Source organism: Puma concolor, chromosome D2 (genome assembly GCF_028749965.1).
Source record: "Puma concolor isolate L17-30 chromosome D2, mPumCon1.1.hap2, whole genome shotgun sequence".
NCBI lineage: Eukaryota > Metazoa > Chordata > Mammalia > Carnivora > Felidae > Puma > Puma concolor.
The window spans coordinates 15,872,817-16,160,179 of NC_141677.1; the positions used below are offsets into that span (position 1 = coordinate 15,872,817).

General features: G+C 47.6%; 1 protein-coding gene across 8 annotated transcripts; it reads left to right on the forward strand.

The window, feature by feature from the left end:
• The first annotated feature begins 12,609 nt into the window (after positions 1 to 12,609).
• Positions 12,610 to 235,808, forward strand: SIPA1L2 (signal induced proliferation associated 1 like 2). 8 transcript variants are annotated; one of them, XM_086679672.1, is made up of 23 exons: positions 12,610 to 12,892; positions 63,554 to 63,603; positions 124,816 to 126,556; positions 144,687 to 144,820; positions 146,519 to 146,707; positions 152,613 to 152,787; positions 157,094 to 157,197; positions 167,769 to 167,926; positions 173,934 to 174,510; positions 177,683 to 177,957; positions 191,301 to 191,558; positions 193,302 to 193,385; positions 195,030 to 195,130; positions 195,531 to 195,634; positions 197,673 to 198,061; positions 205,374 to 205,598; positions 209,175 to 209,328; positions 211,541 to 211,760; positions 220,292 to 220,423; positions 230,941 to 230,994; positions 231,598 to 231,721; positions 232,555 to 232,636; positions 234,402 to 235,808. In XM_086679672.1, exons 3-23 carry the CDS (start codon positions 125,080 to 125,082, stop codon positions 234,546 to 234,548), a joined length of 5,163 nt encoding a protein of 1,720 aa, XP_086535798.1. In that variant the 5' UTR covers positions 12,610 to 12,892; positions 63,554 to 63,603; positions 124,816 to 125,079; the 3' UTR covers positions 234,549 to 235,808. The 8 variants fall into 8 exon arrangements, with proteins under 8 accessions (XP_086535798.1, XP_086535802.1, XP_086535803.1 ...); XM_086679676.1 differs by having other exon boundaries at positions 193,305 to 193,385; XM_086679674.1 differs by lacking the exon at positions 12,610 to 12,892 and adding an exon at positions 13,046 to 13,732.
• The last annotated feature ends 51,555 nt before the right edge of the window (positions 235,809 to 287,363 follow it).

Consider the following 287,363-nt stretch of genomic DNA (forward strand, 5'->3'; position numbering starts at 1 on the left):
ACAATGTAAAGATGGATGCGGTGATAAAACAAAGAAAATGATGTCACGTTAGCAAAATGACAATTTCTGATTAAAAAAAAAGGAGCAGCTTAAAATCTTCAGGTAGTAAATGTCCATTTAGGCTCTGGAGACTTCATCTTAAACGGTACAAGAACCCTTTTTACATGATCTCTGAACTAATTGACTGTAAACTATTTCATTATCTCTAAAATATTTCACTGGAATTGGCTCAAAAATCACCCTGACATGCTATAACCTTGAGCTGAGGCCAGTGGACAAGTTAAGGTACAGGCAGATGGTGCCTTTATCAGAGGTCAGGAGAGAACAGGTGACCAAAAAGGTGAAAATCAGAGAAAAATGACAGCTTACACGAGAATTGGGAAAGGCATCCTAATCCAAAACAGGTTAATATCTGGTTAATATCTGGCAATCTTTGGGGTTGACTTGAGCTTTATATCCCTCCTGACCGCTGGAGTGGATTCAAGTCCTAGTGACTATCCTGTTAATTACATTTCTTAAGAATTCTTCATCTGTTTATTGCCTCTTTAGTTCATGACTAAGCACCAATTTATTTTAGCAACCACAGTGCCAATAGCACAGTGCGTGGCTCACCATAGCATCCGAAGTATGTTTGATGGACAGAAGGATGGATGGGTGGATGAATGGAAAAAAATAAATAAATTGGCATTTATCCTAGGATTGTTTTCCATCCTTGTCACATGCCCTAGGCTCTTTTGGGGGTGTTATAGCCCCAAACTAGATATGAGCCAGTTTCATCTATAAGACGGACCTATGGCATTGCTCCCTGGCCCCCTACCCGGAAGGATACCCCGCATATGGTAAGAGTTCAGTGTGTTCGTGTTTGTTAAAGTGACAATGCTAGAGAGATTCTCTGATCTCCAAACAGCCTGCAGAAAACCAAGATTACTGTTATTACTTTACAGAATGTTTGGAATGAATGAGCTCAGTGCTTAAACTATGAGTATACAGTCGATACAGATGCACTTTCCTCTTCGGTTTCTTCTCCCTGTACACAGTGACACCCCCCTGCCCCCAGCCCGAGCCCCTACCAGATCTTCTCTTTATATCCATGACTTGGGAGTAAAGTGCCCACAAATTTGATTTTATTGTTACACATGAATACCAGTCAATTTTCCAAGTGGAAACACTAAAGATGATAATTGTATGCTGTCTAATCTTGTCTGGATGGGTCGCTTCTAGGGCTTTCCTGCTGGTAAACCACTGAAAGCATGAATGGACCAGAACAAGAGCAAATGAAACGTAGGGGCGCCTGGGTGGCTCAATCGGTTGAGCGTCCGACTTCGGCTCAGGTCATGATCTCGCGGTCTGTGAGTTCGAGCCCCGCGTCGGGCTCTGTGCTGACAGCTCGGAGCCTGGAGCCTGCTTCGGATTCTGTGCCTCCCTCTCTCTCTGCCCCTAACCCACTCGCATTCTGTCTCTCTCAAAAGTAAATAAGCATTAAACAAAATTTAAATGAAGTGTAACGTGGTATATTCTGTGAACTAATGGGAACCTCCTGGTTGGAGGACACCCCTGATTTATATATGGATACATGGACATAGTGATAATTTTTCTTCCCTTCGGGTAGGCTTTACTCAGGGAGTATAGCCAATGGAAAGTATGGCGATACACAATCAGTCTGCATGTTTTGGGCACTTGACTACTTATCCTGGCCGTCGGATGTTGCATGATGCCTGGTGCTGCAAAGCTTCTGGTGACACTTGTGATCCTTTTCTGCAGAAGACGGGCTACCACAGCTGGTCCTGGGTGGGTAATTGCTAGGTGCTCAGAAAACTAGGCTCTCTTGAACCGCGCACTAATGTAAAAGCATCTTGTCCGAGGCTGTGTTGCCTTGTGTTTTATTTCCTATACCTTGTCTTTGGGGAGGAAACGATCCTGCCGTCCTATTGCTGACTTGTGCTGTCGCATGGAGAAGAGGTGTGGGTGATGACCATAAAATAGGTGACCCTAAAGCGATTGCTTTTTGTTTAGACTGTAGTTGGGGAGATCACTTTATCGCTGTTACTTGCCCACGTACACCCTCACTACTCACTTTTCACACCCTTCTTCTTTAATTTCCTACGGGAGATAGCTGGGTGGGACCCTCCTACGGGGAGGATGTACACAATGGAGAAATAACCATGTTTAAAATATAGCAAGATCATGAGGAAACTGGAGTTCAAAAAAGCCCACTTGCATTTTCCAAGTTTTACACCCTCAGGGGGGCAAATCTTATGATACTGCCCCCCCAGCCCCCCCAACCCCCACGCTTTACTCTCTAAATAATACAATATGCTCAGAGCATTCCTCAAACCTCCTTGAACAGTGGCCAAGTTGCTCAGACGGATTTATCTCCATCCCTTGTCAAGTGGGGTTAGAGCGACAAGACGTAGATTGTACCTGTTACAATAATAATGAAGAGGTTGAGATGCTATCTCTAAAACCCAGGGACACACACGCGCAATTTGGACGTGACCACAAACTCCCTGGACTGGTTTCTGGTCCAGAAGGGACCGTGCTCAGAGTAATCATTGGCCTTTTTGTTTTTTGACTCTCCCACCTGGCTGCTAATACATCCTGCAGGGCCCCACTACCAATGTGCTGATGCCCTTTGATCTGGGGACTGTCTCATTGTATTGTAATAGAGGAAAAGAAGCACAACTTGCTTGCGTCCTGGTGCCACTCTGGATTTCAAGGGATCATTAAAAGATTTTTTTAGTGTTAATTTATTTTTGAGAGAGACAGAGCGCGAGCAGGGGAGGGGCAGAGAGAGAGGGAGACACAGAATCCGAAGCAGGCTCCAGGCTCCGAGCTTTCGGCACAGAGCCTGATGCAGGGCTCGAACTCATGGGCAACGAGATCAAGACCTGAGCCGAAGTCGGCTGCTCAACCGACTGAGCTACCCAGGCGCCGCTCAAGTGATCATTTTATTTTTTATTTATTTTTTTTTTCAACGTTTATTTATTTTTGGGACAGAGAGAGACAGAGCATGAACGGGGGAGGGGCAGAGAGAGAGGGAGACACAGAATCGGAAACAGGCTCCAGGCTCTGAGCCATCAGCCCAGAGCCTGACGCGGGGCTCGAACTCACGGAACGCGAGATCGTGACCTGGCTGAAGTCGGACGCTTAACCGACTGCGCCACCCAGGCGCCCCATCAAGTGATCATTTTAAAGGACAGCTCTCGGGGCGCCTGGGTGGCTCAGTCGGTTAAGCAGCCGACTTAGGCTCAGGTCATGATCTCATGGTCCGTGAGTTCAAGCCCCGCGTCGGGGCGTCGGGCTCTGTGCCGACAGCTTGGAGCCTGAAGCCTGTTTCAGATTCTGTGTCTCCCTCTCTCTGACCCTCCTCTGTTCATGCTCTGTTTCTCCTTGTCTCAAAAATAAACAAAACGTTAAAAAAAAAAATTTTTTTTTTTTTTAATAAAGGACAGCTCTCTGTCTTCCTATAATACAGCCATGGGTACATGGAGGGAGGGCTCAAGATAAATTGATATGTGTAATAGGCGTCATTTTGTCCTGAGAATCAGGCCTTCCCTCCAACTTCAAGCTTCTGTAGGAGGCCACACGTGTCCTTTTCCTGGAGATGCATTGGTTCCCTGTAAGTACATTTGACCACCTGCAGAGACAATAAACCACCACTGGCTCTATGTTCCCCTTCAGCAGATACACCAGCAGAGGCCCATCTGGGGCTGAGGTTGAGATCTTAGGCAAAAGCTATTGGGAATTCAGATGCACATTAGGCCTTGTGGAGATGGTCAAGGCCGCTACGCTCTTTCTGCCCTCAGAGTGTCTGCTCTGGTGGGAAAGACGGAGGCACACACACAAGAAAGCAGAAGAAGGTGTACAATGGGCCGGCTCTGGTGCCACAAGAAGATGTATGGGTGCCCTATGGGATCGAGGGCGATCTTCTGAGGGAGGGCTCGTGGAGACTGAAGGACGAAGAGGAGTTAGTTGGACCGAAGCAGGGACAGAGGGGAGTTGTTCGCAGAGAAATGCCTCTGCAGAGGCAAAGTAGGAAGGCAGAACCAAATGAAAGGTGTTTGGATTGCCAGGGGCTAGAGAGGGCAACGGAGGCCAGATCAAGGTGTTACAGTTTTATCTTGGGGACCCTAGAAGCCTCTGAAGGTTTTGAAGCACGAGAGGGAGGTTAGTCTGATTGTGTGGACGCAAGGCTGCAGGAGGCCAATACGGATTAAAGAAGAGCTGGACAGGAACCAATGGAAGGCAGGCTGTATAGGAGGCTATTGCTTCTGTCTTGGCCAAACGGGATGGCAAGAGGCAGCTACAGGCAAGAGACACTTAGGAGGTACAGGCCAAGTCCCGGTCGATGCTTGGATGAGTGCCTGAGGGAGAAGGAGGAGTTGAGGGGGAGCCCCAGCTTTCTGACGTGACAGATAAGAGGTGACGCCATTACTGAAGTAGGGGTCACAGAGAAAGGAGTTTGGGAGGTCACATGATGGTCGAATTTGGGGATATGTTGTGATTGGGGTATATTTGAGCTACGTTTGGGGCATCCAAGTAGAGATGTTGACTGAATATATAGAGCTGAATATGTATATGTCAGGGCCGCCTACATAGGGTCAGGAGGGAGGAAGGTGAAAATAATAATTGTAAACCCTGGAAAGGATGAGATTTCCCAGGGAGAGAAGAGTAGGAGGGAATCAAATGTGAAGATGGAAGAGAAGGAAAGGAGCTGCAGATAAAGGGAGGAGGAGTGGGCAGGGAGGTAAGAGGGACTCAGGGAGAAGGTCACACGTGGGGCAAAGGGAAGTGAGCGTCCCAGGGAAAGGCGTTCGCGGTGGCAAATATTACCAAGAGATCCAGGGAGCTCGTGTTGGAGCCAGACTGTGGAAGGTCCACATGCCAGTAAGGTGAGGAGAATTTGGCCATTACCCAGGAGGCACCAAGAAGCTCAAGAGGGATTTCGAGCTGGAAGTCAATATACTTGAAGTCGTGACTAGCCAGTGGCCGGGAAGTTGAAGGGCAGGAAGCAAAGAGCTCACTGAAGGGAACTGACCACACTCAAGGAGGAAAGCGTCTGAGGAGGATGGCAGGGTGACACAGGAGGGGGAAGGAGTCCGGCATGAGAGACCACTGGGGAAAACCTGAGGAGTTTTATGTTGCATCCAGGAAGGCAGACAAAAGAGGAATCCAAGGAGGCCCTATCTAGTATTTAGCAGATGACAGCAGCATTATCACACATGTCAGGGTTAGCGAGAAGAGCCAGCCTTCCGGGAAAATCTGGTTTCTGACATGTTGAGATGTAGGCAACATTGTGAACTATTGATGGAGGCATTTTTTGTAGGTGGTTGAAGATGGCCTCTGTTACAGGCTCTCTGCTCAGTCACTCGTCTGCTTTTCTAGAAATGAAGCACTAACATTTCGTAGGACTCAGAGTTCATCTTTGCGAGCTCCACGCCTTACTTTATAGATTGCAGGAACAACGGAATCAGGAGTCCAAAGGTGTTTTGATTTTGTTTGATGGTCCTTTTCTCCTCACCTACCCTTTTCATCTTAAGACATGGGCTTCCTCCGTCCGCATCAAAGACCGCGGTCACCAGGTGCTGTGCAAAGTCTTGCAGGTTGAGGCTGCCTAGAGTTTAATTAAACAACTCAAAATGTTGTTCCAGGAGATGGTTAAAATTAGGAAAGCAAAGGTTTGCCAAACTGTAGACAGCTTTGTATTCATAAGCAATATTAAAGAGAAACCATATGTAAAAGGTAAACATATATACGTGAATATGTATACACACAGATACATATGCCTTTTCCGTATTAATTTCTTTAGAATTATTACCTAGCCCCCTATGTGTGGTGCTTTTTAGTGTTATTATTGATAGACGCCATCTAGCGGTAGAGAGTAGCAGCTGCTCACGGATGAACGCAACTTACGTGGCTGTTATTACTTGGTTATTTCTTAGCAGTAGAACCCAAACATGACTTAGTGAATACTGTAAGTCTCAAGTGGGAATAAAATTTGAAAGGTGAAGATATAAGCCTTATATCTCCCGTGGCAGAAAATAGGAAAACAAATACAGGACTTTATCACTCGGGGCGATCCACCTACCCCGGTCCTTTATTCATTCCTTAGCTATTTATCAACCCCTCCCCTGTGCTGGGTTCTGTGTGCGGGGCCTCACTCCCATGAAGAGTAAGAGGGGATGGTAAACACTGGCGACGCAGCGCGTTTTCAGCACCCACAGTGTGCCAGCCACCGTGCTAAGCACTTTGTACCCCAAATCACATGGACTTCTCACCACCGCCCTCTGATGTAGGGGTATCAGCATTTTCATACGAGGAAAGCGGAACTTTGAGATGTAACTTGTCTATAGTCTTGTATCTAAGAAGCTTCCAAATCAGGTTCTGAGTCAGGTTGTCTGATGCCAAGGTGTGTGGACTCCTAAAAATTCCACTACCTGGGTTTCCACCAAAGCAAGAGCAGAGGTGGAAGATGTTTTTGAATTATATGCAGTTTAGGCCTCTTTTTCATTGCCTTTTTTTTTTTTGGAAGTATGGTGAGGTGAGGGGGCAGGAGACAGCTGTCAGAAGATAAAATTTGTACAAGTCGTTTAGCTGTGAGTCTGGACAGGGGAAGGTAAAGGGAAGAAAACGGAATAGTTGTGGGCAAGGGTTTGGAGGATGAGAAAAGAAATAATCCACATGTCTTGAAAGATTCTTGAAAGAACACTGGATTGGGAACATTACAGCAAAGATCAACATACAGTGTTCCTATATATTTTTTTAAGTTTATTTATTTATTTGGAGAGAGAGAAAGAGGGAGAGAGAGAGAGGGGGAAAATGCAAGCAGGAGAGGGTCAAAGAGAGAGAATCCTGCACCGTCAGCACAGAGCCTGACATGGGACTCAAACTCATCAACTGCGAGATCACGACCCAAGCCGAAATCAAGAGTCAGACTCTTAACCAACTGAGCCACCCAGGTGCCCCAACGTGCAGGATTTCTTATTTGTGCAACAAATGTCACAAATACAAGAAACCCTTCCCCCCTGAAAGATATTCGTCCTTAATTTTTGATCCTCTGTGCCTACTGCCTTTCCAATTCTTCACGCACGTATCCGTACAACATGCAATTTTTAACGTATTGACTTTGCACTGTTCTTAGAATTTTCCTATGTAAAAATCCCAGCTTAGCTGTATTATATTTTTCTGAGGACGACCTGGTTACTTGTATGTAGTGATCTTGTACATCCCCCGCAGCAGAGGTGAGCACACAGTAGGCCTCCAGATACACCTGCAGAATTGAGTTTTATTTTTTATTAGATAGCTTTCTTCTCTGGCTCCTATGAGTAATATGTGGTATTTAGCACATTATTTAATAACTCTTACTTATTCTATTGAGTTTCACTTGAAAAGGAACAGGTGCTTTCTTTTTAACAGGACTGCTGGAATACTCACAACCAGGGCCAGTAACCCACACTTTCTAAATATAGTTTTGTTTTGTTTTTTAATGTTTTTATTTTATTTTTGACAGAGAGAGAGAGAGAGAGAGGGAGACAGAGAATGAGTGGGGGAGGGGCAGAGAGAGAGGGAGACACAGAATCCGAAGCAGGTTCCAGGCTCTGAGCCATCAGCACAGAGCCCGATGCAGGGCTCGAACCCACAAGCTGTGAGATCATGACCTGAGCCGAAGTTGGATGCTCAACCAACTGTGCCACCCAGGAGCCCCCCCTTTTTTAAAGATGTTTTAATGTTTATTTAATTTTGAGAGAGACAGACAGAGCATGAATGGGGAAGGGGCAGAGAGAGAGGGACACAGGGAATCCGAAGCAGGCTCCAGGCTCTGAGCTGTCAGCACAGAGCCTGACTCGGGGCTCGAACTCACAGGCTGCGAGATCATGACCTGAGCCGAAGTCGGACGCTCAACTGACTGAGCCACCCAGGTGCCCCTGTAATCCACGCTTTCTAAGCTGCAGCGTAACCGTGTGTTTTTTTTTAATTTTTTTTACTTTTTATTTTATTTTTATTTTATTTTATTTTATTTTTATTATTTTTTTAATTAAAAAAAATTAGCATTTATTTATTTATGAGAGACAGAGAGAGTAAGAGTGTGAGCAGGGGAGGGTCAGGGAGAGAGGGAGACACAGAATCGGAAGCAGGCTCCAGGCTCTGAGCTGTCAGCACAGAGCCCGACGCGGGGCTTGAACTCAAGAACGGTGAGATCATGACTTGAGCCGAAGTCAGATGCGTAACTGACCGAGCCACCGAGATGTCCCTTAACCGTGTTTAAATTGCACCAGAAATCGGCACTTCTTATTTTACTTTATTACAGGATAGCCTAACACGTTTCTGTTGTGAGAGATGGCCATTTGGAAAGGAAAGTGAAGCGATGCCTATATGGGACGATTTCCCTCTGAAGAAGAAAACGCACCTCGCACGGACGACGCACTAGATAAGTGTATGTTATATAAGTGAATAAGCCTGCGTACCGCCAAAGGGCACAGCTGTTTCCCAAACATGCCTCGCACTGTTGGTTCCTGCGTCTTTGCCCATCGTGTTTCCTCTTGCTGGCGGTGTTCTCTTCTTTCCTCCTTGCTCGGCAGGTTTGATATCTTTGGTGATGCTTTTCTCCATTGGCTCAAGCTTTGCCTGCAGGCGGTTGACTCTCCCGCTCTCCCTGTGGGAACCCCTCCTCAGGGGTCCTGAACACCTGCTCCTTATCATGAAATACACATACACTGCTGTGTAGCCCTTTGGGTCCTTTGAGACTAACATAATGCCCTGAATGTAGTATGAAATCAATACACATTTGTTGCCATTTATGAATATTCATTTGGCTTAAAAGAAATACTTTTAAAAAGAGGGTTGACGGTAGAAAAGGGAAGGAGGAAATGAGGGTGGAAATCTAAAACCTTATTAGCTTAGACAGCCATTCAGGTTTATGACAGTGTATACATATAGTTTGTAGGTAGAAACTTGCCGTAGTGTGTTAAGAAATTAAAAAGTCCTGTTTTGCTAAATTCAAAGGTAAATAGATACAAGTACTAGCCAAGGTCAGCCAATAAGCTCAAAATCTTGGAACGGCGTAGACAGCTGGTATGTCTTTGAACTCTGTGCCTTTTTACACCGTTTAGAAAAAAATAGGTAAGGCCGATGTTGGAATTATTTCAGAAGGAGTGGATGTGCTGATTCAGACTTGTAAAGAGGATTAATCCCTTGAGTTTGTTTCTTTAGGAACCCCTCAGAGCATGATGAAATTCACAGGAGAAAACAGACTTGAACGGCAGAAATTGAACACAGGGCAGGGGTGGGGGAGGAAGCCTTAACCCGAGGGAGGGTGACAGTGACAAGATAAACACACGATCTTTCACTCTAGCTTTTGGGCAAATACAGTGTCACACTTCATAGTTGATATTTTTCTTTAGAACGTCAGCAAAATTTATAGCTTTAATAGAAAAAGATTTTTTTTTTTTTTCTGGTAAGGTATCCTAAGGCCGAAATGATGAACTGATATCTTAACAGGTAAGGCAATTTCAATCTCTGCCCTTGCCTAGAAGGTCAAGAAACGAGGGTTGATGGAAAAACCAGCGAGGAAGAACACAGCAGTAAACCTAATGGTATCTCTGTAATATATTTCTGGGGAATACGATGTGCGATCATTCCTGAGGTTTGTCTCTTGAAGATCTCAGTGTCCTATAAGGTGGACACCTTGTGGACCTGGTCCTGGGCCCCGTCACCACCGTCCAACATCAACCAGATGCGGGAAAGGGGCTCAGTAGAAGTCTCCTGAAGCAGGGGACACTGGGACGAGGGAGGACTCCATGTGACCTGGGGTTTCTGGGAAAGTCAGAAACCCTCACAGGCTTTCATAAACGCAGACAACTGATTGCACGGTCAATTACAAGCGCTTAAACAAATGCTGCCAACTTTGGTAGTGGCCAAAAGGGCCCCGGGTGTTTCGGTTTCAGCTTGCAAAACACGAGAGGGATGGTAAAGTGGGAGAGGAAGAGAATTGTGGCTCACACCGTCACTGAGCGTCTGGGCAGACTTCCTTGGAAAATCGTTCCGCACTGGACCTTAAGGGACACCTCAAGGTTCCTCCTCATCTGCCAGACAGTAGACAAGTGCAGCTGCCACAGCAAGGGGCCACCTCCGTGCCAACCCACTGACTCAGGCGGTGACCGCCATCTTGAGCCAAAAGGCAGGGGGAGATGTGGTTCCTTGAGGCCCTCGCGGCATAGTGGGAAAGACAATGACGTGTGCGATTATGTCGAGTGTGAGAACTACTGTAATAACGTGTTATGAAGGGAAATCTGTCCTCCCTAGGCTCCCCCAGGAAATGTCTGTCCATGACTGTCCCTGTGGGATTTTGTTCACATCTGTAGCAGAGCATCTCTGATATATGAGGATGACTCCTGAAGACAGGGCCCGTGTGCTATGTGGTTTTATATCCCCTGCTCCTGCATCTTCTGGAACATCCCAGGATCTCCGCATTGTGTTTGTTGAATGACTATTTGACCACCTTGTAAGTGCGGGAATGGGGTGGCAGGTGGGAAACCCATCAAACCTGGAGAACTCAGAAATTTTATCATGTCATTGTAACACTCAGACATGTTTTATTACACCTACTCCCATATATTATGCACATACTTTACAAAGAGGTCTAAAAGATTGTACGATGTACACATGCCTTAGATTACAGAGAAACACGGCATGGGAGGAACCACCTCTAACTTTTCACAGGGTTATATTCTAGGGAGTGTTGGCGATGGGGAAGTACAGACAACTTTATCTCTCCAGGAAGAATTCTGCCTCCAGAAACAGGAACTGAAATCCCTGGATCCAGTCTCAGGAAACAGCCTGGCCGTCCCTATGCCATAAAACCAGCTCAGGAAATGCTAGGTAAGGTGGGGCTGGAAGGTAAGTTAGATTACCTAAACCAAACCAGTCCTGCTGACAGGTTGTGACTCCCACCTTACCATTTAAAAGGCAGAGGCAATTCCACCATAGCTTAAACAAAGTCTTCTCTCTCTCTCTTTTTTTATTTATTTTGAGAGAGAGAGAGCACGTGCATAAGCAGGGCAGGGGCAGAGAGAGAGGGAGGGAAAGTCCCACGGTAGGACTGTGAGCCTGTGAGCACTGAGCCCCACGCGTGCCTGGAACCCACGAGCGCTAGGAACACGTGAGATCATGACCTGATCCGAGGCTTAACTGACTGAGCCACCCAGGCGCCCCTAAAAATGTCTTCTCTTCAAAGAGTTCCTTGAGGGGCTCCTGGGTGGCTCAGTCGCGCCCACCTCGACTCAGATCATGATCTAGCAATTTGTGAGTTCTAGCCCCGCCTCGGGCTCTGTGCTGGGCTGGCAGCCTGGATCCTCTTTCGGATTCTGTGTCTCCTTCTCTCTCTCTCTCTCTCTCTCTGCCCCTCCCATGCTCGCAATCCCTCAATCTCAAAAAAAAAAAAAAAAAAAAAAAAAAAAAAAAAGAGTCCTTTGAATCTTTCAGCAACCAGTTCAAGTGTCAAGCAATTTATATTAATAGTTTCAGGTAGCGCTTCCTCCTGGGTGATCAACATCTCCTAGCAAAGTAGAAAAAGATGGGTATAAAAAAGTTCATTTCCTTCTCCTCTAGATAAAGATCCAAAAGCATTCCGACCCTAGGTTGAGGACTGCCTGCGGCGCGGGGTGGGCGGGCTCCGGGCTGGGCCCGCAGCGCCTGGACTTCTCGCCTAGCACCCCTCCCCCTAGCTTGGAAAGGTTTCATCTGTGCAGCATTCCAGGGCGCTGGCACCTACCTGACCTCATCTTACCGTGCAACCTATTACCCCAGCCCCAGAGCGCAGGGGCTCAGTCAGGGTTGTCCCGGGGCGCGTTCCCGGGCCAGAACGCAGTAGGGACATCCCCAGGGCGGTCCCGGGACGCCCCCTTCCCCCCAGGCCGGCACACGGTAGGAACACCGCCTGGGCGGCCCTGGGGCGCCCTCCCAGGCCGGCACCCAGTGGGAGCTCGCCCCTCCTGCCGTCGTCTTCTGAACGCAGTGAGACAGTGGTCTGGGCCGTCGCCGGCCGCCGCGATTCCGCTGCGTCTTGAGGCAGGTGCCCGCGCAGCGCCCGCGGCTGGCTGGGTCTCTCGGCCCGCGACACTCAGGCTCTGGCGGCGCGGGGACCTGAGCCCGGGGCGGGCGCGTCTCTCCCAGTCGCGGAGAGTGGAGGGCCAGGCGGGGTCGCGACGGCGCTAGGGGGCCGCTCGCGGCCGGACTCGGGGTTTTTAACTTATTCCGGCCGGAGGGGGGAAACGAGTCCGCGGAGGGCGGCGCCGGTTCCCCCGGGGCGCGGGTCCAGGTAGGCTGTACCTCCCCCGAGGTCACCAGGCGCCGCGCCCCCGCGCCCCGCAGCCCCCCTCGCGGGGAAGGGCGCCCGAACCCCTCCGGGACGCGCCGCTCTCGCGCGCCGCGGGGCCTGGGAACCGCGCACCGGCTGAGCCCCGAGCCCCGCGGGGCGGCGGGACGGACGGCGCCCGCGCCCAATCGCGGGGCGGGGCCGAGGGGGCCTGCAGGCGGCGGCCAATGGGAGGCCGCAGAGCGGGCGGGGGGCGGTGCCGCCGGGCGGGCGGGCGGCGGCGTCGGGAGCCGGCTCGGCAGACCGGGAGCCCGGGAGGAGCCGGCGGAGCGGGAGGAGGACGACGGAGGAGGAGGAGCAGCGCCGCGCCCCCGCCCCGGCCGCCCGCCCGCCCGAGCGCAGGCCGACAGCTCCAGCCGCAGCCCGCGGGTCCGGGCCGCCTCCCGCCGGAGCCCGGCGCCGGCAGAGTCCGGGCCGATGGGCAGCCCCGGGCAGCGGCGGGCGGCGAGGCGGCGGCCCCGGTACGCGCCGCCGCGCGCTCGTGGGCTGTAGCAGGTCCCGGCGGACTGCGTCTCCGAGGTGCGTGTCGGGCGAGCGGACGGGGAGCGAGGCGGGATCCGCTCGGGAGCCTTCGGGTGGTGTCTGGGCACGGCCTCCGCGAGGACTGTCCCGGGGTGCAGGGGCTGCCCCCGGAGCGCTTCGGGGGCTGATGGCCGGGCCGGGGGCAGGGCAGGGGCGCGGGGCGGGGGGTCCGGCTGGCAGACGCGCCCGCGCTTCCGAGCCCCGGGTGGAAGAGGAGCCGCCGCCGCTCGTTCTCTCAAAGTTATCGATCGGCAGAAAGGTTATTCCCGTCTTGGTGACACGAGCACTAATGAGGACCTCCTCTGGGTGCGCAGCAACTCCTCTGTGACTAACCCAAGAGCGAAGATGAAAGGCTGCGGGACGCTGTGCACCGGCGCGCCGGGCGGGGTTACTTGCTGAACTTGCTGCGGGGTGTCTTCCCCCGGGAAGGTGTGCGCCCCCGGCGCGCGCTCTCGCCGGCGCCCCGCTCCCTCTTTTGTAAGATCCCGAGGCGCGGCGAGCGCCCTTCTAACTCGGCGCGACCACCCTTTGGGGTCCCGACCGCTCTGCCACCTCTCCGGTCTCCGTGCCTCGCTCCATCCTCCGCTCCCGGGCCTTGTCGGGTCCCCCCATATTATTAAAGCTAGTTTGACCACGTCCTGGGAGTATCCCCACGAGCGCCTATAGATTAATTTTCAACCGTGCCACAAACCCAAAGAATCAATTCCAGTTCATCATCTGCAAGCGAGAGCCGATGCTTCTGGGGAAGAGAAAACAACTTGGCATTACCCCTCTGGGAGATATTTGTCATCATTAACCTGCTTCAGTTAAATTAATTCAGCCCAAGATGACTCCAGCGTGAGTATTGGAAAAATCAAGTGCATTGGTCACGGAATTGTGGTCACCAAAACATGATTTTGGTCAAAATGAAATTGTACATGTTTTGGATTTTGTTTAGCTTAGGAGTTGGTTTTCATGATGATGGCCCCCCCTTTTTTTTTTAAACAAAGAATCTTGAGGATTCTCATAGGTTTGCCCTCAGTAAGTTCAAAATAGTCACTAAGATTTTTCTTTTCTTTGCCTCTTTTGTCTGCAGCTTTCATTTCTAAATGTTAACACTAGATGGCTTTCTTATGACGGGCATTTGTAAACTGCGCTTTTGAGTTGCCTATCTGCAATCCAGGTTGCAATTTTTTTCCAGTTTTGCAATTAGTGATGGGAGGGGGGAAAATCTCCAGAACTGTTGCTTTCTTTGTAATATACTACTTCTGTATAAAACAAACGTTTATCTCCACTTCAAAAAGTGTCATTATTTCTGACATTCTTAAAGATGAATTTCAAGAGACAACTTGGTCACCATTTTTAGTCACAAATTTAAGGATGTCTGTTTTCATGTTTTTGTTTGAGGAATATATTCGAGGACTGGATTTAGACCATATTTTCACTTTTTTTAACTTAGGAGTTCACTGCTTGATTCAGAGAGGTATAAAACAACATTATTCGTGAAAGTGCAGTCTTCAATCTTGAGTTTTGTGTACAAAATCATTGATTCTTCCTAAGGTTTCAGTGATGCGTGTAGTTGGAAGTATATATATGCATGATTCATACCAAGAATTTGGTAGAGACGTCTTTCTGTCTTTCTCCCGGTTGACACTTGGTTTTTCATTTCCAAGCACAACCCCTTTTTATGAGAATTACTGTAGCCAGCAGGTAATCAGCAACAGCAGGTTCTCAGTTATACATTTTAAGTACTTTTTTTCCTAGACCAAGACCGTGGCAGCCTGTCCAAATCTTGCCTCGGTAGGCATACTTGTTCATAAGCTGGAGAAATATCTTGGACTTATTTTATAGCTGCCATTTATTGTGTGTCTTGCCCAGCTTAAAATATGACATGTTGAATTTGTTTGTTCTAAATTGGAGCGCATTCATAAATAGCTGAAGAAAAAAAAGAAAACTCTAGCAAACATCTGGGAAGTAGGAAATGGAATCAGAAACAGCTTTTATCAGTACCCACATGCTACCTATAGATGGGGTGAAATGAACTTGGGTAAGAAGCAGTATAAGCATTTGGTCTGGAAAATAAGAGAAAATAACATACGTTGCAGGTATGGAGGTAGAGCTTCTGGCTTTGGGGTAGGGGCTGCAGATTTTCCCCAGCCGATTTAAGTGTATATTTTTCATCAGATGCTTGTGTTTTTAAATCTTTGCCTTTTTCCAAGAGCTTTCATTTTATGGAATGTGATGGGAATCATCAGAGCATCGTGATTTGGCTTTTATGAGGTTTATTGTAGTTAAAGCTGTGTACTGTGGGCTTGTAAGTTGCCCCCCCCGCCCCCCGCCTTGAGACTGGAATGGCATTTTAAAGGGTTCCTCGATACCTGAGCTTAGTAAACACCTGTCCACCTTGGGGATCTTTTTACCTGAGGCAGAGGAGGGAATAGTGGGTTATTCATTTTGAAAATCTGTCTGTTCTTGAACGTGAGGAAATATTCACTAACCTTGAAAGGGCAACTGTCTGGTAATTGAAACTGGTTTAAAAGTATTGGGTTTGGTCATGAAAACTAGTTTAAAGTCTTTGCATTTATGGTCTGCTTGTCCTGGTGGTTTAGGATTACTTATCTTTTCAAAGATGCGCTGAACTTGAAGAAAATTTAGACTGTTACTATTAACTGAAAAGCAAAGCAGTTTTTTTTTTTTTTTCCTGTTTTGAACTTGAGTGAGATACAATGTACAGTTCTGAAGAATGCAGGGAACCGTGTTCCAGATTTTTCTGCATCCATTATTGTACCTAATTCCCTTGCAGGGTGATAGACTAGGGAGAGCTTTAGGCGGGAGGAACAGGAACCTCTACTTTCCTCCTTCTATTGCCTGTCACAAATGAGTTTGGATAAAGTATTTCCATGATCCCTTTCAGCAGCAATATTTTAGATTTCTTGAACATTTAAAACAAAGTATTCGCGTAATGCAGAGGACTCACTGTGACAGTTCATTGTTTTCATGATTGTGTCTGCGTTCATTGCCTTACGGTGTGTCTGTATGCGAACATTCCTGAGAGTTCTAGTTACTTGGTTTACCTTGGAATCAGTGAGGCAGAAATCGCTTTTCTGTTCCAGTCACATGTCACCGTGACCCCTTTGAAGGAGAGACAACAGTATAATAGGACTTTAAATGCTTCTTAACTTCAGAGATAAATGATTTCAATCCTTTCTGGACTTGATTCATAAACTTTGGTTCCCAAGAGTGGTTGGAGAGAGCCAGATCTGACCCACAGGAGAGGTTCTGTTTCTTGAGAGGTTTCATATTTAGCGTAACCCAGTTCCATGATATTCCCCCCCGCCTACCCCCCCAGTATGCGGTATTGCTACACGAACATACTGAAAATTAACAGCATCAGTTCCTATCTACTTTCGATGCATTTCATCAAGGTGTATTTATACCCCACTCCTCACCCCACCCCACCCCCCAAAAGGAAGAAAGAGTATGCATGCCTTCAGACAGGAAGGTTCTTCCCCTCCAGAGAAGACATTTGTTAAAATTATCCCACATGAGGGGCGCCTGGGTGGCTCAGTCGGTTGAGCGTCCCCACTTCGGCTCAGGTCATGATCTCACGGTTCACGGGTTTGAGCCCCGTGTCGGGCCCGACAGCGCAGAGCCTGGAGCCCGCTTCTGATTCTGTGTCTCCCTCTCTCCGCCCCTCTCCCACTCACGCTCTGTCTCCCCCTTCTCAAAAATAAACATTAAAAAAAATTTTATTTTTTTTTTAATTATCCCACTTGTGCATATATACCCTCCCAGACATGGACACTTTTTCCTTTTGCACTGGCCAGTGAAAAGTTCACTGAGGACCAGTGTTTGGAAATCGCAGTCCAGCCCTTCTGTGATGCAGGGATCTCTTAATAATGCCCTACGAGTGGTCTTCCAGCAATACCTGAACATTGCCTGGAAGGGGTGGAGGGCTCCACCCTTCCGAGGTTTTTGACTACTAGACGAGTGTTTTTTTATTTTTTATTTTTTTAATTTTTTTTTCAACGTTTATTTATTTTTGAGACAGAGAGAGACAGAGCATGAACAGGGGAGGGGCAGAGAGAGAGGGAGGCACAGAATCGGAAACAGGCTCCAGGCTCCGAGCGGTCAGCACAGAGCCCGACGCGGGGCTCGAACTCACGGGCCGTGAGATCATGACCTGAGCCGAAGTCGGACGCTGGACCGACCGAGCCACCCAGGCGCCCCTAGACGAGTGTTTTTTACCCACAGCACTGAAATCGAACTCTTCCTGTTTATTTGCATTCTACTCCCTTGGTGGCCCGTGGAACAGATCTTTCTAGAGAGGTATTTCAGTTATTCACTGAGCACCACCTGTCACACTCGGACCCCCCCGAACTGAAGGCTTCCCACTCAGCTTGACCTGGGCAGAGTAGGGGTAGCCTTCCCTCAGCCTGCGTGTCCCACTCGCACTGATAGAGTCCAGGCCTGCGTTCAGTTTTTTTTTTTTTTTTTTTTTTTTTTTTTTTTTGGTGGCCACGTTACCCAGACTCAGTGAGTTTCCTGTTCACTAAAACCCCCGAGTCGTTAATCACATACTGCCACTAGCCATGGTTGGCCTTCCTGTACTAACGTCGCTGCAAGACCCACACCTATGGTGCTTCATTTTCCTTTATTTTAGCTGGTTCTACCCTGGGTGCTTCTTGGGAGTTTGATTCTGTTGGTTAGCACCTTTGCCTGCCCTCCCAAAGGAAGGCTGCTTGCTTAGAACATCAGACTGTTTTTGTTTTGTTTTGTTTTGTTTTTATCTCTACCTAAGTCGGGGATGAAATTGTCAAACTGGCTCAGCCATGAATAGTGGCTCTGGAAGCTTCTAGGTTTACAAGGAATCACTCTCGGTTATCGTTAAGTCCTAACGCACCTAATTTCTTACCAGCTGGCTCCGATCTCTCTGCCTTTTCCAGACATCCTGAAAGAGGGTGTCAAGCCTCCTTGGCTACTTCTGCTGACCAGGTTATTCTAAGACAGAAATGAGTTCAGTTGTAGTGTGTCCCTGGTAATTAGAACCGTGCTCTGCATGGTTGGTGATTAAGAAATATTTTAGGGGCGCCTGGGTGGCGCAGTCGGTTAAGCGTCCGACTTCAACCAGGTCACGATCTCACGGTCCGTGAGTTCGAGCCCCGCGTCGGGCTCCGGGCTGATGGCTCGGAGCCTGGAGCCTGTTTCCGATTCTGTGTCTCCCTCTCTCTCTGCCCCTCGCCCGTTCATGCTCTGTCTCTCTCTGTCCCAAAAATAAATAAACGTTGAAAGAAATATTTTAATGACTGACTGACTGAATGACTTAGAAAATAGGGCCCCACTGTGACCTGTGACCTCTGGAGGTCTTAGGCACCGAAAAGCCTGTGGGAAAAGTCGGAATGTTGTTGGACTTTCTGAACTTATTTTGGAGCTGGGTATTATTTTATTTTGTGTTACTTTCGGGTAGTGGGTAAGAGAACCGTGAGCTTTCTCCATTTTCTCGGCGTTTTAATACTCTTCCCTTCCTGTTTCCCGAACATACGTTTAGTCCGAAGGGGCTTGTTCAGCTCTGCCCGTGGGATTACTCCATATTTTTCACTTTCGCATATTTGCTAAATCTGGAAGAAGCTCCTCGTTGGTCGAGCTGTTCAAGCAATCCGAGTTGCCCGAGCAGGCTGTTGGGTTGTGCATTCAGTTACTCATCAGTAGAAAAAATCTAGGTAGAGAGCCAATGTTAAAAATTGTTCCTGTGGAAAGCAAGAACTCTTGGATAAATAAAAAAATTATGTATGCTGGGATGAACTATTTGTGGATACTCAAAAAAGCATTTCTGATGGCAGTGCTTGGGGCGTAGTGGCCTGTATAGTCAGATGATGGCTTTCCGTCTTCCAGGGGGCTTCATAATGCATTTGGTTCCTGGTTGGACAGTGGGTGTTCACGTGGCTCAGGAATAGCTCTGGGATACAGTCTTCTTTGTACTGAAGTTTCTAATAAGTAATTTTAGGAATCACAGTTTTAATTATTCATAAAGGACAAAAGCTTTCGTTTGAGTGTTTAATACCTTAATCCAAGGAACAGTGATTTCTTTGTAGTGGGGTTTCTAAATGTTTTTCAGCGTGCATACCCCTTCCGTACAAAATCACCATCTCAATAAATGTGTGTGTATGCCTGTGCAAATATATGTGTCTGTGTCTGTGTGTTTGTGCCTATGTGTATATACACTTGCATGCATGTAAATTTATCATGCTAAGATACAGACGTTATAAAACACAGAAATGCACATTTGAAGAAGGGTGGCATTGAAAATAAATAGAAATGGAGTATTTCCTTTTGCACCTTAAGGGCTGTCTTGTTACCCTTTGAAATGTGTGGCCCCCAGTCTGGAGACCCGTGTTCTGTCCACCACTCTCTTCAGCTTAGAGTTCATGACTGTTTGGAAGCAGTTTCTCAGGGGCCTGTCAGCATCCTGTGAGGGAACTTTAAGACAGACGCTATCCTTACCAGGCCCTCTGTTTACTATGTTTGTTCCTCTTCTGAGAACTTTTTTTTTTTTTTTTAAACTTTGGCCTGTTCTCTTCCAGAATTGCTGTGGGTTCTTTAGGGGTTTAATTTGGGTAGGGAGTAGATACCGTCCTGGGGGCTACTGTTCTTTCTGGAACGTTTCTGGTTGAACTCAGCTGTTGAGGAGGCACCATATTGTCACACACAGCCCCCACCAGGCCCACAGTCAGGAGAGAAGGACGTAAGTAATCATTTTCTCATCCAGAAACTTCTGAAGCGTAAAAACAAATTTGGAAGTACAGTATAGTTCGGCTCGTGTATCACTGGCTACCGTGCTAGCACATGTCAGCCCCTGCTGCGAGGGAGTTAAGGGAGCCCAGCCACCTGGCCTCTCCAGAGCCTTGGTGCTGCAGCTACCCAGCTAAACTAGCACCTCCCCCCTCACTCTCCCTCTTGTGCACTCTCCGCTCCCCTGTTGTCTGCTGGATCTTAATCCGCAGCACTCAGCATTGCCTGACATGAAGAGTGTATGTATGTGTATATTGTTTTTAAATGGGCTCCACAGCCAACGCGGGACCTGATCTCACGACCCTGAGATCAAGAGTCACCCGATCTACTGACTGAGCCAGCCCCCCAGCCTCAGCGTCGTATTTTAATTTTTTTTAACGTTTATTTATTTTTGCGAGACAAGAGAGAGACCGAGCACGAGCGGGGGAGGGGCAGAGAGAGAGGGAGACACAGAGTCTGAAGCAGGTTCCAGGCTCTGAGCTGTCGGCACAGAGCCCGACGCGGGGCTCGAACCCACGAACCGCGAGATCATGACCTGAGCTAAAGTCGGACACTTAACCGACTGAGCCACCCAGGCGCCCCCTCACTATTGTATTTTAATTTTTGTATGTTTATCTTCCATCTCACCTCAATAGAACATAAGAGCCGCAGGGGAGGGGCATTTCTGGTTTATTACTGTTACTGCCTGCACTTCCCTGGGTTTTACCACATAATAGGCTCTTAGCAAACGAATATTTGTTAAAGGAATGATGGGGAGCCAGGGGTTTAAACATGAAGGGATTGTATATCTTGGCTTTTATTGAACTAAGTAAGTACTGCTCCCTGAAAGTGCGGTAGTGCTGCATCATTTCTTTTGGAAATGGTCTATCTAAACAAGCTTTTTAAAAAAAATTCATTTATTTTCAGAGAGAGAGAGAGAGACACACACACACACACACACACACACACACACACACACACACACACGGCACGAGTGGGGGAGGGGCAGAGAGGGGAAAAGAGAATCCCAAGCAGGCTCCATGCTGTCAGCGTCCAACCCCATAGGAGGCTCGAACTCACAACGGTGAGATCACGACCCAACAGGAATCCGAGAGTCGGACGCTAAACCGACTGAGCCACCCAGGCACCCCTCAACAGCCTTTTATACTTCCCATTTTAAATCATTTCCATCTGAAATGACCTGCGATTGAACTTGGACACCAAGCTAGTGAAAGGGGAATAGTAAGTAGTTCCTGAGGAGAGTGAGAGCAGAGGCCCAGCTGTTCCTTTAGGACGTTTATAGCCCTGCTCCAGGGCTGTGATTCTGGGGACGCAGGACACCCTGGGGGTTGTCCTTCTCTTCTTGAGAGCATGTGGTCTGCACCCATCCCAGGTTTCAGAGTCTCCAGACTGACAAGGGCACAGCCCTGATGGAATCCGGTGAGGCTACAGGTCACTTAAAAACCCTGGCGTGGGCTCCTCCGTAAACATACCTGAAAAGAAATGATTTCTGAATTGTGCCGTTTCATCGGTAAAGTCTTTTGCCTGTCGGCCCATCAGCCATGGTAATTTCTAGAGGAAACAGTGATTTTTGAAAACTCATCACTAGAACATTGGACGCCTCTTGTTGACTTAGCACTTTGAGGATTGCAGAGTACATCAGAGAGATATTTATGCCTTAAAGATAGTCGGTGCTCAGGAAGTGTAGTTTTCATTTTACAGGTGAAAGTCTTTTATGTTCAATATCCTGATACGGTATTCGTTCCTACATTCCATGAACTCAGAAGGGTGTCATCCTAAGTCCTGTGTGTGTAAATTTCTGTATTAAGAGGTACTATGATGAGATTTGAGGCAGGACTGAGAGATTCATCTAAATAATAATAGAATCACCTCATTTACCAACCAAGTCTGCTTACTGGAGGGTCATGGGAAGCCTTTTGCTTGGAAAAATGCATCACTGTTCCTATTTAAAAACTTTTATGTGTTGGTAAGAGTGAGGGAGACTAATGTTTTTGACTTAACAAAATAGAGAATCAGGGGGAGGTATTCTTGAAAATAAATGTAAAAGACAGCCATTGTGCTGGAACTTTCATTGGTGTTCTCTCACATACTGAACCAGACCCTTGTAAGCTGATGGGATGATCCCCCCTTTCACTAACACAAAAACTAAGGTTTACAGAGAGAACACATGCTTTTCTGAGTCTTCTTAGTCTTAAAAAAAATTTTTTTTTTAAGGTTTATTTGCCTTTGAGAGAGAGAGAGAGAGAGAGACAAAGCACAAGCAACAGAGGAACAGAGAGAGAGGGAGACACAGAATCTGAAGCAGGCTCCAGGCTCTGAGCTGTCGGTGCACAACCCGACGCGGGGCTCGAACCCACGAACCACGAGATCATGGCCTGAGCAGAAGTCGGACGCTTAACCGACTGAGCCACCCAGGTGTCCTTGAGTCTTCTTAGTCTGAGACCTGAAACCCCGTCTCTCTGCTCCAGCTACAGGCCGCTTTCCTCTGTTCCCATCTGCTTTGTGAGGTGTGGTTGGTCTCCAGAGATCACGGAAGGAGTGAATGGAAGCAGGGAGTGAGTAGAGAAGGTGTGTGCACAGGAGAATGGTGGACTCCAGCCAGCTGTCCCTGAAAGGGGGAAAACGGTGGCCCAGCGTTGGGCTGAGGAGTCTGAGTTTTAATAGCCGGCGGATGGTCTCTTCTTCAGGAGAAATGTCGTAATTCGCGGAGAGGTAGCCCTTCTGATCCAATCTGGTTACCTGTCCTTTGTTGGGAAGTGAGTGGGACAATTTCTCCGGCTCCCCGCCTCTTTGCCAGGGTTCAAAGAAGTATAAGGGGAAAACAGTTTTTGTTTTGCATTTATACTTTGCCAGATTTGCATAATCTGTGTTGAAGCCAGTGCAGTGTGAATCCCTAAATAAATTTCAGGCATTTAAATATTTAAAAGGATCCGTCCACAGTACTTTACTCACCCAAAGAATAAGTGCTTCCAACAAAGAAAATAACCCCCTTGCAGATGCAGCCCATACAGACTTTGTTCACCTTGTCACTGAATTATAAAACATTAATAGCAAAGCTAGAATTGGAACATTCGCCGACATGCCTGGCTGGCTCGCTTCCAAAATATTGTTTCCCTGGTTGGAGCATGCGGGACGGTTTGTTTAAAACTGGCAGCTGGCCAGGGAGCGGAGCTCTGACGCAATCACGGCGGTAACTACTTTGCTCCGACTGCTAATTTTAGGGCAGTTAAATCTGGGTGATGTCTGATGACTGCTGTCGCTGTGCGTCTGGTGGCGGGGAGCCTTCCAGATCCATCCTCCGGGCCCGGCACCGCGGTCCTCGGCTCCCTGCGCGATGGGCTGGCAGAGGCGATGCCGGGCTGGCACCGAATGTGAGCGGTGAGATGAGTTGGGGCAGGGCCCGCGCGGGGCTCCAGGGGACACCGTCTCTGATCTCACTGGTTTTCTGTGCCAGTCCCTCAACAGATCCGTATCCGAGGGCACCGGGCCGTGGGAGGTGTGGAGGACGGAGGCAAGTGTAAACAGAGGCTCTCGCCTTCCGCGGCCCCCCCCCCCCACCCCGATGACAACACGCTCTGCTTCTCCCTGCCCTCCCCGCCGGCGCTGGCTGGCTCAGCACCCAGCTGCTTCTGCCTTCTCCTTTTCTGGAAGAGGCAAAACTGAGGAGAAAGATGGGAATTTTTGGAGACCAGTTTGGAGCATCGTACAGAAGAGCAGAGTAGAGTTTTCTTGCTCTTGCAGGAGAGGGAGGTGGCGGGGAGGGGTTGCTTTGTGGCCATCCCGACCTCACTTCGCTTCCTGGACAGCGAGCATAACCCAGTTTCAAAACAAGGATCCCCAAGTCTTCCGTAAACGCTGGCATTCTGAGGTTGCCCGGTTAGCGGGAGGCGTCCTGGGGTGTGACACCCATGGGGGCAGGGGCCACTTACCTCGTTCCCTCCTGGGCTCCCGGTGAGCGTCCGGCACCATCAGAGAATTAATGGACCCGTAGCATTTCCGGCCTCAGAGGGCCCTTCTGGTCGTCTTCGAATCAAACTTCCTCATGTTCCTGATTCGGAAATTTAAGAGAAGGGTTTAACAGCCGGGCCCCCGTCGTGGAAGAGAATGGGCTGGCTTACTGGGTGAGACCCTGGGATAGCCGGGCTCTGTGGCTTGAAGGCCCCGTGGGCTGCTGAGCATATAGCGGGTTGCCTAGTCAAGAGAACATTCCAGAAGAAGGCAGGAGCCAAGTTATGCTTTGGCAAACGGTTAGGATTTGAATTTTCCACGAGGGGCCCTTAGACACAAGGACACTCCGGGCTCTGTAGAGACCGGCCAACGCAAGTAAACCCATCTCACTTAGTTGTTCATTTGAACCCAGTGTTGTCTACAACAACTCCCTCTGCCTGAAACAAAACTTACCTCCTTGCCTGGTTTAGGTTTTGCAACCCCGAAAACGGATTTCGTTATAAAAGCGACCTCAAGGAGAAGTGACGGACCGTGTTTTTGACATGGTGGTTAACTCACTCGTCTGTCACGTGAGGTAGTCAATCTGATCTCCCCCCCCATTGTAATTTGTTAAAAGTTATGTCACACACCTGAAGGAAAAAATATCGAAAGTAAATGATGAGCTTTATTTATTGTTTTTAACATCGAGGTATATAGATGATATCATATTAGTTTCAGGTGTATCACATGACAGTTGGCATTTCTGTGTGCTGTGAAATGATCACAGTAAGTCTGTTCACGATTTTTTTTCTGGGGATGACACCTTGTAAGATCTGTCTTCGCAACTTTGAAGCCCTTTAACTGTCCCGTATTATTCACTATAACACCACACTGTACATTACATCCTCGGAACTTATGTATTTTATGACTGGGAGTTTGTGCCTTTTGACCATGACGTTTTGGTGTGAAATTATTGAATCTGTTTCAGTTGTTTGTCTAGAAAATACACACACCAGTATTACAGTTGTAATCCAAGGTCACATGTTTTAAGACTTTAGGAATTTATAACTTTTGGTGATTGGTTGACCAGAGTGACTTATTTGAAAAATTATTCTGGGTAATCAAACTTTTATTTTTTATTTTTTTAAGTTTCAGTTATTTACTTACTTGTATATTTATTTTGAGAGAGAGAATGAGTGGAGGATGGGGCAAAGAGAGAGAAGGAGAGAGAGAATCCCAAGCAGTCTCCACGCTCTCGGCGCAGAGCCCGACGTGAGTCTCGATCCCAGGAACTGTGAGATCATGACCTGAGCTGAAATCAAGAGTCAGGATGCTGGGGCACCTGGGTGGCTCAGTTGGTTAAGCATCCGGCTTTGGCTCTGGTCACCATCTCACGGTTCGTGAGTTCGAGCCCCGCGTCGGGCTCTGTGCTGACAGCTCGGAGCCTGGAGCCTGCTTCGGATTCTGTGTCTCTCTCTGCCCCTCCCCCAGTCACGCTCTGTGTCTCTCTTTCAAAAATAAATAAACATTGAAAAAAGAAAAAAGGATGCTTAACCGACTGAACCACCCAGGCACCCCATGAGTAATCAGACTTGTAAACCGAGGCAGCAGGGCTTGGGAAGCATGGCCGTGGGCCGAGCATTTACCCTGTGGAGCACTGGTTCCCTGCCGGCCGGGGTCTCTCTGCTGTGTTGAGTTACCATCCATGCCCTCTTTCCGTAGCTCTTTGTCACTTTTAAGTGCCATGAAGTAGTAGAAAGTGCCAGCTAAGATTTGCATTCCCCTGTAAACTCTAAAACAAGAGATCTCAACATCATCACCGTAAACTTCCCCTCAGGTTTTTTATCACATGGATTTTTATTTATTTTTTTATTTTTTTAATTTTTTTTAACGTTTATTTATTTTTAAGACAGAGACAGAGCATGAACAGGGGAGGGTCAGAGAGAGAGGGAGACACAGAATCTGAAACAGGCTCCAGGCTCCGAGCTGTCAGCACAGAGCCCGACGCGGGGCTCAAACTCACGGACCGCGAGATTGTGACCTGAGCCGAAGTCGGACGCTTAACCGACTGAGCCACCCAGGCGCCCCTATCACATGGATTTTTAGACACCCAGAGAAGTTGCAAGAATTCTGTAGTACGGTGGGCACCATATATCCACCACCTAGGTCGTGTAAAGTGTTGGCATTTTACTATATTTGCTGCACACATATCCATGCAGCAGTCCAGTTTTGGGGGATGCATTTGAAAATAATGGTACCCATCAGTACACTTTGCTACCCTGTTCTACTTTTTTCTCTTCGCCATAGATAAGTTTTGCCCATGTTTGAACTTCATAGAAATGGAATCCTGCAGGATGCACTCTTTTGGGTTAAGGCTTCTTTCGCTCAGCATAACGTTTTCCTGATTGGCTATATGCTTTTATTTATTTTTTTTTTTTTAAATTTTTTTTTTGAACGTTTATTTATTTTTGGGACAGAGAGAGACAGAGCATGAACGGGGGAGGGGCAGAGAGAGAGGGAGACACAGAATCGGAAACAGGCTCCAGGCTCTGAGCCATCAGCCCAGAGCTTGACGTGGGGCTCGAACTCCCGGACCGCGAGATCGTGACCTGGCTGAAGTCGGACGCTTAACCGACTGCGCCACCCAGGCGCCCCGGCTATATGCTTTTAAATGCATCACCGCACCAGGCGGCCTTTCCCCTTGGTTTCGGGCTGTTTTCGAAGGTGGGATCGTCAAGGGATTTTAGGAGCAATTTCTTTCGGGTGTGTGTGTATTTTTCTTAAGCCTCATCTTCCCCTTTCCGAACAGGGATGTGATTTTTACACTTAATTTGGTCGTTTTCTCACTGGGTCTCTTCTTACCTCCCGCCCGTGCGTTCGGGGAGACCAGGCGCGCCTCTGGCCAGTTTGCAGACATTTGCCACCTGGTGGGCTCAGGCCGGTGCGAAGCTTTCAGCTGAGCCCTCTGCTTCTGAAGATTTAGATCGACACACGATCCCTTTACTTATTTATGTGTGCTACTTGGAAAATTTTAGGTAAAAGAAAATCCATCTATTTACTTTTGCAAAGTCTATGCTTGACCTTTGTGATTAACTTTTAAATTTTTTTTTTTTCAACATTTATTTATTTTTTGGGACAGAGAGAGACAGAGCATGAATGGGGGAGGGGCAGAGAGAGAGGGAGACACAGAATCGGAAACAGGCTCCAGGCTCCGAGCCGTCAGCCCAGAGCCCGACGCGGGGCTCGAACTCACGGACCGCGAGATCGTGACCTGGCTGAAGTCGGACGCTTAACCGACTGCGCCACCCAGGCGCCCCGTGATTAACTTTTAAAAGATGAAGATTTTGTAAGGCATCTCTGAGGAATAATTTCTAGTTCCGTTGCAATAAATTATTAAAGCCGAAATGTCCTGACTTCAGTTTTCAGACACTAGATAGAGGAGACTAACCCACAAAACCTACAAAATGAAGAGATTTTTTAAATCAGCTGCCGTGAGTTGATACCAGTTAGTGAAATAAAGTGCTTAAAAATAAAATGCTACATTGCTAAATTTACTTTTTTAAAATTTTGGACAGTGAGCAAGCACGATGCGTGGAGGGGCAGAGAGAGAGAGAGAGAGAGAGAGAGGGAGAGAGAGAGAGAGAGAGGGAGAATCCCAAGCAGGCTCCACACTGTCAGCACAGAGCCTGATGTGGGGCTTGAACCCATGGACTGTGAGATCATGACCTGAACCGAAAGCAAGAGTCAGAGGCTTAACCGACTGAGCCACCCAGGCGCTCCCCCCCCCCCCAAAATGCCAGAAATAAATTAACCGTGCCTTTTGCAGAAGGCCCACTATTACTGAAGCTCTGAGTTGCTAAACCTCTCTAGCTGGGCACAAACTAGTTAAGTTTTCGTCAGCAGGACTGGTGTATGTTCCGGTACGGTGACATTGGCCCTGCCTGTGGAGCAGTGGGCACGCACATGTCTTGCCTCGTTTGTCCGATACTTACCACACTCCCTTTTGTGCTGGGCACAGTTCTAGGGAGGGAGTCCGGTTATGGTGGGGGGGTGGGCAGACATGGGTGTTGTTCCAATGGCACTTGCATTCTGGAAGTATAGTTGGTCTATTAATATTTCTCTCAGATTTTTTTTTTTTTTTTTTAATGGGAGGCAGTGCTCTCTTCAAGTGCGGTTTAGCTCTGGGTAGAGGCAGGGAGGGTAACGTCTACTCGTAATGAGATTGCAGACAGAGTCTGTAACTCTGAAAGAAATGTTACTGGGGACATGGATTAGGAGATGTAATAAAGGACCTCGTCCCCTGTTTAAAATTCAGACTCATAATAGAAGGCTTAAGAGACACTCGATGAATGGAATAATGGGAATCATTTATTCTGGAGCCAGAGGGTTTCTTGGGAGCAGAAACCTTTTGAATGACTGCAGGGCCCTCCGGCTTATGGGCCATTCAGGAGCAGGTTCCACGGGAGTCCAAGGGCCAGCGCCCAGTCCGAGAAGAGCCGTGATGGGGTCCTGGGGCAGATGGCAGGGAAACAGCTGTGCATGCGATTCCCGCCCCCCTTCCCCCGATGAGCTGACGTCACATTGCTTTTGCCCCCAAAGAACGGCGCACTATGCCCCCAATGCCGGCACCTTGACAAACTCTTAAAGGGCCAGCCTGATGGGTCGAAGTGGCTGCTTTGGAGACCATGAGGAGCAGATCATGAGTCTGTCCGAGCTCAAGGTGGGCAAGGTCAGCGCACCTTGAGTGTCAAGGATGTGGAGGTGGGATGCGGCTGCCGTGCCTGGGCTCTGAGTTCTGTGTTCTCCAGGGTTATCCCGTGGCTTCCAAGCATGTGCAGAGTAATCCTGGGTATAGCAAACAAAATATTCCTTCCAGAGGGTCAGCTCATAACATGGGGTCTGAACATGAGTTTATTTCCCTCGGAATGTTTGGGAGAAAAGACTTCCCTCCGCTCACTTGCTCTACGTTGAGGGACTGCCTCCAGCTTTGGATCTGAACTCTTTTCCTAGAGATTAGGAGTGTTCATGAGCCCGAAGGAAGGTCTGCAAAAGAGAGAGAACATAGAGATTCGGTTGTATTTGTCACTTCGCACCGATAAAATTAAAAAGTGGGGGAGGACTCCTGGTCGAAATAAACGACACTTGAAATTGTTTCAAGGATGGAAAGGCTGGATGGTTTTTATTTTTCACAGGAGCATCATGGCGTTTTGATCATTCATGGCCCCTCAATTGCTGCTGTCTGCTCAGGATATGTTACAGATGGGTTATGCTGATTTTGCTAATTTTTGCCAATAATTTAAGCATGGAAGGATTCAGGGAACCTCCCGAGCGATAAGAACACAGCTGCTGAGGATAACTTTGAGAGAAGAGGAGTATGTCTTGAGCCTCTCACATGATTTGGGGGCAGTAGCCACAGCTAAGCAGCTGCAGATGGCGTGTTTTCAGCTCGCACTGTGGCAGTTTGGGAGTTTTCTCCATCTTTTTGTTTGTAGCGAACAAAAGAGCAGCGCGGAACTGAATCGGCTAGATCAAGTGTATATAAATTCTACGGACGGTGTCTCTACTCCATCTTGACTGAAATATTAAACTTCTGCCTCAGGAAGGGAAAACCGACCCGGTGATTTACTGGTGTCTGATTAAACCCCATCTTCACATGCCTCTAGAATGTGTGTGCTTTGACTTTCCGTCAATGGGTAAACATTTACATTGGCCTTTGCCCTTAGAAATTCACTATTCTAGCAAAAAAAACCAATGAAACAATTTCTGCTTTTGCTGTTCCGTGAAGCGTTCTGCAGCATCTGGAAGGGAGGAGGGGCCTGGATTTCAGTATTAATTCCTTTAGTTTGCAGGAGAAAGGAAAGGCTTCTAGAGGAGGGCTTGTCAGGGGTCACGTCTTCATGGGGAGAAGGGGAGGAGATGCCAAAGAAATCACAAATATTCTAATAATCCTCCCGGAAGTGGCTTGTACACACCCCCTCCCACTGCTCTCTGTTATTGTTGGACTCCAAAGAAAGGCCTGCTGGACCTGCCTCTACTCCCCTGGGTGATTCTTTCTTGTGTTCAGAACCTTCTTGACTTCCTGTTGCTCTGATGCTGGGCATGTTCTGTGCGTTAAAAAAAGCATATGGCTCCTCAATGATCCTATTCTGTGCTCCCTAAATCCAGATGAACCAGTCCGACCTACATCAAGGCTTTTTTTTTTTTTTTTTTTTTTTTGGCCACTATATCTTTTTTGTTCTTGAGTTGCATAACTTAATTGGAAGTTTCCAGAAGGCTGATCCTTCTCATCTTGTCTTTATAGTTAGTGTCTCTGTTTTGTTCCAGTTTTTTGTTGTTGTTGTTGTTTTAATTGCTGAGTCATGGGAACACATTTTCACCCAGCACTAAGTGGAAATGTAGGCTTAACAGGCCCTGAAATGCAGTTTTTTGTAGGCGTGTCCCTGATTGCCTGTAGGCCCCTGCCTCCGACCCAAGGCCGCCGGGTCCTCCTAGAGCTCAGCCCTGGTCACAGGTTTTTCATCTTGGAATGTTTCGATTCCAAATAATTTTCAGAATCAGTGGAAGACAGTTCCATGTCTGACACCTGGAGATATTCCCCTTGACTCCATAGTGAAAGTGAGAGATTGCTAGAGAAGACCTATAACTTTGCTTTCTACTTCTTTTTTTAAAATGTTTTATTTATTTTTTGAGACAGAGGGAGACAGAGTGCAAGCGGAGGAGGGGCGGAGAGAGAGGGAGACACAGAATCCAAAGCAGACTCCAAGCTCTGGGCTGTCAGCGCAGAGCCTGATGCGGGGCTAGAACCCACGAACCATGAGATCATGACCTGAGCCCAAGTCAGATGCTTACCTGGCTGAGCCACCCAGGCGCCCCTGCTTTTTACTTCTTGTATGGGACTTCTATAGCCATCAAGACTTTTTTTTTCTTCTTTACATGTAATATTTTTTCTTTAAATGTAGTATTAAAGGTCTTAGGCAAATATTAATATTTTCAGTAATACGTTTTGGAGGGGAGACATTGTGACTCCAGTGCTGCTGCTGACCATCCCACTCCTTCTGGTAGACAAGTCCAAGGTCGCAGAGCATCCACAGCCCTCTGTGCCTTGGGCCTATTGTTAGACCATATAGAATTTTTCAAAAAATGCATTCTTGAAATGTGAGTGAAGGTCGCTATGCGGACAGAGCCGATTCCCCACCCCACCCTCTTGCCCCACTGTATTGCCTTTATTCTGTTTCATTTTATATATTCACTTTGTTTTACTTTTATCAGGCACCTGCCCTGGCCTTCTGTTCAATTCAGAGTTAGGGAGAGAGATTGAAATGGTGCTTTCTCTCAGCCCCGAGAGGAATAAAACAATATTTTATTGTTTACCCAGATCTCTTAGTATAATTTCTCAGGTATTTCACGAAACAAAAACTGCAAAAATTAGCAAGGATGTTACCTCCCTTCCATCTTCGGTTACAATTACACGCATAACTTTGTTCTACAATCATAACCAAGTAACAGTTATTAGTAAAAGAGCAGTTCCTCATACTAAATGCTCATAACACATTTGTAACAAATACCACTGTATATCAGTGCAGTTGACCCTTGGACACCGTGGGGGTTGGGGGCTCTGACCCCCCAAACAGTCGAAAATCTGCATGTAACTTTTAACTCCCCAGAACTTAACTACTAATAGCTTACTGTTGACCAGAAGCCTCACCGATGACGATTAACACTTACTTTGTATGTTATGTGCATCACATACGGTATTCCTACAGTAAAGCTGGAGAAAGAAAATGAAATTAAGAAAATCATTAAGGAAGAGAAAGTAGGTTTCCAGTACTGTACCGTATTGGAAGAAATCTGCATAGAAGTGGACCCACGCAGTTCGAATCTGTGCTGTTCAGTGGTCAACTATTTTTAGAGATTTTGATGTGATAAATGAGCTTGCCTGCTTCTTGCTTATTAATTTCTCTAATCAGGGACAGATTGATGATGTCTGTTTACAGGGGATTATATGTGTCTGGATAGTTTCTATGTTTTGTTTGAACCACACTCATTGTAGAGAGACCCTTTGACATGAAGTACTTTGATGGAAATGGAAGAAGAGATTTTAAAGTACATTTGGCAAGTTCAGTTTATATAGCATTTTATGCTTTTATCTGAAAATCAACAAATGATGTATTTCCAACTTGATCTTTGATTTCTCATTGGGGGCCAGGTCAGAAAACTTATTCTGCAAAGTAGTAGACCATTTGTCTTTTGATGAACAAAAAGGATTTTGTGTACTTTTGTGTTATATTTGACAACATCATAATACTGTCCTGATCAGGATTAGTCACGTGACTTACGTGTTCAACAATTTTCGAACTGGTTTCCAGGAGGTTTGATGTGGGTGATTATCCTGACTTAGCTTTCAGAGAAACTAGATTAAAATTGTGGAATACAAACCATTAGAAAAGAAGTTCCTCTGTGTGTGTGTGTGTGTGTGTGTGTGTGTGTGTGTGTGTGTGTGAGTGAAAACAGCTGCCTCTTCTTTAAAGTTGGGGTGTGGATTAGTGTTAGATAATGTGTTTGATGTCATGAAGACTGATCTGTAGCGAGGAGGTAGCTACTAGTGGGTAGGGAAGTTCTTACAGAGTTTATGAAAAAAAAAATTTTTTTTAATGTTTATTTTTGAGAGAGACAGCGCATGAGCTGGGGAGGGGCATAGAGCGAGAGGGAGACACAGAATCTGAAGCAGGCTCCAGGCTCCGAGCTGTCAGCACAGAGCCCGATGTAGGGCTCCAACTCACGACGTGTGAGATTGTGACCTGAGCCGAAGTCAGACCCTTAACCGACTGAGCCACCCAGGCGCCCCTGTGTTTATTTACCTTAAAAGAGAGTGTGTGTGCACACACACACACGTGTGAGTGGGGGAGGAGCAGAGAGAGAGAGGGAGAGAGAAAATCCCAAGCAGGCTCTACGCTCAGTGCGGAGCCCGACATGGGGCTTGATCCTACTATCATGAGATCATGACCTGAGCTGAAATCAAGGAGTTGTAAGCTTAACCAACTGAACCACCCAGGGGCTCCTATATATTTTTATTAAGAGGAGGACCCTGTACATGTAAATGGTTAAGGGCTGTGCTAAGGAGGAAGGGATCTACCCGAGGAAGGGATGATACTGAAAATTGATCCCCTGATCCCCACGCCTGGGGATCCCCACACCTGGGGATCCCAGCCTATGTTGTATTTTTGTTATTTCAAAGTCACTTGTACCTATGGCAGGTGGTCTGTCTTCTGCAGCAGGGTCCCCGGGTTCTCTGTCCGTTTCCCTCAAGAGGCGAAAGATGGATGGTGTACGGGTGGGAGGGAACATGACCCAGCAACCCTGCACCTGTGCCCGAACACTTTCAGTGAAGCAGCTCTTCCGAGGCCCCGGGTCAAAGATTAATGGAGAAGAAGCAAAGAAGGGACAGTGAAGTTTTCCTTAACCCTCTGTACTGCGAGCCCTGCTTCCCACGATTTCTAGGGTAAGCGCTGTGCAACCTTTAATAAGGAAGAGGCTAATAATTGGGTGGGGATACAGGGTGGGGAATTCAGCCCAACAAAATAACCACAATTGGTGCAAAAGATTTATGTGTAAGGATCCTCAAAGCAGTATTAGTTATGATGTGAAAAACTGGAAAAATACTGGCTGTAAAGCATTAAATTATGATTCTCCATATGATCACGTAATTTAAATCAATTAAATATCTTGTTTTATAGGGCCATTTAATCACGTGGGAAAATGTGCACAGAATATTAAGTGAAAACGTTTTCTTGCTAAGCAGTATATATAATGGATCCCAGTTTTGCAGGAAAATTAAATATGCATATGCATTCTCAGAACAAGGATACATTAAAGAATTTACAGTGGTTATTACTTGTGGTTATGTGTAATTATCATTTTCTTTCCGCGTTTGTTTTCCAGTTTTTCTAAAATGAACATATTAATTTTGTGAGAGGAAAAAACATAGTATTAAAGTACTTGAATTCTATGACTCCGTTATATGTATCCTTAAAAAAAAGTAGTTTGTTTCAATAAAGTTTCCTGGTTCAGTGTAGTGTGGATTTATTTTATTACATAATCTTCTTGATTTGTTCTTTGGAGTATAATTAAAAGAAGTATTTAAGGCCCAGAATTAGCAAATATTTATTAGATATTTACTACGTATTCTAAACCTACTTATCAGAAAGCACTTACAATCCGAGGTTAGTGTCATGTAGGCAGATCTCCTTTGAAAACTGTTACTTGGCTGATACTATATGTTGAGTTTAAGCACTATATATTTTTAACCTTTTGACTACCTTCTTTCATTTAAACTTGTTACATAGGAGAAAATACATGTATGTATACCATATAGGCATTAAATCAACCTACTTTCAGGAGATTGATTTTTTACTATTAATAATATATTTTATTGGTAAGGCACTGAATGCTTTTATTTATTTATTTATTTATTTATTTATTTATTTATTTCTAATTGTTTTTAATGTTTATTTTTGAGGGAGAGAGAGACAGAGTGAGAGCGGGGAGGGACAGAGAGAGAGAGGGAGACACAGAATCCGAAGCAGGCTCCAGGCTCCGAGCTGTCGGCACAGAGCCCGACGCGGGCCTCGAACTCAAGAACCGTGAGATCATGACCTGAGCCGAAGTCGGATGCTTAACCGACTGAGCCACCCAGGTGCCCCGGCACTGGATGCTTTTATATACATTATTTTGTTGAATCCTCATAGCTAGTATTCCTGGACAATGAGGACATCTTTCTTAGTGGGACTAAGAATTAAGTTAGAGACTTCGGCATTTACTCTCAAATTACTGTTGTCGCTCTTTGCTTATCTTTGAGAGCAGAGATACCTTGATTCGGATAACATCCATGTGTTTTTGGCAGTGTCATTGCCAGCCCTTTGATACTGTGCTTTTTGACATTTACATTAAAAATAAAAATTAGCTAATTTGTAAGTTATAAGGTCTCAAAAAGTAGTTCATTCTTCCTTCACGCTTGTTAATGCTTCTATTAAAATTCCGGAATGGCTTATTAAATTAAGTGCAGTGTCAAAGGCTAATTGTCTCTCCGTGAATTATCTACATGACTTATGAAAGCACGATTTAAGAATTATGTTTGAATAGCAAGTCTGAAGTCAGTTTTTAGTATCTATCGAATTGTAACGATCGTGGATGAAAAGTATTAATAGATGATGAAGTCCATGCCTGTGCTACAAAAGACGCCTCTAAAATCTATCCAGCGTTAATGTCCTTGAAATCGCTTGCCCTTCTTAGCATCACATGCCTGAGGCACAAACGGGTGGTCTGAATGTCTCACGCAGCACGGCCTGATGGATCAGAAAGCCGTGACAGCGTCTGTGGCGACAGCCAGCGTTCCGGTGGGGGTTCGGGCACTGTGGTGACCTAGGCTTTGACTGTGACTGAGCACTGCACTTCCTTGGGCAAGTGGTACCTCGATTTGCACAACTCAGAATGGGGATGTGAGGCCCGCTGTGGAAGATGGTTGTGAGCTCACGGAGGGCGCTCGTGCAAGTGCTTTGCCTGCTGCTGGCACGTGTAAGTGCTCGGCGGCTCCCAGTTGCTGTTCCTCGTGTGCGTTATTTGAGCATCGAGCACGTGCTACAGGAGCCCATGCCTGTGCTTACGCTCAGGGAGAGAAGACAGCTGGAAAAGAAAGGAATACGACTGCCTAGAGAAGCTGAGGGAGTTTTGAATGAATACAGCTATTTTTTTTTAAAAGAACGCGAAGGAAATCAAGTTTTAAGCCGAGGGTTAATATTTCCTCTCATTAGTGATAATGAGAGTCGGAAACAAAGTTGATTTGAAAACAGTTGGTTTGGATTCTTGCAAAGGAGGTGCCCTCCATGCTGGACAACCTGCTGGGATCCTTTGAAGATAAGAGTCCGGGTGTGCTGGGTCTTTCTGCCTGCTGGACTCGGCCCCTGGGGTGGGATCAGCTCCATTTGTTTGAAAAAGTGCCACCAGCTGGTATTAAAGGAGATAGTTGTGGTGACAGGTAGGTGTAGGATGACAAAAGAGAGACTTTAAAAAAAAAAATTTTTTTTTTTTTTTAACATTTATTTATTTTTGAGAGACAGAGAGAGACAGAGCATGAGGAGGGGAGGGGCAGAGAGAGGAGGAGACACAGAATCCGAAACAGGCTCCAGGCTCCGAGCTGTCAGCACAGAGCCTGACGCGGGTCTCGGGACTCACAAACCATAAGATCATGACCTGAGCCGAAGTCAGATGCTTAACTGACTGAGCCACCCAGGCGCCCCCAAAAGAGAGACTTTGTAAAGCAGACTGTGCACGTATCATGTCTGTTCCCATCAAACTTCCTGATCTTGACTTCGGAAGTTGAAAGGTGTTTATTTTTATTATTTTTATTTTTTTGCTAGATACCCTTTTACTTCGAACCTTCCTGATAGTTTCTGTTGGGGCCCAGAGAAAGAAATGACCTTGGTAAAGACTTGCAGCGGGTGTGGTCTTGTAGCTGGTGTCGGAGCAGGGCCTGAGTGCCCCATGTGTATCTTATCACTGAGCGAGAGGACACTGCCCGGTTCTTGCTGTGCCCCCAGCACCCAGCAGGGCGCTCATCCCTCAGCACTCTGCGGTTCCTGGTCTTGTGAATCCTCCTGCTGGCCCCAGTCCCCGTCCTTTGTGACTTGCCCTCCTTGTGACCATGTCGAGTACTAACCCCCCTGCCCCCCTTCTCTCTCCCCTCCGCTTCTGTGCACCACTCTCTCGCATGCTGTGACTGCCTTTGGACATTTCTTCTCTGCCATGGCTGGCCTCTCCTTCCTGAATACCTTCGAGATGTTGGGGTCCCTTCTGTTTGCTCTCGCTCTGGGTGATCCTACCTTCCTAAGTGGCTTGTTTCACTACCTCTGTGATGGTGACCTCCAAATCTTTACCTGTCTGACCTTTTTTCCACCCACCTTCTAGCCATCTTCTGGGTATTCTTTATTTTATCGTATGTTTTTGAGAGAGAAACATATAGCGCGAGCAGGGGAGGGGCAGAGAGAGAGGGAGCCACAGAACCTGAAACAGGCTCCAGACTCTGTGTTGTCAGCACAGAGCCTGACGCGGGGCTCCAACTCGTGAACCGTGAAACCGTCGACCTGAGCCGAAGTTGGACGCTTAACTGACTGAGCCACCCAAGCGCCCCTGGGTATTCTTGATACATTTCAAAGAAGTGAGTCCATTTTGGATCGATGATCTTCCCCCACAAATGTCTCTTACCCTCTTTTCCCCTTTGTACCAAGCTATCACATGGACCTAGTCTGCGGGTTAGACAAAGCTTGGTGTCCTCCTTAACTCAGTCCTAATGCCACATCTGTCCACTTGTATGCCAGCATCTACTAGTTGTGCTTCAGAAATCTTTTTAAAAATAATTAATTAATTAATTTTAAGCGCAAGGGAGGGAGTGACGGGGGGGGGGGGGGCGGGGGGGCGGGGAGAGAATCCCAAGCAGGCTCCACGCTGTCAACACAGGGTCCAACGTGGGGCTTGATCTCACCCATGATCCTGGAATCTGACCTGACCTGAAATCAAGAGTAAGACACTTAACCGACTGAGCCACCGAGGCGCCCTCAGAAATCCCTCCTGAATCTTTTCCCCCCCTGTTCCTGCCGCACATCAGGACGTACCATCCTGTGAACTTAAAACCGCTCCCTAGCCTGTGGGTCCAGTAGGGTAGCCACCGGCCTGCATGTGGCAATGTAAGTTTAAATGAGGGAAAATTAAATACAAAGAAAAGTTCACCTCCTCAGTCTCATGAGCTGCATTTCAGGTGTTCGGCAGCCGCCTGGAACGTTGTCCTCGCTGACGGGACAGATGGAACATTCCCATCACTACAGAGGGTTCTGTGGGACATCACTGCCTAGCTGACCCGCCTGCTCCCAGCTTCTCATTCTCTCCGGCTCATCCTTCCTATTGCTGTCAGCATTTTCTCCATAGAAGCAGCGATTTAGTTAAAACCTTCTCTTGGGTGTGTGGATAAAATCTGAGCCCCTCTGCAGGGCACGTAAGCTCTCCACTGCCTCAGTCCTCTCTCTGGGCTGGAAACTCCTGCCCCTGGCCCCCTTATGTGCATCCCTGGCTTTGCTGTTCTCTCCTTTCCCAGGGCTCCTCTCTGCTTGGAATGCCCTCCCCCTCCTCCTTGTCCTTTTCATAGACTTTCCCTGCACCACTTCTGTCTCCGGTAGTGACATTCCTCATGGCCTTGAGGAATGCTTACTGCTCTGGCCGCCATGTGAGGGGGTATCTGGGGCGTGCTCAAATTTTTTGTCCTTATGCCCTCTGAAAGAACTTAAAAGTTCTTTTAATGTTTATTTTTGAGAAAGAGAGAGAGACAGAGGCAGACAGACCATGAGTGGGGGAGGGGCAGAGAGCGAGGGAGACAGAATCTAAAGCAGACTCCAGGCTCTGAGCTGTCAGCACAGAGCCTGATGCGGGGCTTGAACCCACAGACGGTGACATCATGACCTGAGCCAAAGTCGGACGCCTAACCCACTGAGTCACCCAGGCACCCCTGGAATAACTTTTAAAAAACTTTGTAGTCTCCACTGAGGGTTGATGGGGGGATGGGAGGGAGAGGAGGGTGGGTGATGGGCACTGAGGAGGGCACCTGTTGGGATGAGCACTGGGTGTTATATGGAAACCAATTTGACAATAAATTTCATATTAAAAAAAAAATAAAAAGACAGAGATGTGAACCAAAAAAAACAAAAAAACTACATAGTCTCTCCCGTGTTTTTAAGTTCACACCCAGCATTTTGGTCACAAGGTCAAATGATTTATTTTTGGTAATGGGAAGTGTGAGGTATTAAACATCTTAAACAGTGAAACTAATACAAGGGTCGTCTTAGTTGAAATAGAGTTTTTGACAGTATAGTTTGAGAGAATCAATTCTAACTTCCTGATTGAAAAATACAGAATTCAAGTAAATTTGTCATCTGAGGAGTTTCCCTAACATGGCTTGAACGTTTTGGCACTGGGGGGAAAAAATTTCCAGTTCATGTTTAAGAGAATCCATACCACTAATCTATATTTCTTCATTTTTTTTCCCCCTGGGTCAGATGGGTCAGAGTTTCCCCTTAGCAGAAATATGTTTAAGGCGCTTAAAACCAGGAAGCATTATGAATTTAAAGGGTCATGATTAATTACCAAAGACGTCTTCCCCGATGATCACATTTTGAATTATCCCTTTGGCGCCCTAGGGGTTGGCGTTTGAACTTTGGGACCATGCACCATGTTAAGATTTCGGGAGACAGCAGCTGTTGGGAAAACAGAAATACCCATCCGTTTTCGGGAAGAGTGCATGGAAGGTGAGGGTCTAGAGACAGATTCCTTATCCACCGTCTGCCTATTAACTATTCCTGGACTCCTGGGAGAATCTTAGGGCCCTGGGGGCTGCATGCCTCATTGTCTGCCCCAGGGCCCAGCCTGGCCATACATTTGAGGCCTGGAGAGTAGATCTGTCTCCTGCTGTTAGCTCACTCCCCCTCCCCGTGGTTCACCTCCTTTTCCGGAGATGCAGTGGGGGAGTGCTGCAGAAACCCCCCCTCATCCGATAGGCTCGTCCACCGCTGGCTGCAGGAAGCAGGTTACTTACAATATGCTAGACTAGAAGTGGCTTTGTCATGGGAAACAATAGCTGTGTTTATGGCTCCTTGGCTGGATTTTATCAAGCCTTATATAACCAGCTTTCTAGGCGAGTGAAGATGGTATATGTCTCCCCTTGCATTGCCTGCACGACGGGAGTGTGCGTGTCCCGAGGCTTCGGTTTCTTCCTGCGTTGACCCCCGGCCTCTTGCACTGGAGCTGAGGTACTGTGTATGCAGAGTTCAGGATCAGCCTGCTTCCTCCCCGGCTCTCGCAGAGATAGACCACTTGTGTCATCCACCAGGCACACTCTTTAATTCAGGCTGTCATCTCTTTGGGGAAATTATATAAACAGATACCTTCAGGCATAAAGAAGAAGCCACTCTCAGACAGCAGTCCTTTGGTTCTCAGTCAGCCCAGCAGCCCATTCTCTCATCCCTTCACGTACCTCACCCCTGCTTTGCAGGGCCTAAGGCGTTTGCCCCGGTCAGGCAGCATGCCCTTACAAGCTCGAAGTAACCAGAAGATATTAGCCATGCTTGATTGAAAATAAAGGGAGGGTTGACTTTGGCTGTAACTTTTAAGGGAGAGTGACTGGGGAAATAAATTGATTTTGTGTAGTTTTTATTCAAAATGCGCTTTCTGATTCTGCTTAATACAGCACCGCGCAGATATGCAAAGAAATGATTTTTCTTGTTGTTGTTAACTGTCACCAGTACTGGCCCTTCCTTTGAAAAGTTGAAGTGGCTGTCATGTTTATAGCTCCTTCCAGAGCTGAGCTTAAACTTCTCAAGCATCCCTGGCAAGCACCCAGCAAAGCCCAAGGTCTTGCTTTCTGAGCCGGTGCAGGGCCAAGGGTGCCCCTCAGATGGCGGTAAACTCCAGCGTGGACTCTTGCCCGTGGTTCGCTGGGAGCCCAGCCTGTGTGCGAGCAAAGCCCACGTTTGCTTTCTCATCGCAAGTACATTAGTTGCTAATTTTTCATCTGATACGTCTGAGTAGCACACATTGAGGAAGGTGCTTCTTATCTTGGACCAGAGATGCCTAAGGTAGATAGGTGATTGATGAATGGTTTGTGGAGGATGTGATATGTTTCTGCACAGCCTGCCGGGAGTGGGTTGTGGCCTTCTTCCCACCTGGCAGCGTGGGATTCTGGTCCTGGTGGTGGGCGCTCACAGGCCTCAGGCAAATCCGCTTTTCCCGGCTCTGGTCACATCTGCCGGAGGGGACACGGGAGGGGGACTGTCCCAGATCTCAATGGAGGCAGTTCTCCTACCGTGGGCGGCCACCCTCGCTGAACCCCTGGGGGCCAACAAGGCTGTGTCAGGCGGCTGCGCCACGCAGGGTGGGCACACGTGGGCGCGCAGCACGGGTGTGTGGGTTTCTCCAGAATTGGCAACGTGTTTGGATCTGACAGTTTACAGAACCTGGTGCAACTTCCTTGCAACAGGTAAAAATGTGCCCTTGGCCAAAATTCTTACTCGGCAGGCAGCGCTTTGCTGAAAAGCTGTTGACATTCTATTACCCTGAATCCACCTGCCAAGTGGTATAGTGAGTGGGGGATACGCGGGGTCAGGAAGCAGCCATTGGAGGAGGCCCAGGAAGCAGCCATTGGAGGAGGCCCACCGCGGGGCTCCCGAGCCGGTCCTGGCTTTGGCAGGACGGGAGCTTGGCCGCAGCTGCCGTGTCCCCAGATGAGGAGCAGTGGCTTTGTTGTTTATTTTTAAAAAGCAGAATGTAACCCGAGTCCAGGACCCCCACGCCCACTCTGTCGGGGTCCAGGTTTTGAAGCGTGTGACAGGTTGCTGTTCACCCAGTGACTACTCACTGTTTGCTAAGGCAAGTGATGTCAACTGAATCAAACGCATTCCAGGCCATGAGGGAAATTGCTTGATCAGCAACTGTTGAAGTCCATTTAAATGAACAAGCCAAGGGGCGCCTGGGTGGCTTAGTCGGTTAAGCGTCCGACTTCAGCTCAGGTCACGATCTAGCGGTCCGTGAGTTCGAGCCCCGCGTCAGGCTCTGGGCTGATGGCTCAGAGCCTGGAGCCTGCTTCCGATTCTGTGTCTCCCTCTCTCTCTGCCCCTCCCCCGTTCATGCTCTGTCTCTCTCTGTCTCAAAAATAAATAAATGTTAAAAAAAATTAAAAAAATAAATAGATAAATGAGCAAGCCAAAAACCCCAAAGTTGGGAAGTCTGTGATTTTGTGTGTTAGATAATGCAGGGGCCAGCCTGCAGTCTGAGAGAATAAGCTTGTTTCATGGGGAGGGAGGCACATCTCTAGGACTTGTGCCCCAAGGCTGAGGCGAGTTCCAGGGTTGAGGGGCGTCTGAGGCCTATTTTTCTGGGTTCATCTCTGTCTGGCTCGCCAGTCTCTGATGAACCAAAGGGAAACAGGTGTCTTTGGAGTTGGACACGAGCTGTCTTTTAAAGGAACATTGACCAAACAGAGCAGGCTTGATTTTGGGAGCCGGAATCATGGACAAGCTCACGGCCAGGTGAGGGGGGTAAAGGGGCAGATAGTTGTCCGCAAGCTGTCAGCAGCCTGCGGCTCACGTGCAGGTATACCTCGCTTTAGGAAAACCAGTACGTAAAGATCTTCATGCAGAAAACCTGTTTTTTAAAATGAGGCATTTAGGGGTGCCCGGGTAGCTCAGTCGGTTAAACATCTGACTTCGGCTCAGGTCCTGATCTCACGGTTCGTGAGTTCGAGCCCCACATCGGGCTCTGTGCTGACAGCTCAGAGCCTGGAGCCTGTTTTTCTGTGTCTCCCTCTCTCTCTCTGCCCCTCCCCCACTTGCGCTCTGTCTCTCTGTCTCTCAAAAAGAAATAAACATTAAAAAAATAAATAAGATGGGGTATTTATTTGCATCGCAAAAGTTGTTTCTGATGCATCGGACTCAGCCTTGCCGAAAGGAATTCACGTTTGGGCTTCTGATTCTACCTCTGAAATGTCTGGTCTCCACAGTAGTCTGAGCGATTGGACTCCCAGATCAGATCTTGTCGTTTCTTTAGGCTGGAGTCCAGGCACCCGTTGCCACCAGAGAGGGGACTGTTGCCTGGCTTCTGCCGAATCCACTGTCCCCGCCTTGTGCCTTCCCTTCCCCCGTGCAGACCATGTCTGCAGTGCGTCTTCCCCGGGGGCAGCTGTGCCACCCGCCATCTGTCGTCCAGGCCCGGCCACTCCACGCTCGCTTGGCCAGCGCTGCTCCTCCTTCAGCTCTCAACTCGGACGCCAGTGCTGAGAGCACCCTCCAGACCTCCTCTCCCCAGTTCTGGACTCAGCTCTGCCCTCCCCGATCATCCGGGTCTTTTCCTCTAGGCACTTAGTACAGCCGCCAGTACCCCCGCTGTGGAATCCCTCCCGTCCCCATCAGGCCACGTGCTCTGGGGGAGGGAGGTGGTGGTGGTGGAGACCAAGCGACTGTCTTACCTTTGGTGCCTCAGTTTCCAGCATGTTCTTAGACGTGATGGGCGGTCGGCACATTTTTGTAGGTTGAATGAGGGTAAGAGTATTTCTTTTAAATCGCGACTGTTTCTAATGTGCTTTAATAGCCGAATTTCAGATAAACCTATCTGCTGGAAGCCGAGCCATCCCAGCCTGAGTGGCAGGGCCCGGGCTGTGGATGGATTGGTGACCGCCCCACAGGGAAGCGTCTTGTACTCCCGCTTTTAGGTAATTCGGCCTCAAAACCACCTGGGGTATTGTCTGCTGGGGAATGGCCCTCGGCAGGCCCCCTGGGAAAAGAACCATTCGGGAAGAAAATAAGGTTCCGCAAGAAATTGTGCGGCCTTACGTTTAGCCCTTGCCATCCCCTACGGAGACTCCTCTACTTACAGGAAGGATGGCCTCATACATTTGCCAGCAAAGGAGGCCAATAAAGGAGAGACATATGGATTTGAAAGCCCCACTCCGGCAACTAAGGAGTGTATCTCTGGGCACAGGTGACTTCAACCCCTAGGCCCCCCTAGCCCCCCCCCCCCCCCCCCCCCCCCCCGAGGCATTCCAGATGATGACTGAACCTAGTCGGTTAAGGTACAGAATAGTTCATTGGTTCCTAGGTGCATTGTCTCTCTGAGCATGCATGGGGCATGGGTTTCTAAGGCTTTTTCGGCCCCTTCCTGGCACCTCAGACCGAGGCAAACGCATTGTTCTTCTGGCCTCATGTGGTTAGGAGGTCATGTCCCTGTAACTGTTCCACTTGAGGTGTTGAGAAATGGAGGGCCTTTCATGTGAACAGCAAAGCAAACGCTTTATAGACTATAGATAATTACAGACAAATGCGGGTGCCTAACGGAATAACGTAAGAAATTAATCAATAGTCAAAGGGTATGCGGGAACATAACGAGAAAATCGCCACGGCATTTCTTAAAGGTTGATTACACATGGGAACATTTTCGAAGTTAGGTAATGTTAGAAAAACGTCGATGACATATCACTAGCAAATGACTAGACACTAGCAAATATAATGCCACGTTTGCTGCAACAAATCGGCCAGTTCAACACACTGCTGTTGTCCGGGTCCATTTTTATTTTAGTTTCAGTTTCTTATTTTAGTGTTTTATTTTTAGTTTTTTTTTTATTTTCGTTTTGTTTTATTTTCACCGACGCCGTCCGCCCTTCGGGAACCCCTGGACCTGTTGGAGCTGGACTCCGGCAACCATCCGTGCAGCAAACGTGGGTATCCTAGTTAGCGGGGTGGGGAATGCGGACGGTGGTGGTATAGACGCTACGTTTCAATGGTGGCTGCACTCACAGACCCTGGAATAGGAGACCACGCTCTCCTTTTGGGAAGTGAAATTCTCACGAACTGTAGCCTTCCTACTACTACTCTTCTCTCTAGTGCTTCTTTTAATATGAAATTTAATCCTGTTTAGAGTGTTAAATACATTATTAAATACTATAAATATGAAATTCAATAATAATAAACTGTTGCCTCTCCAGATAGACCATGCCTTTATAGCTATTTTGTTGGATTCAAGTGGAGCCCCCTACCCTTTCTCCATACGAATACGGGTATTTTAGAATATATTAGTTGACCAAAAGAAAAAAAAAAAAAGCAAATAGGCAATATTTTAATAGTTTCTTTTCCTGGAACGAATTCTATTTCATGTTAGCACATTGGAATTCAGATTCTTTTCATATTAGCACAGGTACGTTTCAGTGACCAGAAAATCATGTTAGGATCCTTCCTTGTGTGTGATTTGGGGCCCAGCTGTGCTATGCTTTGGGCCCTCGCTTTGAGGTTTTTCAGCAAGTTGCAAACCAGTGGCACTGTCCGTTTGGAATTTGTCGCGCGTGTGGGAAACCCACAGGGCAGTTCTCCTGTGGCCACGTGAATCCTGGAAGACTCTTACCGAATGTTCCGGAGCTGCCCGAATGGAGTATTCGTAGAACCGCTTCAGGGTGAGCCCACCGACTTGCTGGAATCTGAGTTGCCGTGAAGGAAGTCTTTTCTCTCCTGCCCTTCCTCTGCGTCTCGCCAGCATATCCTGCCGCCCCGCCACCCCCAGCTTCAGACCTGCTGTTAACTTTTGTTAGAAGGGTCTGAAGGCATCCTTAGTGAATGAGAGCAGTTCTGCAGGCAGCAAGGGAAGCCACTCACTTCTTCCCCGGCAGTGGAACTTTCCAGGTAATTGTCAGCCATCGCGGAAGACCGGATTCATACCTGTTCTGACCTAGTTACCATTTGGTTTGCAAGTGTTTATGGACCCAGTCGATCCTCTAAGCAAGCACTGAATGATGATTTCATAACGAAAGTAGGAACGTTTTTCCCTTTGACATTTTTAATGGAATCAAGCTCAAATTTCGTATGTCTCCAAAAGTCAGTTTTTTTTTTCTTTTCTCAAAGAGAATATGGATGGGACAAAAATGGTCATTTGCTGCAAAGACTCTAATTCTAAGGATACGTGGAAGTCTACACATAGTCTCCCCCCCACCCCCACTTCCTGAAAGTTAATTTAGACAGTTTCTGTGAAAGTCAGGATTCTGAAAACCCCTATTGTTGGAGGAAGTACAAAAGATGACTTTGCAGACCTCGTCTCAAGCCCAGTCTGAGACTCAAGCCCAGTCTGAGCTGGATGGAATGAGATTAGTGCGCTGGGATAGAGTGTCCAGTCTCCAGGCCTTCTGTCCTTTGTGATGAAGGTGACAGCTGAAAAGAATCAGGGTCCGCCCAGTGACAGCAGTGGCCTTGCAGCACAAAGACTGGGGTGCCTCTGACCTTCGCCTGTCCTTGCTCCTTGCTCTCCTTCACAGGGGGACTGGGAGGTTTTGTCGGGTTGAAACTTTTTGCTAGACCTTTCATTGTAATCAGCCACTCAGACTTTCACATTTTTCTTCTTTACGTTTTTGTGTTGTTTTGTGTAGCCACTTTATTAAAGTAAGACCTTCATCGCCCCAAAGCTTGGTGCTCTTTGGACTGGAAATTACATGAGGTGGGGGATAAGTCTTCTTTATATGAATGAAAAGAGAGTAGTTGACAGGAAAGACACTGCAACCCAGCGCCCCCCTGCCTAGCCAGGTGTAAATGACCTGATTCTTGCCAACAGTGTTGTAAGTGCTCAGTAGGAACCGGCTCCGATCACACGTTGGCTGTTCCTGATCTTCAGAATGAGTGCCTTCCCTGGAGTTCAAGAAGAGCCTTCTCAGACTTGTCTGCACACTGGGATCATGGTGGAGTGGGGGGGGGTCTTGAAAGACTACACGTGCCCCGCCCCACCCCAGAGGTTCTGATCCAATAGGAGTGGGGCAGCCTGGGGGCCAGGACTTCCTGAAACTCTTCAGGTGATTCTGACACCTGGCCGTGGCCAGGACCTCCCTCCACCCCCCCCCCCGACCTGTTCTGGGTCAGAGCCCTCGCCTCAAATCTGGAATCGGGGGCCCTGCTCTTCCCCCGCCGCTGAGCTTTTGGGGGGTTATTGGTACTCTTTCTGACTTCCGGGACTTGGAATTTTTAGTGAACTTAAATGGTGTTAGAAACAGCAGAGATTCTGACCAGATGTAAGAAAGAGCCTATTAAATTTGGGAGACTCGGGCCATTTAATGTGGTTGACCTGGGAGAAGATTTAGTGAACGCTGAAACGCACTGATGTTGCTAAACCCTTAAAGGGAAGAGTTAACAGCGAGGCTGGGAAAAGAGTCCAACGGTTGCCTTTAGTGCTTGTTCAAGGTGTTTCTCCCAGGGAGAGAACGAAGAGGGAACTCTCTGGAACAGAATTACATGGGCACAGTTGCTCCAGAAAGAGCTACTGGAATGGATGATTAGGAGCTTACAGTGAGGTTTGGGTGACATCCCTACCCAGGCCCCTGTGGCTGTTAGTCATGTCTCCCTTGGTGCTGCATCCTTGGTGCTAGCCCCTCTGACTCAACTTCCCCTTGTGTTTTTACGCTCTTCCCAGGACCATCTGCTCGCTTTTTATTCATTCACACCCATGCCCTGCCCACTCCCATCACGGGCCTTAACCACCTACTAGCTCTGGCTACATTTTCCTTTTCCCTCTCCATTGGTTCATGTTTTATATTCGCTTTTTCTGTTACGAGTTAGGTGGAACTGGAGTCATACCCTGCAAGTCTGTTTTAGCCGGGGGGTGGGGGGGGGTGATGGAGTGAGGTCACCGAAAGATTGTGGGGGAGAGGGGCTTTGAGAAATCTCGGGGACTGGGACCAGTCTGCTGGTCGACAGGAGGCTAGAGGGTCAGAAGCCCGATCCACGGGCCAGAGGTCAAGGGGGCAGCTGAGTACGGCTGTGGGAGGGCCCTGAGCTTGCCTGTGTGGGTTAGCATTGACCATGCAGAAAAAGAGCTAGTCCGTGCCTACCCAGGCAGGGTCTCTGCCCTGGTATCCACGGAGAAAAAAAAACATCCCCGGGGCCACGTGGTCCAACTACTTGCCTGTTAGAAATCCACTTTTCTAAAGATCCTCGTTATAGCTCTGTGACTATTGCTCGTTTCACACAAGGACTTTTTTTTGTTTTTGTTTTTAATGGGATATCTTTATTTTATTCTCTGTGTTGCCGAGAATTTTTGTCTTTTCATTTTATTTTGACAACTTGTTGGAACATTCTTGCCACTTGGCTAACTTTTGAGATGCCTAGCAACGTTTTATAGATATTTTGGAATGTTTCTCTCTAATCATTTTGGTGAAACCACAATAAATCATTTTATGAAAAGCACCCTAGAGACAATAAATCTTTACTGAGAGTTATTTCAGAATTCCTTATTCTGTAGAGCTATATATGCATTTAAACTTTTTATGTAATGTAGTCTTTGTGGCAGGCCCTAGAAAGGAACACCTCTAGTTAATATCTTGCTTACGTTCAAGAATATCTGGGAAAGTGGGTTGGTGTTGATCCACAGGCTGAATGCTAGCATCCTGTGGGCTGGTGGGGGCTGGCTCCTGGCTTCAGCCCCTGTCCCCGGCCACCACTAGGACTCTGTAAACATGGGCTATTAAACAAATGAGTATTTCTTGACTTTTAGGAGTACGACCAGCTAATGTAACATTTTAGAGGCATCTTTGTGGGGGAGTATTTAACTTTCAGAGAAAATATCTTCTTGTTTTTCTTGGAAGTGTTGTTTTTTGTTAGGAGTGTGAGATAGGAGATGTCGTAATTTATGCAGCCCCGGAAAGACGCATGTTTGGATTCATTTTGCAGCTGGTGTCTGAGTTTCCTAAGAAATTTGGATTTACCTGCATATGTCCGGCTCTGCAGTTGGGCTGCTGTTAAAACTAAGAATCTTGGGGCACCTGGGCGGCTCAGTCGGTTAAGCATCCGACTTCAGCTCAGGTCTTTCTCTCTTGGTTCTTGAGTTCGAGCCCCGGTCAGGGTCTGTGCTGATGGCTCAGAGCCTGGAGCCCACTTCAGATTCTATGTCTCCCTCTCCCTCTGCCCCCCCTCCGCCAGCCACCAAATAATAAAGCATTAAAAAAAAACAAACCTGAGAATCTTTTGCAGTGAAGGAGCAGATCTTCTTAGTTACTTATAACGATTTTGCCCCCTCTTCTGTTTTTCTAGTTGTGCAGAGGAAAGAAGGAGATGTGGGATTTAAGGAGAGAAAGGCATGTGTGCTCCAGGGTTCTTTCTCGTGTGGCGAACATATGGAAAGGGTACACCGACGTTTGACATACTGGTGCTATTTTCTACTCGGTAGTAAAAAATTAGGCTCATTGCTGGTTTTCTGAGGCCCTTAAGGAAAGGTTTTGGAAATTTTTTTTTTTTTTTTTTAATTCTAGAAAACTTCCCAGTTTACCAAGTTTCTGGGTAACAATAAACCTTCCTTTCTTTGATGATTCAGGAAGTTTTGCTTAGCCCTTCTAATGCCTTTCAGGCGAGCAACGTGTAGACAGCCCGATACATCAGCTCTTGTTTGATTTTCCCAGATAAACCAGAAGCTATTTTGATTCAGTACCAGAAGTCACAATTTATAATAGGCTATGACTGTTTTTTTTTTTGTTTTTTTTTTTGGACGTAAACATTTTAGGTGTCCATAGTTGTATCCCGAAATGAAGAACCTTTAAAACAAAACAAAACAAAACAAAACAAAACAAAACAAAACAAAACAAAACAAAACAAAGACAAGTGGCAGGTGGTCCCATTCAGATCTACTAGTTCGGATGTGTTTACCTCCGGAGATGGAGTGAACGTAATTGTATCTGGCAGATAGCAGAGTAAAATTGTCGTCATTGCTAATTATTCAGTGACTCCTATCTCTGCCGCTTCCCATTTTAATTCAGACAGTAAGTGTCTGCAAATGTCTGTGCTAAATATTCCTCTCGCTATCAGACAGCCTCTAACAGCGTGTGTGTGTGTGTGTGTGTCTAAGAATTGATAATTTTACATTCTTTCCCTTCCCTTTCTCTGGTGGTTTATTTTCAGTAGTAGATTAGTAGAAACAGGTAATTCAGCCATCTTTCCCCCTGGTCCTGGTCGCCCCTTTGGGCATTGATTAGTGGGAAAGAAGGGACTAGGCTCAGCAGCGCTGAGCCTGCTGTCCTGTCTGGTCTGCCCGGAGCCCTGAGCTCCCCCCCCCCCACCCGGCCCGCTGGCCCCCTGAGCCACCCCCACCCGGCCCGCTGCCCCTCGCACCCTGGGCGGACCTGGGGCTGGAGGAAGAGGATAGCCTTCCATGCAGTCCTGGTTAGTCCACACGTTACAGGATTGATTCCAGTCCTCCTGCTGACCCACGTGGAACATTTCAGTACTCCTTTTTTTTTTAAACCCCCCTCCCTCCCTGAAATATAAACAGTCGAGTTATTTTCCAGTTTGGTCAGGGAAGTAGAGAATCACGTGTGAAATATTTGTGTAACAGGCAGAGTTACTCATTTCTGTGTTACTAAGTCTTCCCGTTCAGATACACTTGCCCATTTTCTCATGATTCCCATTCGGGCCGATACCTTCACACCGGGGTGCTGGGGGCATGAAATAGGTCGATGAGCCCTCTGCCCTGCTCCCCGGAAAACAAACCCACACTCTGAATGCACCACGTTCCGATTTACCAGCTTTTCTTCTCAGCAGCCCTGAATTTGCTCAAGGTTTGAAACCTTTTGTTTGTTCTAAACTATATGGAGGAAAGTCTGAGGAAGCACAGGCTTTCCTGTTGGTATTATGTGTGTTTGAAGTCGGTGGATTTCAGTTCTCTCTTTAGAGGATTGCTTCTCTAGCCAGTTGCCCCTTGTCTGTTGCATGTTAATGAATTTGCTGTTTGTACAGTGACTCTGGTTGGCTGGGCGTTGGAAGATCTCACTCTCCTTCACTGCAGGACCTATTTTTTTCTTTTTTTTGTGTGTATGCTGGTGCAGGTGTAGGAGGAAGGCAGGGCTGACATGCTGTGTGGCAGGTCCTGTGGGCTGGCCCCAGGCCCTATCTTTCAGGATGTAGGTGAGGCTGGGGTCCCAAGGCGCATCTGATACCAAGTCCTCGGTGTTTTTCCTCTGTGCCTTCCCTCTTTCCAGAAAAGAATGTGTATAACTCAAAATTTCTTTCTTCCTCCAGCAACCTTGTTAAATGTGGATGCTGTCGTAAAGTTTCTTTCTTTCCTTCTCTTTCTCCTTGCTCAGCATTTACACTGTGGCTTAACTTGTTTGCTTTTTCCAGACTGAGGTTGTGCTGAACATAGAGCCTTATTGAGTCTCACTGCTCAAGCCGGTGACACCCACATTTTAGAGAACTTAAGAAGGGCCATAATGGGTATTCTTGAGATGAATTCCGGAGGCTTTGAATAGCATCCTCTTTTGCTGTGGAGTCTAAATCCTAGAGTTGCTGCAGGGACGTCCGCTTAGCTGTGCAAGTATTATTTCGGGAATTAGACCCTGTTTTCCCTTCTCTTAGATTTCCATGCTTGCCCGTCGGTAAGGCGAATTTGTTTTCTATTGTTCTTGTAAGGTCAAGCATGCGGCTTTTATGAATGAGCGTTTGTACATGAATGTACTTAGCAGTCTTCGGCTGGGCTCAGCACAACTGATTTATTCTAAGATTCGAGTGGTAAAGTTGTTGAAGTGACAGAGAATTGAGGGAAGATCTAAGGGAAAAGCATCAAAGCCTGTTATCCAGTGAAAAATAGGTCTTTGTCCACTTAAGCGTCTGACAACTGGCTTGTTTGTAAGTTATGCCAGGGATATTTTTAGAATTCAGGATCGCGTCTTTAGGCTTCCAATTATTTTGATTCCCCAAGAGACTCTAAAGGGTACAAGAAAAGGAAGACTGGAGAAGGGACAATTTCTACAGAGATAAGCCCTACTGAATCTTACTATGGTAATTAATTGGCAGAAAATCAATAATTCAGTGAGAAGTCTCTCAGCCAATGGTGGCAAAAGACAGTGTGGTGGATGCTAGTGAATTCGGGAGAGGGTACAAGTATCAGTGAGCTAATTGGGTGAATTTGCATACGGTGTTACCCTAACGTCACACGAGGCTAGTCATTTGGGAAATTTGTAGAAGATTAATGGCGATCCACATGTTTAAATACCTTAACCATTTGTCTCTCCTTAAAGAGAGACCTCAGTAAATGTATATTTGGCTTAATGAATTAAGATGGGACTGTTTTTTGCATTGTCATCTGACGATTAAGAAACGTTAGCCCGCCTGCTTTCTTTCTCAAATTTGTCTCCCTGTGGGAGTTGCCATCTAAATGTTCCTTTTTAAGGTGGTGATTCTCAAATATTTTCGTCTCGGGACTTTTGTACACACTTAAAAACTATCGAGGACTCCAGAGATCTTTTGTTTATATGGCTGTATCCACTGATGTTTATCACATTAGAAATAAAAACCAAGAGATTAAAAAAAAATCGTGATTGAGCGGAATTCACGTTAACATAAACAGCATTTTTTTTGTCAAAAGTCACCATTTTCCAAACCCAAACAAACCTAATTAAGAAGCGTTGTATAAATTTTTTATACCTTTCTATAAAAATGCCTTGAATATTGGGCATAACCGAAGACAGCTGGGTTCTCATTTTTGTGTCTGTATCCATTCTGCTGTGATATGATCTTCCAGTTTCCACGTATGATGAAAATCCAGCCTCACATGGATATGTGGTTGGGGAGAAAGTGGGGATGGGAGTGTCTTAAGACTGAACATGAGCAGGGGAGGGGCCCAAGAGAGAGGGAGACGCAGAATCTGAAGCAGGCTCCAGGCTCTGAGCTGTCAGCACAGAGCCTGATGCGGGGCTCGAACTCGTGAACCACAAGATCATGACCTGAACCGAAGTTGGACGCTCAACCAACTGAGCCACCCAGGCACCCCAAATGGTGGTGGTTTCTTTTTTAATGTTTATTTATTTTTGAGAGAGAGAGAGAGCATGCACCAGCAGGGGAAGGGCAGAGAGAGGGGGGGACAGAGGATCAGAAGCGAAGCGGGGCTCTGCACTGACAGCAGAGAGCCCAAGGCAGGTTCGAACTCGTGAACCGCGAGATCATGACCTGAGCCGAAGTCGGACGCTTAACCGACTGAGCCACCCAGGCTCCCCAACTAGTGGTGGTTCCTTAAAGGTTGGTTCAGATGTGGATTCTGAAACCACATATATTAACTTTCAAAACTCTGTCGCGGATGTGATTTTGAACGTCACGCATCGGTCATTTGGAACATCTCCCAAGTGTTGATAGATTTTATTTTGTAAGTTAAAAATATCCTATCGCCAATTGGAAAAGCCTTTAAATACAGGGAAGTTGTCAGTGTTAAGGTGCATATGGAAATACAAGTTTTCAAAGAGTCCCAGGGCTGCATAGAGGCTGAGATCTCAGTAGCTTATTGGCTGTTTCCCTTGAAAACACGCCCACGTTGTTCCTTTCCTGCCGAGTGTCACCACCAAGCCACGTCTGAATAGTGGATTGCTCGCTGAAGTATGAGGTAATGTTTCGTCTCACGGAGGGTGAGATCGTGACCTGAGCCGACGTCGGACGCTTAACCGACTGAGCCACCCAGGCACCCCGAGAACCGTTGCTTTAAAACAGATGGGGAGGGTGCTCGGTGAAGTAGAAGCTGGGCTTGATTTGTACTGATCGTACGGACACAGACCGCAGACGTGGCGGGGCCCGAGGTGAAGAGAGCTCCTAGAGGCTGGAACTCTCACTGGGGGTGGCGGCTCACGCGTCCGCGACATCTAAATCCGTGCCTGCTGTGTGACTCCAGAAACGTGTTGTAGTTTGAGTCATTAGATCAAGAGTAACGGGTTCATAAAGTCAGTGGGTTTGAAGACAGTCTGGTTTATCGAGTGCTCCTTGTATTATAAAGGTAATTTCGGACATCGTGAAAGGGAGCTGCACAGCCTGTCCCGTCCATGCTGCACTGTGACTCTGCTCCCTTCCTTCGCTGCCCTCGCCCTCGCAGGTCTCTTTCCTGACCCCTGGAAGTCCCTGTCACCGGCTGTGCAGAACCACTTCCCCCGTCAACACTGCAGCCTCTGTGGATGTTAGCTTAAGAAAAACCAGTGTTTTCCAGCGCGAAGGGCAGGGGCGTGGAGTCGGTTGTGAAATTGATTCTGCTGCCCGTGATAAAGTCATTCACTCCCGTTTTCCAAGTGTGTTTGCACGGTGACTAGGCGGTTCGGCCGTTTACGTTGTCTCGTGGTTCTGAAGCATCACAGGGGAGTTCCTCTTCGGAAGGCTCCAGAAGAGAAAGGTTTTGTGCCTAGAACACCTTGTCATTTCTGTCCGTGCTTTCCTTTCTTCGTCGTTAAAAGAAACTTACCTGGGTGATGGTGGGGGCTAATCACTATTTCATGGGTTAGAAGTACTGCCTTCGTTTTTCCGTTACTACGAATTTGTCAGGTTGGTCGGTTACTCGGGAGTTGATATTTTGCCCCATTTTATTTTTCTCTTGGTTTTCTGATTTTGTGTGATGGTGCAAGGGACTCCTTCTGTGAATGTGGAATACCCAGGCTGGAGTTAGTCCCTTACGGCCTCTTGAGACGAGGCCAGGTTTCCTTCAACGGCTCTTTCCATTAGGAATCCCCAGTTGTAGAGGCATTGTAGACGTGATGTGCTAGTCTGAGCAAAATGAAAACGTCTGATAAAATATTAATAAATACCTTAGCGGACATCTCCTCAAGCGTGTGGATCACATGAGCCTAGATATTCTGGTTTATGGCTTTTTCATTGACTTCACTGGGATCAGATCGACCCACGCGATCACTGAGAAGCTACCAAAGAGCAGTGTGGGCAGAAGCGTGGCAGAACCCCCTGTCCCAGCCTTGTCCCCATGCACAGCAAACACGAGGTCTGGAGGAGGAGCCGCGTCTTGTGTTTTGCCTTTCTGTGGGAGTTTTCTGGAGTAGCTAATGAAGTCAAGCCAAGTCAATACTATCTTTTCACGTTGGCCTTTTGTTTTGAAATACCATCCCAACTCTATTCTCCAGTTTTCTTTTTATTACGGGTGTTATCGTTACAGATGAGAGGTACCAACCTGTCCAGGTTTGTTCCTCATGCTTTTCTTGCTTGGGACCTGTGAAATCTTTCATTCAGGTCAGCGGGCATTTGTACAGTGTGTGCAAGTCAGTGTGGCATTATTACCAACCTCCAGCTTTGTTTTCATCATTTCTAGAAACCCTGCGATTTGCATGTTCAGGATCCACACTCTAGCTTCCTCTTTGCTCTGCTTTTCCCCCTTGTTAGGTTACTAAGACCAAGAGAACCTTGCGATGGAGCAAGAGAACCTTGCGATGGAGATGGAGCCCGTCTTCCAGACGGGCTTTCTTCCTCCTTTGGTCGTTTTGTGTTGTTTCATTGCTGTACTTCTGTGTAGACAGGTATAGATATCAAATTGTGGGCTCCTTTGGAGGGGGAAGACTTTTTGGAGGCGAGAGAGATCGGAAGGAAAGGGGAGGAAGAGAGAGGACATTAAGAGGAGATTATTCTGCTTTGGTCACTTTCCATTTTTGCAAAGTTCCTAACCTTTGGCCCATCTCATTCTTACTCCCCCACTTTACTTAGAGACCACACCTCTTCATCTATGCTTATACAATGAGGCCCACTGCTCTGCGGTGGTAGGATGGCTGCTTCTAGAGTTGAGGCTGTAAAATATCTTCCATTGCTGGGGAAGGAGGGGAAGTCAGTTAGAAAACAAGCGGTAGCCCCTAGACTAGGATACTGATTGTCCGTGGAGAACATATAGGTAGAACACTTGTAGAGCATATCACCTAAAGGTCTGATATCTCGGTACTGAGAAAACATAGAAGACATGTCTTCCTGATGGTAGCTGATAACCTACATGGATTGGCAAGGGTTGTTCTCTTGTTACACTTCAGATGCTTCCGTTGTATTTTCTCCCCAAATTGCGAATCAGTTACAGAGGTTAGCTTCCCATTTTCTACATTTAGGTGTATACAATAAAGATCTACACCTCAGTTGACTAAGATACATAATTGTTTCAAGTTGAACAAAGTGAGGGACGCCTGGGTGGCTCAGTCAGTTAAGCGTCTGACCCTTGATTTCAGCTCAAATCATGATCTCGTGGTTTGTAAGACGGACCCCTGAATCTATCTGGGATTCTGTCTCTATCCCTCTGTCTCTCTGCCCCTCCACTGCTTGTGCTCTCTCCCTCTCTCTCTCTCTCTGTCAAAATAAATAAATAAACTTAAAAAAAAAATGCTGAACAAAGTGAAGTAACAGGGCTTAAAGGAAGTGCACCCTTACATACTAGCTGGGATCCTCTGCCCTGCCCAAGGTGGCAACACAGTTATTATGTCACTTTGCACGGTCAGAGTTCTTTCTTCCGTTCTGGATGTGGTCGAGCCCTCAGTAGATGAATCTATGCCAATGCATTTTCCCTTTCTCATGTTCCTTCTGTCTGGTTTGCCCAGCTCAGCATAGACTTTTCATCTTGAGTTTTGTGTAAGCGATATTTAAGGATGATTCAAAAAAATGCATCTGGTGATGGGTTCTGTCCCTCCCAGTGTCAGAAAACAGACAGCACTGCTAGCAAGGTTTTTAGTTGGGACATTTTACCTTTTATGGAGGCCAGTAGTCATCTGTGTGAATTTAGACTTTTTCAGTTTATTATGGTTGCTCTTGGCAACTATCCTTACAGTAGGGAATCTACTTGAATTTCTGAAGTATGTTTTATCCTTTCTTTTCTTGGTCGACTTACTGAACACGATTTCAGGTATACAACGGAGGGTCCCCAAGTCCGAAAATGGCATCATCATATTGTTACGTTAGAATTTTGTCCGACCTGTAGACCGTGCAGGGTACCACGGGTTTTGAGGGTGTCCCTAAGTTTGGATCAGTTGTCAGCCCTTCAGACAACACACCGCCACGTTAAGGAAGGATATTTTCTTATTTGTGATGTTTTGCTTGTCTCCCAGCGGATGATAAAGCAAACTAGCAAATGAGGGTGGAAAGACATGTATCAACTGTGTGGGCCAAGTTCAACATCCTATTTTTTTTTTTTTTTTTTCTTTTTGCCCCCAGGTAGGCGTGCTTGTGGTGATGGATCTCAATCCACCACGCACATCCTTCTGCTAATAAAAACGTTCCCGGTTCCCAAACTGACATGATGTCATTATTCATCATGTGTTACACACTCGCTAGAGGAGAGCATGTTCGCCAAACAGTGTCAGGAGTTCTTACTGCTCCACCCTCCACCTAAGCAAGTGAAAACCACCGTTTGGGTGTGTGAGCAAGCGTGGTGGGGCAAGGAGCTGGAAGAGGCGGCTGGACAGACCGCCAGTGCTTGGTTGCCTTGGTTACAAGTTTGGACTTGGCGATCACCGAGGAGTGGTGAAAGCTGTCTAACTTAATTTAGCGAGGGGGTACTGGCTCCCAAGAGTCCTTCCTACTCACCTTATTTGTGGGAAATACTGAAAGAGCCCAGAGCATTTGCTACGCCACATCAAGGACGTCTCAGTAGTCGTGCTGATTTAGTTATTTATGCTTTGAAGTCCAAAGAAAAAGTAACGTAATACATTTATGGAAAAAGGGTACAGACTTTGAATCGATTGTGACGTCATCGCCAGCCATTGTTTTTGAACACAGGAAGCTCGCCTGCTTAGGATTAGTCATTTCACCAGCGGTGTATCGATTACCTATTATGCCTAAGGCCTCTGCTCATTAAGAACTCCCGATTGAAGGTGGCAGACATCTATAAATAAATCATCATCTATGATACTGACTGAAAAATGTCAGAATAAATGGTGTAAGCAATGGTCCCTGGGGGTAGCAGAGAGCAAGAGACACTGTCTGTCTAGAAGGGTTTTCTTGAAAACTTTTTTCCTCTGGAGATGTCTGAGAAAGTTGCATTGGGATGAAGGCCTCTCACTGAGGCCGTAAGGATGCTCGCGTTTGGGGTGATGGGAACTATAGGGCTTCTTTATTTGGGGAAGAGCCTACTGACGCCATGACTGTCAGAGTAAAGGCCATCTTAGGGGAATCATTTGAAGACTCGTTTGAGGTGATGTTATGCGTGGTACAGTTTTGCCCAGGTAATTCATCTGGACCACCGGTTATGAATGACAGAAACCCAACTTTAAGCAGAAACGGAAAGGGTATCGCTCAAGTAACGGAGGCATCTAGGGGTAGCATGCTACAGAGCCAGGGGTTCTGACGTGGCCCCAGACCCTTTCTCTGTATCTTGACTCCGCTTTGCGGAGTCCTTCACGGCCACGCTCTCTGTGTCATCGGCAAGATGGCAGCCAGTAGCCGGAGCTCATGTCCCCCTAACTAGTCCTCTTAGCTGAAACCGAACTCTCCCTCCCCAGACCCCTGCGCTGCCCAGGGACGATGTAGACGACTTGGCTTTGGTTCTGCACGCGGAACTGGGCACTGAGGGTGAGGGAATGCTGGGCCTCGAGTGGCCCAGTGGACGGCATTACGTAGGGCCAGGGAAGGTTCCCCACAAGAGCCAGAAATAGGGGGCGTGGCCCTTGTGTGCCGGGCAGACAGACACTGGAGCTGCCACGGTCCACGGTGGCGGACGAGGGCACGGGCAGGGAGAACAGAGACGTCGGCTGAGGTGTGGAGCGGGGGCCGAGGGCGAGGTTTGGCGGGAGGGATGTGCGCTCCGCCCTTTGCATGTCGAGGTGGGGGTGTCGGGGTGGGGAGGCACGGTGGGGTGACAGCTCGCTGTTTGGGCGCCAAGCTAGCAGGGTACCAAAGCAAGTGATGCGTCGCAGTCATAGGCGTGGAATAGTTAAGCTCACTGGGGAGGAGCGTGTGGGAGGTTGAGTCACATGAAATTCCTGCTTTTGTAGGTCAAAAATGGCAGTGCAGGGGTGATTGCACATGGTTTAGCTCATTCCTTGGGAATTCCGTCCTGAAACGCCTCCGTTCTCTCTTCCGGCAGATGGGCGCTGTGTGCTCCTTACTGTGCTGGCCTCCTGTGTTCTCGTTCTCCGCGGCTTTCAAGTCTTCACAGAGAGCCAGTCTTTTTTCCTTCCTCTTTCCTCCCTCCTCCCCTTTCCCTCCATCCTTCTCTTTTTCCTTCATTCTTCAGGAAATACTGACCAGGTACTTTTGAAGAAAAGCCCGGAACACAGTACTTAGGACGGGACGCATAGTGTGAACCTTGCTCCCGCCCTCCTGGATCCTAGAGTCTAGATACGAGAGCAGAGTGTTGTGGGGATGATGAATGCTTTGTGAGGTGTGGGGAGGCATTCAAGGCCTAGATTCTTCTTTATTCACCCTGGGCCAGTCATGGGGGAGAGGAAGACTGTATGTACCTTGCTGATAGACATGAGGGAATAGGACTGTCCCCGCCACGCCCCACACCTTTGCCATGGCTCCCGTGTTACCTGCTGCAGAAAACCTTCCCTCTCTCTCTCCTCCCAGGTAAAATTTGGCCTCCCCCTCCCTGGTGCCCCAACGGGGCCCTTCGAGAGATTTCATCCCACTTACCTGTGTAAAGGTTGGCTCCCTCCGTTAGGCAGTGAGCCTTAGGTGACAAGAATGGACAGCATTTAGTACAGTGTTTGAATGCTCGAGGTGCTAAGTAAATATTGATTCAATGTTTAAATAACTTTGAAGGGGCTGCGTTTCCAGAGCCCTTCTTCTTTCCACCTGACTTGAAAAGAATGCCGGGGAATATACACAAAGGATACTATTCAGCCTTAAACAAGAAACCCTGCTGTATGTGACAAGGAGGAAGTTGCAGGACGTTATACGAAGTGAAATAACAGATGCCATGTGATCCTACTTAGGAGGGGAATCCAAAAATAACCAGACCCACGGGAACAGAGAGGGGCATGGTGGTTGCCAGGGGCTGGGCAGGGGGCAGATAGGGAATTTCTGTTCCATACGTATAAGGTTGCGGTTATAACGTAAAGATGAGTACATTCTCGAGATCTGCTGTGCCCCATCGTGCCTATGGAGTTAATAATAGCGTATCGTGCACTTAAACGTTTAAGAGGGTAAATCTCTTGTTAAGGGTTCTTGCAACAATTTAAAAATACGTTTGCGACAGCCGCCAAAACAAACACCGAAACGAAAACAGACATAACCCCACCTGAGTGACGTAGTGCGTGGCGCCACGCTGAAATTCCAAAGGAAATGTGCGTAGCCAAACGGCATCGCTGCCCGCGTTGAGAGTTTCACATCGCGCCGACCCGATTCGCAGCAAAAGCAGACTCTTGAGGGTGGTCAGAGAAGTCATTTGACCTCCGGCCTGGGATTGAGACGCCCAGGTAAAACTAGACCTCTAAAATGGACTGAAAACGCTGAACACGGTGTGTCTAAGTGCGACTGGCCGAGATGGTAAAAGCCTGATGGCTCGTGCTCCTGCGTGGTCGGTGCTGGTGAACGCTGGGCGTGGCAGGGGCAGCGGTTTCCAACATGCGTTTCCTGGAGCACGTGGCCTAAGGTGACATTCATCTGCGCGGATCCCAAACCCTTTTCTGGGAACGACTGGCTGTTTGAATCTGGTGCTGATTCCACGTTCGGCTATATGCCTTCTTCAGGAACCATCTCCTGGAGTGTGCAGTTTCCTTTCAGAGCGGGTGAGGTCTGGGTTGAGACTGTAGCTCTGCACCCCTGGGCCTCGTGACGGCGCACAGGACACGGCCGTGGTTCAGAGATTCAGGCCGGGAACCGTGGTTGGCCTATTGGCCCAGAACTGGGGAGTGGGGGGCCGGTCCGAGCAAGGACTGCTTGCACACATTGCCAGCGTTCACAGGTGTAAGGACAGAAAACAGTGCTTAGCACTTTGCCTCTTGGACCCATGTCCTTCTTTCGAAAGGAATTTTTCTGTTTAAAATAAAAACAAAAAACAAAACGCTGTAGCCTTTCTCTGGTGCTTTTCCTGAATACTAGCAAGCATGTCCTAACATTGGAGAAGTAATGACTTCGAGCTGGACCGAATATTTTTATTCTTCTCAGTGGAAAGTAAATATTTGCCCTCACTTTCTCAGAGCCCTGTTCCACTGGGAAAAACAGCTGAGGAACCTGCTGGTAAGAACAAAGGGCCAGGCCTCTCTTTGCCTGCAAATCTGGTTTTCTGGCAGAGAGAGTCCTGTTGGAGCGTGAGTCGCCGCCTCTCAGCAATGGGCCAGGGGACAGGAGAGCATCTCGCCTTTCTCTGACCCGCTCTCTGCAGGACAGCGCACAGCCCCAAGTTCTGCGCTTTGAGAAAGCTACGCTCTGCCGAAAGCCCACTGATTTTCTTCTCCAGAGCAAAAACAAGGCAAAACACAATAGCCAGTTGCCTCATGTAAACCACCTGCTCGGTAGGAAATGGAGAACCGTGGAGCCCCCCAGTCCCACTTGGGAGGATTTGTGGTTTCCTTTCCTGTCGGTAAACAAAAGCAGTGAGTTAAAAGAGTGGAGCACGGATTGTTTACAGGATATTTGCTTGTATCAAAGGAAGGAAAAGTGCCTTTTACAGAGTTGCGTTCATTGTGTGGGGGATGTCACAACGTCAGTTAAAGGGTCTCGGCCGAAGAGGAGAAATTAACCCCAAAATAGTGAGTCATGAAACGCAAACCGTTTCATCAATAGGACTTTGAAAAAGCGGAGGGTTTTATAATGTGCCAGCATTTAAAAAAAAAAAAAAAAATTAGAAGACCAGAAAGCCTCTTGAGAGAGAAAAAAAAAAAGGGTTCCTACAACTTTGAAAAATATGGATAGTTCAGAGGATACGATTTTTTTTTTTTTTTTTTTGTAGTTGCACGAGCTCGTGGCTTTGTGTGCCAGAAACATTTATCACTCACCGTGCAGTTGAGTCTCCTAAGCAGGCCTTTCCAGATTGCATCTCAGTACATCTAGTGCGATGCCTGGGTCGCTGCCCTTCCTGTGCTGCCCAGAGACAGTCTCCTTCAGCTGTTTGCGGCACAGGAGCTCGTAGCTGGGAGGTGGTTGGCAAACATGGGCCAAGTGGATGGATGCTTGGTTGGAGTTATTTATTTATTTATTTATTTATTTATTTATTTATTTATAAATGTTTATTTTTGAGAGAAAGGGAGAGAGAGAGCATGAGCAGGGGAGGTGCAGAGAAGGGGGTGGGACAGAGGATCCTAAGCGGGCTCTGGGCTGTCAGTAGAGGCCCGATGCAGGGCTCGAACTCGTGAACCGTGAGATCACGGCCTGAGCTGTCGTCGGATGCTCAACCGACTGACCCACCCAGGCGCCCCTGGCTGGAGTTAATAAGCTAGTAAAAGATTGAAGCAATGACCTAGGATGTCCAATAATATATTCTTTTCCCCGTTATTTAACGTTAAGTCTTTTTGATAAATTCTTCGGTGTGTGTGTGTGTGTGTGTGTGTGTGTGATAAAGTTTACACAACAGAACATTTACTATTTTTAAGTGTGTGGTTCAGTGGCGTTAAGTATATTCACACAGTGGTGCAACCATCTGTCTCGAGACACTTTCCCTCTTCCCGAGCAGAAACGTTGTACTCATTAAACTCTAACTCCCCCTCCCCCTCCCCCAGCCCCTGGCCACCACCCAACTCTGCTTCCTGCCTCTATGCAGCTGATTATTCTAGGTACCTCATGTAAGGGGAGTCCCAGAGTATCTGTCCTTTTGCGGCCGGTGTGCTTCACTTGGCATCACGTCTTCGGCGTTCGTCCGTGTTGTAAGGTGTTATGATCTCCTTCCTTTTGAAAGCTGAGTAATATTCCATCGTGTGGATTTGCCACAGCTGGTTCCTCCGTTCATCTGTTGATGGACACTTGAGCTGCTTCTGCCTTCTGGCTATTGTGAGTAAGGCTGCTGTGAGCACGGGTGTGTGTGCATCTTTTCAAAACGTGTGCTGTCCATTCTCCTGGGTATGTACCCAGAGGGAAATTACTAGATCGTATGGTAATTCCAGGTTTAATTTTTTTTGAGGGACTCGCCGTACGTGCTTTGGATTTTTAAGCTCCGAATTGGCTTCATCGGCTCCATTAAGTCCGTGAGAATGTCTCCCCCCTCCCTTACAGGCGCACATAACCTTAAGTCCAGCTGCAGTTGAGGGACTAACGATAGTAACCTTTCGTCAGCTGTTTCAGGGCTTTGTAAGAATGGAGACAGATTGAAAAAGGTGGGCTTCCCAAAGCCAAGGCCAACGGTAGCCTTCTCGGGAGGTGGTCTTGTAATTGATCGCGGTCAATACCGTTCTGGGACTGTAGGCGTAAGCCGGCCGTTGCGGGACAGCTCACTTACTGGGGTCTGTCTTTTGTAGGGAGCAGAGTGCAGGACTTTACCAGGACTTAGGGAAGCCATGTCGGTACCATTTCATCCAGGCCGCGCACCTCACGCTGTGGCGTGTTGAGTCCGCACGATGTCAGGTAGAGGTGCGGGGCCTCAGCGCGCCTCGCCCTGGTTCAGTTTGCATAAATTCTTACAACGACTGTTTTTAGAAATGGTGTGACGAAAAGATCACGATCTTAGGAGCCAGGCTGACTCAAGTTCACACCCTGTTCTGTGTGCTTCACTTTGGGCAGATAATCCATTTCTTAGAGTACCAGTCTCCTCATCCGGGAGACAGGAGAGGCCGATTCTGTTCAAGTGATCATGAATGTGGAAATACCGTGTGTACAGAAAGTATCTAGCAGAGCGCCTGGTACTTCGTGCTGTATATCCAATATTGTCCGCTGCTGCTATATTAAAAGCAGATGCAGGGGTGCCTGGGTGGCGCAGTCGGTTAAGCGTCCGACTTCAGCCAGATCTCGCGGTCCGTGAGTTCGAGCCCCGCGTCAGGCTCTGGGCGGATGGCTCAGAGCCTGGAGCCTGTTTCCGATTCTGTGTCTCCCTCTCTCTCTGCCCCTCCCCCGTTCATGCTCTGTCTCTCTCTGTCCCAAAAATAAATAAACGTTGGAAAAAAAAAAAATTAAAAGCAGATGCAGCCTAACAGAAGTTAGTACCAGAAATAGACCCTTAGACCAGCCGTTGTCAAAATTTTGGTTGACATCTGTAAATGACAAATTTTTGGCCCCCTGGACATCTGTAAAAGTGATTGAGGATCCCAGAGAGCTTTTTATTATGTGGCTCATCTCTACTGAGATTTGTGACACTAGGATTCAAATGGAGAGGTTTAAAAATAGTTATTCGTATATTAAACGTGGCAGCAGTAAGCCCTTCACCTTTTATTGTAAATAACATGTTTTATGAGAATCAGTGTTTTCCAGAACAACAGAAACTTAATGAGCAGAACGACATTTTCCCAAATCTCTTTAATGCCTCGCTTACGAGAATACAGCTAGACTCTCAAGCCTTTTGTGCCGAGACTGGTTACTCAGCCTCTAGAAGATCCCGCCGTGCCTTGGCGGGAAGAGAGTGGAAAAGGGAAATCCTGCCTTTTGCTGTGAAAATGGTTTGAACCCGGGAGACCCCTGGAAGGGTCCTGGGAACCCCTGGGGACTCTCAGACCACACCTTAAAAACCGCTGACCGGAAGTTTTTCTGTGATTCTGAACTAGAACTCTTCCTTCTCTTGCAGGTTCTTGCTCCCAGTGGCCCAAGCTGGAGGCTTCTGTTCTCCTTGCTCAGGTGAGTCCACTCCCCATCCCACCCCCAAGCCACTGCTTAGAGGTTTAAATTTGGGCTTTTGGGTCCCATTAATAAGAAGCCATCTGAGGGGCGCCTGGTTGGCTCAGTCGGTTAAGCGGCTGACTTCTCTCAGGTCACGATCTTGTGGTCTGTGGGTTCGAGCCCCGCGTCGGGCTCCGCGCTGACAGCTCAGAGCCTGGAGCCTCCTTGGGATTCTGTGTCTCCCTCCCTCTGCCCCTCCCCTGCTCACACCCTGTCTCTGTCTCTCTCAAAAATTAACAAACATTAAAAAAAAATAAAAGTAAATAAATAAAAAAAGAAGAAGAAGCCGTTTGAACTTTGGAATTGCCTAAACTGGGGGCTTCAGAAGGAGGGACTAGCAAGTTCCTGTGAGCCTCTGTCCCTTAAAGTGTTTAAAAGGGCATGAATTTTAAAACTGGTTGGTGTACCTCTCCAAGGAGTGCCCCTACTTAGAGTAAAGGGACAAAGTGTGAGCATAGCGGAGGTTCAGGGGCTGCACAGAAGCAGCTGTCCTGGTGGCTAGTGTGCCCTGCCCTGAGGGGCCACTGTGAGTGAGGAAGGTGATGGAGGGTGGGGTGGAGGAGGGTTGGGGACCCCTGGATGAGGCCCGGCCCCTGTGCCTGGGGCCCCGCGGTGTCACCCGGAATGCCTTCCTCCAACACGGGATGAAGGCAGAGCTGGCTGCTCCCTTGTGTGTGTCCACAGGTGTTGCATTTTCTGTAACAGCAGGACACCAGGTGGTTTGGGAAGGAGCCCTCAGCGGTAGCTGTTGCCCCTGCACATTTGGTCGCTGGCCTTGGATTATCAGAAGTGGCTTACTTACCATCCTTCTGTCTGTCCGTCTGTCCACACACAGATGCACGCACACGCGCACGCACGCAGTTTTCTTCTGCACCATTTATGGATAAGTTACATGCATCGTGGCCCTTGGCCCTCCCCAAACGTCAGTGTGTGTTTCCTAAAAATAGAGATACTCACTTGGTCGACAGTGGTTCAGTGATCAGTCCAGAACTTAATATGGATTCCTTACTAACACCTAATCTAGGATCTGTCTGCCGGTCCTGCCACCTGGCCCGGAGCATCCTATAGAGCCTCGTCCCCTCCGTCTGAGGTCCACTCTAGGGTTGGGTCCTGCCCCCAGTTGTCCAGACGTCTCTGGATCCTCTTTGTTCCCACAGCCTCCGTCGCCCGTGTGTGTGTGTGTGTGTGTGTGTGTGTGTGTGTGTGTGTGTTGGTGCATTTTGAAGGCTGCAGCCTGAGAGCCTGTGTCTTAAAATGTTCTTCAGTAGAGGAGCATTTTGACAGCAGCCAGGGTATCTATTGCTGGAGGAGGGCGCGATGCCCACGATGGGTTTCCTTGTTACCAGGTATAAGTACATCAGTGCTTTGATGGTGAAATTTCAAAACTACTCGTGGGAGAGAGAAGAGGGGGAATCAGGGAAAGTCGGCCTGAAAAGACTAAGTTCCTTCTTGTGTGGGACTCAGGAGACTTGGCCGAGGAGGTGCTAATGAAGTCCTGATGCCCGAGGACATTGTGATGTGAAAATAACAATGAAGGGGCATCATCTACATTCCAGCGCAGGAGAAAGGCGGGGGGTACCTGGGTTGGTCTTAAGGGAAGACCTTCCCTCATTCGGCTGTTTTTGTCCCTCCTGGTTCCTTGGCCCCCCCTGAAGCCGGGCGATGAGTCCCTTGTGTTAGTAGCCTCTGGCCCACCGAGGGGCAAAAGCTGCCTGGACTCCACCTCGGATTAACCCGTGTCCCTTACTGTGCTTTTTAGCACCATGGGGAAATAGCTCCGCCAGGAATGAACACTGTCCAGGATTTTTTGGATCAGGTGTATAGAGCTTCCAGCCAGAGGGTGTGGACTCCAGATTAGTTTCCTTATGGCTCATTTCGATGAGCGAAGTTATGTGGATTTTATGGAATACGAGACTGTGAAGTTATGTGGATTTTATGGAATACGAGACTGTACAGACGTTTGTGATACAGGCTCATGATTTTAAGCATACTTCATTTTATCGAAAATGGCATTCTTTAGTTTTGAAATTGATAGATGTGTTCAGAAAACACAGAAATATATAAAGTAGAGCATACATCTCCCCTATAATCTCACTCCCCGAAGGCAGCCCGTGTCAATAGACTTTAGTCTGAATCTGCGTGCGCACTTTTTAAGAAAACAAAACAAAAATGGGATTATTCCCTTCATACTGTTTTTATGGTCGCTTTTTTTTTTTTTTACCAGTACATCGTAGATGTCTTTCCCTTGTTAGTATTTCGGTAGTGTCTACTTACTCTTTTAAACGATGAACCGGATTTCCTTGTGTACCTCCATGATTATTTAATCCCTACGAAAGGACACTTTGGGGCTTGTCAGCGTTTGGCTCTAAGTAACAAAATGCTTGTATGTAAACAAGTATATACATACTTATGTAACTATCTCTTGGGGATAAATTCCTAGGAATGGAATTGCTGGATAAAAGAGTACTCACACTCAAGATTTTGGAGATATTGCTAGATGGCCCCTCAGATAGGTTGTGCCCAGTTAGGATTCCGTCAGTGACTCAGGAGTGAGCCTGTAGCCGGCACCAACAGCGACTAATCTCAGTATATTGTTTCTGATTTTAATGTGAAAACTGTTATTGTTTTCATATTTATTTATTTGTTTTTTTTTTTTAATTTTTCTTAACATTTATTTATTTTTGAGACAGGGAGAGACAGAGCATGAACGGGGGAGGGTCAGAGAGAGAGGGAGACACAGAATCGGAAACAGGCTCCAGGCTCTGAGCTGTCAGCACAGAGCCTGACTTTGACACAGGGCTCGAACTCACGGACCGAGAGATCATGACCTGAGCCGAAGTCGGACGCTTAACCGACTGAGCCACCCAGGCGCCCCTATTTATTTGTTTTAATTAATGCTGAAGTTAGGCACCTTTATGGCCACTTGTGGTTTTTGTTTGTTTGTTTTTTGGCCTGTTTGTCTTTGGAATTATTACACGTACTCTTTTTTGCTTTTGAAACTTTATTCTGGGTATTGGTCTTTTGTCACATGATACAAACCAGTATTTTTGCAAGTTCTTAATTACCGTCTTTTTGTTTTAAACTGTTTGAGGGGCGCTTGGGTGGCTCGATCCGTTAAGCATTCGACTCTGGCTCAAGGCTCGTGAGTTTGAGCCCCGTGTCGGGCTCTGTGCTGACAGCTCGGAGCCTAGAGCCTGCTTCAGATTTCTCTCTCTCTCTTTCTCTGCCCCTCTCCCACTCGTGCTCTGTCTCCTTCTCTCTCTCATAAATAAACATTGAAAAAATGGAAACTGTTTGAGTTGCTTATGATGTGAATCCAGACAAACTCTTTCAGAGCAGAGTGTGGAGTGAAATCATGTTGTATTGTGCTGTAGCTGCTCTGTACCAACTAGTCTTTTTTTCCAAGTTGAGAATCCGTTTTTTTTAATGTTTATTTATTTTGGAGAGCGAGAGAGACAGAGGACAAGCAGGGGAGGGGCAGAGAGAGAGAGGGAGACACAGAATCCGAAGCAGGCTCCAGGCTCCTAGCTGTCAGCACAGAGCCCGTCGCGGGGCTCGAACCCACGGACCGTGAGATCGTGACCTGAGCTGAAGTCGGACGTGTAACCGACTGAGCCACGCTGGCGCCCCTGAAAATCCATTTTAAATCTCTCTTAACATGGGTAACGATTACACCCCAGGCAAAGGGGCCGTCAGGAATCTGTACAACATGTCTGTTGTTAAAAAAAAGTGTAAATGAAGCTCATTTGCATTGGTTCTTCTGTTTTCTCTTGTGCAAGGACGGTTATTCTCACATAGATTTATCTGTAACAAATACATTGCTCGAAATCTGTGAATGTTTTAATAGCATCAGAACTGAGGAAGTGACACACTGGTTTAACTACTGACTTGTTGCATAATTTTAGAGAGATGGTCCCCTCATTTGGTCCCCTCATTTTCCCATTGATGAAATTAGGACTCACTTAACTAAGTCTTTGTAAAGGCTTAGCAGCCAGTCTCCTGAACAAGTCAGGAGACTTGTTCTGTAAGAGAAATCAATTATCATTAGGGGCTGTATGAGAAAAGTTCGGGCTGAGCTCCAAACTCGAGTCCTTACAAAGATGAAAGGGATTTTCCAGGATAGCTGGTACCATACTGGTCTAGAGATGGCCTTCAGAATCCTGGTAGGAAGTTTTAACTCCTTAGGTATTTTCTTATCAGAAAGTTGTGAAGCTGGAACGTCTTGTTCCTCTTCTCTGCTCTCAGCTTTACCTTCAACTTCAGACCTTTCTTTTTTTTAATATGTTAATTTCGAGGGAGAGAGAACGTGAGCAAGCTTTCAGGGAAGGGGCAGAGAGAGAGAGAGGGAGAGAATCCCAAGCAGGCTCCTCTCTGTCAGTCCAGAGCCCGATGCAGCGCTCGATCTCAGCGACGGTGAGATCATGACCTGAGCCAAAATCAAGAGTGCGACTCTTAACAAACAGTCTACTTCCTATCACACGATCAGCCAGATTTATAGAAAGTCTTAGCCGCCTCAGTCAAGTGGGCTTAAAATCTGAAGAGCTCGTGGGAGGGAGACCGTGGGCTCTCTTGTTCCGTTCGTGCTGGAGATGATTTGCTTCTGTAAACACTTGTTGGGTAATTTCTGCTAATGGAATACTCTGTCAGGAACCAAGGGAAACAAGATGATTAAAATAGGGTCCCTCCCGGGATGCCTGGGTGGCTCAGTCTGTTGAGTACCTAGCTCTTGATTTTGGCTCAGGTCACGATCTCATGATTGGCGAGTTTGAGCCCTGCACTGGGCTCTGCGCTGACCGTGTGGAGCCTGCTCGAGCTTCTCTGTCCCCCCTCTCCCTCTGCCCCTCCCCCGCTCACTCTCCGTCTCTCAAAATGCATAAGTAAACTTAAAAGAAAAAGTTTAAAATATGGAATACGGTCCTTCCCTTCAAGAGCTTATAATCTAACCGGAAAGAACGAATTGTATACAAATAGCTGTAATATGGGGTTTGATTGCTGTAACCATCGAACACGAGGGGGGCGCTAGTGAGTTGGGCCGACCATGCATCGCTGCACCCCCAGGTTGGCTGGCAGGTCGCAGGCACTTCATACACACGTGTGAATGGACGAATGAATACATTTAGACGCGTACATTTCGGTGTGGTTTATTCATAGCAAAAAAGATGTGTGGAAAGAGATGATTTGATGGATTTGTGTTTGGTCGCATGAGTACCAGAATTTGGTGAGGTCACCAAGGGCATAGGAGCGAGACCCGTCATGGAGGCACCCTTTCTTTCTCTTCTTCCTTCCTTCATTTTTTCTTTCTTTCTTTCTTTCTTTCTTTCTTTCTTTCTTTCTTTCTTTCTTTCTTTTTCTTTCTTCCTTCCTTCATTTTTTCTTTCTTTCTTTCTTTCTTTCTTTCTTTCTTTCTTTCTTTCTTTCTTTTTCTTTCTTCCTTCCTTCATTTTTTCTCTTTCTTTCTTTCTTTCTTTCTTTCTTTCTTTCTTTCTTTCTCTTCTTCCTTCCTTTTTTCTTTCTTTCTTTCTTCCTTTCCTTCCCTTTCTTTCTCTTCTTTCTTCCTTCTTTCTTTCTTTCTTTCTTTCTTTCTTTCTTTCTTTCTCATCTTCTTTCTTTCTTTCTTTCTTTCTTTCTTTCTTTCCCTTTCTTTCTTTCTCTTCTTTCTTTCTTTCTTTCTTTCTTTCTTTCTTTCTTTCTTTCCTTCCTTCCTTCCTTCCTTCCTTCCTTCCTTCCTTCCTTCCTTTCCTTCTCTTTCTTTCTTTCTTTCTTTCTTTCTTTCTTTCTTTCTTTCTCTCCTTTCTTTCTTTCTTTCTCTTCTTCCTTCCTTCCTTTTTTCTTGCTCTCTTTCTTTCTTGCTCTCTTTCTTTCTTGCTCTCTTTCTTTCTTTCTCTTCTTTCTTTCCTTCCTTTCCTTCTCTTTCTTTCTCTCCTTTCTTTCTTTCTTTCTTTCTTTCTTTCTTTCTCTTCTTCCTTCCTTTTTCTTTCTTTCTTTCCTTCTTTCTCTTCTTCCTTCCTTCCTTTTTTCTTTCTTTCTTTCTTTCTTGCTCTCTTTCTTTCTCTTCTTTCTTTCTTTCTTTCTTTTTTTCCTTTCCTTCCCTTTCTTTCTTTCTCTTCTTCTTTCTTTCTTTCTCTCTTCCTTCCTTCCTTTTTTCTTTCTTTCTTTCTTTCTTTACTTCCTTCTCTTCTTTCTTTCTTTCTTTCTTTGTCTTTTTTTTTCTTCTTTCTTTCTTTCTTTCTTTCTTGACTCTCTAGTCATTTTGTTTTGTTTTTTTCAAACCTGTCATTTATTATTGTCAGGGTTGTTTTTCTCAATTTACAAGGTAAGATGCACTTTTCTTGATAACGAGGGGTGTCTTTTCCTTCTCTTTTTCCAATTTCTTCTCTTACCATTAGGTTCTGTCTCGTTGAACAAAGGACAGTGTGCTTTATGTCTGTTATATTACAAATAATTTTTCCCAAAACGTGGCCCTGATCAGCGTAATCACACAGGTGGGCTTGATGATGGAATGTGGCAGACACTTTGTCTCATCTGCAAATATTTGCAGGCCATTTTCTCTTCTTCTCAATAATTATTCTAGTCCATTATTGCAGCTTTATTTGCTTATTGCTACTGTGTGATAGATAATACTTTAGTACTTCAACTATCTCGTTTATCTCCCAATAGTTCTTTGAAGTAGGTGTTACTATATTAATTTTCAGAGAGAGAGAGAGAGAGAAAGCAGGGGAGGGGCAGAGAGCGAGAGGGAGAGAGAGAATCCCAAGCAGGCTCCACACTGTCAGCACAGAGCCTGATGCAGGGTTCGAGCTCATGAACAGTGAGATCATGACCTGAGGTGAAGTTGGACGCTTAACCGACTGAGCCACCCAGGCGCCCCCAATATCCACATTTTAAAGATAAGGAAGCCGAGGCCCAGGGACGTAAATGATGTGTTCAGGGTCACCCAGCTAAGCAGTTATGGAGCCGGGAGGAGCTGGGCTCTCAGACCTCCTTCTCTGGCAGGGTCCCAAGGGCAGGTGACTTCTGGAGAAGGCTAACTCATCCATTTTGGCCCCACCACCCGCTTGAAGTAGCCAGCCTCACAAAACACACTTGCCCCTGAGCGTCGCGAAAGCCGGAACCTTGTTCCTGGTTGGTTGAACCTTCACCTGAAGTGGCTTCTTGGGTCTGTACGACCTCTGGAAGGTGAATGAGACTGATATCAAAGTCAGTATATTGGGAATCACCATTACCAAATGTTCCCAGTGCAGTAAGGCTTCTCGAGAGCTGCTATTCAGAAAACATTCGCAGTCCCACACTATAAAGATACAATTCTGAGTATTCCCTTATTGAAAGGCTGCTAGCTTCCTTCAGGAACCTGAATGCCAGCAGGGCTCATTCACAAAACACTTTGTAGCTTTGTAAGTTGCATCTCAGCAGGGTTTGTTTTCTTTCCTTTGTTTGTTTTCATGAAACATTTCTCGGGAGGAAATATCAGGGGAAGATTTCATAAAGGCAGCATTCACTGAGGAACAATGGATAGTGTTAAGACTTTGATTCTGAAGTGAAATAACTGTTTTTCCTGGAGAGAAGCAGTTCTGTGTTAATTAGCCGTGTGTCTGATAGCAGAGATGACATCACATTGTGGGTGTCATTCCAAACTCAGTCCTTGTGCCTCATGTTTCTGCAATCTGGGAGGGGGGGGCGGTGTAGGATCTTAGGTCATTTGGTCTCCATCACACCTGGAGACACGATTGACATAAAGTAATGGCAGCCATCCCTTCTGTAAGGTTTTTTATTTAGAGAAGAGTCTACAGGTGCAGTGAAATGCACTAAGTTTTTCTATTGAATTGCCTAGCAAATGTGAACACATTTCTAAGATCGGATTCTTTGATTCTCTCTTTTAATTTTTTTAATGTTTATTTCATTTTTGAGAAAATGAAGAGAGAGAGAGAGAGAGAGACAGAGCGTGAGTGGGGAGGGGCAGAGAGAGAGGGAGACACAGAATCCAAAGCAGGCTCCAGGCTCTGAGCTGTCAGCACAGAACCCAACGTGGGGCTCAGACCCCGGACCTCAAGATCATGACCTGAGCCAAAGTTGGATGCTTCACCAACTGAGCCCCCCAGGCGCCCCTAAGTGTTATTTTAAACTCATTTTTAAAATGGCCATTGGAGGGACACCTGGGTGGCTGGGTCGGTTAAGTATCTGACTCTTGGTTTTGGCTCAGGTCATGATCTCATGGCTCTTGAGTTTGAGCCCCATGTCAGGCTCTGTGTTGACAGCATAAGCCTGCTTGGGATTCTCTCTCTCTTTCTCTCTCTCTCTCACTCTGCCCCTCCCCTGCTTGCTCTCTCTCTCTCTCTCTCAAAATAAATAAGCTTAAAAAAAAAAAACCAAACAGGCCATTGCAACTTGCTGGGTTCTGATCCGTTGTCAGAAATATGCAATCAGTCCATTAGGAGGCAGAAACATGAGGTTACTCGTAGTTGCAATGGAAAAATAATCTCTCACTGTAAAATAATATGATGCCCGTAAAGTGTCCACATAATAGATTGGATATTATTTATGATTCTTTTCTTCCTTTATTGAATCTCCCACCATTAAAATGCCATAATAGGCAGGGTATCAGGATCACTGCTGTATAGCTTTGACTTTTTAAAGTACATGTCTTCACAAAGATCATACCCAAACTAAATCATAACTAGGCACTTAGCCAAGAAAGGATGTTCTTTGGCCGTGCTTAGTGAGGGGATAGCCTCTGAGCTGTCTTTGATGACTTTTATGGTTAACACTGATGGTTTTTACCACCGGCTTTCTGCTGCCGTTACAAATTTATGACTCTCCTTCCTGTTGGGATCTGTGTCACTATATAGGACAGGCCTGGCCCGTCTCGTCAAGGGGAACATTTTGGTTTTCCCAAGTACATTCGGACCATTTTCCCTGTTTCTTCTCGTCAGTATCTCTCTAGGGTCCCACACCCTCCAAGCCTCCTTGGGGATCGATCTAGGGATCTCACCCATGCCCCTGCCATGGTTATCCTGTCTGCACCTCTGAGAGGGACTGGAGCAGTGGGGACTCTCCAGGTGATCGGCTCTCTGGCCTCCCCTTCACCTCCGGCCCTGAAGGGGTGTAGTAATTCCCAAACCTGCTTATCAAGAGCCACCGGAGGCCTTTGCCAAACTATCCGTTCCCAGGCCCACCCTGCACACTGCCCTGTGTCCCCATCTCTCCTGCCCCTGGACTTTGATCACAGGTTAAGGTGGAGGCTAGTAAATGGAATTTTCATCAAGATCATTCTGATACAGTTGTCTGTATGGCTCTTTGGATGTTTGGGGACCACCCGTGTAGCCCAAAACCTCATCGTACAGATAAGCTATTCAAGGCCCAGCAATGATGATGAACTTGCCCAGGGTCGCACCGGAAGACGTGCCAGTGAAAGACAGAAGACAGTATCCTCTTACTTTTGTGTTGCCAATGCAGAGGTGGCAGAAATGACCAGGAAGTTAAATGGCGCCATTTATCCTGGACACACTTTAGTTTTCCGTTTCTTATTATCCGAGTCTCTGTGTGTTGTGTCTCTGTGACAGAGGAGCATAGGGTGAGTAGGTGATCGATGTACTCACCCAGCCCAGGACCAAACTCAGATATAAAGGAGCAGGAGATCCAGTTGGAATTCTCGTATAGCGAAAGAATTGCCAAGTGTTACTGTTTTTGCCATTGTTTCGGTCTCGTGTTTGTGTTGAGTGGATGTTCCGATTCGCTTTGCCTGTTGATAATAATATAAGCAAGCTTCATTCGACGAAGCAGGTATGGAACAGGGGCTATTCAGAGTCTGGCCAGGAGATGCCCAAGACATACAGCCCTTATTCTGATCACATGGAGACAGACGCGTATTTGCAAATCCATTTACAATTGGCAAAGCTGACTTCTTGAAATTTATCTGAAACCTTACTCTCTTTGACCGGATAGATAATTATTTGGAGTTGGGAAGATAATCTGTGAGGGTGAGAGGTCATTCATGGCATTTACCACGAAGGTCCAGGAATTCATTTTATCTCCCTGACTTTATCTTACTGACAGCGGAGGTTGTGGTCTATCTCCCAGGGAACTGGTACATAAGGGAATGACTTTTTATGTAATGCTACAATGTGTTTATCCGACGTGTGGTAGGTACGTAATAAATACGTGGCGAAGAAAGCTTAGTGCCTTAAAAAAAAAAAAAAAGCTTCTTTTCCATCACGGTTCTGGCTCAGGATCCTGCAGTGTTTCTGTTTACGTGTTTCCGCTCTCATAAATATCTGCACTCTAAAATCCAGTACCCTTGGTGGGATGATTTGCATTTCTTATATGTAAACTGTTCATTTGGGTAATTTTCCCAGTAATGGTCCCTTTCACGATTCTGTCCCCTTTGAGAAATGATGTCCACTTAGCAGCTTCCATTTCTCATTGATTTTAGAACTTATCACCAACACAGCCTGGGTCTGAAGCCTGCTGTGGGAGAGGCTTTGCACCAAGATGACTGGCCTCCTCTGTGAGCCTCCTGAAGGCTGGAGGCCTCGCCCTGCCCCGGACCCCCCTCCAGCTCAGTGCCACCCCTCCTGCCCACATCTGCCAGATGCACAGGCAGTAGAAAGCTGGAGGTTCTTCCTGCGGACCACGTTGGCCAATAAGCAGTGACTTACTTTTCACGGGCACGAAACCCTCCCTGGAAAACCTTCCTGTTTCTGAGGAATTACGCCCTTTTAAGGGGAGCTGTGGGTACTCACTAGCCCGATAGGCAGACCGTCTGAAAACGAAGACTGAATTACATTGTGTATTTCCAGGGGTTTTATTAAAGACCGCTGGGCTACAAGATCAACGGGGAATAGCGGTGTCTTTCAAGTGTGATTGTTTAGGTATAAGTTACTGACGACCAGATTACTGATGTCTTATTAACGGCTTGGTTTGGGGATGTGATTTGGGGTCCAAGGTGGCCGAGTAACTGTATCCCAACAGTCTGGTGGGCAGGCACGCGGGATTGCTGGCCAAAGTGAAGTCAGCAGCATCACAAAGAGAACTCTTTTTTATGAGCTCAAATGGAGTTTCTTTGCTGGCAGCACGGGGGTAATTCTGTTCTGGGCTAATTCTTTTATTTATTTATTATTTTTTGATATGAAATTTATTGTCAAATTGGTTTCCATACAACACCCAGTGCTCATCCCAACAGGTGCCCTCAACGCCCATCACCCACCGTCCCCTCCCTCCCACCCCCCATCAACCCTCAGTTTGTTCTCAGTTTTTAAGAGTCTTTTATGTTTTGGCTCCCTCCCTCTCTAACCTTTTTTTTTTTTCTTCCCCCTCCCCCATGGTCTTCTGTTAAGTTTCTCGGGATCCTAAGAGTGAAAACATATGGTATCTGTCTTTCTCTGTATGACTTATTTCACTTAGCATAACACTCTCCAGTTCCATCCACGTTGCTACAAAAGGCCATGTTTCATTCTTCCTCATTGCCACGTAGTATTTCATTGTGTATGTAAACGACAATTTCTTTATCCATTCATCAGTTGATGGACGTTTAGGCTCTTTCCATAATTTGGCTATTGTTCAAAGTGCTGCTATAAACATTGGGGTCCAAGTGTCTGGGCTAATTCTTTCTTCTGTGGGCCCTGAAAGGCCAGCAGTATTCCGTGTGAAATAGAGACAAGGGAGTCGACGGGGATTAAAAGTGACGAACGAATTAGGGGGAACCAACGGGAAGGAAATGTGTTTCTAGGCGGATTTGCTGACAGGTAGGTATCACCCTCCCTGTGTCACGGAACTTTTATTCCCCTGATAAACAGATGCAGTCAACTTATATCTGCATCCAGATATCTTATATCTGCAAGCCAGCCTCCTCTCAGAAAACCATCACAGCTCACTCCCAACCAGAGAGCAACCTCCTGATTTCAAGTAATAGACACAGATCTTCACATCCTGATAAACTGAAGGGTATTTGTATTTGTATCCAATGGCTTCTTTACTTTGTAGGGGAATCCCTGTCAGAAGTAACCTGTATTCCATCTATAATATTTGGATAGAAAGAAGGAAGTAGAATCACCCCACATACCAAAAGCTGAAGATAAAAACCAAGAACATCATCTTTTTTCTATGAATAAGTGTGTCTGTGTATCCATGTGTGGTTGTATTCTGTAGTTGTGAACATCCTGTATGTGTATCTGGGTGTGCTTTCATTAAAGCATTCTGACATTGCACATCTCATCATTTCACTGTCTTTCTAAACAGTGTTTTTAAAGCCAGGACATTTAATGTCTTTATTTTACTGGAGCCCGCGTGGTTCTTTTCAAGAACACAGACCTGGGCGAAGGGGGTTGCCCGTGTGGCCCCCAGCTTTGGTGCCCTTGGCTGGGGAGCCAAAGACGTCCCATGCCTCTTAGATCGAACCAGAGCTGATTGAGTTTATGTCATTATTTGCCCCTATTGAAAGTGTCCCCATCTGTCTGAAGATGTGGAAGAAAGCGTTTATTAGAGGAGACGCTGTTGCCTTGTGATAGAGCTCTGCGTAATGAAAATTGACTCAGCCTGGCTGAGTTCTGTCCCGATCCCTGCTTTTCCATTGGCAGGCAGGAGGGAGGGACGCTCAGCTCCAGCTCCTACAGGCGGCCGCAGAGGGCTGATGTCTGAGGTTGCTTGGGTAAATTCAGACACTCCCTTACTTTACATACTTGAGATCACCCACCCACCAGTGGGATGAGGACTGTAAAGTGTGAAATTAACACATCAAGCGAATTTATATCATGGTAGCCTTGGGCTGGTTTTTGCAAATTAAATTTCGCAGAAATTAGCCTCAGCCCTGCCAAGGCAGCATTAATTTAGTACTGGTGAAGGCAAACTGTTTCTGTGACATTTCCAACCCTGAGAGATAAGAGTTTACTTTTACACCCAGACAGTGGGTCTTGCTCAGTAAATTATTGTCTGTTGGGTTAATGAAAAAGAAAAAAAAAAACAACACCAAAAACCTACTGTTGATCACAAGTGATGACCCTCAATAAAACATTATACACAGTGTAGAAGTCTGAAGAAAACATACAGGAGTACGTAGGATAGTGCATCAGCCCGCAGAAATGCCAGCCAACTCTTCCAAAAGACTTTTCTGGGTGATATTCATTATTTGACATTCAGGAAAAAAAACAATTTTTTTAACGCTTTTATATTTATTTTTGAGAGGCAGAGAGACAGAGCATGAGCAGGGCGAGGGGCAGAGAGAGAGAGGGAGACAAAGAATCCGAAGCAGGCTTCAGGCTCTGAGCTGTCAGCACAGAGCCCGATGCAGGGCTCGGACCCACAAACCGTGAGATCATGACCTGAGCTGAAGTCGGACGCTTAACCGACTGAGCCACTCAGGCGCCCCCCAGAAAACAATTTTTTTTAATGTTTGTTTTTGAGAGAGAGGGACAGAGAGGGAGGGAGACATAGAATGAGAAGCAGGCTCCAGGCTCTGAGCTGTCAGCACAGAGCGCGACACGGGGCTCGAACCCACGAACCGCGAGGTCATGACCTGAGCCGAAGTCAGACGCTTATCCCACTGAGCCACCCAGGCACCCGTGTTCTTTGGCATTCAGAAGAAACAATCTTTTTTTTCCCTGCACTGAGATCAGATCTGTGTCTCCGACCCATCACCGCATTAACCAAGCTAACCTGAGTATGTGATGAGAGTGCCCACTAAGTAATTAAATACAATCATGGGGACCCCCTCTCAGTCTGCATGTTATCTGCCTCAAGGTAGGCAGAGATCAGGATGTCCTGAGAGAGTGTTCCCTGTCGCATGGCTGTCGTTTCTCCCCCTCTGGATGCCAGAATTCTCTTTGGGAGCCATCTTTTCCCCATCCCCGTGCCCCAAATGCCTGACCAAAACCCCCTTTTCAAATTATGTTTTGCCATTAGTTAGGAGACGGCTCTTACAGGCCTTGGCGCGTCTCGCTCTGTAAAGTTTCAATCTCGGAGGGTGATCTTTCCTTCTTCCTCAGCTCCCCGGGGAAGTTTTCATTGTACAAGATGAAGGCCCGTGGCAACTGACTTTCCAGGGAGGGTTCCGTTTGCACGATGTCGTTTGGACTTGTCGCTTTTTCCAGTAAGGCTGTTCCTTTGTTTTGGCTTGCTCTACGTAACCAGCCTTGCTTTGTGGATGTGGATGTAATCATTTATATAAAAGTATCCCACCTAAATGTTTTACATGTACGACTTACCCCTTGACCGTCACGTAACAGTGTCTTAACAGGGTGTTTGGCCCGCCGATGCGATTCAGCTCTGGGCCTGCGGGCCAATATTGCTGGAGACGAAAACGTTCTCAGGGATGATCGGGGAGTCCATAGTGCCTTGGAATTTGGCTTAACAGGAAAGAGCTGAGAGGTAGGGAGTGGAAAGACTGGTTGAAGTCACCCTTTGGCGGGACCTCGTGTTCTGCGGGGCTGGGAGAGAAAACAGCACGCATGTGAAGACACACGAGGAGAATCTTGTAGCCCCTGGACCAGAATCAGACACCGGCTCCTGCTCCCTGTGTCTTCCAGTACCTTCCAGCTACCTCACCTCTTCAAGCCCCTGTGTCCCATTCAATGGGGATCCTGAGAACTACATCCTAGGGTGCCTTATGTAAAATAGAAGTCTCCACCCGCGGAGCAGGCATTCAGTATGTTAGGTCCTCCCATTCATCCTGGCTGTGGGAGATCTGAAGGTCCACAAACATTTCCAGGATCCCCTGCCGTGGATTTGACAGGCACCTGCTATGCCAGCCTCCTCCCTCCCTCTGTCCCATCATTTTGTTGAACTGCCCACTTCAGTATTTTTTTTAATGTCCATTTATTTATTTTGAGAGAGCCAAGGAGAAGGAGAGAGAGAGAGCACAAAGAGGGGAGGGAGAGAGGAAGAGGGAGAGAGAGAGAATCCCAAGCGGGCTCCTTGCTGTCAGCTCAAGCCCGATGTGGGTCTGGATCGCACAAACCTCCAGATCATGGCCTGCGCTGAACTCCAGACCCAGATGCTTAACCGACTGAGGCCCCCAGGCGCCCCTCCAGTATTTGTTAATCGTTTGCTGATGGAGCCTAGGGGGAAATTTACCTTGTTTGGGTGTAGGATTTTCTCTCCTGGTTTGCTGCCCCAGAGCTGTGAGAAGTGTTGGCTTGTGTCCCTGAAGGCCTTTCCAGTTCCCTCTATCCCATATTCAAGGAGATTTTGGTATCTGGGTCAAAACATTGAGTGAAATGAACCTTTTTTTTTTTTTTTTTTTTAAAGAGTAGTTTGACCACTTTTAAGCGTCTTACCGGTTTTTTGCAGACTTAATGTGATCCGGGTATTCATTAACCTGGAACCCTTCAGTTTGTCTTTTAAGTGTTTGTGGAAGAGAGGATAACAGCCTAGTTTTACAAAGCAAAAGTTCAAAGTTCCTCAAGTGCCCTTGGAAACCGCTCCTGAGGTCTCCTGACTTTATCTTGTTTCGGTGTCTGTTGTTAGTTTTTCCTGGACTGCAGACTTACGCGTCCGATGAATCCACACCTCAATGAAGTTCATGTGCCCCACTGACAGCTGCTCGGGGCCAGAGATTCGATAGCCAGCGGCGTCTGCCGTGTAAGAGCACATTTGCAGAATGGATTCTCATCTTGGTCTGTCCAACTTCACGGGGCCCTCTCTGCCTGGTCCCTGAAGGGGAGAGAAGAAAAGTTTAGGAGTTCAGTCTTTCCTTTAAAAACATAAAGGAGCTTAATCATTTGGGTCACCTTGCTTAAGCAACAGCAGTATCACCAGCACCACCACCAAAAGAGCCCGGGGCCCCAACAGATGGCCTAGATGTTGGGGTTTGGGGGGGCGGCCCAGGGCTGCCAGCATAACCCTGATGACAGAGGCTCGGTCGAGTTCACTTTATTCCTCCGCTAGTTTTTAGAACAGGCGGGGATAGCAGCTTCAGTTAGATACACGTCTGCACATTGAACTCTTGAACAGCTCAGTGGATCCTGGATTCCTGAGGCCGATATTTCAGACTGTGGGCACTCTTGCTATCTTTGGCTGTAATGTCATCTCCGAGGAATCCCGTGTTAGCTGGTCAGGGGCTATCACCGAGCTTAGGTGATCCTTCAACTGTTGACCGTCTTCTGGGTTAACTCTGGCTTGTCTTTACTTCAGAATGCCATTCCAGGACCTCGTAGCAGTATCCAGTTGCTAGGGAAGCAACTTTTTTAGTGAACACCCTCGTGATGAATGGATTTTCCCCCCACCCCGCCCCACACTTTTCTACAAGGGCAAATTCCCAGTATGGTTTTGTTTAGAAATGTGTTTTTGCGCTTTCTGGGACTCACAATGCAGAGTCCAGTCTCTCCTGCTGTTCTGTCCTTTTCATCCGTTCGTTTATTTGGGATTTCCAAAGACTGAGTGGGCTCCCCGGTTCTTTTTTGAATCTGCTGATTTTCTGTGAAGCTGATGTCATAGTCTAGACCTTTATCCTTACATATGCAAATTGTTAGATTACATTTAGCAGCTGGGGGCTCTGTCAGAGGGGGTTGACAAAGGTGGAGTACTTGTGACTGTCTGCCTTGCCCTGGCCTCGGTGAGAGCCTGCACACGGCAGAACAGTCGGTGGCCTTTGGGTAGAGTGCGTCTTCAGGAGTCCTGATGTGTAGACCTGCCCTTGCTCGCCTGCCTGGAGGCGTTCCAGGTCACGGTGGGTTCGGCTGCCCCAGGGGAGCCCTGGCCACCGTGGGCCGAATTACCTGCTTTCCTCCACACATACCTGCTTCCCCAGTCCGGCCTGAATGACCTGGGAGGCGAATCGTTGAGTCCCAAACACTCCTCTGTCTTGATTTTGGGTACAGGGCTTACAAAAACAGCGAGATAAATGTCTCACGGGGTGATTTCATTTGTTTGACATGAGCGTGGCTTGTTTTCCCAGCACTGCTGAGATCAGCCACGTGACGGAGAGCCTAGAAGGTTTGCAGACGTTTGCCTCGTATCTGATTCTAAAGTAGAAGCCTCTGCCAGCGTGGGCTCATTAATGTACGTGAATGTGTAAACTCAGTTCTAGCTTAACTTACTTACTTTTATTTTATTGAGAGGTGTGTAGAACCTCTCAGACACGCATTGTTGGGAATTCTTTCCGTGTTGCTGTTTTTATTTATTTGTTTTAAGTTTAAGTTGTTTAAGTTATTTTGAGAGAGAGAGAGAAAAAAAAACGCAAGTGGGGGAGGGGCAGAGAGAGAGAGGGAAAGAGAGAGGCTCCATGCTGTCAGAGCACCAAGGGCTCAAACTCAGGAACCAAGAGATCCTGAGCTGAGCCTAAATGAAGGCTTGGACCCTTAACCATCAGAGCCCCCCAGGCGCCCCCTCATTGTTGTTTTAATAAAAACGATTGAACCTTTTTTTAGCCCGTTTGATAAAATGAAGCTGACAAATACCCTGGAATGCCTGGGAACAATATCCAGCTCGCCTGAGGACAGCTGCCGGGCCAGGGGGCGCCCACAACAAACAGGGGCGGGATGCAGATTGCATTTCTAGAAAGAAAACATCCCCATGTGTGTCCTAGTCAAGTAGTGTGCTCCAGTTAACGTGTGTGATTGTCGTCATCCTCCATGAGACCAGTGTCCTCGCAAAAGCCAACTGAAGACAAATCAACAGGGTATTTTGAGAAAGGAAAAGGAGACTATTTTTAGGGAAGCCTTGTGGAACGAATTTTCCTGTGGAAGCGTTGAGCATTTGGGAGGTTGGATTAAAGTAAGTTTCTTAAAAATAGAACCTTAAGTGTAAATATTTATTTCCTAATATAATATTATTATTTTAGCGCAGCCGCGTCCCCGGCTCTTTTCCTGAGCCAGCCCCTGACGTCTGGGTTGGGGACATCTTTGTCCTGTTCCCGAAGTCCCAGACAGTTCTTGCCACTGATGTGCCCTGTCTCGAATCCAACTCACAGATCTTTCCTACTTTTTCCCTCTCTTCTCATTTCCTCTCGTCGTGCCATTTAAATAATTTTAGCACTTGTTAACATAGATCTCTCAGAGGCACAGGCAAGGAGATCAAGATGGAAGAGAGAGAGTCAGAGTGTGAGCGGGGGAGGGGCGGAGAGAGAGGGAGACACAGAATGCGAAGCAGGCTCCGGGCCCTGAGCTGTCAGCACAGAGCCCGATGTGGGGCTCGTACCCATGAACCAGGAGATCATGACCTGAGCTGAAGTCGGGTGCTTAACCGAGCCACCCAGGTGCTCCCAAATGCGTTTTACAGTAGAAGAGGATTTAGTCTTCTATTTTATAGGTGGGGGGAAATGTTCATTAGATATCCAGAGGGGGGAGAGAATACAGCTGGCCCTTGAACAACACAGGTTTGAACTGCATAGGTCTACTTATATGTGGAATTATTACAATATATACAGCACTGTAAATACAATGTTTTCTCTCCCTTATGATTTTCTTTATAACGGTTTCTTTTGTCTAGCTTATTTTCTTGTGAGAATACAGAATAGAAGATACGTAGCATACAGGATATGTATTAATCGACTGTTGATGTTCTCGGCTAGACTCCTCATCAACAGTAGGCCATTAGCAGCTTGGTTTCTGGGGAGGGAAAAGTTAGAATGTAGATTTTCTTTTTTTCAACATTTTTTTTTCTTTTATTTATTTTTGGGACAGAGAAAGACAGAGCATGAATGGGGGAGGGGCAGAGAGAGAGGGAGACACAGCATCGGAAACAGGCTCCAGGCTCTGAGCCATCAGCCCAGAGCCCGATGCGGGGCTCGAACTCACGGACCGCGAGATCGTGACCTGGCTGAAGTCGGACGCTTAACCGACTGCGCCACCCAGGCGCCCCTAGAATGTAGATTTTCGACCGTGCTGGGGTCCGTGCCGTAAACCCCGCTGTCGCCCAGGGGTCGGCTATACAAATGGAGTAGGTGATAGAGTAGTTCCTCTGTCGAAATCCGGGTGGGCTGCTTCTCTCTGTGTCTGGCCGAGACAGGGGCCCGCGCGGTAGTGTCAGTCTGAGTGCTGTGGAATACAGGAACCTGCTCTCGTCCCGTGGGTCCTGTCTCCTCCCTTCTTCATTCTCCCCTTTTCTGCCCTAACACTGTATCTGCCATGGTAATCCCTTCGTTTATGCATGCTCTTTTTCACCAAATCCTCATCGATTACCTCTTCTGAGTCAGATGCCAATTCTGGAACCCATCTCCCCGTTTCAACTTGGGTCCTAAAGAAGTCAAGAACAACAGGATGCTGTGTAAACGCCATCTTTGCCCTGAATTGTTCCCAATCCTAATTGTTCTCAATCGCTGTGCACTGTGTCACGCGCTGAGCTAAGTATAATGTTTATATGACTACCGTAAATTTGTGAAAATGATTTGGATTGACTTCCTCCGAATCAGAACTTTCTCTGACTTAAAAACCTGTCGTTTTCAAGACAAAGGTCACATTTCTCTGCCGGGCGTCTTAAGGCTCAACACGGGAGCTAAGTAACTAGTCTTTCCGGCTTTCGCTCTTAAGTGTTCACTTAACTATGAATCATTGGCTCCAGCCGCACCCACTTGTCCATCAGCCTTCGCCAGGCTCTGCACGTCCTGGCCCGCACTGCTCTTTCTCTCTTTGGCAATGGCTCGGAACCCTCATTTGAGGCCCTGGTCCCATCTCACCCCCTCCCACTGGGACCTCTTCTCTCCGTCTGCGTTCCTAAAGCTCTCGCTGGGAGTACCCCTTGTTTGTCAGTTTCGGCCTCCTGCCTTTCCTTTTCAGTGATTTTCCACGTGCTCACACAGCTCATCTTCAGTGAGTTCGGTTCCCGCCCCCAGTGCAGCGGGGGGAGCGCAGTAAACACGGTTGGCACCCACACCCTGTGCTCCTTCCAGGCTTTGGATGTTAAAGTTGTAAGGGGCCTTACGTTACGAGGTGCTCCAGACCTAGCCTTTTCGTCTTCGAGCTGGAGAAAGGATTGCATCTGGGTCATAGAAGAAAACAGAACTTCGGCAAGGGAAAAGTGAGAAGAGGCAGTGGCTTTGTGTTTGTGCTTTTGGAGTGCCTACTAGATCCCAGACGCAGGCTCCGTATGATCTTCTTGAACCTTCCTGCCAGTCCTACCGATTCCTTTGTGATCCCCATGCAGGGGGCTCTGCGTGGTTCAGTCAGTTAAACGTCCGACTCTTGGGGCGCCTGGGTGGTGCAGTCGGTTAAGCGTTCGACTTCAGCCAGGTCACGATCTCGCGGTCCGCGAGTTCGAGCCCCGCGTCGGGCTCTGGGCTGATGGCTCAGAGCCTGGAGCCTGTTTCCGATTCTGTGTCTCCCTCTCTCTCTCTGCCCCTCCCCCGTTCATGCTCTGTCTCTCTCTGTCCCAAAAATAAATAAATGTTGAAAAAAAAGTTAAAAAAAAAAAAAAAAAACAAAAAAAAAAACGTCCGACTCTTGATCTCGGCTCAGGTCGTGATCTCACGGTTCGCGAGTTGGAGCCCCGCGTTGGGCTCTGCGCCGACGGCATGGAGCCTGCTTGGGATTCTCCCTCCCTCCCTCTCTCTGTCTCTCCCCTGCTTGCGTTCTCTCTCCCGCTCTCTCTCTCTCTCTCTCTGTCTCCAAATAAATAAATAAACTTTAAAAAACATATACATACAACTCCCGCGTAGGTGAGGAGGCAGCTCACGGATGCCTGCGTGGTTTGTCCAAGGTCCCCCAGCCAGGAAGTAGAGGGAAGATTCTCACCCGCACTTGCTTTTCCCCAAAGCCCTTGCTGTCCTCACTCATCTTGGCCTCCCAGACCGCCGTGTTTTGTCTCCTTCCTACTACACTGCACTCACTCCTTCCCTGGTACCTCGTGAGCCGATTCGGCAATAACAACGTTGCCTGCTTTCCCCCCTCTTTAAACCCGTGTCCGTGTATTCCTATTTGTATTTAATCCTATTAGAAACACTTTGAAAACAGTTTTCTTTCTTTAGCGTTGGTCTGGTTGTTAAAAAAATTTTAACATGTTTTTCTTTACATTTGAGAGAGAGAGACAGCACGAGCAGGGGAGGGGCAGAGAGAGAGGGAGACACGGAATCTGAAGCCGGCTCCAGGCTCCGAGCTGTCAGCGAAGAGCCCCACGCGGGGCTCGAACTCACGAACTGCGAGATCAAGACCTGAGCCGCAGTCGGATGCTTAACCGACTGAGCCACCCAGGCACCCCAAAAGTATTGTATTCTTTTCTTTTAATGTTTATTTATTTTTGAGAGAGAGAGAGAGAGAGAGAGAGAGAGACAGAGTGCGAGCGGGGGAGGGGCAGAGAGAGAGGGAGACACGGAATCCCAAGCAGGCTCCAGCCTCCGAGCTGTCAGCACAGAACCCGACGCAGGGCTCCAACTCTTGAACCACAAAATCATGACCTGAGCTGAAGTCGGACGCTTAACCCCCTGAGCCACCCAGGCGCCCCGCATTAGTCTGTTTTAACGCCGCGCACCTCTCCGGGTCTCTGGCCCTGGCACCTCCCGTGGTGGAGAAGGTTCGGCCAGCCTCGGGCTCTGCCGTCTGCATCACCAAGACGGTGGAGGGGTTGCCCGCCTCGGATTCTGATTGGAGTGGCGGCAACCACGGCCACAATTATTAATGCTCAGAAAGGCAGCATCAGCTGTTTTCCCCAAATGTTTTTCTGATTCGTGTAATACTGTTTAACTGCTTTTCTGCTTGAAAATGCTGCTGCTGTCAGGATTTTTTTCTTGCCTAAATAAAGGTGCTGTACAGACGGTTGTGATTGGCAGTCCTGTTTGCATAAGTTAAAGCTCTCCTTGTAGGGCAATCTCTATATGCGTTTGCAAATATAGAAGTAAAAATAAAAGACCACGGCGTAGTCATTAAGTCTGACTTGCGGCGGATGGCTGGGTAAGAACGTTCGTATTTAAAATCCGAGAGATGTAAATATTTGACGTGATATGATGTGACCATACATTCTTCACTACTGATTATTTAAACCTTCTGTTGAGCTCTCAGACAGATGGTCTTTTGAGTAGTGAACTCCTGTGAATACAGCGAGATGCCATTTGGTAAACTGATGAAGTGGCATTATTAATAAATATTTTATGCAACAACAACAAAAAAAAGCCCCCAAAGTGAGAATGGGTAGTTGCAGCTTGGGAAAATCTAAACTCCATCTTACAGAGAGCTAGGAGTTGTAATGCCTTTCTTTTCAGGCATTTTCAGTGGGTCTTCTCCATTTCTGCACAGCAGTGGGAGAAAGGGAGATCGCTGTCGGTTTCCATCATCAAACCCAAAGACTCTCTGCCTGTGTGTGTCTGGGCTTCAGGATGAGTGAGAGTCCTCCTCCTTCCTTGCTAGTTAGTGTAATCTAAGGGAGAAGTGATGGAGTGAGCTAGGGATGCATAGAAACAAAATAAAAATGGTCCGGAAGAGGGGCACCTGGGTGGCTCAGTCAGTGAGTGTCTGACTTGATTTTGGCTCAGGTCATGATCTCACAGTTGGTGGGATTGAGCCCTGCGCTGGGCTCTGGGCTGACTGTGTGGAGTTTGCTTGGGATTCTCTCTCTCTCTCCCTCTCTCTCTCTCTCTCTCTCTCTGCCCCATCCCTCACTCATTCTCTTTCTCTTTCTCCCTCTCAAAATAAATAAATGCACTTTAAAAAGGTTTTTTAACTTTTATTTATTTTTTGAGACAGAGAGAGACAGAGCATGAATGGGGTAGGGTCAGAGACAGAGGGAGACACAGAATCAGAAGCAGGCTCCAGGCTCTGAGCTGTCAGCACAGAGCCCGACGCGGGGCTTGAACTCACGGACCGCGAGATCGTGACCTGAGCTGAGGTCGGACGCTCAACCGACTGAGCCACCCAGGTGCCCCTAAATAAATACACTTTTTAAAAAAAATGGTCAAGAGGAGAGATAATATTGACCATGAATTTTGTACGTTTCACCTTGAAATGTAAGTTGGATCAGCAGATTTTCAGTTAAAAAAAAAAAAAAAGGCTTCGTTTTCCTTGCTGTATTTGTGCCTCAGGCCCCTTCCTGTAACCTCCAAGAATTTGAGGCTCATTAGCAGTACCTCACTGATTTGTAATCAGTAGAAAAAAAGTGTCCCACTGAAGTGAACTTTCCAGATCGTGGACGTTCATCTTTCATTTCATCTTTCACGCATTTTCTTCCCCAGCCCCTTCGTGGACCTAGATTTCTCTGCTTTTGCGCCTTTGGACACACTGCTTGCAGTCAGCGTTCTCACAGGCTTGGCTGACGTGGCCCGACAGCCCAGACTCGGCTGGAATGCCATCCCGCTGTGACATGTTCCATCTAGACAGGGAGGCCTTGCCGTCCCTGTTCAGGGGAGCCGGGATCCCGTGGGACTGTGTGCATTTACGCGACGACCGCACCGTTGGGAAGGCCTGTCTGTGTCCCTCTCCTTGGGCTTCTCCTGAGGCTAAGGACGTGTTCCCTCCCTTCCAGTGGGTTCCTGGGAAATGGTTGTTGATATGATAAATGAATGAAGTGTATTTGTGGAGCCGATCGTTGTTTGGGGTTATAAAACAAATGTTTTGTCTAGGAGTCTTAGTAACGTGGGAAGGTGAGTGGCAGACAATATGGGCATTCTGCGTTTCACGCTAAGGACAGGGTATGTGGGGGGAGGAAACAGACTGAGGTGATGAAGGAATGAAATTGGTTGTAGGGGTTTTCCCTCAGGACCAGGGTGGCTCTTCATGCTTGCTTATCATACCAAACCTTAATCTTATGAGCCGGCTACTAAGGCAGCCAGGACGCTGAAGAAGGAAACCATCCAATCCTCGACCGTGTGGACTGCAGAATCCACGAGAACCCTTGTGATCTGGGCTCTCCTGCGGCGTATGCCTGATTACTGTAGTTTTGTTCATAGTCATATTTAGTTTCCTTTTGCTCAAGCGATTGCTCTGTAGAAAAGCTGGTCTGTAAAGGGAGTGGATTATGTCATTACTTCTCTAGAAAATTGGCTCTCTACTTACACTTAGGATTAGTGTCTGAGAAGAATGGGAAACGTGTTTTGGGACCGCGGGTCCTGTGTCAGGCCCCAGCCGGGCGGTCCCGTGTGGCCTTTGTGCAGCACAGATGTTGAGCCAGTGCCCACGAGCAGAGTCGCTCGTGTCCCTGTCGCGGCATCCACGGGTCGGCCGCGGCTCTGCAGGTGAGGGGCTTCTCCCACACCGCACATCTTAATATTTCAGAGAAGGTTGCATGAAGAGCTCGGAAACAAAATACGTATCTGGGCCAGATAACTTTGGCCGGGCGCTTATGCACAGGAATTGCTTCAGTAAACACTGCAGAGGGCCTCAGAGAAACCCCTCTGTGAGTGACGTGGGGTCTGGACGACGACAATGCCAGTACTCTTTGCCCAGACCGGTGGCTGTCAAAGTTTTTATGTTTGATCGCTCTGCTCTGCCCTCTCCCCACCTCAGAACACATTTTGGACACCATGAAAGTGATGGTTCTGGAAGTACCTGTGCCTGTCGCCCCATCCCTAGGGATTACCTGAGCGCACACAGTGACCCCCTTGCCAGACAGGGCCTTTCATCCTGTTTGGGCTGTGTCCCCACATCCTGTGATCACCCGGACGTGACTTGCTCAGTGTGGGTACAGCCGTGTGCCCTCATATAAAAATCTGCCTTTGGTGGGGGCTGGGGGCCGGGCAAAAGTGCGCTTTACTTACTACTTATTTACAGTTTTATTCATTGGGGGAAACGTACTCACATGGTCCAAAAGCATATCCGGTGAAAAGTTGTCCCCCACCCTCTGCCCGCCATCCACGTCCCTTCCTCACAGCATCTAGGGTATCCTGCCCGAGGCGTGTTACGCATATCCAAGCAGATACTAATACTTCTGTTTCCGGTCCTAAAATGGTAGCATGCACGTGATGCTTCGCATCTCGAACAGCCCCCCAAACAACCAGAAAACAAGCAGAACAACAAAAACCCCTCCCCTCATCTCTCCTGCTTCTGAGGGCAGTGGGGAGTGCCTCCCGCCTCACCTGTCTTTATCTCTGTGCTGGCTGCTCTCTCCCGGACTATGCCAGTTTGTTGGCTAAACCTTAACCATTTAGTTTTCTATGGCCTTGCACTGTGAGGCCTTGACCGTGAGCTTGAGACCCCCTTTTATACTTTTCTATGCCTCATGGTTTTTTTTTTTTTTTTTCAACGTTTATTTATTTTTGGGACAGAGAGAGACAGAGCATGAACGGGGGAGGGGCAGAGAGAGAGGGAGACACAGAATCGGAAACAGGCTCCAGGCTCTGAGCCATCAGCCCAGAGCCCGACGCGGGGCTCGAACTCACGGACCGCGAGATCGTGACCTGGCTGAAGTCGGACGCTTCACCGACTGCGCCACCCAGGCCCCCCATGCCTCATGTTTTAAGGTAGGGTAATTACAGGGTGAGAAGTAGTTCATCACTAGACCTTTACGGAATGAGAGGTATGTGAATTCCGGTCTCTTTATCTCTAACTTCCTAGAGATGAGCTCCCTGGATATTCCTCACGTGCCCCGTTTAACACCCCCAGCCCCTCCTTCATGAAACATCCCTTCCGGCCACCGGCCCATCATTCTTCTCAGCTGAGCTTAGACTTCCTGTTTCCTTGTCTCTGGTCTCACGTTCATTTGTGAGAATGAACCCCCGTAAAGGTTAGTCTTAAAGTTGTCAACTTGCCTCCGCTGTAAGCCCCGAGTTACCCAGTCAAGGGCGCTAACCTAGGCCTTGCTGAGTAGGTATTCTGTAGATGGACTGACTTCCACTATCAGTTGACTTGAAGGGAAGGAGACAATGGGTGGGGCTCATCCAATCAGTTTGAAAGGCTTCAAGAGCAAACCTGAGGTTTCCCTAAAGAAGAAAAAAATGCCTGTGGATTTGCAGCTTCCGCCCTTGTCTGGGAGTTTCTGGCCTGTTCTGTGGATTTCAGACTTCCCAGCTCCCACACTTGAGTAAGCCGATTCCTTTGCGTCTCTCTCCTCTCCCTTCCCCGCCACCCCCCATACCCAACTAGATAAACACACGCTGTTCCGTATCTTTTGTAGAATCCTGACTGCTAACACCACTAGTGGCAACTTTTTAGGAAATATCCAGTCTTGCTATTTTCCTGGTTGATAGTTGGGATTGACTCCCCATTGCCTGCAAAAGCTCACAGCATGAACACGAGACACAGAGTCCCGAACCTCTGGCTTTAAGCTCCCTTCCCATCCTTCCTCACCTCTCTCTCTTGAGAGTCCTGGTCCTCTGTGTTGTAGCCGTCCCGCACCCCGCCCCCTTCCCCTGCCTGTCATGCCTTAATTTGGTCCGCAGCTCTCCTACCTGGATGCCCTCTCCTTTCTTGTCCACCTGCTCATCCTTTGAGGTCTGACTTCCGTGCCATTCCTTCTGAGAAACCATCCTGACCAGCCCCACCTTGGACCGTTGGCTGTTTCCTCGATGCTTCCATGGCACCTTGCAGTTCTCTCTTTGATCGTGTCAGCGTCCACATGTTTTGATCATTTGCGCGTGTCATTCCTTTGCTTAGGCGGCTTTCAGGAACTAAGTCTTTGTCACCCACGGCGCCCGGTGCCTCACACAGTCCCGGAGGCAGAGTAGACCCCGGTGCACGAGCGGAAGGAAGCGTGTCCACTGTTGTACTGCTTTGCGTCCGTCGGCGGGGCTGTGCTGCTCGCTTGTCCCACGCCGAGGAGGCCAAAGCGTGTCTGTGACCACACCTGCGACTCCTCTCAGAGCCGGGTGCTGTGTGGTCTGGCGCCGCGTGCTCTCCGTCAGTGTCATTGGCTGCCTGCTGGGCAGAGGCTCCCGTGAAATCTTTTACTAGACCAAGCGGGAAGTTCATAAAGTGTATTGACTCTTACAAGGGAAGAGTGGGCCATAAAAGCCCTTTCGTGAAAGGAGACGAAAAACGCTAAGTCCACGAGGGTGGACATTTCTGAAGAGTAGCAGCCTTTTAGAGTTTGCTTTCCCCTCTCAGCACAGTAGAGAAGTCTTGTAGGAAGAGCGGAGGTGTTTTTTCAGGTGTTTTTTCAACATCTTCATACGCCCAAGTCAGGTTCTGTGGTGTAGCCAGCTGACTGCCAATAGCCTGGAAGATGCAGAATGCACTTTCTGGCTAGGTTTTGGATCAGCCCGACGCTTTGATTTGTATCTAAATCTCTCCGGGTTCCATTAGCGTCAAGATTTAGTCAGGGCTCTGGGTCTGCTGGAAGATAAAAATGGCTTTTGGAGTTTTGTCATCTGAATGTTCCTAACAGAGGTAATGGCAACATGGTTGCGGATCGGATCCTGCGCACATCAGTGGCGCCCGGAGAAGGAGGAAGGGGACTTCTGCTCTGTGCGGAAACAATTGACATTCTGAAATGCTGGCTAGCAATTTTGCCCTGTTACTCTAGCTCTTAGGAGGAAGCCGGCAACGACTTAATGAAAGCAGCGATACAGATCTATACTGACCTAAAAGAAAAAAAGTCATTGATGCTATAATTGAAAAAAAAAAAAAAAGTAGGATAATATTCTATCTGTAGTACTATGTAAATTTCATCGTCAACATTTAGATAATCATAGTGAATGAGAAAACCAGAAGGCACCTGCACCCTCTCTCTTTATATCGTATACATGAGTGTGGTGCATATAGTTAATTGTTAAGCTGTTTTATCATTAAACTCTTTTTTTTTTTTTTAAATTTTTTTTTTTCAACGTTTATTTATTTTTGGGACAGAGAGAGACAGAGCATGAACGGGGGAGGGGCAGAAAGAGAGGGAGACACAGATCGGAAACAGGCTCCAGGCTCTGAGCCATCAGCCCAGAGCCCGACGCGGGGCTCGAACTCGCGGACCGGGAGATCGTGACCTGGCTGAAGTCGGACGCTTAACCGACTGCGCCACCCAGGCACCCCTATCATTAAACTCTTAACAGTAGTTAAGAAAAGTTTTTGCTTTTCCTCGACAAATTGAATAAAAAAAAAAACCACAATTATCATGCTTTTTATCAGACTAGAAAGCCTTTAGTGATTTCAGTTTTTTGGTAGAGAAAACAATCCAAGGACAAGAGGCTAGAAGAAATGCATGTAAATCACAGCGTCTGTAAGGGCTCTAATGTTATGTATGAATTACTTATTTTTCTGTCTTTTCCCGTCTTTGTGAAGGTAAGTAGATTGCTTTTATTTTTTTTTTATTTTTTATTAAAAAAAATTTTTTTTTAACGTTTATTTATTTTTGCGACAGAGAGAGACAGAGCATGAACGGGGGGAGGGTCAGAGAGAGAGGGAGACACAGAATCTGAAACAGGCTCCAGGCTCTGGGCTCTGAGCTGTCAGCACAGAGCCTGACGCAGGGCTTGAGCTCACGGACTGCGAGATCATGACCTGAGCCGAAGTCGGACGCTTAACCGACTGAGCCACCCAGGCGTCCCAGTAGATTGCTTTTATAATTAAACACAAACAAAGCCAGCCCTGGTTCTTCCAGGGCACCGAGGCTCCCACACAGAGCCTGTTAGATATTTGAGTCAAGCACTTTAATTTAAAATTCCTAAATCACATATGAAAATAAGAAGTCTGTACCAGAAGTTAAAAATCCATCACCAAATGTGCACTGTTTGTGGAACCAATTTGTGCCCACGTGCATGCTGCCTTTCACCTTTTCAGTGTTCATCTGCTACAGGGAACATTTTAACAATTTATGCTTAATGAAGTGCGGAGTAGGCTGGTCAAAATCATTAGGCTTGAAAGTGTCTGTCAGATTACTAGTCACTTTAGGGTGTTCTTGTAAATGGTAATAACTTGTCTTAATATGGGATTGGCTGCTTTTGTGGCTTCGGTAACCATCAGCTTGGCTGTTTTTTTTTTTTTTTTTTTTTTGGTTTTTTTTTTTTTTTTTTTTTTGTTCCTCGGGAAGGAAATGTATGAAAAAGAGCAAACAGTCTTGGGTCTGTCCTGTTTACAAAAGTAAACCCTGGTAATTCCTTTAAAAGGAATTCAGGTGCTCAGGTCACAGTGTTGGGGGAGTTACCCCAGGGTGCAGGGAGTGCCTGCCTGAGAGACGACGGGGATCTATTTTGGGAGCTCTTCTGATTGAGAGAACATAATGAGAATAGGTAGGTACTTGGGTGCCTTTTTTTCCCACCCTTGGGAGAAACCTTGGTAGTGTTACTCTGGGTGTTAGGAGCCTTTTATTTGATTAGTGAAATAGGTGACCCAGGTGGCACCTTGTACCTAGATTGTACCTAGCAGGCTTACGTGCTATTTCTTTTTTTTACTATTGTCACATTCCTATACTACTTGGACCAAGCTGGTCTTTTTTTATTATTATTTTATTTTTAGAGAGAGCTCACATGGGGGAGAGGGACAGAGGGAGAGAGGGAGGGAGGGAGGGACAAAAGGAGAGAGAGAGAGAGAGACAGAGAATCTTAAGCAGGCTTCTTGCTCAGCGTGGAACTTTACATGGGGCTCCATCCATGACCCTGGGATCATGATCTGAGCCCAAATCAAAGGTCAGATGCTTAACCGACTGAGCCACCCAGGTGCCCCAAACTTGTCTTTATTAGAGCAGTTATTCCTTTTGAGAGATTAAGATTATTCTTGTCACGTAAGCACATACTTACATTTGAAAATCTTTACAAACTTTCAATCATGTAAAACATTCCCTATGCCCCAAGATGTCCCAGAGCATGGAAATAGTTCAGTGCCTATTCCCTGTATAAGAGCAAAATTAAGAAGAAAAAAAAAAAATTAAAGATCAAGACTCTTTTTTTTTTAAGCATTTATTTATTTATTTGTTTATTTATTTTGAAAGAGCGAGAGAAAGCACAAGTCAGGGAGGGGTAGAGAGAGAGGGAGAGAGAGAGAATCCCAAGCAGGCTCAGCCCCGATGTGGGGCTTGAATCCACCAACTGTGAGATCATGACCTGAGCCAAAGTCAGATGCTTAACTGACTACCACGATGCCCCCCAAATTTTAATTTTTATATCAGAAAATAAAAAAAGATTTGTGCTGGAGGGGATTTACATAAATACATGTGGATGCTGCTTTTCTGTATACTCGTGTAAGCCTATATTTAAAGCGCTTGTTATGAAAATATTAATGGCGATGCCATAAATCCCAATTTTCTAAAGTATTGGTGCTTTTGTATCATAAAAAAAAAAATCTTTCAATAGATCACTCAAATTATGTTTGTGTATGCTGTATTTTTCTATCAGTAATTAGATGGGACACCTGGGTGGCTCAGTCAGTTAAGCATCTGACTTTGGCTCAGGTCATGATCTTACTACTTTTGGGTTTGAGCCCCACGTCAGGCTCTGTGCTGACCGCTCAGAGCCTGGAACCTGCTTCAGATTCCATCTTCGTCTCTCTCTGCCCTTCCCTCACTCACACCCACTCTCTCTCTCTCTCTCTCTCAAAAATAAAATAAATAAGCATTAAAAAAAATTAGACCTCAGGTGAAAACAGGTTATTTTTGCTTAGCTCCGAGTCGCTCTGCTTTTGCCCCACAGGCTTTCATTTGGAAGACACTGGTGGCTCCTGCTGGACAGATCCTGCGCGGGGAGAGATCTAGCTAGTACAGAGTAAGCCTTCTGGAAGAGCCCAGATTTACAAAACGTACTTAACATAACGTCTTGAGGGATTCTTGGAAAACTTAGCTGTTTTGCTGTGGCTGAGGGAATTAGTAGGTGGCAGCGCCTGATTTTTGTCATGTGCAAACACCAGTGTACAAACACAGCGTGCTCCGTTCATCGCCCCAGGCTGTTTGCATCCACTTAGGAGGCCTTATCTAATGAGCACAAGCCACGGGTAGTTCCTCTCGGGGCTCCCCTGGCTTCCTGGAGAGGACCTGGGCATACCCAGACTGCCCGGTGCTTGCCGGATCCTTTACTAGTCATGAGATCTTGGCTTCTGTTTTTGTCAACTGGTTCAAGCCTGTGTCTTCAACCAGCTGAACAAATGACCTTGGGTTCTCACCACATTGGACTGTCGTAACAATTAAATGAGATAATGTCAATGCAGATGCCTCGTCTACGGATGACCTGAGGTCACTGTATTTTCTTTTTCATCCTTCTGGGGGGTTTGGCCTAAGTTCTTTTACCGCAGTCTCTGGCTTCTTGGACAGTGAGAAAGGAGGTGGGGGGGGGGCGTCAGGTGGTGGAGGGGAAGAAGCCCTGCCGGCTGGGGAAGAAATTCCCATTGTATTCCATGTCAGAGGGAGAGGACTGAAGGGGTTTGAGGATTCTGAGCGACTGGACGCGACCAGACGTTCTTCACCCGGGTCATCGTGGTGCCGTGTTTAAGACTGGAGTCGGGTGCGTTTCAGAACTTCATGGCCAAGTACCTTTGCACTGTGTGCCAGGAAGCTTCTTTAAAGGTGCACTGTGCACGGCGTGAGTCATCCTGCGGTCGCAGCTACCGGAAGTGAAGAAGTCCTTATAGATGCATGCCCGCATTTTCCAGGATGGTGCGGATACGGCCCCACCAGGAGGTGGGAGGTTGAATTCGATTACCCCAGGAGCTCTGCTTGCGTTTCGGTGTCTCTGACAGGATTTCACTGCAGATTAACTATGAAATCAAATTCGCCTTTCTCGGGCAGTAGAGAAATCACCGAACAGCCCAGAGAGACTTTCCCAAGGTTACAGGAGTAGGAGATAGCAGTCCGGTGCTATTTATATGGATCGTGATAACTGGAAGTTATTTCCTCCTTAACTACAAATGCTAAGTAGTCAGAGGGCATTTTGGGATATCGGAGGCATTGTAATAAAAAAAGGAATGACACTGTCTTGTCTCTTCTGGTAAGGGTCTGGGTGGGTATTTTTAAGTAAAGTACAGAGAAAAGAGAGAGAGAGATTTAAGGTTCAGCCGAAGACTTCACACTCCGTCCCTGCCTCGTTTGCTTTCTGTGTATCTGTAGGATCCAGGCTGGCCTCGCCTCCGGGTCCTGTGTCTGTGCTCAGCTTTCCCCCCCGGGGCCAGCTTGTTTGTGCAAGGGTATGTAGCGAAAACTAGCGTTTGGTTAGTGCTAATGTGATTTTCCTTCACGGTTTCTCTCTGTTCAAATATCAGGAAGAAGCATCAGACCAGCAGATAAAGTTAATGGAGGCTGAAGTCCAAGTTTCACCGAACACTTTTATTATGCAAATGTTATTATACTGCGTTGGCTTACTGTCTTACCTCCAAGGTGCAAATACTGGCAAGAAAATTATTCAGGCTTTTTTCAGTGTCAATGAACCTGAGGTTTTAGGAGACGAAAAAAATCACCATTCAGTCTCACGTGTTAAAGACCACCTGGTTGGCATTTGGACCGCAGGATGCAGGAAACCCGTAGACGTCAGTGTGAAGGTTTTTGTGTCTTCCTGTCTTCCGAGGTATTTCTGTTCAGTATGTGGAATGGACTCTAGAGCTGTTGGCTTGTTGAAAATTGTAAATTGTTAATAAGTGGCAAGCCCAGAGATGAACCGTCAAGGACTTGGTATGATGTCCGGTGCACGGGGGACATAACGTGGTGGGTGTTGAGGGCGAGGTGCCCAATGAAAGCAAATGAATGCTGCTGATAATGTTCTCGTCCAAGTTTGGTGTGTGTTTTTTTTTTTAATGTTTATTTATTTTTGAGATAGAGAGAGAGAGCATGAGCGTGTGTAAGTGCATAAGGAAGGGAGGGGCAGAGAGAGAGAGAGAGAGAGAGAGAGAGAGAATCCCAAGCAGGCTCCAGTGCTGTCAGCACAGAGCCCGTTGCGAGGCTCGAACCCACGAACCGTGAGATCGTGACCTGAGCTGAAATCAAGAGTTGGATGAGTCCGATGCTTAACCAACTGAGACACCCAGGCAGGCACCCCTGTGCTGTTCCAAGTTTTAAATTTTATCACCATACTCCACCCAATGGATCCCTATCCCTCCTCCCCTTCCCCTCCCCTTCTCCCTGTGAGAAGTAAGGGAGATGCTTTATTTTCAGAAATACCAAATAAAAGCTGTGCTGTCTAGTTAACAGTAGGTTTACACCCCAACAGTGGAGTCCCAAACCCTTAGACACTTCCCTTTCTGGTTCTTCTTCCCCGCCCCCTCCTTTCTGTTTAGCAGAGGCTCATTTTGTGGGGTTTGCAATGAGCATGTGCCAAAGAACAAAGGAAGGAGGGACTAAAAGTCTCTGCCTCAGTTCAGGGAACTTATGTTTGTCCAGACTACTTTTTGCCTCACGTGGGCATAGGGGACTGCCGGGTCAGGCTGTAACCTCTGTAGTACTCAGCCAGTGAGGAATCAGGGGAGGGGTTTGTGTGTTAGGAGCCAATGAGGAAGCAGGGGAGGGGCTTGCACGCTAGGAGATAAATTGTCTGCCCCCGTGTGCCTGTCAGACACCCACTCTTGCAAGAATGTTGATTCAAGCCTGGCTTCACCTTGCTCCAAGTCTTCACGTCCCTCCTTTGATTGGCTTGGTGGGCTTATTTCGCACACTCCCCTGCCCCCCTTGCCTAATTTCTTCCTCTGTATTTCTCTGTGCGTTTTCTCTCCTGCATCTCCCCCCATCGCTTGTCCTTCCTCCTTTCCTTCCTTCCTCCCCTTTCACTGCCCTCTCTGCTCTAACATGTCTGTAAACTGCCAGAGCCCCCGGCTGCCCTTGGTCCTCCTCCTCCTCCTTTCCTGACTGACCTCAGTGTGCTCCGCCTGTGGGTTTCTGTGCTGGGAGCTGGCACTGGCAGCACAGGTGAAGGAGGCTCAATTGGAAGGTGCCGCCGCATTGTCATCTGTTGATTTGACCTTGGCACTTGGAAAAGGGTCTGACCTCGTGGAACATGTAGTGCAGGCCTTGGACGCTTCAGCAGCTCCTCTCCCCACCCCACATGGATTTCCGGTTTCTGTCTAGGGCCTTTTGATCCAAGAGCAGAGTCCTCAGGCTCTTGGTGGACAGGGGCTAGCCCTGTGGTGCAGCTCCGAACTGCCAGGCTGTCTTCTAGAAGGGGAGGAGGGTGGGGCCGCTTGCTGGCTGGCCAGGTCCGAATCAGCACAGTGATGGGTGCATAGCATTTCCAAGGTCATGGGTTAAGGGCACAGTCACGTGGGCCTAGACCTACTCTGTGGGGATACAGAATAGACTGAATAGCGCCTTCCTAAAAGATGCAGGAGGGGGCATCTCCTCTCAGGCTTTCCACCCGTCCTCGTAAAGTGGCCTTCAAGGCTCAGTTTGACTCCAAGTTAGCAACTTAATCACTATTGGCCTTTTACCTCTTCCATGAAATGAACAAGTTACATGAAGCGCTTTTGAATATTCTAGACTGACCCTTGACTGGATCCTAAACCCTGAGGCTTCTCCCACAAGACTCCTTCATTTGAACTCCTGGGGGCCCTGCCTGAGGAGCCAACTCCTCACCCTGTCAGAGAAGACTCAGGTGGCAGGACTCTAGCCCAAGGGCTTTATTTGTCAGATTAGCCTGAGGAATTGAGCTGCTTTACTGACAGTGACACTTAGAGTTAACTTGGTGGAGAGCTGGAGACCGCAGGCTTGACAGAGGACATCTGAAGGAGATGCATTCTCATTCTGGGGAGGGAGGGGGCGCAAAAAAGAACGATGTGGCCCCTTCGGTACCTGCATCAGTGATCAGAACAGTTTTAGGATGCATTGGAAACAGATAAAACTCGTGTCTCTGGAAGATTCATCAGCTGGACCGACGAGGTGACAAAAATAGGGAAAAGAACATGGTATTATATACATTTGCAGATTTCGATGCCAGGGTCACATTTTGGTTTTTCTCCTGACTGGCCCACTGTGGCTTTCCTGGACGAGTACTATAATTCGGGAGAGGATCGGAGATCGCTGCTCAAAATTTACACAGCGCCTGTATACCTTCTCATGGCCACGAAGATCTAGCCATAGTTTTTCCCGTCTTCTCAGTTGTGTCTGTGGGATTGTGTGTGTGTGTGTGTGTGTGTGTTTGTGTGTGTACATGCTTTTTTTTTGGCATTTGTAGTAACAAAACACTAAACATAAGTTTCAAGATTCTACAAAGTAGAAACTAGCAAAAAAAAAAAAACAAAAAACCCTGAAAGATGGCACTGTTCTCTGAAGTGATTCTCTTTGGATAATTTGCAAACAGCAGGATTAGGTACTAAGGTTTAGGTTATGCTGTTTGATACCAGAGGTGAAAAGGTTTCCATGGAAGGGGCGCCTGGGTGGCTCGGTCCGACTTCAGCTCAGGTCATGATCTCGAGGTTCTTGAGTTCAAGCCCCGCGTCGGGCTCTGTGCTGACAGCTTAGAGCCTGGAGCCTGCTTCAGATTCTGTGTCTCCCTCTCGCTCTGCCCCTCCCCTGCTCGTGCGCTGTCTCTCTCTCTCTCAAAGATAAATAAACATTAAAAAAAATTTTTTTTAAAAAGAAAAGGTTGCCATGGAAAATGGTTGTGGCCTTCTGACAAGGGCCATCTTTCGTGTAGAAAGGTGTTTTGAAAGAACGGCTGGGACACCGGTCATTCTTTTACGAAGGGTTACTCTCGAGGTATGACCCCTTATGGAGGGTCACTTAACTGCCCTCTGCCGTGTTGGAGAAGGGAAGTGGGTGCTTGTAGGATTAAAAGACCTTGTAGACTACTCCCGCCCGGGCTGTGTTAGAAACACCCCAGCGTGCTGGAGTCTTTCTTGTTCATACCCTAACAGCTGAATGCTGAGCCCGCTGTCAACAGAAACCCCCATCTGCTTGACCAGCGACCGGTCAGTAGTGGAATAGAAATACTTGAGCTTTGCCCTCATACCCTTGAAATTACCGAGACTTTTTTGTGGTTTATACAGTTGACCTTTGAACAACGCGGGATGTAGGAGTGCCAACCCCCATGCAGTGAACAATCGAGGTATAACTTTTGACTCCCTTCAAAACTTAATTACTAATAGCCTATTATTGACTAGAGAAAGCTTACTGATAACACAGTTGATAGACTCATATTTTGTATATCGTATGCATTACATACTGTATTCTTACAATAAAGCAGAGAAAAGAACATGTTAAGAAAAGCGTAAGAGAAAATACATTTACAGTCCTGTATTTATTGAAATCTGCACGTACGCAGACCCATGCCGTTCACACCCATGTTGTTCAAGGTCGGTTGTATTTCACAAATGTTGTCGAGGCCTTAAACCCAGCCTTCGGACACTGGCCAACAGGGTCCGTAAGCGTGGAGCCGGGATTCTCGGCTCTGTGTCCAGCTCCGCAGCCACACGGTGCTGTGAGCTGTCAGCCATCATGACACCGCCTCTCCTGTCTCAAGGGTGGTGGGACCAAAATTACAGGGTTAGGAATTTCAGCGTTCCTAATGTTGGTGAAGCATCCCTTGTCGCTACAGGTTTTGGATCTGTGAATTTTAATCTGCATTTACTGCGGGAACTGTAAAAAAAAAAAAAAGAGAGAGAGAGAGAGAGGGATTGCTTCTTCTGTCTGTTTTAAGCAGCTCTTGTGTTTTCCTGTTACACTTTTGGTTTAGTTACAGACTTGTGTGCGTGTGAATATTTGTTAATTCTATTGATCGCAACAGAATTTGTTCCAGGAGCTCTAGGACATAGTATAATTACAGATCGCTTGATACTAGAAATTTACACACAGTTTCTCAAATGAAAGCACATTCTTTGAAACGTAAACATCTTAAGCCATTAGACTTTCCAGATATTTGGACACAAGAGAAATCAGATTTTCGTGTTTCAGTCTGTGTCACCTGAACTGTTCCTCCTGTTAACCAGGCATCTTAAGTTTTTTTTAGGCAGAAGATCTTTTTATTTCTTTTCTTTCTTTATTTCTTCTTATTTTTTTTTTTAAATTTTTTTTTTCAACGTTTATTTATTTTTGGGACAGAGAGAGACAGAGCATGAACGGGGGAGGGGCAGAGAGAGAGGGAGACACAGAATCGGAAACAGGCTCCAGGTTCTGAGCCATCAGCCCAGAGCCCGACGCGGGGCTCGAACTCACGGACCGCGAGATCGTGACCTGGCTGAGGTCGGACGCTTAACCGACTGCGCCACCCAGGCGCCCCTTATTTTTTTTTTAAATGTTCATTTTTGAGAGAGAGAGAGTGTGTGAGTGGGGAGGGGCAAAGAGAGAGGAAGACACAGAATCTGAAGCAGGCTCCAGGCTCTGAGCTGTCAGCACAGAGCCCAACACGGGGCTTGAACCCACGAACTACAAGATCATGACCTGAGCCAAAGTCGGACGCTTAACCAACTGAGCCACTCAGGCACCCCTCTTTTTATTTCTTTTAAAGTGATATCATTCATAGAAACATTGCAGTTGTGAGAGAAGAAGGCACTTACAGACTTAGAACTTTTTATCTTTTTAATTTGTGTTTTGAGAACTCCCTTCTCATTAATCTGCTTACAGATTTTTATTTTATTTTAGTTAAGCGACTCATTTATTTTGTAGCCCGATTCCTCTTAAGTTTGACTTTTTCTTTGCCTGGGTTCTCATGACTGTGGAGTCAAATACCATTTGAAGCAGAGCTAGAGGAGAGTGCTTCCTGCCAAGCAGTGACAGAAGAGGCAAAGAGATTTGTTTGGGTCACTTAGGAATGGAACGTGGCCTTGAATGCCTGTGAATTCCTGAGAATTAAAGGGGATCCCCTCCAGTTTTCCTTAAAGAGTCTATTGTGTGTGAAAGCCTCCCATGCACATAAGACATTGGTAAGAATATTCTACTCCAGGATCGCCGAGATGAAGCCGTGTTTTCAGTGGACGGAAAGATTGGGGGGATGGGTTGCTTCCAGGGTGTAAACATGATTCGTAGGTAACCTTGTATTGCCTTTTCCTTTTCCACCTACCATCTCTCAGATCTCAGACTTGTCCTCTGCAATCTGACTGAGCAGGCAGAGCTCTGTTCAGCGGGCTCCTCTGAAGGCCCTCAGCAACTCTGCCCAGGCAGCATGTGCATGCACTTGGCCTTGGCTGCTGTCAGGCACTGGGGGTCAGAGAATTCTCTCCTACTTGAGCTGCAGAACGTGTCCCCAAGGAGAGACAGTGATGTGAGACTCCAACCTTTATGACCTCGTTTGAACATTTAAATCTCTTTTATGTGGAGTGTGCGTCACTTACTTTTCTGTCTCCTATGTATAATTTTAGTAGCCCTGGTAAAAATGATTAATCGAATTTTTGTTTCTGATTTTCGGAATTTAAACGTACGTATCCCAAAGTAACTTGTTTAAAGAAATGTCATGATGATATGGCGCAGAATTCCTTACTACTAGGTTTATGTTTGATGCACATGTAATGATTGGCATCCAACAGCATTTGGACACTCTTTCATGGCGCATATCCACATTTAGGAGGCAAAGTTAAATGTGGTATCTTTGTATGGGCAAAAATTAATATTAATAATCAAAAAAAACCTAGCATAAGTTTGTTTCCTCTTTAGAACCTGGAAGGAAATTTATAATTGAAGATTTTTTTTTTCTATAAAATGTTATTCTTCGCTTTGCTTAAATGATTTCTAGACATTTGGCTTGCCGAAAACTGTGATTTTGGTTTTGTAGTAAAACCGTGTTGCCAATGAAAAGCATTAAAATTTAGGCTTCTGCTTGTGTCACATTTCAGACTAAAGACATTCTACAATCAAACCGGGAAAATGTGAAAATAGAGATTTATAATGGAAATGTTGATTCAATTTGAGCTGCAGCCAAACATTCATGAGAGAAAATTAGATTAAACAGTAGATGTTTAGAAAGACTTTAAATTATGACAGCTTTAAAAAAACATATGTTGTGGATGTTTCCCAGGCTTCGAGCGGACTCTCTCTGGCAGACTTGTAACCCAGCTCCTTGATGTTTCAGCCATTTATTAAATTCCCTTTTATCTTTCTCTGGACTAGTGGACTCGGAACTTACGGCCTAGAGTCTGGTGATTGGGAACTGTATCTTACACATTACTCTAGGATCAAAACCTGATGTTGTCAGTGGAAGTAATTCTGTCCTGTCATACTGTATTATATTCATGAGCGTAAATTGCCATTTTAAATTGTGAATATAAAGCTACCAGGTACAACTGATTTATTCCATTTGTCAAAGCCTAACAGATACTCTGTGCAACCAATTTATTTTCATATACTACTCAAGTAGAGGGGGGGAAGGGCTTCAAGTTGTACGAAACTGGAATCTGTGAGTTGGGAGAAGATGGTAATGGGAGGATTCACTGAGGGACTGAATGTTAACACCCAGAACGGCAGGTCTGCTGAAGAATTCCCCACAGGATTCGGACTCACTGGGTCCAACAGGACTTATCCACGGTGGTGATATCTGAGCCTAAAACAGGCATCTAGGGTCAGCGGGAATGCCGTGGGCTGTGGACGCTCCCCGTTAACAGATACATGATTTGCAAATACTTCCTCCCATTTGGGTTGCCTTTCCACGTTACTGTTGACAGTGTCCTGTGAGACACAAAAGCTTCTTATTTTGATGAATTCCAACTTAATCTCATTTTGCTGTGTTGCCTGTCCTTTTGATGTCCTATCCAAGAAATCGTTGCCAAATCCAGTGCCGTGAAGCGTCCACCCTATGTTTTCTTCAATGGATTTTATAGTTTCAGCTCTCGACATTTAGGTCTTTGATCCATTTCGAGTTTGTTTTTGCATCTGTTATAAGATAAGGGTCCAGCCTCATTCTTTTGCATGTAGGTGTCCAGTTGTCCCAGAACCATTTGTTGAGAAGACTGTCCTTTCCCTCTTGAAGAGTCTTGTCCTTTCCACCCTTGTCGAAGATCGTTTGACCACATACACGGGGATTTATGTCCAGGATCTCCTTTCTATTCTGTTGGTCCGTGTATCTGTCTGTATACCTGTACCACTGTATTTTGAGTACAGTAGCTTTGTAGTAAGTTTTGAAATTGGAATATATGGGAGACCTCCAGCTTTGTGCTTCTTTCTCAAGATTGTTTTGCCTATTCAAGGTCTCTTGAGAGTCCATATAAATTTTAGGATGGATTTTTCTATTTTCACAAAACACGTCTTTGGGACTTTGGTAGGGATTGCATTGTGTCTTTAGATCACTTTGGGTAGAGAATTGACATGTTAACAATACAGTCCAATACGGTCCATACACTCGGAGTTTCTTTCCATTCGGTTGAGTCCAGTACTTTCTAGTATATATTTTTCGATGGCAAGAGGACAGATCTGGGTGTATCTAGGCAGTCTTGCTGTTGAATGTTAGTCTAACACTGAACGCGTTGTGCACCCTTTTAGATGAGTTTGTTAGGTGTCTCTGAGCTGTGATTTCTTGTTCTTCAAATGGAAGTCGTGTGAATATTAAGTTTTGTGTGTCTAGCAGGGCGTGTGACCTCTTTTCCTTCCCTTTGTGCCTTTTTGCCAACCGTGGGCGTCTGTATGTGCACCAGCTTCTTCCTCTGTGATCTCCCCAACACTCTGCCTGTCACCTCTCAGATTTTGAGACTGAACGCTTACCTCGGGATGCCTGCTCTAATTTCAGTCCCTTTCTCTGCTTTCTCATTCAGTGTCCCCACTGCAGACTCGCAAGTCCTGCTTTCTGTAGGGATCAGATTTGCCCGGCCAAGCTCTTTAGTCTGTGTGCCTGGGCCACCTGGGATCCAGTGCGTGGAGAAATATGGACTTAGATGAATAGAGTCCACAGGGCCAAAGGGAAGGGGGTGGGGTGGTGGCTTTGAAAGGCGGCCATTAGCGCTGCTTTTGAATTAATGGTTTAATTATACCATATGTTTGTGTAGTGTTGTGTATTTTCCAAAGTACTTTCCTACCCCGTGGATCTCAAAGATGAGTCAATACCAGGAACACCTGAGGAACGGGTTAAAAACAGTCTGGGGGGGCCCACACCCAATCTCATGAGTCACAATTACTAGGAGGGTGGCTGAGGAACTAGTGTTTTTTAATAGACTCTTCTCAGCCAGTTTCTGGCACCTGGCCTGGCCCTGGTCCACTCTCAGACCTCCGCAAACCCCGGACCCATCCCCTCCACTGGTTCTGGAATCTCGTATTCACGGTGTGACAGGCCATTCGTGGACACAGCGGATCAGAGCACCACACCCCAGCAGGCAGGATTTCTTTCCTGTTTTCTCCCCCGGCGACCTGACTTCCAAGTGGTCCAGCATTTCCCCCAAAGTAAAAAGAGCAACCCGGTTGCCCTGTCCTGCCTCCGAGTTTTTTGTTTTGTTTTTTTTTTTTCAACGTTTATTTATTTTTGGGACAGAGAGAGACAGGGCATGAACGGGTGAGGGGCAGAGAGAGAGGGAGACACAGAATCGGAAACAGGCTCCAGGCTCTGAGCCATCAGCCCAGAGCCCGACGCGGGGCTCGAACTCACGGACCGTGAGATCGTGACCTGGTTGAAGTCGGACGCTTAACTGACTGCACCACCCAGGCGCCCCTGCCTCCGAGTTTTTAACGCGGACGTGAAGTCTGGGTGTTTGTCCGGATTGGGTCGTACGGCAGCTGAGCCTCGGAATATTTTTCTTCTCTGATAGGAATTCCAGTTCCCCAGAGCCTGCAGTTCATTTGAACAAGTGTGCTACGGCAGGTGCTTTATTGCCAACGGGAAGTGTGCAAACAGCTTTGGAGGCTAAGTTTACACCCCCCACCACGAAAACTGTGCAAAAATGCAAGGCAGCTGGGTATTTATCATGTGCGCAGTCGAACACGTAATTGAGTTTCCGGTGGGGAGTGCTCAGCAGGTGCTGTGCGGGAGTCCAGGTTTCACCTGGAACGAGGGCGACGACAAAAACAACTACTGGCGTTTACCAGGTTTCAGGCACGTGCATGGTCATATTTGACCACATAGCCCACGCCCCTCCGTAGTCCTGCTCATCGCAGTGAGGGTCCCCTTCACCCTTCCTGCTCATTAGGCCGCAAGCCCTTCCTTCACTCTTGATCTCTCATCCCGCTCAGCCCATCCGTCAGCTCACGTGACCTGTTCTGCCCTCCTCATCCAAATCCAGATTCTTCCGTCCGGAACGCGCCTGTGCTCGCCGCCTAGTTCAAGCCCCCGTCGCCCTCCCCTGCCTGGACTACTGCAGGGGTCTTGCCGTGTGGCCTCCACCTCTGCCCTCTGTTCCTTTGCAGCAGACAAGGTGACTGCAAACCCGAGTCCGGTCTCCTCGCCGCTCTGCCCGGAACCCTCCAGGGTAAAAGCCCCCATGATCTGGCCCCCCGCTACCTCTCCATCCCCTGCCCCCAGTATCTTTGCTGTTTTTAGCATGCGCCAGGCTCACCCTCCAATCCAGTCGTTGGATTTCCCTGATAGGACCTCCTCACCCTCCCCTCCTCCTGGCCACCTCGCGTAGCTCCTCCCCTCACCCTTCCCCGCAGGCCTTCCGCTTAGCTACCTTACCCTTCTGCCACATCCACATGCATCCCGAACATGCTTAACCTTCTTCATCCTTTTGCTTTATGACACTCATCTTTGATAGGTTACTTATTTATTTGTCCCTCTTTATTTTTTAAATTTTTCTCTTTTAACGTTTATTTTTGAGAGAGAGAGCGAGAGAGATAGAGTGCGAGCAGGGGAGGGGTAGAGAGAGAGGGAGCCGCAGAATCCAAAGCAGGCTCCAGGCTCCGAGCTGTCAGCACAGAGCCAGACATGGGCTCGAACTCACGAACTGCAGGATTGTGACCTGAGCCGAAGTCGGACGCTTAACCGACTGAGCCACCCAGATGCCCCTCTTTGTTCCTCTTTCTTACGTGACATCTGCCAGGATACAAGTTCTGTCAACACAAGGCTTTTCCTAGTTGTGCATCCCCGTGTCTTCAATCCTAGAGGCACCCACAAGCACCCTTAACGCACACCCGCGGCTTGTATAGATGATGAAACTGAGATCCCGAGGGGGTTCAAAAAGTTCGCCCAGGGGAAGTGCAGTGACTAAGTACCGAAGCCAGGATTTGCACTCAGGTCTGACATCCAAGTCTCTGTGCTTACAGTCACAGAGGGGTTGTAATTGTGCAATAGAAAGGGCAGTTCTGGGGAGGGAACTCCAAGAAGAAAGTCGCAGAGGTGGGAACGGCTCTGGTGCGCTGTGGAGACAGTGAGGAGATTTTTGGGGTGGTCTTGTAGACTGGAACTAAATTGGGGAAGGGCCTTACGTGCTGTACTGGGGTGCCCGAGAAATTTTGCTTTCATTTGAGGTAATGGTAACTCCTAGCACATAGAGTTATCGGGGTTAATTCTTGGTACATAGACGGTGCTCATAAATGTTGCAGTTGAGGTTACGTCTCACCAGCGGAGCAAACCCAGGCTGCCGTCACCAGAGTAGAAACTTCTTGGCTTTGGGGCTCACGTCAGTGGTTTCCAGAGCATTCCCAATTTCGGGTTTCGTTTGTTTTCCTCAAAACTAACTAACAAACGTGAGTAAATAAATTGCTTGGCATCCAGCTGTGAAATCTGAGAGGAAGCTATTTCAGTACGTGAGAAAGGGGGAAGATAGGATGACTTCAGAATCCTGCATTCAACGTTGGGCTTTCTCTTTCCGAGCTAGGCTTAAACCAGTCGCTACTGATGCCAGTGGTGTGTGAGAGCCACCTTTTAAGGCAGCAGGTTCTGGGGCTCATGCCAGACCCTGGGAGCCTGGACCCTAGGGCCCAGGAATCAAGGCATGCGCATCTCAGGTAGTCTTGAAAATTGGGAACCACCTGCTAAACACCCCCCCACCCCAACCTGTTAACTTCTTTCTTGGAGAGAAGGAATACTTAACCTTTTTTGCTCAGAGACTGGTTCCTATGTTTCGAGAAACCCTTCCAGCTTGTTTCGAGAAACCCTCCCAAACTGCTTGTTTGTGGAGGGACTCGGGCCTGCGCGTTAGGAAACTCTCTGTGGCTGATCTGTGACGGGGCCTATAAATGCAGGTAGCTCAGGTAGCACAGAGGGCAAGGCTTTCCTCCTCCAGACTGGAAGAAGGTTCTGGTTCAACGGGAGAGAATTCGGGAAAAACAGGTTGGTTCACCTGCGGTGACTGAAGGGTCAGGCGGAACTGAGCTTTCATCACTGGGCCGACTCACACTCAGGTCTGGGAACTGGCACTTCTGTCCCCATTCGCCGGGGTTGGTGGTGAAACCAGGCTTCGTGCGGTTCATGACGCACCGCCTTGATGGGCAGGGTGCCCTCGGGAGTCTGGTACAGACTTCTGTGGCTCGCTCTTGCCTGCTGTTGGCCAAAGTCAGCAGCACCTATATTTTTCTTACCCCGTGAGAACAAAAGTCAGATTTGCAGACCTGCTCCTCGTAGCTGAGGAAAGAGAAGAGGGGTTTGTGATGTCTTAGTCACCATTGTGTAGTAATGTCCCTTGCTACTCTCCAGTTGTATGCGTGTGTGGGGTTTTTTTTGTTTTTTTAATGTTTACTTATTTTTGAGTGAGTGAGAGAGAGAGAGAGAGAGAGAGAGGAGGAGGAGAGAATGAGTCTGGGAGGGGCAGAGAGAGAGAGGGAGACACAGAATCCGAAGCAGGCTCCAGGCTCCGAGCTGTCCGCACAGAGCCTGACGCGGGGCTCGAACTCACGAACCGTGAGATCATGACCTGAGCTGAAGTTGGATGCTTAACCGACTGAGCCACCCAGGCGCCGCTGGATGTGTGGGGTTTTCATCTCAGCAGCTAGAGATAGAGGGGAAGAGGGGATAGAGGGGTAGAGGGGAAGGTGTGCAACTCTGAACGCGATTTTAGCTAACAGGAGCGAAGGGTGGCAGCAGGGAATCCCCGTGGGACATCCTCTTGGCTGAGCTGAATTCTGGGACCCCGAGCCCCATCAAGTTTGCTTTCCCTGGAAGCTTTTCCTGGTCTCCTCCAAGCCGAGAGCCAGGTCTTGTCCATCGTCCTGTGTCCAGCTGGGTGCTTAGCAGGTCGGGAGGTAGGTAAGTGTTTGCCGCATGGTTGAGTATGGTGTAGACTGTGACACAATAAAGGAACAGAAAATGGTTTCAAGGTACAGTTTCAAGGTAAATGAGTGAGTTGGGGAGGAAAGAGTGCTAGAAGATGGCTTTGAATGCATTAGATTTTGTCGCTTCTTTTTTTTTTTTTTTCATGTATTTATTTTTGAGAGAGAGAGAGTGAGAGTGGGGTAGGGGCAGAGAGATTAGGTTGGCTTCTTTGGGGCAAACTCCGGAATTTTGTTTTGATTCTTATTCCTGAGGTTTAGAGACCATATGCACATTTGACAAGTTAGCAGTTAGAGTGGAAAGAATGAAGCAGCCTGGATCCTGGTTCCGAGTCTCTCGATTTGCTGTCATTTGATTATAGGCAAGTCACTTATTTAATTGCCCAACGATTTTCTTCCTTATCTGTTACCTGGGGAGACACATCTCTCTCTGGTCTCTCAGAGGTTTTCCTGGGATCGAGTGGACAGAAGAGAGTTTTGAAAATGGCAAATCCCTAAATAAACGGAATGCTCCTGTATTAACATTTTATGATAAAGAACAAATTACTAGTCAAACAAATTCTTTGGGTCCAGCTAGGATTTTTATGAAGCTTATGGTAATATAGATGATTTACTTGCTTGTACTTTTTTTCCTTGTTTGATATTCTGTGTACATCTCAGGACTGGTCCTCATGATTGTGGTTTCTGTGTCTCTTATTCATTAACCTAGAAATTCGAAGAAAGTAGTGATTTCCCATGAACATAAGTTTATAAAAGGAAACAGGGTTTTTGGTGTTATTTTAATAAAATCTTGATAGCATACTAGGTGGTCATTCTTTCAGTTTTTTGCTTTCAGTCAAGATCTTTGGAGATAGGCACTTTAAAAAAAATATAAATAACCAACCCAGATTAACTAGTATGCATGTGTAATTCAGAGTGGTTTAACTTTTCTTTCTTACGTAGCATTTGGTCCCTACTTATTTTTCTCATTTGAGAGAGAGACAGCGAGCAGGGTAGAGGGACAGAGGAAGAGACAGAAAGAATCCCACGAAGGCTCCCTGCTCAGTGCAGAGCCCGACGTGGAGCTCGATCCCACGACGCTGGGTTCCCGACCTGAGCAAAAAGCAAGAGTCAGACGTTCAACCGACCGAGCCATGCAGGCGCCCCTCGCTTCATACTTTAAAAATTCCAAGTCCGGTATGTTGAGGAAGGATTTCCACTTCAGGGCACTGGACTTCATTCCCTGTGTCTCCTGAGATGAAAATGTGTCCCCCTGGAAGGGAATGCCTTATTTAAAGGAGGACATCATGGGAAGAAAGTTCCTTAAGGATTCATTCCAAACATGACTCCTGAATTTGGGGTTTCGGGAAATTTTGTGTTCCCGAGTCCTGAATGAGCTCGCCTTCCTCCTAGCTGCCAGCGCCAGGACGACTCGGGGTAAAAATCAGATGGTGAAAAGCATGAATGAAGCCCTCCTGTGTCTCTCTTCTCTGTCCGGCTGACCTACTCAGTAACTGTGCCACATGTCTCCTGTTTCTCCTTAGGACGGGTTTACCGGTGGACAGGAATGCAGAATTTGGACTGCGCACAGCAGTAGCTATTACATCAAGCGTTTAGGACATTGTCTTCTCCCGTTAGATCACTGCTTTATTGGCGGCCCAGCCTTCTGGGAAACGAGGTTGCTTTGTGTCAGTGACGGTCCCCGCCTTCCTGAACCTCCCTGAGCCTCCCTCTGCCTGCCAGCCCTGAGAAGCAGGCCCTGCAGCAGAATCGAGCAGGCAGCCAGCGTGGGGGCTCCTGGGAGGGGACGTCACCGTGCCACTGGCGTGCCGCATGCTCCCGCTGGCGGGTCGCAGCCACGGCCTCAGCTGCGGGCCATAAAGCAGCTTCTCTTCCTCGAAGGCGCCGCGAGGAGTTGGGACTGCGGTGTCCGGTGGGTGACCGGCTGGCCGTGTCCCCCTTTGAACCATTAGTCCAACGTTTGGGTCGTCAGCTCGGAGCAGGGCACGGTGCAGGTGCCTACACATAGACTCTGGAATTGGAAGAACTCCAGACACTGGGTCTTGGAATCCCATACGAAATGCACACTTCTGTGCAGCACGCCAGTGAGGATTTTGCATGCAGGTGACGCCGGGGTCCCCGGTGAGGATGGCGAGTGCAGGGACAAGCCTCGGGGGTGGGCGGGGGGAGGGCAGGGCTGTTCCTCTGCAGCGAAGTCCACTTTAACTGGCTCTCCCTTATGGGCGCTCCAGGGAGCAGAGGCGCTGAGGACTCTTCTCGAGGGTTACAAGCGGGTGAACCGCGTCCGGAGCTCAGGGAAACGGGAAACCCCTTACAGAGATCATATCCGGTAATGCTCGCTCGCTCGGAGTTTTGCCAGCAGTTTTCTCCGCTTCGCTTCCTGCTTCACCTCGCACGCTAGGCTTCCGATCCTCGGTCCTAAGTGGGAACAAGGGTCGCTCCTCGGCGAGGTGGCAGGATCGGTAGCGAAGGACGCTAGAGACGGTTAGGAACAAACCACTTAACCCATTCGCGCCTCCTCCTGCTTGTTTATCAGGTGGGAATAATACTCCTAGTTTGCATTTGTGTGCTGTTAAGAGTCCTCAGAACGCTGACGCATGCTTTCTCATTCGGTCCCGCGAGACCCCTCTGCTGTGCCCTGTGCAGACGTAATCCCTGATGAAACTGAGTTTCCGTGGGTGCGTGGGTGGCTGAAGGGCCCACAGTTAATCACGTCCGCAGAGGGAGACGCAGCCTTCATTCCGAGCTCTCCGCGCACCACTGCCCTGCAGGGCACCCAGGCTCACACCGGGCGTGGGGCATCTGAAAATACACGCCAGTGCAAGGGTATCACTGTTCTAACCAAAGTGGTGTTCCAGTGCGTGGGAATAAAGGCGATATTTTTGCGAATACGTGCTATAAAAGAAAACCGTGTAAGCCAAGTCAATCAGCAATAGGTAATGCTTATCTAACACGAATACCTGCCTCCGTGTAACTTACCATCTTAGGTATCTTGGGACTTAGATCAAGAGGAGGACGATAATGGCCATCTCATTGTACAAAAACGAGTAATGTGCTCTGTGTAACGTAGCACGCGTCGGTTTTATAGGCATTTTACTTACGTATTTTTTTACGTTTATTTACTGTAAGAGAGACGGAGACAGCGTAAGTGGGGGAGGAGCAGACAGGGAGAGAGAGAGAGAGTCCTAAGCGGGCTCCATGCCATCAGTGCAGAGCCCGGCGTGGGGCTCGAACCCACGAAGCCATGAGATCGTGACCTGAGCTGAAACCGGGAGTCAGACGCTTCACCGACTGAGCCACCCAGGTGCCCCTACAGGCGTTTTAAAAAATATTTTCCTGTTTATTGAATTTAAAGTTTATAAGTATGTGGATTTACATGTTTCTCATACATAGTTATTTCATTTGGACGCTTTAGAAAAATACAAAGAAAAAGGCTATAAAAGCTTGCATAAAGCCTGTCTGTAATAGGTAGCCACTGTCATAAGGCAGGGTTGTTTCTTCACAATGCTTTTTTTTTTTTTTAAGTTTATTTATTTTGAGAGGGAGAAGAGAGTGGGGGAAGCAGAGAGAGGGAGAGAGAGAATCCCAAGCAGGCTCCACACTGTTAGCACAGAGCCCAACGTGGGGCTCAAGCCCATGAACCTGGAGGGAGATCATGACCTGAGCCAAAATCGAGTCGGATGCTTAACCGGCTGAGCCACCCTGGTGCCCCGCTTTGCAGTACTTTACGTATATGGTTTAAACATCAGGTTTTATTTTTGGATCCTTTCACATAAACCTGTGTTGTAAATTCCAACACGACACATATTCAGAGAACCTTTTTGGGCTGCATACCATATTCCGTTGTATGATATTTACCATATGAGGCATAGTTAACCCCTCGCCACCGGCTGTTAACGACTGTTCCACGTTTTTCACTCTTGTAGATAGAAAGAGTGCATGTCTTGCTATCTAAGTGTTCCCCCACAGCTCTCATTTCTTGGGTAGATTTTTCAGATGTGGAAATACGGAGTCAAACGACTGTGTTTATTGGCATTCGGGGGGAGGTGCCGTCCGCAGCACATGAGGACATCCGCTCCCCAGACCCGCACCAGCACGGAGGGCATTGTGGATGCCCATGCATGTGGATAACTTGGATAACACGCTAGTCAGAAGGGCTGCCCTATCCTTTTAACTCATTTCTTCTGTTACTTATTATGCATGTGCGTATTGTGCCCTGCTCAGCTTCTTGAGGATTAGGACGCTCTGTCAGTCATCCTTACTGCTCCCCAGCAGTCCCCCAGCATCCAGTACGGTGCCGAGTAGAACTGAATGCGTTTATTTACTGGAGTAACAAAGGCTTTTTTGTATCAGATAATAAACCTCGTGAAGCTGTTCAGCGAAACTCTGTATCCTGTAATTCAAATAAACTTGAGAAGGATGGGAAGGTAGCTGTGAGCGTGTGATGAGTGAATGGTGTTTGTTGTGTGTTCCTTAAACGTGGCTATTCCTGAAAAATAAAATACTAGACTGTTGTATGGGTTGGTGGGGTTTTCTTTTCCATACCTTCATGCTCCGTCGAAAGGAAGCATCTTCAGGTTTGATGGCTTTGTGGTTTACTTGTTGCCTTTTTACAGAGAACGCATTGAGGGTAGACACTTTGTGTGTTCAGTTTTCAGTACTATTGATTGATTGGAGTTTTGGGGAGCAAGGTGAGGCAGACAGACCTTTGCTCTGCAAGAGTTTTCACTATGGATTCAGTGGAAAATAACGGAGGGAGTGGATTGGTTCTGTGTGAGAAACACAACAGGACAGCTCGCAAATAGTCTTTTCTGAAGGCTCTAGCCTACCAGGTTTTTCTTATCAAATGTTCCTGTTCCCTTCTTTGCGACCCCAGTGTCCCTAAACCTTTATTTAAAGAATAGAATAGATTATTTTCTGTGATTTTTTTTTTTAAGTGAGAATAACAGAAGAACAGTCTAAATCGGTTGGCACTAGGTTGAAATTCTGTTTTTCTTTTGTTGTGTTTTCCTATGGCAGAAATGCCTCAGCTTAAATTATTAATCGGAACGTCTGATTTCCTACTGTGTCATCTGTAATTCAGGGGCCACATCGCTGAAAAAATGTATTAACTAATAACCTCCTGAGGGAAGGAGGTACAGGGCTATCTCTTTTTATCTCTTTCTGATTTAAAAGATTTAATGGAAAACAGTCAATACCCACAGCTGTTCTCGTGTCTCCTTGGAAAAAAATTCCATGATCAAAATGTTCCATTTAACAAAATGGCTCTTTGTTTTTTCTCCTTTGACATTAGCTGGCTGACTGGATAGGGGAAAAGCTTACTACCAAGAATTGATTCCTGGTTTTTATTGACACCCCGAAAGTTAAAAAGTGCCAAATAATCTCATTATAATTTAATAGCGTTCCCTTAAATAATTTCAAGTGGAAGTTCTAGCTGGAAAGAGGGCAGCACCTGACCGGAGATTGTTTTGGGCATTTTCTTCACTTTCTAGAAGCTTCTGTTTGCCTCTGGGAGAATCAGCTTAACTACCGCAGGTCAGTTACTGCTTTGTGTCCCTGTTGTGGAGTGCACATAAATCAGCAGATACCACATTACGTTTTGTAAACAACGCTGTGTTCCTGGGGGAGAGTTATGTATCTTACTCATTTTAATTGCTCAGTTTAAGTCCATCAGTTAATAAATATTTATTCATATGCACATCAGTTTTGTGGGCTAATAATTCTAGAACTTTCCATGCAGGATACACGGGATAAGCGCTGTGCGTCTACATTTCATTGAATCTTTCGAATAATCCTTTGAAATAGGTAAAAATCCTTCCCATTTTACAGGTGGGAAACTGAGGCTCAGGGAGAAGGTGTCACTTTGCCATGATCTCAGGTCGCACGCGGTAGATCCTGGGTATTTGCCGAGTGCCCGGTGCTGAGAGCTGAGGGGAGGTTAGTGACAAGTACGTAGGTCGTGTCCATGGAGTGGTGCAATGTGTTGTAAGGACTATGGTAGCAAGGTAGAGGGAAGGAGAGTCTCGACAGTCTGTGGGTGGGGGAGGAAGCCTGCGCAGAGCCCTTTGCGTGAGAAAATGCAGGGCAGACATGGCGTGTGGAGCTCCAGCCGCTGAAGATGGGGCTGGGCAGCTCCTGGCGGACCCGATCCTACGTGACCTGTCTTACCTTAAGGCAGTCAGGCCTTACTGTGATGAAAATCGGAGACTGTTGAAGGATTTTATGCTAACCAGGGAAAAAGAAGAGAGCAGTTCGACCTGTGGCAGGGGCAGTTGAGACGGCAAGGTGTGCACGGATTGGGAAACATCCGGAAGGTTGCAGACAGGCCTCGGGTTGGGTGTGTACTGTATAAACTCTGAGGATCGTCACCATTTAAGGAAGGCCAGTGGAGGATCCAGAGAGGAAACCAAAAAGAGAGAGAAGCAAGAATCACGGTGTTCCATGAATGTGTCGCGATGATACGTCGACTCAGTACTTTGGGGGACTCTGGTTCATGGCCATTTCAATGTAGATGGATGGATGTGAGTTCATTGTGAGTGCCAACTCTAGAGGCCGGGGGTACAAGCATGAACAAGTGGATCAGGACCCTACTCTGATGGAGTGCCCGGCCTCTTCACTTAGAAAGCCACACAAGGGGCACCCGGGTGGCGCAGTTGAGCGTCTGACTCTTTTTTTTTTTTTTTTGGAACATTTATTTATTTTTGAGTGACAGAGTGAGACAGAGCATGAGTGGAGGAGGGGCAGAGAGAGGAGGGGGACACAGAATCCGAAGCAGACTCCAAGCTCCGGGCTGTCAGCACAGAGCCCAAGGCGGGGCTTGAACTCACAGACCGTGAGATCACGCCCTGAGCCGAAGTCAGACGTGTAAGCGACTGGGCCACCCAGGTGCCCTGAGTGTCTGACTCTTAATTTCAGCTCAGGTCATGATCTCACGGTTTTGTGAGTTCAGGCCCCAAGTTGGGCTGTGCAGTGACAGCATGGAGCCTGCTTGGGATAAATAAATAAACAAATAAATGAAGGGAAAAAAAGTTACATGAGAGCAGAAACCTTTCATTTGTCCCTTTTACTCACCATGGATTATAATCAGGACATAGGGTTGTAGTGGAAACTGAATCCTTTAGGCTTTTTACTGGGGTCTCTGTTTTACTCTGATGAAAAACTCCTTAACTACACCAAGGGGATCAGCTTTTCTGAGCACATCATGTGAGAGTTTTTCTAAATAACAGCACAGAATACTTCAAAAAATTGTCTAGCACCGATGTGAGCATTAGACCAGGAGAAGATTTTATGCTCCTCACAACTCTCAGGTTACCCCTTTGTCACAAAACCCCAAAGAGGAGAGAGACTTTTGCTCTTTTTAAAGTTTTCATGGCCCAGAATATTTATCTGTGGTTCCACCCCATTGTTTAGTTCAAGAAAAATACCTAAGAACTAATTTTCATGTCCCGATCTACCAAAATCTTGGCAGTCAAAAGTCTGATGACTGAACTTCGGATATCCATTTATGAGCATTATTAATAACAGCCCATTTATCACATTGTCTCATTTCCTGGAGTTTAGGGGTCTGCTCTGATAGGCATTTGAGTTCATGGATTGTTTCATAGCTGTATAGCCATAGCTTCACTCAATACCAGGCTGAAGGTACCTGAACTTGGCGATTTTATGGCGAACGCGTTTCAGACCTTAGTGCGAGCACGCCTCAGCTCCTGTCCTACCATCCTGGTCACAGGGAGGGTACAAGTGGGGACAGTGTGTCCCTCCATTTAGTCCCTGCCCAATTATACATGTTCGTATTAGAGCTGATGGAATACGAGTATGAAAAATAGGCATTTTTTACAGTAGTTAGACTTTTATTATAAGTCTGCCATATAATTTTAACCGTTTTTTTCCTTGAATGAGGCTCATAATTTGTGTGTTTTGTGGTTTTCAATCCATTTGCTACAGCTGCAATCCTGATAAGTGGCTCAATTATAACTGTAATATTGGTCTTAAAGACTCACTGATGTCTCATGGAAAACTTTGAAAAACATCCTATCTAAAGACAATTATGCTTAAATATCACATTTTCTCCATTTCTCTGTTCTATCCTTTACAAATTATTGCCAAGACCATTAGCATGAGAACAGATTATGCCTTCAAGCTGTAAATTCCTTCAGTTTCTCCTTAAGTTGTGGGTTGCTGCCTTGCCCAGCTAGCCCCGTCCTCACTGGAGGCCACCCTCCCGCCCGTGAGGTCACACCGGTTCGCACGTGGATTTTTTTTTAAGTTGCCCACAGAGTGCGGCTGACAACTTCCCATTTTTAGTAGGGAACAAGAGCTGTAGACTTTGATGAAATGTAGGGATCGTTGGAAACGGTGAGGGAGGGGCAGTGCCCTTGACATCAGAGCTCAGCTCAAAGAAAGGAAAAAAAATGTAGAAATTTTAATTAGGGATCGTTCAGAGATGGGCTCTGTACCGTCTCCGGTCTTGGCACGTGGTCAGTTGTCCAGGTTTAGGGGGTTACCTGGAGAGATGGGCATCCATGCAGCTCAGCAGACCTCAGTGCAGATTATTAGTCCATTCTCTCCATTATGGCCTAAAGAGGGAACTAGATGACTTCCATTTTTTTTTGATGTTCGGTTTTTTGTAGCCATACCAGGTTGACAATGTGAGTTCATTTTGCCGTGGAGTAAGCAAAGTAGCATGTTTGAAGATACTCTTAAGTACTGTCTTCATTTGCTAAGGCAAGAGGGGGCAGATGACAATGGCGATGCCCGTAATATGCCCATAGAGGGGAGGTCTGTTTTATTTTCCGCCTTCCTGATATCTGATGAAACAGCACTTCTGTCTTTCATGGAAAAAATACCATGGCCTTTTTTGTTTGAGAACTCTGCACTTGCCAGTTTAAAACTCTCATGCCAGGGGCGCCTGGGTGGCTCAGTCTGTTGAGCGTCTGACTTCAGCTCAGGTCATCATCTCGCAGCTCGTGAGTTCAAGCCCCGCGTTGGGCTCTGTGCTGACAGCTCGGAGCCTGGAGCCTGCTTCGGATTCTGTGTCTCCCTCTCTCTGCCCCTTCCCCGCTCATGCTCTGTCTCTGTCTCTCAAAGATGAATAAACGTTAAAAAAAAATTTTTTTTAACTCTCATATCAGTTTTTTACCATCTGTTAGAATGACCCAGTCATTCTAGGACCGGACAGGAGCAGACGCACCGCTGTGTAGTAAAAGTGACGTGGGGGCTCTTAGGTTCATATGGCTTTATTATGGCATGATTTCCTTCCATACTGTTCGAAGACATTGTCTATACCCACCTTGTGTGGCCAGTACAGTGGCGGGTGGCGGGAAGCTCTTTCCAGAGCAGACTAGCTGTTGACTCTTATGTTCAAGGTAACCTGTTCTGGGAAGGATCTGGGCCTGCCTTGGCAAAAACAGCAGCCTGCAAGGAGCTAACAGCTCTCCATATTTATCTGAGTTTCTGTCATAAATGTTTCTGCAAAATTATTAAACTTTCATGATTGCGGTATATTCTGTAAGCGTAAGAACTCTCCATTTAAGTGCTAAACGCTTTATCTCATAAAAGGTTACTGTCTAACACAGGACTTTAGTAATTTATTCATTTATTTAATAATATTTATTGAATAGCTGCCACACGCTAGAAACCGTGCCCGGCGCGGCAGGTTAAGTGGTGAATGGAACAGACCCAGCCCCAGGGCCTTGAGGCGAGGAGGTTGAAGCAAGGGGGGGGGGGGGGGGGGGAGGGTGTCTGGGAAAGAGAGGACACCAAGGGAGCGTGTCGCAGAGACACCCAGTCAGGGATGAGAGTGATGAGGCTGTCAGCTCAGCCCAGGCAGCTGACGCTCCGTTTCCAGGGACAGCTCAGACGCAGGGGTGGACAGGTTGAAGGCTGGAAAGGCACTCAGCATGTCTGGGCCACAGCACAGAGGACAAGGAGGGAGGACCCCGAGACAATGAGGCTGCAGGCTGAGCAGGACAGATCAGGAAGAGACTTGTCAGGCACAGTTTGGATTTTTATCTTAAGAAAGCTGGTAAGTCTTAAATGATTGTGCGCCAGGGGCTCACACGGAGGGACAGGTTCAGGAGTCGGCAGGTCCGTTAAGTGATGACAAAAGTCCAGTGAACTATTTATATTGGCTTTATTTTTCCCCTGAGAAGTAAGAAACTGCGGTATTTGCCGAGAGGTTGGGGCTGGAAGTGTGAAGAGATCAAGGTCTTTCCCACGGCAGCTGTGCAGATGGGGGAGGAAACGGGGCAGAGGGGTGGGGCGGGGAACAGGACTGAGCTGGATAATAGTCCCAGACTTTTCATATCAGCCTCCCAGACTCACTGGAAACCCGAAAGGACTTCATTTAAACACAGTTCTGTGCTTGGGGGATTGTATTTTCTTCGGTAGTGATGCGCACCTGTAATTATTGTGAGCTCTGTGCCTTGTGTGGGGGCCGATCACAGTCCCCTGATTTCTGCAGGCTCTTCTCTAAGATGCCATCCTTTTCCTGTCTCTTCTGCCATTGTGGTGTCCAGCAACACCAGTCGGGCACGCCACCTTGCACTTGAGATTCACAGTGGGTGTGAGCACAGAGGCTATACAGATACTTGGTCAGTACAAAGAATAAATCTGGGGACAGATGTCTGCAGGACTTCCGTTACATTCACGTACGTGCCACTAAGAGTGCAAATTTCGGTCTTTCAAAAACTTAGCTTAATGCTGCAGGCTAACAGGCAAAGGCGGAAAGTTAGAACTTGCAAACAACGTAAAGATAATGAAAGATGACAGAAGGGCCTTCTGTGCCAGACATGATGCTCCAGACGCCCAGCTCGTCATCCACGACCCTGCAGGGCGAACACGATTCACTGGTGTAGGGCTGTTGTGTGTGTGCGCGCGTGTGCACACGCGTGCATGTCTGTGTCTCCCTCCCAGCCAGAGCCTCCCCGCTAGGTTCTGGATGATTCCAGAGGTCATTCCAGCTCACACTTTAGAGTTTCATCCCCTCCATTGTTGTTGCTTTTTGCATTTCTCCCTGTGTAGAGCCTGTACCGTTCCTTGTTAATATCTGCTTTTCAAAGACCTTGATTTTAATTCTTCCCCATGTGCTGTAATACCGGTTTTAATTGCATGATGTTAATATTTCTAGCTTATCTCACTTGCAAACAAGTCCTGTGATCTGAGGGGTCTTACTTTTACCGCGGTAGTAAAAATAATTCGCCTGGGAATACTTTTTATTTATTTATTTATTAATTTTTTTTTTCAACGTTTATTTATTTTTGGGACAGAGAGAGACAGAGCATGAAGGGGGGAGGGGCAGAGAGAGAGGGAGTCACAGAATCGGAAGCAGGCTCCAGGCTCTGAGCCATCAGCCCAGAGCCCGACGCGGTGCTCGAACTCACGGACCGCGAGATCGTGACCTGGCTGAAGTCGGATGCTTAACCGACTGCGCCACCCAGGCGCCCCTGGGAATACTTTTTAAAAGGTGCTGTGTATCATACTTTGTGTTTAGTCCTCTATTTAGTAGTCCTTGTAAAAGGAAGGCGCTGTCTAGGATTCTGTCCGTAGGTTGACTTTGGGGAGCTACGGCAAGCTGGAAAATGTGGCTGGAAGGATGAGGGGCCAGGAGGGGAGCTGCCGTAGCCCCGCTTCAACTTTAGTAATCAGCTACCACGTCAGGAATTTTTTGGCTTTGAACACTTTGGGTTGTTAGCGGCGCACGTGACATGCGTTGAAGGGTGTATATTTACATGAGAGCAGGATCTTGCCCAAGAGGAGCCCGTCTTGATTCTGGATCCAAGTGCCAGAACTACACTTTCAATTCATTTCTTCATGGACCAGGCGATGTGCAACACAGTACAAAGTATTTTGGTTATTGAATTTGCTGTCTTCCGTCTTTCACTGAGTATAAATATGGTCTCTTAGAACCTTTAAAGTTGATCTGGACTACACAAAGACCTAACTCAAACGGAATAAACAAACAAACAAAAAACAAAACAGACAAAAAAACCCCACTAGACCTGGTGCCAGGTCTAGTTGGGAGTCAAGACCTCTATCCTTAGGATTCCTTCTTTCCCTCCTGAGGCTCAGCCTCAGCGCGGTCACACCAGCTAGTGAGCCCCGCAGCTCCGTGTGTATGTTACACCCCCTGAGCCCTGCCAAGAATCCTAGCCCCATGCGGGGGGGGGGGGGGGGTGTGGGGGGGTCACTCACTCTTCCGGGCAGGGCAGGGCTGTCATTGGCTCATCCCTGGACCAATCCCTGAAGTCAGGAGAATGCAGCACTTTCATTGGTCAGGTCTGTGTCACATGTCAGGGGTGGAGTTAGGCCCCCAGGATAAACTGGTTTTAGAGGTAAGGTTCCCCAGCGGGATTCAGGAGAAGGAAAGGGAATAATAGATCCTAGCCAGGAGGAGCCACTAGCTGTCTGCTACGGCTAATGTTATCACACATCAAAAATTTAAAAACCGTAACTGAAGCAATGGTCTCAGAAGATTTCTCTGGGGAAGAGTTTTGTGTGCTCTCAGTTTGCTGTTCTTTTTTGTTTTCTGACCAGCGTAATACTAAAATTCAACACAAATTCATCTGTCTTTAATTGTTTTTATCTCTTATGTTTAAAAATAACCTTGGGGTACCTGGGTGGCTCAGTTTGTTGAGCATCTGGCTTTGGCTTAGGACACGATCTCACAGCTTGTGGGTTTGAAACCCACATCAGGCTCTGTGCTGACAGCTCAGAACCTGGAGCCTGCTTCGGATTCTGTGTCTCCCACTCTCTCTGTGCCTTCCCCACCTGCACTCTGTCTCTCTCTCTCTCTCTCTCTCTCTCTCTCTAAAACAATAAACATTAAAAAAAATTTAAATAATACAAAGTAAAAATAATCTAATTTTTTACAGTGTATTGTCTTCCATTTCTATGGGAGATCTACGGGATAAAGATTTTGTATCTTTAAATCCTGTTACAAACAAGGATACATTTAGAAATGTAAAAGGGTATAAATGCTCAGAATAGACCGCTGACTATTTTATGGTCTGTTTTTCTGGAAGTAATTATTCAGTGAATGTGTTGTCCTTGCTAGGTTTCTGTGTCTCACAAATCTCCCTGCAGATGGCTTAACCCCAGGGCTGCCCCCAGAAGTGTGGGGAGTGGGTTCCCCGTATGGGGAGGTGCTGGTTTGTTCAGCTTGAGGCGTGGTGGGCTTGGGCCAGAGTCCTACCTGCGCCCAAATCTTGAGTGCTTCCTGCTTTGACTGCCATGTGCTGTGTGAATATTGGTATTTTCAGCACGTGCCATGACATGGAAAAGAAAGACTGGGATACTTCCTAAATTTTTTAAATAGCGTTTGGTCTCATAAATGGGAGGATAAAGGAGTTTTAAAATGGTTAAGATGGCTCCTTGCATCTCATGGGTACACTGGTCGTATTTTTATGTAGCGATTGGTTACGTTTCTGTTGTCTTCAGCAAGAATCAGCCTTTACATTTTCCATTCTCGGATCAGTTTGGGGAATTTGTGGTTTGCCAGGAAATCATTAGTTTCCTCTGTGTTCAAAGTTGTTGCTTTACAGTTGCTTGTGGTATAATTCTTCTTATGCTTAATATTTATTTTAATCTCCTGTATATGTGGTCACGTTTCCTTTCCCATGTCCAGACTTGTATAATATTGTTCTTTCTCTCTTTGCCTTTTTCAGGCTTTGGAAGGAGTAGATCTGTTTTCTTTCTCTTTAAAAAAAAAAACTACCGTTTGGATTTGTCCCTTTTCTACCTTGTTTTTCCCTCATTCCATTAATTTCAGCTTTTATCTTTATTCATTCCTTCTTTCCTGGTTTCTTTGAGGGCATTTTGTTCTAATATTTTAAGGTGGTGGTGCTTAGCTGCTGATTATATTTTTTCAAAGCACAGTGTGGTGGTTTCGGTGGGCATGGTTCTTCCTTCTTTATACACAATTAATTAGTATGTAATTAATAGTATATACTTGCAAATGAGTGTCATATGAATGTCTGTTGAGAATTCACATATCTCTGTACCAGCCATTAGAAATCATTTGTAAGCCTTCAAATTCATTGGGTTCTCTAAGCAGCAGAATCGTCAATAGAATTTAGAGATCCTGTAGAAGCCGGTCTAGTAAATCAAATACCATTTCAGCAGCGAGACTGTAGGCAACAAGTTGTTTTCTTTCATATCTCAGTTGTCATTTTTTTCAGTTTCCAGGAAAGCATTCTGTAATAGCCTAAATTGTACAGGAAATAACTGTCATTCAGAATCGCCCGTGATCCTTTTAAACACAATAATTCCAAGTGAAATAGAGAAGATGCAGGCCTGTCTCTTCTCTTTCTGAGAACCACGGACAAACACCAGTCTGTTTGGTTCACCGAAGCATCTGATTGTTCGCTCTCCCTTTGTTTACCACAGCCTAAAACATCATTCTGTTTCCTCAGTTATGAAGTTGCCCTGCGAATAGACAGCATCTTATCATTCCTAGTCCCATTTTTATTCCCCCAATGAGGGGAAGGCAAGTTGCCATGATAAGAAAATATCAGGTATTCCAAAAGACTACCACATGTTCATCTCAAAGCCACTAAGAACCCATCGGAGGGGCACCTGGCTGGTTCTGTCGGTGGAGCATGTGACCCTTGATCTCAGGGTGGCGAGTTCAAGCTCCACTTTGGTGTAGAGATTACTTAAGAAAAAAGAACCCATTGGAAAGAGTTCTAATACTGCTCAGCTGTTTGGAATTTTAATATTTTCTAACAAATATTTGCGGTTTTTTTTCGTGCTTTGATGAGGACTGAGGGAAATCAGCAATATTATACCTTCATCACCATCATTATTTTCAGAAGAATTAGAGCCATTCATACATTCTTATGCCAACAAGGAAGGCTTCCATCCGTTGGGGACATAATGATACCTGGACGATATTTTTGTCTAAATAGAGCTGGAATACATTGAAACGGTGGTTTGTAATTAAAAATAAAAGTTGATTAAAATTCAAGTGTCAGGGCACCTGGTTGGCTCCGTCGGTTGAGCATCTGACTTCGACTCAGGTCCTGATCTCACAGTTTGTGGGTCCGAGCCCCGTGTCAGTCTCTGCGCTAACAGCTCGGAGCCTGGAGCTTGCTTCGGATTCTGTGTCTCCTGTCTGCCTCTGCCCCTCCCTGCTTATGCTCACACTCTCTCTCAAAAATAAATGAATAAACTTAAAAAAAAAAGTCAAGTTTCTCTTAACCACAAAGGTGCACAAAGGTATGTTGTATCTCTGTGATTTTATTTTACCCTGCACATTTATCAGATTGCCAGTGGCATAATAAACTAGAAAGTTAACACTCGTGGGATGCCCGGGTGGCTCAGTTGGCTAAGTGGCTGACCTCGGCTCGGGTCTTAATCGCATGGCTGTGTGTTTGAGCCCCGCTTCGGGCCCTGTGCTGACAGCTCAGAGCTTGGAGTCTGCTTTGGATCTGTGTCTCCCTCTCTCGCTGCCCCCCCCCCCCCCCCCCACCGCTCATGTTTTGTCTCTCTCAAAAATAAATAAACATTAAAAAAAAAAAAAAGAAACATTCGTTCAGATAGTTCTTTTTTTTTTTTTTAATGTTTTTTATTGATTTTTGAGACAGAGAGAGACAGAGCATGAACAGGGGAGGGGCAGAGAGAGAGGGAGACACAGAATCCGAAGCAGGCTCCGGGCTCCAAGCTGTCAGCACGGAGCCTGACGCGGGGCTCGAGCTCACAGACCGCGAGATCATGACCTGAGTGGAAGTCGGACGCTCAACCGACTGAGCCACCCAGGCGCCCCTGGATAGCCAGTTCTTAAAGGCTCCCTCCCACTTCACCAGGAATCTCGGCGGGTTCTTATTCGATTGCAAGACCGCATTCTAAAAATACATTGAGAACGCCTGGTGTTGATCCTTGTGCTGCTGGACATTTTGAGTTTACATGTTTTGAAAGGAAGTATAATGATACTCAAAAAATTACGTGGCCATTGTGTTACTCTTTGTAACTAATGGAAATGTTTTGTCTACCTCATTTAAGCCAGGCCACATTAACAGATAATGTTGGTTACAGAGATGAAGGGCGTGTTCCTGGCTGAGAGGAGCTTGAAGTTAGCTGGTGGAGGAGACTGGTCGATACACCAGCCAGTAGGAGTATAAAGAGATCTGTTCCCATTAGTGTAGACACGGGTGCTGTGGGAACACAAAGGAAGCACCCTTTGGCAGATGTGGGCTGAGGCAAAGTTTCTCGGAAAGGTTACTGCTCGATTCTGCATATAAGTGCCAGCCAGCCAAGTAGTGCGAGAAGGCAGAATGTTCCAGAGAGAAGGAGCAGTGTGAGCAACAGAGACTTGAAACTTCATGACCGTTTGGGGGAACTGGGGATGGGGAGAAATTGGAGAGAAGGACCGATAAGAAACCCTATGTAGAACGCATTGAACTTGAGCGACAAAAATTGCTAATGTCTGTTTTCTGTGTTTTAATTCAGGTGAAGGAAATACTCCAGGCCAGATGTCTTAAGGAATGCTCCTGAAAAGGACAGAGGCACACAAAATTAGTTCAACATCTGAGAAGCAAGCTGGTTTTGGAAAAACCATACTCTGAGGATGTTGTTTGCTTTCGGTTAAAAGGAGAAAGTACAGCTGTAGAGGAAGCCTTTGTATCTGCGTTTACGGTCGCATCGTAAATGACAATGTAATTAGTTTCACCTCAGTCTTGCTGGTGAGCCTTGGAGCTTCTTGCCTCGGCAGACATGAGCGACCCAAGGCAGTCCCAAGAAGAGAAGCACAAGCTTGGCAGGGCCTCTTCCAAGTTCAAGGATCCTCCCAGAATCATGCAGTCGGATGATTATTTTGCTCGAAAATTTAAAGCCATTAATGGCAACATGGGCCCCGCCGCCTCTTTAAATGCCTCGAATTCCACTGAGAGCAGTGGTCCGGCTAATGGCACCCCAGCCGTGCCCAAGATGGGTGTGAGAGCAAGAGTGTGTGAGTGGCCTCCCAAGAAAGACTGCTCCAAGGAGCTGACCTGCAAGGCGCTGTGGGAGAGCCGGTCTCAGACCAGTTACGAAAGCGTCACGTCCATCACGCACAACGGGCAAAGCGACCAGAGCGACGGTCAGCAAGAAGAGAAGCTCGATCTAGACTTTGTGGAGGCGAAGTACACCATTGGGGACATCTTTGTTCACTCTCCTCAAAGAGGGCTGCACCCCATAAGGCAGAGAAGCAACAGCGATGTCACCATCAGTGACATCGATGCTGAAGACGTCTTAGACCAAAATGCAGTGAACCCCAACACCGGGGCGGCCCTCCACCGAGAGTACGGGAGCACGTCTTCCATTGACCGGCAGGGCTTATCTGGCGAGAACTTCTTTGCTATGCTCAGAGGGTACCGAGTAGAGAACTACGACCACAAAGCGATGGCCCCTTTTGGGTTCCCTGAGTGTTTCCCCTGCGATCCTGCAATCTCTCCTAGCCTCCACGCGGCAGCACAGATATCCAGGGGAGAATTTGTCCGCATCTCAGGATTAGACTACATGGACAGTGCCCTCCTCATGGGGAGAGACAGGGACAAACCTTTCAAACGGAGGTTAAAGTCGGAGTCGGTGGAGACGTCCCTCTTCCGGAAGCTGCGAACTGTTAAAAGTGAACATGAAACGTTCAAGTTCACGTGTGACCCGGAAGATGGTCGCCTGGAGCGGGGCGTCCGCCCTTGGAATTGTCAGCGGTGTTTTGCACATTATGACGTCCAGAGCATTTTGTTTAATATCAACGAAGCCATGGCTACGAGGGCCAACGTGGGGAAGCGGAAAAACATCACCACCGGGGCCTCTGCGGCATCCCAGACTCAGATGCCGGCGGGCCAGACCGGCAACTGCGAGTCCCCTCTGGGGAGCAAGGAGGACCTCAACTCCAAGGAGAACCTGGATGCTGACGAGGGAGACGGGAAAAGCAACGAGCTCGTCCTGAGTTGTCCTTACTTTCGGAACGAGACTGGCGGGGAAGGCGACAGGAGGATTGCCCTTTCCAGGGCCAGCTCGTCTTCGTTCAGCTCCGGGGAAGGCTGCTCCTTCGAGTCCTCTCTGAGCTCCCACTGCACGAACGCCGGTGTGTCGGTCCTGGAAGTGCCGAGGGAGAACCAGCCCATCCACCGGGAGAAAGTGAAGCGCTACATCATAGAGCACATTGACCTCGGGGCCTATTATTACCGCAAGTTCTTCTACGGGAAAGGTAAGGGAGCATCCTGGGTGTGTGTGCGTGTATCCCAGACTGGTTTTTGCATGTTGCTTTGGGCCGGAGCCCCTTCACCGGGGAGTCCGAGGCCGTGGTTCACTGGACCCTCCGTCGCCTCCAGACTAACCCCTTCCTCAGGAACCCCTCTTCCTGCCTTTGCTGATTGGTGATCTCCAGTGTGGAATGACCACCTCTGTCTCTCTGCCTTCGCCAATTTGTGAGCATCACAGATGTCAGACCTGCTCTAGATTTACCCCTTTTTTAAATGTTATTTATTTATTTCTTTTGAGAGAGATAGAGCATGGGCAGGGGAGGGGCAGAGAGAGAGAGGGAGAGAGAGAGAATCCCAAGCAGGTGCTGACCCGTCAGCGCTGAGCCCAACGCAAGGCTCAGACTCACGAACCGTGAGATCGTAACGTGAGCCAAAAACAAGAGTTGGACACTTGACCGACTGAGCCACTCAGGTACCCCCATGTTTTAAAAAGTTTATTTATTTGAGAGAGAGAGAGAGAGAGAGAGAGAGAGAGAAAACATGTGAGTGGGGGAGGGGCACAGAGAGAGAGAGAGAGAGAGAGAGAGAGAGAGAGAGAGAGAGAGAATCCCAAGCAGGCTCTGTGCTGACAGCACAGAGCCCCACGTGGGGCTTGAACTCACGAACCCTGAGATCATGACCTGAGCGAAAATCAAGAGTCAGATGCCTAACCAACTGAGTCACGCAGGCACCTCTAGATTTACCCCTTTTAAGACCTCTTCCGTGGGTTAACCTTTATCCCTCCCTTCTTCCTCTGAATAATCTCTCCTCCTGTTTACGGTGGATAATTCTGTCGGGTGTTTTCCCCCTCTAGTCTTTTCTGTGCTTTTTGGGTCCCCCCTCGGTTTCGTCTTTCCACTTCTGTGTCTTCACAGCTCCTGCTGCTCTGTTGTGTGCATTGGAAGTGTTAAGCAAATCTTTGCTGAAAGCATGTATAAATTAGCACGACAGATAGTTTCCCGCAGCTCTGTAAGTGGCCCTCAAGGTTAAGATACAAACAATTCTTTGGTATTGTGATTTTAGAAATTCTTTCATCCTATGTGAAATAGTATTTACTTTTGTTTAGATTTTTGGACTCGAAGGCTGCATTCCTCAGAAGTCCTATAGTTGAGTCCTCAGCCATTATATAAGTATCCTTAGTTATTCCAGGGACATGAAATCTGCTTGGTTTGAGACACCTACAGAGAAACAGGTCCCATATACATATGGCAGCCGCAGGCTCAATAAAAACACTCAGGGCATCTCACTGCTTTCTTACTGGGTGCAGCTTACCACTTTTGCCCCTTTCTTATATAGGATAGCATACTTTTTCTTTCTTTCTTTCTTTCTTTCTTTCTTTCTTTCTTTCTTTCTTTCTTTCTCTCTTACTTTTTCTTTCTTCCTTCCTTCCTTTCTTTCTTTCTTTCTTTCTTTCTTTCTTTCTTTCTTTCTTTCCTCCCTCCTTTTTTTAAAAGTAGGCTTCACTCCTAGGGCGCAACCCAAGTGAGGCTTGAACTCAGGACCCTGAGATCAAGAGTCAGATGCATAACTGATTGAGCCACCCAGGCACCCCTTGGACAGTGTGCTTTTCAGGGCTGTCTTTTTCTGTTTTCAGTGAACCCAGCAGCCAGTCTGGAGAAGCTTCTCCACCGTCTGTCTTCTTGGTGAATGAACCGTTCTGCCACGGATGTGGAGAGTTGTCAGATCGGTTTATGTCGGATCGGCTTCTGTCTTCAGAAATGTTTGCAAGCACTCTTTGACGCCAGTTGGTTCTTTTCGGTGGTGGGTTGGGGTGTGCCTCAGACCTCGGGAGGTCACTCCATCCACGTCAGTCCCTGGAGCGTCGTTTAATACTTTTCTCCGTGGGCTACAGGCTTTAAAGAATTTGCTTGCTGGATAGATGGCAGTTGTTACATTCATAATGGTTTTCCCTCAGTTTTGCATGAATTCAGGTTTAACCAATGACCCAGAATCCTGATATGAAATCATGTCAGTGATAGAATGATCATGATGTTGGATAAGCGGTTTAGCTAAATAGGCCCTTGCCTTACCACTGGTCACATGTTTGAGTTATCTTTCTGTTTTCATACTGATGACATAATGGGGCTCGAATAGTTCTGTCAGCGGGCCTTGGCTCCCCACATGTGTTTCCCTGCTCCCGTCTCAGTCCTGGCTTCTGGTAGAACCCAGAGAAACTTGGGCTTCCTTTTTAGTCTGCGCTGTGTGAAAGAATGCCGGGCCCTCGTGACCCTGTTCATCCAGGCACAGCGCTTTACAAAATGCTGTTCAAAGATGGCCTCCAGGTGGGAACTAGTTATTTTTGGAAAGGGAGGCCGGGAAGAAATAGGCTCCCTAATTAAGATTCTTTTCATTGACGAAGCCATGGCTGTCGATGCCAGCAACAAAATAGCCTCTTAGAATTATGAGGCCCTGAAATCTTCAGGCAGTGAGTCATTTTGGCTTAGTTGAGTTTCGTAAATAGTTTATGGCTCACCCTCCAAAGCGTCAGAACGTGAAAGTCCTGTACGTGTCCGTGAATGCGTACCTGTGTATTTATGCAAATACTGAGGGCCAGCATCCTGTGTGTACTTGGGGCATATGTGTACTTGTGTATTAAGTATACATAGACGTGTACATGGAATGAGGGATGGATGCTTTCTGAGGCAAGATCACCACCATTAATGACCTTAGGTATGTTCCCAGAGCTGGTTTTCGGTGCTGGGTTCTGTTAGTTCTCTGGACTGCTTTTTGTAGGGTTTTTTTTCCCCCCCCTTGAACTCTCCATTGTCACTTCCTGGTAGTTTTAAAGAGTGTCTGTGAGTGGTTGTACTTCCGCTTTTTTCTAAGCTGCTACTTAGGATTTTCCAGGGCGTTGGAAAGAACATCAGCAAACTTGTTAGCTTTGAAAGTGAAATTCAAAATAAGCTCCAGAGAACTTGAGGGCAGACGCCCCCCCCCGCCCACCACCCCCCGCCGCCGTGGGTGAGTCGTTCGTGGACACAGACAGAAGCCTTGGGGGTCCCGGGCGTCGGGCTCGGTCTGGTTCCGGGCTGCCCTGGGGATCTGTGAATGAGCCAGGCAGGTGAAATCTAGCAGCTCTGCAAATGAGGGCGTGGGGCAGTGATCCCTGAGGTGGCTTTGTCCTGTGTTCCTCGATTCTGGGTTGAGGAAGGTGCCATTGACCGTTGACCGAGCCGGCCTGGCTGCTCTTGCCCTGCAGCCGTGACCTCTGCTACTTTCTTCTAGATTTAGCTCTTCCCCTGTGGGCCTGTGTGTCTCAGGATGAAATTGGCTACCACAGCATCTGCCGCCGGCACCCCAGCGGGTCCCTCTGCAGAGCCTTGAAGGACTGGAGACAGGCCACGGTCCGTGGGCTGTGGCCTCCGTGGTGCGGGACTGGAGACAGGGAGCAGGCTGGCACCCTGGCGTCAGCCTCTAGACTCAGACCTGCAGACAAACCCCACGTGGCAGGAACCTGCAGATAGAGGCCCCCCGGGCAGCCTGGCCCAGAGAAGGGTGTGTTCACAGGGAAGGAGCTTCTTTTCTTTTTTCTCTTTCTCCTTCGCTCAGTTTTCCTCTTTGGAAGCAGGCGTTCAGGGATCGCCTTTCCGGGACCGCCTTTTCTTTTTCTCCACTCTCCCTTGCTCTGTGTGAAATTGCATTTTCAAAAGAATTGAGCGGCCCCCAATCGCTGGGGAAGGTTTCAAGTACAGAGTCTTAAGGATGCAGCTTACGCTTTCCTGGGTGGGTGATGTGGGATGGCTGCCCTTTGTGCCGAGGGGCGCTCCTGTGACACACAGTCCCTGGGCGGGCTCGGTAACAGCCCTGCAGAAGGCTTTACGCAGGGGAGTGGTTAGCCCGCAGCAAGCTGTGGACCAACATCGCTTGTCCGGGCAAATCCGTCTGTAGCCCGGAGGGAAACAGCTTTATTTATTTATTTTTAAAATTTTTATCTTTTTAAAAGTGGGTTCTCTCCTACGGTGTTTCCTTCTAGATGAGGTGAAGAGGTCCTTAGGAATTGGTGATATGATACCTGCTCTTGAAAAGCCTGCCATTTAAAATTTTTAATGATTTATTTGTTTTTTTGGGGGGGGTGGGAGACTGAGCGTGAACGGGGGAGGGACAGAGAGAGAGAGAGAGAGAGAGAGAGAGACAGAATCTGAAACAGGCTCCAGGCTCTGAGCTGTCAACACAGGGCCCGACGCAGGGCTCGAACTCGCAAACCATGAGATTCGTGACCTGATCTGAAGGCAGACACTTAACCGCTTAACCAGCTGAGCCGCCCGGACACCCCTTGAGTGAACAGCTTTTTAAAGGAGAGCGGGGATTGAAGCAAGAGTAGAGAGTGCTGCCTAAGGATCCTCACTGTTGCTGGTGATGCCCACGAAGAAAAACGGGTGCAGCCTGCCACGCTCCTGTTTCCCTCGTGGAAGCCCCAGTGAAATCACGACTTCCATCTTCTGTGAGTTTTCCATTTGGGAAGCAGGTGGCGAGGAAAGGCCCCTTGGACAGGGATTCCAGTTGTACGAGCCTGTTTGGATACTCGAGCTTCTGTTGCTGCACGGTGGCTGGACCTCCTGGGCACTTGGAGCCGCTGGTCAGCCATGGGCTGTCCCCAGCAGGGCTGGAGTGGAGCTGTGGGATCGCGAAGACATGCCGTGGGTCCCTGCATGCCAACTGTGTCTTGTCCTTTTTAGGAAATTGCACACCAGCAGAGTTACTCAAGAGTTCTGAAACTGTTCTCTTCCTTAGTTCAGACCACACTTGTCTTCTCTAGACAAGAATAGCTCTAGAAGGCAGCCTGCATCATTTTTAGGTAAAGAAAGCTCAAACCAGAGAGAGAAAGCTGGGTCTCTTTGGAGACTTTGGAGTGGAAAGCAGCCAAGTGTTGGAGCCATTGGGACATTGTTTTATGCGGGTACAGAAACATGTCCTCTTACTTTAGGGGAAAATACTAAGATTGCCAAGAATTTGGCCTAGAATTCTTCCACGGCGCATCAGTGTTATACGATCATTACAGGAAAATATAGTCAAGAAGCCAAAGAAAAAGGAGTAAAATCAGCCCAGTCAGTCCCTAAGAGACAATCACTGTGAACAGTTTCCTCTTTATCCTTGTAGGCTTTTTCTGATGCAAATACGTTTATGTAAATGGAACCTTCTATTGCTGTGTCTGTGGAACTTGCTCCGGATGATCATCCTTCTGTGTTATTATGTGTAGAGCTGTATCAGCCTTTTATGAGCCATTATCAATTATCACTATCTGCTTGGGGGGGATGCCAGGTATTTGCCACCCATGATCCGGGCAGAAGAGTTAATGACTGGATTTGCTTTATTTCAGAGAAAAACCCACCAGCTTGATAGAGGCACAATGATAATGGGACATCTATTTCTTACTGTCTTAGATGCAGTATATACCTACAAAATTACTCCTGTCAGATAGAGTAGTGTTAGCAAGCAGATCTTTACTTACAAGAGTAAATTTTTATACAGTACGTTTTAATATCATAAAGTTTGAAAAATTATAAAAATTTGAATCCTAGCCTCCCCCTCCCCCACTTGAATGTGGACTGACTCACTTCCAAGGGATAGGGCACGGAAGGGGGGACAGCTGCGGTGGAGAAGTCTGGAAAGCACCACCCGAGCCAGGTCACCAAGGTCAGCATCAACATTGATGATAGGTCATGCGGTTAGCGTATAACCTTGACATGACGGGAATGGCATTTCTGGGGTCTTCCTACAAACCCGTAACCTCAGTCTGATGAGGAAACATATCAGATCCTAGCCAAGAGACTCTCTGCAAAATCCCTAACCGCTGCTCCTCAGAACTGCCAAGGGCATCTGAAACTAGGAGTCTTAGAAACTGTCACGGTCTACAGGAGTCTGTAAGAGACATGACAGATAACTATAATGGGGTGTCCCGGATGGGATCCTAGAAGCAAAAAAGGACATTAGGTGAAAACTAAGGAAATCTGAATAAAGATGGGCCTGATCAACATCACTATCAATATCCAAGCTTTAAGGGAATGAACATACCAAAGAAATGTAAGATGTTACCAACTGAGAGACTGGGCAGGGGGTGTGAGAAAACTCTACTATCTATCTGCAGCTTTTCCACAAATCACAACCAGCTTCCAAATGGTTTGCTTTAAAATTTTTTGAAAAGGCAAGTCTTAAATTCTCATGATATATTTAACAGGGGAATCTTTAAAATAACAACAAAAAGAGCTTATAGGCAGTTCTTAAAAGTACCAGAAACCTGTAGGTTCCTGTTACTTTCATTAAGCTATTTAGGATTCCTGTGAGCAGCTGACTCCACTGTGTGTTTCAAATAGAGTGAAATTGACAAAATGTCACTTTCCCACAGCCCTTTCTATATGCATCCTGCCGAATGCCAGGAGTATGTTTCTCAAACTTACCTAGAAGAGCAGGGGAATTTACATTTTCTTCTGTCTTTACTGAAATGCACAGACATTCCCTTTGAATTTCCCCTGAAATGTGCACATTGAGGCGAGGTGGTTGTGAGGTGCCCTTCGGGAAACCCTAGCTTCTCAGGCTCCCAAATTTCTGCTGAATTAACTGTCTGAAGAAAAAGCTTTATGCCCAACTCTTTTTTCTTGCCCCTTAGGATTTTCTATAACAAGTCCAAGGAAAGAAATATGTATCTTTTAGAAATCCTCTGTAAGGAGCTGAAATGGTTTTACAGGGCAGGTTTTGTTGCATAGATTGAAAAGCTAATCTTAGTTTGACCACTTGTCTCCCTTCTGTCTGGTGCTTTAAGGAGACCTGGCGTTTATGGTTCCGTCATTCGCCTGTGATTTCGTTTCTTCTCTGTTTCTTATAAAAGGAAGATGCCAGAGAGAACTTCTTTGATTTCTCCTTCCCATCTTAGCTTCACAAGACTTCTGGAGTGTGAGCAGATTGGACTTCTTTTTGAAAAGATTGGAACTTCCCAGAGAAGAGTTTTTAGCTGCCTCTGGGTGGGTTGGGTCTCCAGCAAAAATCTCATCGTCACCATGATATAAAGTGCAAGACTGGCCTCTCCAAGGTCCATTTCTGCCCCAAGATGCCAGCCTTTAAGTTTTGAAGGCCCCTTCCTGTGTCTTTGCGCTGCCCCGGGCTGTGCCATTGGCACCACCGGGGGATGAATTCCTCTGTTGGATCTGCAGCACCTCTGAGAATTCTTTCTAGGACCTCTCTTGTCTAAGAAAAGCTCACTGTTTTTATTAACAACTCCTGACCAGCTCTAGGTAAACTCACCTTTTTCTCCAGCGGTAATTTTGGTCGTTAGTATTTTCGCTGAAGAATAATATTTGTGCATACATGTGCTAAATGAACAAATAAAAAGAACAGATTCTTCTAGAATGTGTGGAGTATGCCTGTCTGGATACCAACTTACCGTTTGGTGGCTGGAGAATTTGCCTTCCTGCCTGTAGGAAGAAGGGCCCATCCATTCTAACTATGAATGGTGAAGAGTCCAGAATTTTCTGAAGCCAGATTCCTGGGTTTACATCCCAACTCGGTTTTAGGCAAGTCCTTCAACTCCTTTGTGCCTCAGTTAGTCATGTATAAAATGGGATCACAATAAAAATATCTCCTGGGGGCACCTGGGTGGCTCAGTCGGTTAAGCGTCTGACTCTTGATTTCATGTTCCCATAGTTTCGTGAGTTCAAGCCCCACATTGGGCTCTGTGCCGACTGTGGAGAGCCTGCTTGGGATTCTCTGTCTCTGTCTCTCTCTCTGCCCCTCCCCTGCTCTCCCTCCTCTCTCAAAATAAATAAGTAAACTTAAAAATGTATCTCCTGTAGAGGGCTTAAAATGGTACCTGTCACAAGGCATGCGTCCTCCTTGTCCAAGTCGCTCTTACATGAACTTGCAAAACTTTCTGTCTAGAAAGAAACTATTGTCCACACCACTGGGACAGCATTTAAAGGGCAGTACTTTATTGTAATGGTTAATAAAAGACGAGGAGGGAAAACATAGAACCATATGGCGGGGGGCGGGGGGGGGGGGCTGGGGAAAGGTGTCTGATGAAGTCTGCCACCCTCTTCCAAACGTATTCACTTAAGTTTCACTAATGTGACAGTGACAGTTGTGGGCGGGAGTATACCTTACATGTCAAATGAACCCCATTGCTGATCCATGCATGGCTGCATTTGCTCTGAATTTCATGCCTGGTGGCTCCTTTTTCTTTCCCCCCCTCTGGTTTTATACAGTGACTGAAGAAAATTAATAGGGAGTTGGACACTATTAAATTCATACGGGTGAACTGAGGACCACCTAACAATTGGACTATTCTGAGACCCGCATTCCTCCCTGAGCGGACATAATCGACTCCGCTCCTCACCTCTCCGCCTGGCCGGCGTGGCCTCCGCAGACAGAGCTCCCATTGAGGCCCGGCCGGCTCTCAGCGGGGAGGAGCTGCCCAGATACACGGGAGGCGCGGCCTCGTGGCTTCTCGTGGTACCAGTTCCGTGTGGCTGGCGGTGGGAACCTCCCGGGCTTTCTCACGTCCGCCGCAGCGGGGAGGTCACAGCTGCCACCTGTTGCCGCGTTGGAGGAACTTGGGGAGGACTATGTGCACATGTCAGCCTGTTGAGCCTTTGGCCTCACAGGCTTTGCAGTCAGCTATTGCGGAAGAGGAACTAATGTTCTGTTATTTCCCGAGAAGTGGAGGGTCAATGCTGTAGGATCCGTGAACGGCGTGACCGACGTGCAGTTAACTGGCTAGAGCTCCTTGCACTGTGCCCTTTACTGGTACCGTATGCTGGCCGTCAGAGTCTTTGGAACGTAAGGTCTCAGAGCCCCCAGAAGCTTAGCAAATCCTCCCCGCCTTGGGTTTGTTCCCTTCCAGGATTTATGCCACTCTTGGTCCCACTCAAGAAGGACCGTGCAAAGCTGGACAGCTACCCCCCCTTGGAAACGGCCCCCACCTCTCAGCTTTTATGCAGCGAATTCTTGCTTGCTCTCCTTCCCATTCTTGTAGCAAATACCCCTGAAAACGGTGCGTCGTCAAAGGAAGCCTCTCTGCCAGTCGCCTTTTTTCTCCAGTCTTTCCCTTTTTATTCAAGGTTTTCTTAAAGCGGTGTCTCCCAAGATACTGTCCTTCTGTTCAGAACAGATGGGTTGGCTCATCTGTAAGTGTGTTCATTTTACCAGGCATTAGCTGATTTTCAGAATTCAGACCTTCCGTGACTCTCAGCACCCCTGAGTTGCTGTACGCGAGGGAGTCCTAAAACCAGCCCCGCCTGGGTGCGCATCCCCTCTGTCACACCAGGCTGTGACCTCGAGCAAGTCACTTAACGCATCAGCTTCTGTAATATTATCTGTGAAACGGGGTTACCTCCTCATACGCAGGGAGGAGGAAGTGACTTCATTTATGTAAGGTATGTTAAGTGTTCTTTTCGCTGTAATGCCTCAGGTTTTCAAGCTTGGCTAATCCTTTGGTTAAATTTTGATCAAAGGAGCCTTCACGGGGCAAAAATGCATCCTTTTCGCCATCATGGTAAATTCAGTAATTGAATCCATGAAACATGAGCAGGGAGCTTGAGATTTCTTAAAGTTATCTGATGACTCTTAACGTTACCATCTGCAAAAGCAGGCTCCAGGGTTCTTAACTCCTTCATTGCTTCGTTCATTCACTAATCCGTTGTCTCTTGCTGACTTTCTCCTTTGTAAGTCTTAAGAGGGCTCCGAACAGGGGAGCTGATCTAAAATGCAGACGCGCAGTTGTTTGGAGGGAAAGGTGGGGAAGGAGAGACGTGGTAGGTGGGAACTCAGCGAGCAGCCACCTGCAGCCGTGGATGTGGCCCAGATGGGCCGTGAGCCAGCAATTAAGTGACCAGCTTGCCACTGAAAGAACAAACGTTAAACTGTGTTTTGTGGAAAAATAGCAGGAAAGCTGCTGCTGTGCCCTTGAACCCAGTAAAGGGAGGGCCGCAGGGCCCAGATCCAGGGCCTCCTGTGGCTTTGGGGGACTTGTTAATGGTGCCGTGGGCCGTGAGGTGCTAACACCTGACAAATCACGTGAGGCCGAGCTGTGGGTGAAGCTTCTGCACACCTGGCCGCGGGAGGCCCCGCAGACTTGGGGATCCTCACCTGCTCAGCTCCTTAGCCGTGAACCCGATAAATCTCCTTTCCAAGACACTGCAGGACCTGGAAACCGCCTCTGGGCTAAGGTCACAGGTGACTCCCTCCCCTTTTGCTTCTTTTTTTTTTTTTTTTTTTAAATTTTTTTTTTTCAACGTTTATTTATTTTTGGGACAGAGAGAGACAGAGCATGAACGGGGGAGGGGCAGAGAGAGAGGGAGACACAGAATCGGAAACAGGCTCCAGGCTCCGAGCCATCAGCCCAGAGCCCGACGCGGGGCTCGAACTCACGGACCGCGAGATCGTGACCTGGCTGAAGTCGGACGCTTAACCGACTGCGCCACCCAGGCGCCCCTGTCCCCTTTTGCTTCTTAATTCTCCTGAGTTAGATTTTTCTTTCCTGACAAGCAATGCGCACCACAGAGATGTGCTGAATCTCCTTTCCTGCCCTGCAATCTTGTTAACCGATTTTTTTTTTTTTATCTGCTCTGTTGTATTTGCATGATACGTGGATTTTCATGAGCTTCCTTTCTGCCAAGGGAGGGTTTTATCCCACGCACCCTGAAAGTGATTTTCTGGAAATTGTGTGCTTGGGATAAGGACGAGCTCTGGTTGGGGATGGGGGGCTTGCTCGCTGTCCTTTGACCACAGATGGGAAGGCTCACATGATGCAGGTGGACGAGCTGAGATGTCCTGAAGGGGACCCAGGGTGTCCCCTTGGTCCTTAAGGACCAAGTTAAGTTAAGGAAGGCTTAACTGGGTCCTTCCTGGACACTTCAGAGAGGGCACCTTCCCACTTCTTCATGGTTCACAGAAGCTGAAACAGCGAGTTAAGCCGTTCCAAGAATCGAGTTATGGTTTCTTTGGAAACACACGCAGGTCACCTGCTCTATTCCCTGGTGAAACTGAGAGTATGGAGCCTAGCCTTAGAAAATGGCTAGGAGGGGGCCAGGTGGCTGGCTCAGATGGTTGAGCGTCCGACTCTTGATTTCGGCTCAGGTCACAATCCCACAGTTCGTGAATTTGAACCCCTACACCGGACTCTGTACTGACAGTGCAGAGCCTGCTTGGGGTTCTCTGTCTCTCCCTCTCTCTCTGCCCGCCCCCCCCCCCGGACACGCTCTTTCTCTCTAAATAAAATAAATAAACTTAGGAAAAGAAAAAGAAAAGAAAAGAACCAGGAGGTCTCAGAGCTGGCATGTCCAAAGATGTGATGATTGTAAGTGGCAGGAACGTCCCCTGTCCGCTTGCATTCAGAAAGCGTGTCTTGTAAAATGGAGAGAGAAACATTGGAAACAAGTGTGGGGAGGCAGACGTGAAAGAAAAAAAATGTTCTCTCTCAAATTTGCCTGTCGTCTTTGGTGAAAAAGATGATATACAAATTTCGGATTCCTCCAGTTAAAAGAAAAACAACTTCTAGTTCCTGATGGAACTCATTCAGCAAAATATATGCCGCTGCGTTCATAAAACGACTGCAACGAATGGGATGTAGCTCTCTAGGTGATTACAGATCGGCATTTTGAGATTAAAAGTGTGAATCCCCTTCAAGGCTGACCCTCGTGCTTTGTAGGACTATTGGGGCTCAACATCAAAATGCCCCACAATGCTGTGTATTGTATGTTCACTCCTTTTTTGGTTTTGATTGATTTATTTTTTTTGTCAGTGTCATGCATATCTTCCATTATAATACCTCTCTCAGATTAAGGATAGGTGTGTTATGTGTAATTGGATGGTGGAGGGGCAGGGAGCTGGCACTGAGGCTAAGAAGGGTTGCATAACTAACCCGAGGTTAAACAGATGATAAGTTAGCATAGCCCAGAAACCATTAATCAGGCTTATTAGAATTACACATATTTAAGAATACACAAGTTTGGGACTGCGAGTTCACTGTGGCAAACCGGAGGCAGATGTTATCTCTCCCTCTCCCAAAACCCCACGAAAAATGATAGTGAAGGAATGACAAAAGGGCGTAAAGCCACGAAGGAAAAGAGAACTAGGGAGAAGCTTCACGAGGCAAGATCTGCCAAAGCGGACGGAAGAGGCACACCAGCTTTGCAGATCGGAAGGGTGCGTGTGGCAGCGACAGGCCATCGGAAGGCAGCCCATCCACACCGCAGAGCCAGGTACCTCTGAAGAAGAGCTGGGGGCGGGGCAAGGGAAGGGGACCAGTTATAAATATGTGTAAAAGGCCGGATTTTCTCTCCTGTCCCTTATAGTCCGTTAACCACTCGTCCCCACCCAGGCAGAAAACTGTAGGTTTATTCTGGAGAAGTTGAACAACAGCTGAGCTAAAGGCAGGACTAGGGCACTTAACTGGAGATGGGGGATTGAGTGGAAGTCCACACAGTGAGATGCCCGGCCCTGTCCCCTTATTTGGGCTAAGTACCTGCAGACAGGGGCAGAAGAAGTTTCCCTGGAGCCGTGGATCAGCTTAAAATAAGACCTACCTCGACTGATGGCTGCGGTTCCCCCATTAGAACAGTTGAGTCCCTGCTCGATCAGTGTGAGGATATGAAGTGGACTTTAAAGCAAGTTGGGTCACCGTAGATGGGGGATTTCATAATGATAAAAGGGTTGGTTCCAAGTGCCTAAAAACATGGCTTCAGAGTATGTAGAAAAAGCAAAAGCTGGTCAAACTAAAAGGAAGAAATCTTCAAGTCTCCAATCTAAATTCTCTACATACCAAAAACATACAAATAGAAATGGAAAATTTTTGAGGGGTGCCTGGGTGGCTCAGTCGGTTGAGCGTCAGACTTCAGCTCAGGTCACGATCTCACGGTACGTGGGTTCGAGCCCCGCGTCGGGCTCTGTGCTGACGGCTCAGAACCTGGAGCCTGCTTCGGATTCTGTGTCTCCCTTTCTCTCTGCCCTTCCCCTCTGTCTCTCTCTCTCTCTCTCTCTCTTTCTCTCTCTCTCTCAAAAATAAACATGAAAAAAAAGAAAAATTTTGAAAGATACTATTTACATTATCCTAAAACATTAACAACCTAGGACGAAATCTAAAGAAAGGTATGAATGGATGACAGAGAGCCACAAAACATAGCCAAAATGAAGGAAAACCCTAAGTAGGTGGAGGGGACACGTTGTGGTTGTGAGTTAGAATAGTCAGTATGTCAAAATTCAAAGAATTTTTTTTGTGGGAACAGAATTAAGAGTGAGGAAAGATTGAGCAGAGCCCTGCTATTTTTCAAGCCAAGGAGAGTGGCTTTTTAAATTTTTCTGCATATACTTATGTTAAAATAGAGTAGATAGGCCTTGTGACAGTTGCCTCGACTGCGTATGTGGCTTTTTCTTCTGGATTGTTGATTCTGTAGTGGATATTAGTGGTACCTCCTTGGTATTAAATATGCTTGTTCATATTACAGAACCTGGAATGCGTAATTTTCGTTGGTTTCCGGTAGTGTTAGCCCCACAGGACTAGAACATTTTGAAGCAGGCACTATACTGTGTCCTGCTCGATGTTGTGTCCTTGTGTTTATCAGGTCTGGCACATGGCTGAGGCATAGACCATGCTGGGTGTTTGAGTGAATGGATTGAAACGAATTGCGTGTGGTGCACTGAATACTGGCCCCCGAAGATACCCAGGTCCTAATCCTCAGACCCTGTGTGTGTTACCTTATATGGCAAAAGCAGCTTTCCAGATGTGAGTAAGTTAAGGATCTGAGACCAGGAGCCCACGCCGGATTCTCTGGCTGGACCCCGAATGCCATCCCGAGTGTCCACGTAAGAGGCAGGCAGAGGGAGATCTGGGGAGAAGCATGCATTGTGGCCCCTGACGCAACATCTAGGGCTGGATTCGAAGACAGAAGAAGGAATTCAAGGAATACAGCTCTCAAAGCTGGAAGAGGCTGGGAAGCAGATGCTTCCCTAGAACCTTCCTAGGGAACGTTGCCCTGTCACAGCCTTGACTGCGGCCCGTTGAAACTGACTTTGGGCCTCTGACCTCCAGGGCGGTGAGGCAATAATTGAGTGTTGTTTTGAGCCTCCAAGCTGTGACAGTTTGAGCAGCGCTAGGAAGCGGACATTCTCAGGTGTATCCATTCTCAGTCTTGTAAATATTTCGAGAAACCATACTGCTCCTCTCACGGGGGCAGTTCCTGCAGCATTTCTGGATGCGGAGACCTTTCACGCTGTCTTTTGCACTCGCCAGCATGAAATGAGCTGCCTCCTTGTTTCTGTTTTGATAGTCCTGGTTGAGGTTCAGTACGACCGTAACCTCTGAATGAGGGAGCCTACGTCAGTTCTTCATTCAAGTCCAAGTCTTTAAATACTTAACACCGATCAGGCATAGTTCCTATCAGGCCTTGAGGATATAAAAGTTGAAGGACTTAGCCTCATCTGGAGGTGAGGCGAATATTTCCAGTGGAATCGATGTGTGGGGTTGAGTCTGAAATGATGACTGAGAATGTCAAGTGCAGAAAAGCGACGGGAGTGCCAGGCCGAGGGGGGTAAATGGCACGAGTTGGGGGAGTTATGGGAGAGGAGAGTTTGGGGTGATGTCACTGAGGAACTTACAGGAGAAAATGGGTGGGGGGGGGGGTGGAAGGACAGACGGACGTTCAGACAGATACATGTAAAGACAGAGAGAGAGTCAGAACACACAGCCATGGGCCAAAGGTGGAGCCTTGGGACACATCCAGGTGACGAGGAGAAGCCAGAGGGGCACCCACAAAGGAGACCCAGAAGGAGAGCCCCCGGGGGGCGGGGGGTGGCTCACTTTGGAAGGACACTCCCGGAAGCCCACCGTGCCCAGCGAGGCAGACAGGCCTATGGAGACAAAGCCCCAGCGGTGGGACGGTAGAGGCAGGTGGAGCCCTGAGCAGCAGTTGGAACATGGCAGAAGAGAGCCAATACTGAGCATAGGAGCAGGACTTCTCCCTGAGGGGCCGTGGTAGGGGGGGTGGTCCACGGGGCTGAGGGCCGTCCACCTACCAGGCCCACTGGCTCTTCCTCTCACCCAGGTAGGGGCACCCGGGTGGCCCAGTCGGTTAAGCGTCTCACTTCAGCTCAGGTCATGATCTCACGGTCTGTGAGTTCGAGCCCCGCGTCAGGCTCTGTGCTGACGGCTTGGAGCCTGCTTTGGATTCTGTGTCTCCCTCTCCGTCTGCCCCTCCCATGCTCGCACTGTCTCTCTCTGTCTCTCAAAAAATGAATAAATGTTAAAAAAAATTTTTTTAAACAAACAAAAAAAACCCAAAGGTATACTTGACCTATAGTACTTCACCCCTTTTTAAGTGTAGATTTCTAAGAGTTTTGACAGATGGATGCGGCCAGTAACCAGTAGCACCATCAAGGTGCAGGGTAGCTCCCTCACCCCAGAAAATCCCCGCGTGTCCCCCTGTGGCCAGCCCCTGCCCCCATGCCTGGCTGCGCTAGCCCGTGAGCCGGGCAGCACCTGCCGTGTGTGAGAGCAGAACCCATGGCCGAGCTCGGGTTGTCAGGAATTAGAATTCATGATTCGGTTCCCCTAATCTGGGCTCTCCGTTTCACCACGAGAAGGGGTTTTGCTCACTTGGTCGGTCTTCTTCCCCCTAAAATAATTTGAAGCTCATTTGATTCTTGTCAGCAGGGTTCGTCAAATCCCTAAGAGGGAATCCACTTGAGCATTTTTGCAAGAAACTTACTGAACTGGGTCCTAAGAAGGAAGCTTTTGCCTGATGATGGCTGGTTGTGCTTTAGTGCACTTTCCAAACATTTTCCCTAACGCATCTGCCTTATGAGAAATGAGGTAAAGGTGCAAGTTCTTGTCAGGACAGTTAGTAACCACAGCTAAGAAAATTCCACACTGATTTCATTCTAGGTTTGCAGGTGCATTTTCCACAGGATCTAGTATAATGCCGCGGTCCTAATAGTCACTATCACCAGCTTGAATACAACGATGATATACCCGGGAGCCTGAAGTAGACAATGAACTGTTGTTAGTCTCTGTTTTCAATGAATATTTTTAAATTGTTGATTAAAACCCAAATAAAATGGGGCACCTGGGTGGCTCAGTTGGTTGAGCGTCTACTCTGGATTTCAGCTCAGGTCATGATCTGCGGGTCATGGGATCCAGCCCCATGTCAGGGTCCACACTGAGTGTGGACAGTTAACCTGGCTGTAATTAGCATGTAATTTACTCGCGAAAAACAAAGACTTGTTTCCTAGGGTGTATGTCCAGGATTATAGTAAGTCAGTAATTCATCCTCCAGCCCCTAAAATTAGTTGACTTGCTGCTTGTAGCCCTGACTGTAAAGAGAAATAATGTCAGTGTTAATCTCATTTGGTTGTAAGAAGTAAAGAGGTAAGTGATTGTGAAAGTAAAGAAGTAAATGCCCCTATTCCTCATTGGCTTTGGGCAGTGTTTGCCCTGCCTGATGCAGGTGCTGTTTTCACCCTGATTTCTACTTTCTGAATAGCATTTCTTGTTTCTTCAAAAATTTAACATGGCAGAAAACGTTGGCATAATACACAGTTTTCTTCAAGCTTCTAAATGTGATACATTGTATTTATTTTTAACTCAAAATGAAGAGTCAGGAAAGAATGGGCCAAAACCCAGAAGGTGACAGTCAAAGGGGGTAAGTGTGGTTTTGCATATGGGTTGAAAAAAAAAATATCTTTTATAAGCATACACCCTGGGCAGCTGACCTTGCCCCTGTTGATTAAGAAATACGTGAATACCACCTGGGGGTGTGCGTTTACCACCCGTTCGGCGTGGATTGGTGGTGTCCTAGGGCTGCTAAAAAGGTAAGCTGCGTGAATATACAGTCAGGTAATTACTCCCTTATTTTGTATGGGTTCAGACCACGTCTAAGTGCTGTGTTAAGTCCGGGTCCTCTCAGAAGACAACCCTTAAAAAGTTTGGTTGCAGTGAAGTGTTTGGACTGCCTTCAGACGAAGACCCTGCAGTCCAGAGACAGTGATACATTCCAGAAGGGGGTGCTTACAGAGTAGCCAGCTTGGCAGAGTTCAGGCTCGTATAGTAGCTTCATGAATGGGAATTTGTTCCGGCTTGTGACCCCGCTGGGAAATGGTGCCCGGCACGTATTGTCAAATATATGTGGAGACTCATGACCATCTCTGAGGAGCAGTGTCCTTGGGGGTTCCCGTGCTAGATGGACGATAGGACCCCAGAAATCTGTTCTTGCCATGAGACTCAATGGATCAGAACCCTACAGGGCCAGTGATTTTACGGGAACGGCATGATTAGGTGATAACAGAATTAGATTATAGAATTAGTAGAATTAGGTTATAGAATTAGTAGATTTGGGGGAGCCTGGGTGGCTCAGTCAGTTAAGCGTCTGACTTCGGCTCAGGTCATGATCGCGTGGTTCGTGGGTTCGAGCCCCGTGTCAGGCTCTGTGTGGATAGGTTGGAGCCTGCAGCCTGCTTTGGATTCTGTGTCTCCCTCTCTCTCTCTGCCCTCCCCTTCTTGTGCTCTCTCTCTGTCTCTCTGTCTCGAAAATAAATAAATCATTAAAAAAATAATAATTAATAGATATAGTTTGACCGCAGCAACCCAATGACCTTTTATGTCTTTTCTGCCATAAAATTTCACCTTAGACGGTTAGGTGCTTTAGTGACATCCTAATGCAAGGGTAGTCTTTGCCACCACACTGGGCCCCAAGATTACCTGACTAGTCCAGGTGCCGACGGTCATGCAAAAGAGGGTGACCTTCCCAGCAGGAGGGGGGAACCGTTCAGTAATGGTCTTCAAATAGCTCGATTCCTCTTTTGACGGTTTCTAAGGAGGGCAGTGCCCTCCTTCCGGTGACACTCTTCATGTGACACCGTGAATTGTGGCAGGGGACAGGAGGCCTCCTGCTGCTCGCGAGCTGGGGACGAGCCGCAGGAGAGGAGGAAGTAGTGGAAAATGAGACGTACGAATACATCTGACTTGGAAACAAAACACTCCGATCAAACCCCGGTGGGGAATCGTGTACCCAGACCCGTGCGGTATTTCTTCAGAGATTTGACAGACGGACGAGCCCGGAGATACCCACGCGGTTCTTTGTTCCTTTCTTTTTATGCCACCACTGCCTCCTGTTACAGAGCACCAGAACTACTTTGGGATAGATGAAAACCTTGGCCCTGTGGCAGTCAGCATCCGGAGAGAGAAGGTGGAAGACGCCAAGGAGAAAGAAGGGTCCCAGTTCAACTACCGGGTGGCCTTCAGGACGAGCGAGGTAATAGCTGCCGTGCATGTGTTGTTACTGTCCTGGGCTGAAGTTACTGCTTTAGATTATTTTGGACAAGGTATTGAGTTTCCTTTTGAATGTCACTGATGGCAGTCTTTAAGATCTTTGACAGAGCCTGCGGTATCTTATTCCAAATAAAAATTTGAGAGCCTGTCACAGATGTTAGGCGGCCACGATGTTACTTCCCCCTTACGTGGTAGAAAAGGGAAAATGGTAAGAATGTGGGATTTAGGGGCTAAGAGGGGACACCTGTGACCTGGACAGCGCATGTCAGAACGTGCAAAATCTAATGCGGGAAACGCAGGAGTCGGCAGTAGGGGTGAGCGTGGCAATGCCGCCCCCGCACACCTCCCGCGTCGGGGCCCTGGCTTCGTGCCTCGCTTGCCTCGCTTGCCTCGCTTTGCGTGAAACGCGAGGTTGTTGTACAAACGGCGCACGGTGCACACCCGGATCAGTAGAGAGGCTGATTACGAGGAATGAGATCTGGCCCGCACGTGAGGTTTTATCCTCGTGACCCACTGCACTTAGAGGGGGAGCGTATGTGACAAGCGTGCCACGTGTGGGTGTTGGCCGGCTCCTTCCGGATCAAAGAGAGAAGAGAGAGCCCTTTGCCAGTCTCCTGTGTGTGCACGAGGCCGTGTACCAGAGCGGCTCTGGCCAGGTGCTGCGACGATGGCGGGCTCTACGCAGCACAGACAGGAGGTGAGTCCCTCTCTCACGGTGCCGGGTTTGAAGTTATAGACCCGTGCTGTCCCGTTCAGCAGCCATGAGCCGCACGCGGCTGTTTAAAGTAACGGAATGGAATCGCGAAGACCCGCTGGTCACAAGTGCCCAGTAGCCACGTGGAGCCAACATGGCTCCCGCATCAGCTGGCGCAGATGAGCGCAGTCTCGCCGTTGCCCCAAACGCTGCTGGGCGGTGGTGTTCTAGAGCGTGACGCGCATGGCAGACGTCGTTGCTACAGCCCTCACCCCGCCTCTCTTGCATGCTGACAGTTCTCTTCCCAGAGTCAGGGTGGGTACAGCCAGAGCGAGTTGCTGCCGGGCTTTCCCCTCTGTGGCGTGTGTCAAAATGGCGAGCCCATGCGTGCCTCAGAGACCTGAGGACCTCTCACGAGTCATGGGGTAACATGCGAGAGTGAGGAATCCTCAGAGCCCTGAATCACCCTGCCCGGGCCTGTCACTGGATACCCCCATTCAGCTTCAGGACCGGTCAGCAGTGGAAAGTTAAACGGAAAAAGAGAAAGGAATGGAAGAAACGTTGGTGTGGAACAGTAGGGCAATAGGGAAAAAGAAGGGAGGGGCTGGAGGGGGTGCCGGTGACCAGGCCCAGCCCCGGGACCTCCAGCTGCTCCTCTGTGTCGACATCCTGTTGGGTCTGAGAGCGGTGGGGACGTCCGTTTCCCCAGCAGCACTCGGCCTGCCCCCCGCCCCCATTTTGCGGGCCCACGTCTGTTGCAACCCCCTCCCGGCTTAGCCCCCCAACCACGTGCACTTTTGTTGTTTAGAGGCTGTGCTGATTTTGCTTCCGCCAGTCGGGGGCTGTCGTCTCCCCTGCTCCTCTCGGAAAGGAGACCTCCTTTCCTTCCTCTGCAAGGCAGCTCAAAACTTGTGCCTCAGAGAAGTAACCAGGAATAAGCACGAACTCTTCCATGACGTTCTGAAGCCTTCTGTTTTGCCCCTGCAGCTTACAACCCTGCGCGGCGCGATTTTGGAAGACGCCATACCCTCCACTGCCAGGCACGGGACCGCGCGGGGACTACCTCTCAAAGAAGTTCTAGAGTACGTCATTCCAGAGCTGAGCATTCAGTGCCTGAGACAGGCTTCGAATTCGCCCAAGGTCGCGGAGCAGCTGCTCAAGCTGGATGAACAAGGGGTATGTACAGTGTGCGAGACTCTGTGTTCGGGGTATGACTTCGTGTCTGCGTTTCTAAATGTTTGGGACTTGCCCTGACCCGGCTAGCGAGACCACATCTGATTCATGATTATTAGACATGGGTGGTGTTTCTTCCGGGGTTTTAAAAAACTCACATCGCGCCTTTCCCCCAACTAGCATTTATTCGTGTCCGCTGTGCACGAGGCATTCCACGCTAACAGGTAGGAGTGGACAGCGTGCCTTGGGAAGACTGAAGTTAAGACGTAGCCCCTCGCCCGGTGGGGATGGTAAGACCGAGAGCATAAAACCTCTGCAGGGAAGAATAAATACGGTGGTGGATCTTGGAGAGGTTTACGGGCAGTGAGTGTGCCTTGGGAAAAGAAGGAATAACACACCGGATGGCAAATCTCCTGAAGGGAGGTAGCATCGCAGCTGGGACTTGGGTAGAATTCCAGGAGGGAGATGTGAGTAGTTGGCCGCTTTAGGAACTATGACTAGTTTCTTTATAAGACAGGGGCACATCTAGGGTGGTTGTAGTTTAAACAACAACAACAAAAAAGTATGCTGAAACTTAGAGCTAGGCTAAGGAGTTTGCACTTGATTCAGGAGGCAGTAGGGAGCCATGGAAGCTTTTTGGTAGGACACAGCACTATCAGAGCTGGATTCTAGGAAGATTATTCTGCTGGAAGGGAATGAGATAGGCTGAGACGATCAAGAATGACGATGGCCTGGAGTTCAATTATGGTCCGTTGACATCATCCAGGAGAGAATTAATGACAGGCAGGCTTGAGACGGTGTCACGGAAGATAGAAAGAGGTCTTTCAAGTGTCATATGCGAGATAACTTGGAAGGGGAGACTGACAAGGAGGCACCCAAATATATGCAACTGATTTTAAATGAGCAGAAAAAGCAGAAAGACACTGGTGATGTGTATTTCTTGAATTTGCTAAGGAAAATTTTTCTGCTCGTTTTGGAGAGAATGCGAGGCGTTTCTTGGTTGACCCATTAACACCAGTGTGGCTCATACTCGGATCCCTGGAATTCTGAGAGTGCTGAGACAGGAACTTTGTGTAAGGAATTAGCACTCTGTATGATCAGCTGGAGGAAGTAGCCACCATAACATTGAGAATGAATAAGCGTGGGACCTGTCTGTCTCAGGAAGGCTGACATATTAAAAACAACTAAACCAAACCGAAACTCCAGCCTAGAACAGTTGACTTGTAAGACCGCGTGGTCCGCAAGGTAGTTCGACCATGATCATGACCGGGAAAGTGTGTGGAATGTACGAGATGTCCGTGAAGCCGATGAGGAAAACACGACCTTGGAAGGATCGTGGATGTATCGGTGCGGGTCCAGATGCTGTCATGTTCAAGCAGGCTTGTTGAGAAGAATTGCAATAACTTTCACGTCTTATTTTCATGTTTCTTTTTATGATGTTGCACGTCACGGGAGAATGCGGTAGTTCTGGGTCCCTTTATGTTGCCAGTGTATGTGGTTCTCCCCTTAAAGTATATCGCTGTACTTGCTGTATAGCAGGGTCTTGGCGGATGAGGTAGGTGGTTCCCTAAGGCTGCTCTAGAAAATTCCACAGATGGCCCATGAACCGCGGGCCTGAATCCCAAAGTCCTCAAGGCCCCGAGAGACGATCACAGCAGCTACTGTTGACCATCTCCTCACGAAATGAAGCACGAATTTGGGATGCCTGTTTAGCAGAATAGGTCCAGAAGCTATGCCAGGCAATTTTTTTATTTTAATCCAGCGTGTAGGTGCTTTTTATAGTGCGATGTCAAAATTAATGCTTTGAAAATTGGGTTCTGCTTTTAAGTAAACCAACGCGTTCTTTAGCTCTGGTTGTATTTCATGTGTTTTTTCTTTGGCAATCGTATTTGCGTGACTTTGGTATACTTTCTTAATGGTGTACATTGTGGTGTTAAACTTTCCGTACCTCTTGATGGTGTCTGGTTCCCGTATTCCGTGAGGAAGAGATGCTGTTTATTTTCATCTGTAAGAGATTTTTAACTTTCTGGTTTCGAAAGGACCCTTAAAAGTTGCCACTAACCGTTAGAGTGTCTGAGAGTTTATTCCAAGGAGCGCCCTTCTTATTCTCCTTCTTAAACGTAAATCCGCACAGGAATGGTACGGGCCAGTTCATGGTACTGTTCTTAAGGGTTTTTAATCGTGAAAAAAATACTCAGAGGATATATTGTCGTCTTCTGCTCTCCTGGGGTTTGTCGCCCACCCTGGCTCAACAAGGTCAGAAAGGGCACCTGCTGTGTCCGGGGCACAGGTTAGTCGTGGAGAGTGACGAGGGAAGTAAGTAACTATTAAGCGAGACTCTGAAACTTTTGTTCCTTTCTCTGCATAAATTCACCTGTCAACCTCTAAAATCCCATGTTTCCTGTTTTAAAAGACGATCCTAATTTATGTTAACAGGTGGCTTTCTAAAATTATGTAGGTTGACCAAAAAAAAAAAAAAAAATTCAGGTAAGTCGTGGCGGCTCCCTCTCTTAGAAGATCATGGCTTCTGGGGCAGAATGGCTCATTTGTCCTTGGGCCAGCCGTCCCTTCCTATTGTCCCCTCACCACCCTAGATATTGGTGTTGATTTGCATACCATGCTTGCTTCTCAGTCACGCAGGTCCAAATAAATGAGGCTGCAAGCTCGCTGGGAGTAAACAGACCCGGAGAGAATAGAATGCCCTGGAAGGAAAGGGCTTCCCTGCACACTCCAGTTTATTTGCAAGACAATTCAGAAGCTTTGTGTTTGTCCCCTTCATTTAAATTTAAATTTTCTTGTCAGTGATGACTGGGCTTCTGGCCTTGGGAACCCAGCAGTCAGTCATTATCCAGTTCCAGAAACCAAAGGAGACCTCCCTCGCTGGGTTGTCTGTCTGAGCAGCCCATCTGTACGTCCAGCTCTCCGCACTGAGGCAGTGTGTGGTTTCAACAAGCGGGGATTTCTGGTCTGCGACAGCGTGGACACCTGAGAGCAGGCCGAGCTCCCCCCCAGGACTGTGGGACTGGCCGTTGCCCAAGTCGGAATGGCTAAAGCAAGGACGGCGGGATGGGTCGGAGCGGAGGGGGGCGGCCGGAGGTCTGGAAAGCTTGGCTACAAACCCTGTTCCGCGAGAATTGGGCATTTTAGTACTTGGGGGGTGGGATCCCCCCTTTAACTGTGCCCTGATTAACTGCAGGGTGCGTTACCAGCTGTGTGCAGGTCTGTTGCTAGCGTAAGGGGAGTGATGGTCATATGGCGTTTCGACTGTTTTCGTGAGGTTTGTTAAAATGTTTAAGTCAGAGCTGTGTCTTCACGGCGTTTCATTCTGTTCCTGTTTTAGTGGAATGGCAGCCACCGTAGCAAGCCGGCCCCGACTGTTTGCTCGAAGTCCCTAGAGGTAGTTCCACCTTGCGGCCTCCTCACGGTAAACGTGCTCGGTGCCCCTGCCAGGCTGCGCGTGTCCCACGGGACATTTTCCCTGCAGCAGAGCTCCGGTCACCCTCGTGAGCACCTGTGGGCTTTGAAATCTCTTGGAGCACATCCCCTAATTTCCGTGGGCCCAGGGGCTTCTTGGAGGGTGGGCAGATTCACAGGCAGGGTCTGTGACAGGCAATCTGCACAGGCAGATTCTAGACCCATTCACAGGCAGGGTCTAGACTCAGGCTGGCTTGTCCGACGGCTGGGGAGAAGGGTGTGAAGTGGACAGCACCACAGCCAGCGGGGTAGGCCCAGGGGAGTTCGGTTCTCTGGGTGTTTGGCCTTTGCCCAAATGAGAGTCCACAAGGAATATCAAGTCCAGGAGACCCTGGAATCACAGAGAGAAATTGTGCCCGTCGGGTGAGAGCTCTGCTTAGCGGACGTGAGGCCGCACTAGCCCAAACCGTGGGGCCCCAAGCAGCTTTGCTCCTCTGGGCCTCCTCCCAAAGGAGTGGGAGCATAAGATGGGAAAGTGGTCCCCCTCTGGAGCAGCCAGGGGGCGTCGGAGGCCGGGCCGCGCAAGACGAGGCGGCCAGATGGTGTTGGCACATGGCCTGGCAGCACTTTGACGTGAGCGGCAGGTTGAAGAGCAGAGGACAGGCCAACGGGACCGAGCGTGCGGCTGTGCGGCCCTGTCTACTGGCCGCGGGGGAAACTGCGGGTGCCTGGATGCAGGGACATTGGGGCCCACGGGACGCCGGGTTACACACGCCAGGGCTCACCATCCCGCTCTATTTCTGGCAGAGTGTCCTACAGGCTAGGGCCAAATAACTGGAGAGAGGTGAAGTCGTCTTCTGATGGCAAAAGAGAAGTCAAACCAACAAGATATCTAGGCCGGGAAGCAGGCATTCTGAGGCCTTGTTACAGGATTACGGTGGATCCTGATGGTCGCTGAGATCACCAACGTCCAGGGTGATGCTTGCTAGTCCCGTGTTTCCCTGGCGTGCTGTAAGATCCTGGAACGTCTTCTGAGTCACTCAGGAACAATTAGCGTTCAGAATGAAGTAAAATTAGGCGTTTTGATTACACTTCGTACTACTTTTTAGACGATGGTCCGTTTGCAGTAGATACGGTGTCTCATTTATTTGGGGAGCTGGCCAGAAACAGACATTCCTCAGTCTCTGGATGAAGGGGAGTGTTTTTGTACTTGACCCTCCTAAAGAACTGGTTCAATAAAATGCACGACTGTGGCTAGAAAATGGCTTGTGCCCGGCGTCTCCTCCCCACACTCAGGGCACGAATCACTGTGTTCACTGTGCAGTTGTGGCTGACTGTCTGTTCAACTGCAAATTTATCCTAATGCGCAGTCAGGTTACTTCCTAAGGGCTGCTTAGATCGCCCTGGCAGGTGGCTTCCTACCTTTCTTGGATTGTACGTTGTCATCCGGTAACGCGGATGAGACCGCTTTTATCGCTCTGCCGCTCAAGGGAAATGAGTATCGTTTTGCTTTACTTTACGGAGAGTCGGCTGTAAATTTTGATTAAAGGCTCTCTTTCGTAGCTCGATAATGAAAGTGAACAGTGTTATGGATTGATGCCTTCCGGAAGCCGGCGACGTCTGATAATCTGTCCGTTTTTGAGTCTCAGATCGCCGGTAGTAAGACCAAGTGCGCTGATTGCGTGAGTGAGGAGTAGTTTCTCTTTGGATATAATAAGAAAACTGTAAAAATGGTTCCAGTGTCTCCCCGGCCTTGGGAGACAGCAAGCCTTTGGCTACCAGCTTGATAAGAGATTGACTGCAAGATAGAGTTACAGCAGGATCTCCTCCGTCGCTATCAAAATTCTTTACGGCTTTTGTATATTTAGCAGATGTTTTCTTTTCAGGATAGCCAAAGACATAGAAATAACTGTAATTGTATAGCCAGAGTTATTTTTATGGAAACAGAACATTATTCTATTTATATACATATATCACAGTTTCCCCTGGGATTCCCTCCTTACCAGACCTTAATTTGGTTTGTGTTTTCATTACAGTCGTTCATAGTTTCCTGAATGTTCAACGAACAACAAAAGAAGCATCAGGAACCAGAGCCGGGAAACTTTAAAGTCGTGGCCTTTTTGGTTTTTTTTTTTCCCCCCTAACTTAGGAGATGATGCTTCTTATTATATGAAGGGTATAAAATTAGGTATTTCCATGCTTGTATGTTTAAGTAGATGCCTGAACTTGTCTGTCCATTTTGGAAACCTGGTCGATCCCACATGGCCATTCTATACATTCTGTTTCTTAGGATTCCTGCTGTTTCTCCAGCTGCATTTTGGGGTTTCTGGGTTGTGTGTTTGTAGCATTTTGTGCAGTGACCCTTGCTTCTTCCTCTTTTCGCTTCTTTGCTTATGGGAATCGTCCTGGCGTGCTCTCTGTAGTTTTAATCTTACTAGAAGTTAGCATGTCTGATACTCTTTGCCAAGTAATTACATTTCTCCCCCCATTTCAGCTGAGCTTTCAGCACAAGATTGGGATCCTTTACTGCAAAGCAGGCCAGAGCACAGAGGAGGAGATGTATAACAATGAGACGGCGGGACCAGCTTTTGAAGAATTCCTTGATCTTCTGGGCCAGAGAGTCCGGCTGAAAGGATTTAGCAAATACCGAGCTCAGCTAGACAATAAAAGTAAGCTTCATATTTGTGTGTGTGCACAAATCGAATCCTCCAGAGGTAGGCATACCGCATAAATCTAAGTGAGCGATCACATGCCCTCCCGTTCTTGACCCCAGCAGCAGCCTGGCCAAGCTTCTTCGGGATAGAGTTTAGATTTCCTCAGACGAGCAAAGGAGGCACGTTTCTCAAGAGGTGTGTGTTTCACACGAGCTCAAAAGGTCAATTCTTTTTTTGTAACACCAGCAGAGAGATTCCCCAGTGCTTCGCGAAGAATCTTTTAATATTTCCTTCTTCCTTTTAGCCTCCCCTCTTCTACCACACCCTTGTTCCAGTATATACCGAGGACGCGCACTGCGTTCGTTTCTAAAAGACAGAATATTACCGCGTCCGCTCCTGCCGTGGTCTCGGGCCCGTTCTGTTCATTTCTGGTTTCACGATGTTAACTGGGGAATTGAAGCAGTGGTTAAAAACGGATGCGTCCTGTTTCCCAGGGACCTTACCCACGTCCCCTTGAGTGGGGCACACGTTAAATCGGTTAGGTGCCGATTTAAAACACAGACTCTCTGCCATCCTGTGATGTGCGCATTTGTCTTGTGTCTTCATTAGATAATCATGTTCCTTCTGGTCCTCATACATTCTAAATATGTTATCTTCTTATTTACGCTGTTCAATTTTATTGCTATCAGCCTTTAAAATATCAGCCAGAGTAATTATGTGTATTTTGGACAATTTTCCTTATTATCAAGCAATTAACCGCTTGCTCTTTTAATAAAAGATGAGCAGTGGGGCGCCTGGGTGGCTCAGTCGGTTAAGGGTCTGACTTCGGCTCAGGTCATGATCTCGTGGTTCGTGAGTTCAAGCCCCGTGTCAAGCTCTGTGCTGACAGCCCAGAGCCTGGTGCCTGCTTTGGATTCTGTGTCTCCCTCTCTCTCTCTCTCTCTCTCTCTCTCTCTCTCTCTCTCTCTGCCCCTCCCCTGCTTGCACTCTGTCTCTCACTTTCTCTCTTAAAAATAAACATTAAATAAATAAACAAACAAACACGAGCAGGTAGTTTCTACAATTGGAGGATGTGGGAGAGCACATGACCCAGTCCTAGTAGGGGTAGTGAAGTGAGGCCTTTCCCCGTGGGAGCATCCGTGCAAGGCCATATGAGGTTCCACGACTCTGTGTCCCCAGTGTCTGTCACCTTGGGACCCTCACTGATTCTTGTCTACATCAGGGTGGTGCTGGGTCTTTGTGTACCTATCAGTCAGATCCGGCTTTTTATCTTGTTTTTTTTGGAAGTTACGTTTAGAACATGGATGATAAGACCTGGAAAGATAGTGTTAACTCATATGCGGGCCCCTGTGTGTCCTTCACACATGCGAGGGCTGGAGTTTGACTGTTGTTTTGAATGCCTATTGCTCATGCCTCAGATCTGTAAAGACTGTAGAATAATTTGTGACGCCCACTGTGAATATCCACATATTTTAAGAAAAATCGGTGAGACCTTGCTGGACTTTTCTTCTTTTTTCTTGGCCAACTCCCTTGCATGCAAACCACCACCCACCCCCTTGAGGTGCGGGCATGCTGCCCTTAGGGATATCCTTCCTGGAAAGTCACTGCTGATGTGGATTCATTATCACGAATGCCTGTCATCTTTCTTCAGCGGGGTGGATTGAGGAAACGCCGTAAGACCTTCAGATCCATCCATTCTGTAACACTGCAACACAGATAATGTGAATGTTTCCCTACGTGTAAGAATGGACATCAGCTTTAAATTTTTATGACCTAGGAGATGTCCTTGTTACATCACAGATGTAGCACTAAGCACCTTTGCTCAGGGAAATGATAATGTAAGAACGAGATTTTGATGCATTGATTCTCATAATCAACAAATCCAAGTTATTTTTATGAGTGAGGCGTTCCGGGAGATGTGAGGTCTAAGACATCCCTTTAGTAAAGAGGAAGTTTCTAAGAATTACATTTCATGAAATGCTCAGATAAAATTTTGTCTTTCATGGAACACACACAAAAAATCTTCCTTTTTAAGTTTATGGGAGTTGGAGCTTTCACTCTGTCCTCCCTCTTCGGATCTGGGCCACAAGCAAAATTGAGAGTGTTGGGCTGGAGTATCTGGGATGTCCTTTCTGGCTTTGAAATGGGTTCTTTCTGTCTTCAGGTACAAAGTGAAACGCAGTAGGATCACATGATCATGAGCCACTAAGATGCTCTCTGCTCACCAGAGTATGGACCCCAGGCTGTGGGCAGCCCAGCCCCTTCCAGTCTGGATGCAGAGAATGACGAAACTGGGGTCCGCCATGATGGCCTGCCACTCTTGCCCAATAGAAATATTTGCAGCAGATCCTCAAACAAGCTCATCTGTTTACCTTCTCCATTACCATACTGATATTTATGATGAAAACTTGCAGAATATATAATTTCAGAAGGCCATCTTATAGTACTGTTTGGGATAGACTAATGATGATCTTTTTTTTTTTTTTTATTTTAGAGAAAGTGGAGAGAGAGAGTGTGAGTAGGGCAAAGGGGCAAAGGGGAGGAGAGAGAGAGAGAGAGAGAGAGAGAGAGAGAGAGAATCCCAAGCAGGCTCCATGCTCAGCACAGAGCCTGATGTGGAGCTCGATCCCATGACCCTGGGATCATGACCTGAGCCGAAATCAAGAGTCAGATGCTCGACTGACTGAGCCACCAGGCGCCCCAGTGATCATATTTTTAAAAGTGTTTTCCCCCCAAAATGCATTTTTCTTCCTTCACTGCAATTTCCTGAAGCTGAAACCTGTTGTCTAGACTACAAACTACCTATAAGGATGTCTGTAACTGAATTTTAACCATTTAATCATAGGACTTCATCGTTAACATTGCCTGTTGAATAGCAGTGTGTTGTGATGGGGGTCATTGAATGTGCTGGGTTATCTCATCCCCTGGCCTTCATGTTGTTATTAGCCAGTCAGTTCTTCATAAAAGAAGACAATCATTGCTCCCTTATGACCGTGCTTGCTCACTTCCAAAGCCACATTCTTTAGCCAAGCCAGTTGGAATGGAACGTTACTTTCCATGAAGTCCTACGAAAAGTAACAGATGTGTGTTTAATACGTAGTTAAAAGAGAAAATTGCTTTATTGGGGACCAGAAATATACAGCTTATTAGAGAAATATCCTCTCTTACCATCTGCAAGTTGATTTGTCAGTATCCGTATGTAAACATTTTAAATTCTTCCCTTTTTCCATTCAGTTGCCTTCTGTGAGTACCTCCTCAGACTCTGCAAAACTGTATGTGATGCTTTTTCTAGAAAAACTTTCAGGACTGCTTCTGAGTCAGAATGAATATTCAAAAAAAAAAAAAAACTGCAGGACTCAGGAAGAAAATCATAAAGGCCCACGAATGCTAGATGTATTCATGTCTTTAAAGTAAATTAAAATATTTAGATTAAGGAAAAAAAAAGTTAACCCAAGGTGATTACCTAGATCTTCCCCAACAAACACAATGAAATAAACTTCGTTTTAAATGACCCCGAATAGCATTGTTTCTTGTTTATAAGGTAGAAACATAAACCTATATGTTGGCCAAAGATTGAAAAAGGCGGCCCCGAATTCTGTTTGCATCTTATTTTCCATGTATCTTTTTGTCTTTATTTATCCATATTCAAAGTGTTTCGAAACTACACCGTGAAATTGTGACTTAAGTGTTTTACAGTCACTGTGTTGGTTCAGGTTCCTGACACTCTGCGTCTGTGATCATCTATTGCTAATACAGATGGATTTTGAGTTTGCAAAGAATCATTCTGCTTTTCAGAAGGTGAATAGCTGTATGATTAAGAGGGGCTCGGATGTCATGGTTTCTAACATGTGTCAGTGCAAAATATACAGTAAGAGACCACCTTCATTCTCTGCCGTCTTAATCATAGGACTTCATCGTTACATTGCCTGTTGAAAAGAGAAGACAGTTAATTACATCATTCAGGGAAAGAAATCCTGAACATTATTTTGTTCTCATTTCCATATTAACTCAGTCCCGTTTCATTTTTTTGAGTTCTGGAAGATCAGGTGCCCAAGAATCACGCAAGAATTAACCGTAAACACACACACACACACACACACACACACCCAAGTGGGGCAGGGTGGCCGCTAGACACGAGTTAGAAGTGGCAGGAACAGCATGCAGCGAGAGGGCAGAGTGGCCACCCAGGACACTTGTGGTTTATGGTTGGGTGGTTTGTTGCTTGCAATTGAATTGCCTTTGGCAAAACGACCTTCTAAGTGTCACATCGCTGACTTTTGCACTTGCCTGGCTTATTTTTGTCATCATCCTCTCTTTTTAGCTGATTCTACAGGAACTCACTCCCTCTACACGACGTACAAAGACTATGAAGTCATGTTCCACGTGTCCACCATGCTTCCCCACATGCCCAACAACAGACAGCAGGTAGGTCCGCCCTCCTCTTTCCAGATCTCAGGTCAGCCCACTGAGGGGCTTCATGTCGTGAGAATTTGCAAAGAATCACTTGCGGGGGCGGGGGGCGGATTCTTGAATGGCGTTAATAATCTTTGACTCTTTTATCATCGGGAAGTATTTGGCCTTTAAACCGGAGTATTTCTGCATAAGGTATATTGCACTTTTTCCTCATAAAACTTGGAAACTCTTCTGCACACACCTTTATTGCTCGCTAGGCAAAATCTTAATGGAAACTCGTGTCGGCTGTGTTCGTTATAAGTGAGCGAGCTGGGTAAGTAACCTGAGCCCGGGTTTCTGCGTATGGGTGGATAACTTACTTACAGAAAATACTGAAAGGACGGATCTTAGAACTTATTGGTGACATGATTCCGTTTTAGTGATTTGATTGCATTTGGTTAAATCGGGAGTTGAAACAAAGTTTGGTTTCATGCTTAGGCAGTTTATTTCTGACGTCACGTAACCACACTCCTTTGCTGTAAATACATTGATGTACCAGGGACTGCATAGGAATTGCTCAATAAGTATATGTTCAATGAATGAAACTTCACTGCAGCAGAGACGTTTTCTTCTTTTTTTTTTTTTGAATGCTTGTAAAACACATGAAGGTAGTCAAAACACACATCTTGCACAGAAACCACTTGCACTGTCCCTATCACTAATTGCAAGAACCACCTTAGATCTGACAGCCGGGCCGAGAAGGCAGGCCCCTGATTTCAGCCTAGCACTTTGCAGCAGGGACGGCTCTCTTTGACTTTTCCTTCTCGTTGCTAGCTGGATTTTCTGGCCACTTGCCTCATGCTTCACCTCAATCCCTTGTCCTTCCTGAATGATCTGAAGTGTTTCCCAATATTCAGATTCCTTCCCACCACCATCAGAAGATCTTTCTTTCGATCACATATCTGTATGTGTTTTTAAGAGACAAGAGTTACAATCCCTGGACCACACGTATGTATGTATCGATGTTTTAACCTAAAGGATTTCTAGCTCTCGAAAAAACAGTTATCTGGAATAATGCCACACGGATCCACTCGATATTAAGAAGCTTAATTTAGAGCAGTGCAGTTGCCCGGCAGATACTTGCGAACCATTCAGGAATTAAACTCCGTGTGAGTTGTTGCTCGGAAAACCGATAGGGCTTCTTCAGGCCAAGAAATCTGTCAGTACGTTAGCCAAAGTAGAGCCAATGCCTTTTGACCCCGGTCATCGACTGTTCAAACCACAAAGCCCTTCCAGCTCCCTAATTACTTGAGCCATCGGACTCCAAACTGGATTGGCCTCGTCATTTCCCATCTGGCAGCCTCTGGAATCTGAAGTCTGCTGGGCTTTGCTGTTTGTTAGCAGAACTCGAACCAGGCTTTCCCTGCCCCCTTTCTGTTGCGTGGTATTTGAAATCTGGGTTTATGAGTTCTCCGTACCTGCCTTTTTCACTGAAACTATCCTTAAAGCCCTATACACACAGAAAAGTAGATGGAGGGATGGGGTTGGGGAGTGGGGGACGGAGGGGGGCGCGTTTAAAGTTCCCAAACTGGAAATTAAAAAAAAACAAACAAACCTGTAAATTAATACTGCACATTACAGACTCTGTAGCTTAAAGACTTCTTTAAGCTTCCCCGTTACCTCTTTGAGTTTTTTTGTTGTTGCCGTTTTTATTTTTGTAACTTGAGTGAGAATCCATGACATCGGGTCATTATGCTGATGGTAGAAAACTGTAAAATTGTTTCGCTTTTTTAACTGTTCTTATTGCGTCTGGAATCCGTATGATCCTCAGTGTGGTCCACTGGGAAATCTGTGCACTAACCGCTGTGTGGGCAAGTATTCATAATCTAAAGGGGATGGTGAAGAGTGGAGATAAGGGTCAGTGGACATATGCCGAATTCGCCACACCCAGCCACTTGCCTTGTGGCTTTGCGTGAGGTCTTAGCCTCTCGGGAAATTCGATAATTGTATAATGGGGACGTGGTTCAGATGGCAGGCGGTGGCTGCTTGGAGCACTGTGTCGAGAAGGATTCTGGGGGGCAGCACCTGGGCTCAGAGGGAAAGAACGTTGGATTTTAAATTTTGTTTAATGTTTTATTTATTTGTGAGAGCACGAGCAGGGAGGGGCAGAGAGAGGGGGGGAGACACAGAATCCAAAGCAGGCTCCAGGCTCCGAGCTGTCAGCACAGAGCCCGATGCGGGGCTTGAACTCACAGACCGTGAAACCACGACCTGAGCCGAAGTTGGATGCTTAACCGACTGAGCCACCAGGTGCCCCAAGAACGTTGTGTTTTAGAGATATTTTCCACGGGTTTGGCAGTGGGGAGGTGGGGCACGCATGATATTTGGACTAGATGGTACACAGCATTTCCCTCTTACTGTCAGATTTCTGTGACTCTAGGGTCCTCTTTGAGGCTTCCTGCTTCTAGGTGGAAAAACACCTTCAGCAGAAATAGGTGGTTGTTACGAGCAGGAATTCTGGGGCCACACTATCTGGATTTGAATCCCAGCTCCTCGCTTTGGGACCTTGGGCAAAATTTTCTCTGCTGTAGTTTCTTTTATCCCTGAATACGGGGGCTTTGATCTCATTTCTTCACTGAGGTGTCCCTGTGCGCCCAGAAGCATACCCAGAACATGGTAAGCGGCCAGTAAATATTTGTTCAGTGAATGAATGAACCTTTCGTGGATGGTGACTGGAATTAGACAAGCTACTACATACAAAGCACTTCATAGTGCCCGGCACAGCGTGTGTTCGATTAAGTTTTAGTTGACTGTTTTTCACCATTTATTAGATAAGAAAGCACAATATTTTAAATGACTTAATTTGCATTTTATTTTCCTATTCCCAGGCGTAGGGACCTGTCATGAACACCTAAGGCCTGGAGTTGAGAAAGTAAGGGGCTAACTTACCAAGAGTCTCAGAAGATTATTTTTACTTTGGCATGTAGTATTTTGCTCATCCTGGGTTGTTACCAGAATATTCTGTCTGTAGATAAAAATGATGGCACCGTGTAGTCTTGGCACATGTACTTCCCAGATTTGTTCTGGGTTGTACCGGCTTCCTCCGCGTCCCCCACCCACCCACCCATGCCTACAGATTATGTTAATTCCAGGGGTAGAAATGTCTGAAACGACCAGCTGGGCTCATGAGTGCAGTTTGAGGCCACAGAACCTAGCACTTAGCTGGCCTGTACATGAATTGTGCCTGGAACTTTGGCCTCATTAGCACCATGGTATTTGTGACTATTTAACTGGCCCAGACTCGTCCACATCAGATATAATTTCTTGTGTTTGTTCTTGTAATAAATCAAGCTGAACGCTGATTGCAAGACGCATTAAAAGTCTTTAGAGAGTTTACCCCTGTTGCAAAAGAGTTTCGTGTTTGGAATGCAGGACTCTTACAAAGAAAACCTAGCCAGCCCCAGGGAATGATAAGAAAGCCTGCTCTTGGAGTGGTTTCCTCTCTTCCCTGAAGACCCCTCCTTCTCTCTGGGTCAGTCTGGCACCCGGGTCTCTTTTCCCAGGGCTGACACCCCTGCGTGCTTCCCTGTCTGCTTGTCCTGTAGACAGATCATGGGTCGGCTGTCGTGGGATGTTATCAGTGGAAAGAAGCCCACAAATGAGTTCCAGTCCTCACTTTGGCAGACAGACCTTTTCTTCAGTCTAAGTACATAAAATGGAGGAAGGGAGCATGGTGCCTGGCACATCGTCAATTAGTATTTTTTTAAATGCACGCGTCAATGGTAAACTGCTCTGCTTGGAAGAGGTGTCCGAGCCCATTGGACACCTAAGGAATAAGGCCAAGCTCCTAGGTCTCTGAGATTCCGTTTGAAGAATACTGGTGTTAGACTGGGGACGGACTTGACCTCGACAGAGGTCATGGAGACACAGCTTGTTAGGTTTGGGCCAGGCTGCAGCCCTTTCTCCATATAATTTGGATAAATGGCCGGCCTGCCTTAAGGGGTTTGTGCACGCACTTCTGTAAGTCCTAATTGGAACTGTTAAGGAACCGTTCACATGCAGGAGGAATCTACCTCATTAAGTGCTGTACGAACCGGTCCTGACTGCAGTTGGGTTCACCTATAAATCATAATATGGAATCTTTTGGAAGAATAAAATGCCTATGCAGCATTCCACGATTAGATTTATCCCCAGGCCCTAAATAGCAGTGTGTACTTACAGCAGACAATAAGAACGATTGCTTACAATAGGGTTGGTAGGACCCAGTATCAGAAATAGTTGTGTCTTCGGGGCGCATGCGTGGCTCAGTCGGTTAGGCGACCGACTTTGGCTCAGGTCGTGATCTCGCGGTTTGTGGGTTCGAGCCCCGCGTCGGGCTCTGTGCTGACAGCTCAGAGCCTGGAGCCTGTTTCAGATTCTGTGTCTCCCTCTCTCTCTACCCCTCCCCTGCTCACGCTCTGTGTCTCTCTGTCTCTCAATAGTAAATAAATGTTAAAAAAAATTAAAAAAAAAGAAATAGTTGTATCTTCATATTCCTCCCCTTATCTTCACTTTATTTTTTTTTAATTTTTTTAAATTGTTTTTTTTAATGTTTATTTTTGAGACAAGAGAGACAGAGCATGAACGAGGGAGTGGCAGAGAAAGAGGGAGACACAGAATCTGAAACAGGCTCCAAGCCCTGAGCTGTCAGCACAGAGCCTGATGCAGGGCTCAAACCCACGGACTGTGAGATCATGACCTGAGCTGAAGTTGGACGCTCAACCAACTGAGCCACTCAGGTGCCCCAACCTCTTATCTTCACTTTAAAAATCCACATTCTTGGTTAATTTTGTTTCTCTGTTTGCAGAATATTCCGCCTTGCTTGCTCAACTGGTTTGTCCATTTACTTTTCCTATTGGTAAAATTGTTTTATATAATGTTTTGCAGTAAATAGTTTATGCAGTATTTTTATATCGGTTGTATAACGTGTATCAGTGATGAATTTTCAAAACTGTAGTTGAATTCGATACGATCTTGCTGATCTAAGAGTGGTTAGGTGCCCTGGTGTTCACTTTTTTGTGTGTGGGGAGCGGTGGGCAAGGCCCTCCGTCCCTGGATACAGATCTTTTGTATTTATGCGGTCATGTGCATAGGTTTCCTCCTCTTTCTTATTATACTACTGTTCTACATTCCTGTTTCTACTTTCCACAGGAAACTCTAGATGTCTCCTAAAAATCAAAACAAAATTCTAACCGCTGGTGTTGAGTCTTGAGTACAGAGTACGTGAGGGTGTACGTGCATGCATGTGTGTGTGGGGGGGTGTTGTGTGAACACATGCAAAATTAGGAAGGTGTCTGAAGCGGGAGAAGCTAGCCCTTCGTGTGAGGGGGAGAAACTTCCCACACAAGAGGGTAGCAAGTGTAAAGTCCCTGTGGCGGAAACAAGCTGGGTTGTTGGAGGGATGAGGTAGCTATCTGGGAGGGGAAAAGGGGTGCATGATAAGGTCAGAGAGTGGGAAGGATGGGGTCAAAGGACTCTTGGTCAACCCTATTCCTAATGATGGGACATGAAATTCCAATCCAAGGACTAAGACCCAGAACTTGTGATTGGTTTTCACAGGGATACATGTCATTTTTTGCTCCGTTCTGGGCTCATCTCTTTGAATTTCAGAACGTAAACTGTAATCATTTAATGGTGCAGTTTTCTCTTTGAAATCATGCTGATTTTCACATCTTTGCTTCTTCAGACCGGAGTCTCTCTCTGGAGATCGGCCTTTTCCAGTTTCAAATTAAATTTTTCTCTTCACTAATTCTGACTCTCAGAGACTTCTGAACCACATCCCAATTGCATTTCTTTCACATTGTACAGCCTGCTTCCCACTCCCCTCCAGAATTAGGTGCAAAATGCTTCTTCTTACTATGCTTAAAAAAAAAAAAAAAAAAAAATCAACAAACGAACCTGTTTGCACAGAGGCCAGTAGATCTGACTTAACTTTCTGCCACCTTTGACCAAGGTGTGGCTACTGGACCATTGTTTGCACTTGCTTTTAATTGTTGCCCCACGTTAAAACCGGTCCTGTGAGGCCGTGAAGGCTGGCGATGGGATTGAGCATAAACCCTAAGGTTCCTATTTCTGCAGCATCTGGATGCTTTTTGCTCTGGAACTGGGCGAAGAGTCACATTTCACTCTAATTGTCCTGTTTCACTGCTTGAATGAAGCATTGGGCATTTCATAGGATTGTGTGAATCTGTCTAACACAATATGTTTTTAATAAAAGATCTTTTTTTAATAAGTTTATTTTGAGAGAGAGAGCGAGCACAAGTGGGGGAGGGGCAGAGAGAGAGGGGATCCCAAACAGACTCCCGCACCATCAGTGCCGAGCCTGACGCGGGGCTCAAACCCACAAACCATGAGATCATGACCTGAGCCGAAACCGCGAGTCAGACGCTCAACTGACTGAGCCACCCAGGCGCCCCTATCTAACACAATATTTATTAACTCGGTCTTGCAGTCGAAGACACGAAGGCGGTCGTCTTGGCACTGAAAAGTGCTTCACAGGTTCAAAGGAGCAGTTAGCGCTAGAAGGCATCGGTCCCGCATTCCTGAGACAAATCGTGCCGTAGGGGGTCTTGGTCACCCATGGGTTTGCCTTCATATCTTGCTGGATTGCCACACTCTTTCCCCTTCCCGTCCCGGACTCTGATCGCACAGCATTTCACTGACCAATGAGAAGACAAACAGAAGTAACAACTGAAGAAAACTGTTTTCCTTCATATAAGAAGTTTGAAAAATTACTTAAGGTTATTTAATGTTTGACAAGATCCTGGAAAACAGTGAATATTTCTGTTACCCTTCCAGATGTTCTATTTCTTTTAGCCTCTAAACAAATTCAAGCATCCTGTTAATGGGCAAGGTGTTATTTTATTTTATTTTATTTTATTTTATTTTATTTTATTTTATTTATTTTATTTTATTTTATTTATTTTATTTTATTTTATTTTATTTATTTTATTTTATTTTATTTATTTTATTTTATTTTATTTTATTTTATTTTATTTTATTTTTATTTTATTTTATTTTATTTTATTTCATTTTATTTTATTTATTTTATTTTATTTTATTTTATTTTATTTTATTTTATTTTATTTTATTTTATTTATTTTATTTTATTTTATTTTATTTTATTTTATTTTATTTTATTTTATTTTATTTTATTCTCTTGCAAAGAGCTTCAGATTTTACTTTGCTGAGGACTCTCCTTTTTCCCCCACCCGGCCAAACAGTTTACTGTCTCACCAAGTACATTTTGCAACCGTGGTTAAATTAACCAGACTTTTACTTGTTTTTTTTTTTTTTGTTTTTTTTTTTTTTTAATGTTTATTTATTTTTGAGAGCGAGAAACAGAGTGCGAGCAGAGGAGGGGCAGAGAGAGAGAGGGAGACACAGAATCCAAAGCAGGCTCCAGGCTGTGAGCCGTCAGCACAGAGCCCGACGCGGGGCTCGAACTCACAAACCGCGAGATCATGACCTCAGCCAAAGCCGGACGCTTAACCGACTGAGCTACCCAGGCGCCCCTTAACTAGACTTTGAAAACATTTTTGGCCCTGTTACAGAGCCAAAGAATGTGCTTAGGAAGGGACGTGTTGTCAAGGGAACCAGCCCTGAAGTTGGGCTTTCCGTGTTCCTGTGGTGTGAAGTGTAGAATTGGACCCAGTCTTCCCTTTGCTTGGACGGGAGTAGCTGTCCAGTTTGCTGTTGCTCCCGCAGCAGAGCGAGGAGGCACCGACTAATGAGTTCGTACCTGATTAATTTGAGAGGGCTGGCCAAGGTCAAATTCAACACAGCAGCCCCACAGGCAGACGGGCTACAGAATTCACTGTGTGGCCTTGGCCATCGTGACCGCCATCTTTCTGTCAATCTGAGAACTCTTGTGTTTCAAGGATATCGAGTAAAGTATGGTGTGAGCTGGGGCGCCGGGTGGCTCAGTCGGTTGAGCACCCGACTCTCGGTTTCAGCTCTGGTCATGACTTCCCAGTATGTGAGTTTGAGCCCCATATCGGGCTCTGTGGAGCTCAGAGCCTGCTTGGGATTCTCTCTCTCTCCTTTTCTCTCTCTCTGCCCCTCCCCCAGTTCTCTCTCTCTCTCTCTCTAGATAAATGAATAAACTTAGAAAAAAAATGTTTTAAAAGTATGGTGTCAGCTGTTGTGTGTCACATTCAGCCGATCTGGTGCGCACGATGTTAGGTATTTAAGATCATTTATTTAATCGTTTCATTTGTTCCTGATTTCCCTGTTTGTCCTATTATAGTACCTATGAATCCTGTATTTCAGTTATTGTGGAGATGAGGGAAGAACATCTTAAGCTAGTGCAATTTTCAGCTATTGATGTTTGGTTTAGAGAGTTCTCCTTCCTTCCATTTTCTTTTCCTTACATGAAACGCTTATTGTGGTTCTCGTCTGTGTCCATCTGTGGTATGGGTCAATAACCACACACCGTGTAGGACCTAGCTTGCTACAGATTTTTTTCACGTGCGCCCAAAATGGCACATTTTAACTTACTTTGCAAACATTTTTAAAACTACAGATGGTCCATTGGGTCTGTGTTAAAATATATTCGTGTATGTTTCAATACTTGACCCAGACAGTAAGGTGGGCTTTTTTGTGCCTATGACTTTAGCCAGGCTGATTTAACTGGGAGTTTTTCAGCATGTGACTGGGTAATTTAACTGGCACGTAGAGAACTCAGGAAGAAGGAACATTTGAACGTTTCGTCCCCATGCTCCCAGACCTTTTATCATGCTAAATCACAAGTCAGGGGCCTGACAATGAAACCCTTTTTGTGTCTGGGCTTCAAAGGCTTTAAGAGTTGAACTTAATGCTCTTTACGGTGAGGTATGTTCTATAGGTGCCAAATAAATTTAAGAGCAAGCTCGTTGTCTTTATTATTGCTAGTAAAGAGAGATTTACTACCTGAGATTATCTCATTCCCGCAGTGACATCACCAACTCCTATAAAGATTATTGTATCTATTAAAACTGAAGATCACAAACTTTGTGAGCACAGATGCTGTGGTTTTACTTGCATAAACTTAGAGAGGGCTTTTGTGTATGGATTTATCGACACACATTCAAAGGTGTGATCCCAGTTTTATTGCAGAGTGTTATGTGGCTGTGATCGCTTATCTCTATCACCCATTTGTTCACTCAGCAAATGTGTACTGGGTGTCGGCTATGTCCCGGACAGGCCATTAGAAACTAGGAAATCAGAAGTCTACGAGACAGGTCTCCTGCCCTTCTGGACATTATGACCTGATGCACAAGTCAGTCAACAGCACAGACGATGGCAACTAATGTACTAGAAACTGGCCTGGGCATCAGTCAGGGCAGCGTGCCAAGGTAGGCTTGTCAAGAAAGTTCCTTTCAGGTGAGGTGATACCTAACGAGAGCCCTAACTAAGTGAGTTGTCTAGGAGAAACTGGGGGTGGAAGGGAATGTTCTAGGCAAAAGGAACATCAAAAATGAAATTGCTGTTAAAATGTTACTGCTCTGGGGGCTCCTGGGTGACTCGTTTGGTTAAGTGTCAGACTCTTGGTTTCGGCTCAGATCATGATCTCACGGTTCATGGGTTTGAGCCCCGCATAGGGCTCTGTGCCTACTTGGGACTCTCTCTCTCCTCCTCTCTCTCTCTTTTTCTCTCTGCCCCCTCTCCCCCCCCCCCCCACCTCCACTTACGTATTTTGTCTCTCTCTCTCTCAAAATAAATAAAGAAACTTAAAAACAATAGTCTGTTACTGCTCTGGGGTTCCTTCTCTCCTGCCACGTTTGTAATTTACAAGATTATACCCCATTGCATTTTCCAGCCATTAACCTGGTAGAATTCTGTGTTTTCGAATTATATTTGAAAGGTTAGATTTCAGTTAATTAGTGTGAATATATTAGCCGCCAAAATAATAGTGTTGCAGAAATGCATGTGGAGACACAGGCTAAGGCCCTAACACACCGGTGTAGGGCTTTTAGCAAATCATTACCCTCTCTTGGACTGTCTCCTTACTGTAAGTTGAAGAACTTAACATTAAAAAATCCCTGAAAGTTTCTGAGCTCTCACGTGCTATTATTTTAGGGTAGGAAAGATCCAAGGTGAAAAGGAGAGGGAACGCGAGTTGAGTTTTAAGGTAAAGGAATAACTTGGTTAGGCCTTTTTTTTTTTTTCCTAGACGTTCCAGACGCAGCCTATCTTGTTCTTCCTGTGTCATACTGAGGAGCGCTAGCTCCCAGAGAATGACTCTGGCTTTGCGAATCACTGCTTTGACACTGAAAGATGAGGGGCGCCCGGGGGGGCTCAGTCGGTTAAGCATCCGACTTCGGCTCAGGTCATGATCTCACGGTTCGTGGGCTCAAGCCCCGCGTCAGGCTCCGGTGCCGACAGCTCAGAGCCTGGAGCCTGCGTCGGATTCTGTGTCTCCCTCTCTGCCCCTCCCCCCTCGCACGCTGTCTCTGTCGCTCAAAAATAAACATTAAAAAAAATTTCATTTTGATGGAAAGACGAGTGAGTTGTGTATTTCTACACATCGGGTTTTTACAGAAAACCGTGTTGGTAACCCTGTGTGTTCGCTTTCTTGACCGCAGCTTCTGAGGAAAAGGCATATCGGAAATGACATTGTGACCATTGTCTTCCAAGAACCCGGAGCACTTCCTTTTACTCCACGAAGCATCCGGTCTCACTTTCAGCACGTCTTTGTCATAGTCAAAGTGCACAATCCGTGTACCGAAAACGTGTGTTACAGGTGAGTCTGCTATCCCTGATGCTTTATTCCGCGGGGTCTATTTCAACAGAACACCTTCTCCTGAAATATCTTTGTTTTGCAATTATTATCTCTAACCCCATAATTATCCTTTTTCCTTTTTCTAATTATATTTCCACTGTCTTCACTCAGGTAGTTTCTGTAAGAAATAATTGCCTCTTTTCCTGCTTTGAAAAATGAAATGCCTGATTACACATTTCCTCAATTTCCCCTTAAAAACCGCATCCAGACCCTGCCGGAACCATAGCTTAATTAATCCCAGCCTCAGAGGTGGATGCCGTGGCCATTTCGGCTCTTTGCTAGCAGAAGTAGTTACTGCAGGGCTAAAACATTTCTTCCCCTCCGAGATCTTGGAAACACTCCCTCCCCCAGGGTGCCTGAGACCAGGAATTGGCGCTTGCTTTGGTGATTTCAAAGGGCCATATGTGTGTGGCGCCCGGGTGGCTCAGATGGTTAGGCATCTGACTCTTGATTTTGGCTCAGGTCATGATCTCATGGCTTGTGAGTTTGAGCCCCATGTCAGGCTCTGCGCTGACAGCACAGAGCCTGCTTTGGATTCTCTCTCTCTATCTGTCCCTCCCCTGCTTGTGCGCTCGCTCGCTCACTCTCTCTCTCTCTCTCTCTCTCAAAAATAAGTAAATAAACCTTAAAAAAAAAAAAAAAGGCCATACGTGTGCCTCAGAATCCTGAGCCTGTTTCTGACTATCCCTCCCCCGAAGACACGTGTACAAAGTAGTTACCGCTGGAAGATTTGGGGGTGTTGGTAAAAGAGTGGCTCTCTGACCTGAGTTTAGAACCCAGCCCCGCTGTTCGCGGTACTTTGTACGCACTGTTTTACCTTTAATTCCTTCCCTTAAAGTGGAGGATAATAGTACCTACATCCGCTTGTAGAAGAAGCAGAAATTATGCAGAATGCCACCGAGAGTTCCTGGCACTCCCCAAAGGTTATTTCCCTTTTTCATCCTAAAACAGTAAGTGCTGGGCCGCTCGGCCGAGGGCAGGGTGCCTGTGTGTGTGCCGGCCCGGGGTGGGGAGACCCTGAAGACTGTGAAGGGTGCTCTCCTAAAGGCAGAGAAGCTGGTCTGGGTGTTAGCTGTTGCCGGTACACGTCCCCGCCCCACGCCCAGCCCAGAGGAGCACAAGAGTCCGTAAGCTGGTAGTTCTCAGCCCGAGTGGTGCCTCACGGTCAGCTTGTTAAGTGTGGAAATTCTCTGGCCCTACCGTGCAGTTTGCGAATCCCAGAGACCTGGGATTCACTTGAGCATTGGTGCGTCCCCCCACCCCCCCCCCCCACACACACACCCCGGTGATTCTTACTCACATCCGAGAAAAATGATGTTTTTAAAAAAGCATAACCTCCGTTCTGTCTAGAGGATATGTTTAAAACCAATAATGTTGGTACAGACATGATAAATTGGATTATTCTTCTGAGATCTCACCCAATGAATGGTTATTATGAAGAATAACCTCAAAGGAACCTTCCTAATGGGTTGGAAACTTTTTTTAAAATATTTGTTTATTATTTAGAGACAGAGAAAACATGAGCATGGGAGGGACAGAGAGAGGGGGAGACACAGAATCCGAAGCAGGCTCCAGGCTCCAAGCTGTCAGCACAGAGCCCGATGCGGGGCTCGAACCCACAAACCCATGACCTGAGCCGAAGTCAGACGCTTAACCGACTGAGCCACACAGGCGCCCCACATGGGTTGGAAACTTAAGCCTACAGCTTTATGGAATTTGGTGTTATCTTATTGGCTGCTCTTTTTAGGTCAAGTCAAGTATTTTGAATTACTTTCCATTTCGTTTATACTCACTTCATGAGATGGTGCACGAGCACCAAAAATCTTAAGGAACGGTAATGTCTATTTTCATGTGTTTCAGGTTTTCTGGTTTTAATAAAATAACAAATGAAGTAATAAAATGACCTGGGAGGGATGTTGAAGCCAGTCTGGGACTAGATGTAAATCTTTCCCGTAAACAAAGTGGACTGCGTCCTGTTTTCTCTGGCCAGGATAGCAGCGTGCAAATCATTCAAATCTGGAATCATTGATTTTTAAGAACCCACGTTATCACTAAATTACCCTTTGCTCATGAGATTCAAATGTATAGTCAGTAGAGTACCTCAAATTCTGGAAAGTGCCTCATAAACATTCATACCCACCATGCTTAAAAACTTCAATAAGTATTCCTCAACAAGTCGGTAATAATCTTCTTGAATACTATAGTCACATCCATTCCATCACATTTTATGAAGCCACATTAACTCTTGTCACATGGAATAAGGTTACGGCGCTCACATTTTCCAAAAACACCTTCTAGGGCCCTTTCGTTTATTATCTGGTCCTCAAAGCAGACCAGTGACAAGATAAATTCATTAAGAGAATTTCCAAGGAAATGACAAAATATAGTCCAGGTCAACTGTTTTCCGAATTGCCGCGTCTTAATCCACGGACGTGTCTCGAAGGAGACCGGATGGACCGCACAGATCTCAGGGAACCCCGGCGAGTACTGTTTTCCCTGAGGAGCTCTGTGCAGGTGTGAGTGACAGCGCGTCCTGGGTACCTGTGCTACCCCTTAGTGCAGACCGATCGTCTACAAGTGCGGTTGGGTTGACGTGCCCTGGATGACAAGCCCAGAAACCTAGAAGGGCACGCTTTCACCTTGGAGAGGCAGGTCTGGAGGCAACAGACTTGCCAGGAAGTACTATTTGATAGTAACAATTTGCATAATAATAGCTATGCCTGCATTTTTTCGTTTAAACTTCACCATGGAGTTTTGAGAATGGCACAATTGAAACTCCACTTTGCAGATGAGGAAACTGGGGCGCCTGGGTGGCTCATTTGGTTGAGCGTCTGACTTCAGCTCAGGTCGTGATCTCGCAGTTCCTGAGTTCGAGCCCCGCCTCGGGCTCTGTGCTGACAGCTCAGAGCCTGGAGCCTGCTTCAGATTCTGTGTCTCCCTCTCTCTCTGCCCCTCTCCTACTCGCTCGCTCAGTCTCTCAATAAATAAATACACAGACGTACATTACAGATGAGGAAACTGAGGCACTGAGGGGATTACATCACTAGCTCAGAGCCTCTCAGAAAACAGTGGAGCTGGAATCCCACACAGGGCACAGAGCCTGCTCTCCACCACTTTGCTTTCCTAAAACCCTTCAACTTGCCTATTCGGGAATGCTCATCTTTATATTGTTCTTCCGGGGGAGGGGTCTTACATTTAGATTCGCTATCAAGGTATTTGGGGAAAAGAAGAAATTCTGAAACACGGTCTTGTTTCAACCCATTGGCAATTATCTAAATCTGGCAAAGGAATATTCCCCCGACGCCAACTGTGTCTGAAAGAACCAAGGATTGTATAAACTTCTATAACCAGCTATCTCTCATTGATCTCCGTCCCATAATATCGTAGTACTCCTAGAATCTCCAGACCTAAATTCTGGCTGCCTTTGGTTCTTGGATTTCAGTTGATCAGGCACCATACATTGTAGGGGGAAGGTCCACCTAGATATTCGGGTCAATAATTTGGGACAGAAAGAATTGCCCTTTTACCTCTGTCTACTGCGATGCCTCCCTCTGTCTACTGCGGAGCCCCTAGCTTCTAGACTAGCGAAGGCTTTTTCGGAACATATTCAGATATAAAAAGTTTTCCCCGATGCTTTGGCTCACGTGCACGTCAGCTGCAGTCAGAGTAGCTGGAGATCCATCGCGCCAAGTGCAAAAAGTAATTCTGCAAGGTGTCAGATGAGATTGGGCCTCCTCAGCCTTCTGTGGGTAAAATTCTTCCAGAAGTCTATGCTCATTACCAGAAGGAAAAAAACCAGATCTATGAGAGGTGATCACGTGAGCTTATTGGGATGGCAGATCCCAGTGGCAGATAGGCCATGTGGGCTCACTGACGTGGAGGGAAGAAGCAACGAGGTGTGGTTACCCTCGCCACAAGTCTAGACGGGTAGCTTTGTGACAGCTCTCTGGGAGTTAAAACGTGAGGACAAATGAATTTCCTGCTCAGTCTAGAATGTCCACTCTAGGCATCGTAGCAGAGGGGAGACGAGCCAAGTATGAGGTTGGTCCCAAAGACACTTCAGCCTCTACAGCATTTTTAGGGCCTTCCTGTGGGGACACGAGTCAAGTCTGCCCCATCACCATCTGGTTTGGTGCATATGCTGCCATCTGTGAATGAATTTGGTGCCTCTGTCCCAAGGGAGTGAGTCCTCCCCTCCCCTCCCCTCTCACACCAGCTCCGGCCCCAGGCACACTGCCTTCCACCGTGCTGCCCAACCCCCCGGAAGTGACTCTCCCTCCTGAAGAGTGAGAGCAAAGGTGAGCGATGTGGAGACTGATCTGTTTAGAGTCTAGCCAACCACTTTCCAGAGGAGGAGCTCCCACCTGATAGTTTGGACAGAATTAGCTAATTCCTTAGTTCGCCACGTTCAGGGTTTTCTACAGTGATAAAGATGGAGTATGGATTGTTCCCACTGTTCATCCCACCGCAGAAAGTATCCGCCCGGGCAGATGTGGATTAGTACCACTCCTCGGATGGCAGTGGCTGCCCACTAACCCGGGCACAGATGTCATGGAATTCATTCATTCACCCACTCAGTGCTTCATTTGTTTAGTATCGTTAATTCACTCTGCATAGTTGATCTTATTCCAAAAAGGATTTGAGACAGCTATAGCTTCTGCCTGAGGTAGGCGAGCCTTGTTGGTTTTGACCTATTGTAGAGCATTGTCACCCTACATTTGATCTTTCCGGTCCCTGGAAACTCAAAATTTTACTCCCATAACACTTTTATTGAGATTTTCAAAACGTGACCAAGTGAGCACTTCCTTAAAAAATGGGACACTTAAGGATTCTGACTCTGTAGGGGCACCTGGGTGGCTCAGTCGGTGAAGCATCCGACGTCGGCTCAGGTCATGATCTCATGGCTTGTGAGTTCAAGCCCTGCCTCGGGCTCTGTGCTGACAGCTCGGAGCCTGGAGCCTGCTTCGGATTCTGTGTCTCCCTCTCTCTCTGCCTCTCCCCTGTTCACGTTCTGTCTCTCCCTCTCTTTCAAAAAATAAGTAAACATTAAAAAAAAAATTTTTTTAAAGAATTCTGACTCTGTAAAGTGGGATCATTGTGTCCAGTACCAGTGAGATCCCGAGCAGCCACCTGGGGCTAATAACCTCACTTCCACTGAAAGCGTTGCTCTCTTTCTCCATGATGACCAGCTGCAGAGTTAGAGTACCAGCCTGGTGCCATCTGAAATTCTGGGTTTCCCTTCCCACTGATTGGTCCATTACCCCCTATCTAAGTCCACTGGGGCAGCCATGACAAAGTACCCACACAGAGGGTGGTTTAAACAACAGATGTTTGTTTCTCACGGTTCTGAGTCTGGAAGTCCAAGATCAAGGTGTTGGCAGGTGTAGCTTTTCCTGAGACCTCTCCTTGGCTTGCAGATGGCCACCTTCCTATTGGGTCCTCCTATGGTCTTTCCTCTATGAACATGTGTCCCTAGTGTCTCTCTATGTGTCCAAAACCTCTTTAAAAGGATACCGGTTAGATTGGATTGGGCCCTAATGACCTCATTTTGACTTAATCATGTCTTTATGACCCTATCCATAAATAAGATCACATTCCAAGTTACTTGGGTTCAAGACTTAAGCGTAAAATTTTGAGGAGACACAATTCAGCCCATGACACTCCCCCCATCCCACCCCCATCGGGATACCTGACTGGCTCAGTCAGAAGAGCATGTAACTCTTGATCTCGGGCTTGTGAGTTTGAGCCCCACATTGGGTGTAGACATTACTAAAATAAATGAATAAACTGAAGAAAAAAAAAAAAACCCATCTACCAAGTTTGAAAAACAAAAACTAGGTATCCAGAAATTACATAACAAAAGCTACCCAAAAAATGGCGTAAGTTGAGAGTATGGGTATATATCACATTTCTGAAGGTAAGTACGATGGTATTACAGCTCATCTTGTTTCTTTTTTTTCTTTCTCAGTGTTGGGGTGTCTAGATCAAAAGACGTACCACCATTTGGCCCACCAATTCCCAAAGGAGTAACTTTCCCAAAGTCAGCAGTATTCCGGGACTTCCTTTTAGCCAAAGTAATCAACGCAGAAAATGCAGCCCATAAGTCGGAAAAGTTTCGAGCTATGGCCACTCGAACAAGGCAAGAGTACTTGAAGGATCTGGCGGAGAACTTTGTCACGACCGCCACTGTGGACACCTCTGTGAAATTCAGCTTCATTACACTGGGTGCAAAGAAAAAGGAGAAAGTGAAGCCAAGGAAGGATGCCCACCTGTTCAGCGTCGGAGCAATCATGTGGCACGTAATAGCTCGGGACTTTGGCCAGTCTGCTGACATTGAATGCCTTCTTGGGATTTCCAACGAATTCATAATGTTGATTGAAAAGGATTCCAAGAACGTTGTATTTAACTGTTCCTGCAGGGATGTCATTGGGTGGACCTCTGGATTAATGAGTATCAAAGTATTTTACGAAAGAGGGGAATGTATCCTTCTGTCCTCAGTGGATAACTGTGCTGAAGACGTGAGGGAAATCGTCCAGCGATTAGGAGTAAGTACAGATCGTGTATTTCTACCATCCTGCGGGCCTTCAGTCCCAGATTCATGATGGTGTCCACCGTGGAAATTCCACCGCAGTTGTGGCCCCTCGGGAATGAATTACCATCTTGTGTGGCTACAGAGCTCGATTTCCAATTCCATGTCTTTTGAGCGGTTGCTGAATTCATGGGTGCTGGAGAAGCGCCCATTACAGACGAATTGGAAAGGAAAAGTTAAACCGGCTTCCGAAAGGGAACACCGGGATGTATTTTTTAGTATCTGAAGGCACAAATATGGAGAATTGTCCAGATGTTACGTGTGTCTGTGGAGACTGACGGGACAGTACCCTCCCAGAGGGGGATTAATGGGCACTCAGTTGCTGTTGACCCTATGAATGAGTAACTCCTTTTTGCAGCTTCAATTCTGTGCATGTTGATACAGCAGGTATTTTCATTTAGTCTGCCTGATTAAATACATTATTAATCGCCAGCCACAGTTTCTTGAGGAGGAGGTTTTATAGAATTACCCATTAAGTTAGACTTAAAAAAAAATTCGTCATAAAAGAGATTTTTTTATAAAATGTTGTTTTTAAGTACAGAACCCCTAAATGGTGTCCATGGCGTTTACCAGTTATATTCCTGGTCCTGATTGTCACACAGAAAGATCCAGATTTCAGTTTGAGCCCATCCAGCCAGTTATAAGAATCAAACATAGTACAAGAACACAAACGTACCATGACCAAAGAACTTCTCATGTTTAAATCTTCTCCCAAGGGGATGTAGATTGCATTTCTAGAAAACATTTAGCCCATTACAGATCATGAAAAGAGGCCAACTTCTACCCATTTCCTGCCCTCTTTCTTCCCTCCGAATATAAATCTTCCCTTTGTCATTCAAGGCCATGATTTAGAGACAGGGGGCGCCTGGGTGGCGCAGTCGGTTAAGCGTCCGACTTCAGCCAGGTCACGATCTCGCAGTCTGTGAGTTCGAGCCCCGCGTCAGGCTCTGGGCTGATGGCTCGGAGCCTGGAGCCTGTTTCCGATTCTGTGTCTCCCTCTCTCTCTGCCCCTCCCCCATTCATGCTCTGTCTCTCTCTGTCCCAAAAATAAATAAACGTTGAAAAAAAAAAATTTAGAGACAGTACAGTCAAGTCAGTGTCCGCAGGCTTCGGAGAGAAAAATTGATTATTTGTAGACACTATTTACAGGAACAGGCCTCCGTGTGTCCAGCAGTATTTTTGGGTGCATGTGCACAAACACAGACATGATGTGGGGACGATCAAGTCTGTGATGGGTTTATGTGGTCTGGAGTCCCAGGACACATTGTGCTTTTGGTAATAGCATAAATACTTCTTTTTAGGAGATCCAGAGTTATCATCACCTGTGCTCCCGAAAACAACGACACAAACAAACACCACTTGACTCCCCCCCCCCCCCCCACCAAAAGTGCGCCGCAAATTATATTGCCCTCCTGGGTACATGGCTAGGAAGCCACCATTTTCCTATGATAATTGAGCCCCTGTAAGTTTATAAAGGACTGCAAACAAACGATCCTTTATCCCTTGCAAATGTTAAGAAGCAAGGGACAGAAGGGATAAAAAGGTAGCAAAAAGCAAAAGTAGGGCAGGCAGCAGGTGGTTGGAGGGGAAAAAAAGCAGAAGAGACACGTAGGACTCAGGAAGAGCTTGACTGTTCATTCTTCAGGCTGACATACGATGTTAAATTTCAACTGATGACTGCATTAGTATTTGAAAGAAGGCAGAGTATGTGTCATACCTATGTAGACTTTTGGTAGGAGAGCCTAGCTGAACCAAGGTTGAAAGAGGAGCGGAGGAAAATTTTACTCAGGTTGTGCGTGCGACAAGAGTACTTTCCCAACAGTTTTCAACGAGTTCAGCTCGGAACTTTGGAAGCTCCGGTCTTTCAAAGTTTCACGGAGACTGGCAGTCCCTTGCCCCAAGGACTTTGCCCTGAGCCCCAAGCCATCACGTGTGTCTGTGAGAAGTTGATTGGCAGCACGCGCACCTGTGATGGTAACCATGGAAACCGCCAACACAGCGGCCAGACACAGAAGCAGCCCCGTCCCACGGCTGCACTTAACACTCTTATTAAGTAGGAATCTGTGCATTCAGAACGCGTCTCATGGAAATGGCGCATTTATTAAACGGCAGCTTCATACGTTGGCCCAGTGCTTTGGGGGAGACAGGCCTGATGCCCCCTGACTTTAAATGTGCCACGGATGAGGGATGCCGTGGTCCTCAAATGACATTTAACGAGCCTGTGTTTTCCTTTCGGTGCCGGTGAGTTATTCTCGGTTATCACTTTTGAGGGTGGCATTAGGTGATTGCCGGCACTTTAGTGCACCGTGTGGGATGCAGACCACCCTGCTTCCAGGTTCCTTTTTGGGATCCTGCTGCAGACGCACGCTTTGGGGCGCGCAAGCTGCCACTGCTTGGCCCCTAGCCAACGGAAGTTGCCCTTGGCCCCCAAAAGAAGGAGAGGTGGCCTGGAGGCACAGAAGGTCTCTGCTGCCTGCAGGAGCGCCCATCCTCCACGCTGCCCTTGTCAGCAGACGCCCAGGAGCCTGGCGGGCCTGCCCCCGCGTGAGCTAAACGGTGCTCCCCACCCAGGCGAGCGGAGGCAATCTGTCCCTACGAGAGGGCTTCCCGGAGGACAGAGCCGGTGCACAGGGAGAGCAAGCACAGAGAGACTTGCCCTCCAGATGCTAGCTTGGTAAGGGGTTGGGCCGGTTTTTAAGTTGAATGAAATTGTCTAATAGCTCGTCATGTTTCACGGGCGATACTCGTCACAGTTTTGACAGAGTCCCTTTTTCCATTGCTACCGCCCGTCTGGAATCGCGGGGTTTATACGCTTAAGAGCCAAGTCGGTTGACCCAAGGAAGGGGAGGAGGGAGTTATCAGAGCCCGTCGGAAGCTCACGGGCTCCAGGTCAGTGGCTTCTAAGTCAATGCAGGACACCCGTTTCAAGAGTATATTTGCCTTGGAAGAATGAAGCCGTAGTTTTACTTTTGTGAGTTTCCCTGCATCTGATGCCACGGGTAATTCTGGTGAACTCGGGAAGGTGACGTCCTTACCGGGACAGCTGGAGGGAAGGGCTGGGAGGGTTATGTGCACGCCTCTACCCTGGGCTCCTCAGCGGTGTCTCTCACGGTCTCCTTCCCCCGCAGATAGTGACAAGAGGCTGCGAGACTGTGGAAATGACCCTGAGGAGGAACGGGCTGGGCCAGCTTGGCTTCCACGTGAATTTCGAAGGAATCGTTGCCGACGTGGAACCTTTCGGCTTTGCCTGGAAGGCTGGCCTTCGCCAGGGGAGCCGCCTCGTGGAGATCTGCAAGGTGGCCGTGGCCACTCTGACCCACGAGCAGATGATCGACCTACTCCGGACTTCTGTGACCGTGAAGGTGGTCATCATCCAGCCCCACGATGACGGCTCACCCCGGAGGTAAGGCACGGGAGGCCCTAAGCAGCACTCGCCCCTCCTTGGCCGCTGTGGCAGGTGCTGTCCTAGCTGCTCCCGCGGGGTCCTCAGAAGATGTAGGCACGTGCATCTTCAACCAGAGTTGTTTGGACATCAGCCATTAGAGCAATTTAAAAAGAGCTTTAAAAAAGTTATTAGCGTATAATAAATGATAACTTCCAATTTTCTAAGCAATTTACAGGGACATTGACCAGGTAAAAGCTGAGATATTACAGACTAAGGGGCACAGCCCCTGCTTGATTCACCTGGACCACGAGACCCAACAGGAAATATTCTTTATCACGGCTCAACCTTTTAGCAAGTTAAATACATCGCACTGCTAGAATTCCTTTCTGGAACGCGAAGCTAGTGATTATTAACAGGGTATGTAAGAGATCAGTGCCTGTATGTCTGAAGGGACAGTGGAATCTCAGACATACTGTGCGAAGTGACTAGTCCATTCTAGTTGAGCTGGTACGGGACATTCCCATAAGCTGTCACGAGAAACCTATGCACAGGAGCTCGGGTGGATGGTGGGGAGGAGGAACAGAATGGAATTAGGAAGTGATTCTGTTCCTTTGTTAATAGAAAATAACCATGCTCAACATCAGGAAAATATTAGGCCCAAAGGGAAAGAATGCTAATTTAAGAACAAGCCATCCATCTGGCTGTGGCCCACCGTGTGCCTTCTCTCTCCGGCTTAGAAGGAGCTCCCGCAGGCTGCCTTCCAAGCTCTCGCTTTTGAGAGACAAGGCATGCTCGGAATCCATGCCTTCGCTGTGTGTTCTTGGGTCACGCACCTGCTCTCTCTGAGCCTCGTTTAATATCTGTAAGATGGAGATTATAATATTGCCTACCTCCTACTGCTCTCACGAAGATTACGTAAGAATGACACACGTAAAGCACTTAACACCTTCCGGCATACTCAGAACCCCCACACGTTTTAGGTAAAATTAAAAAAAATAAATAAATAAAACTTTAGGATATTCACATGAGTGTTTTCATGCTCTAAAAGAAAGTGTTGTCATCCCAAGAGAGCAAGATGACTGTACCCCCTTCTGGACATATTTCCGTGGTAACCGAGGTCATTCCTGGTACCTTCTCTGTCCTCTAAACCAGCGCTGTCCTGTCTCCGTCTCCGCGATGATAAGGTTCTATATCTGCACTGCCCAAAACAGCAGCCGCTAGCCACATGCAGTTGTCACACACTGGAACTGCGGTCAGTGCCACCGAGGAGGTGAATTCTGCATTTCAGTTAAGGTTTACTTAGCCACACGTGGCTACTCTTCATTGGCTACCCCAACTCGAAACCGTGACCTTTTTTAGAAAACAGACCAGAGGTATATATACCACCTTCTTTCTCCCTGAGGAATTTTGCAAACATCTGTTGCTGTTAGATTTCTTACCACTTGCTGCCTGCCTGACTATCTGTGGCCTTATTTCTTATGTCTGCCCGGTAGGTTTACAAAATAAAGGTTTAGCGAGTTGAAATCCTTCTTGAAAATAGCAGCCGCGTGTCACGGGAAATATCCGAGGCACTCCTTGTTGCCTTGCCAGACTCTGTCCCGTTCAGTCCGTTTGCTTTCCAAGAATCCCACGAAGCACACGTGGTGGTATGAATGCAAAGGAATCAAAGACAGACTATTTTTATTAACAACGAAACTTGGAGGGGTTACTGGGTGGCTCATTGGTTTGAGCATCTGACCCTTGATTTTGGCTCAGGTCATGATCTCACAGTTCGTGAGATCAAGTCCCTCATCGGGCTCAGCACTGGCAGCACAGATCCTGCTTGGGATTCTCTCTCTCCCCCTCTCTGCCCTTTGCTAGCTCGCACTGTCTCTCTCAAAATGAATAAACTATTAAAAATATATCTTAAAAAAACGAGACTTGAAAATAACAGAAGGCGAAGCCTTTAGACCTTTGAAGTCACCGTATTGTGTAAGTGACGTGTTTTAAAATAAATTTTAAGCCAGGTTACCAGAAATATTCCCATATGGTAAGATGTCTTTCTTCCTTTGGTGGAAATACAGATTTATAAATCTGGTGAGACTCTTAGAGGTTGAGTACTGCTATGGAATTAGACAAAAGGGTTACCATGTTTTCTCTCTTTGAATTAAAAAACAAAATTTCTCGTCTGTTTATAATTCTAGCCTACTGTTTTTCAGTAAGATACTCTTTAGGCTTACAAGAGATCTGGTTAATAACGATGTTAAAATTATTAAGTTTGGTATTCAGAACATACGATTTGGAAGAACAGAATTTCCTAGGAAATACTGAATTGTTTTTCAGCTAAAACAAACAAACAAAAACTTACCATTTAAAAGTTCTGGCTGTGCCTGTTTCCAATTCTGTGTCTCCCTCTCTCTCTGCCCCTCCCCCGTTCATGCTCAGTCTCTCTCTGTCCCAAAAATAAATAAAAAACGTTGAAAAAAAAAAAATTAAAAGTTCTGGCTGTTAGTTTTCCATCCAAGGACGATGAGTTATCTCTGCCTTGGTCTGCACAGAAATGAATTCTTTCTTTGTTTTAAATGCAAATGTTCCTATTGAAGCTATTCAAGACGATTCGAGATTTTGCCTTAGTGTCCTCAGAGTCTCATTAATGTCATTCCCTGAAGATACAGATTTCTCTCCTGATTAATCTGGGATAACTGTCTTCTGCATTTTTACCTTTGCCAGGAGCAGAATTAGCTGTGTGCCTGGTAGTGACACTTTCCCTGCCCCCACCCGCATTCCTTCAAGTCATGAAGGTTTAAAGCCTCGCATGTATCATTTAAAATTCCTTCAGTTCAGTCTTCCAATTTTGTGGGCATTTGAATCTGTAAATTTTTAGATCCGTATTTTTGTCAGTTTGGGGTTCGTGTTCCGCCTGGGACTGTCTGGGGGTCCTGGTAAAACCACTTGGCTGTCGTCAGGCAGCTTCACGTGACAGGAAGCAGCCCTTGCAATAACAGTCCTTTGCTTCAGACCGCAGCGCAAGTGTGAAACGTCATTTGAAACTGCATCCGTGCTCTAGCAACCTTAGCCTCTGCGTTACTAGATTTTTTTTTTAGCCTCTGCATTACTAGATTTTTTTTTGAAGGAATAGTAGGAGAGGGGCCCTTCAAAGGGGAAGTGGGTAGCACTTCGACTCACTTAAAAAATTAAACTACAAACCTTTTAATGTTTATTTATTATCGAGAGACAGAGAGACAGAGCATGAGCAGGGGAGGGGCAGAGAGAGGAGACACAGAATCCGAAGGAGGCTCCAGGCTCTGAGCTGTCAGCACAGAGCCCGACGCGGGGCTCGGACTCACAAACCGTGAGATCATGACCTGAGCCGAAGTGGGATGCTTAACCGACTGAGCCACCCAGGTGCCCCAAAACTACAAACCCTTTAAATGAAACATTGCTTAGTGCCGTGTCTCCTTAACAAAATATACAAAGATCTGCCTCAGGCTAAAACTACACGTGTGATTTGTGGCATGGGCAGTTACCACTGGTTTTCCCACACACTGTTCTGAGTGCTTGTCAGGGAGGGGGCAAAAAAAGAGATGTTCATATGTGTGCGTGTGTGTGCGTGCGTGTGTGTGTGTGTGTCTTTAACGTAAGAGCCATAGGACGACAAAATAACCAAACCAATGAATGGCAAGATATTTCGATCTTCGATCTTCGTAAGCCTCGTGAATGATAGACTAAAAACTTCAGTTCAGTTCAAATTTCAATTCGTTGTTGCTGTTTATCAGCTGGATTTTTGTCCTGCGGGATGTGAATGGCGGGGAACGATTCGCCTCCAGCCTGTCTATTCCCATCAGCAGTGGGATAGGCCCGTCCCCTAATAGACTTCTGGTTGTTCACAGGTCAGAAGGTGTTTGCTCATGACTCAGAAGCTGCTGGATTAAATGAAGTCTTTAGTCGGGAAAGTATTTCTCAAAAACCACCCCACACTTCGAAGCCCCGTTCCCCAGCCTAAGGGTGATGGTAATCCAGCTGTCCCTCCACTTGGAAGGAAGACGGAGCCATTTTCCCTGTTCCTTGTGGAGTCCCAGAACACACTGAGCAGGGAGCATCCCTTCGGGAATGCTTCTTAAGGGATGTCGTGCTGGGGTTGGACCGCGAGCGAATTCATACAGATAGGGGAATGAGTGGCAAGAAGCATTTTGGGAATAGCACTCTTCAGATGGAAATGAGGTTTTGAAGGGAGCGAGGGCATTTCCCACGCGGACCCCTCTGTGGCAAAGATAAAGAAGACCCACTGAAGACACTGAATGGATCTCTTCCTTGGTTTGGCAAGGGATCACGTTGCCCCCGCCCCTAGCCTTCAAAGGTGCCTGACACTCCATCAATGTCATTTTAAGGCGAGCCCATCAATTTAAAAGGCGGATGGAGAGGAAATAACCACTCATCAGAATTAGGCGTGAGTTGTTACACAGTGTGAGCGATCCGGTAAACACGTCCAATAAATGTGGAAATGAAACGCCTTGCTGTGGCGCATCCGTTTCGTGTGATTTCTCCTACTTTGCTGACCTACCATCCCGGACAGATTATATGATGCAAAACAGCGGAAACTGTGTCATGTCACCCTGCATCTAAATTGTGATTCTCTCATCATCCTAGTGAAGCTTTATGCTCGTGTGTATAAGTTTATTGTACTTTGATTTAAGCTCACTCTGTAAATTGAAGCTTCACGTTGCTCTGCTTTGCTGCTTGGGGCCGGACCGTTTGACTCCCTGACATACACACGGGACGACCGGGAACTAGAAATAGGAAGGGAAACTCGATTTTGTCAGGTTAGCATTTTGGAGAGAGATCTGTGTATGTGAAGTAGACGGTGAGTTCAAATCTGGACTAACGGGAGGTTTCCAACTGACTTGTCTGGATAAGAAAAATGAGTTTTAATGTGAGCTGGGAACAGGTTCTGTATCTTCTTGCACCGTCCCTCCAATGTGAAATTCAGATTCTTCTCTCCCTCCTTGAAGTAAGAACGTTGCATCTCCCGAAGGAATGAAAGCTGGGTGGCCTCGAGTGTTTACTCAGTCATTCTCTCGTTCACTCTTAACTAGTTTGTGCCACAAACTTGGCCGGGCACCGAGGCTATTCACGTGGCTGGGACAGACATCGTTTTTCCTTCCCTGGACTCTTTTTCATCTACTTGGCATTCTGAAATACAGTACTTCCTGGGGCGCCTTGGGGTTAAGCCTCTGACTTTGGCTTAGGTCGTGACCTCACGGTTCCCAAGTTCAAGCCCTGCATCGGGCTCTGTGCTGACAACTGGAGCCTGCTTCAGATTCTGTGTCTCTCTCCCTGTCTCTGCCCCTCCCCTGCTCGCACTCTGTCTCTGTCTCTGTCTCTCTCTCTGTCTCTCTCTCCCTCTCGGTCAAAAATAAATAAAAACATTAAAAAATTTTTAAGTAATAAAATTCAGTACTTCCCATTCATATTTCTGCTGCTTAAAAATGGATTTCCCAAATTCCAGCGTATTATTCAATACGACGTATCTCAGTGCGGGAAACGCTCTCACCCTCTCCAGCCAATGATCGACACTTTAGCGCTCCTGCTTTCTTAGCAGTTTGAGAGGTTGGAACGTCACTGACATTGTCACAGGAGCGCAGAGGGTGACAGTGAGCATGAGCGTTGTGTTAGGCAAATAACAGGCACGTTCGTGACAACTAACACCACGCTATGGTCATGGGCTGCCAGTGGGTATTCTCATGGAAATATATTCATCAGAAATCAGACATCACGTAGCTATTGAGAATCTCCTGTGTTTCACTTTGAAGTATGTAATGCAGTAAAAGGTTATCCCCGGTCTCAGGCTTTCCAGGAGAAAAAAAAAAGAAGGAGGTTGGCTTTATGAAGAACTTTCCGAGCCTGTGTTTTCAGTTGAACAGTGTGCTGGGTATACAGTAGGTGACGACTCTGTTGCCCCTGTGTCTGCCGAGGAAGGAGAGGGGTGGAAGCCGATGAATTATTCAGGACCAGGTAGTCTCCCTTGGCATCTCCTATGACACACGCCTTTTCAATTCAAGACCTTTATGCAAAGGGCTTGGTCAAGTGTGTTTATGATCCAGATGAGTCTTTTTCTATGTATAGTCTAGGTGTCTTTCTATCTATAAATTAAGGAAATATGTGGAAAAGTGAATTAATATTTCACGTAGTCTCTATTTCATATATGACACTGCCCTAACCTTTACAGTAAGGTATGCTTTGTGGTTATCTCCCTGTTGGAAGCTTCTGATTTTTTTTATGCAACAGAAAGAAAGATTTTGTGATTCAAGTGAATGAGCATCAATTAGCCCTGTCACCTTGTTGGATGATTTGGAAAGAGTCTTTTAGCTATTAGTAGGCTATTAGCATAACAGACATTAAAATGATTAAAATATCAGTGATTACCTCAATCCCTAGGGCTATAAAAAGGTTCTTTTACAAAGTGCATAATATAAAAGAAGCAGGTAGTTCATTTGAGGGGATCCATCTGCCTTTGTTCCCGAAGATTCTCTTCGCTCCTCCTGGAAACCGTAACACGATGAGGGCCACATCACTATTCTTTGATAGTTTTCTAAAGGAGATGGCCAAGCACTTCGGAAAGAGCACTGAGCTAGGAGTCTGGGGTCCTGTATGAACCTGTCCCTGATCCGTTGTAGCCGTCCCACCGTGTGTGAGCCTTCTTCTAAAGATGGGAGATCTCCTTTGTACTACCCCCGACATTTTTGTGAAATTGAAAGGCTGTGGCGTGTGTAGGAAACTTGGGAAGTTTTCTGCAGGCGGTGGGTTGGAAGTCCAGGGTGGTGTTGCCGTATGTTGTAAGGCTTTCTGGTAGATTATTGGGTTCAGTTAAAGGTTCTCTGTGATGCAGCCAAGAAAAATAAAACCAAAAGGCAGTCTCAGAGTTCAGTAAATGCAAGTTACAATTATGCGATTAAGCCGTGGCTGGCGGTCCATGGTTTACCAGGTGCAGGTCCCGCTGACTTAGCCAACCGCCCCTCCCCCCACTTTTTTTTTTTTTTTTTTTAGGACTATAACTTGTTTCTTTAAGTGTTCTAGGTGTTTGGTTTCATTTCACTACTCTTTAGAAGTATTCTCCCTGTGAATCATCCCTAGAACCCTTCCCCCTTAGTTTTGAAGCGGCATAAACTCACGTGGCCGACTTTCATGAAGATGGAAAGAATAAAGGAACAGGATCACGAGGTATTATTGTTCTCAAAGTGAATGTAGGTACCCCAAAGGAATTGTGCAGCCCTAAAACGTTCTGCAATTCTGATTGTTATATACGCTTTGCGATTCCAAAGTTCTCTAAATCTGTACATTATCCAGAACGAACCTTCATGAACATTTATGTGCCTTTCGCTGCTTAATATTAGCTTCTTCACTTTTATAGAAGGAAAAACTAATGGTGTCTGTTTGAAACTAACTTCTTTCTTGGGAGGCCAGCACTTCAGGAAGCTTCCGTACCTCCTAAAATTTAACATGGGTCCACAGAGACTGGGTTGTCTCCAACCTACACATTGGCAGCTTTGGGTTTTAAGCCGAGAGCCCAAACTGTGTCTTTCATGGAGAACAGCGTGATTCAGTGAGAGGCTTCCTGCTAGGGACAGGTGGAGAAGACCGTGCCGCGGCCTGGCTGGCCGGAGCCATCCGAGATGGCCCCGACAGTCAGGCTTGAAGGTGGAAGCGATCCCGGCCAGTGCCGGTTCTGCAGATGACCGGTGACACACGGAGTGTTATTCCAAGAAACGGGGGGTGGCATTTGAAAGGAGTCAGTTTGCGTGAGTGGGTGCCAGGTTGGGGGCCTTGCGGGGTGTGTGGGAAGTTAGGGTGCACAAGGGCAGTGCCTGGCAGTGCAGGTGACCCCGAGTGGGTGCCACCCCTGTGCCGGCCATGCCCAGAAGCCGGGTAGTGGCTGTTGATCCCAAATCCTGCTGGTAGGAAACCGCTTCAGGGTGCAGGAAGCAGGGAGAGCACTAATGGGGGTGGAGAGAAGGAAGTCAGCGAGCGTCCCTTGTCCCGGAATAAGCCATCCCAGGAAGTCACCGCCATGCCAGGTTCAGAAGGACAAGTAGCGTTTTTCAGAGGGAAGCAGTAAAATGTGGGATCCTCTGAGGGCTCCAGCAATGGAACCGCTTGTCACCTTTATGGTTTTGTAGTATCGCATTTTCTTTTTTTTTTTTTTTTTAATTTTTTTTTTCCAATGTTTATTTATTTTTGGGATAGAGAGAGACAGAGCATGAACGGGGGAGGGGCAGAGAGAGAGGGAGACACAGAATCGGAAACAGGCTCCAGGCTCCGAGCCATCAGCCCAGAGCCCGACGCGGGGCTCGAACTCACGGACCGCGAGATCGTGACCTGGCTGAAGTCGGACGCTTAACCGACTGCGCCACCCAGGCGCCCCTAGTATCGCATTTTCAACGAGCACGGTTTTTATGGCCACTTTGGTCTAAAGAACGTTTTGCCTTCCGGGGTATACTACAGAGCAATATTAGAAGCGGAGAAAAGTTACTGGCTAGACAAACAGTGTCAAAAATTATATTTATTTTTGACCCTGAAGTGGAGCGCGTGTTGATCTCTACCCGGCATGTTAATTAGAAGCAGAATCAGGTGACGTGTACATCTGTAAGTGACTGAATGAGGAAATCAACCTTCTCTAACGTCTTCGAGTGCCTTCTTTTTCACGAGCAGACTGTGAAAAGCGTGCCAGGAGCTAGAAATGCACTTCACATCCGTGGACTTGATTTGGTGCGTGTCAAAAGTGCGCCGAAGGCATTTATCGGAGGGCTCCAAATGTATGCCCTCATGCAGGAAAAATCAAGATCTGTCTTTGGTTAAATAAAAAAAAAAAAAAAAAAGTTACGCACAAGACTAACGGCTCACTTTTTGGGGAATGTCTGTTTTGTGCGAGGTCTTTTCGCCTTTGGTCCGTTTGGGTCTCCGGCGGTCTTTTCTTAATGACTAGAAATACTTGCTGTGTGCCCCTTCATGGCAGCACCAGGCTTTATGCTATAGAGGAGCGGGGATGTCTCGCCTGGTGCCCCACGCTGTCTCCCCACGGAGGCAAAAGGAACACGTGCAGGGACAGGTGCAGGTGCGGATGACGTTCCGTATTCCCTGCAGCAGCAGCTGTAGCCAACTGGCAATTCTTAATCGAGCCCTCTTCCCACGTCCCTAAAAATTGGTTGAATTTTCTATACATGTCCTTCCAGACATTCCTTTTATTTTATTTTATTTTTTTAATGTTTATTATTTTTGAGAGAGAGAGACAGAGTGAGAGTGGGGGAGGGGCAGAGAGCGAGGGAGACACAGAATCCAAAGCTGGCTCCAGGCTCCGGGCTGTCAGCACAAAGCCCGATGTGGGGCCCAAACTCACGAACTGTGAGATCATGACCCGATCCGAAGTCGGACGCTCAACCAACCGAACCACCCAGGCGCCCCCAGACATTCCTTTTATATAGACAGCAGGACTACATTGGACTAGGTCTGATAATATGGTAAAATTAGCAGTATTTACTTGCTGTCTTACTCTCAGAAGTGAACAAAGCAGACACCTAGGGTTTATAAGAGCAGTTGCTAGAAAAACGTCACATACTAACAATCAGTTTCGATTTTCAAATAAAGCTATTTGTTTAAGTACGTGATTTGTATTCGGGCAAAAGTATGCCAGTTTTTAGCATCCAAAAGATCATTTACATATGACTTCACGCAAGAGGCTGGAAGTGAAATAACTCCTCCCCGAATCTCCCCTCCACCACATGGGTTTGCACACGCTTGTGTCAGCACTCTCTAAAATATTAGTCATGAGCATGAATTTGTGTAATGTTTTTGCTCAGAGATTCGAGCTAAGTTACAATGTCTTATTAAAGACTACAGTCTATGAGGGTGAATTAAATATTCCACACTCCTCAGCCATCTGTCTTCTGTTTGCTGCTTCTTCCTTTTAAGTCAGCCCAGGAAACTTGGAACCCAAACAAGGCGCTGGAAATACATGTTGCCCTTTGGTCCACAAGACTCAAACTTCCGTGTTCCTTTCATTCAGATCTAACTCCAGGACCTTTAACTTGGGTAGGTCTCCCTCCTTTTAGGATTCATAACTGCGGCCTTTGAGATCCCTGAATATCAAGTCACTTGCTTAGAGCACCAGATAGGGCGGAAGACAAGAGTAGGTTTTCTTGATGTTTTGGTATGACCGTAATATCCCACCCTTATGATTTCTACTTACGCTGTTGGTCGTATGGATGAATCACTAGTCAAGGGGATGTGTCCCCTGGTTAAGTAGAAAAACACTTGGAAAGTGCCATCCATGACAATCCAGTGTAAAGCTGGACTTATTGTCCTTGACCAGTAATTTAACTAATGCATTCAGTAAATCCAGAGTAATTTAAACTTGCCCAGGTAAGAGGTGAATCTTGCTTTGGGAGAAGGAGACTTAGGATAACATATGAAGTGAAGTTTACTAAAACGGGCGTTAAGTGTCTCTTTCCAATAGCTTGTTCAGTCTGCTTCTCTTCTCAGAGGGTAGTGCCACCATCCACATGGTTTCCCTAGCCAAAAAGCAGGCCACTGTTTTTGATCCCTGCCTGTCTCTTCCTCCCAGGCTCCAAGTACTGTTGATTTGATGGGTGAGAAGTAACTTGCATCCAGTTGTGCTGTTGAGAAAAATAAAGCCGTTCTGTGCCCCAGTCCTTTATGTGAGGCCGGCCCCCCTCTCCAACCTCCTGCCCCCCCCCCCACCACCCTAGGAATTCAGGATCTTCTCTGTAACCCAAGGGTTTGTAGTTCCATAAGGATGTCTGGGGAATAATTATATATATATATATTGAGGTATGATGGACATAACCAAGCTGTATACATCTAACACATATAGCTCAGTGAGTTTGGAGATAAGTAGACACCCATGAAACCATCATCATAATCAACACCATGAACATACCCATCGCCTCCGAAAGTTTCTTCCCATCCCACCTATGTATGTGTGCACGTATATGTCTCTTGACGTGGACCTTTCTTCACTCACTGCAGTGAGCACTCTGTGGACCTTTTAATCTGATTTTATGTATCTTTTAATTCTGGAGATTTTCTTGTATTGTTTCTTAATAATTTCCTCTCCACCCTTCTCTCTTTTATCTTTCTGGTACCTCTGTTACGTAGACATTATTAGACTTTTTGGAATGCACTTTAATTTTCATATGCTCGCCCTCCAGTAACGTTTTGGGAGAGCTCCTCAGTTTCCCTTACAGCTGTCTTTTTTTAAATTTTTTTTTAACATTTATTTATTTATTTCTTTTCTTTTTTTTTTTTTTTAACATTTATTTATTTTTGAAGCAGAGAGAGAGAGCATGAACGGGGAGGGTCAGAGGAAGAGGGAGACATAGAATCTGAGACAGGCTCCAGGCTCTGAGCTGTCAGCACAGAGCCGGACGCAGGGCTCAAACCCACAGACCGCGAGATCATGACCTGAGCCAAAGTTGGACGCTTAACCGACTGAGTCACCCAAGCACCCCTTTTTTTCTTTAATTTTTTTTTTCCTTACAGCTGTCTTAGTGGACTTTTTTATTTTGAATTTTGGCTGTCATGTTTTTAAATTTCAAAAGTTCCTCCTTCTTGAAGGATATGGTTGGTCAGTGAGCCTCACACAGGGTGATTGGGTGGCTTATATCTAATATACATCTCATGGTCTTTTCTCTAGAGGGATATCCTCATCCGCCTTTGTGGGGTGATCAGCATTATGAAGCTGGGTTTGGAGTAAGAAGAAATGACTGTAGGTCTCATTTTCCAGTGAGACTTTCACTTAACCTTTTGTTTTCGGCCGTGCTTTTCCTCTGTGTCTGGATCCCGTCAGGTGGCGGTCCCTCGAGCATTGTTCCTGCCCCCTAGAGGCAGGGGTGGTAATCGCCTGAATGGACCCGAGCCGCCCAGTGTCAAACTTTTCTTTTGTGTACTCTTCTAAATAACCCCCACCTCTAGGGGCGCCTGGGTGGCGCAGTCGGTTAAGCGTCCGACTTCAGCTCAGGTCACGATCTCGCGGTCCGTGAGTTCGAGCCCCGCGTCAGGCTCTGGGCTGATGGCTCAGAGCCTGGGAGCCTGTTTCCGATTCTGTGTCTCCCTCTCTCTCTGCCCCTCCCCCGTTCATGCTCTGTCTCTCTCTGTCCCAAAAATAAATAAACGTTGAAAAAAAAATTAAAAAAAAATAAATAACCCCCACCTCTTAAGCGTTCTCCCTCACTCCTGCCTCCTGTGCTGCCTGATGCTCCCTGTCCCTGCACCTGCTCGGGGTTGTGCAAGGGGGGTGGTCTCATCTCTCCTTGTCTCCCTCTGCACACCCTTGGGTTTTGCCTTCCTCTGCTCTGCTAAACCTTTAGCACTGTTCCACTGGCGTTTCGTCTTTGATTGCTGAAGTTTAGAGTTTCAGTTGTCTCAATTTTTGTAGATGGTCAAGTTTGTGTCTATTTCATGTCCTCTTTGTTGTTGCATTATGATTCGGACAAGAGGCTGAAACGTTCTTCTACCATCCTGAGAATAGAAGTCTCCTGTTTAAAGAACCATGTTACCCTAGTAGGTTTCTCAAGGGGTGAATATTACCAAGTTTTTATGTTGACTCTGGAATGTCTGGGGAGAGGCACCAGCGCTCAGATTTGAAACCTACCCAGGCTTCCCGTGTCCTTGCCAAACAGCGCCAGTTGGTTTCACGGGCCAACTTTGTCAAGTTAATAGTACTGTGTGCACTATGTAATTAGTGAGAAACTTGAGAGATGTCTCACTTAAATCATATTTTGAGGCTAACAGGTTCCTGACTGGTCATTTGAGCACACGAGAGAGCATTCCAGGAGACGACGTTCTGGGAGCTGTAGTGCTAGTTTCAGAGAGTGACTGTGGTAACTCAGACCCACACTGTGACGGGATGGGCACTCGGGTTTCCCCTGGACTGTGACAGCTTTTACTAATTTTATTTTCCACTGTTCTCAGACTCCATAGAAGAAGTGACATGCGACTAATTCCCGGTTATAGAACTGTACTTCTCTTGACCCTGTTCAGATGGTATAGGAGGCATTTTTTATCTGTTAAAGTTTGTTTATTGCCTGTGTTCACTGTGCACGATGTCACGTGTGCAAATTGGTCAAAGATACGTTCGAGACTAAGAAGTTTGCGAAAGACGTAGAGAGGGTATCTGCCATAAACCAGAATCACCAGCGTGATACCAGATCCTACTGGTTCATACTGGAGCATAAACAGAGGCACCAGAAGCCAGGGATACTCCTTAGGGTGCATGGCTCTCCTCCGGTCTCTGCAAGCCGCCGGCAGCCGTGCTGATGGCTCGGCGCCCAGCCTCCCTCCCTACTCATGCGCTCTTCTCGGCCCCACAGAGGGTGTTCGGAGCTCTGCCGGATCCCCATGGTGGAGTACAAACTGGACAGTGAAGGCACCCCCTGCGAGTACAAAACGCCCTTCCGGAGGAACACCACGTGGCACCGCGTGCCCACGCCCGCCCTGCAGCCGCTGTCCAGGGCGTCCCCGGTGCCCGGCACGCCCGACCGCCTGCAGTGCCAGCAGCTGCTACAGCAGGCCCAGGCTGCCATTCCCCGGAGCACCTCCTTCGACCGGAAGCTGCCGGACGGCACGAGGTAACGCCCATGCCCTTTCCCCAGGGACGGCGCTTATCAGACCCTGGGGCTGGAACTTGACGTTGCGGGGAGGCACTTCGGCTTTGGCTTGATGGGTTCTGGGTTAGCCTGTTCTGAACAAGCAGGCCAGGCAGGCGGCAGGGCGGGCCCCGGGTGGGGTGGTGCCTGGGATCTGTCCCCGCCCCTCGCCCGGCACTGGTGCAGGTGGCACGCAGGTTCTGTTCCAGATGCGCCCACCAGGGCGGCGACTTTTTCTCCGTCCTGGTCCTCCTGGTCACCTTGCTCCCTAAACCTTCCGGGGCACGATAACGGGGAAGGCATTCCCAGGAGCCTCTAGATGAGCGCAGGCAGTTTTAAGTATAAATAAAACTGCAAACTCGGGGACCGAATCCCATCTTCCTAATGTAGTATTTTAAGTGTAGCATTTTAAGAGGTCCCAAGGTCATTAGCACATCTTCGCTTTGTTCCTCTTATTTTAAGCAAGTTGAGTTAAACTTCAAGTTAAGTTTTCAATGACAGAATGCGCTTGTTTAAAAGTTGGCATTAGAAGCTGGTGAGAATTTTTAGGTGCATAATTCGCATTAGGTAGTTTTAAGGGAACAAAATGGTAAATTTGGCTTTTTGTGGTTAAAGCAGTTGATTTCTCCTGCTTTAGTTTTCGTTTTCTCGTAACTTACGGGCCATGGAGAGGCCATGAGTTTGTGCAGAGTGGCTGGGGGGGCTCTGGTATCTATTAGAGCGTTGGAAACAAGGATGCTGAGCCGGGCTGCTCACCCTCTCCCCACTCCGATTTCCTCATCTGAAAAATAAACCTAGTAATAAGAGAAGACCTCTTCAGGACATTATGAGGATTGAATCAGTCAATATGTGCAAACCGCTTAGAACCATTCCTGGCACATAGTAAGCCTATACAGCTATTAATGACAATTAGATTAAAACATGAGGTCTTTCTCCAGTTTATTCTTTATAGGTTGAATGCAGGAACGATGTGCCTTTAATTTAGCATTAAATTATCTTGGCTCTGGGCCTCCTCGCTCGGATGTCTGCTGAGTTTATAAACTCACCATATTCAAAGAAGTGCACGTGGGTAGCCCAGGTAAAAGGGCAGCATGTGGGAGGGACGGGGTCTCCAGAGCCTCCCTTTTTAATGCAGAATGTAGTAAATTATAGGGAAAAAACCTGGAGAGTTCTAGCAACAAAATGGAAACCTGGCAAGCACATCTTTATCAAGTGAGCTCTCAAGGGTCATACTTATTTTGGTGTATTTGAAATAAATAGGATTGCATTCAACAGATGTATGAAAATAAATGGTTTTGACCAATTTAGGGTTTTCCCTCCACATAGATTGCAAATACAGGACCTGAACGTGCCTTGCATGAAGCTTTATAGAACAAATGGTAGTAATGTTTTCATAATTCTGTATTCTTGGGGGTTTGTGTGCTGTCCTTCCATATTTCACCAGAATCATTCTCTGCACTTTAAGTCTTCAGATGGTGAAGGCTTGTTCCTGCCACATCTCCTTCCTGTGATAAATGGCCACCTAATGTCTCTGCCCCACCCCCCCCCCCCATTCCTGGTGTATTTGCCCGTGCTTTATTCTGTTTCATGCTGCAATGCGAATTTCTTCCTTTTCTCTGTCATTATAAGATGAGTTTATTTGTAAAACAGACTGGGCCCGGTTGCCACGTTGGCCGCTGTGCAGGCCCCTCGGTGCCCCGTTAATAATTCTAGTTACTGTTCCAGAAGTTCGCCCAGCAACCAGTCCTCCTCCAGCGACCCCGGGCCTGGTGGCAGCGGACCCTGGAGACCGCAGGCGGCATATGACGGGTACTGCTCAGTCTTACCTCCTTGCTGGCCCCTGGGCGGGACCTGGTCAGTAACTCACTGAAGCGTGTACTGAGTGCCTGCTGTACATGGGGCCACTTGGGGGGGTATAAAAAAGCCAGGCAGGCTTGTCATAAGTCACTCGTCCAGGCCAAGCAGCTCGTCATGTCTATGTACACCGAGCTCATTTGTCCATATTCTGAGCCTGTGTGTTTTTTCGTCTTAATAAGGAAAGTCTTTTTGAAAATGAAGGGTTAGGGGACTCTCTAGGCAGTGGCCCTCGGGAGTTTTCCCCTCACTTAAGTTGCTGACGAGGAGCAAATTCACAGCCTCTCTTGGAAGTGCTTTTTCTCTGAAGCACAGCCCGACATCAGAGAAGGCAGGCAGAGCGCTTGGCCGTCTTTTCCTGCCTCCTGTTTGAGAACAGCGGTTGGCGGGGGGTGGGGGGGGGTGGTGCTCACACACGCAGCTGAGGATCGTCCCCGGTAGCGTGTGTGTGTGTGTGTGTGTGTGTGTGTGTGTGTGTGTGTGGTGTCCAAGAGCCAGCAGGTCAGGTCGAGCCCAAGGATGCCCGAGGTCTGCTGAACTGACAGATACAGAAACCCAGGAGAAACATCCAACAAAGTCAGGGACGAAAAGGGTGAGGGTGGTGTTCCTGGCAGCATCTTTTTGCACGTACTGGTTTTTTTGTTGTTGTTGTTGTTGTTGTTGTTGTTTTATTTTATTTTTTTAATGTTTATTTATTTTTAAGAGAGAGAGAGAGAGACAGAATGCAAGTGGGTTAGGGGCAGAGAGAGAGGGAGGCACAGAATCCGAAGCAGGCTCCAGGCTCTGAGCTGTCAGCACAGAGCCTGACACGTGTCTCGAACCCACGAGCCGTGAGATCACGACCTGAGCCGACGTCGGGCGCTCGACCGACTGAGCCACCCAGGCGCCCCATGCCACGTACTGTTTTGCAGTTGAGTCTGGAGAGGAGAGAACCGCCAGGGCAGAGAAGGGCAGAGAAGGGTCTTGCTGGGGGAACAGCAACTTCGTTACTGCTCTCACAGAAGCAGAGGGAAATGTCTCTCCCTGGATCCCTTTGGTTTAGGCTTAGCAGTCGATGTTTGTAACCAGATTCTGTAAGTAAGAATCATTTTGTAACAGGAAGAAGTTTCCCGTCCTTTATTTCTTTTGTAGAATTACGTTGCCCTCTTTGGGGTTTTCATACCACGGAGTCCACCGAGATGTAGTCTATAGCGAAACAGTCTTACTTTCTTGTCCCTAAAATCATTAACATAAAGAAGTATCGGTTCCATATATTCTCAGCAGGAAGGAAAGCGGAAGAAAACGAAACAGAAGCAGTGAGCTCCTCCTTGGCTTACTGGGGACAGGTTTTCTGACCCTGGACAGCCCTCCCACCTCCTGGCATGGGCAGCCCTTTCGTGTCTGTAAATGGCTGTCATCCAGGCGCCTCTGTTGAGCCAGCAGTGACACCGTAGGGTCCCCGATTACAGCCGCTTGAAGCACACCTGGCAGGGCCGGGCCGGCACACGACTTCTGCTGAGGGCTCCCCCCCGCGCCCCCATTCCGGAGCAGCACCCCCAAGGGATGTGTCCGCGGATGCCTGGCCGGCCGGCCGGCCACTCAGCTCTGTGGTCTTTGCAGGTGCCAGTCTCCCCTGCTGCTCGAGCACCAGGGCGCGGGCCCTTTGGAGTGTGAAGGAGCCAGGGAGCGGGAGGAGGTGCTGGAAGGAAGCAGGCATCTGGGTAATGAGAAACCCGGCTGGTAAACTGGCCTTCCTCCGTGCTCTTCAACCCCCTTCCCTCCTTCCTCCTGTCGCTTGTTTACTCGTTCGTTCGTCCGTTGGCTCAGCCCACTTGGTGAGCACTGTCGTGGGAGCAAGCCCGTGTGGTCGGCGGGGTCTTCCGACGCCACGGGGCACCTCGTCCTGGGTGGTTGTGCTTGTGGTGCCTGTGGCAACGGAACATTGACCTTCTGGTGGTGGTCCCGCCCACCCTGGGGGTGTATCCGTTGGGGAGACCAGAAGGGTCTAGAACCACAGTCCCGCTCGTTGTCTCCACACCATTTTGTTCGGCTTCTGTGTTGCTTTGCTGTCTCGTTAACACGAAAAACCAGATATTCTCCTCTTCTCTCTTTATGCGACAGAAACCAAATGGCATGGCCCACCCTCCAAAGTCCTGAGCTCCTATAAGGAAAGAGCCCTGCAGAAAGATTCAAGTTGCAAAGACTCCCCCAACAAGCTTTCCCACGTAAGTCCTTCGTCCGTAAACGCCCCTCTCACGTGGCCGGCCTCGTGCATCTCCGCACACGTCGCGTGAGAATCCAGGGACTCGGTGGCAGGTCGTCTACCTCCCAGGTCTCTTGGAGGCGAGGTGAAAACAAATCGATACATAAGTTACATTTTTTTTTTTTTCCCTCGTTGATTTCTAAAGCACCTCAGAGAAAGGCCACACGGGAAATTACTGGCAAAGCCAAGACTATGTCCTCCAGCCTTTCGATCCGTGACATCCGGCATCGCGGTTACTAAACCACAGTCCTGTTTTTATGGTCAACGGTTTACAACCTTGTGGGCGGTGCCAGAAAGTGCAAAGCAGCATACCCTGCCCATAGCTGGCCGCGTAATGATTCACAGTACTACTTGTGGCCGCTGACTAGCGGTCAGCAGCGAGGACTGACAGGTAGTGCTCCAGAGTGCCCGGCATGGGCTCCCGGGCATTGGCACATGGCGTTCCATGCATTAGCACATGCCGTTCCGTACAGGCGGCCGTAGCTCAGTGAGGCAGAACTTCCTGTCACATGCGAAAACGTGACCTGTTGGCCGTTGGCCAAAAAAAGCCAACATTTGAAACTAGCTTAGTTTTGAGAGCTTGCAGGTGAAGAAATTTTATCATTTCCTGACCTGAGCTGCTTTTTCCCTCTTTGTTCGGGAGTCACTGGCGAGCTCTATAGCCGAGTGCCCGGGGAACCCATGGGACCGTCCTTCCCTTAGCGATGTCAGGGCCTTGTCTTGAACCAGCCTCACAGTAGCCGTTGAATTCCACCTTGACAAATCTCTGACGGTGGTCTAAGACCCCTTTAGGAAGGCAGGGGTAGGAGTAGACCTGAGAACGGCAGTGTGTGCTAAAAAGGTCAGAGGGGTGTGCTTAAAGATCTGACGGACGGCAGGAAGGAGAAAAGGCCAAACCACTTTAAGGTAGATCAGGGCATGCGTTGGCCTCATGATGCCAGCCCTTGGCTTCTGCTTCAGGCCTTGTCCGTTTTCCCAGGCTCTGAAGAGAAGCCAGTCGGTATGATTCCCTGAGTCAGATGCTCTCTTTGCTTTGTGTCTTCCAGAGACTGCAAGGAGAGCCCCTTCTCATTAGCACCGGGGGCATACGGTGACTCCGGCTCTCTCAGAGAAGTCACTTGTATTAGATTGCGCTTCGCGGTGGCAGCGTGCGGCCGTGCATTATCTCACTGGGCCCACGCATTGGTCATCGGAGCTCAGTATTGTGAGCACAGGGAGGGGCTAAGTGACTGACCGGACACCATCCCACCGCTGTGATTCAAACCCGGGTCTTGTGCCCGAACCCAGGGCTGGCACTGCAGTTTGTCACAGGAGAGCTTGCTTGATGAAAGACTGCTCCCCTCTTTGTGCTAATTTTCCATGCACCTCCCCGGTTTGTGTAACGTTTGTTGATTATTTTCCGGTTGGTGACACCGCGGCAACACTTTCATGCTTCACACACAAAGAATCGAACAAAGGCTTGAGGAGATTCCCATGTAACTTAAGATGAGTTATGAGCCGGATTAGGAGTCTGGGACTTGTGCATAAAACCAGGAGAGTTTTTAAAAGCGAATTCTAGGGGTGCCTGGGTGGTTCAGTCGGTTAAGCACCCGACTTCGGCTCGGGTCACAATCTCATGGTTCGTGGGTTCAAGCTCCACATCGGGCTCGGTGCTACCAGCCTGGATGGAGCCTGCTTCCGATTCTGTGTCTCCCTTTCTCTCTGCTCCTCCCCTGCTCAGACTCTATCTCTCTCTCTCTCTCAAAAATAAATAATAAAGATTAAAAAAAAATTTAAAAAAAAAATAAAAATAAAAAATAAAAGTGAATTCTAAAAACACAAAAACAAAAACCCATAAAAGTGAGTTCTGTCATTCATCGTCTCACGTTGTGGGGCGCGTCAAAAGGGTTTGGGGGGGATCCTCTGGCCTGTAGCTCTGTGAGTCTGGGCGAGAAGAAGTTTCACAAGGAAGCAGAGCCTGGGGTCTGTTTGACGCCCCTCCGTTTCTCTCTCTTCTCCAGATTGGAGACAAAAGTTGCTCCAGTCACTCCAGCAGCAACACGCTGTCCAGCAACACGTCCAGCAACAGCGACGACAAGCACTTTGGGTCCGGGGACCTGATGGACCCGGAGCTGCTGGGGCTCACCTACATCAAAGGGGCCTCTACGGACAGTGGCATCGACACGGCCCCCTGCATGCCCGCCGCGGTCCTGGGCCCCGTGCACCTGGCGGGCGGCAGGGCCGTGATCCACAGCCGCGCCGAGCAGTGGGGCGACCCGGCCGACCTCCCGGGGCCTGACGGCGAGGCGGCGAAGATGTACGCGGTGCACGGCTACGCGCCGCCCATCTCGGCCGGCAGCGCGGCCGACGGCAGCGTGGGCGACCTCAGCGAGATCTCGTCTCACTCCAGGTCAGTGCCCCTGCACCACTGGCCCGGCACCGGCGGGGGCCCGCTGGGTCCTGCTGGGGGCGGGGAGGGGCCCGGATGGGAAGGGCGTGTGCCGGCCCGGTGGGCCGGCCCCCTGCGTGCCCGGTGACTTCAGAGGAAGGGCTCATGTCTCAGGTCCCACCGTGAAATGCGCACCCCGGGAAGTCACTCGCGTGGGGTGTTGCTACCCTTCTCTTTAAATCGGAGAGAAAAAGCTGCACAGCGCAGTTGCTCGCTCCTGTAGGCACTGACCTCTCTCCCAGTTCGGCTTGTTCCTAAGTTTTTAGAAGTGGTGGCAAGCGAGGCGGCCCTCAGGCTGCAGCGCACGGTAATTCGGGGGGCGGTGCGCAGCTCCCTTAGATGGAGGCTGTGCCCGCTGAGCTGTGTCCCGGAGTCCCCTTTACCGAAAGGGGGGACCCGAGGTCCGAAAGTTCGTTCAGATGATTGGTTCGGTTTTTTAAAACAAAGACTAGCTGCGTTTAATAGGATGCTATTCTGAGGTGTAGATGTTTAACACACGGTTACGAGTGGTTTTAAACTCCTGTGTGTGTGTGTGTTCGTGTGTGTGTGTGTGTGTGTGTGAGACGTATGTCTGTACAACATTTCAAAAACCCATCCAGTCTGTGATTTCTGCCTTCAGAGACTAGATGAAGAAATCCATTTGTTCAGAGGTGGCTGTGGACAGACTTTAACCACACCGGCTACCCTGATCTCCCTCTTGCCTGCGAGGCTTCCTAACCCGGCTCCCAACTACTGTGGGACTTTCCCCCAGAGCCTTTCTCAAGGCCACTGCTGCCCTCCCCCTCCCCCCAGTCTCCCGCCAGACCTTCTCCCTTTGTCACACAGCCACCGCCAGGGGATGGGGACCTCACGGAGTCTCAGCTGGGAGCCACGTTGGACAGCCCCACACGCAGTCAGTGGGCACAAACAGGAGTAGCCGTGGTCACATTCTCAGTGCCAGCGCGCAGAGCATCTCGGCTGTCTCCCCCGGAAGTCGTGGAAAATTCTTTACGTCAAACTTGCGCGTGTGCACACATACTCACTGCTGCGGTCCTGCGTTTATTGTCCTGTGGCTAACACCTTCCTCGGTGTCTTACTTACCGCGTGTGTCACTCGAGGGCGTTTATGTTACAAGTCAAAGAAGACCCCCCCACTAATCGGTTCACACAACAAAGGCAGTATTGTGGCTCATGTAACAGAAAAGTCCAGAACCGTCAAGGTGCTGCTGCAGCTCGCTTGATAACCACCCAAGACTGGACTGCCCCCATCATTAGGCTTGACGTGATAGGCCCCGAAATCATGGTGGGGGGATCCTCTTGGCTGAATTTGGCCGTGTCGCCTGTAGGCCCCCCGAGCTCACGCTCTTTTGTCCACAGGAAGAAAGTGTGGTTCTTGTCTAGTTTCAGTAGAAACTCTTCCCCCACCCCCACCCCCACCCCCACCCCCACCCCCAAATATCTCCTCACACTCCCTTGGCTTTCACCACCGTGGTAGGGGGCACCATGTCTGAGGCAGGAGGCGGCTGAGGGGTGGTGAAGACAGCTGCTTCCCCGGAAGAAATCGGGGTATTGTTACACCAGTAGAAGGAGGAGCGGATGCCAGGCAGGGGAGTCCTAACTGTCCATCCACCCCATACTCCGTCTTCTTCTACGGAGGCAGATGGAGCGTAGGATGCGGAGATTGTTTTCAAGATAGACATTCTTGGGGCGCCTGGGTGGCGCAGTCGGTTGGGCGTCCGACTTCAGCCAGGTCACGATCTCGCGGTCCGGGAGTTCGAGCCCCACGTCGGGCTCTGGGCTGATGGCTCAGAGCCTGGAGCCTGTTTCCGATTCTGTGTCTCCCTCTCTCTCTGCCCCTCCCCCATTCATTCTCTGTCTCTCTCTGTCCCAAAAATAAATAAACGTTGAAAAAAAAAAATTAAAAAAAAAAAAAAAAGATAGACATTCTTACCACTGTTTACCAGTTCTCTTACTAACTTGACTTAAAATATGTTTAGGAATAAATAAATAATATAGGAGTATTAGCAGTGACTTCGGTTACCTGCATTATTCCTATCCTAATTTCAGGGACAGTTGAAAATCGGCCATACTTACAGAAATCATCTCGGGATTCCACCCGCTTCTAATGTCTCGTTCAGAGTTGGCGAGACTTGTGACACGGCTGACTTCGCGATACCTTGTTAGACAAATGTAATTGGCATCGCAGATGGAACTGTGTCGTACTATTAAGGAAAATTTCTGTGGAACCTGCTTCTCAGAGCACCTTCATTTGTAAATAGAGGTAGGGATATTTATAGGATTTGAAGGAGATTTTGTTGAATACCTGAACCATTCGTTAATTTAGTGGGTTAGGCTATTAGAAAGTATATGAGAGTGCAAGATTGAATTTCTGATGGATTTGCCTTTTTTTCTACCCCTTTAAACTGAGTGCGTCCACAGCTGTTGTGGAAATGATATATGTTGAGGGACTAGGAGCCTTTCCCACCTGGCTGGGTTTTTTCTCGCGGTCGTTCGCTGACGGTGACTCTGAGGCCACGTTTCAACTTACACTGTAGGCTTTTGCTCAGTAGGAAATTAAGTCAGCAAATTGAATCTTTTGAATACTTCCTCCTGTCTGTCCTCTGACCTGTGCAGAAGAACTAGAGAAAATCAGATTTAAAATATCTTGACGTTTTTAAAATATTCAAAATATTTAAAAATTTTAAATGTTATTTTATGTATATGTGAAATATATATTTTGTTTTTGAATTCTTTATTAAATATATCAATATTTTACACTTCCTTATTTATTTTAATGTTTATTTATTTTTGAGAGAGCGAGAGAGAGAGGGGGACACAGAATCCAAAGCAGGCTGCAGGCTCTGAGCCATCAGCACAGAGCCCGACGCGGGGCTCGAACTCAGAACTGTGAGGTCCTGACCTGAGCCAGTGGGGCGCTTAACTGACGGGAGTCACCCAGGCGCCCTGATATTTCACATTTAAAATATTTAAAATGAGATTTAATGTCTCTGAGGGTGGAAGGAAAAGGAATTTTGCTCAGTAAGGCCTCTGTCCGATTCTGCAAACCCGAAAGGGCCTGTGTGTCTGTGGTGATGAAATCACCAGCCCCCTACTTTCTCCTCTGGTTCTCTTTGGGCTGGGAGCTGAGGCCCAGTGCCCGGCGGTCTGGGCTATGACTGGGATCAGCCCACGTAGGAGAAAGAGCAGAATAAACCTGGGCAGGGGCTGACACCAGGGCTGAGCACCTGGCGAAGATCACAGCCCGGCCCCCATGCCCTCTGTACCCCATCCCGTGTTTTACTTTCTTTTTAGCCCTCACCCAGAGCTGAAATGGTTTGGGCCTATTATGCATCCCCCCGCATAAGAACTTAGCTCTGCCTCCCCTCACTGGAGTGTCCTGTTTGGAGGCCAGAAGGCACTTGGCCTGCCTCGTTCACTTGGTATCCACAGCACCCGCTACACTGCTTTGCACAGGGTAGGCCTTGGAATACGTGGGAGACGAGGAGGGCTGGGTAACCCCTTACCGACTGAGTTCATAAACCCACTGGGGATTTCTGCTAGAGGAGTAGGGTGCACCTGGGATTAGCTGCTCCCAGTTCCCAGTTTCAGGAGGCCCGATCAGTGGGTGGCACACACTTAATACTCTAGTTCTGCTTTTTTGCACGACCGCCACACCCTCCCCCCCCCCAGCGCTCACACACTTAACTTCCCAGCAGATGTCCGGGAGGAAAGAAGCAGAGTTGTGTGTATGGTAAGATTGCAGGACTGTGCGGAGGGAGACAGAGGACTTCAGACTCTTTAAGACAAACTTCCGTGGCACAGGGCAAAAACAGGCGGGGGGAGGGGTGTGCAGAGGTCATCCAAGATGGGACCCCAGGGGTTTGCAGCCTGCTTTCTCTGCTGCTCAGACCTTGAGTTCAGCAAACCCGTTTTTTTTTTCTGCCAGGGGAAGGCGCTTAGGTAAGAGCTCAGAACACAAAGCAGGATTTGTATCAGCCTAACCAAGGTTCTGCAAAGTGAAATAAGTCAACTGCAAAAAAATAATAATAATTTCATGTTCTGGATTCTCCTGCAGAATGGCTCATAGCATCCCTTGTATATCATTATTCATACCCTTCTCTTAGTAGCAGTGATGGGAATCTGGCGGGTGAAACTCTAAAATAAGAACTTTAGTCTAGAAGGCAAGGATTCATGAAAAGCTTACTGCCAACATTCTAGAATATTTACCCATTTCAGAGAAAACTTTGATAATGATGTCACTGCTGCTAAGCATAGATTTTTGCCATGTTGCTCATCAAATCGATTTGGTGAATTTGCTCTTAGAGTTTAGTGTTTAAATATTTTATATTGGTGGGGTGCCTGGGTGGCTCAGTCAGTTAAGCGTCTGACTTCGGCTCAGGTCATGATCTCACGGGTCGTGAGTTCGAGCGCCACGTTGGTCTCTATGCTGACAGCTCAGAGCCTGGAGCCTGCTTCGGATTCTGTCTGTCTCTCTCTCTCTCTCTCTCTGCCCCTCCTCCACTTACACTCTGTCTCTCTCCTTCAAAAATAAACATTAACAAAATTTTCTAAAATATAGGAGTATGGTAGAGAGTTTGCCACCAATTCTCAAATGGTTCAGAGAGGGATATATGTAGCAAGATAGTAACAGTGAATGTAGGTGAAGGGTATAGGGATGTGTTTCTACTATTTGTATACCTTATCCGTCGATCTGAAGTTTTTCAAAATTCGCAGCTTAGGTGGAAATCTCCAGGCCTCCATCTACAGACCCCATATGTTGGGAGTGTATCCCCGGGTGTATACCCGGTAAATGGAAAGAGTTCAAAGCTCCCTTTCTCAGTGTTCCTTGCTTCTTCCTTGGGTAGCTCGGGGCATGGGAAGGCAGTGACACATCTTCCCCCAGAGTCCACGATTTAGAGCCCAGATGGAAGCAGTTTTGAGCCACGCTCAGGAACACCAGACCCACCGCCCGTAGCTGAGTTACTTCATAGTAGTAAATGAGGTGTTTTATTTGTTTTTTTTTAATGTTCGTTTATTTTTGAGAGAGAGAGAGAGTGCAAGCGCGGGGGGGGGGGGGGCGGGTGGGCAGAGAGAGGGGGACACAGAATCCGAAGCAGGCTTCAGGCTCTGAGCTGTCGGCACAGAGCCTGACGCGGGGCTCGAACTCGTGACCCACGAGATCATGACCTGAGCCGAAGTCAGACGCTTAACTGACTGAGCCACCCAGGCGGCCCTGTTTTGTTTGTTTTTTAATTTTTCATATACCACAGTGCCTCTAACACGTAAACCCTCCAAAGTGAGTTGGTTTATTTTGTTACCCTCTTTCCTTCTGAACATTTATAAAAAGCCCATTTTAATAACCATTCCTCATTTTGATTTTTTTCTTTTACTTCCTACCTTGTAGGATACTTAACTCTATACACAGGGTTTTCAGAACGGTAGCGCTCATCGGGTTTCGGAATAAGGTTACTATTTCATCCTACCAGAAAGCCTGCCACCCAGGGAGCCCTACGGTAAACTCTTTGAATAGCAAGTACTCCTACTTATGGACAACTCGTTTGCGTGCATCACTAACAAAAATGGACCTTCCTGTAATGCCTGCTCTGTGGCATATACTGTTGTAAGTGCTTCGCTAATATTAACATAGTCTTTGGAGCAGTCCTTTGAGGGGAGGCCCTGTTACAGCCCCTTTCACAGATGAGAAAACTGAGGTTCAGAAAGCCTCCCCGGGTCTCACCGGGGAGTTAGCATGAAGACACAGCCAGTCCGGACCCGGGGTCCTCAGAGGGCCCTGGCGTGTCAACTTTCCTGAAGTGAAGCCCTCCTTGCTTTCTGAATTCTGGCACTATCACTGCAGTTTGTCATTTGTCACGAAACTTTCTGTTGTCAGTTCTTCCTGAATTAAAAAAGATCTGTAGGCTTTTCTATTTCTGTGGGCGGGTTATACTGTCAGTGGGGAGTCCCTCTGGCCTTAGTAGCTCAACTGCTGACTTCAAACAATTTTTGTTGCGATTTAGGGATTCCATCATTTCAGTAGTAGTTTGTTGTTGGGTCACGTGATCGCGCAGCAAACGCGCATACGACCACCAGATGCGGAGTTGGCCTTGCGGTGTCAGAACCCACTCCCATGCCCTTCTCTTCTCCCTGGAGGGAGCCTCTAGCCGGCTTTCCTCGTCCCCCTCCCCTCGCCTCTCCTCACTGTTTTCCGAACTGAATACCTGCGTTCCTGAGCAACCTTGTCCCGTTTTGCCTGTTTGTAAACTTTATTTAAACATGGAACCGGGGGCGCCTGGGTGGCTCAGTCGGTTAGGCGTCCGACTTCGGCTCAGGTCACGATCTCGAGGTCCATGAGTTCGAGCCCCGCGTCAGGCTCTGGGCTGATGGCTCAGAGCCTGGAGCCTGTTTCCGATTCTGTGTCTCCGTCTCTCTGGCCCTCCCCCGTTCATGCTCTGTCTCTCTCTGTCTCAAAAATAAATAAACGTTAAAAAAAATAAAAAAAAAAAACATGGAACCGTGCGACATATTCTTTGTGGCTTGCTGCTTTTTCTACGTGAAGTCTGTGAGGTTCACCCAAGGTGTTGGCAACCTCGGTTCATTTGTTCACAGAGTCTTCCCTTTATCCATTCTTGTTCATTGACTGGCCGTCCGTTTCGCCACTGATGATCCAGGTGGGGGGAATCGGGGACCTGTTAGGATCAGTCCGCCTATCGCCATGGGTACCTGTTGCACACGTGCAGTGGTTTATCCAGGGCACACGCTCAGGAGCGGAATTGCTGGGTCGTGCGCCACACAGGTGCACACCTTTACGGGTCGTGCCCAGACTGGTTTCCAAACCGTCTGCCTCACTTCTCACGCCTGCGGGCGGCGGGCGGGCACTCCTTACCAGCCGCTCCCATTCCTGCCAGCGTGGGGCCCGTGCCGCATACTTGTCATGGTTTGTGTCGGCACCTTCCCGGCAGCACTTGACGTGGAGCGCGTTCTTTTGGGTTTCCTCTCTTTCGGCGCATCGGTGTTAAGTATGTTGCTTATGTTTATATCTGATTTTCCTCTGATTGTTTTTAACATCCTTCCAGCCACAGGCGTACCGTGTGCACGTGAGCATCGTCGGCGCTGGGAAAATCAGGCACTCCCAACCAGGCCCACGGTGGAAGGACCGCCCCGTCTGCCTGCTTGGCCCGATTTTGCTGCCGGGGGGAAGCACAGCGAGGCGAGGGGGTGGGGGGGCTGAGTCCGGCAGCGTGCTGGCACTGATGAAATCTGGTTGTATCACAGCATTTGTCTGCTCTTCTCCTCAGCGGTTCACACCATTCAGGAAGCCCTTCTGCTCACTGTTCCAAAAATAGCGGGTCTCTGGATACGTCCAAAGTCTACATCGTGTCCCACAGCAGCGCCCAACAGGTCCCCGGGTCCGCGTCCAAGCCCTACCACAGGCAAGGGGCAGTGAGCAAGTATGTCATCGGCTGGAAGAAATCGGAGGGCAGCCCGCCCCCCGAGGAACCCGAAGTGACCGAGTGTCAGGGGTAAGGTGGCCAGTGGCTCTTCTCTACCCAACCTTACACACCTTTTGGGGACAGACTAAGCGGATGCATTTTTCCCCTCGACAGAAATATATTTTCTAAGAAGGAATAACCTAGAAACATCCTTGTACATCTTCTTAAATGTTGGCATTTATGTTTCTCTTTCAAAGTCTTCTCTTTCCTTGAGTTTCATGTTTAAAAAGTGAGAGAAATCCCTGTTCTGTATTCTTCTGTCCAGAAAACTGCCTGCAATAGAAAAGTCACGGTCATGGGCTGTTGACGGTGTGAGGATAGAGTCTGTAAATAAACAAGTTCAAGGGTGATTTGAATCCCCCCCACTGTCCCTGAGTGTTTCTTAAACTTGTTGTGTGACGCCATCAAAGAGAAAGTATTCTACCCAATTTTAACATGACTTTGATTTCCCTTCCAGTTGTTTGGTTTTGTGGGGTCAGATAGGGAGGGACGTGAGGTGCCTCTTGAAAAAGAGAAAAAAGATGCCGATAATCCGTTTTATTTTTTTTTTTTAATTTTTTTTTCAACGTTTATTTATTTTTGGGACAGAGAGAGACAGAGCATGAACGGGGGAGGGGCAGAGAGAGAGGGAGACACAGAATCGGAAACAGGCTCCAGGCTCTGAGCCATCAGCCCAGAGCCTGACGCGGGGCTCGAACTCACGGACCGCGAGATCATGACCTGGCTGAAGTCGGACGCTTAACCGACTGCGCCACCCAGGCGCCCCCGATAATCCGTTTCATAACACCTGTGGAAGCTCTGTTGTCTCTCTGAAGAGACAAGTTAAAGAAATCACATGTCAAGAACGCAAAACAAGGATGGTCAGAGCTATTTTCGTTGTTTGCTTATTTTTTATTTTATTTTAAAAAATTTTTTTGAATGTTTTTTTATTTATTTTTGAGAGAGAGAAAGAGAGACAGAGCATGAGTGGGAGAGGGGCAGAGAGAGAGGGAGACACAGAATCCGAAGCAGGCTCCTGGCTCCGAGCTGTCCGCTCAGAGCCTGACGCGGGGCTCGAACCCACACCTGCAAGATCATGACCTGAGCCGAAGTCAGACGCTGAACCAACTGAGCCGCCCAGGCACGCCCGTTTCCTTATTTTTAAAAGGACAGCCATGGCGAGCCTGGGCGGCTTAGTCAGTTGAGAATCCGACTCTGGATTTCAGCTCGGGTCATGATCTCACAGTTTGGGAGATCGAACCCCACATCAGGCTCTAGGTTGACCGCACGGAGCCTGCTTGGGAGTCTCTCTCCCTCGCTCTCTGCCCCTCCCCCACTCATCTCACTCGAATGCCCTCTCTCTCACTCTCTCTCTCTCTCTCTCTCAAAATAAATAAGCATTTTTTAAAAATAAAAAAATAAAAGGACAGGCTTAAGAAAAAAGAAACTCCCATGCACTAAACTGTGAGGCCATTGTGTCTGCAGCATCGTCACGTGTGGAGGGTGCACCGGGGGGCTGCCCTGATTTTCACAGAGCTCTTTTATGTCTTCAGCTTGGTTGATGAACTGACACCCCTTTTTTTCCCAGAAAAAATGATCCTGCTTTTTAAATATGGAGAGCCTGCTGCTGCTCTCTAAACTAAAAGTCATTTTAGGGCTGAAATTGAACATAGAGTCTTTTTGTTAAAAAAAAAAAACACACACACACAAAAACCCATCATGTCAATAATTGCAAATGAGGTATTTAGAAAGGAATTCAATAGTGATAGCCACACTTTGTGACCACAAATGCAGATTTCTCTTTCCTTTTTCTTTTTTTTTTAAGTAGGCTCCGTACCTGGCGTGGGGTTTGAACTCATGACCCTAAGATCAAGAGTCACCTGCTTTACGGACTGAGCCAGCCAGGCGCCCCCATAAATGCAGATTTCTAACGATAACGTTGGTACTTCTGCCTATTAATACGTCTCCTGAGCGCCTCACACAAATTCATCCGGAGCCTTCTGAGTTCTGTGTGAAAGCACTGTTTGAGGGCTCTCTGCAAGAGTCAGGGAGGGATGACAGGTGCCCATTTGGACATTTTGCTCTCCCGAGCCCCCACAGAGTTTGTGCATTTGAACACACAGGTTTGAAGGCACGGCCTCTCAGTAAAAGAAGGGCAGAGTCAGGAGCATCGTGAGGAGGAGGTCTGGGCATGTGGGCGACAAAGCTTTACTTCCCCGCATCACACGAGGCTAGTGCTGGGATTTGAACCCGGGCCTCAGGCCGGATCTCTGCGTGCTGTGCCGTGCCCGTCCTGTGGGAGGGCACAGGCACCCCAGGGGCGGCAGGCACCCCAGGACTTGTCCAGCTAAGTCAAGTGCTCCTAAAACAAGGGAACACACTGTAATGTGGAAGCGATGAATCTAGAACACCTGCAGACAGCAGAAACAGCGTCCCACCTTATCACCGAAAGATGCTTTGAAACGGATGGGCCAAGTCCGATGCGTTTGTGCCACAAAGGATTAGAGAATGTCAATGTCCCGTTGTACACAAAAGATAAAACTCTGAAGTTTCCAGTCATCTCTTTAACATCACATTGTGGAACCCTCCTTGACCCAACCTGACCTACCTCAGCAACAAAGCAAAAGCCAGAGAGACTTCCAGATAATCACTGTTAATTTTGAGCATGTCCACGTTGAGTTCCTTACTCTGGTAATTTCCCAGTGAGCTGTCGGACTGTGACAAGATGGCCTTGCCTCTCAAATAGAGTCATCTCAGTGACACATGACAATAACATAACAGGTCTGTCGCCCTGTGGCCCTGGGCCATGGATTCCTAGAACGTTGCATTTCAGGTCATGTGGCAAGGACCGTTCACTGCTGACAGTACAGCCACTGATGATTCACTGTGTCCTCCAGAATGTTCGCTTCCTCGGATTGAATTTCCAGAGTAAACTTTTAAAAATCGAGTCCCTGGTTTTCTCCCTGGAAAAGAGCTGAAAACAGTAATTCCGCTAGACAGTCTTTTGTTGTTCGTAAATACATTTTTATATCCTGATAATTAAGGGAGACAGCTGCTTTATTTATCCAAACGGCTTTGCGGAATTGCCAATAATAAAACGTGCTTGGCACACGCCTGAATCGATTACTCTTAAATTTCAGGCTCCCTCGGGTGCCTCTCTCTGTGTCGCCCGGGTGAGATGGGGCAGTGCGGTTTTCCACCTGCAAGAGGAGGGTTCTCTCGAGTCTTCTGAGAAACGCAAGGAGGTGTTCCTGCAAAGGACATATGATAATCTCTGATGAATTATTGAAAATGTGTTTTCTGACAGATTGGGAAAAGAAAAAGCACGGCCTTAAAAAAAAAAAAAACAGGCTGTATTTTTTTCCCCCATCCAGGGCTTCAGGGATCTGACTTGATTCTGAATTATTCAGAAATCTACCTTTAGAGTTGAGCTCATTTCACACGTGTAAAATGACACGGGGGTCTGGAGCAAACGCGGCAGTGACCTGACTCCATAATTAAGAATCGCGCGTATGAGTAGGTGGTGGTGGAATCGGCGGATTTTAATCCTTCGGGCTACACGCGTTTTACAAATGGGCTGACCCCTCCCTCCTCTTAACTTCCCTCTGCTTTGTTTCTGTGCAACAGGCTGTATGGTGAGATGGAGATCTTGTCCACGGCAACCCAGCACCAGACCGTGGTGGGGGATGCTGTTGCAGAAACTCAACATGTTCTGTCCAAAGAAGATTTTCTGAAACTGATGCTTCCTGACAGTCCGTTAGTGGAGGAGGGGAGAAGAAAGGTTAGCGACTTTCATGAGGCTTTGCAGTTACCAGAAATACCGAAGAAAAGTCTAAAGAGGCTCGGAAGTTTCCATAGTCCCGCCTCGTGCGTTCTCTGTCATGACTCTACCTGGTACTCTGTGCACGGCTGACCGTTTTCAGGGGGTTTTTCTATCAGCAGGGCAAGCCCGGGGGAGGTGAGGAAGGGCAATTTTCTAGCATGGATGGAGAGGACAAGGGGCAGGCAGGCCTGGCCGAAAATCCCAGCTCCGGTGACAAGCAGCCGTGTGACTCTGTGCAAGTGACTTGACCTCCCGGCCCAGGGTCGTCCTCCGAAAAAAGGAGACCATGAAACGTGTACCAGAGAGAAGAAATAACACAGGCGCAGCCTCTTAGCACCGGTACATTCTGGGTGATCAGAGGCAGTAGCTATGAAATCCATACTACCTGACATGTTACAGAAATCTGTCCTCTGCTCCAAGCCGGGCACTGTAAATATGACGGAGCATGCAGCATGCCGTCAGTCCCAAGGGAAGGCCATGTGTCAGTCTTCTAAGCCAACCTCACATTCGGTGGCACACCTTCATTCGTCACGTAGTAGACCCCCGCTAACGTTAGATCACTTCTTGTTAACAAGTTGTAGCTTTGCTGTTATTACAGTCTCTTAAACCACTTGGTTACGTAACAGAAAGGATTCGAAAGAACCTGCCGGTCATTTAGCTCAGTCTCCTCTTTTTGCAAGTTCCTGGGTCCCTACGTGGTGAAGTGAGAAGTTCATATAAATGTAGGGTGTCAGAGTCAGGAATGGAAGTCAGATCTTCTCCCTTATCCAGTGCTCTCTCTCGTCCAAATGAAAAGAAAAACATACATATATATACATATGAGGCATTGCCATGTTGACTGGGATCAGGGTAAACACCAAGTCTGTGTGCTCCTGTCTTCTCTATAATAAAACAATACTGCAATTAACCTAATTGTGTTCTTAGAATAACACTCTAATTAGATACTACCTGAAAGCTGCTTTAATCTAATGCGCCTGTAATCATGTTCTGAAGAACCTGCTGGTGTGTGTGAAGAGGGAATCCCAGAAGAACTCGATCATAATGAGCCTCTTTTTTTTTTTTTCTAAACTTGTATCAAATCATATATACAGTACTGTATAAGCTTGGGTGCAGACTTGTAAAAAGGGGCAGATAGCTGTTCTTCTCATAGAAATGAACTTCTCTCCTTGACGTGGGGTTCCCCCCCCCCAAGACGAATCACCTTCCTTTCATGGTGTAAATTTAACTTTGTAGTCAACACACATTCCAGTTGGACAGAGCAGACAGAATGGAAGGAACGCATACAATAGAAATATGTTTAGCTTTCTCGCTGCACTCACAAATGTAAATAGCCATTTCTGTGTTTGTTTGATGCAAACATTCTGGCTTTTACTATTGTTTATATAAAAAGGAATGTGGTTCGGTATGCAGAAGACGAAGTTGGAAAGTCAGATCTGATTTAATTTTTTTGAGTATTTTGACTGCTGCTTCTTGAGTAAGAATTCTCCCTACCCTGTCTGCGAGTTAACACAATAATTTCAGTGGTTCCCTTAAATCCGGTAATTTTATCGATTACTATAACTCCATTTTCAACAATTATAATAGACTCCTGTGGGGGATCACTTTGAAGTAGACAAGATTTTACTGGACTGATAACCATTGCCTCTTGAACCTGCTTGTGTGGCCTAGAGAGCCTCAGTGTTCAAATTTTTTTTTTTTTTGATGAGATTGAACCTCACATTGCAGTGGATTGATACAGAAATTGCCTGATATTAAAACGTAGTCATTTCAAATTAAAATCAAGCCCACGCTATGTGTGCTTTTGCATAACTGTGCCCGAAATGGCAACCTTCCATATTTCCAGGACCTGGCGGTGTTATAAGGTTATGGAGGTTCCATTTAACATTTCAGAATTAATAAAGCTGCCCTTGTCTAATTCATGATAGTAGTTCACAGAATGTCAAAGGAGGAAAACATTCAAATCCAGTAACAGCACCAGAGCCCTGGTGTGTTTGCCTAGATGACCCACGTGCCTGGTTTAGCATTCCTGAGCTAATGGTTGATGCCTGCCTGCCTAGGGAGAACTCAGAGATGCTATCACGGTGGTACTTGTATTGCTGGATTTAGTCAGAGAAATTCCATGCTCTCAACTCTTTTGTGTCTGTCTTCCCCCTTCTCCCCCCCACCCTAGTTTTCGTTCTATGGGAACCTGTCTCCAAGACGCTCGCTCTACCGCACCCTCTCTGATGAGAGCATCTGCAGCAATCGGAGGGGGTCTTCCTTTGGCAGTTCGCGAAGTTCAATACTTGACCAAGCCCTGCCCAACGACATTCTGTTCAGCACCACCCCACCCTACCACAGCACGCTGCCCCCCCGCACCCACCCCGCGCCCAGCTTGGGGAGCCTGAGAAGTAAGTGTGGGAGGGCTGAACTTCCGTACGCGGGGGCCCTTCGGGTTGTGCCCCGTAGAGATTTGGGAGGGGTTAGGTTTCTTTTTTAAAATACATATTATTTGGTGCGTCTGCTTTGCTTTCCTTTTTTTTTTTTTTTTAATTTTTCAATATGATACAAGCATCAGAGTGGATACTTTTTAGAAGTTAAGCAGTGCCGCGAGTGTTGAAGAATATTGAAAAGCCCATATTCAACATTTTTTATCGAGTCATGACTGTATAAATAAAAGATGTATGTGTGCGCATAAGAAAAAAATACCTAAGACCTGATTTTATAAAGGCAAAAGTGGCACGGGAGGTAGACTTTCCATTGGGCAGCAAGCAAGGAGGAAGGTTTGGTTTCCCTCCGTCCCTGACATTGAGCACCAGGGGATGGGCAAGGTGGTAGATGGGCTCGGGAGCCGTGGGTCTTCAACCTGACTTTCCCTGTGGGTGGTGGAATGACCCTGTGTTCATCATTCATGCGCTCTGTGTCCGGTTTACTCCAGTTTAGGGGTCACAGACTGACTGGGTAATTTCTACACGATTTTCCTTCAGATCTTAAAATCTTTGACTTTTACGTGGTGTCAGCGTTTAAGGGTGCTAATTTTTTTTTACTCTGGCTTTGTTTCCTTTTTCAGAATTTAATTTCTAGTGTACGGGATGATTAAGGATTTAATCAGAACTACATTCATTATCCGTTTTTTTTTTTATTTCATAAAAAGCATTATCTTTAGAACCAATTTGAACTTCATAATACGTGTGGAAATCTCAGGCTAAATGAAATAAAAGTTCTAATAGTGCTTCTTCTAATGTTGAACATAATTGGAAATGAACCTTGTCTCATAAAATCCTTAATCTATTTCTTTAAGTAACATAATATCCTGCCTGCTATAATGAGTCAATTTGCCTAAATTGAAGAAACCTTTAAACTCCTTCTTGATAACCCCATGAAAGGTCAGACATATTCTAATAACCTAATATTTCTCTAAATGTTTTTCCTTTTTGGTAAATAGGTAAATTTAACGTCCTCTTGAAAGCGTGCGTAAAATCAGTAAGACTGTTTTCTCGCAGATGTTATTTCTTTCATTTCTAATGCTTGATGTGTGGTCATGAAATCTGTGGCCTGTGCATCGATGTAATTCTTTTTTTTTTTTTTTTTTTTTTTTTTATTTTTTTTTTTTTTTTTATTTTTGGGATAGAGAGAGACAGAGCATGAACGGGGGAGGGGCAGAGAGAGAGGGAGACACAGAATCGGAAACAGGCTCCAGGCTCCGAGCCATCAGCCCAGAGCCTGACGCGGGGCTCGAACTCACGGACCGCGAGATCGTGACCTGGCTGAAGTCGGACGCTTAACCGACTGCGCCACCCAGGCGCCCCTCGATGTAATTCTTATATTCACCCTTCACTGCTTCCATTATGAAAGATACATCTTTTTTTTTTTTTTACTTTACTTTTTTTTTAATGAAAAAAGAAATTTTTTTTTTTTTTTAAGAGCAGTTCTAGGTTCGCAGCAAAATTTAGCAGAAGGCACAGGGAGTTCCCGGATACCCCTGCCCCCACACATGCACAGCCTCCCTCGCGATCAGCGTCTCTCACCCAGGGTACATTTGCTACAATCCGTGAACCTGCACTGACACACCGTCATGAACCGGAGTCCATTGTTGGCTTACATTAGGATTCAGTCTCGATGCCATACACGCTGTGGGTCTGGACAGTGTCAAATGACATGTATCCACCACAGCAGTATGGCAACCACTGATCTTTTCACTGTCTCCCTTGTTTTGTCTTTTCCAAAATGTCATATACTTAGAATCATACAGTATGTAGCTTTTTCAGGAGAACTCCGTGTCTTTTCACGGCTTGACAGTTTCTTTCTCTTCAGCACTAGATAATATTCCATTGTCTGGACGTACCACAGCTTGTCTATCTGTCCACCTACTGAAGAAATGCATCCTTTTTTAGTATTTGCACAGTATAAAGGCGCAAGCAGGAAACAGGCAGGGTACATTACCTGTTCACGATTCAAGTGCAAAAACGCCTTACCTGTCTTCACTGGTCGTTTCTCTGGGAAGAGCAGTGAGCGTGGTCCTTGCCGCTGGCTCTTCTCTGTTGAAACCTGATTTGGCAACGCGACTTCAGTTTCCTGTAGAAACTACTCAGAAAAGGTTCTGTCGGTTCCATGAGTGAAATGACACGATGTGGATAAGGGAGCTGGAAGTAATTGGTGCTAACGTGTCTGACGCCCGCACTGAACCTGTGTGGTCGTTCCTTTTGAATCCACAGATTTTTGTCATTCTTCACTTTCTGTGGTTTCTGGTCGCTCGGCAGAACCTCTGTAAGAAGAGCCCACTCTCTGAGAGTAGTTCAGAACCGGAACAACGGATGTCTGAAGAGAGAAATGAGGACGAATTGAGGTTGTCCAGTTGTTTTCTCTTAGTCCCAGAGACTTAGCTTCATGTGAAAGCTTGGAGGGGAAGTTCGTTCCGTCGAGCTTCTAGAAGCCACGTAGAAAGACGTAGGCAGACGCTCAGAAGGCGTGCATGTGCTTCGGGTAAGCTTTAAAACTGGAGCATTCCCACCACGGGATCCTCACAGAGAGAATCTGTCACTAATAGAGACTGGTCAGCAAGTTCGTCTCTTTACAGCGAATGTTGCTGGAGCTTTTCCACGGGTAATTATTATTATAGTCACAGGCTTCTCGTTCGGATATTTTTAGCTAGTACCTGTCCCACATCTGAACCTGTTTCAGACTCTTTCTTCTCTGGAGATCAAGATCTTGATTCAACCTTGTGAGACCAGTCCCTCACAAACACATTTTGGATGTGATTCATGTCGCGATTCATGTAGATTTCCTGTGAAGTCCCTGAAATGTGCTGTATCATTAGGTCTTCAACTTGGAGGCGTAAAAATACGGCCTGATGAAGCAAGTGAAACTGTTTCTGAAATGCTTCTGCGTTGCATTTAGGGTCTTTGTTTTCATTATTATTGGATTCCAGAACAAAATTTCTTTTGTGGCCCACATAGAAAAAAATGGGGAATGGCCATTTGGATGCATGATTCACAGGCCAGATAACCAATGATATTGATAAATGTGCCCAGTATCTGTTTCCTCCTTGACCAGTTGGGTACCTGGCTTTATTCAGTGAAGGGCTGCTTCCGTACCTTGGCTGTTGTAAATAATGCTGCTGTAAACATCGGAGTGCATGTATCCCTTCGAATTAGTGTTTTTGTATTCTTCAGGTAAATACTGGATCATATGGAGATTTTATTTTTAATTTTTTGAGGCACTTCCACACTGTTTCCCACCGTGGCTTCACCAGTTTGCATTCCCACCGGCAGTGCAGGAGGGTTCCTTTTTCTCCACATCCTCGCCAGCATTTGGTATTTCTTTTTGATACTAGCCATTCTGACAGGTGTGAGACGATATCTCATTGTGGTTTTGATTTGCATTTCCCTGATGATCAGTGATGTTGAGCATCTTTTCACGTATCCTTTGGCCATCTCTATGTCTTCTTTGGAGAAATGTCTGTTCATGTCTTGTGCCCAGTTTTTAATTGGATTATTTGGGTTTTCTTTTCTTTTTTTCCTTTTTTTTTTTTTTTTTTTTTTTGGTGTTGTGTAAGTTCTTCGCAGGTTTTATTTATTTATTTTTTTTTAAATTTTTTTTTTTTCAACGTTTATTTATTTTTGGGACAGAGAGAGACAGAGCATGAACGGGGGAGGGGCAGAGAGAGAGGGAGACACAGAATCGGAAACAGGCTCCAGGCTCTGAGCCATCAGCCCAGAGCCTGACACGGGGCTCGAACTCACGGACCGCGAGATCGTGACCTGGCTGAAGTCGGACGCTTAACCGACTGCGCCACCCAGGTGCCCCATTTCTTCGCAGGTTTTAGATACTGATCCTTTATCAGAAATATTATTTGCAAACATCTTCTTCCATTCGGGAGGTTGTCTTTTTGTTTTATTGAGTTTCCTTTGCCGTGCAGAAGCTTTTTGTGCCAATGTGGTCCCGATTCTTTATTTCTCCTTTTGCTTCCCTTGTCTCCGGAGACCTGTGTAGAAAAATGTTGTTACGGCTGATGTCAGAGATATTACTGCCTGTGCTCTCTTCTAGGATTTTTATGGTTTCAAGTCTCACATTTAGGCCCTTAATTCATTTTGAGTTTATTTTTGTGCATGGTGTAAGAAGGTCATACGGTTTCCTCCTTCGGCGTGTCACTGTCCAGTTTTCCCAACACCCTTTGTCGAAGAGACTTTTTCCCATTACACATTTTTCCCTCCTTTGTCAAAGATTTGTTGACCATATAGTTGTACGTTTATTTCTGGGCTTTCTATTCTGTTCCATTGGGGTGTGTGTGTGTGTGTGTGTGTGTGTGTGTGTGTACCATACTGTTTTGATCGGTACAGCTTTGTACTATAACTTGAAGTCTGGAATTGCGATGCCCCCATCTTTGTTTTTCTTTTTCCAGACTGCTTTGGCTATTCGGGGTCTTTTGTGAGAATCCCTCTTTTTTGTTTTTTGTTTTATGGAGATCAAAATTCTCCAAGGAATGGGAGAAATCTTCCTAAGAGCAAAGAACTCACAAGAGTTCTTAAGTTTCAGAAGATAAGAAGAGAGTATTAACTTATGCATGTTTCCAAATCCTGGAGTTTTGACCTAGCACCTCCCAAAGGATGCCCCTTGAAGCTTAAAGAAGGGGGGAGTTTAGGATAAATCAAATGAGTATTTTCTCGGTAATTCAGTACGCCCGCATGATGCTACAGACCCAGGCATAGTCCCGGTGTGTGGGGTGCAGGTGGTAAGAGCTGCTTACAGGCAGAAGATGACCCTGGCCACAGTTGGCATTGCAGAACGTGCCCGTGGGCCATCAGAGGCAGGGGGTCTGGCTGATCCACGAGGGTGCTGCTTTCTCTTTCTCAGAGGTTCCCAGTCTCCCCTGTAATAAACATCCAGTGGTGTTTCAAGAGGAATTGCCCAAACCTCAGCTGTCTGACCATCAGGAGGACTCCTCAGCATTTATAACAACAAACAAAGGCACCCCTGATACAGACGGTCATTGTGCCTTCCGGTTGTGGATAAACAAACAGGAAGTCATGACATCAGTGTCCAGGCCGGAGAGCAGGGGCCAGGCGTCCATGCCTAGACGTTAGCCATCTTTCAGACTCCCCGAGCCACTTTCTCCTTTGAATTGGCTGAAAGGGCAGGGTGCACTCCTGACGTCACACGAGCTTTGGAAATAACAAAGACAAGGGGTGCCTTTTCTTCCACATCTGTAAGACTCCGGAAACAACCCAGTCACAGCCGCCGTGGTGTGCACCTTCCCCAAACCCCCACCGGACCAGCACCAGCAGCATTCATCTGCTTGCTGACCGGGCTCCTCAAGGGCGGAAGCTGTGTCTTCCTGGTCCTATAGTACCTGCTGGTGCCTGGAACATAGGAGATGCTGGGTAAGCATCATCTAGATGATGGCAGTAGTGATAACCTCACATCCAGCAAGGACGTTCTAAAGGATTTTTGGTGATTCGGAATCTCAGACCAAAAAAATAAATAAATAAAATTTATGTTTTGCCAATTATATGATCTTCCAAGCAATTGAAAAGAAATTGAGGTGCTTTTCATGCTGAGAACTCGGAGAATTTAGACGCTCTTACTCCGTTTAAGGTGAGTGTCGGTGACCCTGGGACCTTCCTGCGTGCTGAGAAATGATGACACGTCATAGATACATGGCTAACTAGGCTCCAAGTAAATCCCGGGGGAAGGAAGCCTTCCTAATCCACTGACCGTCTTTGCCAGCCCTATGGTGTCAAATAAACACAAAAGTTTCATTCACACCTGGGGAAGAGGGAATACTAGTTTGTAATAAAAAAGAAATCTCACAAATGCCATTTCCCTCCTTCTGCCCCGTGCATCTCCATACAAGTTGGAGGAAGTTAGCATGCCCGAGGCTTGCCTCTGGTTGTGAAACTTACGCCCCGAGACACTCCCAGATCCTGGAGTCCCCACGGGCTTGGCATGGGCTTCTGCGTGACTTGTGTCCAGGGCAGCGAGCACACCTACACAGCAGGTGGACCAGTCCTGCTGGGCCCCCTCACTCCCTCCGCCCCTCCCTCCCTCCCTCCCTCCGTCACTCTCAGCTTTGGTTTCCCGGCCACCAGGATTCAGATTTGTGCCTTGGCTTAATTACAGATGGCCACGTATTGTGGAATCTTAGGGCACTCAGGAATAGTCAAAGCATGCATCTTTGACCCAAGACTGTCAGGTCCCCCCACGGTCAGTGCTCCGTGGGTGTCTGGGGAAGGTAGCTTTTTGAGCTGAGAAATGCTGGAGGGACAAGTGGTGGGGGCGGGGCGGGGGGTACAGGGACGCTCGCCTAGTGCCCCAGCCAGCCTGCATGCTGCCTCTCTCCTCACGTGGCTCCTGTCGGAGCCAGAAAGGATGCTATTGCCTGGTGCCCGCAGGGAAGAAGTGCGACTGCACACGCAGCGCGCGTTGGGCCTGATTCTGGGCTTTCCAGGGCCAGAAGCTCAGGGGAAGGATTGTGTCTCTGTAAAGGCAGAGAAAATCCTCAGGCTGGCATTTGTTAGTAACACACGACTATCAGAGCGTACTTGCTGTCGAAATGTTCACTTACCTGAATCGTTTTCCGGTCCCTGGTGTTTCCTCTCCCAAGAGGGAAGGAGAGGCGGGGGTTGGAGGGAGAGCGCCCCGGGGCACACAGGTTCCAGCCTGCCTGGTGCACCCTTCCCCACGCTGCCACACTCTTAACCTCATTCCTGAAGAACTCTGGTCCCATGCGAATCAGCGACAAAAGTAATTGCCACCGGGTCAAATAACTCCTCCACACTTGGCTTTGGAAAGCCTGCTTTAAGCAAAGGAGCCGATGTGTTTGAGAGACAAAGGGATTGGCAAGTGATGGAAAATCCGGGGGCTTCCTTACCTTTCTGCCTCGGGGGTTGAACCTTAACCCTAAAAGGCCTGAGGTCTGCGAGGGGGCTTCAGCCCAGCCTCTGCCCACCTCTGTCTTCCTGGGTTCCCGAGAACCAGGTCAGGAGAGGAGGGAGCTGTGAGCGCTCCGCAACTGGGCTCCCTTTGCGGTGGAGGCTGGGACCGGGTCGTTGGAATATCCCCGCGGCTAAACGTGGTAGTGCTGAAAATAGAGGGGTTTGATTGGCCACCCCGCCCCGGGTGGGGGTGGGCTGAGAGGTCATGTGAAGGCGTCAAGAGGGCAGAAGGACCGTGAGTGCCCTTCAAGGTCAAACACCACCGTGCTCTCTCTCTGTCCAGATGCCAGCATTTCACAGCTACCCCAAAGGGTGTGGGAACAAAAATTACAGGTGCATTGGGTTAATTATGCCCCTTATTTAACTTAATTGCAGGCTCAGACAACCAGGTGGTCATTATTTTGATTGGTCTCATTAGGCAGATGTGTTCACAAGCAGCTGCATGCAACGTTTGGGGCAGGTTCAGAAACGACATGTCCAAGAAAGTCCGGTTGAAGCCTTTGAAAAATCTGGCCTCAGGGTTGCCGGGGTGGCTCAGTCAGTCAAGTGCCTGACTCTTGATGTCAGCTCAGGTCGTGATCTCATGGTTTGTGAGTTCGAGCCCTGCATCAGGCTCCCACGTGAATAGCACAGGTAGCCTGCTTGGGATTCTCTCTGTCTCTCTCTCTCTCTCTCTCTCAAAAAAGAAAAAAAATTTGTCCTCAGATGCGTAGTGAGTTCTAACAACTAGTATTTTCCATGACGTAAACACTTCAAGTCCCGTGATGACAGGTGGAAAAGAAAAAGAAACCTAAAAGGTCCGTGTGTACAAAGGAAGGCAAACCGATGCTGGACGGCAAGGGGTTTCTGGTTTTGCCGGGGATCAAGCCACCTCATTAAGTCAGCAGAGCAGCCCCAGTCCCATTTTTGTGTGTAGGCTGAAAGAGACTGTACTGTCCCTTCTCTTCCTTGCCTGTGAACAATGAAGACAAGGTTCGTCTTCCTGCCTTTTTATAACCAGCTGATATTGGGGGCATCTTGAACTTGCGGTGCTCAGCTTACATAACCGTGTTCTGCAGGAAGCTTCTTACGCCATCAGTCAGGCTAGAGAGAGAGTGTGCTGAACCTTGTTTACAGTAGAAGCTTGCAACACTTGAAAGGGGGAAGTAACCCCTGAAGAAAGCAGGAATCCGTACTGCAGACAGTCAGACTCGGATGGATGTCCTCGGGGAAAGCCCTGCCCTGGAAGAAAACCGTGAGATTCCGATACTGTACCATCAGAATCGATCCATTCTAAAACCCTCCCACCCCGCGGCGTTGCCGGCCGACCTCTAAGTGAGCCTGTAGGTCATGGCTTTCCTGCAGACCTCCGTTTCTCCAGCTGTGTGTTTTGGGGGCGACAGCACCACACTGTCTCCTTTTGTCCTGGGGGCCGGAGGTCTGTTGGAAGAAGTTCCCTGGCCCCTTGGAGGGGCCGCCCGGGCCCTGCACTGCCATCCGACTGACGCTCTGGTTTTGTTCCCGTTTAGATGAGTTCTGGTTCTCCGATGGGTCCTTATCGGATAAGTCCAAGTGCGCAGATCCTGGCCTGATGCCCCTCCCGGACACGGCCACGGGTTTAGATTGGTCCCACCTCGTGGACGCTGCACGGGCATTTGAAGGTAAAAAGACTCAGGGCCTCCAGGGCCTGGGGCGGCAACATAGGGAACGCGTCTGCTTTTCGGATTGGTCTGGGTTAACGTTTTGGATGCTTTGCACATCCTTGTGGATGAAAACGCACAGGGGAAGGCTTGAGCTGTGACTAAGGGCGTTTCGTCAGGGAGACCGTGCCATTTCGTGACATGAGCACCGGACAAAGGATCCCAAACCCGCAATCCAGATCAGGTGCCAGCCCTGATCTTGGACGAGTCACTTCCCCTCTCTGACCTGTCTTCCTACCTGAAATGTGGAGGTGAATCTGTAGGACCCAGATTCTTCCCTTCGAGCGTCACGAGGGGAGATGGAGAGGAAGGGCCTCCAGAGGCCGCGGCTGCCTGGCTCGGTGGGATGGGCACAGCTTGAGGAGTCTGGCAGTTTGGTGTACATGCAGTGTGACGTGCCCCAGCCCCGCCCGTCTTCCTCCTCCTCCATGTGTCCCTGACACACCAGACATGCCCATCTCTGAGGGCCTTTCCAGCCGCCACGCCCCCGGGAATTTTCGAGGTTGAAACTGCTCCCATGACCCGGGATTGTGACCTGTGCCATTTGCTGGCGCTGCCCTTCTACGACGACCGCTGCCCCTGGGGTGACTGGTAGAAGTGACCGGGGAGGCGGGGTCTGTCTGCGAATCCCGGCGGAGGGCCACGTGTGGCCACCCCCACGGAGGGGAGGGGGCCAGGGGAGTCTGCAGCCGCCTGAGCAGCCCATCTCTTCTCTCCCTCTCCCCGTCCACTCACCTGCTTGGTCTCTACCCCCACCGCACATCCAGGCTTCGGGACACAAAAGCACGTTCCTTTCCCAGAAGTGACTGGTGTTGCTGCCAGGTCAGGGTGCTGCCTGAGGTGGGGGTTGCTGCTTGCCCTGCCCCTCACTCTGCACAAGCTGGCCCTGCCGAGGGATCTGTTCTAGATGATCGGGATCGGTGTCTCTGGTCCTAAGTTCCGGTGGTGACAGGGGGAGGGGGAAGGCTACGTGGAGGCTAATTCAGACACCAGGGGCGTTAAGCTCCAGTAGATAAGCAGAGAGAAACTCTGTTAGGAAGTTTCTGCAAATTGAACAGGCTCTTACTGCTCCCTTAATAGGAGTGAGCGTCTTGGGTTCACTGCCTTGCAAAGTACTCAATTCCATGTGGAAACCTCAGAGTGCCCGTCCGCTCCGCGATGCAGCCTTCGTTCCCTGACATTACCCGAAGTTGGTTATAGAACCCCAGGCCCTCGGCCCAGTTGCTTCCTGTGCTTCCAACGCCGACCTAGATGCGACCTAGCCCCAAGGGGCGGGAGCGCTGTCTTTACCTCCGTCCAGAGCAGCCCAGGCAGCAGGAAGCAGCATTTTCTCTGGCCCATTCTTGGCACGCTGTGCTGGCTTACTGCCCCCGGGAGAGTATGAGAACATCTATTCTGTCCGCTGCGTTATTCTCGGCTGCGTAAATATTTGCACGGTACTTACCGCGCTGAATTCTGCTTTCTTCACTTGTCTGTAGCTTCTTCCTAGGTGATGAGTTTCTCAAGGGAAGGCTGCTTGTTTTACGTGTCTTATCTTTATTTATCAAGCACATGGCGAGATAACTGAATGACAAAAGCTAGTACCAGAAGACGGGTACCCAACGCACAGGATACTTGAGCTATTTACCTACTCGTGGCATCGGTTTTGACCTCCGAAGACCCTTTCGCATTTTATGCTCACTTTTCGGGTGTAAAATATTTATCAGCCTATCTGCGTATCTACTCGCCACCCCCCGTTTGTGCCTTTGCTTGGTTCCCTTCCCCCGCCTCAAGAATAAAAGCACTGCTCTGAAACAGATCTTTGAAGGACAGGGGCTAAGAGCGGGAAGTGCAGAAACCAAAGTGGCACGTGCGGCAGTGACGAAGGCGTCCACCCAGGGACTCTGGTCACAGTCACAGCTCAGCTGCTGGGTTGCATGCCTTTGGACAAGTCCCTTAACTACCACAATACCACACTACGGGCCGACACCGAATGTTCAGTGGTAATCCTCAGAAGTACCTGATTAAATATTTGCATTGGGCTGCATTCAGTCTTCTTGACCAGAAAATGAACACGTAAGGCTTCTGACGGTCTTAAACCCCCCACTTCGGCAGTTCAGGTCTGTTCATCAGAGAGGGGTTGTGAGCCGAAGTTAGGGTCTAGGTGCGAGTTGGCGCCCACAGACAAAAGAGAAAAAGCATGACGTGGAAACCCCAGAGAGCCAACACCTCGCGTGCATTGGCATCAGTGCCAAACAGGACGAATGTGGGGTTCTGCCTGCCAGGGGAGCAGACTTCGGTCATCTGACCTTTCCGAAGTTTCCAAACGCTTACAAATCAAAATTAGAGGAATTCTCGGTGCTACTTTGCAGGGCAGCGGACCACAGCACGCCGCCTTGAGACCACAGGCAGCTTAGGAGAAGTCAGCTGGGAATTTGCAGCTCCAGACATTTGCTAATCAGATCGTCTCGTGTCAGTGCCACTCTGACAACGCTGGCATGGTGGCGAGTGGGTGTCATCCATCACCTCAGCACTTGAAAGAGAAACGTCTTCACCGAGATAACCCACTTGCCCTGCCTGTTACTCGATCTTTCTTGTACCAGTTCCCAGAGCCCTTTCTGAGCTAGACTACACAGGATAAAGATAGTCCAGAAAATCCCCTATGCATCTGTTTAATTGCTACAAACTAATAAAGGCAGTTCAACATGCCTTACTGAGCTCAGAATGCTCTGGAATAATGCGGTGCCCGTCCATGGACGTGAGCAGTCAACACATCTCAAAACGGGCTTTAAAAAAAAAAAAATGGAATGTGTCTGCCTACTTAATACCATGACCCTCATAGAATCCACCCATGTGATTCGTGCAGGCAGAGACGCCTCTCTCCCAGCGATCTACGTGTTTTATCTTCCAAACTTGTGATGTGTTGGACTTTGCTGACCAGCAAAACTTGACACTGGACACAGGAGTGTAAGAACTTAGATCTTTTACTATGCCATGCAACAGTAGAGCAGAGGCACCAAAATATCTGTCCCGATCATCGTTGCTGAAATATATTGACACTCTGTTCGTACAGAGAACATAACGTATACCCTGTGACTATGAGTGGGGCGTCTCCAACGATGAAGAGTGTTTCCAGACCACCTTTCTGACCACAAGGCAATGAAAATAGAATTAAATAAGAAAACTGAGAAGCAAAACACGCACAAAAAATTCTAAGCATTCGTTAGACTCTTGATGTAATTCATAATAATTATTCTAGGAAGAATTCAGGAATATGAGGCCTTTTTTTTTTCTTTTTTTTTAGTGAGCGATGATACAAAGATACTACCTATTAAAATCTTTGGACTACAGCCAGAGAACAGTCCTTAAACAAAAATGCACTGTTTTCAGAAACATTTGTTTAAATGGGGGGGGAAAAACACATGAAAATTAACCAACTTAACTGTGCCTCAAGAAGATTCTACACGGGCGCCTGGGTGGCTCAGTCGGTTAAGCGGCCAACTTCGGCTCAGGTCATGATCTCGCGGTCAGTGAGTTCGAGCCCCGAGTCGAGCTCTGTGCTGACGGCTCAGAGCCTGGAGCCTGTTTCAGATTCTGTGTCTCCCTCTCTCTGCCCCTCCCCCGTTCATGCTCTGTCTCAAAAATAAATAAACGTTAAAAAAAATAAAATAAAAAATAAAAAAAAATGAAAAACAAAAAGATTCTACAAAAGCTGTGAAAGCAAAGAAAGAAAGAAATCAAATAGATTTTTTGGTAGACTGGCAAATGAATTTTCAGTGCAATTTATAAGTAAAGTCAGTGATTAATTTTCTTTGAATATTGATAAAGCAACATAAATTTGATCAAAAAATGGAAAGTACAAATGAACTCTGTACTTTCTAGAACTGGGAAGAGAAGTTAGTATTCACCAATACATAAGAGAAATATTAATGAATGTCAGGGCTATATAGGAAGAAATTTGATAAATAAGATAATTGGGTATTTCTTGCAAGAAAACGGGGGAGGGAGCCTAAGAAACCATAAAAGGCCCAAATATAGAGGGCACTGAAAAGTTATCTAAGAATATCAAATCCCAAATGTCACCTGAAACTAATACGTTTAGAGTTAATTGTTTTCAAAGCTTCGAGGAATAATGATATCCCTGTATAAATTTTCCTTGAAATTCAGAAGCAGCCTAATAATTGCATAATAGGATTCTTTCCTGATAACACGCAAGAAAAGAAAATCAAAAGACAATCTCAGTCATTAATAGTGATGTCAAGCTTAGATGAAACTCAGTAGGAGATTGAAGAGATTATTCATTGTTATTGGCAAGAGTTGAGCTGGTTTAATAAAAGACAAACTTTTAATTATAAAAAGTTATAGTGGCTGAAATAATTACAAGTTATCATACCAATTTCCCCAAAAGAGCTTATCTAATAGAATTAAGACCTATTTCTAATAAAAATTAAGATTTGAGAGCTACCTTTAAAACCTAACAAAGAATATCTCCTTTATTCCAAGGAGTGACATGATACTTAATGGAGGACTGTTTATAAAAAGTAGGTACCTTCAGTCCAGAAACTAAACCAGATCATGCTTTGAGACTGTGTCCTTTAATTAGGGAGCAAAGTACTTGACATTTATATGAGCAATGCAAAGAAAAAGGAATAAATTTTGGAGGTGAAAACATATATTTACCTATGCTTCTATATCTAAAAAAATACGAAAGTTAAATTATTCTGATTAAGAGCACAGTTATCGTGATGAGCTCTGAGAAATGGAAAGAATTGTTGAACCATTATATTCTATACCTGAAACTAATATAACACTGTATGTTAATTCTACTTGAGCTAAAAAATACATATAAATCAAATTTTAAAAATGAAATTATCCAAGATTATAAAACAAAGTGACCAGGTAACATATTTTAAAATACATTTCATATTTTATAAACCTTGTTTCAAAGCGTCGTTAATTTGTTCAGTGATCTATTTCTGCATAAAAATCACCCCCAAATTTATGGCTGGACATAATGGTTTATTATGTCCAGTGATTTCTAGTTAGTTCAGCCAGTGGTTCTTCTCCCTGTGGTTTCAGCTCATGCAGCCGTCTTCAGCTGGAGCTTGATCAGAACTGGAGCATTAAAGGTGACTTCACTCATGTGTCTGTAGCTGGACCAGACACTCTTGCACCGGAACAGTAACAAAGGGCACTTTCGATATATCTGTAAGATCAAATTCTACCTTCTTTGGAAATTAAGCCATCATTGGAGTTACAATCCAAGAAAGCAAAGGACACTTCAATAACCGAAAAGTCCTACTGTATGTAAGGATAAGAATGGATAGGAAGCTTACGGTAAGGATGATGAATCAATTAGTTTCCTCGGTTAATTTGTGGATTTAGTACAATTTCAATTCAGGTATTTAAAGGTTATCTTAAAGAGCTTAATTGCGCCCAGTTGGAAATAGATGAAAAATATTCCACACACAAAAAAAGTCTGCTGTAAATCAATAATAATTAGCATAGTAGTGATTTAAAAAAAAAATAGAAATAAGGCCTTTTGGAGACAGAGGAAGAGCTCAGACCAAAACTCTGAATATAATTTAGAGTTAAATGGGAAAGGAATTTATATATACTACTTGGGTTCAGGATTTAGAAGAGCCAATTCTAGAAACAGTAAAGATTACCACTTTAGAAACAAGCAAATGCTTTAATTACTGATAATGAGAGAATATACAAAATATAATATGGCCAGGTAAAAGAATTGAAACATTAAGATTTTTATGAACTTGAAAGAGAACATTCAGATAAACAGGGGAATATGGGGGAGGGGGGATTTGTAGTAAACGTGATGGGTAAAACCAGACTATCCCAAGTGCATGGAGGGGCCTAGCCAGCAAAAAACACCAAATCCCTGATAACCAAACGGTCAAGGCATATGGACGCACAGTCCACAAAAGTGGAATTACAAAATAAATAATCAGTATTTGAAAAGTGTTCAACCACACATGTAAATTTAAACTGATAATGAGCTACCAGCTCATACCTTTGGAAGATGAAAACTGAGGCCACCGATCCAGGAAGCGAGGAAGAATACTCAAAGCCGCCATCATGACAAAGATTATAAAATGATCCGCCTTTGTGTGCAGACAATAGGATAGAATGTAGCTTGAGCCAAAAAGTGGACCCACCGTTTGACCAGAAATCTAATTGCTGAGAACTCGCCTACTAGAAATAGATCACCAAACTCTACCCCTGAGACCAACTGTCAGCGAATTTGGCATCTCCTTCATAGGCCTGTGAGGTCAGGTGCAGTGAGCCCGTGCCCCCCCATTCAGCCCTCCTGCCACAGTCAAGTTCCAAAAACGGGCGCAGTCACAGTGCAAGTTTGTTGGAGTGTGTGTGTTGCCCTTGTGTTTGTCGGGGATGGGGATGTGACATATGTTTTGCACATCAGAATTCGTAAGTGAAATTTCTGCTCTAGGTGATATGGTAAGATCGTCACTTAACTGCCCTTGTGGGCATCATTCCTTCATTAGCTGGAATAATGTGAGGCGTGGGTGGGCGAAGTAATAGAGATGAGATCTCACCCCGCCTCACATGTGGGCAAGTGAGCAAACCCAGAAGAGCTGGCGGTGGGTCCAGCAGGGACGCAGCGGAAGGGGAGTCTCTTCAAGAATGCTAGAATTTAAAATAGATCTCATTTACCCAAATAGCAGGAGTCGTCAGTTTGCGTCTTCTTGAGCATTTGTTGAATGGATAATGTTTTAAATGAAAACAGGCTTTAAAAGGTGAAATTACCAACGAATGACAGGAGACTCTGGATTTCAGAGTCACACGCCATCAACAGGCCAGACTTTACTCCCCTCTGGATGCCAGCCTTTTGCTGTTGGTGGTGACAGCCGCCATCTTCCTTTCCACGGGCCCATGGTTGTGTGCGTGTGAGTGTCTGTATGCGGGACACAGCTCATTTATCAGGCCCCGCTATCAGAATGAACTATTCCACGTGAATGTATTTCCCAAAAAAATACAAGTTTATGTTTTTCATATATTACGTTCCGTATGCCCTTGGTCTTTAAAGAGAATAAGAACAAATTTTTATAATGAAAACTGTTTCAGTTCTGATGCTGGGGCTTAAAGCTTGATAAAATAGCTTAAGTTACTGACAGTTGAACACTATGAGAAAGAGGGGGGCACAGGCATAAACAAAATGTGGCATACCGCATAACTCCCGAGGTAACATAATTGGTTTCAAAAAATGGAAAAGAAACAGGACTACCACTTGGATGAAAAACGTAAAGTTAATGTAATATTAGTAAATAGACTTAAGTGATCTAGAAAGTAAGGAACTGCTTCAGGCCAATAATAATAGTTGTGTCTGAAATGGAGAAGAATTCCCACACTTTGCTTTGTTCATTACTCAAAGGTAGACTCCAGACCGTGATCTTTCAGCATTCGTGAGCAGGCTGCAAAAGGCCTAGACCAGAGTATTTATTAAAAGTGCAGTGTAACCTTTTTTTTTTTTTTTCTCCTTTCCTGGTTGCTGGTTAAGTCGGCTTCTACGAGGACAGTACCTTTAATTTCCTGCATATTGCTACAGAGCCCCAGCTTTTCTGTAATTCGTAGCTACCGCAGAGACGTGTTAGAAGAGCATTGTTTGTGGAAACAGGTTTAGTCGAACTGAGCCTCACACTTGCATGTCCTGTGTGCTCTGTGTCTCGTGCATATACCCTTCTGCTAGTTCATGCCCTCAGCAGACATGACTAATCGATCAGCGGATCAGATCACTCCCTCCCTCCCTGATGCGGGTTTGGCCTTGCCGTTCCCTCGGTGCTGCTGCAGGCAGCCTGTCTGGGTCCCGGGAGTTATTCACGGGCAACTGTTTTGCCATCTCAGCTCTAGATGGATGTGGGATATCTTGCTGACTGTTTGTTCATCCTCTTTTTTCGTGCCAAGTGCACTAACAAGAAACTACACTTTACTAAGGTTTTTCAAAGATGATTTAAAGGGATGGACTGTTCCATGTGGAAGCCGTGCCCAGTGTCCCCCAACCCCCCCTTAGCCAGATGTTCCTGCACAGCGAACAGTAAGGAAAAGGAGAAACAGGCTGTGTATGTAGGTTGAGCTGACTGTATCTGCTGTGCTAACCATTTACATGAAGTTCATGCTCCCGCGCCTGTCTTCTTACGGTCTGGTCTGTGCCATTTGGTTCAATGTCCGTAATTACTTGGTTACTGAATATTCATCATCACAGAAAGAAGCTGTGGGAGAATAAAGCTTCCACTGGAAACTGTCACTATGGTTAAGTATTTTACAGAGTTAGTTCAGTGTCTGGACTTAATCAAGCAGCATTCTGTTTGGATTTCAACCTTCCAGCTTTTCAGATCCACAATGAAATCCTCTTTGTGAAACTACATTGCTGGCAAAACTCCCTTTTTGGCTTCTTGCCTCCTGACCAGTAGGACCTTATTTCTCCCCAAGGAATGTTTGAATGACTGCCAGCAGCAAGTCCTGTCTCTGTCAAATATGTGGATATTTTATCAATTAAGGTAAAAATAGAGGAAACAAGCTAAGACATTTTCATCCAGATACTTCGGAGTGACCATCAGACTCAAATATGTTAAGAAAGATGGAAACTGACCGAATTATCACTGGATTGTATAAAATGTGGATGAGTCCGTGGAACTCTTCTAAAAAATTTTTTTTCAACGTTTTTATTTATTTTGGGGACAGAGAGAGACAGAGCATGAATGGGGGAGGGGCAGAGAGAGAGGGAGACACAGAATCAGAAACAGGCTCCAGGCTCTGAGCCATCAGCCCAGAGCCTGACGCGGGGCTCAAACTCCCGGACCTCGAGATCGTGACCTGGCTGAAGTCGGACGCTTAACCGACTGTGCCACCCAGGCGCCCCAAGGAACTCTTCTAAAGAGTAATAGAAATAAATCCTTTATCTGTTTTGACATCCCTTTTTTGTCAGTAATTGTACTGTAGAATCAAAATATATCTGCCCTTGATTTTTTTTTTTTTTTAAGTGTGAGGTATTCCCTTATTTGGTATCGTCACAGAACAGAGGGTTATCTTGGACATCGTGGCAGCCCGGACCCTCCCCACCCCGCCCCCGGAGCTGCTCACCCCCGGCCAGTACGCCCCATCGTTCCTGCCCCCACCTCTGCTGCCTGCACCCTGCCACGTGCAGAAGTAGGCAATACCCAGATTGTGCTGTTAGTCTTAATTAAATTACACATTATTTCATCATGTGCATAAACCCTACCAGTCGGTACCAAACTGGGAACATGACGGTCTCCCAGGAACTCCTAGTTACAGAAGATTCGTCTTGTAGATCTGAAGCGTGGAGGACAATCTGAAAGCTTTACAGAAACGTTTGTCGAAGGACACCTGCGTACCTACCGCAGGCGTTGGGAAATCCGACGTGGGAAAGTGCGATGCGTGGCCAGAGAACTCTGTGTCCTCAGCACCACTTCCAGGAGGCCCGGGCCCCTGGTGGGTGCTTCCAGCACAGTGCCCGTGGCGATCCAGCTTGCTTTCCTTCCTGCCCTGGCAGCCTCCACCATCCTTTCTAATTAACAGGAAGTGCAGGACCCTCCATAAACCAGACAGGCAGGTAGCCTCATTAGGAGACTCGTCCAGCAGCCGGAGGGAGACAGGGTGGGATAAATTAAGAACAGAGCACCCCTGACACGGACCCGAATGCAATTTCTCAGCCATTAATCAAAGCATATGAAAAAGACACCACAGCACTAATACACCTGCTGTATCCCTCGGATTCCAACTGTAGATGCATATGTGGGCTCAGGCACCGAGAAAAGAGACACTGGGGAATGCAGGAAGTGAATAATTAGATAGATTCCTGCTTCTCACCTCCACCTTGTTCAAATGTGGGACTGTTTTCTGTGTGGCATTCAGCATTTCTGGACCGATGCTCTTGGGTCAGCGTTCAGCCCCCAGAGCTGGGCTAGTTCTGGTGCCCCTTCCAAAGAATAGGACGTCCCCTTTCCCGCCTAGCTCTGGAAACATCGCATGTGAGGTTAGGGGTGCCAAGAATAGAAATGGTCCCATGCCGAGAAAAGGCAGAGTGGTCACGCTGACCTTTGTTTCGGCTGCTGGAAACCCTGTGCCCCTAGTGTCTTCCCCTGATGATTTCTAGAAAGATTAGGCAGCTAATCTCCCTCACCGCCACTATTTTATGTTTGCAGAGTGGGTCATTTAAGCAAACCCCAAATGGTCACAGCTTCTTACTGTTGGATTTGCATGTGTGAGGCACCCCGCTTCTCGTCATTGTACACGACAGCGTGCGTCCAGCCAGGACCGTCGCACGCGAAATGTTGAACCACGTTGTTTGGCATCGCATATTGTTGGCAGTCAAGGGCACAACTCCCCGTTCGGCACAAGTGCGCACGCATACGCGCACGCACAGGCTGTATTTGAGTCATATGTGGGCTTCTAGTCAGGCGCCTAGAGATACCACTGTTCATAGGAAATTCTAAATCTTATTTCAGGTCTTGACTCAGACGAAGAACTTGGGCTGCTCTGTCACCACACGTCCTATCTAGGTGATTGTCCCGGGCTCGCCGCGGGCTCTTGATGTTTTGTAACCGTCTCTTTATTTTTCACGTGTCTGCACGTCTGCATGGTTATCTGAGCTCGGAGGGTTGGCACGCCCAGGGGACGTGGGTCCTGGCTGCTGCTGTGTCTCATGCTCCCCTGGTCGGGGCGACAGCTTGAGGAGAGGTCCGTCTCCTGGGTTCTGTTAATCAGCCATGTCATCACGCGACGAGGACGCCGTTATTCCATGCGCACAGCCGGCAGCTTTGGCATTTCTTGGAATGTGGAAGGAGGAAAGCAAATTGGCTCTAGCAAATCGAGGATCTGCTAGTTGTCCCCATGGCTGTGATGTGCGCATGCCATACAGCCCCCAAGGACAGCCAATCCTGATGCTTTCTGATTGTCAGCAGCTTGCCTGAGTTTGTTTTTGTTTTTTTTGTTTTTTTTGAAACAGAGCAGTAACTGATTGGGGGGTAGGGGGGGTGGGGTAGGTAGGTTAGTGACTAAATTCATGTCCACAAAGAAACATCGCCTTGCAGCTATACTAAACTTCTGTGTGTGTGTGTGTGTGTGTGTGTGTGTGTACGTGTGTACGTGTGTCTCCTTCTCAGACCAGAGAGTGGCATCCTTCTGTACCCTGACAGATATGCAACACGGGCAGGACCTGGAAGGCGCACAGGAACCGGCTTTATGTGTAGACCCAGGCAGCAGCAAAGATTTCATGGATGCAACTGGGTATGTGAACCCCTGTGGACCCTCCCCCTCTGCTCCCCAGGCCCACGAGTATCAGGGGTTCAGCAAAACCCCAGGAGACCATCTCTGCTCTGTGTTCCCCTGGTCCTTCAGGATCCAGATACGGGACTGAGTAGGGCTGACTGGGCTCCCTCCGCTGCTGGGTGGCTGGCTCTTGGTTGCATTAACTGCCCTGCCGTGTGGGCGGCTCCTACCTTGCTGACCAGTCTCCCCCTGCCGGGCTGTACTTGGGGACCTGCCAAGGGCACGTTTCCCCCCCAGAACCCTGGTCCTTGACCTGGCCTCGTGCCTTCTTCCACTGATGTGACTGAAACATCTCTTTCCCTATATTCTTGACAAGTTCATCACCCACAGAATATATATATTCTTTACCTAATTCGAACTTTCATACAAACTTGTGTTACCGTTAACTCGCCCATTCATCTTGGTTCATGATATTTTCTTGACAGAGAAAAACCAATTGGAGAAATCGAATCTGTATTTGGTTCCCGGGACTTCACTCTGGTCTACCTAGTCTCAGTCGGCTAAACTGATTTAGATAATTTATCTTTTGACTTTATTTTTTTTTTAACTAACATCTATGCCCACAGAGATTCTGAATCCCTTTTTAAAATCAACAGAGATGCAGAAGGAATTTTCCACCAAAGCAGCGATATGTTCACTTTCCAAATGTGACATAATTTTATGTATTTCCTCGTTGGGCTCTAAGCACACGAAATGATTTTTTGAGTGAAAACTTTACCAACAAGAACACTGAATGCAACATCTTAACTTCAGTGCCCTTGAGTCTTTCTGGTTCTATCCTTCTTCCCTAGGGAGCGGTCTCCATCAACACTGACCGGTAAAGTCAATCAGCTGGAATTGATTCTTCGACAACTGCAGACTGACCTTCGGAAGGTAAGGGGATCCATCGGAATCCATAATCAAAACTCTTGTCTTGCATAATCAACCCCTTCTAGCCAGTAGAAATAAAAATGGAGACCCTCGGGAAAGGTAACTGCCCCAGTCAAAGTAGAAAACAGTAGAAAACAGAGACTCCTGAGGTCTAATTCTGTTTTCTGGCCTCCAGCTCATGTATATCACTGTAAGAGGAGGCAAGAATTGCAATAAAGGGGACCAAATGAGGGGGAGCCCTCTGGATGCCCAGTCTTCAGAGCCTAGTATTTTGTAGTTCAGTGAGTTATCATTGGTACCAACTATTTATGGGCTGACCTAAAAGGAGGCAGTTGCTCCTGGAAAGCCTGTTCTCCCCCAAGCTGTTGTATTCCCCCCGAGTCAGCTACATGAACCTCACAACTTCTGCCCTACACGTCAACGTGTGCATGGTCAGGCCTCAAAAGAAGTTAGCTAATTCATTCCCGTCAAACGTCTGCTGAACTCTTGGGTCGTCAGCACTGGCCTAGGTAACCATCGTGCTGTCCACAGAAATGGAACAGGGTGCGGTAGCAGAGGGGTGAAGGTGGGGCTGGGAGGGGTGTCACGGGAAGGGTTTCGTTACCATGTTGTTTGTTGAAGAAGGGAGAGATTACAGCTGGTGTCAGTGCTGATGGAGGGATCTAGTTGGGAAGGAAGTCACAGTATGCAGAAACGCGGGAGGGTCATGCCCTGATCTTGTGCACAAAGCTGAGGCTGGTCTTGATTCGGGGTCGGGACGGTTCATACAGAGCGACCAGAGTAGAGTGCGTGCGAGTGTGCACTCACACGTGCAAACATACATTCACACACACGTAAGAGTTGCCCTCTAATGGTTTCTCTTTTTCCAGTCACGAGCTGAGAGTGAGTAGTGGTGGGAAGGAGTAGGAGAGGTGTAAGGGCAGAGGGTAAGGCCTAGAACAGTCCGTAAGTTCACATGTGATAGGATTGCCAAGCAAGGCTGAAGGTACATTTGAATTCGCAGCCTTAATTAAAGCTTATGCAGTAATTGCTGGCCGAGCTGGGTGCTTCTTTCCAGCTTGGATGACCAGCTGTCCAGTTCGCCTGGGGTGGAGAGGTTTCGGGGCACAGAACTTTCAGAGTTAGAACCAGAAATGTCCCAGGCAAGCCGGGACGTCACCCTACCTCCAGCTGCAGGTGTCGGACAGTTGGGGAGTGGAACGTAACCAGTTTTGAGAGTTTAGACAGGAAGTCAGGACAAGGAGAGAGACAGAGCATGGGATTAATCTGAGGGACCTAGAGTGTAAGCTGGGTAAGGAGACATACTATCACTGCAGGGGACAGTGAGAATAAGGTAAGAGAGATTATAATAATCTAGAGAGATTATTCCAGACAGACAAGAGGTGGTGGTCAGGACGTGGGAGGACGAAACATCTAGGAAGCTGTGTGGTTTATGGGTAACAGCAAGATACAGGGCGTGGCCATGGGAGCAGGGGTTGAGGAAGGGTGGGTTTCCAGATCACAGAGAGGAAGTAAGGGAGAGACTTGGATTTAGAATCATCAACATACATGACAAGTGGCAGGGGAGAGAAGAAACGCCAACCACATTCTAGAATCTTCTATCAGTGATGAGAGGAACTGGAGATAGAGGCCCAACGGCGACGTCAGCGCTGGGCTTGCAGGTTGGCGGAAGGGGGCGGGGGGGAGGGGGCAGCGTTCATGCAGCGCAGCTCCGGAAGCGGGGTTCGTCGGGCGCGTGCGTGACGCCGCCCGTGTGCCCTCTTCGCAGGAGAAGCAGGACAAGGCGGTCCTGCAAGCGGAAGTGCAGCACCTGCGCCGAGACAACCTGAGGCTGCAGGAGGAGTCCCAGACGGCCACCGCGCAGCTGCGGAAATTCACAGAGTGGTTCTTCAACACCATCGACAAGAAGTCTTAACCCGGCCCTAGCCCGCCGGGGGTGGGGGTGGGGGTGGGGGGGGGGCGCCCCCGGGGGGCGCCGCTGGGAAACGCCTCGAAGCCCCGGGAACTCGCCAACGCGTGGTCTTTCAGCGCGCTTGCAGCCGACCGTAGATGTGTTTTGGGTTTTTTTGGTTTTCTTTTTTGTTTTTGCTGTTCCACCCCGCCCGGCACCATCCGCCCCGCCGGGCGGGGAGGCGACTCGTCCCTGGAAGCCGAAGCCGCCTCGCGTGACAGCAGAGAGGAGAGCGAGGCCGCGTGAAGATGAATGTAACCCCCCCCCGCGGTGTCGAGATGAATGTAGCCGCTGGCGTCGGTCCCGGACCTCTTTGCCGTCGGGCTCCACGGCGCGGGTGCTGTGGCGCGGGCCGTACCTCAACAGGGAGGAGAAGGGGGGCTCGACCTGCTCTGGATCAGGTGACCTGGTAGAGATGTCCAAAGCAGATCGACCGCAGTTTGGGCTTTAGTATTGTAACATAAACCCGGAGACAAATAATCAGACGTATACTTTAATGTTAAAGGTGCTCTATTTTTTTGGATGTACAGTAGTTTTATTTCTCAGCCACATTATCATAGCAATAAGAAAGAGGCATAGTAAATAGTAGGGAGAAGCCGCGTGGGGGGAATTTAAAAAGCACTGACGTCTTTAACGCTAGTTTGTATGCAGTCGATTTAGAGACTTATTTATTTGCAGGAGCAAACGGTGCCTGAATATTAACAGTGTTCTGATTTAAGAAAAACCACACACACACACACACAAAACACACAAAAAGCTACACATGCCTTGTGTATGGCTCAGTGAGCGGTCCCTTCAACTCTTAGTTCACTGTGTTTAGTTACTGCTCTGCTGAAGACGAGTACGCCTGCTTACGTTCTAGAACCTCCCGTCCGCGGGGAGCCCGCAGAATCACATGTGTACAATGCCAAATTTGTTTCTCTTTGTACAGAAGCTTTGATGAAGTGTCTTGTATTTAACGCCCTTATTTAAGCTTATTTAACCTTAAATTGTTAATTTTATAAACTTGGGTTTGACCTGCACTATGATGAGGGAGGCGTAGGCAGCCGCAGGCTCTGGAAAGAGGGGCTTGCCCGGAACGGACTGAAGAGCAGGGCGGGAAATTCTAACAACTGGAGGCTGCTAGTAACAAGGTGTTTGTATTGCTTTACCATTTTTAACTGTTCTATTTGAGATGAACATACATTTTGCTTTTTTAATAAATGTTCGAAAGAGCCCACCTAAGCAATGGCGTCAGGTGAATGCGGGTTTTTATCATCTGTGCGTCAAGAATTGGAGCGTGTGCGAATTTGTGCTGGCGTCACTTGCCATCTTCATCTGTGTCGAATCCGGGTTCATCTTCTTCTTCTCCTTGAATCCCACGCTCATTTAAAGAGTAACTAGTCTTAACAGCCGCGGCTGCGTTCCACACACTCTTCTCCGCACTTTTTGTCAGCGGGATTCCCATTTTCCAGTGCGGTTAAACTGAGGCTCAAGTTGGATGACTTAGCCCAGCCAGGAGTTTGGTGTTGAACCATAGGCCACGGTAGAGTCTGGATTTTGTTCTGAGTCAAAAAGGAGGCTGTCGAAGCAGAGAGGGGGCAAAATAAGTCCTGTATTCTATTTAAGTTTATTTATCGTTAAGGGCAGAGAGAGGGAGGGAGGATCCCAAGTAGGCCCCACGCTGTCAGTGCAGAGCCCGGCACGGGACTTGATCCCAGAACCGTGAGATCATGACCGGAGCCAAAATAGAGTCCGACGGTCAACCAGCTGAGCCACCCAGGCGCCCCTGTGTTTTAAAAGACTGTTCACACTTCCAGAGGAGAATGGATCACCTAGGACAGGCGTCCGCAGACTTTCGTGTAGGGCATGTAATAAATATTTTAGGGTTTGGGAGTCCTGTCTCGTATATTTTTAAATCCTGATTACCCTTGAAAGTTGGACAAGCCATGCCATGAAGCTTTCAGGCCACCCACCGCCGTAGCTGGCCAGCCAGTTCCAAGAGAAAGAGTAGAAAAGAGAGACCAGTCCAGGTGAGAGGTGGGGCAGTGTAGGCTACAGGGAGGCAGGAAAGGCAGAGACAAGTAAGGGGTCATACGTTAAAGAACCCACAGAACTGCTGATGGGTTGGGGACAAGAGGGAAAGGTTTAATTTAGGGATAAGCCCTAAACTTCAGAAGACAGGAGGAACTCCATGTTCATCAGAGAGTTTTCCAAAAATATGCCCAGCCTTTATGATAAAAGCTTAACAGCAGGTGGTCGTTGGCAAGGTCATGAGAGCATCATGACCAGTGGGGGACGCGGGCAAGAAGCAGACAGAAAAGTTGACCTTGCTTAGAGAAAATAAAGGAATCTGACCGAAACCTAGCTGAATGGAGAGCAACCCCACCTTCCTAAAGTGTCCCTGTGGAATCATCCCTCAAGTCTGCCTCCAAAGGGCCATGCCAAAGAACATGGCCAAAATGATGTGGGCCTGTTAAACGTTTTCAAGGGGGTGTTCCCAGTCAACAGGCAAGCCATAGAAAAATCTCGTGGTTTTGTGCAACTTGACATCCTACTGAACACCGTTGGTTACAAAGTGTACCCTTTACCAATTAAACACGTTGACTTTCTGTAATGTTCACCAAGTACAAGCTAATTAAATATTGGAATGTATCCACTAAAATTATTTTTACTTTGGAATAATTAATATCCAGCAGGGTTTTTTCTTTTTCTAACCATATGGAGTGATCTATTATGTATTAAGGCCAGTCTACTACGTGACAGAGTTAATTTGTATATCAGAAGCTTTTATCCTACTATTCTCTGTATCAAGGTACAGGTTTATCATTAAAAATACAAGTTAAGGGCGCCTGGGAAGCTCAGTCGGTTAAGCGTCCGACTTTGGCTCAGGTCATGATCTCACAGATCGTGAGTTCGAGCCCCGCGTCGGGCTCTGTGCTGACAGCTTGGAACCTGGGGCCTGCTTCAGATTCTGTGTCTTCCTGTCTCTCTCTGCCCCTCTCCCAATTGCGTTCTGTCTCTCTCTCAAAAATAAACATTAAGAAAGAAAAAATTTTAATACAAGTTAAATTGGGGAGGGGCATAATACCAGTGCTGCCTTTGCTGATATCACAATTATCTTTTGTTTTTTGTGTTTTTTTTTTTTTAAGTTTATTTATTTTGAAAGACAGAGCAAAAAGAGGAGGGACAGAGGGAGAAGAAGAGAGAAAATCCCAAGCAGGCTACACACACTGTTAGCATGGAGCCAGACCCAGGACTTGAACTCCCAAACCGTGAGATCACGTCCTCAGCCGAAATCGAGAGTCGGACACTTAATGGACTGAGCCACCCCGGCTCAAATTTATCTTTTCAAATGCCAGAAGTCTGTTGTTCTAGCCTATTAAAATGCAGAAATTGATTATGTATCATTAACCAAAGCCTTCATCAAATTCCTGAAGCCATAAACCATAGCTTCTTGTCTGCAGAGCCAAAGAGCAATCTGTAAAACACAGTAAGAATAATGCCCTTGACACATTTCTTTTTTTCACGAAGAACTACAACTGGTCCGTAGTTTAATACCGCAATATTAAAATAACTTGCTCCTGATGTACCATATTAGCGTGAGAAACCTGGAATTGAAGCTTAGAGTGAGAGCTGACATAAAATTGAGCCTAGCCGGTGAATTCCCTAGTTTGGAGAAACTGTGGACATAGCCCCTTGAAGAGTCAACCCTATTCTTGTCTCTAACCAGGTGGATGGCCCATGACTAGAAATGAGCTGCCGTCTTTGTGGGTCACCCTCCTCACCACGGCAGTCACCGTGAAATACATTTGGGCAAACCTTTGGAAGAGGAAAGGCCCACCGCTTGAGTCCCATCTTCTGGAGATGATGAAATTACCACGGATCCTCTGAGGTCAAGCCAATGTGTGCCCTCCAGAATTTCTTAAGTTGGGGGGTGGGAGAGAGGAGGAAAGGAGAAAGATTTTTACCGCCGCTCTGCTCCTTGGAATTACTGGTAAGGGTAAGTTCCAGTTCACTCGAGGGTGTGTGGATCTGGGGCTTAAAATTTCAAAACCGTCCCCCTAGGTCTGGTAGACTCGGTTCACACATGCTGCTTACTTACTAGCGGAAAAGAAAGTAAGTCGAGTTGACCGGGTTTCATTCAACACCTGCTTAGAGGCAGGTGGGAGGTAAATGTGCTTGTTTATGCTTCACAGGATGGAAAAATGGTAAGAAACCTGCCCAAATGCAAGGCCTGGGTTAGGTTTCTGACCTGTGACCTCCAAATTAACCCAAAGACCGAGCTTCCTGACTTTCAACAATAGGAATCGGACAAAAGCTTAAGCACAAAGCAAAGTCTCCTCATGAATTTCATAAAAGGCTTAAATCATCAGCCCCAAAGGTGACATTCTTGCTTTTTAACATACAAGATTCGGGGACCTTTAAGTTACCTTAAAAAAATCCTTTAAGCCTCTTCCAGTTTATCTTAATATCAGAAAATGTACTGCGCTCTTAAATCCTTACAAACAAGGGTTGGGTAGAGACCTATTAGCATTTGCAGACTCTGAAAAAACACCAGCTTCTGTTTTTCATCCCTAATATCAGAGACCTGCCTAAAATGTGCAGACAGAGCAGCTTGGTTTTTCAGAAGAGCGAATAAAAAATAATCAATTCCCTTGACATGCAAATGTCCTTTGGCTGCTAAACTATAGCCGAGTTAGTAAAGAACAAAATTAAGGGTTAGACTACCAATATCCTGGGCATCAATGCCCATCGATCAGACTGTGAGGCACCGGTGATTTTGTCGTTTGAATATCAGCTGCTCTCCCGGCCTCCTCGAATGCGGTGAAATCAGGACGAAGTCTGTGTGCTCAAGGGGGATTCAGGGTCCTAGCATTTCAGTAAATTATCTGCCTCAACTGAATAGGCGCCAGCTCAGAGAGAATGCCTATGAATACACATCCGCAGATGGTGATTTCGGACCCTGGCAGTCTCCTCCTGTCACTGTGCATCACAGAAATAGGGCCTGGGCGTCTGGGTCCATGCCCCTCTTCTCCGCAACCATGATCAGTGATAGCAAACCAAGCGGGACCTAGCCGAATGCTCCTTTAAACTGAAATAATTAAACATGGCAGTCCTGTGCTCGTCTAGGATCCGATTAAACACCTAGTAGGAGTCATTACTGAACCCCATCTGGGCTGAGAGCTTGCCAAACAGCAGGCCGACACTCACCGTCCCCACTTACGTGACTGTAGGATTCCAAGGCTGGGCATTCTATATCCCTTTAAGTCCTTGAGAACCCAAACAATGCTATCTATGCAGGAGAGGAAGCAGCAATTAGCCACAGCAGGGCACTGAAGCCAGTGCGTGTCCTGTCGCCCCTCAACCCCTACTTGGTTCTATTTTGTTGTCACTCTTTTTTTTTTTTTTAAGTTTATTTTTGAGAGAGAGAGAGAGAGAGAGAGCAGGGGAGGGGCAGAGAGAGACAGAGAGGGAGAAGAGAGAGAATCCTAAGCAGGCTGCAGACTCTTAGCGCAGAGCTGCACTCAGGGCTCGAAGCCACAAACAGTGAGCTCATAACCTGAGCCAAAACCACAAGTCGGGCGCTTCACCGACTGAGCCACCCAGGCGCCCCTTCGTTACTCTTAAACCATCTGAAGGCCATTGTTCATCCAACATTGTCCTAAAACCATTTCATTTCTGAATGGGTGCTCAAAGTGGAGGGAAATAAATGGAGGCCTGGTAGTGACCCAAGTGAATAGACTGGCTCCATGGGGCCACACTGTTTATACTAACTCCATTAGGATGAGCTCCGAAATCAAGTGTTTCGCCCTAAGTTAACAGATCTTGTTCTGTTCTTTCAAAGCAAGAGCCTCTTACGTGATCTGCCCTGACCTGTAAAACTGAACGAAACTTGGCTGTCCTAATTGTCTACTGTCTCATTGTTTGTATAAGGCTTATTCCTTCCAGTGACTGGTTTCCATATGCAAAAATTACATTGCTTAAATATTATCCAATAACGTAGCCCGATGTGGAAAGACGTCTACAGGAATTCTACTTTCTTTTGTCCAAAGAATCAATTTGGGTGCATGAACTTAGGGCTACCGTATAAATACATTATATTAATGGATGTGAGCCTCGAACTTACAGATGCACATTTTATTTATATGGGTATTTATTTGCCAATATAAACGGCCATTTTCAATACGCTTACTTGGAAAATTTGACAAAGCCAGCTCTCCTGCAATAACCCTGGGCTCTTATAGAAACCTGTTGCCTGTATTCTGTTCCGAGGCTTTGTCACGCACAGCCTTGTTCCCTCCTGAGTTATGCCTTGTGATGAATTGTATTATAAAGGAAAGGACATGTAGAAAAAGCGTTGGTGACGATGACAATGAATGGAACTCTCATGTGTTGTTGATGAGAATGTAAAATGGCGCAGCCACTGTGGAAAACAATATGGCGGCTCCTAAAAAATTAAACATAGAATGACCCTATGACCCAGCAATTCCACGTCTGGTCATTACCCCCCAAAAAAACTGAAAGCTGGAACTTGAACAGATATTTGCACACCCGGGTTTACCGCAGCATTATTGACCATAGCCAAAAGAAAGAAACGACCCAAGTGTCCACTGATAGATGAATGGAGAAACAAAACGCGATCTACCCATACAATGGAATTTTATTCAGCCTTAAAAGGGAAGGAAATTTCGACACTTGCAACCACTCGGATGAAGCTTGAGGACATCTTGCCGAGTAAAATAAGCGAGACACAAAGGGAGAAATACTCTATGATGCCCTGTACAGGAGATTCCTAGAGTAGTCAAATTCAGAGAGACAGAAAGTAGAATGGAGGTTGCTAGGAGTGGGGGAGGGGAAGTGGGGAGCTGTTATTTAATGGGGACAGAGTTTCAATTTGGGAAGATCGAGTTCTGTGGGTAGATGGTGGTGATGGTTCCACGCAGTGTGAACGTTCTTAGTGCCACTACATTGTAGACTTAAAAATGGTTAATCTGGGGCGCCTGGGTGGCTCTGTCGGTTGGGCAGCCGACTTCAGCTCAGATCATGGTCTCGCGGTCTGTGAGTTCGAGCCCCGCGTCGGGCTCTGTGCTGGCAGCTCGGAGCCTGGAGCCTGTTTCGGATTCTGTGTCTCCCTCTCTCTGACTGTCCCCCGTTCATGCTCTATCTCTCTCTGTCTCAAAAATAAATAAACATTAAAAAAAAAATTAAAAATGGTTAAGATGGTACATTTAATGTCACATGCATTTCACCACGATTTAAAATAAAGGATGGGGGTGCCTGGGTGGCTCAGTCAGTTAAGCATCCGGCTCTTGGTTTTGGTTCAGGTCATAATCTCATGTTTTCGTGGGTTCGAGTCTTGCGTCGGGCTCTGTGCTGGCAGCACTGAGCCTGCGTGAGTTTCTCTCCCTTTCCCTCGCTCCCTGCCCCTCCCCCACTCACTTTCTCTGCCTCTCTCAAGATAAATAAAATAAAACTTCAAAATAAAATAAAGGATAGGAAAGGGGACCTGAACGAGTTACTTTGGTGGAATTTGAGAAGGATAAGCACCGAGAAACCAAAAAGCTGAATCTCACAAAAAATAAAGAGTTGTTGGAACACGGCAGGGAAATATAAAAACACCAGTGACACGGTCTTTGGATGTTAAAGAGCAGCCAGACTTTGATCAATTGCCATATATTCAGAGAGAAGACACGTCATCCCAGGAACTTTGCTCTGGAGCCCGCAGGAGAAGCATTGGAGGAAAAGGAGACCTTCTCCCTGAAGAGTGATTAATTTGGTAATTAATGCACAGAAGAGGAAGGCTGATTCAGAAATGTTTGCTCCAGGCCCTAAATTTTAACAGTTAGCTCTGCAGTTGGAGCATCTGGCAGGACGGAGAGGTGGGGTGAGCTAAAGAGTGAGATCAGACACCAGAGCAGCAGGGGAAGGGATTAAAGATGAATAGCTTCAGGGGTGCCGGAAGATTCAGAAGCCCGGAAACCAGGGGCAAGAAAATGCTTTGAAAGAAACAAAAACAAAGGCCATTATGAGAAGGCCCTGGTACCCACTGAAAGAAAGAACCACCGAGGTGGGAGGGACCAACCCCCTTCACTCTACAGACAAGATGGCTGCATCCGACATGGATGGGTGGAGGGCTGGGGAGGTGATAACATGGCCTGCCGTAGCTTGTTCATTGGCCATGTCAAAGGACATGTCGTGTTTGTGAATTTAGGGCACTGGTTGCATTTGGGGTGAGGATAAGGCTAGCCGGGGTAAGGGTTAATCAAGATCTGATGAATCTGCTTCAACTTAGGACAATCAAGACTGAAGAGGAAGAATAAGAAAGCATCATCGGCTACCCGTGAGGTGGGAGATTATTGGAGAAACCCTAATTTTTCAATGCGGCCTTAAATCATAAACTAAACCCTGTAGGACCTGCTCACAGCCCCCACGGGAGCTTTCACGCTGGCCATCGAACACTTGAGTGTAATCAAGGCACAGAGGGAGAACAGGTTCGATTCAAGATCTCCGTTGCCCCACATCCCCACGGCAGAGGTGCGAGGAACATCGCTCAGTTCCCTGTTCCTCAAGAAGGCTCCCTACCTGGCTCTGCTCTTGAACGCAGCTGACGGAGCCCAGTGAAAATGGGGGATGGAATTTGTGCTTGTGAAGGACTGTGGGTCAGAGCCTCCGGGGCCTTCGTGTTGACTCGCTCGTGAGTACCTTTCCCTGGGAAGTCACGTCTCCCCAGTGCCACTAGTTCTGCAAAGGCTGAGTAGCCTTTCTGTATTTTCACAGGACTTCTGTGGGCCCATGCTAGGCCATCTTGCTATCAGGGGACTGAGAAATGTCCACTGGTGCCCTTGGGTACGAATGAACAGGGGGCAGAGCTCATCCCTGCCTAAAAAGTGGCTTCCTTGGAGCCACCAGCCTTAACAGGAAGGGAAAGGAGACTGGGTGGTCACAAGATGCTGGCTGGCCCCACCGCTCAGAGCATGAATCCATTGTGAAGCTAAGAGGCAAATAATCTTACACAGTTGCCTGGACAGGTACCTGACCCCTCCCCCCCCCCCCCCCCAGCCCCCAGACGTTGTTCCCTGCTCTCTTCCACCAAAAGCACTTGTGCGCTGAGGTTAGAAGGGGCGGAGCCTGGTCCTGAGAAAGAAGGTTGAGAAAGGTGCCGGGTGGGCGCTTGTGAAATGCACTTCTCTGCCCATCGTCCACCTGGGTGGCAGCTGTGAGGAGCCAGGGGACTACAGCCTCCACTCTTTAAGGGGGATAGTTGGGCCTGGAATTTATTGTCAAATATCAGAAAACCCTAGAAGCAAAAATCCCATATCCGGACTTTTTTCTCAGCAGGATCTGGGATCTCGATTCTGTATGGTCAATACTCGCAGGTACAGCTTTAGTTAGGAATCATGGGAGCTTTGTCCCGCGACTGGCACGCATTGATGGTGTCCCTCCGGGACGTAACTCCTAAGCACCCCCAACGGCAATGCCCCCTTGCTCTCCTACCCACGCCCCCTGCCCAGCCCCCAGCTCCTTTTTTACACAGAGACTATTCTGGATGCTTGTGCAGGGCAGACACGGTGCTGGGCATTGGGGATTCGGCTGAGCCAGCCTCTGGGAGGTGGTGGTCGAGGGCAGAGATTCATGAATCTATGGACGGGCGACTCACGATGCACCACGGAGGGCGTGACGGCGCAGTAGCAACCAAGTGCAGCGGGAGGAGAGGGGAGGCTGTGAGCCAGGATGGGCCGAGGAACGCCTTCCTGCCTGACCTCATGCCTCGCTGTACCTGGGCTTCACGTCATCCCCTCGCCTTGTTGCAGAGACCTGCAGTGACTGGGCCCTCCTGCGGGCACCAAAGAAGAGAGACCAACATCTCACAGCATGGGTGCCGGGAATCCAACAAAATGTGGGTGTTTAACTTTGTGAAGGCATATTGTCTTCCTGCCAGGGCGCACCAAGACGGAGGACGAATGCTCTGGTGGCGCCCACAAGTGCCTGCTTGGGCAACGCACAGCGTCGGTGCGAACCCGACCCTCGCGCCCACGGTCACAGGTCAGTTCTTGTATGTGTCTCCCAGGAGTCGGTGGGTGGCTGTGGAAGGTAGGCCGGATGCGTTCTCAAGCGGGGACGCCAAGGCAGCCGGAGGGTGAGGGGCGGGGAGCTGCCTCACTGGCCCTGGGGAAGGTGGGATCGATCTGAGCCCCCGCTGAGCCCCTGTGGCCCTGCCCTGCCTAGGGTGGGCCCGGGGGGAGCCACCGGGGAGACCCCAGGCGGCAGGTCCTTCCTCTCCCCCTAGGAAACCGGGGCCATCTGTGGAAACTGGGCTCCAGCCTCCCTGCTCACCGCACCAAGGCAGAGATGGCTAGAGCATCCTCAGAGCCAAGAATGGAGAGGGACCCATCCCTGGCCAGGGACCAGCTCACTCTGCCAGCCCGTGTCCCTCGCCAAACTAAACGCCTTGCAGTGAAAGCATTTCCCCCACCCCCACCCCCAAGTTTAACATTTTTACAAACTGGCAAGACAGAAGCAATCTAGGGGCCTGCGCCTCGCTCCCGCGAGTTTGCAGGGCCGGCTTCCCAGCCCCCGCGTCCCTCCAGAGGCCAGGGAACAACAAGCGGGCTGTTTCCTGTGTGTGATGCTTCACGGAAGGCCCTCAGTCATGTCCACACCGTGGGAGGCTTGGGTCTGCCCCGTATTTCTGCCAGCTCTCCGGTGGGGACGTTGTCAGGCTTCCTCCGCGGAATCGCTTCCATTAGAGCTGAAACCGCCAGCCCATAACCAGAGTCCACGCTCAGGGGAGTGGCGGTAGGATGCTGGGATATTGGCAGGACCGGAGACAGAGTTCCCTCCCTGGGGATGGCCTCCTGGGTTTTTTTCCCTCCCCTCTGCAGGTGGGGTCTAACACATCAGTGCGGTCGGGTGCTAAACGCAATTGGCTTTGGGGTGGATTCTCCAGACTCCGGAAGGAGAGAACAGAGCATGGTCTGGAGCGGGTCCGGCCTTCCTGGTGACCCCTTCCCAAGGAAGGGGCTGTGTGGCTGGCTGAAAACCGCCTGTGGCTGAGCAGCCGGCATGAGCTCAGTACTGCCGGTGGTGTGGAAGCCTTCAGCCCTCTCCTCGCTCGGGCCGCGACTCCTGTGTGCGCGCGCGCGCTGGGCCTGAGTCTGCACTCAGAGACCCTACACCCAGGGTATTGTCGAACATCTGGGACCCCGAGCCTCGGCGGTGCACCTGTCCCTCGGGGGACGCTCTCTAACGCTCCAAACGAGGTACTCAGAGGAGTGTGCAATTTTCTCAGCGGCCCCTCTTTCCACCCACTCGTTTTCAAACTAAAGGGATAATTGCATGTAGTTTCGCTATTTGTGTGAGAACGGGAAGGAGGGAAGAGGAGAGGCGGGGGAAGGGCAGGAGCGGTCTGGGCGGGTGGAAGGAGGGTGTGCGTGCATTTGGCTATTGGGGTGGGTACGCGGAAGACAGGTCTTTGCCTCTGTCTCCCGGGACATTCACCACCTCCCCGCCCCTCCCCCACCCCCGGCCTCAAGGACCCCCTGCCGAGGCCACACCCCCCCCCCCCCCCCCCAGATCCGGTCTTTCCTTCACATCCTCTGCCTTTGAAATCCTCTGCTCTGATGCCCTCTCTGACCCCACCCTCACCCTCCACCCCCACCTTTCCTACCTTTATCCGCTCCCCGCCATTCCCCCAATGCCACCTGGACGTGTTGCCTGCCTTCTCGCATCTTGAGGAGCCCTTGCTAACTACGTTCTTCTTTCTTCCCTTTTTAACCTCTATGTCATGGTAAGGCTGCTCCCACGGTCTACACTGGCAGTCTGCATGCCCGCCTGGGATAACAAGTACCAGCTTCCACTGCCACCATTGCCCCTCGCGCCGATGGCCCCAGTGAAGCCCACCGGTGGTCACCCAGATGCCTAAACAAATAGACAGTTGTTTACAGTTTTTATTTATTTAGAGAATGTCTGCACCCAACGTGGGGCTCAAACTCATAATCGCGAGATCAAGAGGCGCATGCTCTTCTGACTGAGCCAGTCAGGTGCCCCAAGACATTGATGTTTAATAACGAGAGTCACCTTGTGTTGCAGACATCCTACGTGCCGGTCACTGGCACAGCACAGTTTGGAAACTTCTCGTATTTCCAGACCTTTCCCAGGCCCTTTGGCCGTGTTGCTTCTCCGAGCACTGCTCCCCACCCTTCCTTGCCCCTCTCGTGCGGCCGGTCTTCCTGGGCCCCCTCCTCGAGCCAGGGCTCCCAGCCCACCGTGGGTTTGGAGTCACTTATACAGACCGCCTTCGGCTTAGGAAGAGCTACTTTGGCTTCTCTTACCTGTAGCGAAACCTTTGCTTATTTCCCCCCGTGTCTGTTCCAATTCCCACCTGGAGCTTGAGATTCCCAAACCAGAAGTCTGTGCCTCTGTGTCAATTAGCAGGCCTTCAATCGTAATTAACGGAAACCCAATTCCAACAGACTTGAACCTTTGGGGAATTCTTGGCTCTCAGAACAGAGAATCAAGGTCAAACAGGTTTCATCTGGTGGCAGAGCGACGCTCCCAAGGCCCTGACTCCTTCCCGCGTCTCTGCTCCCATAGTGGCTGCGGCAGCCTCCCCCCGGGGTGGGGGCTGCTTTCTTCTTTGTCTCCAGGGAGAGAGGAGCGGGGTGACTGGGGAGAGGGAGAGAGGGAATGTCTCGGCCCCAAGAGTCGAGCGACTCCCAGAGTCCACTCGGAGGGGGCAACTTGGGCCACACCCTCATCTCTGAGCCAATCACAGCAGGCCCCCCGAAACTTGGGTCTGGGGTAGCCTTCCCCATGTGCACGCGGAGCAGAGGAAAGGGGTGACTCCCCAAGCTAATGAAGGGGAGGAGTCATTGCGAGGTAGCCGACCCAACACCATCCTCCACCGCCTCCCCCAGTAGCTTGTGCCCTGCGTCGCGGTCTCCAGTCCAACCTACCTGAACAAGAGATTCTTCATTGATTCAGTTACTCCTTTCCTGATTCGCTCATTCAACAAACACGTAGTAAGTGCCTACTGTCTACCTGGCTGCACATTTTCTATCCCTTGCCACCAGCCCATTACCTGACAGAGGGGCCGCCTAGTTCACGTTCGTGAGCGGGGTGTGCCCATCCACGTGAAACAAATCCTAACGTTCATCCTGAGTGTCCCTTTATTTTAAGAGAGCACTTGAATTCTAGAAAAGTGTCTACGCTCCCGTCTGGGCTCCTTTGTGAACAAGGCTCGTCCAACAAGACCTCTCTGGAGGGCTTCTGACGCCAGACTGCCTGGGTTCCAATCCAGGATGTCGGTTGTTGTGAGCTGTGTGACCACAGACGAGCTACCTAGCCTCATGGTGTCTCAGTGTCCCCTTGTGTAAAAGAAGGACAATAATAGTATCCCTGTTGTAGTTGCTTCCATAAGGACTAAAAGAGCCCCAAAAAGTGAAACACTTAGAAAAGTGCCCACACGAAAAGACTGCTCCGTACATGCTGGTTATCGATAGCATTCTACACTCCTAGCTTGGGAGCCCCATCCATCCTGTTCGTGGCCGTGTCCCAGTGCCTAAGACACTGCCCCGTGTATCCCAGCGGCTCGACAAACGTACGACAACGTATTAAGTCCGCATTTCTGACTCACACTTCTCAGACTGTATTTTCTCTCCGACTGGCATGTGCGTGTCTTTACCACATCTTTGTTCAAATATTTGCCTTTTCTTTAGCACGCTCTCACCAGGTGACAGGCGCTGTTTGGGGGAAGGAGGGAGGGAATGAGGCCATCAGCGTCCAGTGCAGAAAGGCCATGGGAAGCACACGGCACCCGACCAGGACGCTCTGAGGCCACCGTAGTTCAGTCGCCTTTGCTGACAGCTTTCACGATCGCCTACTCGAGGGTCCATGTGCAACGCCAGGAGGAGGAGATCTCTGTTGTCACTGTCACCTTCAATAATGCAGCAGATCCTTGCTGGGCCTCCTTTCGTGGCGCTGTAATGAACACGACTGAAACCCACGACTGTGCCACTGCGGAGGAGCAGATCCCAATGGCCGTGTCCTCAAAAGTCAGAGGGATGGAGAGTGGACCATGACATTCCAGCCTGTGCCAGGGACGGAGCAGCCCTCAAGGGATCACAGCTAGTGGGTGTCCGTGTGTGTGTGTGTGTGTGTGCATACGTGAGTGTGGAGGGGGTGGGCAGGCCCAGCGCTCTTCCTGAGACTCACATCAAGTGCCAAATACATCAAAGAATGACAGCACATAAGCCCCACGGACAAAGAACTTACAAATGCAGCTGAGGATAAGAAGTAATCTCCACCCAGGAATTCATACCATGTGTAGAAATGGTGTGCAGAATCATCTAATTGCCAAATTCCGGGCTGTTACAGTTAATCAGCTCTTGGTCATTCAGGCTGGTGGATTATCCAGCTCCCAGACTCTCTCTCTCTCTCTCTCTCTCTCTCTCCCTCTCTCTCCTTGATGCTCATTCCCATTCTTTCTATTCATGTGATAGAAGATTATGTTTGTAACTTTGATTGGGAAAGGCTTTATCGAACAATACGGAAAGGACACACCGGGCGGGACAAATTTGATTGACTTCACTAACTCAAAAGTAAGGATTTCTGTTCCATAGCTAGCATCTGAAACAAAGTTGGCAGAGGGGTGAAAATACTTTCTGGGATAAATTATAGCCAGTTTTATTTCTTTTTTTTAAATTTTGTTTTAACATTTATTTATTTTTGAGACAGAGAGAGACAGAGCATGAATGGGGGAGGGTCAGAGAGAGAGGGAGACACAGAATCTGAAACAGGCTCCAGGCACCGAGCTGTCAGCACAGAGCCCGACGCGGGGCTCGAACCCACGGACAGTGAGATCATGACCTGAGCCGAAGTCGGACGCTTAACCGACTGAGCCACCCAGGCGCCCCTATAGACAGTTTTCTAGAACTGGTGAATGTTTGTACTCAGGGTAATGTGAAGGGCTCTTGCAAATTATCCAAGCGAAGGAGAGCAATAAAAACTGAAAAGCAGGCCATGTATGTCAATGGGTAGCCAAGTCACAGAAGGGGCAATGCCAAGTCTAATATGAAGTATCCGAAGAGATTCTCAGCCTCACCAGCAATCAGAGCAATACAAATGAAAATCAGAGAAATTAAATTACCCACACCGATTGGCCAGAAAGCAAAAATTGCATGGCAGCGATTGGTGCTGAGGACGTGGGAGGGGGCCGAAGCTCTCAGGCATCGCCTGTTGGAGAAGCGATAAGTGTGGCCATTTGGAAGGCGGCCAGGCAGCGTTTAGTGAAATCTGGGAAGGAAATGCCACACCACACATTTTCTCGCACGTGTATATCATACATGTTTGTCAAGAAAAAGTTGCAAGTTTGTGCAAAAGGAAACGTGTGTGAAGATACGGATGTCATGGTGTCGCTTGTGAGTGTCACGTGCTGGGCCAAACGTAGGCGTCCATCCCTAGAAGGGAAAATAACGCGTGATGCTGTTTCCACGGAATGACTCCCTTCCTGAAGGCATAGACGAGGCCTGGGTCACCAACCAGGAGGTCTCAAAAGCATAATGGGGAGCGCAAAGGGAAGGAAAAGGAAGGGAATGCTATCCCAACACCATTGGGATGGAATTTGAAACAATTCTCCACAAAGCAACAAAGTATGTTTCTTGTAATTCTAAACATTCAGGCGCTCACGTAGTCGACTGGATGGATCCATAGGAACCTCAGGAAAGCAGATGCTAAGGGCTGGTGGGAGGGATTGAGGATGGGGGCTAAGGGGGGGGGGAATAACTTGAAACGAAGAAGCAAAAGAGGAGACTTCTGTGGATCTAAGTTTGCCTTGAACTGAGAAGCGTGGTCAACTCAATTCTGTGCACCGAGAGACACGAGGCAGGTGCTCACGGGGGACCAGCTGCATAATTTGCACGCCCAGTGCAAGGTGGAAAACACAGTCTCCTTGTTAGACAGCAAGGAGACGGTGCTGTTGAAGATACTAAAATTTAAAACGTCTTTTCTTCCACCTTCTCTCTCTTTCTCTCACTACCCGCCTGCCATGGCAGTTTTAATTTGCTATTTAACATCTCCCCCTTGGACACAGGATGTCTCTGTTGGGTGAGGGCAGACCCTCTCAGGCTCCTGGGGACCTCGCCCTGGCGATCCTCGACAGGATCCCTCCCCGTTTCTGCCAGCCACCATAGTGAGGGACCATGGCCCAGCCCATGGCAACCCCCCCAAGCAGTTGCAACCTCCCGGCCAACACATGTGCTCGATGCCTGGATCCGGGAAGAGAGCAAGAGGCTGGCCCACACTGGGTCCCCCGCTCTTACCATATGGAAGGCCGACCTTGACTCCCCCAGTGCCTGTGCTCAGCTCTCCACTCGCTGGGCAGGAAGATGACAATGGTTGGAGGGGGCATCCAGCTGGGACCTGAGGTGCCACAGGGTAGGCGAGCTGGCCTCGGAGGACCCGTGCCAGGCAGGCATCAGGAGGAGGAAGAACACGCAGAGTCAAGCGAGCCATGGCACGTGCCCCATCGTCCCACCAGCCTGCATTTGCAAAACACAGATTCAAAACTTAAATTGTTCAGAATTTAACGGGCGCCTGGGTGGCTCGCTTGGTGAAGCGTCCGACTTCAGCTCAGGCCGTGATCTCATGGTTCGTGAGGTCAAGCCCCACAGTCGGGCGCGCCGCTGGCAGCGTGGAGCCCACTTCGGATCCTCTGTCCCCCTCCCCCCGCCCCTCCCCTGCTTGCGCGCGCTCTCTCTCTCAAACATAAAAACAATAAACATTTTTTAAATGATTAAGAATTTGAGATGACCACAGAGCCTTAACCCCTGTGACACTGCGTGAGTCCCACATCCCTGAAACGGCCCCCGATGCTCACTGTGACAGAGCGGATTCCTTCTCCGGGATCGAACTCTGAATCCCACCACATGCTCTGGGTGCCTGCCTTTCCTCCTACAAGCTCACTGCTAAATATTCAGGCATTTTGTAACTCGGTTGCTATGCCATCCGTAGCTCGAAATGAGTCGTAGTAGGAGAGCCTACATCGTGCTACCAGTCAGGGCTCTGTTTTCCCCAGGAAAGCTGGTCACAGCCCCACTGCAGCCAGACCTGCCCTCCCCCCACCCACAGCACCTGCGGTGAGACTCCAGAACACAGGGAATAAATTCCTTTAGCTTTGTCATTTCCTTCAACTCATCTGGAGTATTCTCACCTGGAGGCTTATTTTTTATTTCTATTTGTTTAAATTTATTTATTTATTTTCAGAGGTGAGGGGAAGGGCAGAGAGAGAGGGGGAGAGAGAGAATCGCAAGCAGGGCCTGCCATGTCAGCTCAGAACCACTCCGGACTCGATCTCACAAACCATGAGATGGTGACCTGAGCCGAGATGGAGAGCCGGGCACTTAGCCAAATGAGCCACCCAGGTGCCCCTCTTGGATGTTTTAAATCAAGTCCCTTTCTCTTGGGAGGATGAGGTCCCCCAACCCACCGCTTCTGTGGGACTCAGCAGCTCCCATCATCTCATGGATGCCTTTTCCAGGCAGCACCTGCCTCACAGTCCCTCAGACATGCGCACACACACACACACACACACACACAGACATACACATACACACAATTAACAGGATTCCCCATCTGAGGTGCTCTTAGACCGGCAGGGAGACCAAGAGATGTGGGGACGCGGGGATGGTCTAGTATGTTCATCCCATGGTTACTTGCCTAAGGTCACACAGCCACCGAGTGGCAGAGGACAGCCAGGTTTCTGCCTCGCTCGCTGTTTTTTCTCCCACAGAACCTGCAGGTTTTGTTTGTTTGTTTGTTTGTTTTTTAAGAGGGAGGCAGAGAAAGAAAGAGAGGGAGGGACAGAGAGAGAGGGAGAGAGAGAGAGACTCCCAAGCAGGCCTCCTGCTGGCAGCACAGATCCCAACTCGGGACTCCATCTCATGAACCATGAGATCATCAACTGAGCAGAAATCAAGAGTCAGATGCTGAACTAACTGAGCCGCTCAGGCACGATGAGGATCTACAACGATCATCATTATAGATCTAGGTTCTATCATGATGATCCCATACGGATATTTGGTTGATAAAGTATACCATTAAGGTGAATTTCACCTGTCCCTTTTACTTTTGTAATGTATCTCCTAGAAAATTTAAAATCATATAGGTGGCTTGTACGCTATTGCTCTTGGGGAGCACTGGTCCGTAGTTTACAGACCCCAGATCCCAGGGTGACCCCTGTGCACCTGTGTGCCTGTAGGGAGCACCAGGAGCGAAAGCTAGGCTGACGGTCCCCAAGCGCCCTCCTGAATAAGGCCAGTACTTTAGGCCCTCCCATGTCAAGGAAGAACTGATCATGGCCTACACACCTCGAGAGTCTCCCTCCAACCCCAGGAAGTTGGTGGAACCACAGAGTTAAGGCTCCCAGGTTCTCCCCCCTTCCCCTCTGCAGCTCCCTACATCCACTCTCTCTTCCAAAGTTCTCCCACAGTCTCTGCCGCCATTTTGTTCTGCATCTCTGCTTGTGCAAGGACATTGAACGAGGTGCTCAACTGCATTAGCCTAGACACCCGTCTGCCGGTCAGTGGAGAGCTCGCCCCAGCCTGGCCCACGGCTGCATCCGAGCACTTCTCCTTCTCATCAAGGTAGCTCCCTTTCAAGTTCTGGTTCACTCACCTGAAGACCAGAAAGCACATGGCTAGCCTCTGGGGAGGATCAATGAGGCCGCGTCCGAATAAGGGAACAATCTTTCAAAAGCAGGGCTTACGGGCCAAACTCGGCCAAGTGTCCAAACTCTCTGGCCCCATGGGAGCGCAGTGTGGCTGTCCCTATGAACCTCCCTCGGTGCAGAGCCAGCCTGGACCTCCCAGAGAGGGAACTCACTGCCTTCGCGCTGGTTCACACCCTCCTGGACACACACTTTCTGCCACCGCACCCCCTGCGGGAGCTCATTCCCAGGCTGGTGGGCTAAGTCCTCGTCGTCAAGGTCTCTGCAGAGCTCCCAGGGGTCATGAGAACGGCCCACGGGGAGCAGGAGGTGGGAGGAACGGGCCAAGCTGTGTGGGGCCGACCACTTAGCAACCAGAGTCTCGGGCTCCATAAAACACTTGACGACAGGCCGACAATTTAAAATCCGGGCTCAGATTTCCTCCTCCGTCGCCTGCCCCACCTCACCAGCGAGACTAGTTGCTATTTGTTCTGTAAGACCACTGCCTGGGTACAGTTCGGATCGATGGGAAACGTCTAAAGAACAACTCTACAAATACCGGCAGCCCCTGGGAACACAGCATCTCCTGGGGGTGGGGGTGCAATCCTTGGGGGAGATCCTTGGGGCCTCTGAGAGAAGTTCCCACCAAGCGACCCCTGCCCTGCCCCGGAAGGAGCTGGTTCTAGCTCTCCGGTCTGGTGCCTAACAGGCAGCCTGGCTGCTCCCTGGAGAAGCAAGAAGGAATCTTCTGGACGTGAGCTACTTTGCCATCACAGCTCCCAGGCCTCAGAGGCTGGGCGGCTGGGCTGCGCTTAAATTAAGTTCATGGGAGCAGCAGGCCCTTGGTGAGGCCCCTCCCTCCCTCCTCCTCGCAGCTGCCCGGGTGCTGAGGCATGCCAGGGGCAAGGGGTTGAGCGGGGAGGAGGATGGGGCTTGGGCACGGTCTTCCCTCCACCAGTTAGCCCTGCCCACGGCAGGCAGCGCCCCCCCCCCCTCCAGGCAGACCAAGGCAACTGTGCAAACAGCAGGGTGAGTCTTGTTCATTTCAGAATGAGCTTCGGTCTGCACAATCCAGCCCGTGAGCACAGACTCCCCCCTTCTCCAGGTCTGGGGACCTCCCTCCCCGACACTGTCAGAACTGTCATGATTAAAAACTGTTTTTAAGCTGGAGGAGACAGAGCTCAACCAGACTGGGAACGTGCTAGGGAAGGGAAGGCTTAAACGTAAGTAACTAGAGCGATTCAGCACAAGGAGGGCAGATAAGGGGTCGGGGTTTCAGCAGAGGGCCATGACTTAGGGTCTGAGTCCTGAGAGCCCCATTCACGAGGTGACATTTAGGGCAGGATCCTACCCACCACAGATCCCATGAAGTCCCTACACACACCTGGGTTTCGGATTTGTGCCCTCCAGGAGACACTTTGTGTCCGTGTGTGTGTGTGTGTGTGTGTGTGTGTGTGTTAGGATGGGAACTCGGGGGCAGAGGTGAGGCCTTAGAGAAAGCAACATCCTCTGGTTGACCCATATCTACTTCCAAAGCTGCTGCTGGCCTGGGAAGCATCTTTGCATGACTTACGAAAGGTCCCCCTCTGAGTTTAGAAAAGGCCTCCTTCTGGGGTGCCTGGCTGGCTCAGTCAGTCAAGTGTCCCACTCTTGAACGCAGCCCAGGCCATGATCTCACGGTTCGTGGGACTGGGCCCTGTGTCGGGCTCTGTGCTGACAGTGAGAAGCCTGCTTGGGATTCCCTCTCTCCTTCTCTGCCCCTTCCCTGCTCAAGTGTACACACTCATTCTCTCTCTCAAAATAAATAAATAAAAACAGGAAGAAGGAAGGAAGGAAGGAAGGAAGGAAGGAAGGAAGGAAGGAAGGAAGGTGACCATTCCTGACCCCTCCTCCGTCCTCCAGCTTTAGACTCTGACCTTGGCTTTTGGTTCCAACTTTACTGTTTGTTTCTCCATGACCCCTAGCTTGGCCCTTATTCTCACTCTTGATCTTGCCTCCCCATCTTGGATGCTCCCTATCTGAGAAAGAATCCAGCTCTGGGCACCTCGGTGGCTCAGCCGGTTAAGCGTCCAACTTCTGCCCAGGTCATGATCTCGAGGTGTGTGGGTTCTGTGCTGATGGCTCAGAGTCTGGAGCCTGCTTCGGATTCTGTGTCTCCCTCTCTCTTTGCCCCTCCCCCACTCTCTCTCTCTCTCTCTCTAATAGAAACATTAAAAAATATTTAAAAAAATAAAAAAAGGAACCCAGCTCCTCTGTGTTTCAACTTGAGTGACTTTGCGGAAACGCCTGCATCCCCAGGGTCCAGGACGCCTGTCTGTAAAGTGGGGATAATAATAGTGCCCACTGACCAGGCTGGTGTCAGATGAGATCAGCTACAGCACCGCCTTGAGGTCCCCGGGGTGTCTGGTGCCTATGTAGGTGCTTCCACCGGTGTGGACGCGGCTTTCCCTGCCCACGCTCCCCCCTCCTGGCCTCCACTCCAGCCGCACTTCCTGTCCGTGTTCGCCTGGATCCCTGACACGGGCTGGCAAAGCGACACATTCCTAATTTGGCAGGTGCCGTTGCTGCAGCTAGTGGCCTTTTCTCTGCCCACGACCACAACAACATAATTGAAGCAACCAGTGGCTGACGCTAAAGGAAAGTGGGATTGACAAGGTGGCACCTGGGGAGCTAATGAGAGCAGCGCGGTGGCAAGGAGACCTGAAGAAAGTCGAGTTCTCGGCTCAGCCCCACCCGGCAGGAGGCAGGAGGGCGAGCTCCCATCAGTCGTGTTGACAAGGAGACTCCAGCTTCAGCCACGGGAAGCCCACGCGGCTGCCGCCACGGGCCGGGAGGGCCCCGAGTCCCACACAGATGGGCTCCGCTACGTTTTCAGACCTTCGCTGGTCTCTCGGCCGAAAGGTTAAAACATGCAGGATTCAAACCCCGGCTCTGCCATGCAGAGCCTCTGGGCCTCGGTTTCCGCATCTTTCAACTGGGATAGTGATCACCTCATTCGTAGCATTACTAGGAGAATGAAGACAGAATGCATTTTAAACCCTTAGCCCGGTACTCCGCACAAACACGGTAAATCCTACCAGGCAGTCGTTATTATTACCTCCTCAATGTCCAGTGACATTCACGTAAGAGCGCATAATTCCACATCCGCTGTGGCAGCGATCGCTAGGCGCCCACATCGACCGTGGTCCCTCTCCACCTCAGGAGCGGAGATCTGATTTCGCTTGGTGGCAGTGCGTCCCGCCGAATGACTGTCTCCCAATTTCTCTTGTACTTAGTTGTGGTCACGTGGCTAGATTTGGGCCAGGGAGATGTAAGTGGAAAGACTGGACAATGTGGTCAAAGGGTGGCCTTCAATCCCAGCCTCCCTTCCGAGCACAGCCCCGCCGGCGGCTGGAACGACAGTGGCCACCTTGGGGAGGGACAGCAAGGGACTCACGCCTGGGATGGAAGAGGAAAGAGCCGGAAGGAATCTGGGTGCCAGCGACCTCGGTGGAACCCCATTGTCCTCTCTGCCGAACACTACAATTGCTCTGTTACATGAGAGAGAAACCCATTCACGTTTTTTTTTTTTTTTTTTACTTTTTTTTTTAACGTTTATTTATTTTTGAGACAGAGAGAGACAGAGCATGAACGGGGGGAGGGTCAGAGAGAGAGGGAGACACAGAATCTGAAACAGGCCCCAGGCTCTGAGCTGTCAGCACAGAGCCCGACGCGGGGCTCGAACTCACGGACCGCGAGATCATGACCTGAGCCGAAGTCGGACGCTTAACCGACTGAGCCACCCAGGCGCCCCAAAACCCGTTCACGTTTAGGTAGGTTTTCGTGTCCTGTGGAGCCGAAACGCATCCTGACTGATACTGTAGCTGGCATTTACGGAAGCAGAGGTGGGCGCAGGAATGAAGAGCACGTTGATGGTGAAGGCTACTTGCCTACTGGGGCTAGGTCTGGCCCCACAGGACGTCGCACCGTCTGTACACCCTCACGTCCCTACTTCATCAACAGTGACCAATTTCCACCTCTCCTGGCTTCACGAATGGAGCCTTCCCGGGAGTGGTCCTGGATGTTTCTGTGCCGATGGCCTCTCTGTGCTGTCTGCTTCACTCTGCACAGTTTTCATCTCTCAGTTAATTGCATAATCCCCCAGTAAACTGCTCATCTCTACAGCTGGATCTTCTTGGGAAAGGGAAGTCAACCTGGGGGAAACAGACAGGGAGTGAGCAGTGACTTTTTACGACATTGTTTCTATTGAAAGTTGTGTTGCGAGCTGCACAATCCTGACCCGAACACCAATCTGCAGAGCAAGCCCTACCTGTGAGTTGGAAATTGCCACAATCACCCACGTGTTTCACTGTGTTCCATGCCAATCCCCTTTTCAGGCTTTTGGGACTGTGTATAAACCACAAGACGAGTCTGCCGGAGCCCCTTGAAGGCTCATGCGGAGACCCACGTGGGGAGTGTGATGAGAGTTGTTTCCAAGGACAGTGGGAGTTGATAAGTTTCGGGGACACCTTCACCCAGGAAATCATGTAGAGGACATCCAAAAACATCCCTCCCCCAATTTTTCCATCTTGGAATGTATGAAATCAGCCTGGAGACGGTTCTTGGAAAAGTGCCCGTCAAATCGTGAAATTGGCACAGAACTAAGCTATGTAAAGTCCCTCGCAAGAACTTGAAAGGCTACCGAGCCAGACAGAGTGGTCTATGACTTAACTAGAGTATCAGTGTGCCATGATGTCCTTTAGAATGTGGGTGGGACAGGCGTAGAAAGTCAGGAAAGGGAAAGTCATGGGTTCAAATGTTGGTAGTGCCTGTCTAGCCAACAGTAAGTCTAGGATCGACCAGCCAGGTGTATCCTTATTTCCGAGACTGATGCTAAACCCTGAGCTCCAATGGGCCAGGTGCCATATGCGTACCTTGTTCGTGGGGCCTGATACATAGTAGACAGTTAACAAATGTATGGGGAATAAACTGGTTGGCTAATCCTTTAAACATTCAAATTATTTGCATACACACATACATAAATCACATATTGTGTTAATCACGTCTTGTCATTGTATATTCTTAGGCTTTGACGTCCTGGCGCCTTGGTAATCCTGGAGGAACTGTCCTCCCCAGAGTTAGCCAATTCCTAAGGATGGCAAACAACTCATCTTGGAGCGTGCCTTTCGCATAAACCACTAATCCAGAGCCACTACTCCAACCACCTCCTGTGTGAGAGGGTCACGCTCAGGGCCACTGTCCCCCTGACCTGATCACCCCAGGGCCAGGTATCAGACAACTGGGGACAATCCCTACACCCCAGAGCCTTGAAATTATTCAAACTAGCCAATCTCAAGCCTGCCTGCCCTGCTCGTACATTCCTTCCTGGAACTCAAAGTCCCTTGCCCACACTTTCCCCTGCTCTCTCTCCCTCCTGGCCAACCCTGGTGCTTCCTTTTGTGCCCTGCGTGGTGTTCTGTGCCTCCTGTTTCTGGGGACCAGAGTATAAAACACCTCTTCCTCCTTGGCAGTCATGCCCGTGCCTGTGTATCCTATCATAGCTGATTAAAACAAACCCTAAGTACCTTAAGTTCTGTATTACATATAGCCCATTCTCCTCTAGCTCTGTTCTTACCAAACAATGTTTTCATATTCAGCTTCCCAGATAACTTGTCCACAGGGAGAGAAAGTGTTAGTAGTCAGGCTGATGTGAACATCTGGTCCACCTGACAGCTACATTTCTCATTCTAAAATTAAAAACTGGCATGCCAGTTGTATGCCCAATGACGTTTTGTTAGAGTGAGGCAACATCCCCAGACCAAATGGTTCCTGGACTCTGAGACAGCAAGATGGGGCCAGACTGAGGACGGCGGTCAATTCACCAATCCCGATGGCACTTGGAGCCAACAGGTCTTCGTGGCCACCTGCCTTCCCCCGACGACGTCCCCTCTGCCTGGACGTGACCTTTCCTCTATACCCAGAGTGGTGTAGAGGAGCTGATAGGTGTGGAGAAGCCAGTACGGTACCACATTTCCAGAAATGTGCGTCTGAATACGAGCCAGGCTGTGAATCAGCCCGTGGCCCTGTAAGTTGGGTGACGTTTCCCAATGAAAAGGAAACCTTAGTGGGCAGAACCTCTGCTTTTCAGATGTGATCTGAACAATGCTTCCAGAGAAGAAGGAAGACTTGGAAGTCCCGAGCCAGAACGGGAGCTGACCGCTCTTATTCTCTGTCCCCTGTCCCACCAGGAGGCACTTTTGTCTTCTGCGATACGGTCAAGGCCAATCCCAGAGCTAGAAGTAATCCCAGAGCTTCCTTGGCCCCTCGAGGGAAGTCTTGGAAGAGGAAGCCACCAGCCCTGTACACACTGGCCCTCTCACCCCACCTCCACTTGTGGCTACGCGTCCAACCCCCTCCTTCCTTTGTTGGCCAATGACCTTGGAAGCACCTGGGTCACGCTGGCGCTGGTGAAGTCCGGCTGCAGCAAGGCCCTCAGGGCTCCAGGTCTGCAGCCTGTGTGCGCATGGATGAAGACCCAGCCATGGGAGAAGCTGCTCGCTCCACAGTGAGGCCTGCCAGGGCTTGGCTAAAGATGAGTCAGAGGCTTCTCTGGGCCCGGGACCTTCACTCCAAATTGATTAATGGGGCGAGTTGGTGGTGGGGAGCAGGGGGACAGGACAGAGTCTGACAGCTCATCTAAAACTTGGCAGAGGTCAAGACTAGCGCCCCAAGGGAAAACAGTGATGACCACAAGACTGAGAGCTCCTTGCATTGAATCACTGTAAGTCATTATAAATGCAGATTCCTGGGCCCGTCCCAGATGGGAATCTGCAGGTTAGGCCAGCTCCTGGGGGTTCTAGGAGCCTCCCCTCCTGTGGGCATGAAGGAAATGGCAGGAGGTGCGGTGTGGCTTGGGGTAAAGGGTCTGGAATTCAGAAAGCCTGAACTCTTCCCCACTCTGCCCTTCCCTGTGTATGTACTCTTTGCCCTGCCTCTGATGGCTCCAGGCTGACCTCCAGGCATACAGTTCTAGGGACCACCCCTCGTCCTACTCTGCAGCTCTGAGCAGCTAGGTTTGGACCAACTCTTTTTGAAGGTGTCACTACTAATCATCAGAGCAATGCTTGCATGCATCGTGGCCCTAATGATGAGCCTGTCCTTCTATAAGGTGCCACCGAATAACACATCCTCCCCCAGGAAGCCCGAGAGCCCACCATGAATTCCTTCAGGAGGACACAAGACAATAAGCACAGGGGTGAGCCAGGAGGGAAAGTCGAGTACAATCGTAGCGTCAGGGTAAGATGCAGACCGAGCCTAGTAAGACGTTCTCAATTCCAAAACAATGCCAAAGATGAACATATTTATTCAAGATGCTTTATTCACCGCACAAGTGCTTGCATTTTGACTGTCATGGTTCCATAGTTACAAAAGAGAGAAGAATTCTTCGATCTATGAGAGTCACCACCGAATATAGTTGGCTCGTGAGCAGTCAGATGTCGGCTGGCCACTGCACTCTGGTTACAATTACTGCAGGCTTTGGCTGAGGCATTTTCTGCACTTAGAGTCCTGGCATCTCCACCTGATGTCACCTGAGCATCTCTTACGTAGGGGGTCCCGTACGGAGTTTATGACACTTGTACACTGTTGATGTTTTTTCTCTCAATAAATATGACTTACAGAGAGTCACCTCTTTCCCTTCCCTCCCAAACCATCACAAAACCTCATGATTCTGCCTTCAAAATAGATTTTAAAGTCTATTGACTTCTTTGACTTCTTTCCAGCCCTGCTCCCCATCCTCCCCCACCCCCAGTCTGGAGATTCACAGTATTTCTGATCTGCTCTCTTCCAGCTACTCCTGGTCCCCCTGACTTACTGTCCACAGAGCAAAGTGATCTCTTAAAAATAACTCTATGGGGGCACCTGGGTGGCTCAGTCCATTAAGCATCCAATTTCGGCTCAGGTCATGATCTCGTGGTTCATTGGTTCGAGCCCCACATCAGGCTCGGTGCTGACAGCAAGGATTCTGGTTGGGATCCTCTCTCCCTCTCTCCCTGCCCCTTCCCCGTTCTCAAAATAAATAAATAAACATTAAAAAAATAACACTAAGGTCACGTCACTTGCCTGCCCCAAGTGTGTAATAGTCCCTTCCTTGTTCTTCTGGCCAAGTGGAGAGATGCCACTTTGACTTCCCCTCATACTACTACTGTACTTCAGCTGCAGGGTCACTTCCTAGGGACAGACGTTCCCGATCACCCAGGCCGGGCCGGTCTCCCATCCTACCGTCTCCAAGCTCCCCGTGCTTCCTTCCTCAACACTTTCGTCATGGCGATAATGATGTTGCTTTTCTAACAACCATCTCCCTACTGAACCACAAACTCCATGAGGGCAGAGATGTGTCCCTCAGTCACACTGTATGCCAGTGCCCGGTGTAATACTTACCACATAATAGGCATGTAATAAATATTTGTTGAATGAATGAATGAACGAATGAATGTGTGAGTTCATGGATTCCAGTTCAACTACGAAACCAACAGCCAACCAAGTGGTGCAGAGAGTCAGAATGCAGAGGTAGAAGATCTGCGTGTATAGAAGGGGTGTTCTTCTTAGCCCATCTCATACTGATTTGTGGAAATGTAGCTTTCAGGAATATGCCCCTGCTTAGGCTTCCAGGAGTTGATGGTCATGGGTAACCCCAGAGGGGAGACTAGAGTGAAGGCCTGGAAGACCTAGAGAGGCAGGACTCAGAGTCAAGGCCAAAAAGAACCACAGTCTGGCTAGAGTCACTCCAAACTGGAATGAGCTGCAGGGAGCCCCCCTTCCCGGTTCTTTGGAAGAGGCTGAATGACAAGCATCAGGAGGGTCACAAGGGGACCCCTACGGAAGAGGCTGTATTGTTCCAAGTGCCCTTTTGACTTGACACTCTGCCACGCCCTCAATGGTCTTCCTCCCATTCTTGTCTCCTTCCCGGAGAATCTGTGCCCAACTGCTGAGATGAGGCGCAATCACAGAACCAGGTAGGGCAGGGGAGCTTCCTAGGTGGGTCTGTGACAGCCAGACTTGTCTCTTTGTGACTGAGAATTGGAATAGCAAAGGTAGGGTTGGTTAACTAATGGTGGAGTTGATTAACTAAAGGTGGGGTTGGCTAACTAATGGTGGAGTTGGTTAACTAAGGGTGGGGTTGGTTAACTAAAGGTGGGGTTGGTTATCTAATGGCAGAGTTGGTTAATTAAGGGTGGGGTTGGTTAACTAATGGTGGAATTGGTTAACTAAAGGTGGGGTTGGTTAACTAATGGTGGAGTTGGTTAACTAAAGGCAGGGTTGGTTAACAATGGTGGAGTTGGTTAACTAAAGGTAGAGTTGGTGCATACCTGAAGTGAAAGGTCATTTTGAACTTTTGAAAGTGAAGAAAGCCAGTTGAGAGAGAGAGAGAGAGAGATGGACAAACAGACAGACAGATGGATGGGTGGGTGGACAGACAGAATCTAAGAAAAATAAGGATGATAGAAAGAACATTTGGTCCCAGAGAAGAAGTAAGAGGTGTGTGTGTGTGTGTGTGTGTGTGTGTGTGTGTGTGTGTGTGTGTATGTATGAGAGAGAAAGAGAGAGAGAGAGAAGGAGCAGGGAGGAAGATGGGGAGGTCCCAGTTCCAAACTTTCAGGTCCTAGTTTTGTTCTCTGTGGCCCAGCGGGAGCTTTATATTTTATACTGGTAAGTGTGAATGATAGCTTGAGAAGTTTTCTGATCTTTGCAACCAAAGTTTCCTGGCCGAGATAGGCTACATTGTAGGGGGCCGTGTTTCTGCATCTCATGTAGACTTCTGGCCACATGGCCCAAAACCCTCCCTAGACATTTTGCTCACCCATCTGTCCTCCCAGGGAGCACAGGGCCAAAGCACATGTGGGGGGAGCCACAAAAAAGCCTGCATTCCCCTGTCTATGTTTTCCTCTTTGGCGGACCACACGAATGTCCAGTTTTGCACAGACAATCTAACTGGGGAAAACCAAAAGCAGCACTGTCTTCAGCGCCCAGGCACCCCATTGTGGGCCAGCTCCTAATTTATGCACCCAGATACACAGCTTAATTTTAATGCCAATATGAGCTTACTGTTTTATAATCTGACCTACAACTGGTTTACTTCAGGGACCATTGGTTAAAGCAAGAGAGCTAAATACTGGTATATTTTATCAGATGAGCTGTGACTTCAGCTGGAAAACCTAATGCAGGCGAAGTCCAGTTGTCTGCCTCTGCCCAGATGAAAGCAGATGAAGGTGCTTATAGGTCCTTATAGAGGCTCATAGAGATAGGGAGCTGGAAAGAAGCTTGAATTGATCTAACCCGAGTCCTTTACCATCTTAAGCATCAATAAACTAGATGAACTGAGTATAGTATAAAAGTGTCGAAGCACCATATTGTAAACCTGAAAGTGCACCGCATTATAGCCACCTTGACTTTAAAGAAAAGATTTAAAAAATTGATGGAATAATACAGAAATACCTATTTAGTGGAAACAAACAAGCATAGTGTAAGAGGAACATTCCCCAGTATATCACATGCCCTATGGTAATCATGTTAGCTATTAAGCTTTTTTTATGTTTACATATCCATTTTACACAAATGGTCTCTTTCCATCCTTATTGTTTTGAAACTTGCTTTTCATCCCTTTAAGAATATATCTTGGGGGCGCCTGGGTGGCTCAGTCGGTTAAGCATCTAACTCTTGATTTCAGCTTAGGTCATGATCTCCCGGTTAGTGAGTTTGAGCCCTGCATTGGGCTCTGTGCTGACAGTGCAGAGCCTGCTTGTAATTCTCTCTCTTCCTGCCCCTTCCCTGCATGTGCTCTCTCTTTCTCTCTTTCTCACTCTCTCTCTCTCCATATGTGTGTGTGTGTGTGTGTGTGTGTATCTCAAAGTAAAATGAATAAACTTAAAAAAAAAAAGAATACATCTTGGAAGTCTTTCCATGTATATTTCCATATTTCCATTATATATTTCCATGTATAATACGCATGGTAAGAATATACCTGAGTTTAGGTAATGAGCCCCCAGCCCTTTGTTTAATTTTTTATTATTACCAACAGTGTTGCAATAGTCCTTACTTATATTTTTTTTGCACCTGAAAGAAATTTTTAAGTCTGGGTTCTTAAATTAGAACTACAAAGATAGTATGAATATAAAATTATATGGACATGGACAAATTTTGATCCCCTAGAGAGACCCATTTATCTCCAACCACCATTGTGTGGGAGTGAATATCTTTATCTAAACATTAGATAGTTTCGGTCTTTTTAATTTTTGCCAGTCATGTAGGTAAAAAAAAAAAAAAAAATAAGAGCACTTTATTTTTTACATTAAATTTCCATGAGTTTATTTTCAAGGGTTTATATTGGCCATATCAGTTCATTACCTGCTCCTATCTTTTCTAAAATTGTTGATATTTTTTTAACTTATCAACTCGTAAGACCGCCCTCCATATTCTGTTCATTAAACATATGTCTGTAGCAGTATTTTATAGTCTTGCTTAATTTTAAACTTTGTCATTTTGTCAGTGTTTTGATTTTTAGGTAATGAAAATTACCTGCCTGTTTCTTTAGAACACTTAGGTTCTATTTCTTATTTACAAAAGCCTTCCATATGATAAGATTGTTTGCCCGTTTTTTAAACACTTGTAGACTATGGTGTCCATTTACATCTTAGCTCATTTGGAATTTGTTTTTTATATATACCGTGAGCATAGTATCTAACATCGCTTTTCTTCCACAGATAAATTACCAGCTTTTTTGTCACAATTTATTGAACTAATAAATGAAATAGTTCCATTATCTCACTACCGATTTGGAATGCAAATTTTATCACATACTGATTTAATGGTATGTTTCCTGCCTCTTTTTTGATCCATTAATTCCTTATTCTATTTATCTAGTCTAGACTATTGATATTCTGGGCTTTTTTTTTCTCTCCCAGGCTATTTCTTTTTCTTATATACTAGTTTTATCGAGATATAATTCATATACCATATAATTCACCCATTCAAAGTGTATAAGCCAGTGGTTTTTAGTATATTCATAGACTTGTGCAATCATCAGCACAATCAATTCTAGAACATTTTCATTACCTCAGAAAGAATCCTATACCCTGGGGCAGTCACTCTCCATTTCCCCCAGATTCCCCAGTCCTAAGCAATAACTATTCTGCTTTCTGTCTCTGTGGATTTGCCTATCCTGGGCCTCTCATATAAATGGAATCCTATAATATGTGGTCTTTGACATCTGGCTTCTTTCACTTACTGTAACATTTCCAAAGTTCATTCACGTTATAGCATGTATCAGTACTTCCTTTCTTTTCCTTTTTTTCTTTCCTTTTCTTTTTTCTTTCCTTTTCTTTTTTCTTCTCTTCTCTTCTTTTTCATTTTTTTTTTCATGGCCAGATTGCATGAATATACCACATTTTATTTACCTGCTCATCCATTGGACCTTTGGGGTTATTTCCAGGTCTGGCTATTAGGAATCATGCTGCTATGAGCATTCGTATTTAAATGGACATGTATTTTCATTTTTCTTCAGTATGTTATTAGGACAGACATGTCTGGGTCATATAATGACGCTGTGCTTAACCTTTTTGAGGAACTGCCAGGCTGTTTTTCACTGTGTATTGCCATTTGACAATTCTCCCGGTAGCCTATGAGGGTTCCAATTTCTCTAGATCCTCCCCAACACTAGCTGTTCCCTTTTTTATTGTAGTCGTTCTAGCAGGTGTGAAGTGGTATTTCACTGTGATTTTAACCTCGACATGGCTAATGATGTTAAGCGTCTCTCCACGTGCTGATTGGGCAAATGAGAGTGCATCCACTGGATCAAAAAGTACAAACATGTCAGATATGGAGAAGCACAATTTAGAAGTATGGTTTCCTTGGGGCACCCGGGGGGCTCAGTGGGTTAGGCCCCGGACTTGGGCTCAGGTCCTGATCTCACGGTTCGTGGGTTCGAGTCCTGCGTTGGGCTCTGTGCGGACAGCTCAGAGCCTGGAGCCTGCCTCAGATTCTGTGGCTCCCTCTCTGCCTCTCCCTCGCTTGCACTCTCTGTCTCTCAAAAATAAATAAAAATATTTTAAAAAGAGAGAGAGGGAGAGAGAGAGAGAGGAGAAGATTCATGGTTTCCCTGATGGCTTTTACACCTGCCCAGTACATCGGCATTTACACACACTTGAAAACCAGTAGCATCTACTGACAAGGCAGGGCCAACTTTTACTTTTCAAGGCCACAGCATATTTGTGGGCTTTTTGTAAATAATCTGTGACTGAAATACTTAAAAACATGGACTTAAATCATTTGGTTCATTTTTACTTCCCACTGCTTCCCTCTCAATTTGTAGACAAGAATTAGAATCCCAGTTTTGCTGGAGTGACTTAGCCAAGATGTTGGATTATTAAAAAAAAAAAAAAAAAAAAAAGGATATCAACAATGCTAGGTTTTTTTTTTTTTTTTTTTTTTTTTTTTTTTTTACTCTTTAATGTCCTATGGTCCCACCTACTCTCATAAGATGGTCAAATTCATCCAGTCCAACAAACTTCCGATGACTAGTTTAATAGGCTTGGAGCCCACCTTTTAAAAATAAACACTGAAAATGATTTACTAACGGAGGAGGCATTCTCTAAACATAAGTTTTGAGTATACTTAAAAACTATGCCTTTACATTGTTAACTGTCCTTCATCTGAAAACATTTGTTTCTCTTCTTTTCCGATAAAATCCAATTTGCAGCTGAGGATAGCTGCTGAATGTTACTCCCCACCCCCCCTTCATCTTTTGCAAGTTCTCTTCCACCAATATTTTATATCCAGGGCGAGGAACTTGTACCTGGTCCTGAGGGTGCCAGTTGCTGGAGGTTTGGTGAGCATTTGGGCAGGTCTCTCTCCAGGACTTTAATGAAGGGTATTTCTTTTTTTTTTTTTTTTAATTTTTTTTTTTCAACGTTTATTTATTTTTGGGACAGAGAGAGACAGAGCATGAACGGGGGAGGGGCAGAGAGAGAGGGAGACACAGAATCCGAAACAGGCTCCAGGCTCTGAGCCATCAGCCCAGAGCCCAACGCGGGGCTCGAACTCACGGAGTGCGAGATCGTGACCTGGCTGAAGTCGGACGCTTAACCGACTGCGCCACCCAGGCGCCCCAATGAAGGGTATTTCTTTTCCTGCTCAAGGAAAGGCTCCATCCTGGTTGGTACCAAGGCACCTCGTGAACACAATGATGGATCTCCACTGCCTCAAATTGCTGAGTTTGGCAAATCTCTTCAACACAGTAAAAGTTGCTAAGCATCTCGCCCAGCTGTGGCTTTTTTTTTTTTTCTCCTCGAGCAATTTAGTGGGACATTATTCATCCCTTAGTGAAAGGCTATTGAAACATCCCACAAGACAGTAAATTACATGGAGCAGGTGCCTGTAAGAGAAGGTTAAACATTCCACAGCCAAATATGATGATCTGGTACTAACCCCTGTTTCCTGAAAGCCTAATTTACTTCTTGTCTCTCAATTAAAGTGAGCCTTTTGGCAAAAATGATATCATAGTGGCTGGGCTTCATGTTCCAGCGCAAAGGATATATTAGTCTCACTTTATCTGCTGAGTTTGGTTAGGACACTTTTAGTAATTAACCATCAAATTCTTCTCAAAGTCTTAACTATTGTCCAGCTTTTTAGTATTTTCCCTCTGAGATTTAGAATCATAGAGACTAAGGGATGCTGGAAAAAATTCTAAAATCATTTAACAGAATGGTTGCTAACGAGAGTAAACTGAGTCAAGCATCTCTCTGCCTGGTTGAGCCTGAAATATTCCCTTTTATCCATTTATCCTATTTCTCTTTCAGACAGGATGATATTTACTGAGAGGCCTATCTGCCTTTTGCAGCCCTGGCAGACATTGCTGATTCATCACAGATTTCTGTCTTGCTATGGAATCCTTCTCTCCATTAGGCTCTAGACAACACTATGACTTGGTCAAGTTGTCACGCTTTATGAAACTAATATGGTTTGGGGGTTTTAGTTTTCTTGATGAAAGTTTCTGTGTCTAAAATAATTTAAGAGAATGGATCTACTAAAAGTTCTTCCATCGTAGAGATAAAAATGGAGGCTCAGACTGATCCAAGAACATACCACAAGTTGATGGCAAGTCGAAATTAGAATCATTGGCTCCCGTCTCCCAGAAGAATAGGATATTTTATCATTCCTCTTGTCTTTAGCTTCACTACATTATATAACTGTCTACAAACCACTGTCTCTTCTGGATGATCTGACCCCTGCCCTGAACACTCTCACTTCCTGTGAATGGTCCATTGTTCTACTGAGAGCAGTAACTAGTAAAACTAATGACTCTGCTCCTTTGCAATCCTACCAGCTGCAGGTGCACCTCTGTTAGCACAGGCCTTGCACCCAGCTGACAAGGGAAAAACAAGGATACGGGGGAGTGGGGAGGCATAGGCAACGGCCTCGCTGAACATAGTATGCCAAGTGCTTTCTATGTGTTGTGTCATCAAACTCTGACATAATTCCGACAAGATTTCAGAATAATCCCACAAGGAAGACCAATATCCCCTTAGAGTAGAGAAGGGAACGGGCTAGAGATATAACAAAACACCCCTAAGATCACACAACTAGTCAGAACCATGTCTAGATTTGAACCCCAAATGGTATGAGTCCAAAGCTTATACTTTTGCAAGTTTAAGAAATGTGCATATTTATTTGGAAAAAAAATAACTTTACCTAATTCTTGAATATACACCCACTGATCCCCTGGTCTCTGTGGGGACCAGTTTGAGAAACATCACTTGAGAAGTGAAGTGCTACCAGTTCGAAGCGCAAAAGAGCAAAGCTGTTAAGAACTTCCAGATCTGGGGCCAGATTGCCACTGGGTCCCAGCTCCAGGGCTTTCCAGCTGCATAAAATAGGGTGGATCATTTAACATCTCTGTGCCTGTTTCCTCATCTGTAAAATGCAGATGATGGCAGAATACATCTTGTAGGGTTGTTGTGAGGGTAAAAACGAGTGCATACATTTAAAAATACGAAGAATGGTGCCTAGCATACCGTTAGGGAAACAAATACATGTGGTGTTAATGGAACCAAATGAAACACAGAAACAAGACTGAATTTATGAGCTGATGATCTCAGAATACATATGCGTTGATTTTTTTCATAGTATTAGCAAAATGGTAAAACAAAACTAAACACACACACAGACATTCTCGAACATGCTGGGAGTGGGTCATCCTAGCCTAAGTTGAGAAAAGAGTGCAAAGAACTGTTATTTATTAAGATATTGAGTGAATCTTGGCTCCTGCCGCTAAAAGTGAGGGCTGTACAATTGACGCCCTCTCGTTTATGACTAAAATAGTTCTGAAGGGACATCATTCGGCCAGGGAAAGGACTCCAGGCCACCGCAAACAAAAGTGCAGAACTCTAATTAGTGAGTTGATTGGGAGCTGGTGTTTATTTGCAGACATGAGCTCAAGCCAAGCATTGACTTAATCCACTGCCTGAGGGGAAGGTCTGGATTCTGGGACACTTACACCATCATGGAGTTGGACACAGAGCCCAGGTTCCTCAGCTCCCCTTGCAGTCCTGAATCCTGGATTCTTCCCTATGCCAGTTTCCAAGTTCTCTGTCACCAAAGAGATACAGGAACTTAGCGTTATGCCAGCTATGCCGCTCAGATCAGACGCAAAGAGTGTTTTGCCCTCTTGAACAACTGATGCTTATAAATAAAAGAAAAAGGTGCAAGAGGAAAGAAAGTAAGGCACTCAATTATCCAGCAACAGGCATCATTTTCCTTCTCTCCCGTGCTCAGCCATCCGGTTCAGACTTCTTGCGTCAAAACGCACTTGCATCCAGAAAGCAGCTGGAGAGCATCGGGAATTTTCTCAGGAACAAGCAGCTTGTTGATGAACGAGGGCGAGGTCAGAGAAAACGCAGGCAGACAATAGAGAGCCGAAATCAATGAGGTGGAAATGAATGCTTCCTCATCGTTTCAATCTGATCAGCTCAACCACTGAGCTAGAAGGTCATGAGGTAGGAAGGTCCCCAGGAAACCTAATACAATTACTGTATGATAAGATGTGATCTAGAAAGCTAATATCTTCCCCAAAGGCTGAGGCCAAATGACTCGTTTTTAACAGCCAGGAAGGAAGGGCACTGCTTTTCACATCTTCCTTTACAGGTCTGTGGTTATGTGCCTTCTCTCTCTGCCCTATAAGGACTCTTGTTAAAAATTCAGGAAGGATGCCAGCTACCCAGGTAGACAGATCTGGAATATATGACAAATACAGTAATCTAGCACTATTATTAACAGCACGCATGTTGCTCCTAGGCTATTTTATGGCTCATTTTCAACGCACCATCCTTGTCCAAAAAAAAAAAAAAAAAAAGGGGAAATGTATTTCTTATGTGTAGGGCAGTTATAATGGTCTGCAACGAATGGGGTTCCAGTGATAAAGCAATCAACTTTTCCATGGTTGGCAGGTGAGTAAATTGGGTTTTACTAGGAGTTATTAAATATGGTTTTTGGCTGATTTACTACCTGCTGGGTTTCCATGGAAGTTGAGTATATAAATACACCAGGCCAACAGCATTAATCTTTTGTTCTTAATTCATTACTGTTTCCAACGTGCAGACAGACGGGGAGCGGCCGGACTGATGAGACAGGGAAGCAGGATGCCAGTGTGGTTACTTTAACATGAATAAGGGCATCTGTGCGTGGCAGACGACACTCTCCCTCCTGGAGTCTCCTTCGGACTAGGACCTACGGTGGTCTGGGCATTCCCCAGACAGAGGCATCCTGGGATCTTCCAGCATGGCTTCTCCCCGCCCCTGGGCCTTTGCACTTGCTGCCTCTTAGCGAGTCTCTGCTAACCCTGGAGATCCACTTGTGCCGATATGATGGTTCCATCCCTGCATTGTGGTTTGGCTCTGTTTCTCTTACTCCTGGTAAGACCACCGTGTACCCCTCCTCCCTGTCACTCTCTCATGTCCTTTCCCCTTCCTCGTCTCTGCAGGAAGACCAGTGCCAAGGAGGATGGTCAGGGCAGAGCAGATTTCCCAACCAATCCTGAGGATCGGGGTGGTAACCTTACCTGGCCTTCTGGCTCTCTTTGTCACGGTTGCTATTAAGATACTGAGCTTCTCTGGCCACCCCTCATCAGGGCCACTGTCCCGCTGTGGCTCCGTCCATCCTCCATCTGACTCCAGTTCCCAGGGCTTCTGACGCCCGAACCCTGCACTCTGGAAATCAGGGTCTAGCAGCAGCAGCCATTTCCTCCAACCTCAACTTCCTGCTGGGATCACCTCCATCTTCCGGTTTCAAAGCAGGAGACCAAAGGTTTGGGTGAGCCTTCCCATCTTTCCCCACCAACACTCCGTCATCAGCGAGGCTATTTCAACGCCATACCCTTCCGGTGGCGTCCTTGTCCTTGCCCATGACTCGGTCGACATGTCAACCTGCCTCAGCCACGCACACCGCTGCCATTAACCCCGGCAACTCCAACATGCCACATCAGCCTTCCAGCTTCTGACCACCACTCCCTGTCTTTCTAGCTCACCTGCCTCATTCCCTGAATCCCACAATTCTACGTCCTCCGGGACAGTCACTCTGCTGCCTCAACCACCTTGAACACCCTTCATTTTCTCACTTGCCTTTTTACGCAGCTCAAAGTCCGTCGCTTTGGTCACTCCCTCCACAATATCATCTTCCGTGATAGAATTATTAACACAGCTTCGTGTAATTCAGGTGTAGTCTGTGTCCACACCCGAGCAGTCAACGATGGCCAGCGTGAGAGCCACTTGGTTTAACTGGCACCGAGGTAAGATTATGGCCAGAAATCGAAATGCTTCCTCGGGACTGCCCAGCAATCTGGAGATAGTGCCCAGCCGATTCAGTTCGCTCTGTCACTCCCCGGAGCAAGTACTCCATGCTTGTCTTTCCTCCTCAAAGCTCCAACACCTCGTTCTCCGTCTGTATTCCCAGCCACTGACCTCGGTTCCTACATCACTGAGGGAAGGGAATCAATTGGAACACAGCGTCTACACTGTGCAGCCACAGCTGCTGATCTACCTGCTGCTGGCCAGGCTCTCTGCCTTGGGTACTGCTGTTCCAGGGTATGAACTGGGTCTGCTGCCCTTGAAAGCCACACTCTGGACATGGGCCCTGGCCCCTATCCCCTCTCACCGGTTCCTTGCTTATGCAGTTAACTCTGCTCCCTCCCCCCACACACCCAACGAGCGCCCCGTCTACTGTTTCATTCCCATCTGTGTACCCAGTGCTCTCATTTCTCCCATTTTTAGAATACACTCCCTTCCAGCTACCCCCCCCCCCCCCGCCCATTGAAACTGTTTGGAAAAGTCATCTGCATTCACGGCCCCCGTTTTCTCTCTTTTGAGCCCACTCCTAAGGGGTTTTTGTCCCCGCCGGTGCCACAAAATCGTGGTCAGTGTCACCAAAATCTTCACATCCTGTGGCCCCTTCACAGTCCTCACATCTGACAAATTTAATCATCCCCTCCTTTCTGACATGTTTTCCTTAACTTGGTTTCTGGAACATTCCACCCTCTTGGTCTTTCCCCTACATCACTGCCTATTCCTTCGCAGTCTCATTTTCCTGGATTCCTCTCCCCTTGTCCTGGCCTGAGTGTTAGAGGGCCCAGGGTCCTATCTTGCGGCTCTTGCCTTCTCCACGCGCACGTAAACTTTCATCAGAACCGTGATTCCCGAATGAAAGATGCCACCTCGTCATGAATTCCTAACACATATTTAAGCCATGTCTAGTAGGCGCCTGAAATGTCACATACCCTAGGACAAGGGAGCATAAGGCAAGCTGACAGGCTGCAAACACCGCACCCCCACCCTCAAGGTGGGATGTGTGTGAGGTTCCTCGGGCACTCCTGGATGCCCAAGAACAAAGGAAAGGGGAAAAACAAATGGTTAACTGATAGAGCTCATAGTCCCGCAGGACCTGAGTCTCCATCTATTTATAAATATCTTAGTAAATCGCAAGAAAAAGGCAATCTTATCGATGGCCTAATCTCCAGAAACCTATAGACTCTGTTTCCTGGAGCCCCAACATCACCCCTCCATAGTGATGTGGGAAACAAAGGCAGAAGGAAATGGCAGATAGAACTAAATTTCCTCATAACCTGCAGCCCATTGACAAATACTTGAGGCTCAGAGTAAAATGTTTCTCCAAGAACTCCACTGTCTTAACGCTAACGCTTTGCCGAGGGAAGAACAACCTTAGCTTGACAATAGCCAGGCCTCCAATATCCTGTGGGTCTTAGCATAGGAAAATCTCACTGGAAACTTCCCCTGGACTTTACCTCCCCAGACTCCCAAGTGTATAATCAGTCTCTCCTCGTGGTCCCGGGCAGCTCTTCCTGCCCACGGGTCCTGTCCCCGTGCTTTAAAAAAATCACCTTTCGCACCAAAGACGTCTTTAAGAACTCTTCCTTGGTCATCAGCTCCAGACCCCACAAACTCCACTGCCACCCCCCAAAAATCTCATCACTTACACGGAACGCTTGGATTCCCAACTCCTGGGGCCCCAACAAACCAACTCCTCCTCACCATAAACTCCCGTAGCGTCTTTCCAGTTGGCCAACAATCTCTGATTAAAGTCACTGTATATCCCGATCGACCAGACAGTCCTCAGGCATCCCCTCTGATGCTCAAAATTCCTGGTTTGCACAATAAATTGGATCCATGCTTCCCTTGAGTCGTCTTTTTCGCTTCTATCAATCGATCTTCTATCTATGTCCTGTTGACCCTGTGCGCTAAATATATTCCGAATCTGACCGCTTCTCACCACCTTCCCAGGGACTCCCTCATCGGGAATTATCTTAAGTTTGGTGGCTGCCATGCTCGACCCTCTGGTCTCCCTGGTTTCTCCTGCTCCCAGTTCTCTGCGTCCCACACGGCAGCCAAAGTGATCTTGGATAGTCCGCTCATGGCGATCCCCGCTCAAAACCTTCTCGTGGCTCCCCACTGCCTTGAGAACGTAAATGGCTGTGACCCGGCTGCTTCCCTGACCTTGTTTCTATGGTCTCTCGCGCCACTCCAGCCTCCACAAAGCCTCTTTGCTGTTCCTCAGCCACGCCCCCACCTCAGGGTCTGCGCTTTTGCTGTTCGCTCAGCCAGAAGGCTTTTCCCTCACATCTCAGAGGCGGCTCACAGGCTCTGTTCATTTGGATCTCTGCTTACATTTTACTTAGCGGAGGCTGTCACTGTTTCTCCCTCTAATGCTTTACCTGGCTTTACTTTTTTTTTTTTTTTTTTTTAATTTTTTTTTTTCAACGTTTATTTATTTTTGGGACAGAGAGAGACAGAGCATGAACGGGGGAGGGGCAGAGAGAGAGGGAGACACAGAATCGGAAACAGGCTCCAGGCTCTGAGCCATCAGCCCAGAGCCCGACGCGGGGCTCGAACTCACGGACCGCGAGATCGTGACCTGGCTGAAGTCGGACGCTTAACCGACTGAGCCACCCAGGCGCCCTACCTGGCTTTACTTTTACTCACACAGCCTATGATCATCACCTGTCACATGGCATTTTTTCTCTCCCACTGGCATGCATGTGGCACACAAGATCCGTTTGTTTTGTTCACCACTAGCTGATGGGACCCTAGAAGAGTGACAAGCGGATAGTAGGGCTACTATAATAAACATTTTCCGATAAATATTCCCCGAAGAGGGGTGCTTGGGGAGCTCAGTTGGTTAAGTGTCCGACTTTGGCTCAGGTCATGATCTCGTGCTTCATGCGTTCGAGCCTCTCGTGGGGCTCTGTGCTGACAGGGTGGAGCCTGCTTGGGATTCTCTCTCTCTCTCTCTCTCTCTCTCTCTCCCTCTCTCACTCTGCCCTTCTCCCACTTGCACTCTCTTTCTCTCAAAATAATAAGTAAACTTAAAAAATTCACTGAAGAAATGCATGATTGGTTGAAAGGGTGAAGCAGCTCTCTGGTGGCCGGAATGTGTGAATTAGTTTTAATAGTGATAATAATTAATAATAATGATGATGTTGTGTGCCTAATACTTGGCCTTCATATTTAATCCTCCTAAAAACAAAAGGATTGATGTTATCATCCCCATTTTACAAACAAGGAATGACAGCACAGAGAGGCTGGGGCTCTTGCCCAGGGTCACATGACTGGCAAGTGGCAGAACTGCTTTTGGTCCCCGACTGGCTAACTCCAGGGGCCCAGTTCACGGCTGGAACGCTACAAGGCCTCCCCGGTGTAATTGTCACTTAACATGCCACAGAATGTCACAAAGGAGAGAACCCGGTACGGATTCTTGTCAGCGGTGACCTGATTTGTGTCACTTCTATCTCTCCCGTGGAGTGAACTTCCCAAGCGTAGAGACTTTGCTGGATGTTTTGTTGACTATGCAACCAAATGCCTCACCTCTTCCCTCCCTGGCCAGCACCACACTGCAGATACAGCTTTTCCCTGACCGTGTGCCAATGAGAGCCTAGCCCAGGGCACTGAGGGACACCAGCCATTACCTGCAGCACCCGCGTGTTTCTTTCCAGGGCCTCAGAACACTCAGCAGCTTGCGATTTCTCCGTGCCCCGGGCCACCTTCAGCAGCTTGTGGACTCACCGGGCCCTTCTGCCTGGACCATCGGTTTGACCCACGTCCTCGGTGCCTGGCCCCCTTCTCACAACCATTCCGAAAACAGAACACCTGTCCCTACATGCCAATTGGCCGGCCAAACAAGGAAACCAAACTTCCTCGCTCAGACCCTTTCACCTCCTTTTCTCCCTGGGGAGACGCCTGCTCCACGGACTCAAACCCTGAGGTCTGTGCTCATTGGAAGCCCAAAGCACCGCCTCTCCTGGAAAGTCTCATCCTTGACCATGGACCTCATCCTGCATTCAGGTTGCTCTCACTGTTGTTATAACAGCGCTCTGTTTTATTGTTATCATTGCAGCGGATTTTGTAAAGCGCTCCACAGAGCATTTCAAATAATTTTCGCAACTGCCCTGTGAGATGGGCTCTATTTTACCAAGGGGAAATTTGAGGTTTAGAGAGGTTTAGTAAACTGCCCCAGGTCACCCATGTCGCAGGTGGCAGTGGTAGGACTCAAGTCTAGGCGGCCTGCTCTAAAAGCCACCACCCTGCTTTTCAAGTGTCCCTTACTAGGAGCTGAACTAAACGTCCCCTATTAGGAAGGGATGACTCACCCCAGCTCTCCTGAGGGCTCTCCAGAAGCTTTACCCAACACCTACCCAGTCTTGGGCTCTGCTTGTACCATAACAGTTGGGGTTGGGAGACTCTAACCTGCCATGGATCCAAGGCAGATCTGTGGCGGACCGTGCCCAGCATCACTAGGTGGGCTCTTTGGCCCTGGCCCCATGGGTGTCTCACCTTTGGTTTCCTCAATAATACCTGACACATGGTAGGTGCTGCAGGATTTTGTTGAATGGGTCATCATCAGCTCATTGGAGGGAGTTATTTGTCATAAAACATACTTTAGAAAGGTAAAGGTAACACTAAGTGCTAGGACTGAGAAGAATTATTTGAGAGAAGTGAGAAAAAGTTGGAAGAGGCCCCATAAATCACAGCCGCATTCTTTTTACCTACGTTGTCCTTCTTTATTTTATGTCCCCGGCACCAAACAATTCATCATTCCTGTTTCATGCTACGTGCTACAAAAATAGCATTTGGCCCACAATTTGAATGGGAGATTGTTCAGAAAGGATAGCAAAATGTCGAACCATCTGAGTTCCTGAATTTTCTATACTGCCTGCCCCCCTCAGGTGTCCTTGACCTGCACTGACATAAAAAGAACAAGAGGAAGGGAACTTGGGGGGAGGGGGGCACTTTTTTCTGAAATTTAGTAGGAAAGTTGAATGTGGGTTAATGTCTGTCTCATCTTCCTCTAAGGCCCGGCACAAGGCACCGGTAGCCAGAAAACCCTAGATCAGCTTTCCCCTCGTGTGTGTGTGTGTGTGTGTGTGTGTGTGTGTGTGTGCTGATGAGGGAGTGGGCAGGTGGAGGGCACATAGTGTCTGCGAGGAAGGCCAGAGCTGAGCTATGACACATCCCGAACTAATATCTGCAGTGGAGTGTTGGGTTGGGGGTAATGGTGCAGACAAGGCATTGAAAAGCAAAACGCTTTGAGAAGAAAGCATTTGCAAGCAACTAGATTGCACCCCCTCCCTCACTCAAATCTTTTCAGGAACCCATTGAGTGATTAGAGTGTTTGCTTTTTATTTGGAAATGAATGCATGGAAACCATTTTTCAAAACAGATACTTCAAAATCTACCCCCTGCCCCCAGAACCCTCTTTATACTCTGAAAAACCCTCTTTATGCTAAATTAAAGATTGGTTTTTCCTTTGAAAAGCAGCCTTCTCTTTCAGTAAATAATTATGGCCTGCATACCCACGGTGGACGGCACTTGGGGAGCCCATTGTCACTCCCCGCTTTGCCCGTGACTGTCAGCAAGGGCTCAGCCAACGACCGCCACCCTGTCCATGCCCCCACCAACGTGGTCATACTCATTCTCAATTCTCCAGTATTTCCTATGCCCCAGAGGTCAGGCTAAGAGGTTTACCTACAGAAATCCCACTTAAAGATCACGGCAACCCTATCTAGCTGTTATTTTTCCCATTTTTAAGGATGGGGAAATGGAAGCAAAGTGGCTGGGTGGGAATTCAAACTCCGGTTGGTCGGAGGCTAAAATTCATCTCTTCACTATCGTGAACCTCAGGGCAGGACCACACCCATAGGATGGAGGGCGTGTGGGGCACCAGACAGAAGGAGGACTAGTCAATACAACCCACTGGTCTGGAACTTCCCAAGCTGTTCCTTTGGGCTCTGGAGCTGATAAGGACAATCCCGTAGTAGCCCTCCCTGTGGCCAGTATGGCAGCCGCAAAATGAGCAGAACCACAGTGACAGCACAGGGTTGTCCTCTCCGGTCCGGGGCTCTGTCTCTCCCAGGCACGGCAAACACACTTCCTATGACTTTGGAGGTAAATTCACGTTTGCCATGGCACCGCTTCCCTGACCCTCACTCTACCCAAGTGGGGAGAAAATGAGACTCGGGACAGGATACTGCTCTTATCTCATCCCTCCCTAAGTGTTCTGCTCAAAATAAAAGGTCTGTGATTGCTTTCCAAGGTGATTGTGATTGTCCCTGTTCCAAACTCATAGGTGGTGTCGATATGAGATGTCTCGCCTCTAACCCCAACGTCATTCTTTCTGGCCGCTCCTCTCTCACCCGGGGAAATTGACTGCCTATCTGGGCTCTTTATCGGGTGGGAGGCTGGATCTCAATGAAAGCAAGGGGAAGACATCACAGAGGAGCAAGAGGAACTGTCCCCGGGAAGCCAGTACGAGCTACAGGCAAATGCCATGGGTTTTTAATCTGGACGCTCGGGTTGGCATCCCTCTGTCTTTCTGCAAAGGTCTAACTCATGCTTTGGCGCCCTAAGCCTTCCATCTCGCCACCTCCTTGCTGTCACCTCGGACCTGCCCGCTTCGTCCCTTTGCTTCTCCCTTTATTTATTTTTTTATGTAATTATTTATTTATATTTTTATCTGTAGAGGATCTCACAGGTTCTCTTGCAGTTCCTCAGGAATGCGTGTGGCTCTGTGTCCCGGGCATCAGAAGAGTAGACGCTTTTGGAGAACGGCCACCCTCCTTGCTCGATACTTGCTGAGAACTCTCCCCATCACTCATGTGTCTTGCTGTCCATTTATTAACACAGGTACCAGTGCCATCTTTCATCCCCCATACCACTGGTTAGACAAGGGTGATCACCCCACATTCTCTAGAAGGACTCTCAAGGACCCACCTCTAGCCGGGCCCTTTGCACAGGGAAAGTGTCTGCAGGGCCAAGAGGAATATCTACCTGGACCCCATGATCACCCATCACAATCCAGGTACCTGGATACCAAAAGTTCCCGCTCAAATGTCCCTGAGCCCTTCTTGGACCTTGTGCTCAGGGCCATCTTCCTGAGGCCGCTCTGCTCCCTGCATGCTCACCTCCGGTCTGAGGTGTGGCTACTTCTGGAGGTGTGGACAGAACCAGGACAGGTGGGCAGGGAGCATTCTCATAGCTGTGTGTGAGGATGTTTGTGATTCGGGAAGAGCCAAGCATGGGGAGAGAAGCAGGAATATTGGAGGGGAAGGTGTTGGTGGCACAAAATCGAAATTACTGCCCAATCTTCCACGTCATTGTTATAACAGGGACTTAATTCACCTACTGTAAAATTCACCCTCTCAATGTGTACAATTCAATAATTTTTCGTATATTCATGAGGTCGTACAACCATAGTCATTGCCTAACTTCAGAGTATGTCATCACATCAAAAAGAAACCTGATACCCAGGAGCAGCAACCCTCTTGACAGCCACCAGTCTCCGTGTGCCTATGGGTTTGCTCGCCCAGGGTGTTTCACACACACATAATTGAACAACGTGTGGTCTTTTGTGATTGGCTTCTTTCACTTAGCGTCATGTGTTCCAGGTTCATCCATGTTGTAACAAGTGTCAGTTGTTGGATCCATCAGTCGACGGATATTGGGGTTATTTCTATTTTTTGGCTCGTATGAATAATGGATAAGCCATTCGTTTTTGTGTAGACATATGTTTTCAATTCTCTTGGGTATATACCTAGGAGTGGAATTGCTGAGTCATAGAATTCTCAGTTTAACTTGTGAAGAATTTCCAGACTGTTTTCTCAAAGTAGCTGAACCATGTCATATGCAGACCAGCAATGTGTGGGGGTTCCAATTTCTCCACATCCTCACCAACATTTGTTATTGTCTGTCATTTTTATTAGAACATCTTAGCAGAGCTGAAATGGTATCTCATTGTGGTTTTGTTCGTACTTCCTTAATGCCTAATCACATTGACCATCTTTTAATATGTTTTGTGGCTATTTGTGTATGTTCTTTGTAGAAAGATCCATTCTGGTCCTTTGCCCATTTTAAAAATTGGGTTATTGGGGCGCCTGGGTGGCGCAGTCGGTTAAGCGTCCGACTTCAGCCAGGTCACGATCTCGCGGTCCGTGAGTTCGAGCCCCGCGTCGGGCTCTGGGCTGATGGCTCAGAGCCTGGAGCCTGTTTCCGATTCTGTGTCTCCCTCTCTCTCTGCCCCTCCCCCGTTCATGCTCTGTCTCTCTCTGTCCCAAAAATAATTAAACGTTGAAAAAAAAATTTAAAAAAAATAAAAATAAAAAAAAAATAAAAATTGGGTTATTGGGTTTTTTTATGGTTGAGCTATGAGAGTTTTTTCTTAAATAATAAATTCTGGATACTAGAATATGTCAAATATGTGATTTGCAAATATTGTCTTCTATTCTGTGAATTCTCTTTTCGCTTTTTGATGGCATCCTTCAGAGAATGAAAGGTTTTAATTTGGAAGATGTCTAATTTTATCTATTTTTTTTCTTTTGTTGCTTGTGTTTTCACTGCCACATTGAAGAAACCATTGCCCAAGCTAAGGTCACATCTAGGTTTTCTTCTTATTCCAAGTCATGTTGAAAGAGCAAAGGTCAGGAAAGAAGGGAAGGATTTATTTTACTTATCAATTTATTCTTTTAATTGAGGTCCTGTAAATATTTTGGCATATGGTATATGGCCCTCCATTTGTTCCAAGACCTGAAAAGCTGACAGTGGATCTTCGTGTTTGGACAAAGAATTGTCCACAATGTTCCAAAGTAATGGACCCACTGACTTTGATTTCCCACTGGAGACTTCTCATTTGGTCTCCCTTTGAGTTCCCTGAACTCACTGAGCCCAGGCCCCTTTCCTCTCCTGACCATCATTATGTCTGGTAAATTTCACAATATCTATTTGAATTTTAAAAGCAAAGTATATTTAAACCCCAGTTATAATTTATATTATCATGCAGATGGCCCTGATTTTGAGGTCAACTCAGTGACCCTTTTTTAGATATACGTGTATTTTCTACACGTTCTTATGATCTGAATGTTTGTGTCCCCCTACAATTCGTGTGTCGAAACCTTAGTCCCTCACCACGTCCACCAGGTGAGGACAGAGCGAGAAGCCAGCCATCTCGGAACCAGGAAGCAGGACCTTCCCGGACACTGAGTCTGCCAGAGCCTTGATCTTGGATTTCCCAGCCTCCAAGACTGAGAAATAAATTTCTGTCGTGTATAATCTTCCTGGTTTGTGTACCCTGTTATAGCAGCCCAAACAAACTTAAGGCAGGCATCCACCGTGCAAAAGATGCAGGTAAGTCACCAACAGAGTGGCCACGATGCTGCCCAACCTGGAGAGCTTTGGAACCTGCGACCGAGGTCTGGAGCAAGCTTCCCAGAGATCAATGAAGTCATGGAGAAGAAAAGTGAATATTTTGGAAGGGTATGTGTAGAAACAGACTTCGATTGTAGAAGAGTCAGAATTAAAGCCACCAGCCCAGTCCACGGACAAGCCAGGGTTGTCGCTTCCTCCAAGGTGTTGCTGGCTGCCCCACTCTGGCCTTCTCCTTTGCTCACATGCCCATGTCATTCATAATCTCCAGAGATCGCATAAAGTTTGAGACAGTCCAAACAGTCTCCTATGGATGACTTTTTGCCGAGGTAGGTGCGCACAGGGGCCTGAAATTCTCAGTTCCTGCTTCCGCCCACCTCTGGTGAATAGGTGGCAGTGTGACAGGTGGCAATGTGACAGGTGGCAATGTGGCTGCCCCTTGCTCCTCGCTGGCATCAATCCTATTTCCTGTTGTCTATTGAGGCTGGAAAGCAGGAATTAGATGGGCACGGTGACAGAGCTGTTCATTCCACAGAGCAAAGCAGTGACCAATGTTTTACGAAGCCAAGTTCTAGCAGATTCCTCCATAGGCTGAATCATCAAATCGACATATTAAAACCTAATCGTTCATCCTCAGCCAGGGTCTTCAAAATGCACGTTATTCGTGCACGGTGTTTTTCTACATAAACAGGGGTACGGGATCCGTGCAAGCAAGGATTTTAATTCAGCTGCATTTGGCCTTTGGAAGCGTTTACTCAGTTTTAATGCCCGAGACTATCAGGTGCCAGTGAAGACAGGATTAACATCTTACAGATTGCTTGCTCCCCTCCGGGCGTGATTCAGTTACGAAGGACATATTGCTAGGGAGCACCGAGCACCAACTAGAGGAAACAAAGGTAAAAGTGTACATGGCCAGGTCAGTGTCACCGATGCTGGCCTCCAGGGGTTGCTGACCTCGAAACCCGTTTATCAGCTGGAACTCGGAGAAACTCTGTCCCCGCCAGGTGAAGAGCCAGGTGGGACAAAACGCAAAAACGCCTCCTGTTCTGCAGAATGAGCGGCTCCAGCTCCCTGGAGCCTTAATTAAAGTTAGAAGATCCCCTTGTCCACCAATCCCACCCCGGCAGGGGGTGGCTCCAACTCTCCTGGGTTTCCGATTGCAAAGCAGACCATTTATTTCGTGGCAGACAAAAATGTTGCAAGGGGAACAGCGAGACCAGACTGTAAAACCACAGTAATAGAGCTTCCAGTGCTAGATAGCTCAGACTCGGGACTCTCATCATCTGTCCCCAAACAGAGTGGTGTATCCTATTAAGTGAATTTGCTTTTCCTGTAAGCACAAACCTCGTATCTCTTCCGGTTATTGTTCAATTCAGCATGTCAGTCCAAAGCTAGTTGACCTTCAGAGTACAGATTTCTTCCTAGTTCTTTCCTAGGGGTATTAACATTAAACTAGTGCTGAACTATAGCTCAGGCAGCACAAAACTATTGCTTCAAAGCAGGTGTCTGAATAGTATCTTTTCTCAGGATCAGGCAATGGAGACACACAGACTCTAAAGGACTTCTCAGGACTGAGCACATTTGCTCAGGAGCTACTGCCTAGATTTCGCATTTGAAGCCCTTTATACTTTACAAGACCACTGCCGGGGACGGTTCCTGTCTGCCCACCCACCACCCGCTGGTGCCCCCCTTGCGCTGCCTTCTGGGATATTGGCCCCTGCGAGGGCGCCTGTTTCACAGACTCTGTTGATTGGCTGGGGGCGGGTCACCTGGCCAAAGATGAGCCAATCAGAGGCCTTTCCTGCAATTTTTGGGAGCCGAGTCAGTGCTCTCTGACGGTGGAACAGAGATGTGAAAGTTGGAAGTTGTCGCGGGCTTTGGTTTCGGACACGTGGAAGGATTGGGCTCCAGAGGAAGAGATGAAACCTCTAAGAAACGAGGAGAAAGTTCTGGGAGCATTTAAACCCCTGAGTCTAGGAGGGCCCCCAGGCGCAGCTGTATTCCCTTCCTTCAGTTAGCTTATGTGAGGCCCTCCGGCATCCTTATGCAAACTTCCCCATTTTGCCTAAAACTGGAAATCCTGCTTCTTGAACCCAAAGTAGCTCTGATCATTTTACACGCCTGATCTCATCCTGTCAGGCAGGTATCATTACCTTCCCTGATTTTGGAAAGAAAGAAAATGAGGCTCAGAGAGGTTAAGCGGGTACGTAAGAGTCACAGAGCTTTTGTAAAGCAAAATCAGGACTCGACACTGGTGGTGACCCTCAGGCCCAGGGTTTCTTACCGTACTTGCCCCATGTCCCGAGAAGACCCATGGACCCCAGCTGGCATCGTACGATCCTTGGTTCTCTAACTGTGACAGCCGTGCAAGCTTGGGCCGGGATGCCTTTGGGAGTGTCACAGTCATAACAAGGAAGGTCTATTCCCTTAGCATGCTGCCCCATCAGCCTCATGTACAGAGAGTTGTCTCCAGCTCCTGCCACTGTCACTTAGACTTTAATTCATCAGCCTGGCTGGAGATGGTGTCATCCACTGGGATTTCACTGGTTATTAACTATCTCCAGCGTTCTCACCCGGGGGCTTGCGCCGGCTGACTTAAACTTCAGGTGAATTATGCGCTATCCACCTGGCACCCCCTCCCTGGGCCAGATCTTTCCGACACCCCAGAGACGCAGGCCCTTCCTGTGCCCACATACTTGACCCGGTGTTTCAAACTCAGCCGCGAGTTCTCAGTGTTATCTTTCGTTCCAAAGACACGGCAGGGGTTTGTCAAAGGAGAGCCAAAGCTGCAGCTGCCTGGGCAACGGCCATGCTTGCCCTGATGTCCCCCGCTCCTCCTCCCCCTCCAGGGAACATCGGTGACGTCCGCAGCCACAGAGCAACACAGCGTCGCACGGTCACAGCCCTGCAGGAACTGACGAAAACCACCTTGGGACAGGTGGCTTTGAGGGACAAAATGGAAACCTGCCGACAACAAAGCCATCAGCAAAAGCCCGACTTGTCCTTGGTTTCTCTCTCTCTTTCCGATTGGGAATCTAGCTTGAGACCCAGGCAGGGGCTGGCCAGCCTCGCTATTTTGGGCCCTCCAGAGCCACCAATTAAGACTGGTAGGGCTCAGCCCAGGAAAATAAAACTCGGGTTTTTTGTTTTTGTTTTTTACGGATCCTTTTTCTTTTCCCTGAATTCTATATCGAGGAAAATAAGGATTAGCCACACACATTCAAGCAAAGAAGATGATATTGTAAATAAAAAAAAATTTGAGAACGATAATAAAAAATATTTTATTTAGCTTTGCTTTCTCCACGGAACTCTGGGTACTCCTGTGACCCTCCACACATTAACACTGGGGAAAGGTGACGCCTGACCAGTCTGACTTCATTTTTATAGGTGTGTCCTCCAGGACTGAGACCCAGAGCAGGCTAACAGTGGAGGTAATGGGAGAGACCACGTCCCTCAGTCAAAGACTCTTGTCCATTCAGAGACACGTCTGTGTATGTCTGGGAGCCTTTACATATGAAACGCTCCAGCGAAGGACTCAGTCCTGAGACTCCCACTGGGTTGACTCTGTCCAGGCCACGTGTCCAGGCCAAGAGCAAGATACTTGTCCTTGTTCGGACCACGATCTCGATATTTTCCTTATAGTCATAGAGTTGAACGTGCTTGGACAAATTATAATCGTCCGTCAGAAAGCTAGAGCCTTACTCTCTCAGCTGTACTCAAAGGGAAGGAAACACAGCAAGTTGGTGCCAAGATAGAGATTAGAATGACAAAGCCGTGTGGCCTTAAGCGAGGACATCCAGAAGACAGGACACTAGATTTCTTGGTGATATTTTGAGAAGTGTTTAGATCACTCACAACCTAAATGATCTATGGGAAGTTCAAGAACCAAAAGCCCCTCCTTTTTCTTTTTAAGTTTATGTATTTAGTGTGTGTGTGTGTGTGTGTGTGAGAGAGAGAGAGAGAGAGAGAGAGAGAGAGAGAGTGCAAGTGGGGGAGAGGCAAAGACCGAGGAGGAGAGAGAATCCCAAGCAGACTCCGTGATGTCAGCGTGGAGTCCACCTCATGGCCCCACAGACCTTGAGATCATGACCTCTCCCGAAATGAAGAGTCAGACGCTTAAAAGACTGAGCCACCCAGGCGCCTCCAAAGGTCCATCTTCTTAAGCCAAACAATCAAAGAAGAGGGATTTTCTGAGTTCTCAGTGACCGAATCTTTTATAGCTCTTACAACTCCCAGCCTTCAGAGGTATAATGTCCTCTCCAACCTTCCATCTGTAGACATGACTGAAAGAATGATTTGAACCAAAATTTCTGACATACGCATGCCCTTGACTCTGATGATGCAGTCCAACCCCATTTGCACAGAAACAGAAAATAGTGAGATCAGGCAAGAGGCTTGTTACAGGAAGGCTGTGGGGAGTCGGAAGCGGTAATGATAAACTGGTTACATTTATTGAGACTTCTGTCGTGCCATGCCTTGGGTTGTCTGAAGAATTTCACATACAGAAGTCATGTAATGCCCTCTGTAACTGTGTGAGGAAACCGTGTGAGACACATCCACGTGTTTCAGATGAGGTACTGGGCGAGGCATCTGAAATGGGACTCGTTCTATAGAAAAGGAAATTTCCCAAGTTGAATTTCAGTTATGTATGGGAATCAATAATGGTGGGCATCAGAAGACACAGAGAGTCAAGGGAAAAACTGAGTCAAGGCCAGATACTCTGGGAGTTTCAAGGAAGGAGCCGACGGGAGTTCTGCCCCCAGGGGTGAACAACCGTCAGGACTAACTGTGTGCAGACAATTCTTCGGGATGAGTCCTACAGATGGTCTTCATCATCTTGAATTCACGTAGATTTTTATCTAGGCCCGAGGGAGGGGAAGACACAGAATCCAAAGCAGCCTCCAGGCTCTGAGTTGTCAGCACAGAGCCTGATGCAGGGCTTGAACTCATGAACCTCGAGATCGTGACCTGAGCCGAAGTCGGATGCTCAACCAACTGAGCCACCTGGGCGCCCCCTATGCTGTATCAGTTTTAACACCTGTAACTGAGAAGGGTCCTGAGCAGTTAGTGGACTTGCTGTGGACCCTGAAAAATGGTCAGGAGGCGAAGAACAGATATGCTAGGAGAAGGGGAGCGAGCGTGAGTAGCAAGAAAAAGATGCGGGGCTGGGAGGTGGGAATGATAATACCGGGGCATGGAAGGGGTAGAGGAGAAGCAGGGAGAGGGGGAGTCAGGGAGCTGGGGCTGAGGACAGACTGACTTGGCCATTTCCCGACAACCCAACTCATAAATTCATCTAGAAGTAGATCCGCAGAGAAAGGCAGCTGGCCGATAGCTAGCAGTTGATCAGGCAGGCGCTGCCTCCTGACGATGTTACCTCGGAACTTCCTCAGGGCTGTGACTGGGGTGGCTGCGAGGTGAGTCCAATACCCTCCATCTTTGCGAGAAAGGGTTGACGCCCTAGACCCTGGCGGGAAACTCTCGGTTCTTGGAAAGAGACTTGGCTGAGAGGTGTGACTGAAAGGCAGTAGGGATGCTGGAAAAACAAAGTGACAAACCAACCCAGACCATCAAGACGCACACACGGCTTCTCACATTAGACTACTGTTCCATACAACTGTAAGGTTCCTAGTTATTTTGGCTTTCGATTATTCCTGCTCCTGCCCCACCAGCCACCTCATCAGTGGCCTGGTATCTAGTAACCCTTCCTGCTTTGGTCTCCGTAGACTTTCTGACGTCAAGCAGGCGTTGATCTCACACTCAGGAAGGAGGGTTGAAATAACACCAGTCATCTCTCTGACACTTCATGGCCACGCCTACCACCCCCAAGTGCTGGTGGAATCCCCTGAGTTCTCAAGACACCTCTCA

Coding starts and splice junctions, on each gene's coding strand:
- SIPA1L2 (XM_086679672.1), top strand. CDS start 125,080: ATGAGCGACCCAAGGCAGTCCCAAGAAGAGAAGCACAAGCTTGGCAGG. Junction 126,557..144,686: donor CAAGTTCTTCTACGGGAAAG/GTAAGGGAGCAT, acceptor CTCCTGTTACAG/AGCACCAGAACTACTTTGGG. Junction 191,559..193,301: donor AAGCTGCCGGACGGCACGAG/GTAACGCCCATG, acceptor TTACTGTTCCAG/AAGTTCGCCCAGCAACCAGT.